This window comes from Aulostomus chinensis, chromosome 17 (genome assembly GCF_037954235.1).
Source record: "Aulostomus chinensis isolate RoL2024-O1b breed Wild chromosome 17, RoL_Achi_v1.0, whole genome shotgun sequence".
NCBI classification, from domain to species: domain Eukaryota; kingdom Metazoa; phylum Chordata; class Actinopteri; order Syngnathiformes; family Aulostomidae; genus Aulostomus; species Aulostomus chinensis.
This window is the reverse complement of record NC_141336.1, coordinates 10985332-11273689: the sequence shown is the minus strand read 5'-3', so window position 1 is coordinate 11273689 and position 288358 is coordinate 10985332. Positions and strand designations below refer to the sequence as shown.

Sequence of the window (288358 nt, the reverse complement as noted above, 5' to 3'; positions counted from 1 at the left end):
GTAACCTGCATTGTGTATACGAGCACAGTCCTGAAGGGAACTTGAATCCGCTTGAAAGGGAGGTGGATGTGGGAGGCCCAGCCTGTTTGATACTCCAACATGGATTCAGGCCGCTGTTGACCCCGCAGACTCGTACACTTTCCAGAATCAATGATACACTTGTGTGCTGCAGATCGGTGTGTAACATGAGCACTAATTTCAAACATGTTTAAAAGTTGTTTCTGCATCCACTTTCACCGAATCAGGTGACGGTTAAATATCATATAGTTTGACTCAGAATTGGTCAGAAACAAACAAAAAAAAGACAAGCTTGATGACTGTCGATCAGACGTGATAATGAGGAGGTAGTAACAGTTTAAACAGCAGTTTACTGACACAAATCCACCCTGGAGAGCTTCTCTGATGACTGACATGCTTCTAGGCTTACGTGATAGTCTGTAGGGACTGTCCATATTCAGTCACACAAAAAAAATCTTCCAGTTTATGTTCAGTCGATGCTCTTGACCAAGTCTGCACAGTCACCATTGGCTGTGGACATGAGTACAGACCCTCCTCTGACAGTTTTAATACACACTTCACTGAGAAAGATGGTTTAGTGTAAAGTAGTTTTATTTGGATTAACGAAAGCTCTGGAGAGGGTCATTAATCAAGGGATGATTGGGTGGAGGGGTCGATTGAGAGGGGACAGGGTTGAGTGATGGTTACATGAACCTGTGCTCAGAATAGGGATCATATTTCATTAGATTTAAGGCATGTTTTTCTGTATTTAGATAGAAAATAGGAAGAAAGGTATATGACCTGGTGTGCATGCTTTGGCATGGAGAGGAAACCCAAGCACCAGGCAAAAATCCAGTCTTAACATGTTGAGAAAACGCAAAGTCTCCACTGACAGGACCAAGGATGATCGAGGTCCAGGTCTAGAACCTTCTTGCTAACCGCTGTACCACTGTAGTGGAGGAGAAGATGGTGGGTGGGGATGGGGGTGGGGGGCATGAGAGAAGGAGAGGGGTTATGCGCAATCATGCTGGTGTGGACAGGTAATTAGAAGAGGCTCAGGTGTCCCTGATCTTTTTAACGTGTAAGGCTGTGGCTGTTAAAATGTGAGTTTATTTCATTTGAGTAGCAAAAATAGTAGTGGGTTTGAGCAAGGTGGTCTGATGAAAGATCCAGCTTTTAGGAACATCAAAAACCTGTGGAGAAAAACCCTGTGTCATTCTAAGGACACCTCAACACCTTTTCTCCGTGCTTTTCCACCATAATTCAGAAGGCAGTCCCTTCAAGTAAGCCTCAAGTATTTTTACCACGCTGGAGCAGCAAAAACAGATCTGGGCCTAATCATCCAGGCGCGGGTGTTCAAAGTTTTGTAAGATTAGACCACAAGATCTCTGAGGAGAGTCATCTAATAAGAGGCTTATGATAGGCCAGCATTCTCCCGTGGGTCCAACCATGTTAATGATACAGCTCTTTGTCTCTCGTTCTCCCTCTTACTCTTTTATGGTGGATTAGGAGCCTCGGACCCACTCGGTTCTTAACATGAACAAGTCTGGCGCTTGTTTGTGTAAGGTGTGAGATTTATTCCTCTGGCGGTATGGGTTTTCTCACAAGTTTATTTTAGCTCTGTTAAGCTTTGTGTTGTTACAATGAAGGTGTTTTAGAAATAAAAAGTCTTTTTCACTTGAACCAGCTGTAAGGAGGCTGGGGAGTTAAGAACCCTGGCTGGTGAGTCAGTGTTTCCAAAGAGTGGCTGGCTGTCGGTCCCTCTGGTTCTGAGTGGACCTGGCCACGAGCCACTCTTATACATTAGCCAGACGGAGTGGAAGAGCCACTTCTTGTTTGTATGTATAACAGTTTAAAAGAGAGGTCAACATTTTAGGGATACGCCGTTTGAAACGCTTTTAATCGGGGAATATTTCTACAAATATTGCTTTACACTTTTGAAGCTTTGGCAGGCTTGTTGAAACAATGCTGAACTTTTAGCTCTGTCAAATGGAAATGTTTGGAAAATTTAAATACAGCCATGGAAGCCATAGCAGAGGGCCTGTAATGAATCCTTGTGAGAGATTTATGTCACGGTAGGCTTGATTCCACTGAGCAACTTCCAAGGAATAATCATCAGGATTACTAATGCGTGTTATATAAAGGATGCTTAAACAAGGACTTTGTCAAAGGCAGCCGCTGGTGTGTCTGATCACTTAAGGTTCAGACGAAACAGACTCCATTCTTCACACACTCAGGAGGGGAACATCTCATGCGGCTTGTCAGCAGCGTGTTAAGCTGTAATAGTCACACCATAACCTCCCAAAAATTGATTTGATTCTGGCCTGTGTTTGCTTTGGCCCAGGTTTGTCTTTGTGGTTGTGGTCTCAGGGTGGAAAGCAGAGGGCAAGAGGGAAGGAGAAGGGGAGACCAGGGAGAAGAAGGTGGTATTCAGGGCATTATGTAAGACTTCAAACAGGTCCAGTCTAGCGAGGAGTGTTGATGCGAGGGCCCCTTGGGTCAGGTGGCCTCCTCATATAGCCTCCCATATGGTCTACATTTTCCTTGCCTCTGCCCTTCATCTAATTGGCAGGTAATGTATCGTTGCTTCGGCCTATCTTCCCCGCCATCGTCGCTATTCCTCTCCTTTATTAATGGAAGGCACGATGATGTGGTGGTGAAGGTGATAGTGGTTCTAGGCTTGGCACGCCGCCACGGAGAGGCCCAGCACTGACACTTTATACACCAGCAGGTTTCACTAAGGTGTTCATTTCAGGAGCATCTCCTCTCCCTCAGCTGCTTCTCTTTCTCCTCCCTTGTGGAAGGTAAATCAAAGCTGCAGCTGATACTGGAGCCCTTACTCAATCTGAGACAACAATCTACACCCATGACACGGTCACCCTGTACCAGGCAGTTCTCACTCACTGTTCCTACTCATACCTACAAATAATAACGCATGGCAATTTAAATGTAACCTCTTCAGCTAACAAATGTAGAGAACTTTTCATCTGATGTTCTGCTGAAAAAACAGGTGTTTTCAGCAGAACATCAGCACATTTTCAGCCATCTTTGTGTTGATGAAAATGGGGGATTCATAGCAAGATGCTTGGACATTTTGAGCTGTGGTACTGTCAACTAAAGGGGGTGTTTTTAGTGAGATGCCAGGACATTGTTCTAGGAAAAAAAATGGACATTTTTAGCAACAGGTCCAGGAATTTCCTGCCACTATTCTGAGATTTACAGTGGTGTATCTGCTTGCTGTTTTATAGGTACACATAACGCTGATGTTCCTGTAAATTCGTTGGATTACACCGCACAAACAATTGTGCATATCTACTCGTAAAATGTTTCACAACAGTATGTTGCTCAGAGGTTTGGACATACATGCTTGTGTACATCCACACAAAGACAAAAACCAAGCACAGATGTGCAGGCTAGATTTGTGCGTTCTCCTTGGTCACTCCACCCCTCACCATGTTACCCTACAGTGTAGGTCTTTCTCTCCCACTCATAGCCAGCCAGGCAGCTTATTTTACAACCTCTCCACTCAGTCTCTGCTAAGCATAACAATACACCAGCAGACATGTGTTTGTCATAAACGGCAAGGCCCAAAATTACATTCCAATTGTTTACACTCTGAACATGGTTCAAAAAGAATGATTGTACACCACATTTAATCATCCAGTGTACTTAATGTTCAGAATTCTCTGGTGATTTTCCACTGCTGCTGGACAGTGGAAGTCTGACTGTTGCAAAACAACATGGGCCAATCAAGCTAAGTAGGCCTGTTAGTAGCAGTAACTGCCAAACCCTGTTTGTTATGCCTCACAGGCCAAGTCTCTCACTGCTGTGATTCCATGTATGGGCCTGCAGCAAGACTATACCCAGATTCGAGGTTAGCAAGCTGCTACAGACATGACAATTGTAACATGACACTCAGGGACTTTGTCAGACTGTAGAAGAGAACATAAACGTCCATAGGATTTTGCTAACATCCTGTTGCTGCGGATCAAGCCAACATCACCGTCTGGTGCACATGGAAGAGCTCAATTACATAACTTAAGACTTTCATTAGCCTCTCTGCTCCATTGAGTTCTCTGGGAAAGGTCCAGATGTGACTTCATGAAGGGCCCTCTATATGCAGAGCCTGTTCGCTCTGTTCCGCTGTTCCCCCCTTCTCCATCCCTGCAGCTGTAAGCACTCAGAGGAAAGCAACGAGTGAGGGGAGGGAGGCTGAGTGCTTTATTAAAAAAATCAGACAAACCCAAACCCCCCAATCTCTCTTCAAAACAGTTCCAGCCCCACCTAGAGCAGGCCTTTAGTGCCCTTCCCTCCCATAGGTCTTCTAAAGTAGGCCAATAAGTCTTTTAGCATGTGGTCTGTCAGCCCGAGGTGGCTGACTAGACATGCTGCTGCTCCAGGCGCAAGGGCAGGAAGTGAGAACTGGCCAGGAGACACTCTCTGAGAGGCTGCCCAAGTAAACAACCCTCCCTCTTCAGCACACATGCTCATACACATTCATATGTGTTTACATATGCAGCAAAATGGTACATATACACACACAAACAGACACGATGTGTTGCCTCCAGAAACAGAGGACCTTTTACCGGGAATGCTATGAAGCTGGATGCCACTGTCTTACATGTAATCTCATGATAGTTTACGGATGATAATTTATTTCAGGCTTTCGGTTTAGCAAAGCCCGCAATGCCCATTTAAGACTGAAAACTGGAAATAGTTCTGTGTTTTCTAATCAAATCAATGGCTGTGCTTGATTGTGTGTACATCAATGTGGACCATCCTATGCCAAAAAAAAAAAAAAAAAAAACTGCCTTAAAGGGATAGTGTATTCCATATATTGCCATCGATTCATATCCAAAAACTCTTGATTGCCCATGTGATTTTGTGTCTGTGGTCATGATGGATTTTCAGAGTCATACAGCTGTATGTGTGACTCCGGGTTTCTGGGAAGATAGCGGACACAGGTGGGGAATGAGTTAGGGCGGTGATTTACAGACATCTCTTTTGCATTGCATTGTGCTGCTGCAGCCTTCCTTTGGGCCTCTGCCTGCTCTCACACACCATGTTCCATCTCTTGACTGTTATTCTGTGTCCCTGATAACAATGATGCCTGATTTGCAGAGTGGAAAATCCAAATGACTCCCCCTCTGAGAGGAAATTTACTGTTTCCCCACATAGAGCTGTTATGATGGTGATTTAAGTTCTTTTCTTGGGTTTAAGTCAAGTTCAGCAAATTTGAAGTATGTTGCAAATCCTTGAGGTATAATTACAGACTGATAAAATTACCATTATCATTTTTCTTTCAATGTTATGTTAATTTTTTTTTTTTTTACATTCTACCATGTTTAGTTAACCAATCCTTCAAGTGCCTCAGCGGAATGATATTCAAGGCAATCTTACTTCTTAATGACTTGATCTTTTTTTGTTGTTGTTGTTCCAGGATGTTAAGCAAGACTACTGGTGCACAGGAATGAGTCTAAAATCACACGAGACTGGGTAAATGTTTATTTCAGTATTATTTTACAGGAAGAGAACTGACAGGGGTTTCACAAATCTTCAAATGTGTTGCTTAATTAATGAATGTTTATGGGAAACTACAAATCAACACATAGGATGAGAATCTGCATTTGAAAATTGTATTTCAATAATGCATTATGTGGGGGTGATGTAACATCTGTTAAATTTTCATGCCAGTGGAAAATGTGCTCACCAGATCCCATTATGGACAAAAAAAATTCCCTGGTTCAACAATGTGATATAGTGGTAAATGTTGTTTTGTAGTTGAAAACCTTTTGTATTATCTTAAAATTCTTAAAATTACATTCACCGTTGGAAAATATTGTTTTATGCTAGGAAAACTCAGTTAGCTGACAGCCTGGCAGCACGCAGCTAGTCACAGGAAGCTAATTAGCGCTAAGTAACTATTTTGATGGATTAAATTAGCTTTTTTATTTAAATGAATGACACAAAAAACAACAACATTTGCTTTAATTGAAGGCTGAAGTTGTAAAACAGAATACTATAATCAGGACTCAAACATCCATCTCCCATTTCATAGTCTGGTGTTTGCTGGTAGGACCCACCATCTCAGCTTCTCCACTGTTGACTTCTGTTTTAACAGCCGTAACCACTACCGATGCATGATATTGTCGAAACACAACCTAGAAACCTAAGTGATTTGACATTATGTGTCACCCTCAAGCAATGTGGGGTTTAAGAGTCCGTGCTTACGTATTTCCTGTGAGAGCACCCTTAGGTGTGCTGACTTGAACGCAGATATGTTTTGTGATAAATTGAAGATTGTTCCAGGTTTATGAAGCATATAAATAGTTTTACTTTGAAATCAAAATTCATGTCCCTTCTTTTAAGGAAAATTTTTTGTTTGAATCTGAATCAACCGTCTATCACCTCGAGATAGAAATGACTGACATAGGTGGTTGTTGATTTAATAATACCCTGACACTATTGCTCAAAGCCTTTGTGTGAAGTTACGCTCTAATTCTTTTTCTTCCTGCCTACCTGCGTTCGTTTAGCATGTCGTAGCAGGTTAGCAGGTAGCTGCAGGGTGAGTGTAGGTGAGGAGCAAGCTTGACAGGTTTCAGGCCGGCCCTTATCTCGATGGAAGTCTTGCCTTGAGAAATCTGAGCAGCCAGACACTTCCAAGCAATCTGTGCGGTGTTTTTACAGCTAAATTCCTCAATCGAGAGGAGCCTCATGTATGTCCCTGAGGTAACCTGTGTTAACTTTTAAATGTGCCTTTCATGCCCTGTGTGTTAAGACCTACTGAAGCGTGCACGCACGCCTCGTAGATGTCTGTTTACGGGCTTGTTCCTGTGTGTGTGCTTTTGGTGTGCATATGCCTGTGTGCGTGTCTGTGTGCTCTTTCCTTGTGAGTGGGTGTGAGATCTGCGGTTTCTCACAGTCAGCTCTTATCTTCGTCTCTCAGAGCCTCAGCCAGCATATCGTTGTGAAATACACACACACTCACAGAGATATAGAGTTCACTTTTAACTATTCCCTAACCTCCCAAGGCCAGATATTCAGGGATTGTTTACAACTCAAACACCAAAATGATACAGCTGTGGTTATATTCACAGGAAGGTGACTTATGTCCTGTCATCCTCTCTGTCTCCTAATCGCTCCTCTGTCTTTGTCTGTCTTTCAAGCCCCCAATATCAGCACCCTCTCTCAATTATAGTGACCTTGAAGTAGCTGGGACCTTATCACAATTTCATAATTTTAACTGCGCTCTTTCATCATGTGACGAAAACCTGGCCGCTTTGCAAGACAAAGTAAAGACTTCCTGTAAAACTACGGCTGATGTCATCGAGGTAGGCCTGAGTGACTCAAGGAGGCTGCTTAGTAACTCCACTATAGTCTAGCATGGGCCACTGCATTTGTATGAACAGGGTACTGACATAGGCTTGTGTTTATTTCTGGGAGTTTGGTGTGTGTGTGTGTGTGTGTGTGTGTGTGTGTGTGTGTGTGTGTGTGTGTGTGTGTGTGTGTGTGTGCGCACCCACTGAGGTCATATAGATCAGTATTGAATGAGTAGGAAACTGAAAACAGTCACGAGAGGAAACAGATGCTACATAACAAAACCGAGAACTGTGTGTGAGGATTTGTGCTGTTTTTAGCTTTCGTGGAATGTAACATTCAACTAATTTCATTCACCTCTCTTCATCATCCTTAGATAAACTACTTCCACTGTGTGCTGTTGTGTACATTGTTTTAATCGTGGGGTATATTGTAGGGTTAGCATGAAATAAAGGACTTCAAGTTTACTAGAAATCCTTTGTATAATCTTTTGATTTTGATTTGATATAATTTTAAATGTTTTCTAGATTCATTTTTTAACAGATTCAATTATATATATATATATTAACAAGTAAAGATTTTTGCAAGCCCAAAAGAACACTTACAACTAACCCAAATGCGGAAAAAACATCTCTCCTTTTTTCACTTGTAGATGGCCATAGATAACCAAGACTAACTCTGCTTCTAATCCGTTTTTCACAGCCCTAGTTTATTCCTCCCAAATCAGTTCATGAATGGATTCAATTTCCATTTCGGTGAAATAAAGTTCACTAAAAATTAAATGGAAAAGCAGAATTAAAATCGTGATGTCCTTATTCTGCTTTGACCTTCGGCACTTAATTATCTGTCATTTTGTTTTAAAAAATGCAACACACAAACTCTGCAGGCCTTGGAGAAATCGAAGAAGTATGTCCTCCATCGCACAGCTTGCAATGCAGTTATGATTGTTGTATTTAAGTTTGATGTTTTGTTTTGTTTTGTTTTTTTTAATTACCTTGTAGCATCTCAGTTAAAGCAAAATATGTTAAAACACAGAGCAGGTGTTGCTCTGCTAATGGAAACTACTTTTCTCCCATTGGGCCATGATGTGGGGAGTCATGAGGCAGGAAGACTTGAGAAGCTAAGCACTCAAGAGAGCTGAAGGAGTGACTTGGCCCAGTGGACCAGAAACCCAAAGCACAACAGTTTCAGGTTCAGGACAGGCTCTGCCATTGGCTGGCGCTCATCTCTTGTTTACCCCTGGTCAGAATATCTCGTAAGGAAAAAGTCATTGCTTGTCCCTTAGCATGGGGCTAAGTGAGAGTTTCGTAGCTCTGTTTGTTTTTTTCTCACACGAAGGAGTGGAAGGGTGTATTTCCATAACCTGTCAAACAGCCATCACCAGTGCTGAAGTCTTTGCACCTCTCAGCTTCGCTGCTCAACACATATGTTTTCTCTTCCTTTCTTTTAAAGGTCAAGGGTTGCCAATTAGCCCGGGGGAGGAAAAGCACATGTGACACTGGATCTTGGCAGGGCTAATGGTCATTACTTGGAAAGCAGTGTGTCATGGCCTCAGTGGCCCAGATAATAGGGCTACGGAGTGCCTGGGTTAAACCCACAGGATCAGGGAGTGGTTGTGACTGTTGTCTTTGTTGATCTGCAATCAGTCTCACTGTGACACATAGAGCCGTAGACCTACAAAGATAAAGCCTGCCATTTACAGCGTGCCGAAGAGAAAAATGCATGACAAGTGTTACATATGCTGAGATTAGTGATTACTAAACTTTAAGCCTGACAGTTTCTGCTCAAGCATGATCAGATAGTTAATGAAGTTTGTGATTACCTAGAAGTGTAGGTAGGGGAAATCGTTTCAATATGATCACGAGGAAGCTACTGTACCTCACTGAAATACGGCTTAAAAGGCAACTTTTTTCGAAGGAAAGTTATCTAAAAGTGAATGAAAATGGACAGTTTGTAGATTTTGTTTTTTTGTATTCTACATTGTTTTTTTATTCAGAGGGTACAATTAAGAATTTCAGCATTTAATTGCGTTGACGAGGTAAAAGTGAGCACAGACAGACAGAAGGTAGAGTCGGGTTCAAAGGGTTGTCCTGTAACTTTAAGGTCAAAGGTTTGATCACTGTGACAGACAAATATCTTGTTGAGTGCAGTTTTGCAAGACACTGAACCTTTATCTGCATAGCAATCATAGTTTGGTGAAATTGAAAAAAACAAAAACAAACCTCAAGTCCAATTAAATATCATAATTGAGACATTTGTGATTGTTGTGGCTTGTTTTTCGACTCATCAGGCAGATTCCTGTAGGATAAATGACAACATTTACCTCTGCTTGTTTGTCCTGAAGCAAACCACACAGACTGGACAGACATTATATATTAACTCCATCAAGGAGGTCATGATTTTTGGGTGCCGTCTCTCTGTCTGTTTGCAGGGTTACACAAAAACTATCAGGACAGATTTCACAAAATTTGAGGTATGTAGCATTGGCTAAGGAGGAGATGTATTTAAAAAAAAACACTTTTTTTTATACTGGGTTTAGTTTAAGTTACCTAGGTGGGGTTATGTGCCCTCCAAGAGCACTCTAGCTTTTGTGGAAAGAGGATCTCCGCAATGAGTCTTCCAGAAGATGTAAAGGCTTTAACCTTGACTGTGCTGTGTGTTAATGATGTCACTAAGCGTCAGTGTTTTTCACTCTTGCTAAAAATGCAGTTTTTACCAGGTGCATGTTTAGCTGTGGCGTGTGTACTTGTGTGCAAAGGAGGTTAATTGTGCATCTTGTTGACTCCGGACAAAGCAACCTCTGAATAGCCCCTAACATGCCCCCATCACTCATTGTTGACCTCAGCCCTTATCTGGTGATTAATTATCTACTTGTCAGTCGGCAGCAATGCAGACTCATGCAAAAATGCATGCATGCAGGTTTGCAGCTACCTGGCTCTCAGCTGTGAGGAGAGATAGTACATCCAGCTCTATTTGCTCACCTCTCTCTTTCTCAAACAATGAGGTAAACCTGCCTCTGATAACACACTTACAAAGTGTACAAGCCGCCACATTCTCTTGCTTAATCCTGTAGGTCAAAGGTCAGTGAAGATACTGAGATTATAACCAAACACCTGTGTGTGGCGAGCAATGAATGAACCACTCACTGTACTGTTTCCATGTTGGAAAGTAACCTTCCGTAAAATGTGATGAAGTAATGGAAGATTTTCACGCTTGTGCCATGTGCCATATATATCAAAGAGAGACCCCCCACCCCCCCCACCTCGCTAGTTTGAGGTTCAGAAAGCCACTTCCTGGTTGTCATCTCAAGGTGTCTGTACACACATGTCGCACAAACAGGAAACAGCCCTCTTTCATGTCCCTAACACTGCATGCACTTGACGTTCTTCTGAAAGAGAGCGTGGGTGATGAGCACGAGTCACTTTTACCTGGTTCAGTTTTCATGATTATTGTTTAACCCCCCAATATTGGTGAGGGGCATATATGATGACAATAAGCCTTTACATCACAACAGATATGGAAATAGTTCCTGCCTGTTACAAATATATTCACATAAAAAATCTGCAGCATATGTCCTACAGTCATGATATTACTTATGTTTGGGGTTATTTCGACCAGAGGAATATTGATATAGAATTCCAGTAGTATTCTAAACTTGTTTAGTGTTGAGAAAAACAACTCTCAAATACAGAACTTATGAAACAGTAGAGGCCTCATTAGTCGAAAAACAGAAGTAGAACATGATAAAATTATCGTACAATTATTGCAAAAACCGAAACAGCCCTTAAGTATAAGTTTGAGAACCTCAACTGTCACATCAAAATGTTGTCTGATTGAAGGAGGATGCTTTGCAGCAGCATTAAAAGTTACATATTTTCACAGTGAGAGTGTGTTTATATAACCCCCGTGTGCAGCCAAAATATTTCATGATGGGTTCTCTTGCCAAATTTGATGTTGATCTCTGCTTTTTATTTGCAGTGTATCCGGAACATTCATTGTTTTCCCACTTTGTTGTCCACATGTTGTCTGCACAAATTTCTTTTTTTAACTTTATCTGACAAATGCGTCGCAAAATGAAACAATATGTAGTAGTGAGTAATCAGTCATAAGGAACCCGTGAACGTCAAGTTTTGAGATGCAGATGTAGGTGAAGCAAGAAGATGGGCACTGAAGAACATGTAGCAGCAGCAGCAAAAAGGAGGTCTCCATGGGTCAGCTGTGACGGGTCAGCACACACCATTGTATGGAGGGAAGGGAGCTCCTGTTCCGGCTCCTTTTTGCAATCTGAGAGAACATAAACATGGAAAGACGGAAGAGTCTAGAAACTGAGGAAAAGCAGAAGCGATGTGAAGTGTTTGAAGAGGAAGCGACAGTGTTGTTTTTGAAATCATACACCACTTGTCTTCTGAGGTGGAAATGATTTGAATATCTTTCCTATGTAGAAAATGTAGCAGATCATCAGTACCTATGGCTCAAATATTTATCCCACACTTACTAGGAATCATGTCACTCACTTATCGATCGGCTTACTTGTAACCTCAGGATCATTGATCGGGTCATAACCTCGGCACATTTTTATTCTCGGAAACGTTACGGTTCGCACTGATCAATATTTCTGCTGAAACCAGGAGTCTTTGCGTAACAAAAACCTGGTCAATCGAGAGTTTTATCATCCCCAGGTCAGTTCCCTTGAGTGCTCTCGCTGAAGCGCACCAATCAACTTCCACCACAGTAAAACTCCCTTTGGTTCTGCATTATGCACAGCTAGTTAGGCCTCTTGTGTTGCTCATTTCCTCCATATTTTATTGTCATCATTTAACATCGTTTTTCATTTTACATTAAGATGCGTCCGTCCAAAGATGCCATTTATGTCAGAAGGTCATATAAGAAGCTTAGGTCAAGTTTGAAATGTATAACCTCATAAGATTTAAGCCTTACTAATTTATAGAAAGGTAATCTCATTGTAATTAGAGTCACCAAAGCAAAAAGCACACTATTTTTGCTTGTAACGAGCAGAATCAGATTTCTTAAAATGATAAAACACCTTGATTAAAAAGTCTTGTTTTAAAGTGTAATGAGATTTTTTTTTCTGACTAGAAATTAGAAAAATCTATATGGCGAGACTGGTTTTTACAGTGTATGGACAATCAAAGAGTTTTCAGAACATTGTTCACATCTTGCTGTATCGTCTGTCAAATATTGCTAAAAGGACGTGATCAGTTTCCACATAAAAACCTTTGAACAACAACTCAGACAGTTTAACTTTTCCAAAAATACGGGGTTTATTGACTTAACTGCAATCAATACTTACAAAAGAGGGGAAAGAAACAAGTTCATATAAACTCACAGAAAAAAAAAATTACTGTAGTGAAAAACATGGCTGAAAAAATACATTCAACAGTTTTACTTTCTTTGTGTCAAAATCTGCTCACTTCTTCCAACACGCGAAGGCAGCACAGAACAAGTGAAAAAAAAAATGTAATTGTCCTCCATTATCAAATATAAAAGGCGGAGAAGCCTTAGCTACCTGGAATGTATTTAGCGAGGCACTTCCAAATGGTTTGGGGGGGGGGGGGGGCGGGGGGCAAGCAAGTGCATCAAGCATCTGATCAAGTTAAAAGAAAAAACAAACAAAAAAAAAAAACTTTCCTCAACCTATTTGGTCACAGCTATTGCTCGTTATAGCAGACTAGGTGGAAGAACAATATGGACATTTCCAAAAAAAAGAAAGAAAGAAAAAAAAAGAGAAAAGAAAAAAAAAAAAAAAAAAGAGCCTAAACTTTTGAGTCTCCTAAACCAGTGATGTGAGAAGGTTTAAAGCACCCTTTTACTTCTACTCTCAACCCAAGTCACTGTGAAAATACTTCTCGTTACAGCTGGGACGAAACAAAAATAGGAGATGAATCACAGTCGTAACAGTTAGCTACTGTTACTGTCAGATTTGGAAGAGGGGAAAACGTCGGGAATGAAACACAAATCTAGTTCTGATGGAATTGCAGTCCGATAAGAGGGAGTAAGAAAAAAGTACAATAAATAATCAAAACGCAAAACATCTTTTTTTGCATTTTTTTTGCTTTAAATTAAGTTTCATTTTGACAAAGTGTAGTTGCAGAACAAAAGTCATTGAAGTACAATATATTAAACTGTGAAAAAAAGGAAAACTGACAAAAAATGTCTTCACAATCTTTAGATTAATATGGAAGATCATAATTTAACATAAAAGAAAATATATTCTATTGTTCATTATCCAGATAAATACAAAAAACAAAATTAACAAAAAAAATGCATATGATCACCAATAAATATGTTCTGATAAGTTAAATAAGCAGTGACAAGCAAACCTTCTGTCTGGAAAGTTTTCAAAAACAATAACCGTAATAATAACATTAATAAAAAATAATTATCAAATAAAGAAAGCAAAAAAAGGGATGTAATGAGTGCTCCTCAGAGCAGGTACTAAAGTGGGGGGTGGGGGGGAGAAGTAAAGTAAAATAGCTTGGAGATCCGATCTCATCAAGTCCCAGGATGTAGAACTGCACCATGGGAATGCTGGAATTCCCCGGATCGGTGAAGATAAAGGATGGTGGGGGGTGATAACTGGGACAAAGTCTTACAGGTTTAATGATCAGTTTGATATCAAGACTTCCTTCCCCGAAAAGAGCCAGTGACCAGCAACAGGAGGAGCAGGAGGAGGGAGGGGCAACCAACTTCCAGTTCAAAGTCCTTCCTGCAGACTCACCCAGTCCACAATTACATAAGACAGGGCTCGAGGAGAATCGTGACAGGGGTGAAGGGGGGGGGGGGGGGGGGCAAATGAGAAATAACCAAAAACAAACAGTAGTCCATTCACCCTAAACACATGCAGTAACCGCCCCAGGCACTTCTTTTTTAATCTTTTAAAAACTATTCATATCATTTCAGGGTCTGTATTTTCTTTCCTTTACTCTCAACTCAGTCTGTAAAAACGGCTGCGGTAAATCTACAGTTAGTGAGCACCCTCTAGCTAGGTCGGGGGAAGTGGTATCGTCACGGCGGGGGTGGGTGGGTAGGGGTGGGCTAGTGCAACGCACTCCCCTTTCCAAGGCCACTTGTGCTGCTACACATTCAAGAAGAAATGAAGAAAGAAAAAAAACAACAACAAAAACAAGCGGCACCTGGAGAAACAGTCAATTCTTGTTCATGATTTTCATTTTTCAATTTCCTCTCCTTTTTTTGGCACTATGACACATAGCGGGGTACTTTAATAAAACTTGCTGTGCAGATTTAACAGGGATGAAATGATCATGTAACTTCATAGATTCCTTGATTGATCCTTACGAAGTTAACAAGGAACTCACACGGTGTCTGATTAGAGGGAAGTTTACTGTCAGAGAGGGGCAGAGGTAGAGGGGAGTGCCGTGATCTCTTCGTGTCATTGAACTAAAAGTCACTGGTGAATGCGTGCAGTCTAGTCGTCAGAGATGGAAAGGCGACTAAAGATGGGAAGGCGGCGGGTGGTGTCCAGCGTTGGGGACTCAGAGCCACTCAGGCTGCTTCCAGAGCTGCTCTGGTAGCCCTCTTGGTCTGACAGAGAGTCTGGGGGGCTGGATGGAGACTCAAACATCTGAGGGGACTCCAACATGGGTCTGAAATAGTAAGGCGTGCTTGTTGGAGAGGGAGGTGCAGGGGTGTTGGGATCTGTGCCTACAGGTCCAGCACCGAGGCTGGACCCAAACAGGTTGGCCAGCTCCTGGCTGGAGTAGGTGAAGGGGTTACTGCTGGGCCAATCTGGGACCTCGTCAGGGAAGAACATAGGTGGGGGGGTGACAGAAGTGGGGCTGTCTCTCAGCCCTGCTGAGCTGGAGAAGCCTGCAAAGCTGTAGCTGTGCTGCAGCCGAGGCCTCTCCATCTTGTTGGAAGAGTTTAGAGGGGAGGACTGCTGGGGGGGTCCACGCCGCTCCTCAGCATTGTGGATAAAATGGCAGCGCGGCCCGTAAGGGCAGAAACCAATGGTGTGGAAGGTACGGCACAGCTCCGTTTTGTATTTGGGATGGCGACTCAGGCTGCGTAGTTCATGAATCCCATGAGCAAACTGGCATTTGTCACCATATTTGCAGGAGCCATTCTCTTCGAAGGGCCTGCAGAGCTCCGTCTTGTAACGGCTGGAGTTGATTTGGCTGCTGTTGCTGCTGCTGTTGTTGGTGGGACTAGCAGGGCCCAGGCACTTGTTGAGAAGCCTTTCACCAGTTTCAGAGAAGGAGCGGTCTCGCAGGCGGTTCTCCTTGTTGTTGCTGGCATTGCTAACCCCTGAGATGAGAGAAGAGTGGTCCGCTGCCTTCAGAGTGTTCAGGAACTGGTTCTGGCTGAATCTTGTGCTGCTGACAGAGTGCCGCCGCTGGTACACACCTCCCACTGACGGAGATCCCACCGCCTTCCTGTCCAGCAGGGCCCCGGTGGGGCTGGAGATGGGTACATTTGTACCAGTGCAAGGGACAGACATGGGATGGGGGTTGTTGTTGTAGCCAAGCAGTTTGTTGTTCTGGGGAGACACACACAAAACAAAATTCATCAGAACTGATCTGACAGAAACTGACAGCACATGTGGCCCTGATTTGAAAAAGATCTGGTGGACTGGAGGGAGGGGAACGATCCCCAGCCTCCTCCTGCATGACTGTGTTCTTTTTGGCTCTGACAGCATAAGCGGATACAGGCCTATAGAACAGCAGCTGGTTTGGCAAGTTGCCCTAGTGAGGAATGTGTGCCTGCTTAGTAAATGGAGCGGGAGCACATGAGAGGCCAGTGGGCTGCTAGTGGCTACAAAGAGGCTGCATCATTTGAAAGATAATGAAAGTGGTGAAGCATCCTGCTGAATTTAGAGGGGAAACGGATCTGGCTTTCAATACACTGGTGGAAATAGTCTGTTAACCATTGATTTTCATGCAAGAGGAAAAAACGTGGCGCGGAAACTTGAAAATGAATGCAAATATAAACAGTACAAACATATTGAGAAACTAGGCAGCTATATTTTTACTCTTTACTCACAAATATTTAAGTTAGAGAGCAATAACAGGTTGAAGTATGGCAAATCTGGTCAATCATTAGAGAGCATGTGGTTGATTTGTGAGGTAAAGTGGCGCAAACTGCTCACGTCTTTTTCTTACAAAAGTAACAGAACCAAAAGTTCGTCGTTTTCAACATAACCAGTAAGCAGAGTCATGAGAGTTAAATTAGCTGATGTGGCACATGAATATCAACAGTTTGCCATTTTACAACGTTAACGCCAGCTTGAAAACACACTTTCAAGACAGCGGTTTAACCAACAAGGGAGCAGCTTGGAGAAAGGCTAAGAGAAGAAATAACCAGAAGAAACAAGCGCGTCAAGAGAAAAACAAATCAAAGGGGCAAAACAAAACAGGCGCGTCACAGGGCCGCCTCATTCCTCCACATACAGCGGCTAGCTAACACCGCTGCTACCAGGCTAACAAGCGCGCACAGTCGGGGAAGGAAAAGTTAGAAAGCTACCTTGTTCAATGCTTCGAAGTCGAAGAAAGGCGACACCACGGCTGTGGTCATCTCTGCAGCCACTGGGATCAAATCAAATGTGGTACACACACACACACAAAAACCCCAAAACAAAACAAAAAAACAAAAACAAAAAAAAAAACCCCAACAACAACAAACGCTAGAAAGTTGCGCAGGTCTGCTGAGTTTCTGGTGCGCAGCTCCGGCGTAATTTTGACCCTGCAGACTCCCCCTGTGCCCTGCGCCAGCCCCGACATTAGCTTTATAATCCTTTTGCAGGAGGAGCCTGAAGCGCTGGGCGTTAACTTTTCAGTCAACTTTTTCCTCCCCCCTTCTCCTCCTCTCCTTCTTCTTCGTCTTCCTCTTCTTCTTCGTCTGCACTGACAAACTTACATCGGTTTGTCAGTGTGTTTGAGATTACCGCATCGTGTAGCTGAATACTAAACACTTATTGGCTTTTATTCTGATAATCTGGATATTTCAATAAACACTATGTTAAAATAAATTCAAACTTAAAAAAAAGAACAAACTTTTTTTGGTGTGTTTTTGTTTGAATTGAGTCCAGCTTTTATTTCATACTTTTTCCTATGGAAGTCTGGTGTTTAAAGACTTGTTTACTGTTCGGGGAGGACTGTCCTCAGGCTTCTAGCAACCATCCACTACTCTGTAATTAATTTACTCTTAATTGCTGGACTGTGGGACTTTCCAGTGTATGCAGGGCTTTTAACCCTTTCCCAGCACACACTTATTCCCCCCACGGGTCCCTTTATCTCTCTGTTTTTCTGTAACAGCTCTTTTCCTCTTCCCTTCTGAAACGCGCGCACACATCGATGTGTCATTCGGTCTGTTAATCTGATACATGAGTGATCTCACCTGATTCGACCACAGGCTGCAGAGAGTGAAACCTATATAAACCTATTGTGGTCCCCCTTCTTCCTCCCTCCCTCCTTCTAAATCCATGACAGAGCAGCCATAGGCCATGTGCAGAGTCAATGTCAGGGTTGGGTTGCAATGGGGGGTGGCTTAAAAAAAAATTGGAGGAGGGGAGGATGGCATGAGGGGGAGATTTATGGGAGACGTTTATTACTACACAGCACTGCCTCAGGGGGGTGAGGGAACAGGGCTGGGGAGAAGAACCAGGGAGGCAAAACATTCTCTTTCCCCTTCCTCTTCTTTGCCTATACAGGAGCCACACAGGGGGTGTAGAGCTTTGTCTCACGGCTCGCAGCCATGGAAGAGGCTGGGCAATTTGTTTTTACACTGAAATGTTGGTTGGGAGACAGAGAAAAGACGGGTCCTGCTGCTGCTGCATGTATCATCTCCAACAAAGTTCAGATCCTATTTTCATAAGCTGACCTTTCCAGGCTACAATGTTATCTTTACTCTGCATTAAGACAAGTAGATATGACTTCATGCAAACACTGAGGCCAGTCAGTAGAGAGAGAAGGGTGTGTGTTTTAACAGAAGAAGAGTTTTACGAGCCCGGGCTGTGTGGAGTAATCTCCCCCTGGAGTGATTTCACAGACAGCAGGGTGGGATGACAGACTTGCTGGAAATCATGTCTGCAGTTCAAAGGCCCCATCGCTGATTGATTAAGTGGATCCCATCGATTGTCTCCCTCTGAGGAATAACTGCAGCAGGGAAGTGGGAGGGGATTTTTTTTAGTTCCAGCAACACAAAAACCTCTAGCTAATGTGACATGCCCTAAAGGACTCATAATAGTAGTTTACTCGTGTTGGAGCAGGTCATTTCACAGCTGATAACTAGTACAGACTTAGTCAGGATCTTAGCAAGGTCAGCGGGGCTCCAAACTGAGGAGAATCTCTTCCTTAGAGGGCCATGGCCTCAAGAGGCCTCATCCACTTGTTTACTTTAATAGATGCATCACGCTGGCTTGACATTGTGCTACTGAGTTACTCTTCCAGGTTTAGGAGGAGGCACCTGTTTCCTGTCAAAATGAAAGAAAAAAAAAATACCAAACTGCTCTCTCAGGGGATAATGTCACATGTCAAATGTCTTCCTGTCACAATCATTATAAACCTCCATAATGAGTTCTTCATAAACCTCTTTCACTGATGTCAATGTGTTTGTATTTATACATCTGTGATTTACTGACGAAGCTAACTATTCTTGTAGTGCAGCAAAGCCTTTAGCAAATGATGACTCACCACATGCAAAAAAACCCCAAAACATTATTATTCATTTGGAGCCAATAAAAATGAGAATCTGCTGTGTTTCTATGTTTTACAAAATATAGATGGTTATTTTTCTCAAGTAATATGTAGGGCAAATAAAAAACGGATAAAAAAAAACAAATGTAATGAAGAATTTATTTATTTAACCATGTAGAAAATGTTCGTAGCAGTCAATATCTTTATTTCACCAACAAACATGATCAATAATTTCATTAGTGATATTTCTATTTAATACTTAGCAAATGTTATGTTACTCCTAACATGGGAGCTGCAGTTCTAGACAGACTTCTGTACGGTACTGGCTTGACAGTTTAGGTACCAGGATTTTTTTTTTTCTGTCAGTGTAGCTGGTCATCATAACACCGCTGCATGAAAGTGGCATCATCTTCATTGAGATAAGTTCAAAATGTACGTCAAGCCCTACTTTCCCATCACAGCTTGAAAATATTCTGGTAAAAATATTGAGCCCTCTGGTCTTTGTGAGAATTACAAAAATAACTTGATAGCTCTCAGCTTCTCAGGTTTTTCCACTGACTGTCAATGAAGTTGAGTTCTCCCTATAAAGAGTGGTTTTCGGAGGATTTTGCCCTTCGAGGTCAAGGCTGTCCTCCTTTAGCTCACAGGCGCTATCAGTCTCTGGTGAGGCTGCAGTCAGTCACTCCTCAGCCTGGCCTGGATGGCTTGATTTCTGCCTCCTGTGCTGTTGTTTCTGATGACCCCTGGTGAGGAGGGAGGATGGGGATGCAACTTGAGGTCACTGATAACTCTTAAGTGGGATGACAGGATGAGGATTTTTTATCTTTCTGAACAGGAGATGAAAGAAGTCACGAAGAAACAAAACAGTAATTTGTCGAGAAACACATCACTGCAGTTCCTCATTTCAGCCAACAGAGGGCAGGTTTCTTCCTTTTCTGTATCTACGGTGTTTCCAATTCACACCTCTTTTTACAGTTTAACTATGTTAAAGATTTAAAATAAGTCCAAGTTTACCTAAAACATAGATTAAGATCATGAGAATGAGTGCCAGTGTCAATTCAGCACAGTCAAACGGCTATTTCGGCGTGGCTTTGAAGGGAATCAGGACTCATCATGCGCCTTTGTGTTGTATAATGAACTTTTCCACTGACATACAAACTGAGTGGTCTTAACACGAAACAAAGAGACTTATCAAAACACAAATGCCCACACACTCCTGGTGCTGTATTACTGTGCTACACCACATCCCACTTAGGGCAACCACAAGCTCATTAAACTACATTTTAAAGAAGTAAAGTTGAATTTTTATTGCCTCATGGAACAGAATATACATTCTAGTTAAAAGACTTGCTGGTGAATACCACTGAATTAGCTGTTTTCCACACAAACATTCAGTTTAAAGAAATAGACTAAAAATAAATAAGTAAATGTCAATATACAGTACTGTTATGCCGATTACAAATGCCATTTTTCTATTTGTTTCTGTATCATCATACATTTCCAATGAAATCACAAAGCTGCATACACTTGCCCTGTTTTAAGTTGGAGGTGGATATATAACTTTATTTTGTGGCTCTTGTAGACTGCCCTACTGTTATCAGACCAAATGGATCAAATTATAACTCATTTCATGGAGGTTGTGTGACGTTCAAAAAAACTTATCTACCATTTTACAGCTGCTTTTTCGCCAAAAGCTATTTTGGGGACGGTGCATCGCCAATCTGAGAAAGCATTTTCATTAGACATAAAAAACATTCCTCACCTTTGAAACCAGGATAAGTCATAAAACATTTTTGATTTTTTTTGCAGGAAGAGAGAAAACAGGGATTTTTGAAGTAAATGACACGTATCAATAGATAAATAAACAGTTAAAACATGATTAAAATGGTAATTTTAAACTAAAAGTCATAGCTGACGAAATGCTTCCTACAACTTCCCATTTTTTCCCAGCATGTGAGTTTCAGCAGACCGCAGCTTTCGAAATACTGATAGGACAGCTAATCAGCCTGCTGATTGTTGAGTAATCAGCTGTCAAGGATAGCCAAGTTCAGGCCGAGGTTGAGTTCTTCAATATGTTGTCCTCTGTTGGCCCGTGTTAGGTGTGACACTCTGTGAATTTAATTTCTTTTTCTTCCCCACATCCCAAATTGTGTGATCTTTCTTGTCTGTATAAGCTCCGACAAGCAGGACACCATGATTGCCCCCTTTCATGTCTCATGGTATGTTTGTGAAATTCAAATGAGGACTGTGGTCACTCTGACATGTTTTTGCTGCAGAGTGAAACTAGCCTCAGAGGCTAAGAGAGAAAGAGGGAGGAAAATAAGAACGAGCAGTGATTAATTGACCATAAGAGTACCCGCAGCATTGTTAGTGGTGAACCGCCAACTGCTCTTGCTGATGTTGTTCCCATGAATCGCTCCAACATGCTCATCCACTCGCTTCCATCGCCGTTCACTTCATACTGGGTGGGATGTGACATCAAACGTCACAGCAGCACAATCACAAACAGAGTTCAAAACAAACACCATCTTGAAAATGAACATCTCTGTCAGCGCCAAGTCAGAGTGAAGCACAAGAATGATGCTTTGGTTAAATGTGTGCTCACAAAACGAGCAAAACAAGAGGGGTAAATTGTGAGGGGTCAGCGTTTAAAGACTCTCTAATTCTCTGCTGACACGTCGGTCTCTTGAGGAGGGCTGTATTTAGAACGAAAATCCAGCTTCCTCCTCTGACTTCCTGACCCGTGTTTCCTGACGAACAATCTTTCTGTCTGTCCAGAGGGCTCATGGGAAGGGAGAGTTTGGCTTTGCACTCACACATTAGGGATTAAGGGTAGGTCAAACCAATCAAGATAGAGAAATGAAATGATGACCAAAACTATGTGATACAAGAAGCAGAGATGGCGAGCAACGAAGGACAAAACTAAGTATCTGTTCTTCACTTGCCTGTTTATTTTTCTGACAATTCATTTACTTTTACACCGAACTTCAACACAACTGTATGTACTTTCTACTCATTACACCCTAAAAGATGGCCTTATTTTGTCTATCAAGTACACACAAATTGGTGTCATGAGCTCAAAAGACGTTTTTTTCCCTCCTGCATCACTTCTTTGTGACTCCAGAATGCAGGAAAAGTGAGCCACGTATATTTAGCTTGGAGCTAATAATGACAGCTGATGGTTAACAAAAGAAAAACTGGAAAAAAAAGTCATTTTATTCATCTCAAGCACAGTCTGGTGTAATCCATGTAATCATTAAGCATTCTTTATGAAGCTGTTTGCTCTGTAACCCACAAAGATTTGGATGTGAGCTCAAAAAGCTAACTTTAACATTCAAGTTAGCCATCCGTTGCCATTAGCTTCCAGCTAAATATACATGGCTGGCTCTTTCTTTTGGAGTGACATAAAGTCATGTGGGAGAATGAAAAACATATCTGCGAGCTCAGTCCACATATTTGTGAACACTCGAGTAGCAAAAACACATTTTAAATGAAATATTGTGGAATACATCAGTTAAAGAAAAATAACTTGCTTGCTCTCCTACATACATGGTGCACATACTCATCACTTTCCCCTTGTACAAAGGAAGGAGATGTCCATCCAAAGTAAAAAAACAAAAACAAAACTTGAAGAAGACAACCAACATTTTCCTTTGTTAAAAAGAACAGAGACAAGTTAGGGACACCGGAATGCTTAGAAATGGCATCTATGTTGGGCAGAATGTGATGTTGTAGTAACATCAACATGAGTGATGACATGGTGGTGAGGATTCGGAGTAACTGAGAGCCCGTTTAAAATTTCTGGCCTGATTGTTTTTGTCTGTTTTTATTGGTATGTTTCTGAAAAACAGTAGAGAAAGCATTGGAAAAAGACTCATACTTTTTAGTACATTTGAGAGCCTATTGTTAACTTTGACTTGAGTAAATTGGTTCAGTGAGTACTTCTACTTTTACCAGTCTGTTTTTTATTCATGTGTCTGTACTTCTATTTGAGTAGCGCAAGTGTACGTCTGCCACCTCTGACAAAATATCTATTGATATTTAAGCAGACTTGATAATAGACGATGTGGTTCTTGTCCTCCTCACTTCCGCTTGGGTTCGGCGTGCCTCCAGCAAGGGACCGGACAAACCCGACCCTGGCCCAAGTGTCATGACCATGCGCCGGACGCTGAAACCAGATATTCTTCAGTTCCTCACTCAACACAGGAAATAATCAATGGGCTTTGTATAGCATAGGAACAGTGGAAAGCATTCTCCCAGCCAAAAAACTCCAACCCTGCCCCATCTGTCTCCATTCTCCAGCTCTCTCAGACCTCACAACCAACCCTGTGTGGTCACTCCTGGACTAGAATTACACAGTCCATGTGTCCGGCTCTGGACAATAGACAGACCCAACCGCCCGTGTGACCCTGCCCACTTTTCTCACACTTCATCCGTGTGGATTTATTGAATTGGACACGTCTTCTCAACAGCCTTCCAGATGCTGTTGATGAGGATGCACTTCTGACATCATTTTGTGCTCGACAAAAGCTTGTCAAACATAAACGAGGCTTTGAAATTAGAGTTTGATGATTTGATTGCAGCGTGTTCTTTATTAAATGATGTTCAGCAGCTGTTAGAACTCTCGTTTGTGAGCAACCCTCAGTCAGATCAGGCCACTGATGTCAGGTTCCTTCTTGCTGTGAGTTTCTGATGATTTATTGTGAAAAATGGTGCTTTTATTTTTTATTGCAGCCCTAAACTAATCCTTATTCGGTCTTGTCTTTATTGCCAGTAGAGTGTGCCAATTCCATCTATCGTCACCCTACTTGATGAAAACAATGAAAACACCACAGAGAATTTTTTTTTCGCCATCACTACTTGAAATAGATCTTTTTGTTGTTGAGATACAGTAGCCCAGAGCGTGCAAATAACTAATTTGATGAAACGCAGCAGCTTAACGAATTTGATAGCATATGTCTTGCAACTGCAGCATTTCCTGAGATCTGTTGTAAAATCTGCTCTAAGTGACCTACTAAGGCTCCTGCACAGTCACATGATCTCATGAGATACCCTCAACAAGAAATGAGCAAAACTAAGGAGGATTAAGGAGGAATTGAAATTAGCAATCAAGACAGTAAATCATTAGAACATTTTTTACTGAAGTAACCGAGGTTTTCTGAGGTGACTTCTACACAGCTGGTAGTAGTGCCTCTTGCTGGCCATTACAAAACATGCGAGTTTAAGACATTTCACATGGGCTTCGCATTACAGACCTGGAAATTATGTCCACGTCTTTTATTGTAATCTGTGTCACAATCAATAAAATACATTTTATGCCATTACTAAAACAGCTAAAATGGAGTTTGATGGTCAAGATGAGCCAAAGTTGTTTCATGTTTATTGTTCTCATCCTCTAAAGAAAACAGCCCTCTGGGTCTTTGAGTCTTGTCCAGTCCAAGTGCCCCCAACTGTTCCCCTCTCCGCCTCTCTTTCTTCCTCTTTCAAACTGTATTCTTCCCTGGCACTAAAAAGGTGCAGCTGTGTGGAGTCTTTTAGGCTGAATGAGAAGAATCAGCCCATTTGGTTGGCTTTCTCATTTTCTGCTGCCAGGGCCAGACATCCAGGCCAGGGTAGACCCCGGGCTCCAGACACTCCTGGACAATTGAGACCGTCCCACAGACACATACAACACAGAGGTCCATTGGTCTGTGGGCCAACAAGTTAAAACATCTACCAGAACAGAGTTTCTTCAACAAAAAATAGGACACAAAATGTTCTTTGTGAGATCCTGCGAAAGTTTTGCAAGACCACCCAAAAATACGGTTTATTTTTCAACCAATTTTTTTCACACATTTCAAGTCCCAGCTAAGTTCCAGTTTTGCTCCCCACCTGCTCATAGAGAAAGGGATAAGCTCTGAAGCTAACAATTTATAACTTTGGCCCAGGCTCATCTGAAGCAATACTTCACCCAAAATTGTATTTTGCCTTTTGAAGTACTCACAAATAGGTGTAATGGACTCACAAAGACATGAATACCCTCCTGGATCATTTCGGTGTGACTCAAGACTGCAGAAAGAGCCAGCCATGTATACTTACATTGAAGCTGATGGCAACTACTGCAACAATGCAACAACAAAAATCACCAAAACGTCCATTTATAAACCCTCAAGCGCATCATTCATGAAAATATCAAAAATCATCCACATGACATTATTTTAGTGGCTTTATGATGGATGGGACTTAAAGTGCAATGACTTTTTGCCTCTCTCTCAAAAATTTTTTCCATTCATCCATCCATCCATTTTCTTTCACTTATCCAGTTAAGGGTCACAGGGGGCTGGAGCCTATCCCAGCGGCTTTTGGACGAGAGGCGGGGTTCACCCTGGTCAGGTCACCAGTCCATCGCAGGATCAACACATATAGACGAACAACCATTCACACTCACAGTCACACCTACGGTCAATATCAATCAGCCTCGTCCCCTCTTGATGTCTTTGGACTGTGGGGGGAAGCTGGAGTACCAGAGAGAACCCACATAGACACAGGGAGAACATGCAGACTCCACACAGAAAGACCCCGTGCCCGAGCTGGGACTCAAACCCGAAACCTTCTTGCTGTGAGGTGACAGTGCTGACCACTGCACCACCGTGCTGCCTCAAAAAAAAAAAAAAAAAACAGCAAAAAAGTATTTTTAAAGTCTGCTTGCTAAAGTTGCTATGACCACTGAAACAGTTAATCTGTTTGGGATCCTCCCAGTGCTTTCCATGGCCCTCCTCCTCTGGCTGGGAGGACCAGCTGCACAGGTGCTGCTAATCGGTAATCTGTTACGCCTGCAGCCAATTACCAGCCCAGCTATAAGAGGAAGCCTCGACCTGCATGCCATTCTTGAACTTACTGAACCCACGTGAGTTCCTCTGCAACGCCAACACAGCGCCAGAACTGCTCCACGACTCCTGAGTCCTCCTCTGTCATTCATTGCCCTCCAAAGACCTCCTCCGTGACTACACGACCCCCCTGCTACAACCTCCTGGACCCCAACAGTCTCCTTCCCGCTCAGTTCCTATGGGAGCTCTGTACCCCAGTGTTAGGTGTTCCAACTCTGGACTGGTTAGTGTACGCTCACTCAACATTTCGCGCAACACGCACAGAGTTACTTACACATCCCATTCATTTAACGCGTAAGCACCACATTCCCCCCCATTCTAGCCTCCCTAGTACTGAGTAGGTATTTTCCCCCCTATATCATTTAATAACCTTCGGGCATTATCCCTCTTCACCTGTGTCCTGGTATCCAGTCTGTGGTTGCGCTATGTAGGTCCAAACCCAGTTCAGTTTAGCATAACAGAACGTTCAAGCCATGTCAATGGACCTTAGCCAACCCAGACAGTTACATGCTCCCCTGGTGTTAAGTAGGCCCTGGTTGGAGAGGCACGATCCTCACATTTACTGGATGACTATTGGGCTGGAGCATTGCAGACCTTCAGACCTCCCTCTATCTACCGCTTTGGTTTTTAGTAAGGATTAGGGCCCTTTCACTTCCCCCTCACCATCCCTATGATTCTGCCATTGATCTCCTTCCCGAGGCTGCCCCTCCCGTTGGCCAGCTGCATAATCTCTCTGACCCCGAGAAGGAGGCTATTCGCAATTATATCAGTCCCTCGCCCCAGGTATCGTAAGACCACTTCCACTGTAGGCACGGGCTTCTTCGTAACGAAGAAGGATGGCAGCCTGAGACCTTGCATAGACTACCAGCAGCTGAACACTATCACAGTTAAGAATAGGTATCCATTCCCCCTCTTGAGTTCTATGATTGAGCCCCTGACCCACTCCTCTGTGTTTACCAAGTTGGACCTTTGCAACACATACCACCTGGTGTGCATTCAAGAAGGAGATAAGTGGAAGATGGCTTTCAACACCAACCTGGCACACTTTGAATATCTGGTCATGCCTTTTGGCCTCATGAATGCCCCACATATCTTACAGGCGTTGGTCAACAACGTCCTCAGAGAGATGTCAAACGTGTTTGTGGTGGTCTACCTGGATGACATCCTAGTGTTCTCCAGGACGGTGGAGGAGCACTAGCAACATGTCTGCCTGGTCCTCCAAAGGCTACTGGAGAACAGGTTGTTCATTAAGGCGGAGAAATGCGTGTTCCACTCCACCTCCTCTTTCCTCACCTCCTCATCCCATTCATATAAAGCTTAAGCACCGCATTCCCCCCTATTCTAGCTTTCCTAAAAAAGAGTAGTTTTGTTTTTTTAATCCCTACATCATTTAATAAATAGCTTTCGGGCATTATCCTTCCTCACCGGTGTCTTGTCTGTCTGTGGTTGCACTACTCGGTTCCAAACTCAGTTCTGGTCAGCATAACAAATCCACCTAAGAACTCTTAAAATGGCAAATTCTACCTCTTGCTGCCTGTTTATGAATTACAAAAACTTTACTGTTTCTTTCTGCAAGTGCAGATTTATATTTCATTACTGACACTTATTTCAAGTTGGGAAAACAAGTGTAAATACCTGAGGTCACTGTCAAAGATTTTCTCCTGATTTTAGGAGAAAGGCAACTGAAGGCTTAATATGTGGCCACATAGACTTGGCAAAGCAGATGTGTATTGAAATTTGACCACCAGCATGTGCATGTAAGCAAGTTTGCCTGTTTTGAATATGATCTTTTGTTATGAAGCTTTAACAAGCACAAAAGGGCTTGAATTATGTATGGGTTTGGTTGTAGTTTTTAGGGTTGTTAAGGTCATTAGCATGCCCTCACAAACATACACAGTAATTACTAGTGAGCATTTCCAGTAAGTGTCACATAAGGAGCAAATGGCAACCCACATGTCTCATCAACCCTGGGGTGTACACACATTATTGCTGTGTTGTGTGACAGCAGAATATGGAAACACTTTTTTTTTCTTGTTAAATACTTTCTGGTTTTCTTTTTTTTTTTTCCCTTGCCTCTTATAAGTTCTTCAAAGTCTAGTAAAATTGAATGGCCTTCCCAGAAATTACAGTTTATTGTGCCCCTCAGCCAAGCCTACTCATAAATAATGGTACATTTACCAAAGACCATACCACCAGCCACCGCCCCTGCCTCATACCAGGGCCACTACACCAAAACCTCTGCCCAAGTACACCCAAACAGTCCCCCTCCAGAGGTGTTTACTTCTTGAAAGTCCTCCAACTCGATGTTCAGAGGGAGGCAGAGTTGGGAATAGGAAATGAAAATCTTCATTTTTAACTTTTGCTAGTATCATAAATACAGTAGTGTCAAAGTGCCCAATTACATCTCTATATTTTTATTCAAGGATTTGCATGATTCATTACCATTTTTAATCTGCTATTCATGCAGTCTCAGATCACCCACTGACAAATGTTTTAGCTCAAAAACACGATATACACTAGAGTTGGATTAAAGTGGATTAAATTTCTTCAATATCAAATTTATTTCAGTAAAATGAACTGGTGCTCAACATTTTTTGTTGCTCGAACTCCAAAACAGTGGTCATTATTCAGTCGACCCAGCCAGACCATGGCAGAGGTATGACTGCTTGGTTATGGCGTATAGGTCATACGATCAACCTATGGCAAAAGGTCCAATCCATCCATCCAACACACAACTACAATTTAAACATTAAGCTCCCTTCATTAAAAGCTCACTTATTTCTGACTGTCCAGCTTCTGGAGGCTTGCCAAAGAGCAGCTGTCAATATTCAATCTTTAACAAAGAATGTTTTAGCTTATTGAAATCATCTTGACTTATTGTAACGTATGATAAAATGATATTGCATACAAACGTGAGCATAGTTTGAAGAAATTAGTGATGACGGTGCATTTTAATCAGAGAGATCATTCATTTACTCCTGTAGATGGTTTCGGTCTTGTTCTAGCTTAATCCCAAAGATCTATTACGATAGTTTGTAAATTCATAAAGAGATTCTTTTAAGACTATGTTCAGATTCTGTATCCAAATATCCTCTGTGATAGAAGGATGCGCTCTCTTAGTGCTTCCTACTTTTACATATTTACCTCATTATTTAAGGCCATGTTTTACACAAATATGTGATCACCTTTATATCAAGTACAGACTGTTGCACAATTATATTTGAGAATAACTTAATATAGTCATTACAGGCTTAAAGGCTTCAGAAGAAACTGAATTGTAATGAGTCACAAAATTAGCTATTCATTCAAGCTTGTTTGGCTTTATGCTGGCTTGTGTTCACACATCCTCACTGAGAAGGATGGGGCCAATTTACTAGTGAGAGATTCAATGAAATCTTCTGACAACAGCAACACGCACACAGTGCAATCCAATAAAATTAAATATTATGGTGGTGGTGGTGAAAGGGGTGGGCAGTGGGGGTCAAAATTGCTTCCACATGAGAACCAACCCAAAGAGAGTGACCTATTAATGCATTTATTATGGTGACCTCAATCATTTACCTTATCTTAATTAAACGTCAGTGTCTGACAGGCCCAGCAGTCTCCAGGCACCATGGGAGTTCACTTTGACCTGCTTTGATCATCCACGTTGACTGAAATTACAATAAATGAAGCAGTGAAGCAGTCTATAAAGTCTGTGAATGCAGAGACAGCATGGAACACAGTTAGCAGGTGAGGAGGAGCACAGGAAAGTCTGCAGCTGTGAAGACAAAGCGCTGGTGTGTAGGCGGGAACTTTGTGGAGTACAGTATGGTACCTTCCACTGTGGGCAATGTTCTCATTGCATGACTCACCACATGACATGAGTGAACAATTGAAATACCACTGAAAAACGGTCAAAATCTCGATTTGAACGTGAGCAGCTACAAGCACAGTGATGTATAGTTTGTGCATGGGGGGGCTAAGAGATGAAACTGAAAAGAATGTCTTTTTAAGATCTTTAATCTGATTTTAAGTAACAAAATTAAAGGAACTTGCCAACTTTATGAGGAATACATGTACTTTCCAGCTTCTCAAGAACCAAACAAGAAGATAGATACCCTTCTCTCCTTTAAATGTGCATTGATGAGTTTCAGACCTCCAGAGACATGTTAATTCCTTGTTAGCTTAGCACAATAAATGGTGGTGGATGGGCAGCTTAGCACGCATCTGTCTTACCTGCTCAGCTTCCATATCGTCACATTCTTAAAGAAATTGCCTTTTCTAAAACAACTCCTCATGATGTTTTGTCTCCAGTTTTTTGTGTTTTCTGAAAAACTTGAAAAAAAAATGACTTGGGCGATTACTTTTAGAAGACGTGTATCTAATGAAATAATGACATCTTGTTGATAAAATAGCAACATCTTGTAAATTTTAAACTGTCTTTTCAGAATGAATGTGAAACTTATCTCTTCTTTACCACTACTAGCATTGATTAAAGCTAAGCTAATTAGCATTCCAGTAGGTGTGGGTCTGGAGCTCCGTAATGCATAGACAGGAAAGAAGGGTGTCTATTGCTTGTCAGACACAAAAAATTAGGGCCAATAAGCATATTTCCCAAAACTGCTCAATTATTGTGATTTGTTTTGACCACATCAACTGACACGCCTCTGAAACAACAGCTCCCGTCACACCACAGTCATGTGAGATAAAAACTCTGCCCTCTACTATCATGAGAAAAAATGAGGGTTAGATAGAATCAGGAGACAAAATGTTTTGAAACAATGCAATCTTTTTCAGAGTATTCGTAAGGTCCACTATTCAGTTAGGATTTATCTCTGTTTAGGTAATATCAAGGTCGGCGCCCTGAGAAGGTCTTTGCTTCAACAAGATGCCTTGAGCCGGATAAGAGGATCTGAAGCCCAAGATCATCAACATGATGGATGAAAGTGTTCCATCTTGTTTATGCAGGCTGACATAAGGCATCTGCTGGCCTCTGGAGTGCTCCAATCATGCTGTGACAACCCCCTCCGCTCCCTATTAGACAGTGAAACAGAGATTAGTATGTTAGATTAGCATCTATTTTAGATGCATTTGGAATCATCTGAACACTTTAATCAATTATGGAGAAAAATGTTAGGTTAATGAGTTATTTGGGTATCTACAGTACAATTTAGCCTTTCATCAAGTGATTCACTTAAATTAATTTAAAGTCTCTTTGCCGCCAAACTATTTTTCATGTCACCAGAGGGTGAGTTACATAATGGCTTTAGTCATCGCCTAATTTTTTCTTCATTTTGCTTCTTTCCGGGATCTTTTATTGTTAGATTTCTGTAACAGTTTGGTTAAGTTTAGGGAACAAAACTCCCTGGTTCATGGAAAAAATAATGGGTTGGATTAAAATTAGGTGCAGAACAAAGCTCCTCGCAAGATATTGATATAATGAATTAAAAAATTTAAAAAAAATTTACATAGAGACCAGGCAAGCAAGAAATATTTAGCATTTAAATGACATTTGAAAAGAAGTTAAGTAATGTTCATTAAAAGTTGAATATCGACTTCAGCATTCTGAGAATATTTTGAGGACATTGAATATTTGATCTATAATCTATTGCCTCAACCAACATTTTAGAGAATGTCGTTCTAGAAAGAACATTTAGGAAACAAATAAAAAAATACCTAAGAAAGTAAATACTTCTATCATTTTCATTGTAGAATTTTTTTTTCACTGATGGGGTTGTTTCCCCTGTTGCTATTTTGCTTGTTTATGTACGTGGTTTTTGCATCTCACATGTTGAGAAACTGAACACAAAAGGCTGTGATTAAATACATAATTCCTGCTCTTTGTATTTTTTATTGCTGAAGTTTTCTTCTTTAGTTACACAGATATTAGGGTGTATTTGAAGTTAAGTTCTTTAAAAACGCCTCCCCTGACTGTATCGCTCTTAAAAAAAATATCAAAATTCTTCTTGTAAAGAAAGTCGTATCCCTACGCTTGTCACAGTGACCTTTGACCACCAATTTCTTCTCAGCTCATCTTTGAGTCCCAGTAGATGTTTGTTTGAAATTCCCTCAATGCATGCCTGAGATATTGTGTTAATAAGAATGGGACCGACAGACGAACAACTTGAAAACATAATGCCTCTACGCTACAGCTGTCACAGAAGCGTAAAACGCTAACAAGACTATGACGAATGTGGACCGCAGCACCACCACAGATAAATTTGACACGCCGCCACATTTCCATATCCTGCTGGCAAAGGTGGGTGTGGTATTCCATGGAAGACTGTGCAGATACTGTAAAATGTTTCATTAGTTGTTATTGCGTACTCTGTTATTCAACTGTAACATTTGGATTTATGAACGTAAAAGCCCGTGTATTAATCCCCTGATCATTTTTCTTGATGAAGAAAACATATTTCCAGCCAACTATTTTAAGTTTTATGGCAGAGAGATTATTTTTATATATTCTGGGCATGTATCCTATTTTCCAGTGTATCAGGCGGGAGAGAGTGGACCTAACCAAGGTGGAAAGTTTGGCAAACAGGTGTGGGTTGAAGTTGCTAGAACTGCAACTTTTACGGCCTGAGATGACGGTGCCAAATCTTGTAACAAAACCTAACCAGCGTTCGTTGTTTGTGCTCGTGCCAACAGAGTGGCTTTCCTCCTTCTCAGATTCAACAAATAAATACGGAAAAAAATCTGCCAAAATATTGTACTGACAGACATGCTGTAGTCATTATAAAGTCATGTAATGTACCATAAATGTTACCGAGCGAGACGCTGATGGAGTATATTTGCTCTAGCGAGGGTCTTTGTTTTTAAATTGTGCTCCCTGTAAGAAGACGGCTACCTCAATATTGCCTTCATCTGTCTTTGTCATATGACTGACTTGAACATAATCTCCCGTCTTCTTCTACACCCTCTTGGTCAAACGTTGTTCCAACACATCCACTACTGCAAGAAATAAACGCCTTCAAACATAAACTTTACCTCCCTCTCAGCTTGTATTTGCACCGTTTAAACAGCAAAGCAAAAAGAAAGAAAAGCAGGAGGAGGGAGGCGGAGACAAGCCGAAAAGCAGTGGGGAGAAAGTGCGGAGTCATGCTGTAGGAATGTTGTGGAGGAGGGGGAGAAGAGGGGGAGTAGGGCGGGGGTGGAGGTGTGTGTGTGTGTGGGGGGGGTGTGCTGGCGTGACTGCCCCATTTTTCACAGCCATAATCAGAGCCAGCTGTCAGTGAGAGGGCCCAGAATATGAAGGCGGGAGGGGAGTACAAGGGAGATGGAGCGGGAGAACACAAAGCAAGAAGAGGATGGAGGTGGGGGGGGGGGGGGTTGCAAAAGCAAAGAATAAAAATAAGTTAAATTGTGTATATTTAGTTTCATGATCGTAAAATAAACAATAACATTCATCAGAATCAAAAGTGGAGGGGTGGATAAGCAGCCTTGACCCCGGCTAGGCCTCAGTCTGAGCCAGGTTAGAGGAGGATGTAGGGGGTTAGGGTGGAGCTTCCTGCCTTCCTGTTCTTAGACACTAGGCACTGTCTCCTAAAACCCTTGTGTATATAACAGGGATATAAAGAGTAAAACCCACATAAAAAGTAATGAAATCATATTGTGACTTGTAATTTGCAGATTTTTAGAACAATATCACAGATCAGAAGCAGATGCTTGCTTGAGTTCCCTCTGAGCAGTGCAGTGGTTGTGTGTGTGTGTGTGTGTTAATGCGGCAGCTACCAGCCGTGCCAGTGCTGTCACAGTCCCTCAGAATGTAAACTCATGCTGTGTTTATGTTTAGTCTGCTGCTGTCCAACATCTTCCTTCTACTATATGCCGGGTGTTCATTCTCTGTGTTGTAATGTGTCAACACTAATTGTGGGTCAAATCCCTGAACTCGTTGCACCTTACATGATGTGTTATGAAAAGATAGTGGAAAAACCCTGAGGACGACGTGACAAGATTGTCCTAAAACGCCTTCCGTATCATGAACAGCATACATCTAAGGTGAAGTCTTTTCCTGAGGTATAAAAGTTCATATACCGGGGCAAGATATTTTTATGACTTAGTGTCACACACTTTAGGTGACCCTTGGTAATTTGATGTAAAAAAGACTCTAGTGGGAGTGGGTTTGTTGATATTTAGGTGATTCATGGCGGATGAAGAGGTGACCTCCTCGAAGTTAGAGTACAGATTTTCATGTCAACCCTACACACCTCTGACACAGAGAGCACACTTGAGGCTTCCGGAACAAAAAAATGGTGTCACTGGTTAATGAACTTTGCAGCCATTTACACAAATCTGTCTTTCCTTCATGGGTTAAAATAAATTGTTAGCTGGAAAAGGCCCTAGTGGGATTGGATCTCTCAGCTTTCATGGAGAACAGGCTAATTTAACTTGGCCTGAACAAACGGACTGGGGTTTGATCTACAAACTGAGTAGATCAAGTAAACACAGAAAAATGGAGCAAATTTAATTTACTATCTCATGTAAAACATTTGAGCAGCTTATTGTGCATTTATGCAGCTGGGAAGTGAGTGCTAGTAAAGTAATGTTGACATCATGAATGAATATTAAGACCTGGTTACAGGAAATGCACAAAGCCAGCTTAACACTGTGGCCAAATGTGGAATTGATATGGCGTCCATCATATGATGCACTGAATCCACAAAATACTTTTAAAAAAATTTTTTTTAAAAGATTTAAAATGGGCTGCACGGTGGTGCAGTGGTCAGCACTATCACCTCACAGCAAGAAGGTTCTGGGTTCGAGCCTCAGCTCGGGCACGGGAGCTTTCTATGTGGAGTCTCCATGTTCTCCCTGTTCTTGTGTGGGTTCTCTCTGGTACTCCAGCTTCCTCCCACAGTCCAAAGACATCAAGAGGGGATGAGGCTGATTGACACTCTAAATTGACTATTGGTGTGACTGTGAGTGTGAATGGTTGTTTGTCTCTGTGTGTTGGCCCGGCGATGGACTGGCAACCTGTCCAGGGTGAACCCCGCCTCTCGCCCGTAGCCGCTGGGATAGGCTCCAGCCCCCTGTGACCCTTAACTGGATAAGCGAAAGAAAATGGATGGATGGATGAATGGAAAAAAATTTTGAGAGAAATAACATCTTGCAGTAATGACTGGATTCAAAATTAACAATGATTAGTCTCATTTAGGCTCAGAACAAGCACGTTTCTCATCTGTTACCACTAACGATGCCATGTCAGGTGACGTCAAACCTACTTCTCCCAAGCTCCCAAAAACTTTCCTAGTGGGAGTTCGACAGGCGTTCAATGTGTTCTACCACTTCGGAGGTTGGAACATTCCCACTTCCCGGTTGCTCATGAACACACTATGAATTCTCTTGTGTGTTGCACCATCAGTTAAAATATGCCAACATCAGCCTCCATCTGTGAGGCCTGCAAGTTTCCTGTGTTGATTAATAATTTAAACATGCTTTAGTTGAACAAATGGAGCATTATTTGCCAATATGTAGTCTATCATTTCATACTCATGGAACTTTTTCGGTAAGCGCTACAGTATGTTACATTCAGCTCAGTTTCCTTTCAGCTGGCTTATTTCTGTGCCCAGGAGTTGTTTATCAGACTGTGAGCAAGTGGCCTGTAGCCTCGCTGAGTTCCAGCCAAGTCTGAAGTGTAACGGGTTCAAACTCCGGACTTTTGATTTTGAGTTTTTTGAGTGTGTCGACTCTTGTGGACCAGTTTTGTCCTTTATCAGAACTAAAGGGGCAAGCTGACCCACGCTAACTCTGATTTTGGGAAAGTGTGGTGTCCACTGTGAGTCATTTCTCTTTTGCTCTTCGAACAAAAGGTGAGACCATGTCTGGAGTGGAAGGTTTGTAAAAAAACTCTCAGCTGGCCCTTAGGTTGACAATGTTGAGCTTTTCCGTGAATGCGGGGCTGTATTTTCAGGCTTCGCTTTCATTCGCACACTTTCCTTTCTCTTTCAGTTGTCTTTTTGCTGCTTAGCGTTTCTATTGACTTTTACTCGGCCCTTTCTTCCTCCTCATATCAAGATTAAGTCTGAGAGTGTCCCGTCTCAAGCCTGAGGATGATTTCCCCCTTGTCTTCACAGCAGAGATTCTTGGGTACTTTCCAGAGAACTCTCTCCTGTTTGGCAATCTGTTACCTTGTTTACCGAACTGCTTAATCTTGGCGACACCACAGGCTGTGACTCACGCAGTGAACCCGGCAGTCGCTAGTTCAGGGTTCAGTTTACAAACAATGTTGCACAATGTGTACTCTCTGGCCACGGTCACGCTTGTCTCTCTGATGTGCTCTTTGAGAACGAAAGATCACTTTTCATGCCTTTTTATGCCTTAATGACTCACACTCGTAATTCTGCCCTGGTTATGTTCATTTGAATTCACGGATCACAATAAAACCCACCTCTAACTGTACTTTCTCGTGAAAGAAGAATTCATTTAAGAACCAGTATTTCTATATTGTCAGAGAAAGGGGCAATACCTGCAGCCATGGTTAGCAGAGGATAACATCTACATTCATCTCACGATGACTCATGCTGGAGGTTTGACGTGACGCACAATCTAATATTCTCAAAACAATGGCCAAGAATTTGCACCAGTACCAAGAAAATCCCCAGAAAAATGGTGAAGGATGGCTGATTAAAATGACAAGAGATCACTCGCAGATCTGGACACGTTCATATCAGCAAAGTCTGTGTATGTCATTTCTTCGAACACAACCTGTGCCAGTGCGCATATTCAGCATCGTGTCATTGCCGCAAAGCCCCAAAAGGAAGTCTTCGCTTCCCATCTTGTCTTATAGATGTATATAGAGGAAGCACTCTAACTTTCCCCAGACCCACTTATCTCAGAGAAAAAAGAACTTGCTGTTGATAAGTTTCAGAGCTGAAACAACCTAAATGTTGAAGATGATATTGAAATATTAGCTGTCATGCAGAAAGGTGTTACGTTGTTCGTGTCGTGCTGTTGCAGTACCTGCTTGTAGACATGCCAAACAGGATGTTGGGGGTTTTTTCTTCTCTGTCTGTGTCTCCTTATGCCCCGCCCACCACCAGTAAAAATTATACCAATGCAGACTGTATGGAACATGCAGAGGAGGCGAAGAGCGTTCCACTCTTTGATGTCTCTTTGAACATATGATGAAGTTTAACCCCTTCATGCCCACACAAGAATAACTTAGTCACTCAAAACAATAACAACAACAATAAACCCCTCCTTCTGGAAAATCCCCCTGTTTTGCTCAGGCATTTTTCAGTTTTAGCTTCAAGATTATTTCCACGATGAATGTATGATTTGGACCAAAATGTTTTTAAACTGTAAGATGTGAAGTAATTGGATATTTGAGTGTTCCTTGTCTATTCTACTTGACATACAGTTTAACCAAATCCATCCATCCATTGTCTTCCGCTTATCCTGTTAAGGATAAGGGAGCCTATCCCAGCAGCTTTCCAGCAGCTATCCCAGGCGAGAGGTGGGGTTCACCCTAGACAGGTCGCCAGTCCATCGCAGGGCCATCACATAGAGACAAACAACCATTCACACTCACAGCCACACCTACGGTCAATTTAGAGTGTCAATCAGCCTCGTCCCCTCTTGATGTCTTTGGACTGTGGGAGGAAGCTGGAGTACCAGAGAGAACCCACTCAGGAACAGGGAGAACATACAGACTCCACACAGAAAGATCCCATGACTGAGCTGGGGCTTGAACCTGGAACCTTCTTGCTGTGAGGCGACAGTACTAACCACTGCACCACCGTGCCGCCCTGTTTAACACAATATTTATTTAATTTTAGCTACTATGGTAAAGTTAAGAAACGAAGATTGTGGTTATGGCAAAACAACAATCAAAGATGGCAACCAAAACACTTGGTTGAGGTTGACGATGCTTTTTTATGGTTCATAAATCTGTGGAATAGTGGAGTATTAATACTACCCAACTTCCTCTGTTAGGCAGCAAATATAAAGCCCATAATCTTCTGGTTGGATGAATCATACCAACAAACTAAACTGGTTAAGTGCCTGCTTTCTTCATAGGCGTAACTGGCTTATCTCTAACACCACAGAGTAAGTCAATTTACGAGCACAAACCCCATAAGAGATGCTACCATCGGCATCTGGGAACAGCTGAAGATCGTTCTTGAATCGAGTTATTTGTTTTTTCTTCTTCCAAATGCAAACCGCTCTTCAATCAATCCTGCTACTTGAAATGTTGCTTTTATTCATAACTCAGTTGATGAAGGAGACTCATCATCCTCCTTCCAAGAGTTTCAGGAGAATTACAACCTAGCTGACCGTCATTTCCAGGAGGGACCAACAAACAACTTAACACCATGATTCAACTACCCCTCCCTGCTCACTACTTCAATTAGGGAAACACTCAAACCCAGGTGATACCCCCCCCCCCCCCCAAAAAAAAGGAAATTACATGACAGAAATAAAAGCTAATTTATTACTCAATTGCAACATCAATTACAACAGTGCAGCACTCTGGACTGAAATCCTTATTACTTATAAGGAACTTAATGATTTCACTTTTGACTCTGCATTTTCTCAGTTTTTCTGCACCAGTTTTGTTGACCAATTCAGTCCTGAATGGCAGCACCCTGTTTTCAAAAAAGCACTGAAATTTCTACCTCTCCGGCTTCTATACTCTGATCATAGGGATGTAGTTAGATACAGATGTGATGGTGGTTACAAAGGCAAAAACATGGGATACATGAAGCGTGTTGGTACACATGCAATAATCATCATTCATTCCATCAGGTGGGGGACTGTGAAGACAAACTGCTACTCTAGATAAACCATGTGTAGTTTTATCCACTGTATGTTATCAAAAGGCAGCATGGTTCAGAGGTCGAGTGGCCGTCTAGAAACTGAAGGGTTGCTGGTTCGATCTTTACTTATCCCCCCCCCCCCCCCCGACTCACGTCAAAGTATCTTTGAGCAAGATACTGAATTCCTAATTGCTCCTGATGTCCATACGATGGACTGGCGACCTGTCCAGGGTGAACCCCGCCTCTCGCCCAATGTCAGCTAGGACATGCTCCAGCCCCCCCGCGACCCTCGACAGATAAGCGGTATAGAAAATGGATGATTGAATGGATGGATGGATGCATGTTATCAAAAAAAGGACATGATGAACAACCAAATCAAACACACTTTAGGCCCCCGTATTGGTCTGTGTTTTGGGATGCAAAGGCCAGGTTAGGTAGGTTTAAACATGCTCGTACTTCCTCTGGAAACCTGCAGTCCACCAAAAAAGTGTTCCAAAGGAAAACAACACAGGCTTGACCTCAGTCTTGTGTTTGAAACGGTTTATAGTCTGAAAAAAATGTGTGTCTGATCAATTTGTCACATTCCTGTTTTGTTGATTATACAGTCAATGAGAGGATTGCAGGGGATTGTATAACAAGGTCTAAAAAAAGTTTGTGTCTTACTAAAATGCAAATACTATGAAAATAATGTCCTCAAATTATAGCAACAAGTCCAGATCATTTCCTGTAGTGGTGCTTAAACTCCGCTATTTCTGCTTGGCCCTGTTTATTTTGAGGGGAGGTGGCCAGGAGGACGGGGACTGTGGACACATAATCCTCCCAGAAAAGTGATTTATTTATGAATTCCAGTGCAGAACCTCCCCTCCAGAGAGCCGGTCGGCCTGCCAGAAGTCATTGGCTGATGTTTACAGGACTGGATTGGCTAATTCCCATGGTGCAGTGTGCCTGCAGTGCTATCTTATTTATACAAGGCCTGATATGGGAGAACAGAGGGGTTTATTTTGGGATATTCCCCATAGATGGATCCGATTTCTCCAACTAGAGCAGTTTCCTCCATACGTGCTGCACTTCAGGTTCTAGCGGCGAGCTTGTAGAAACAGATCAAAACTTGTTCACATTTAAATTGACTGAAGGAAACCATGTCACTACATCTCGGGTCAGACAATGAACTGAGTTCTGGGACTGCACAGGAAGATGAATATTAGTCTCATAAGAAGGACATTGTTGTTCTTGTCAAAATGGATTGATGTAGAGTTAATTCATCACTGTATTCGGGGAAAAAACATGGACTTAAATGACCTCTTATGCTTCAAAACAAATCAAGATATCACTTTGCTTGAGGAAATGTCATCTGTTGACTTAAATGATGTGCTTTTGGCAATAAATTCCTACTGCTTGGTTTCCTCACCAAAAAAACAGTCCTAACCATTGACTGTGAGCATCACCTACGCTCTTATATAACCAAATTTTATATGAGCGTTAATAATATAGCTGTCATGCTCTTAACAACTGTGCAATGAGTCATTTTTTGGAAAGGAAGAATTAGACGTTCTTGCAGGCTCACACTCTGTAAATGTTTTAATTATGAAGCACAAACACAAGGAGAACGGTGCATATTTGCGATGTTACAGCAACATCTGCCTTTTATAAACCCTGGCGTCATATCTTCAGACTTCTGATGTATTACACCAGCAATGCCAGAAAAACACCTTGCACCACCAGCATCACCCTATTTATTTCATTATCTGCGTTTCTTGCTTTCTTTTTGTAGCCCCCCACTGCTATTCTCTCACATCCGCCAGCAATTTAATGATTGTAAGAAAGGAATGAGGACATTATAGGAGGGAGTGTAGGACCCCTGACACAGGCCCAGATGTTTGCCTCTCTGCTGAGGTATATTGGTCGTCACGGTCATGGCGCCTCCATGACCAAGTTAGGTAAAAGACTATCAATAGGAAAAGTGATACTTGTGATGTTATGATGATTTTCTTATCACCCCCCCCCCCCCCCCCCCCATGTTGCCCCCTCTCATATCCTTTTACTCTTTGTCTCCCCGGTCATTCCCACCTCCTCCAGCGATGAAGGTGAACACGTCTAACGTTACTTCTCTGAATGATCACATAGCAGGTTTAGTTCTGGGGCAAAAACAGTGAAAAATCTTGACAGGCCTCATCGTGTGCTTCCTTTTGATGCTTTTGCTGTTGGGTATTTTTCCGCTGATAGAAGACTATCTAGTTTCAGGTTCAGAACTGCACACGTGCACCTACAGTGTAGCATGACATGAAGAGATGATTTATGTCTTTGCGTCCCTTTGTCAGTTAAAACGTGGCTTTCTTTTCCACCAAACATATTTCTAATCAGCTCAAAGAGAGGAAGACAACTGGACTTAAAACTCACCAAGCTGTAACCACTGTTCAAGGAACTATTGGAAGCCCTAATGCTGATCATATGCTTACAAACATTTCTCAGCTCTTTTTTGGAATTGGCAAGAGTTGAGAACTTAGACCTCTGCCAATGTCCATGAAAACAAGAATATTTTTTTTTCTTTTTTGCACCATAATGGGTTCTTCCTTGGTCCGTGCTACTCACTGAGTTCGTGAAAAATCGACCTTGTTGTTTTTGTATCGTCTTACTGATATGTAAACATAACTGTCGTGGTGGAGGAAAAGAACTCGAGTAAGAGTTAGACATATTTGATGCACAGTTGGATATTTACTCTGCTGTTGTATGTTGAACTCTCTTGATCATTTCACTGAGAAAACATGTAGCCACACTGACTTGCAGTCAGCCAGCTTGCAGAGAAATAGAAGCAATCCTAAATACAATGGCAAACTTCATCAACGGCAGATAATATATCACGTCTTAGCTCGTCGCATCTCTTCCCGCTAAGCTCACAAACCCCTGGATTCAACTTCGTCTCTCCAGAGCATCATTGCAGAAAACAACAAGGAAAAAGGACATGAAGAATTTAAGGACTTTAATGATCAAATAAACTACACCACAACCATAAACGCCAGCAAACAAGGGACATTGTGGTGATACCAGGTTTTGAGACAGGCTGATACAAACTCCACTAATGATGCAATGAGAAACAGGTGGGACAACATAAGGGCAGGGAAGGAGCTGATTGGGTAAGAAACACTTGGGGCAGGGTTGCGACTGACTAGGCACAGGTGAGAGACAAGAAAATGTGGGCAACAGTTAAAGACAGGAAGTAATGGAAGAGTATAAACAAAGGAAGTGCATTTCAAATTTAAACAGGAACTGTTGAAAACTAACTCCGTCCATTCATTTTCTACCGCTTATCCTGTTAAGGGCCATGGGGGAGCTGGAGTCTATCCCAGCAGCCTTTGGGCGAGAGGCAGGGCTCACCCTGCATGGGTTGCCAGTCCATTGCAGGGCCAACACATATAGACAGACAACCACTCACACACACAGCCACGCCTACAGTCAGTTTAGAGTATCTGGAGAGAACCAACAGAGGCACAGGGAGAACATGCAAACTCCACACAGAAAGAACCTGTGCTTGAGCCGGGGCTTGAACCCGAAACCTTCTTGCTGTGAGGCAACAGTTCTAATCACTGTGACGCCCCTGAAATTAACTCAATTACAGAATATAAAGCTCAGAGTAGACAGATCTTAAACATAAAATCATTCAACAGACATTTTTTAAGGGAATGCCATTCCTTTTTTGTACTGATCAAATATTTATGTTCAAGTGTTAGTGGTTACAAAAGGATAATGTACAAGTTTCTGTTGAAGCTGGTCAAGCACATTATTTCTTATATGGACCCAGTGACCCCCCCAAAAGAAGCCCTTCTAGTTGGACATTTTATATATATATATATATATATATATATATATATATATATATATATATATATATATATTTTTTTTTTTTTTTTTTTAAACACAAAACACCCACTCAGTTAGAGTGAGAACAACATAGCTTGGGTCATGTTGAAAACCTCACAGGATCAGAACAGCTGTCTCCTGCTGCAAAATCTGGTTTTGATGGACCCATCCTCTATCCTAATGCAGATGGTCTCTCTGTAGATATCCATCCATCCATTACGTAATCCATCCATTTTCTTCCCCTTATCCTGTTAAGGGTCATGGGGGGGGGGGGGGGGGTGGGGGCTGGAGCCTGTCCCAGTGGTTTTCAGGGAAGAGGTGGTGTTCACCCTGGACAGGTCGCCAGTCCATGCAGGGCCATCACATGTAGACAAACAACCATTCACACTCACACACACCTAGGGTCAATTTAGAGTATCAATCAGCCTCGTCCCCTCTTGATGTCTTTGGACTGTGGGGGGAAGCTGGAGTACCAGAGAGAACCCACACAGGAACAGGGAGAACATGCAGACTCATCACAGAAAAATCCAGTGCCCGAGCCGGGACTCAAACCTGGAACGTTCCTGCTGTGAGGCGCCTGTAGACATCATCACAATAATTACTTTTATGACAAGTTGCATATTTTTTTTGACGCAATTACACTTGTCTTAGTTTTCGAAAGTACAATGCTAACACTTCACTCTGGTGAGTGGGCTTGTAGGGAAGCCAAATGTGAACCAGCTGGCAGCTTAAATGCAGGTCAAGTAAACACATGTGCACCAAATACGATGACATCAAGAGATCAGTAAAATGTTTCATGCTTTTAATTGGTTATCATAACATACAAAGTTTCATCAAAGTTAGTTTATTAATTCAGGTTAGGATTATTTATCTGGTCTTTTTTCCATTTGGAGATTTTTTTTATTTGAGGAAAACATATGATGTCATAAAGGAAGAGATTATAAAGTTTTCTTTCGTTTTCGATCATCCTTAAATATGTGGGATAAAAATCGAAACACTGGTATACACACGTGTATGTCTTCCTCCTATCAAGAATTGTGTATTCAGACAGTTGCAAAACCACTTCCTCATTTTTTTTGTGCAAAACTCGCAATACTTTACAGCAGGCTCGACTTGTTCAAACACTGAGCCGGGGTGTCAAATGCTGAAGTGATGCAGTCACAGCATGTGTTCATGCTGCACATCTACATACAGGAGGTTGCTTTTGCACTGAAGTTCAATAAAAAATGTACATGAGTGTTTTTGTTTTTTCAAAGTTCTTGTGACTGGAACTCATAAAGTCAAGATTTTCATGAATGGCCACCATACCTCCATTTGGAAAAATCCCTTCTAGGTTGTCTTTTTTTTTTTCTTTTTTCTATAGGCCTCTTTTGGGAAACACAGCTGATGATTCATCTGTTTTGTTCTCGCTCTCTTTTTCTTTCACTCAGTCAGAAAATATATGGCACAACTTTATAACACATACTTGGGCTTCTCCTCCTCGGTTTCTGGTCTTGCTTTGGTTTGGAAAGTGGATTCAGGACGACAGGCAGACCCCGTGAGACCCTCTCCTCTCTTGCTCACTAAGCCTAAAGTCAGTGGTTTGCCAGCTGGCCATGGCGTGGTGGTTCTCCTGGGAGAGGAGGCGCACTCAACTGTGTCTGGGCTCACACAACATCCTTGCTCAATATCCCCCCCCCCCCCCCCCCCCCCCACACACACACACACACTCACACACTCCTTTGAACCAGCCCTACTCCGGTCTTTATTTTTTTAATTTATGGAAAAATACTTATTGGTGGATAATTTGTGGTAAGTGGCTGACGCGCGACCAGGAGGTAGCCAAAACTGAACATGCTGATCAAATCCAGTGTCGCTAATGATAAGACAAGAGGCGAGGGTAGGAGGTGAAAGAGCAAAAGCATGTGTTCATTTATTCATGATGCATCTGTGTGGCTTAGAATCTGCTGAAAGAGTTAAACTCATTGGGGCTGGTGTGTGTGTGAGTGTGTGTGCGTGTGTGAGGGGGGGGGGACCTAAGAAGACACATCTTATGTCTTTCATGTTATCTTGATGAGCGCAGCACTTTGGTCTGGTGGTGGGGAACTTCTAAATATAGCTGAGAGTGGTTCAATAGCAGGGCACCTCTTGCGTCATCTTGGGTAAATATTTCTCTTTTTGGCAACAGTTGTGCACTCAAAACCTGACTTTTTCCTGGACATTCAGCAGAAAAATCGAAAGGCTCTGGCTCAAAGTGAGCTTTGGTCGTGGCTGCAGGTGGGCTGGATTAGTTATTTAAAGGGCAGAGTAGAAAAAAACAGAGCATGTGATGATTAAATAAAAACCAGGCTAAAGGACAAACCAAAAAACCAAATGTTTAAAGAGGATGGAACACACACACAAAACTTACTCATAAAAGTGAGCATACATGAACACAAAGACACAGTCACACACTGTCATGTTTTTGTAGGACTGTGTGTTTTCCTAGCAGGAGTGCCGGTGATGACAGTCTGTTGTCATCAAGGTCAGAGGTCAAATGGGGAGGGGCATTGAGACTGTGGGCTGCTGATGGAAGGACGTGGTGCTTTGTCACTCCTCGTGTCTAGTCTGGAAGATGGAGTGTGTTTGGCTTGGCTCAAGGTGTGTTTGTGTGCCTATGAGTGTGACTGCTGGTGCAGCAAGTCAACATAGTGCTGGGAAATGTGTGTACATATCATAACTTTACCATGTGACACAAGGCCCACTTACCAACCAGCTACATCAGCATTTGTGTCTTTCTGTGGTGTCTGCATATCTGTACGTTTATAACGTCATTACTGAAGCAAAGACATTGTTACCAGATAAGATCAATCTGCTGTATCAGTGCACAATACTTAAAAAATAACTCATGAAATTGTCACGGGTGTAAGTTTTTATTCACATTATTTTGGGAAATGCCCTTAATGTCAATTTTCCCCAGAGCCAGACAAGAAGATAGATTACGTTCCTTCCTCCATGCAGCATTAGGCAGCTGACACCCACAGAAGCCAGCTGACTGCTGGTTTGCTTAGCATAATGAATGACAGTGGATGGGCTGGTTAGCATACTTCTGTCTTGCAAGCTCATCTCTCAAAACCTGTAGTTCCTCCTCTGTGTATTCTCTCTCTCTCTCACTTACAAAGCCAGCCAAGATTAGCAGCAGCAGTCGTTTTGCCAGTTGTCAACAAATATTTTGTTAGCCATTGTTCCAATCAGGCTTTTCAGGAGCTGTGTCCATTAACTGCACCCACTCAGGAATGTAGCTCCACCAAGGTTTCTGATACCAAAATTAAAATATCTTAGTAAATGGTTACATACAACTCTAGTTCTATAAATCGAGGTAAAGTGTATTCAATAACTTCAGACTGAGGTATGCTAATACTTCCCCTCCACTACCATTCATTGTGCTAAGCTAAGCAGCAGTCAACTAGTCTCTAAGGTTTGCAGCTCCCTATTGAGAAGAAGTGTATCTGTCTTGTTGTCTGGCTCAGGGGAAGTGTTTCCCAATAGTTGAGCATGTTCCTTAAAGGACTTGAATGTCCCAATTGAAAGCCCGTCTTTGTAGGACTGGTGTGCATACATGAAAGTGTATGTGACTGCATGACCTTTTCAGATGAGAGCAAATGGTTCTCATGCCATTTGTCTCTCATTTGCTCTGTTTCATGTGTCTTTGACCTCAATAGCTTGACTTTGATAGAGGTTCAATTCAAAGGCTCATGCACACTCAACCATTCACTCCTTCAAGACATGAAAATCATTGAGCAGAAATTCAAAAATGCAGCCACAGCATAAGAAAAAAGTCTGTCATTTTAAAATTTTGCAAACAATGCAAATATACAAACAGTGAAACAACGATTGGGCACATAGGAACAGGAGTTAGCTCATAAACATACAAATAATGGACTCTTCAACAAAGGAACTGTGCTGGGAAAAAAATCTTCAAAAATTTTAATATAGAGTTCAACAATTTGGTGTTTTTTTTTTTAGGGTTAAGAAGTTTAAGACCCTATAAACTTCTATAATCCTCTGTTCAAGCAGCTGTTTTTTCATACCTGTGTAACAGGTTAGCGTGGAGATTCCATCAACCCTGTAAAGTTGTAAATACTGCATATATGAGATATTCCACTTGAACCAAAAAAGTGAAGCATAATTTTAGAGTTCAACTTAAGTGTGGAATAATTTATATTTTTGGTAAATTGGCTGTATCTGTTCTGAATTTCATAGAAAAGCTGCTTTATTATTGTGTGAATGTGAATGAACCCTCCATCACCCCCCCCCCCCCTTCTGTGGGAATAGCTATTTGGCACATACTGCCCCCCTCTAGTGGGAAATTCCATTTGCTCTACAGCCACTGTGATTCAGCCACTGGGATTTGAAGGGGATGGGTGGGTGGGTGGGGTGCTACGAGGCGCGAATTATTGGGTAAGCATGGAGCATGGTACATAGTGTGTAAAGCCAGACTTGTCCGTCTCATGAAAGTGCCTTTCTTTTGGCCTTATTAACGTTACATCTCCATGCATTATGCTGCAAACCTAACTTGCTTATACATGCACAGGAAGCGCCGTTCTTCGACTGTAATGTCCTCGCGTTCTGATACAGGAGGAGCTCCCCCTCCAAGCTCCATCCTCATTTGTTTTCCTATCAGCTGCATGTTGTATCCACCCTTTCACTTTCTCCCTTGATTTTGTTTATAAAATACAAGATTGAACAGAAAGAGGACTGAGTTTTTATGCTCGGCCCTGATGAGGTCCGTTTATGGCTGCTGGAATCTTTGTTCATTCGTTAGAAATGAATAGATAAATGAAACAAAGTATTCATTAAGTAAATATTAGATTTGATAAATATGGACACAGTGATTCCCAGGTATGTTTCGTAATGGGACTGTGTTAGACCCTAAACATACCTGTTGCGTATGATATTGAAACAGGTGCACACAGGCCTCTTTGGGGCCAGGGGCCCAACAAGAAAAGCTGTCCCCTGAATAATCAGCTCTTTCCGTCCATCCATCCATCCATTTTCTTGCGCTTATCCTGTTAAGGAGTAGGGGTCCACCCTGGACTGGTCACCAGTCCATCACAGGGCCAACACATATAGACAGACAACCATTCACACTCACAGTCACACCTACAGTCAATTTAGAGTATCAATCAGCCTCGTCCCCTCTTGATGTCTTTGGACTGTGGGAGGAAGCTGGAGTACCAGAGAGAACCCACGCAGGAACAGGGAGAACATGGAGACTCCACATAGAAAAATCCTGCACTTGAGCCGGGCCTTGAACCCAGAACCTTCTTGCTGTGAGGCAACAGTGCTAATCACTTGTGCAGTGGTTAGCACTCTATGAAGAAAGGACAATAGAAGCATTTACTGTGTACTGTATGTTCACATGGGCAGGCAAATTTTCACAAAATTATTTCATTATTTAGAAAAAAGAAATTAGCCCCAGAAAAAGCATACCCATTCTGCTAGGCCCTCTAATGTCTATCCGTGCACATGTGTCTGAAAGTACACTTCACCAAGTTTAACAGCTTTAAAATGAGAATCAGCCATGATAGAAATAAACAGGAGGTCACGGGGAGTAAAAATGATATAGTTGTTTCATAGTCATCATTCCAGACTTATTATTTTTGCTGTAATAATTTTAAGGTACAGTAGGTTGGATGAAATTGGCCCTTTTTTTTTGCAGAAGAGTCACAAAATTCATTGGATTGTGTGACACTCTAAACAATTTACTCACCATTTTCAGAGCCGAACAAGTAATGAGTAGCCTGGCAGAGACTATGATGTCTTTTTCCGCACTAGTAGTCAAAGTCTTTTTTGCTTTCGGTTGTTGGAGCACGCATGTATGTCTGTATTTGGTTGGCATGACTCAAGCAGACAGTGTGAACAGGGCCAGCTTATTATTAGAATGACATGTTTTGGTTTATGTTGTGATAACTTAGCTGTGACCGTCCTGTCTTCCTGTCCTAATCTCTGGGATATCTTTATATTTGCCGTAGTGAACATGAGAACCTGACATTCTGCTGTCTGGCAAGATACATCTACTGAAATAGAGAACCCATTAATGAAGGAATAAACTTTAGAAGTGATCACGCAGGCTCCTTAGAGCAAGGAAGACTCGAATGAATAACTGAGGACGGCACAAATGCTGATGACGAAAAGGATTTGGATCTGGATTCCTCATATGACTCCACAGATTGAGGCGAATATAGTTGAAAAAAGGGTTCCTCCTGATGAGGCGTGGACATCAAATAATGGAGAAATTGTCTGAGCTCTCACCAGTGATGTGGTACATTCAGGGTGGTCCCTGGGCCTACGCACAACGCCGTCATCTTTATCGGCACAATGAAGTCCTGCCTTAATTTCCTCATGGCAGAAGAGATCTTGCAGCTTGTTTTGGATCTGATCAACTAGATCAAGATTGGGTGGACATGGATGTCAATGACCCGCAGGCATTTATTGGGCTGCTTATTGTTGCTGGTGTTTACAGGTCATGCAACGAGCCAAATCAAAGTCTATGGGATGATTGCACTGGACGAGCCATCTTGAAGGCCATGAAGTCCAATAAAAAAAAATGTCTTCATATAAGCTCACACTCGCAGTTCGATGATATGCTGATCAGACCTGGGTGCAGTTGGCATAAGCTGGCTGCACCCCCCCCCCCCCCCCCCCCCACACACACACACACACACCATTATTCCACCCAGACCAGGATGTCGGTGTCAACTAGCAGCTTGTCAAGTTCAGAGGCCACAGTAGATTCCACCAAGCAAACCTGCCAAATACAAGATAAAGATTTACGTGACAACTGTGTCATCACCACCTCTTATACATGGAATATGCAGGTCTACATGGAATATGATGAAGGGACTCCAGGGGAACTTTGTGTTTTGTGGTCATTTTTTTTCACATCACACACACCGAGGGATGCGGTTCTTAAAAGGAAAATGACCCTGGTTGGTGTAATTTTGAAGAACGATTCCACGCTTCCCCCACGACTGCTGCAGAAGAAGCAGCGAATGATCAAATCTTCCATCTTTGCCTCCAGGCCAACACACACAGTGATGTCCTATATGTTCAGATGGGGCAAGAATGTGCTGCTCCTCAGCACTAAGCACTACAAGCCAGCTATGTGTCATATGAATCACAAGCCAAAGATAGTAATAGATTACAACTGCTGCAAAAGAGGAATCAGTACCCTGGACAAGGTATGTGTCATAAGCATGTGTATGATGGAGAGGAATATTTTTTATGTGGGCTTTTTTGTTGTTGTTGTTTTCTTTTGTAGATTGCCAGAATTTACAGCCTCAAGATAGAAACCAGTGGAAGTTCTAATCAGGGCTGATGATGGTCAACAAATTATTCAGTTTAACTGACAGCACGTATCTATGTTCTATTTTCACAGCGGTCAAAAAGTGAAACATTTTTAGAAAGTGAAAACTAAATGACAGAAATGCATTCAAATCTTTTTGGCAAAACATCAAGACATCCCAGACTGTTAACAGTAATAATGATAATAACTCCACTTAACATGTAGTAATAATCCAGTTTGTGTTTCAATTTAAAAACAACTCTGGGATTGCGTAAAGAATCTCTGGGATTATATAAAGGAAGGGGAACTTAAAGCGTTAAAATTCTGCGAAGGAATGCATATTTGGTTGATACGGAAAGGACTGAAGCTCGTCAAAAATGTTCCTCTGTGAAAACTGAAAATAATAATAATATTCTATTCTATTCTGAAGCAGCCATTTTTGTCCATTAGTCTCAGGAGGGATTTGTTCTATATATAAATATGACACCGAAAACAAAGATTTTGTTAATTATTCACATATCCCAAAATGTTAAAAGAAAACTCCACCAACATTAATACTTCAGAAAAAAAAATCTGGTTAACTGAGGAAAACAATATGAATGTATGATAATTTTATTTTAATTTTCTGGTGCAGAGATTTTGTCCACTAAGGACACCAGAGGAATATTTTTTAAGTACGGCACAGCAAGAGTTAAATTCACCCTGATGACATGTGAGAAACACAGTAGAAATGTCTAAAAATGAACGTGTGAGTCAGATCTCTTGTACAGCTGTGTGCTGAGTACTCGCATTATCACCAGTTTTGCATTACCACATTGGTGTTATGCTGTTAAACTACTGCTTAGTCAGTTGTCTGGTGATCCGCTCTGACCTGGAGTGAACCCGTGTAAAAGCACGAGGTAAAAATTACAAAGTCGACCACTGCGGCTTAGTCAGAACATTTGTGTTTTAAAAGAACGGTGCTATCTGTGTCAAAGTGTCATCGGTCTCATAGCTGAATGACAGAGCAGCTTTACAGGGCTCAGAAATATGTCTCAAAACCAAAACCCTTTTAAGGATCATGTGGCTGTGCAAGACAATTTTATTGACATAAACTTCATGTCTTGGACATCAACCTAACCTGAAATGAACCTCTTAATCAAGCCAAGGCCTTGCTGTGCCTACAGTGCTTAGCTTTGCTACTTCATAAAATCTAAATCAACCACGGCTCCAAACCCAAACCATTTCTGTACCATTTAATGTTCATGACTAAACACAATATAATCTCAGTTTTACTTTCATGAAAGTCCCAACAAAAGCAATCCGTGTCAGGAGACTGGTAAAAAGGCACCAAAACCCCTCAGTTATAAATGGAATGTTTTACCTGTAAACTTTAAAAAGTGACATAGAATCCAGACAACCCTTGAGCAAGGGCTCTTGAGTAGCACAGAAGATTGATCTAAAGACAGATTAGTTGCAACTGAAACTTCAAAGGAAGCTGATGTAATACTTCTCACATGTAGTCGGGCTGTCAGCCGGGGAAATGAATCAGAAGACATGGATGGACATAACCAAACGGAGAGAGCGGCAATTCAGCTGCCCTTTTGTTACGTTTCACACGTCACTTGAATTAAAGTGACACTACACCCCCATAACAAACACAGGGAAAAAAACATCTCAGTGAGCTCAAGACACTCATTTGTTTGTACTTGATAAACAAAATACACTTTTTAGCTATCATTTTATTGCGCTGTTCTTTCATTATTAAGATCTTTCTTCTAATTTTCATCACCTCTGAATGCTTAAGTCCCTTCTCTTTCTTGATCAGTACTTCATAAAACCTTGTCAAACTTGAGTAAGTCACTTATCTTTAATTGGAAATAAAGGGAACAGGTTGAGGTTTAGGGAAAACAAATTAATTTGCTGTTTTGTGTGAGATGGAGATTGATACCTCCTTTGTGTTTATAAAATGTGGTTTAGCATGGAGACAGCCGTTGGCCTGGTTCAGCCCACAGGTAACACAGTTAAACTGCATTCATTAATTATATGTCATTGGTATGATCCCACAAAACCAAAATGTGGAAATATTCAATCGTATAAAGATTGATGTGCCAGACCATTCACGTCAAGCGTGGATTTGCATGATTTACCTGATGTTGACAAGAATGAATGTATTTTTACATTTTGAAGCACTTTTTTGTTGTTTTTTGTCACAGTCATATCTTCTTATTTGGGGTAAATGTAAACTACATTGAATTCAAAGTAAATGGGCTGTAACTCAAAAGTCCAGCTGAGATACATCTTTGAGCACAGATTGTGTCTGTGATGCCTCGGACATCAGACAGGTGTCCCACCGGTTGCTCGGGCCAGCCAACCTCGAGCCCCGGGCCTGGCTCTGGTGCCGTAACACTGGGGGTCAGAGGTTAATGGAGCAGAGTGGCGCCGGCCAGTCATCCCCCAGGATCCTGGGTGGATTTGGTAAACAGTGAAGCTGTCACTGCAGATTAATACTGAGAGGAGGTAGAACAAGCTTGAGCACACAGGGGGCTAATGGCTCCCAACGCAGCCATGAAAGTGCCTGTCTTCCCCATTCTCCTCTCTGCCTCATCCTCACAGATAAGCCCCCGCAGGCTTTAAGGGAGGGCAGGAAAGACGGGGGGAGGAGGGGAGGAGAAGAGGGAAGAACAGGGCAGAAAAAATAAAGTTAGTAAAGAAGAAGTAACAAGAGGGCAATAATCACAAGTGCACTTGAGCACTTGAAACACTACAAAGTTAAGAGTTAGGGAGGGCAAAATTGAAGAAGTTGTCTCTCTTCTATTGTGTTGATGTGTAGCTCGGGCCTGAGGTCATTCACTGGTTACAGCTGGAGGGAAAGCTCTCCTCTGTGGGGGATCTTTTGGGACTTTTTATGTTTTTGAAGCGCATGCTTGCTTCAACACTGGTTTATCTTTTTTTTTTGCATCTCAGATACAAGGGGCCTTCCCCCCCTCCCCCATTCCCCCGCTTACTTCATATGCAGCTTGTGTCTAGGCAGGATATTGAGTGTGCTGTCACTGCACTGCTGTAGATTGTGGTTACACCCTGCCACAACTCACACAGAGAAATAGGAAGATGTAAAAGCCTGTTTAAGATTATCATAGCAGAAAGTCTTGGATTACATCATGTACTAATGATGCCTGTGAGTTTGTTTGTCTTCAGAGAGGGTAGCGTTTCTTCCTTTACGTGACAATATCTGTTTTATTGCATGAAGGCAAATAAACCATTATAATTTGTATTATGCCAAAGCTGCCATCACTTAAACGGAGTCAGCTGAATCACTTTTTTTCTGCCTCTGTTTTCTGTTCCTTTACTCTGTCAACACTCAAGCGTTTGGCGTCCCCTGGCAGCCTGATAGAAATACTGGTGGACTCAGGAACTGTGATAGTTCATCTGGTTCATCAAGTGTAGGGTATGTAACACTGTTACACTAAAATAACACAAAATTAATCACTTGAGAGTACACACTGATTGTGTTTTAAATTTTCTTTTTCATTAACCTGGCAGGGCCTTTCCCTAAATGTAAAAGCAAAATTTAAGACCCAATGTTTTTCTTTTTTGCTGCCATTATTCCAGCAGCTAATCTCAGCTAAAAACCTCAAAAGCTCACTTCATGCTAGCTTTCCAGTAGAAAGACATTAGCGCACTTATTTATCGATTAAAGTGCTGCGAACTCAATTCAAGAGTTGAAGAAAATTTAACTGAAACATGTGGAATGATAATGTATCCAGCCATCTGTGTAATATTGGTCAGAATGATGGTCCAGATCTACAAAGTCCTGCAGTGGACACTGAGAGAGAAAACATGATGTGGCTGCGGGAGAGGATTTGTTCCCATTTGAATTAATTTGTAACCATGAGTTCAACCTTACCTACAAATCCTTCTTCCTACAAATGAATGAAAATCTGGGAACAAACGATAAGTCGAGATACAGGAACAGGGTAACTTCTGGTCTCATTAATCAAGAGTTTGATATGAATAAGTCATATATTGCAGCCACTAATTCGTCAAAGTGTGGTAACAACTTATATCCTGTATTATTTTAGAAAAAAGTTGTATTATTGTGTTAGTCTGACTTAGACTTGAGTTTTTAAATATATATTTGAACATAATAGTCTGACCTAAATCATACATTTGAAAGACATGAATATAATGCAGTTGGGAACCAAATTACTTCAGCGTGTAGATGCTTCACTCAGCCCTGCATAGGCCTGGAGTTCTGTTCCATTGGTCCTGCAGCTGAGATGTCAACCAAGAAGTGGAGCGGCGCACAGTTAAAAGGGGAGTATTGTAACGGTGGGTGAAACTATGGTGAAATAAGGCCTTTCTGAGAAGGCAAGACAAACTTTATGGTGTCTCAGTTTAAGACGTCGTCCGTTTTTATGGTCTTTGATTTACGGACTGCCATTTAACAGGGCGGTTGTTTACTAAGTTATTTGTAACGATGAATAAAGGTGACAGGAAAAGTCTGATTTCATCCAGCTGTTAGGGAGCAAACGCCACCTAAGTTCCAGAGGTGTGCGCTTTTTAGTGGATAAATTGATTCTTACCCATTCATGTAAACTGAGACAGTGACTGTGGTCCAATTAAAGAACTGAATGGGGGAACAACTCGTTGCCACAAAATACTTCTTCCTCCCTCTCTATAACCACTCCGACTCCACTCCATAAACATCTGCTGGATGTGTAAAATGTAAAATAACTCTTTTGTTCCTCATTGAGTTTGTCACCTTGATTCGTGTTACCTCCAAGGGTCCCAAAAAATACATACAATGATATTTAAAACTGCTTTTAGTTTCCCAAACATTTCAACAGAAATGTTAGACATGTTTAAGTTTCCAGGGGCAGAGAAAGCAATGAATTTTGTACTGGCATATTCAGTACAAGTATTTTGTGGTTTTGCGATGCTCATATGAACATATGGAATGTAGATGAATAAATTGTTGTTTTAACTTTGGTGTAAGTAAGTTAAGTTTTTTTCTGTAACAAACTATTTGTACAGTATGTGAGTCCAACTTGAGGTGCATTTGTCACAGCTCATTTGGGACCCTTGTGAGTGCCTGCTTGTGTGTATCAAACTGTGGCCTGTCTGACATAACTGTACTGTACTGCTACACCGTCCCACTCATTCCAACAACTACCCCCCTCCCCTGTCCCCCCCTCCAGCTATGTTGTCGGTTGGCCCATGGGGGTCGGGGGGGGGGGGTGTCGGAGCGTATGCCGTGCAGTCCTCTATTGTACAGTCCTCACAATGGGATTGAGTGTTTGATCCTGGAGGGGTGCACCTCTCCTCTCTGTCTCACTCTCTTCTATCTCTCTTCTTCCTCCTTCTCCTCTTTCTTTCTTTCACTCTATTTCCAGTATTAGCCTTGACCCTTCAAATATTGCCAAGAGGGACGAGAGTAGCAAAAGGAAATGAAACGCTGATTGAAATGAATGAAAATCTAATGAAGTGAAGCGAGAGCAAGAGGAGAGAAGGGGAAACAAAAATGGCTTGTTATATTCATCTTGTCCTTCCTTATTAAAAGGCCTGGGGGATGTGGTGAGATGGCTCTTTGACAGATTGTTTGTGGGATATTGTTCAACTCCCTCATCTCTCCTCCAACGCAGAGCAGGTGCTACCAGGGTGAGACTTGAGCCGGGGATGTGGAGGCTTCGCTTTTCTGAATGATGGGAGATTGTTCGGGGGGGGGGGGGGGGGTGACAGTGAGAGCCCCATACATCTCCTCATGGAGTCTGTCAGATCAATATTTTCTATACCTTGTGACTGCGCTTCTAATTCTGATGCAGCAATTCAACCATGCTCCCCTACCAGCTTCAGCCACCACAATACCCCATCGTGTCCTCTGTACTCCGCTTTGGAAAACAGAGCGCTTAGCAGCCCCCTCCCTCGCTAGCCCTCCTTCCAAATAGCCCAATGCTCCAGTGAGCGTCTATAGATGTCTGGATCTGCACAGCGTGCCATTGTCTCCCTGCCCTGGCCTTCTGCCAAGAACCGAGCCGGCTTTGGAAAAGTTGTACTTCACCGGGGCCTAATCTTTTCTTTGCTCCACTTCTTTTCTTGTTCCCCTCACTCCTCCATTCTTTTCTTTCTTCTCCCTGCTCAGCTATTTTCTTTATGCCAGAGAGCCTGTGTAGTATTTACTGATTCACCAGCATTGAAGGTTATTGTGTTAGGAACTGGATGGATGGAGTGCAGCGGGGTGATGCAGACGCTGCAGAATAAACACTGAAAAGCACATTTGACTGTACAGATTGGAGATATTGTCAGTGCTTTTTAGTAAAGTAAATTAAATAAGGAATCTTCCTCTTCTCCTTCTGCGACGTCCAGGTGTGGAGATCGTAAGGATGTTCTCAAATCTGCTTTTTTTAAAATTTGAATCACTCAGTTACACTCAGGTGACCCTTTAAAGGAAGTGAAGTTGGTCTGATCACATATGAGTTCTGGAGCCATTCATTTGTGGTGATGTGGCATACTCTGCAGGTGTAAATGCATTTTGCATGGAGGGATTAACATCAATATTTTGTAATTGGTAATCTAGGAAATTAAGGCTTTAGCTGGCAAAGGAAATGTGTTGTCTATTCGATACTTTGGGAGATTCAGGGCTTTCCGCTTGTGTTTACGTTCTTGTACCTCTGAATAGGAATATGATGCTGTGCTGTTCTTGTTTGCTTTGCTATTTTGTTTGTGGAATAAAACTGAGTAAGAGCTCTACTATGCTTGAAACAACCTGCTTTATTCCAGGTAATCCTCCAACTACGCCTAAAGACGGTGGTGAAAAACAAGGTATATTTACTCCCCTTCTAATATTTAAATGAAGTCTTGAGATTTCTAGTGCTTTACTTGAGAATATAATGAAATATGTGACATTGTAAAGAAAAAAACTAATCACTTCAAACATTTTGCCCTCTGACTTCTTAGAGCGAGCAGATGATTGTGACAAATTTAAAGAAATTCCCTTGAGGTTTTCTAACAATATGCTGTTCATGTGAGGTAACAGTGACCTTGACCTTTGACCACCAAAATCCTTTCAGGTACTCCTTTAGTCCCAGTGCACATTTGGGCTAAATGTAAAAAAACAACAAAAAACAACAACCTCAAGGCAATCCAGAGATATAGTGTGGATAGATGGACGGAGAACTTGACAACTTTATGCCTCCAACCAACAGCGTTCACTCGGGGCCAAATGTCATTTGTCTTTCATTTGTGATTCCCCCTTTCAGCATCTCACATTGTTTCATTTTTTAAAAAAAAATGTCGAAACCTCACCCCCAATCAAAGATTCAAGGAAAATTGAAAACAGATTTGTGTATCAGAAGTTGTTTTTCTTCCCTTCTCTAACATGAATCCTCTCATGACCCCCGCACATTGATTGGATGTCCCCTGTAATAACAGTCAAATTACATCATCGTAGTAATATACTAGTTGGAGCCCTCTACGTGGGGACAAGACTCAGTCTTTTCATCAAAGATGGCATCGTACATGTATGCCAACATGAAATTATATGCTATCTGTACATCTGGACAATCAATAGTTGGTTTGGTACATTTGACTTAGATGCAGTCCCCTCAGTGACAGAAGGGTGTCAGGTGGAGGGGTTTCCAGAAAGTGGGAAAAATACTATCCAATGCATGAGAACATTTTTGGAATGAGGGCCAGTGTTTAGCTGTGGATTTAGTTCAATTCATTCTGACTTCTGCCCTCACTGAAACACAATGTAGATGTAGAACTTTATCTTCACAGCTTTGAGGAGGAATTTTAAAAGCAGTAAAAGCTGGAATTCTAAATTTCTGCAAAACACTTTTAGTCACAGCCAGTCTAGTAAGTAACATCTGTTGCATGGATTAACAAAGTAAGGTTTCATTTTGTGTGGCAGAAATCTCCTGAAGGAACCTAAATTAGCAAACGGAATGCCAAACAATGTTGCTTTAAGAATATATTCACCTTTTTCTGCTCTCTTAGCAACATGATAAAGCTTGCGGTTCCCGAGGGCAGCTAAGACCTAACTAGTCTAAGTCTATCCTCCACCCTTGTTTTGACCCCCTAGCCATCTCCCAGTGTCGCCTGTCCCAGCAGCACCCACACCCTTGGGGGCTGTGTGAGGGCAGGGAGCGTCCCATTCCGACAGCACTCTACATCCCAGACGTAAACACGGGTGACAAATGGCCAGTGATATCAGGTATCAGGTGTCGGCGTGGAAGATTTATAAGGTAACAAGACAATGGGAGGTAGACACAAAAAAGCCCCTATCTACCATCAGCACTGAAAGGGCCAGTTCCCCTCCACAACCACTTTGGTTTCAGCCGCCATGGAGAAAATGGTTTCCCCTCAAATCCCCTAAGTTTCCTCATCCATGTGGCACAGATTAGTCTGCATGCTCTCACACAGCTGAATCAAACGTGGCTCACCAGGAGGACATGTTTTGCTGCGCTGATTGAAGACAGAGGAGTCAGGCACAAGAGGACTTGTTGTTGTTGTTGTGAAACGGAGGAAGTCCCCACACATGGAAAAGGAAGTTTGGGGTGAGGTAGAGCTTGGCCAGGTTGGAGCAGGCAGTTGTCCATGTCATCCTGTTTCACAATCAGCGGCTGCTCAACCCATAATAGACTCACAATAGACTCACAATAGACTTTTCATACCTTGGTGTGTTAAATAGGCTCCTGGGAGATTTGCAAGATTTCAAAACACATGTTGTTTTTGTTTGAATTTGTCCTTCTTTATAATAGTGAGAATGTTTAATGCAATAAGTCATACATGTACAGTTGAATTTATCAGTCCGTCAGTCATTTGTGGAAGCTATTAACGTATTTGGAATACAGAGTAGAGCTACAGATGTCCTCTCTAAGCATTTTTAAGCTTTGGAAATGTCACAAATAAGCAAATGTGATTTTATCAACTGGTTTGGAGTCAGTGAACTAGGATTCATAGTGTGTATTTTCATCAGAAGATGGTGGTATAGGCAATGTGATACATAACAAACTGAGTAAAAAAGGTCATCTTGGGAATTTAGAAAGGAAAATAAAGGGAGGTCATGAGGAATTATTTTCAGTTGTGAAATTTATTTGTTATTGTTGTTGTTTGCCAGCCAGTATCAGGCTTGTTGCCTGCAGGCAAACCAAATTTTGGGAATATTTTCATATTTACTTTTTTTTTAAAAAAGGCAAAAAAAAAATCAAATATCAAAATATGCTGATGGAAAAATGACTTGTCAATTATTTTGATGCTTTCAATTTTTTCCTCTGTGATAAAGTTATATATCATTAACTAGTATTTGGAACAGAAAACCTCATGTACTGGTATGTAGTGGGATATTCTCTATCACTGTTCCATCCAGGTCGTAATGGGTGAATGAGAGGATTGTGTGATGAAGTGGCAACTGGCTCTACATGCTACAGGATCCAAGCAGATTCTTAGAATGTTGTTCTTGACACGTGAAATCTTCCGTGCATCGCCTCGGGCTCACAGTCTCCTCCCTGCTCATGATGACACACAATCAAGCAGCACCTCCTCCTACGCAGCACGCCCACGGCCGCCCTCGGTGGATCTGAAACAGGAGATGCAGTCCGCAGGAGTGAACTCCACCTCGTCATCCCCACTCCCTGTCCTTTGTCTCCTCACAATATGGAGTGGTACAGTGTTTTCTGACACCTAACAGACTCCTCACATTGCTCCTCAGGGAATGTTTAGTGTGTGTGGGAGTGTGGGTGTGTGTGTCAGCATCTGACAGTGTTTGCTTTTACCCGCATTTAACCTCTTTGTGTTTGACTTTGTATAACTCACACTGACTCTCTCACATATAAGCTGAAATGATTTAAAGGATGAGTTTGCAACACAAATACAAATAGTCTCACTTTTAATTTGGATTAATTATTCTGTGGAACTATTGAGAACCTTGAAATGTTAAATACTTTAATTGAGATGCAAAAAAAAAACATTAGTAATTACATTTATCTAGTAAAAGCATCTCATTACACTTAACAAAGAGACTGTCACATATTCTCAAGTAGCACTGTTGTACAATAACCGGGCTTGTTTTTATTACATTATATCTAGAAATTATGAATTGTGTTTGAGAAATAAGAAAAGAAAAAATAGAAGCGCTGTGAAATAAACTGAGATTTGTTGACACTGTGGCTGCTCCAATTGATGTAAATAACTATCGTCACCTTTCGCTATTATCAGGTTCAACATGCAGATGGGTGATTTAGGTCGTGTTCACACCAAAAGCTCTGTTTTCTGATTCGAACAAAAGCAAGGATGATACGTTGTTGCAATTTCTCAACTGGTCCGGTTCACGTTCACAAAGGCCAAACTCAAACGGTCCAAAAATTGTCACGTGGCAGCAAAGCCGTTGGGTGATTGCTTATACAGTTACAGCAGGTAGACAACAAATCCCTCGCAATTTTTACTGTCCATCATGGAGCATCGTCTACTCATTTTCATGTTGGTGCTGATCTGGACTGCATAACAGCAGACATTAATGGACCACACATATGAACGGCTGGGAAGACTGCAGCAATTAAATAATGTATTAATACGTGCACGTCTGCAATCGGACGGTCATATCACAGAAGACAGGCAATAATTAGAGCCTACCTCCATGTTTTTTCCTTTGCCACACAAACACGATCAGTGAGGTAAGTGGACAGTAAAAAGCTCACAATCACATACATGTTAAAATCACAAAGTTGGCTCATCATACAAACAGAATATGACGTGTAAAAAGGCACTCTTCCTGTGATTGGTGCGGATGGGGTTCACACCAGAAGTAAACCACTCTAGAGTTCACTTGGTAGCGGTCCGAGACCACCCCTACCAGGCCGACCTGAGAGCGGTTGACTGGTCCGCACCAGAGTTCGAGGCCAGCGTTCACACCAACCAAAACGAACCGCACCAAGGAGGTAAATGCTCCAGGGTTCGGTTTAACTGGACTAAACAAGACTGGAGTGAACGCGTCCTAAGGCTTTAAGCTCATCACCACCAGGTAAATCTCTCTGCTTTTCACAGTGTATGGAGTTTTTGTCTGTGACTGCCAGGAGATTGCATATTTGATGACTTATGCCAATTGAAGTGGCAACATCTGCTTGGCACCCAGCTACATTGACTGTGGATAAATAATGTAACTGTACAACTCTTTCAAACTTTTCAAATGTCAACAGGATTATAAGAGCTCCAGGCCTATTTTCAGCTCTCTTGTTCAAAATGCCGTGTCCATTTTAAACAGAGTATATCTACAGAAATACAACCACATTAACTTTCTGAAAACTGGGAGCCTCTGGGGTTCAACAGGTTTTTTTGTACAATAATAAAATATTGTTTTGTTGAAGAACCCAAAGATGGTCTCACATTTGGGACCCGGGTCCAGAGCTGGAATATACTTGACCAGTTAATTTGATGAGTGTGAATACAAATGTGCCAAGAAAACTTGAGAATGGATCTGGTTGAAAAGGTGGAATTGAGTTCATGTGTTCCGTCCGCAGGAGGAGCGCAAGCGACTGTACCAATTGTGTCCAGGCACGGTAAGAAACAATCGTCCCTAATGCAAAACCTTCCTGACTTTACAATGATAGAGGGTTGCTGGGGTTCTGTTTGAGTTCTGTTCATGACACTGTTTCAGAACTTTAACCCAAGTTTTTGCGCCTGAGCATAACCAGGCACAATTTTTTCAAATAGTGAATGCAGTGTCAAGAGTTCATTGTCATTTCATGTATTTCTGCGTGCAGGTTGGTTTGTGGCATATCCAAGATAAGCAGGTGGTTGATTTTATAAAGATTGTGCTGGTAGGATATTTAAACATCCCAACACCACAAATGAAATTCCTTTTTCCTCGATTATATTGGACCAATGACAGACATATCAGATGTATAAAAGTGAGGTGAAACTATCTGCAGATAAGCTCCAGATATGTGTTGTTGTTTTTTAATCTGCATGAACTAACCTTCAGTATCTATGAAGAAAGTTATTTTAAGTCCCAGAATATAAATGGTAGTATAACCCTACAGCTGGCTTGAGGAATGAATCTGTTTATATCGAGTTATTTATTACTGGAAGTTGTGGGCCTTATTGTAGCACTTTAGCATTTCTCCACTAAGGTCTAAACGTGGCTGCACACCAAATTCTTGAGTCCCATCAGTAGGAGGAGTATTCCCCGAGGGTCGCCAGCGCCAGTCCCTGATTGGCTGATAAAGACAGTTGTGATGAGTGACGGGCTGTCAGAGGGGATCAATCTGGGGACAATGTGCCCACTGAGAGGCTCAGAGGTCAGCCTGCTAACAACGGCTCCACTGCTGAAGTTTGTTTTCTCGTGAGGAGCCGCCCTTTCATGTGTGCCACTCATTATCAGAGCTTGTGCCCCCCCACTGCCCCAAACAAGACTGTCTGTGTGTACAACTTTGTGTATGCATTTTACCAAAACCTCTAACAGTGACCCTGTTTTGCTAGAACTGGAGCGCAAACAATTGGGAATCTGACTCAGGTTGACCTGAGCTGATCAAGGCTTGTCTGGGTTTTGTTTGGCATTAAAAAGGCCAGAAGAAATGTCAAATTGAATGTCCTTGTCCGTTTCATCTGGGTAACCTCTATCACTTCATTTTACTCTTGTTTTCCCAAGCTCCTAATAACCACAGCATCTTGTCAGTTATTTCCAGCTGTCTCTGCTCCAAGCTTTTAAATAAACAGCACTGCAAAAAAGACGTTCATCTTGGAAGATATGGAATAGTTCCTGGAATGTGGTTACCCTTGGGGTGATGTCAGTAGAGCCAGACTTTCAAGAGTTGCTGGAGAGCAGTAAAGTCAGAAGAGACAGTGGAGGTCCTGTGGAGGAACAGATGAAAGAAGATCAATAGCTTAGAAATAGAGGAGTGTTATTTTGTGAAGAAGCCAGATAGACACAGGCCTCTTGTGTTTAAAGATATGAGAGAGAGAGATTGAGACTGTGAATTCAAGCAGTTTGACAGTGTGTCTGCTTCTGCATGTGCAAAAATGTCCATGTATGAGGATGTGTGCGTGCATATCTGTGCAAGCGGGGGTTTTGTTTCGGTATGTGCGTCTTTGTGATGCATCCTTTTTCCTCGGAAGAATACAGCTCACTGTCCTTGTGCTCTCTGGGTCCTGAAGTCTAGTTGGGTTTGGGTGATCTGGAATAAGGCCTGCATGGCTGGAGCTCTATGTCTCTGCAGGCTGAAGCCCAGCCTTGTTCACAGCTGTTTGTTCAGCTGGCCCACCAACAGGGACATCAGGGACCCCCCCCCCCACCCCCCCCCAAAAAAACCCAGTCGGACACCTCCACTGCCTCACCCACCCAGGTCATCAACCCCTTGACCCCCTCACCCTAGGGTTATTTGCTTCGAGGCCATCGTTTAAGAAGGGTGTTTTGTTCGGCCTTTATTTGGTCCACGGTCTCCGCTTAGGCTCTTGTCATCAGTGCCATTGATCTGCTCCAAATGAGCTGATTAGGGGGCCTGCAGTTTGTCCCGTTGAGTGGGGTAGCCTATAAGCTGGGGTTCAGCCATGGGTGGATGAGGAGGGGGCTACAGGGATGAGGGACAGGGGTCAGAGTGCACATAGAGCAAACACAATTGGGTATTCACGCCCGAAGATGCAACATGAAATTAGTGGTTGTTTGAAGAGAATTGCATCAAGCCTGTTTGATTGTGTTTATTATGTCAGGACTCAACCCTGTGGCTCTGCGGATGCTGCAGCCACCCCATCACCCTCGGATCAAAGTCGTCTTTGATTTTCACAATAATTTGTGTTTTCATCAATGGATTGTGATGCACATTTGAAGTATTATGTTAGAAAAGTTTGATGGAAACAATAAAACTCCCCTTTTCTGAATAAACTCTAACATATTGAACCTTTTCTTCATGTCACACACCAGCTGTTTCACTGCCTGTTGCTAGATGTTCCCAAACTCTTCCTGATAGCAGCTGACACCAAATAATAGTTACAACTAGTTCTTGAAGACCTCACTCCATTTTCAGCTTGTAGATGGATGTAGAAAGCCAAGACTTCTTCTTCTAGTCAAGTCAAGTCAATTTTATTTGTCTTGCGCCAAATCACAACAAAAGTTATCTCATGACACTTTACAGGTAGAGCAGGTCTAGTACCACACTCCTTCAATGAATTTACACCCAACAATTCTCCATCAGCAAGCACATCCTGCAACAGTGGTGATGAAAACCTTCCTTTTAACAGGCAGGAACGTAGAGCAGATCCAGACTCAATGGGGACGGCCTTCTGCTCTGACTGATTGGGGGGAAAGAGAATGGGAGGGCGGGGCAGAGACAAAGACAGACAATGGAGGAAACAGATATGCAGAAGGAAAGAGTGGGACAGAGATAAAGAGAGAGAGAGAGAGAGAAAGGAAAGAGACTGATGGACAGACGGGGACGTGAGTAGGTGGCGCTATGGGTGGCAGCTTGAGCCTCTTCAGGTCTGCAGCCTCCTCCAGCAGCATCCAGGATCTGGGATGAGGGGAGCCCGAAGGCTCCGGAAAAGAAGACGAGTTAGCAACACATATGAGTAAGATTTATATATGACACATATAGGAGGAAAGAGAGGAGGAGAGAGAAGCCCAGTGCACCATGGGAGATCCCCCAGCAGCCTAAGCCTATAGAAGCATATCTAAGGGCCAGCCTAAGCAGCCCTAACTATAAGCCTGATCAAAAAGGAAGGTCTTTAGTCTGCTCTTAAAGGTTGAGAGGGTGTCTGCATCCTGGACTGAAACTGATAGATGGTTCCACAGGAGGGGAGCCTGATAGCTGAAGGCTCTGGCTCTCATTCCACTTTTTGAGACTCAAGGAACCACCAGTAACCCTGCATCCTGGGAGCGAAGGGTTCGAGCTGGATAATAGGGGACTATGAGCTCTGTCAAATATGAAGGAGCCTGATTGTTGAGGACTTTGTATGTTAGAAGAAGAATGTTATCAATTCTGAATTTGATAGGGAGCCAATGCAGAGAGGCCAGTACAGGAGAGACATGGTCTCTTCTACTACTTCTCGTCAACACAGGGGCAGCAGCATTTTGGACCAGCTGGAGAGTCTTTAGGGACTTATTGGTGCAGCCTGATAGGAGGGAATTGCAGTAATCCAGCCTGGAAGTGACAAAGGTATGGAATAGTTTTTCAGCATCTTTTTGAGACAGGATGTGCCTGATCTTAGAGATGTTACATAGATGGAAGATAGCAGTCCTAGAAATTTGCTTAATGTGGGAGTTTAAGGATAGATCCTGATCGAAGAGAACTCCTAGGTTCCTTACGGTAGTGCTGGGGACCAGGGTGATGCCATCCAGGGTACCTGTCTCATCAGATGGATTGTCTCTAAGGGTGTTTTGGGCCCAGCAAAATTATTCTTCTACAGTGTTATAGCCATGCATATCATTGCAATGCAGAAGATTAGCTTACCATACAGGCGCAATGCTGAAAAACACAAACTCTGTAAATGCCAAATTTTAAAGTTGGTTGGATCCGTTTTGATATCTGGAAATGATGCTTATACCACCATCTTCTGATGACAACATGCATTACATAGCCTCGCTTATATGATCCAAACAAGTTAGTGGAAAGGTGTACTTGCATTTCCTTTTGCGCAATAATCTTGCTTAAAATTTGTTTGACAATGAAATGATTAATCATTGGCAAATCGAATGAAGATTTAACATTTCTACGACTGATTTATCATTTTGTTCTCTTTGAGTGAAAATGTCAAACGATTGCTGGTTGTAAACTCTTAAAAATCAGGATTTATACTGCTTTTTTGTCATTTATGACAGAAGATGAAGAGTCTTTTGTCTTCGGAGAGTTGGAACTGCAAAACAGTCCATTTGTCACCTTGGGTTCCTGGTAAGTTGTCACTTAATAAACTAAACAATTCAACTAATAATGGTTCAAATGATCCGCAAATGAATCCATGATGAAAATAATTTTTTGGTTGCAGCCCAACTCCTTTCGCTTTGCACTTTTTTTTTTTCAAGCTTACTTCTCAATTTATGGATGGGCCTTTTCCCTTGTGTAATGATAAAGTTTACATGTAGAGAGTGAACTCATGCGAATGTGTGCATGAGCATGTACACTCATGCATGTGCGCTATAGTATTTACCCCTATCAGTCAATAGGCCTTAAAATTACAGCCTCAGTGTAATCCAACACTCCTACCACTCCCTGTATAAACTGAGAGTCCTCCCTCCTCTAGGTCAGGGATTAAGGATGAAACTGGGCTGAATGAGCAGCATGTTACTCAGAGACTCTCTTAACACTTGTCAGGAAGACATGAATAATATCAGAGGAATGGGGTTTGTCTCAGGTTCAGAGATAAGGAGTCAGTTAACGACAGATAAAGATGGGTTACATACAATTTCTTTTCACTGGAAGCAACCCTCACCCTAAACAGAGGTACAGTTATTTGAAAGAATGAAGAGTATTGTGGATCATTGCCGTGTGGACATACTTTGCACACGCATGATTGAGATGTGCAATGGGTCTGATGGCAACAATGTGGCCCTTGTTTTCCTTCTTGTTTGCTGCAAGCTGGTATTTTCCACAATTTGTTGCTGGTTGATGGTGTGAACATGGCGAAACTGCAAAAGTTTTGTCATGAATGAAAGCTGCACTCTCCTGTCAAAGCTCTTTTTTTTAAGGCGCCAGGGCAATGCTGTGTCACAGGTCAATGTTTAGAGGGAAAGGTCGAACGCTGTGTGCTCATCAGCATCTTCATTAGAGGTCTGTAAGTACTCAGTGGCCAGACTTCCTCCTTATTCTTCTCCTCTTTCTTTTCAAAACTATCTGTCCATTTCTGATCAACAGTGATATCAGTGTGTCAACACACAGTTGCCTGACATGATCCACCAGTCAGATGCACTGCGCAATAAACATCTCTCCCAGATGCTATCTCTCTCTCTCTCTCTCTCTCTCTCTCTCTCTTCCTCTCTCTCTCTCTCTCTCTCTTGCTCCTGACATAAAGACTGGATTCATAAAATGAGTGGTACAGATTTCTCTGGAAATTGGTGTATAATTGGCTTGGTGCTCATTTAGATGATGGATTGCTTATTTCCACTGATGCATTGCATCAATGGAAATGGTTGGTGATGACAACTTAATTTAGCCTTGTTTAAGCCCTAAATGAATGTACCGCAACAGCCAAACGTCCATCAGGAGGCAGCTCGCGCGTTCATTCTTCCTAGATCACTCAATAGTTGTTGTGAATTAGACTTACTTAATGCCAAATGTTTAAAGTTGTGAGGGTTTAAAAGATTAAGTCATAAGTGAAGATGTTCTGCTTTTTATCTCAACACACCGCGATGCGTAACAGCTACTCAGTACAGACAAGACTCAAGACCCACAGTAAAACTTAAAAACATGTTTGAAACTTTATTTTTCCATGTTTCCCAAACAACACAGGTCTGAATCAATAACTTCATCAGTCAATCTGCTGAAAATGAATCATCATTTCTCAGCCTCAAATGTCAGCAGTTTGCTTTTTCCACCTATTCATATGTGGTGAAGTGATATTTTGGGTCGTGGTCAAATAATATGAGCCATGTGAAGATGTCATCCTGGGCTCTGGTACTGTAAACTGTGTTTGGCTTTTTTTTTTTAAACTTAAGTACTGAACTAATGTATATTTTCAAGGTATTTGTACACCATCAGTTCAGGGTGTGGCCATGTTAGCAAGGGTGCTAACACCAGCGGGCACTAGCTAACATGTCTCTTGAGGGATCAGGGTGAGGTTTACTCCCCTGCTGCTACATGTACTTTACATTAATGTTTACATTTTAGGGTACTTTGTGCTCCCCTAAAGTATGACCCTATTTTATACAGTACTTTGAAATATGAGGGCTGACAGCTTCAAGAAGACATCGGTTGAGCAACGAGAGGAATGATGTAGAAGACTGAGACTGAATTCAAGATTCATTCAGGATGTAGAATGTGTACGTTTGCTTTTGATGCTTAACTAAACTCGAATTCAGATGTTTCTCTTCTTAGCACTGCATAAACTATCCCTTCAGACCTCTCTCTCTTTGGTAATAAACTGCATGTGCTGCAATACGTGATTCTCCTTCACATGCTTATCATGCTTGCACTGTTGATTTCATCATCTCTTATAGAGAACATTTGGCTGAAAGAACAGTTGGAGACTCTAAAGTAAATAATTCCTCTTCATCAAATACATGTGAGATTGTCATGCAGTGTGTGGATCTCCTCCCTGAGCAGTTAACAAGCCTGTTATTTAGTAGCCAAACAAATGACATCACACAGTCACAAACTAGTCAAGAACATGCGAAACAATCCTGTTTTGCATCAACAGGAATACTGTCCTGAGAAATAAGATACAGACCACAAACTGAGACATGAAGTCAACATTTTAAGCAAAAATCTTCAAAGCAATAATGGATTACACTGAGCTCAGAAGGTTCAGTCATGAAGTGTTCACGTCATTTCTGATGGTTGTAGTATTCATTACCAACTGTGCCATCACAGCTTAAAGCCAGTAAGAAATCTTGAGTTATGCTAAATGCCTTTTTTCTTTTTTTTTACTTTTCAGCCTAATCCTGGGTTAACAAAAACACTATTTCACGATAAAAAGCCATTTCCTTGAGGAATTTTTCCACTTGGATCCTGCCTTTTACACCAAGTTTAAAACAGCTGCTACAAAAATGAGATCAAATAGTGATTCCATTTTCTAAAATGCTCAAGCAGTCTCCCAAAGCCACTAAGAGCAAACTTTAATCTCTGGTTCCTCTAGAGTGAATTGCTGAAACATGATTACTTTTGTCATGTGGCTCAAACTATGGGGAACCTCCAGGGTTTCAGTCCAGGAAACCAAGGCCTTTAGTGGTGCATCAAACTGGGTCCAAACTAGACTAAACTAGATTGAATCAGACACTCAGACTAGACCAGTCACAACACATACGAAGGGACTGTCCTTCCTCCCCAAGGTGATTAACAGAACAGTGACATCACCGTGACATTTTCTCTTGGTGACATGAGTAAATCAGAGAGAGACTGGGCAATGACAGACAGAGATGGAAAAGTGGATGCGCTGACAGAGACAGAGAGAGAGAGGGAAGAAAAAAGATAGAAAGTCTCGAGCTGTGGCTTGGCTGAACTCACCGTGAACCTCCACAGATTTATTTTCTTCAGAGCCTATTGCTTGCTCAAAGGGGGGCAGATTTACATGCCTCTCCCTGCGCTGCTGTGAAGCAGAGCTGAGGGAGCGGATGGGATAACTGGGCTGAGGGGACTGAACGGAGGCTGTTCGTAGGTGAAGGGGGTGGAACAGCATGGGATGTAGGATGGAGGGTTTCACAGGGATTCCACTTGCTGCTCCATTATTATTATTGCACCCTGGTGCAGTGTTCCTGCTTACCAGCTTGCTCTCTTAATTAAAAACACTCCCTCTGTTTACTGGGGTGTTTCATTTTAAACCCTGTCGTGATTATTGACAGGGTGGGTGTGAACCGATGAATGCCTGAACTCACAGCTCACTTCCTGCATCTTTTCTGGTGATAGATGTTCTTTTTGCAACATTGTTCTTCTTATTTTCAACTGTTTAACGTGAGAAGTAACATAATGCACTGTATGTGGTTTGCCACCCCCAACTGACATTTAAATCAAGGAAGGTTTTTTTGTCGGTCAACCCGAAAAAATTAGCATTGCTGAGAGATGAAGCAGTTTTTTTTTTTTTTAGACTTTCTATTTCAGCAGGACAATCTTCACGAATCAACATCATTTTTTCTGAGTTTTTCAGTGTAAATGCAATTGTTACAAATAAAAAAAAACCTTACGTTTTGCTCCATACAACCACAGTCTAAAAGGTCACCACAACTCGCTTCATGCTTTTTCATGAAAGTCTCCGAAGTCTCATCTCACTACTTGTTAGCGACCAGCATCTTTTGAATGGTTAAACACTTTGAAATTCACCCGTGTGCTACTTCCTGAGGGGTTTTACTCTGTAGAAAGTTAGAATATCAGAAACTTGCATCTCCCTGTGACCTAATTTTTCGCATTTTTATCAAAAACTCATTCACAGATCCCACTGAGTTGAAGACATGAGAACTGGATCTTAAGTAGTGCTAACTTTTTTCTTTTTTTAGGACTCATTCTTGCACCCATCACTCAAGGTATAGTGGAGGCTAGTGGGGAATATTTCACCAACTGAAATGATGGCAGTGCCTGAATTAATCCACTGACAGGCTGTCAGTACAGCATCATTGTGAGAATAATTAAAAACGGGCAAGTATAAAAACGTAATGTACCACCTTTGAAGTCACTTATTGTATTAGAATGTTTTATTACCAGACACTGGTTTTACCAGCTATGTTGAAACTGGAGGGCATTCACAGAGCACCTCCTTCCACCAAAGGGAATTCATTCAAAGCCAATACTTAAAGAAATAAAGAGGAAGAAGTGGGGTTTTTTTTTGTTATGTTGAACAGATCTGCCAAACTTTATCAGACCCCAAGCAGATAATTTCAATTAAAAAGAGCAAACCTTGTGACTAAACGCTTCAATAAAGGCAACAACTCCAACTATATTTTTGAAATCCTAACCAAATCAGAGGAAGTGAAATTAAACATGTAAACTCAATACTAGTAGTCACTGTGAATAGGAATGTCTTTGTTTTTCAAGAAGAGATAGGAAATTTCATCATCCAATACAGAATGTTTTTAGCGGCTGAGAGTTTGAGAGGAAGCTACATACTTGAGCACTGGCTGACCGTCAGATGTGGTAGATGCCTCTGGCAAACACCAAACTCACATAGATTCCTGACCTACCAGGTTGAGAAGCTTCCACGCCAAAAATGCAAAAAGCACCTCCAAGGAAACCACAGTTATGTATTCTATGTAATCTGTTACCTCCACCAGAGGTAACATGATCATCGGTGTGTGTCTGTCTGTGTCTGCCTCTTTGTTTGCAGGAAATCTCAAAAACGAATGGATTACAGATCCAGAATGTTTCGGTTCATTTCCACAAAACAGATATTAGCAGTGTTTTTTTTTGCTCTCTGATTTCTCCTGAAATATCATTCTCTACATTTTTTTCAGTTCATGTGAAATGGTTGAAAGAGGAATATTTTGGCTTCCAGAAGTCATCTTGACTGTGTTCTGGATCCAGAAGATCTGTTTTGAGTATCATGGTTGCTATCTCCAAAAACAGCACATTCTGAAGAAAGTCATTGAAGTGATGTATTTGACTGAAATTACAGAAATAAGTACCATATACTTCTGTTTTTACATTTTTGTTCTTGGTATCTATCTAGAAAAGAAAATGGTTCAGCTTATATTTACAGCAATACGGTATTGAACTGGCAGTGATGTAAGTCTTGTGTTCTGGATCCATGATGATCAGGACCTATTTTTGTGTGGAAGGGAAGATCATTTATCAACAGATTTTCACGCTACTATGCTCCTTTTCTCCATCCACCAAGCCACCTTGGCAAAGATATGAACTACATGTGCGTGCTGTCAAATTAGTTTATTCAATCAAAACATCCATCCATCCATTGTCCGCTTCTCCCTATTAAGGGTCGCGGGGGGGCTGGAGCCTATCCCAGCGGCTATGGGCGAGAGGCGGGGTTCACCCTGGACAGGTCGCCAGTCCATCACAGGGCCAACACACAGAGACAGACAACCATTCACACTCACACACACCTACAGTCAATTTAGAGCATCAATCAGCCTCGTCCCCTCTTGATGTCTTTGGACTGTGGGAGGAAGCTGGAGTACCAGAGAGAACCCACACAGGAACAGGGAGAACACGACTCGAATCCGGAACCTTCTTGCTGTGAGGCGACAGTGCTGACCCCTGCACCACTGTGCAGCTCGATCGACACAATGTACACTAATCAACATCACTGTGAATGTTCTAGAATCATTTGAACATTTACAGACAGATATTTCCTTTAGGGCTAAACCTTAATGAACTTAAACAAAAAATTCCTGCTTTTCCTCTTCCTCTGGCTATACGGTGCCTCCTGTAGAGGATGCTTCTGTGTTCAGGCTTACATTAGAGTTCCACTGAGTTAACTAGCCATCCAGCATGTCTGCCTCAACTCTCTGTGAACTGCCTGTGGAACCAGGGTTCAGAGACACTTGGTTTCATATCATTTTTCCTCCCACTGTTTTTGCTGGGGGTGAGTTTACAAGGGCTGGGGAGCCAGGAAGGCTCTCAGCTCATGAACCCAGAGCTCAGAGAACCGGCTGCTCACTCTGTCGGACAAGTAATGCTCAACACGCCTGTAAGGAGCGGCCCAGCTGTGACCCAGAGCGCGGAGGTGTGAGGGCGAAAGGCCAGATGAGAGATAGATGCTGGGCCTCAGACTCTCTGTGCTCACTTGGGATGATCAATCCACGAACTCAATTTGATTATGCACCCTAGAGATTTCAAAACTACGATGAAGAGGGGAAAAACAATCTTTTTCTTGCAACACGTAATATTTTTGTCCAATTTTTGCAAACTTGTTTCTTTTTCTTCTTCTAACTGTGCAACGTCTTCCTTCCTCTAGAGAAAATGTTTAATTGCAAATTAAAAAAAACAAAACTTGCTAAATGTATTGTTTCACTTCCCTACTAGCAAAAAAAGTGAAAAGTAAGGAAATACATTGCAGTCATGGTTACCATGGTAACAGTTATGACATCTGCCGTCAGGGTTGAAGAAGCCAGCTGTAACAGTGAGGAGGGATTTAAGAAAGAAAGAGTCATAATTCCTCTCATAATGTCATTATACTTGGGAAGAACTTTTCCTAATTTCTCCAGATATTTGTACAAAAATAACACATTTAGAATGTCTTCATTTCATGAAATGGTGAAGCCATAAATACATGAGGTCTCAAGCTACTTCAAAGAGCAGAAAATACATGATAAAGGATATTTTCACAAGTCTATATCGTCACCTTCTTAAAATAATTGCTGAAGTCATTTTTTGACAGTTTGTTTTGCCTAAATTAACTCCATGTGATGTTTTGTCTCCAGTTTTTTGCGTTTTCTTGAAAACTTGAAAAAAAAAAAGACAGGTGTTTATTTTAAGAAGGCTACGACATGAATTTTGAGCATTTGCTACCTTTTACAAGTATGTGTTGCAAATGCACACAGAGACAACCTACACGAGAACCACATTTAATTTTGATTTCATTTGATGAAATTTTAATTTTACTTGGCAGTCTCACTGTAGTCAAGTTCTCTTTTCCTCAGAGAGACCTGATGACAAGTCCCATTAACGAACACTCTTCAGCAGAAACAAGACAACCGCATGATGAACAAAGAATTAAAAAAAAAAATTAGAGTTATAAAACCATCAGATTAAAGATTAGGTATCATTGAAGACCAATGATAGTGACAGCACAAATGTGATCACTAGAGGCACAAAGCTAACATTATGCTATAAATGAACTGTACCATAGTTGCAGGACTTCACTTCAAGGCAGGGGCCAGACATTTTGCAGTACTAACTTATTCCATGACAATTTGAGATCCTAGTTTGAAGGCAGTTTAAAAGTTGTTCTCCTGAAAAGGTGCATCGTACCTCAAATCAGTCCTGCCAATTTAAGTGCTTACATGAGGTATGATGCGAGGTCATTTGGAAACCTCACCAGCGTGGAAGTCCATCCAACCATCTACATGGTTATACACACCTGAAGAGAGTGTATTCATGTTTAAGGCTCTGATCAGAAAGACACACACGTGCGCGCGCGCACACACACACACACACACACACACACACACACACACACACTCTCAAGGCAAGAGTGGGAGGAGCAGATCAAAGAAAATGTGGTTAAAAAGGAACACCTAGGGACACCCACCTCCACGTAAACAGGGGATCTCCTTACCAAAAACAAAGAGGCTGGAGCAGCCAAACCACATCCAGCGGAACAGGGAAGGTAGAAAGGTAGAAGCAGGGGGGTAAAGGAAAATGGGGGGGGGGGGGGGCAGAAAACATGCTACAAAGGCTGAAAGTTAAAGCAAAATCATTCATTACTGTAATTACAACCTGGACCTGCGTATTCTGTCATTGAAGGGGATGGGAGAAGAAAATGGAGAGGAGAGACTCAGCCTGATCACAGAGACGCATGAAGTCATAACACTAAATATTTCTGGGAAACAACACACTTAATTTACACTGCAGGGGTTCCTTTATCAGTTCTCAATGTGGTCAGGAAATGAAAAGATGCTATGAAATGCTGTCTTTCTCCCTTTCCACGACTACATTTGACAGTCAGATATCAGCTAAACACTTTTGTCTTTGACATTTTGTTTTAATCAGAACGATGTATGGGAACACTTCAAGGAATCAGTTTGACAGTTCTGGAAAGGTCTTTGCTCTCTGCATGCAATATGACCGTTGAACCCGCTCTCATATTTCTGCTGCCGTGATCAATATTTTCCAAATTATGCGGAATGTGATGTGGCCACAGAGACTTGATTCCGCAGTTCCTCTAAACTTGACAAAGTTGTAGCTACTTTTAACAACATGGCTCCCTTTGGAGAAGAGATGGACTCAACAGTGAACCTTACAACACCATTAACGACTGGTCAGGAAGCAGGTTTCCTGAAATTTATCCATTAATGACTTTAAAGATGGCAAGATAAATAAAACAAAGCTGCTGTGTTGGCTTATCAGCACATTGTATTTTAGCTAGTGACAGTATATCAAACGGACAGAGCTTCTTGGTCATATTGTATTGTAAAATGGACAGGAAATCAGGGTAAATCTGCATCGCTATCCTTTGATTGACAAACCACTATCACACCAGGTTGTCAACTTCTCAGTTGTTTCCAAGCTCCACCCCCTTTTGCAAAAAACAGAGATTACAAGGGATTAAACACCAAAATCCATGCTTCAAAAATAATGGGTGACATTTGTCCACATCCTGAGCAATGATTTTAGTTTAAGATTAAATCAAACAGCAAACAAAAAATGCACTACTAACACAAGTAGCACGACCCCTGAATTTATCCTGAACGTCTGTTTTCGAGATATATGATGCTAACAGTGATTATGACACAATTCATTTTTACCCACAAGCTAAATGCCAACACTGCCACTTGTCCATCTGCAGTGAATTTCCACCAGCTGAGAGTTTGTGTGCTATTTATACTGTGTCACCTGAGTGTGTATATAGTCTCTCTGCCAGTAAGACATCCTGGCATAGAGCCTTCAAACTTCCCTCATGAGCTCCAGAAGTGTGTTAGTAGTTGCCACTATTTGAACCAGGCCTTGCTAGGAATGTGTGCAAGCACATGCACATCCCGAGTCATGTGCACACAAATACTGTGCAGCACCCCTTAGTGAAAATATGTTCCAGCATGCATGATTAAAAGTAATGCAATTTTATTTTTCCCCTTGAATTTATGACAGTACACGCGTCACAATACAAAATCTCATAAAAGAAACTGAGTGATGCTTGTCTTGGAAATCATTTTACACAGTCAGATGATTTGAGGCACAAAACTTAACCTGCTTTTTTTGCTTTTGGAACATTTCTGGTGTAGCTTGACTCACTTTTTGTGTCCACAGACTTTTTTTTTTTTTTTTTACAGCCTCTCCTACATGTGTTTACCTTGCTCTCATCTCTTTGTCCCTGGAGACTTCTTAAACACAGCCCTGGGTGTCCCTCTGGGCAAACAAAAACGTGCCAGAGTGGAAGGGAAATAGAAGCTTAATGCGATTTGAGCACAACAACAATGCAAGGAGTTCACCCACAGAGCCACAAGTGGTTTTACCTGAAGCTGTTCCCAGTTATTCAGGAGACTTTCAGGGGTTTCAGCTTTGCATGCAGGAAATAACCCTTCAGGCATCTTGTTGCACCAATTCAGAAATATAATACTGTAGACAAGTATATAATAGGTCTATACAGTACATACAGTTCATATATGAATGTCAGATGTGTGGTTTCTGTCGTCTGTGTGTGTTTGTGCAAAGTAATAGATCATGTAACACTATGCTGTGCATAACCTCCTTTTTATTATTCTTTGATGTTGTTACCGAAGAAAAAGAAAGACTCTGCTTTGTTTGGTGTTGGCATCCATCATATGTGCAGGTCAAAAGTTTCAAGGAGAAATAGCACCTGAGGAGCACAGACAAAGAGCACAAGTGGCACCTAGTGGAGGGGATGAGAACTGCACCCTTCCTGGCTGAATAAACCAAGTTTCATTTCTCTCATGAGGGGGGTGGCATGGCTTGGAGGAAGAGTGGCCGTGGAGGAACCGGAGGGTGGCTGATTCGATCCCCACTACCTCTTGTGACCATGTTGAAGTATCCCTGAGCAAAATACTGAGCCCCTAAATGCTCCTGATGACCGGCAATCCATCCAGGGTGAACCTCTCGCTCAATGTTAGCTGGGTTCGGCCCCAGTCCCCCCCCCCCCCCCCCCCCATAAGTGTTGTAGATAACGGATAGAACTAGGACTTTATATTTCTTTTTTACTAAGTATTCTGTCAATTACAAAAATTGCAATTTGTGTGATGAGTTTAACATGTCAGGCAGTCATTTCCACTTACTCTATATTTTAATAATGCTGACTGATAAATATTTTATTGAAAACGATGACAATTAATAAAAATTTAAGTCTTACTGTGTTCAGTTAGTTTCAATTAAGTTTTAATTTTAACCAGCATTGAGCACGGCCAGTTCTAGACAATGAATATACAATTTTGAGAAAAATGATGCTGCTATTGACTTAAATACAGCCTCGTACACGGCTAGCACAGTCATAATCAAGGCTTTTACATTTTTGTGATTTGCAGCATTCAAGGTAGATGCTATCGCTGCCACGTCCAGAAGTCAAGAGTCCCCGACCCCCCGACCCCCCGTCAAACGTGTGATGCTTATTGGTTCTTCCGCTGGCTGTTTGAGGAGAGGGATAGATACATTTGCTAAAAGTAACAGAAGAAGAATGTTTTCTTTCTCAAAGTTTTGTTAGCGCTCACTTTAAGTGTTTTACCTGCACATGTAACTTAAGCTATAACATTTAGAAATTAAACCTTGTCCATCATGAAACTCACACGTGTGATGTTTAAACTTGAATCCTTTGGTGAAACACGCAGAGATTTAGCGGGTACATTTTTAAAAATAAATAACATTTTTATCCTTATAAATTCAGGATTTTGCAGTATAGGGGGATCTTTTCTATATCTAAATGAGGAATCTGTACTATTTTAAATTTCCATGTTTGTAGCTAATTTCTAGAAAATCTTACCATGCGTTCCTGAGGTATTGTGTTCATGTGACTGCGCTGACAGACACCTTGTAGACATCATGGGTTCAGCCCACATTCTTTAAGCATAGGTAAAATAATCATATATTCCAAGAGGAATAATTTATAGATGTTACGATTGTGGATCTTTTTCCTTGCTTCTTGTAAATGTTCCATTTTCAAAACTCATGTGAAACATATTTCTTTCAACTCTCCGAGGTCAATGTTTCCATTTCCATTTATTTTGCAACCATTTAATGCAGTTGTAAAGCACTTTGAACCAATATCATTATAATGCTTTATCTCTAAACTTGCCATTGCCATTGCCTTTAGTCATAATAGTCACACTTGTCTTAAGATTCTCAGTCATTCAGGTCAGGGTGTGAAACCTGAATAAGCTTTCCAGATGAGATACCAAACATCTTTTAGAGTCTAAAACAAAACCAGATCCACTTCACTCTAGGAAGATGGGAATATAGTGGACACAAGTGCATCTTCTGAGCAAAATCAGATAAATCACAAAGTAAATCTATGTCAGCCAACGTAGAGAGACCGTGCAGCAGCCAAAGTATATGCACTTTTATAAATACAGACAGGAGCAGCCTTAAAATTTACCTCAGTGGCCGTTTGATATGTCATATTAGAGTAAAGAGATAAAATAATTATGTTGCATTTTCTATTAATTACACCTGTGTTTAGCCTACCATGGTACAGCCAGATGCTAGTGATGCAACCCTCTCGGGTCATGAGGTATGTTGTGAGCTACCTAACCCTGCTTTTCTCCAACAGCTGGTCCACATGAATCATGTTATTCTCAAAGCTCTCATGGTGTTGTGTGTGATGTTAATGAGCTTCATAAATCCTGCAAAAACAATTCAGGACTTGTTCCAAGAATACACAGATCAAGTCTTACGCCCTCGGTGGCCAGATCTGTCAGATTACTGCATCTCACACATTTAGGTCTTTTTTGATGAAGCCGGTGTGATTTGAAAGCAAAACAAAGACCTACTTTTTAATTATATTTTTGACTGGTATTGAGTTTTCCCCCCTTGTCCACTTTTTGCCTGTAGAGAGAGTGTATGCTGGCGTCAGTTTGTGTACATCTGTGCATTCGTTGACCTGAAACAATTCCTATTCCTTCATAGATGTTGAGCCTTCACATCTTTCTAAACAGAATCCAGCTCTCAATGGCTGATTGTACCTACCACTGCAGTGTTTCGCCTCAAATCGGCTTTCCTTCCATCCAGCCAACCGCTGCTTCTGCTACGGCCCATTTGCTTATATACATAGACACACGTGTGCGCACGATCTAAATGAAAAACTGTGCTGTTTAAATATGAATACACACACAGTCATACACACAAGTATCCAAGCACAGGACCGAGGAGAAGCCTTTGCTGCTGATACCACATCTGTAACCCAGATGTGCAGCATATAGGTGCTGCTGAGTGCAGGATGTTTTGCATTCCCTCGGTGGAACATGTGAGGCGTTCCTGTGGGCCGTCTGTCTGGCTGCATTAGCCTGTGTGTCATGGGGATATGTTTGCCTCGACCCCTTGTTGGCTGGCTCCAGGGGTTTGGGCACGTCCGTTAGCATGCTAATGAAGGGCAGATGTGGGGTGCTGAATCAGGTGGTGAGAGGAAACTCGGGCCTAGCAGGAGGGAGACACTGGCTGCCCTGCATGGCGGCCCAGCCCAACATAACAAAGTCTTCCCTGCTGAACCCTCCCTGAGTGTGATGTTGCATGGTGACCTCATTGACTAAATACTAAAATTGGAAAGGAAGGAATGCTTCATCCAACTCTTACAACATCCAACCAATTAGGTCATTCACTTTAGTGTCAAACCAGGGGTGTTTTAAGCTATAATCAATGTCTGTGTATTACTGAGCATATGGCTGGATGACGGAGACAGGCATTACTCTGGACCGTGCAGAGTTTATAAATTTAGAGTAGTTTTGCTGTGGTTAGCCATCTGTCACCATCAGCCTCAAGCTAAATGTATGTGGTTGGCTTTTTCTGCATCCTGGAGTCACAAAGAATTGATGCGGGGGGGGGGGGGTCTTTGTGGGCTCTGGAAACCTTTTTGTGAGTACTTCAGAGGAAAAGATACACTTTTGGGGTAAGTGTTGCTCTAACCCAATTTCAATTTATAGATGCCCCATAAACTGTGTTAAAATTATAAATTTTATCATCAAATTAAAAAAAAGCACAGTTTATTTTCCTGTCTTTTTCAAAATATATGTTGCAAGATTGATTGTTTGATTGGCTTGTTTCCAACCGGTGCTGGGAAAATGTATTCAATCTGGAAACTTAGGGAGGTAGGGAGCTACTTCCAGTATGAGGAGTGGAAATCTGTTGTCTCCTGTAGGTAGTGAGTGTCGTCTGCTCCAACTCTTGAGTGGCATTTTAAGGCGCATACTGCTCTGACCTCACTCACCTTATCCCAAGAATGTTTTACATTAATATTGTAATAAAAATTATAAGTAAATATACAGTAGTGTAAGTAAAAAAATTAGATGGACTGATATTTTGCAAGGTGGCACGGTGGTGCAGTGGTTAGCACTGTTGCCTCACAGCAAGAAGGTTCTGGGTTCGAGTCCCGGCTCGGGCACGGGATCTTTCTGTGCCTGCGTGGGTTCTCTCTGGTACTCCTGCTTCCTCCCACAGTCCAAAGACAGGCATTTGGGGACGAGGCTGATTGATACTCTAAATTGACCGTAGGTGTGGCTGTGAACGTGAATGGTTGTCTGTCTCTATGTGATGGACTGGTGAACATTTTTAATTGCTCAACCAAGTTGTGTGTGCTGCTGTTTCAGTGCTCTTTGAAGAGTAATATCATTTTCTACTCCACAGAAAAGAGATGACCGTATATAACATCCATCATCATTAAAAATGGAGGCCACAGCAGTTCTGGTTTGGATAAAGAAGGGACTGTTAGAGAGCTTATTGATCCATCGGGTTTCTGTGTGACGTGGAAAGTGTTTAGAAATTATTGCTCCTAACTGACCGACTAACTCAGCTGTATCGTCGGGAGTAGCCATGGCAACGACACAGCTGTCACACACAACATGAACGAGTCTATTCACTGATGCAGTTTACGCCTTACATTAAAATCCTACTATGATTTCTACCATAGAAGGCAGTTAAATTGTCTCCCTGTATCTTTGTGTCCTCTGTGGGGGACACAAGCTTTTAAGGTCAAGGGTCACAATGACGAACAAATTTCATTAAGACGCACAAGTGCAATGTAATTTTTCTAGATCAGCATTTGGTCCAAATATTAATTTTGTCAAGGTTGAAATGATTTGCGCATTCCAAGTGATCTAATAAACCTGTATCTTTGTGGGGTCTATACGGTGACACACAGGTCATAAATGGTGGATTTCTTTTTGATTTCCTTCATGTTTAGAATCAAGAACCAGAAGCAAGACCTGAACCTCAAATTTTCACCTTCCAAGCCTTTGTCAGAAGCATAAATGTTTGACGCACCAGATTCCTTTTAACTGCATAATAAATAGAGTTATCACAAAAGACGGGATGTGATCTCATGAATGCGTCTCAGGTAGCCCTCTAGAGGTCGGATGATCATCAAAAAAGATAATCATAAAATCAGAACATTTTGTAATATTTTATAAATGGAAAATACATCAAGACTCAATGAAAGTAACAAGTGGATAACAAGATGCATCCGTACGCATGATACCTTAAAAAAACGCTAGTTTCCCCTTGGAGGGCCCAAGACCAGTTCTGCTCACCTCTCTATAGAATCAAAGCCCTTTATGGTCACTCCCACTTGACAGTTCATGTAAAAGCCCAATCAATCAGCAAAACACTGCAGGGAATCGACCCCAGTAAACCAGGAGTGACATCACCTGTGGCCTTCGCTCTTTGATTGTACATGAGAGGATAGCAAAACCTGTATTACACCAGCATGTGAGACCCAAACCAGTCTTGAGAACGACAACACTAGTCTAAAAAGCCTGTGTATCGTAATGCTACTTGTGTATCAACACGTCATAGCTTATAAAACAAAACGCTTATTAGCAGGCTCCTATTTCTTTTCAGAGGATTTATCCTGGTGGATGATGATGATGATATCTGCTCAAAACTTGGTTTCATTTTAATTTGCTGAATTTAATTTCCCTTCACGTCATTAAATGCGGTCTCCACAAAACCCACTTACACTCTCCACCACCCGCCACACCATCACAAGCTTCCCCTGCTGTAAACCTACACACACAGACTATTCAATAATCCCTGCCTGAATTACAGGCCGACAGAATAACGAAGGAATCAATGGAGTGAATTTTAACAACCGCAGATCCCTGTACACACACAAACCACCAGCTGCTCACCCACAACCTAAGAAAACCTCACCAGACACATAATATTACAGTTTTATATGTCTGATCCCTTTTAAACAAAAAAATTCTTATCAACGACTTCATTGTACATAATTTTACTGTTACTGTTGATGCTTGTTTACAGGCCACCCTGCTTTTATCCTAGATTTTTTCAGAATTCCTCTCTATCGCTGACAAAAACATCATTATTTCAGGCGATCATTGCTCGCACGTAGACAATCAGATTTTTTTTAAAATCTGCTTCGTTGTTATAGTGTCTCACCCAGCCTGCTCATAAAAAAGGCCACACTGTAGACTTTGCAATAACCTCTGCCCACTAAACACAAACTGTATTTCTTCCATTGTGGACGTAGGCATCTCTGACCACTGTGTCTTTTTCACCATCAACGGTTTTATACAACAAAATCTTCCACAACAAACTGTCAGGAACGCTATCTCACTGCTGAAGCTCTGTTGAGCTGAGTATTTCTATTTACCTGAGAAAATGCAGAGACAGCAGTAGGCCCAGATATATACCTGGACTGCTTCTCTCTTCCAAACCTTCACATTTCTTCTTATAAACCACCTACCTGACTCCTAGATCCCATTCCAAATGCTGCTTACAGACCCCAAAAAAAAGACTGTAGCAACAACCATAGCAGTTGGGACCCTTTCAGCTGAAAGTCTCCTTCCTAGACCAGCCGGGAGGTTTCATCACCTTCCTCTGTCTGCTGCTTCATCGGTGCAACACTGAATTTCTGAAGGACAAGATTGATCATGTGATGTAGAAATATTTTGTTCCTACAACTGTCAGATCCAAAACCGTCTGTTATGATTGACATGATTGACATTATGATGACTAAATTGATCATTTGCGTCTTCAGAAAGAACAGCTCCACCAATCTCTGGGCAACATTAGGTTGATTGGAGAGCTGCTGAGGCGGAAGATGGTGAGGGAGGAAGTCCTGCACAAGATGGTGGTTCTCTGGAGCGTGTCTGTCAGCTGCTCTACACAGCTGGAAAGGACATAATGACAGCCAAAGTATTTAAAGAGAACCTATGCTCATTTCAGGGTTTTTTTAATACGGTGTTGGATCCCAAGGGCGCACTATTGAAAGATTTGATCAATAAAAAAACTCCATAATTATCACATATTGCAGTCTGTGTACTCCTCTGTTCTGCCTCTTTCCTGCTTCCCTCTGAAACGCTTGGATTCCCCCCCCCAAACACACATACACACACCTTCTCTTCCCACTCTGCTGAGATTGGTCAATGTATTGAGGGGCCTGTTCCCCCCTCTGCACAGTAACACGCTTCCTCTCACATGCAAGGAAGTTGTCTCACCTGGTAACCGGCTTGTTTACAATTTTAGCATTTTAAAAATGTTGACTTCATCGGTACAACCATACTTCTTGTATTCATACTGAGAGCAATTCTTTCACCGCAGTTCAGAGCTAAAAGTGCGATGATCACTTGTCACTCTTCTGTGTCTACATTTTTTTTTTAGATTTAATATCAGTAAGCTACAAAAGTTTCCATCTTCTCTGTGCATCTCTTTTAGTGAAGCCTAAGTGTTGTTTGGGGAAAACTCTCAGAAACAATGACTGGATTGTTTAAATGTCATATACAGTGATAATCTAGTTTTACTTTCCCTTTGTAGTTATTTACCTTTTGTGTGAAATTTTCTTTTTTCTTAACCCTTTTGTTTATAAATTCCTTTATTTACCTGATTTCCCATTTGATTTCTTATTTAGTTTTGAAATTGCATTAAACCATGAAGGCATTCAAGTCCTGATCCACCGCCCCTTCAGGCACTGACAGCAACATTAACCACACTTGGTAGAAGTCATTACTGGTCAGCTGTTATTGGGGCTTAACTATTTAGAAGAAACCTGCAATTCATCGCCTTGTAGCCAAAAGTCAGGGAGGTATTTATAATTCAGACAGGACTTCTAACGGCACTAAAAGACGAATGGAAAATGTTTTGTTTCAAAAGAACAAAAACATCTATGGGTGAGAAAAGCTTCTATTTTGGGGGGAAAATTAACAGAAGAGGACAGAACTTATAGATGTTTATCAGGTGGCTGTCAGAGAGAGAAAGCGGTTGAATTTTCACGATCGAAGCAGCACATCCTCAAAATCATTGTGACAGCACGTTTGTTCCTCCATCCTCCAATACTACCCTGTGGAGTGTCTCCTCAATTAGCACCAGCAGAGCATTTCAACCTGATCACATACATATTCGATAAGATCTGTGCTGAAAAAACACACAAAAGCAGTCAGGGGTTTCTGCTTCTAGCGTGTCAGTCTTGCCTTCAGGACATCAGTGACATCAGAAGAATATAAACACTGGTAAATTCACTTAAGGAGTTCAAATTTTTGTTTTTGCAGAGCCTACAGCAGTTTGTTAACAAAACAAATTTTCTCTACATTTTATTCTTGGGATTTAATAATTCATTAATCAAAGTCACTGGTTTTGTTGCTTAGATATAGCAAAAAATTCAACACTATGAAGTGCAGCATCTGCTCTAAATATGGTTCAAGAGGAAAAACCAAGTTTTCTGAAGCAGTTCGGCACAGAACGGTTGAAACATTACAGACTCGTGAAGCACAACAGCATCTTGAAGCACAAAATATGCAGAGAGAGATACATTTATGAAATCGTACCACCACTTTCAATGGAATTTCACCAACAGGAAACTTCCATTCGTTCTGCAGATGAGACTGAAATGATCATTAAAATCCATCCATCCATCCATTTTCTACCTCTTATCCTGTTAAGAGTCGCGGGGGGTCAGGAGCCTATCCCAGCAGCCTTCGGGGGAGAGGCGGGGTTCACCCTGGACAGGTCGCCAGTCCATCGCAGGACCAACACGTATAGACAGACAACCATTCACACTCACAGTCACACCTACGGTTACCAGGTTTACTGGGATGTTTCCTCATGTGAATGAATGTAGGCCTACAGTAATTTGTGAAAATAAATCCACTCAACATAGATCACTTATTACGTAGACCAGTGATTCTGCAGGATAACAACCTGTTAATACATGTTTGCTAGTTAAGTTCCTTCCAAAATTAAAAACAAAAAACAAAACAAGAAAGTCTTTTATTCTCAGTTTGTTAAATTCAACCAACTGGTATCCTTCTTTTAAAGATGCATATTACAATTCAAGATGGACAATTCCTGCCTGAATTGCAAAAATTCATCACGTGCTGCTGAGACTTGCACTGTCCAGTCTGTTGCTCAACTTTATTCTGGCTGACAAAGTTGAACAGGGTCAGGACCCATTAGAAATACTTTTCAAAAGAGCAATTCTCCACGAAGGTCAAAAGGTCAAATCAATCTCTTCATATGGGAAATGCAAATGATCTTAGCTGTTAAAAGAAGCCTGAATGTTATAATCAAGGCCATTTTTGAAGGATGTACGACAGAGAATACAGTGGAACTGCAGTTCATCTTTGAAGTCCCACTTCAAGAGGTACTGCCAGCCTCGACATGTAATAATGTAAAGTAGGGCTCTTCTGCTCTTTTACTTAATAGTCTATATTGTGAAAGCTTAAGTTTGATAAATGAGTAACTCTGAATAATTTCTATCCAAAAAAGCCTTCTGCTGTGTTTGTAAGTGAATTGAAACTTAAATCTGAATGCAATCTGGTAACTTCAACAATAACAGAAGATATAAAGCTCTACCTCAGAATTTAAATCGGTATTGGCACTCATGCATTGGAAATACTGGCTTAAAAACCTGCTATTAAAAAAGCAAGAATGATGAGTTGAACAGAGGAGCAAAAATAATCACCCTTTTACGTAAGCGTAAAAATACATTTTATTTCTGTGTCACTTTTCAGTGTTTTTGACACTTTTTCATGAGGCTTAAAACATGAATGAAGTTATAAAACAAAAGCTTGCATCATTCAAAAACGCTAAACGCTGTTCCAAACAAGTTCAACTATGAACATTTGAAGCTGACTCTGAAAAATGTCTTGAGACAAAGAGGTCTGAGCCCGAGAACTGGATGATGAGGAGCAGCTGAATACAGTCGTGGCAGTTAATATTCTCTGAAACACACAGGAGGACACAGAAGGAGCATGAAATAGATGAATAGGAAATGAGAGACCCAAAAAACCTGGAGACCCCCGGGGCCTGAACCTTCTAAAGTCTGCGATACTTTATTATTTAAGTTCAGACAATTGAACATTATGTTGTTTGAAACTCTACATGCAGCTCAACCGTAGCGTCTTTCTAGCTTTCAAACTACTGGGCTGGAGTCTGGTGAAGAGAGATTTAAGGTTCACCTTATGCACAAAATAAAGCTCCTGCCAGGATTCAAACATGGCAGGAGACTCCAATTTAAACTCATGCTGACAGTGAGTCTTTCGCAGCTCGTCATCCACTGAAACAAGAAGGAAGCCAAAGTCTATTAAAATATTTCAATTCCTTTTCCCAGGCTATATTATCCTCAATTCCCCTGAGGGGAACGTATTTTAACCCAAATGAATCATCTTTGCCGCTGTAGTAACACACCAAGCTGCAACGTGATTTTAGGCTCGACGTCAAAGGCAGCAACCCCACAACCTCTGTGGTCACTGACTGAGTGGACAAGTTAAAATGTGCCTGTGCAGCATCTAGAGTGGAGTCTTCTCCCGCATCCGCTGTGGGCGATCAAGCACACAATATAGTTTACAAATGATTCTTCTGAACAGTTTAATTCTGGGTCTTTACACAAATACTACACATTTGTTTTATTCCTCCGAAAATACAACTATGTACTACTAATACTTTAATCTTGAGTTGTCACAATATTTTTCTGTGATTAACAACTTTACATTCTTTTTATCAATTCCCAGCAACATTTACAGCCCATCTGGTCATCTGTCATGAGAATGTTCCTTTCTCATCTGTTGTGTCAGTGTCATTTTGTTCCCAGAATTCAGCAACTAAATATGGTAAAGCTGCCTTTAGTTTTGATGCACTTGTGGATCAAATCATCAGAGGAGCTCTTAGTACAGTTTGTCTATTTGTCTGTCAGCACGTTTATGTCAAAAATATGTGGCTAATTTCCACCAAACAGGGTAGAGGGATTGTTAAAAAAAAGCTTTTTTTTCTCCACTTTGCCTGGGCTTAACTTGGTGGAGGTATGTGCCCTCCATTCTAGTTCTGTTTCTTTTATTGTCTCTGTCGTTTTTGTCTTTGCTCTTTTCCTGTTAGAAATTTCAGGTGGCCTCGGGAACAAATGTGCTTGCCCATTCAAATAAAATTACCTTGACTTTGGCAGACGTGACATCTAAAATTACTTTTTTTTTTAATTAAAAAAAGGGCCAAACCTGTCAAGAACAACCCTGAAACACATGGTCAAACTCAAATGTATGATGTCATCATGCAGTCACGACAGCATTGAGAGCGAGCTCACGTGACCCCCTGTTCTTACATTAACTTCAGCTGGCATGGAGAGTGTGTTTTTAATAAAAGCCGAACAGGAACATTGCAGATCACACAGATGAAGTCAAAAGAGACGAGAAAAGGCAGCAAATTAACATGGCATTCGCTCATGGAGACACGATACATCGTGCATGTTATGCAATGACTACATGTATTGCAATATTGTAGCATGAACCCAGACTGAATGGGCCAAAGTGTCTGGTGCCGGAGATAGATTATTTTGGAGGGCAATTACGACACAATAAACAAAGTGTGAGAATAAAGTAGAACATTTGATACAGATGATGAAGTTCACAAACATGCAGAGACAATTACGCCAGCATCAGTATTCCTCATGCTTTGTGTCCTTCCACCAACTCAAGCTGTGCTTATAAAATCCTCCAAATCATTTTATTTGGTATGGTGACTATTAGTCCCACGGAGAAAACAGTTGCATCATGTTTTTGTCGCTCGGATGGAGTGTGAGAAAATAGCTCAAGTGATGTCAGCAGAGCTTATCAGTTTAGGCAAGGAGGTTGCTTTATTTTTATCACCAGAACGTTGTTACAAACAGGATGCAGAATCTTTCAAAAGAAATTTGGTGCTTACTAACTAGACGTGATCACCTCCCAAGGCCCCCAACTAAGTAGATCCCCAGTCACTAGCGTTATGGTGGGGATTTTTTTACCTTCCACTTTCTGACTCATTGTCCTACCAGTAGTGGACAGTAACTCAGTATATATACTTTATGTACTTAAGTACATTTTCAGATTATCCTCACTTTCTTGGAGTTTTTTTTTTTTTGCGACATTTGACTTTCATTAGATTTCTACACTTAATATTATACTTTAATTCTACAGCATTTCTATGTAAGTTGTCCTACCCATTAAGCTCTTATTTCAGCTGTTTTGGTGGTTATACATTCATTTACTGAATTACATTCTATGCTAACACTGATAGCACATAAATACATTCATCCCTCCATCCATTTTCAATCCTGTCAAGGGTCGCGGGGGGCTGGAGCCTATCCCAGCTACCTTCAGTCAAGAGGCAGGGTTCACACTCGAGTTGCCAGTCCATCGCGGGGTGAACACATATGGACAGACAACCATTCACACTCACAGCCACGCCTACAGTCAATTTAGAGTATCAATCAGCCTCGTCCCCTCTTGATGTCTTTGGACGGTGGGAGGAAGCTGGAGTACCAGAGAGAACCCACACAGGAACAGGGAGAACATGGAGACTCACACAGAAAGATCCCGCTTGAACCTGGGCTTGAACCCAGAACCCTCTTGCTGTCAAGCGACAGTGCTAACCACTACACCACTGTGCCATCCATCCATCCATCCATCCATCCATCCATTTTCTACCTCTTATCCTGTTAAGGGTTGCGGGGGGGCTGGATCCTATCCCAGCAGCCTTCGGGCGAGAGGCGGGGTTCACCCTGGACAGGTCACCAGTCCATCGCAGGGCCAACATACATTGACAAACGACCATTCACACTCACAGTCACACCTACAGTCAGTTTAGAGTATCAGTCAGTCTAGTCCCTAATTGCATGTTTTTGGATTGTGGAAGGAAGCTGGAGTACCTGGAGAGAACCCACGCAGGCACTGGGATGTACCACCGTGCCACCCCACACAAATACATTTACATTTAAAAGAATATTTAGTTTTCATAAGTCAAGTATTTTGAAAAGCGAGTTCTCCAGTATTTTAACCCAAGTAGAAATTTAGTTAAGCAACTTGCACTTTATTCTTTGACGCAAGTACTTGAGTTGTGTACTTTTTCCACAACTGCATAATAATATATGCATTCTAATTATGCAACAATTAAAGTACTGCATTTGAAATGAAAGATTTATTTTCAACCCTTTTAGCTCAGATCCTTTGTAGCGTTGTTTACCTAGTCAATAAATTTTTTGTATATTTAGCTCCAAAACCAATCATATTTCTTCTTATAAAACAAAATATGACACATCCTAAATCAGCATTTACCAAACTCTTTAAGCCAATAATGTCATGGCATCCATCCAGCACTCAATCTTCAACTTTAAGCGGCACGTATATATGTCACAGAGCCATCACTTAGCTAGCTAGCTAGCAAAAAATGGTACGTATGACTTTGGCTGTTTGCATACTGTTGGCCTATGTGCTTGAGTTTATTCATTTTGATGAAAGTTTTACATCAGCTGTTAAATAGAGCACAAGACGGGCTTTCCATTCTCTCCCTGATGAATGATGGTATATCTTCTGAGCCCAACTGGTCAATTTCACCCCCCCCCCCCCCCCCCCCTGAAATGTTTGACCCAGCCCTGGTCTCTGTCCTTCTTTTTGCCAGTCATTGAGCTCTTCTGTTGTGTTTCCTAGCCCCAACGATACAGTTCGGACTCCCTGAATTACTCAGTGCCAGTACCTCTTTCCCCAAGAAACACCATTTCTTTAGGCAAGCCTTTCCGTTGGGTGTCCACAGCTGGCCAAGACGCAAGCATTTGTGGCCCTCACACCACCTGCTTTGGGTCATGGCCATAGATTGCTCAGGATGTGTGTGTGTGTGTGTGTGTGTGTGTGTGTGTGTGTGTGTGTGTGCGTGTGTGTGTGAATGTACATGAGAGGCTGTCGGTGTATAGAGGATGTTCAATCACACACACACAGACACACACATACACACACACAAACACACACACATAACTGACACAGCATGAGGCTCCATTGTGTCCTAATCAGTATAGCTGGAACTGAGTAACCAGTATGTCCTCCATCCTTCACTCCAGTTGACTGAGTACGCGGAGATATGGACAGCAAGAGACGGAGAGCTGGAATTCCCCTTTGATCAAAGTGGCCGTTATTCAATGGGATGTGGCGTTGCCGAGGGTGTGGAGCAGGAGGAGGCTGATGCAGGGAGAGAGTGCTCAATTGTCTTGTCCCTTTCTTTTGCCAGGAAGCATACACCCAGCACGAAGACGATAGCGAGGTTGTGACCTTTTGCCCCCCTTTTCCCTGCTTTGTTGTGGCAGTTTGTGGCTCATACTCACGTGTAACAGATCAGCAACCCCCCTCTCAGAAACTCATAACTGTTTTACACACCCAGGGTCATTTAGGGAGGTTGTGGGTGAGGCGTCATCTTCGGAGTTTGAGAGCTTTTTCTTTTTACTTTGGCCTAAGTACCAACCAGTGCCAGGGCCTTATTGCAAGAAAATATTTGCCTTGATGTTCAGGGAAATTAATCCCCTTTTCGGAGGCCTAAAAATGCTAAAAACTCACAGAAATTTGCATGCGCATTGCCATCTGGTGAAATTGTGCAAAGACTACAATGCCCCCTAGAAATCTTCAAACATATTAGCCCTGGCCATGGGTTTCAATTAGTTCTAGGGTTCGTACTTTCACAAACTTCTCCTTTTCTTTATTGTACGCTCTTCAAATGTGGTCAGCCTCTACAAGCGACTGCAGTGATTTTAAGTTGTGAGGCATTTCAGTTTTATTTATTGACTCTTATTAATATCACCACCCAGTGGCTTTAGAAAATAAGGCTGATGTAACAATATAATTTGATTGACATGAAAATTCCGCACTGTTCCGATCTTCACACGGTGAACAATATCATCATATATACTTAGTTCGTGTGCTCTAGCATCACTTTGTGGATGCAAGAAGTGCTTCTTGGGGTATGGGGATACGTTTTCTTTCAAGGAGCGTTTTCAGTTAACTAGAAAAGGGTCAGAAGAATAGTAGTTATTTGTTCAAGGAATCTGGAACTATGTTCTTAATTATGTACTCTTGTCACATCAGTGCACAGCAGTGATGGTTTTAGATGTTTTAAATGAATAATGATGTCGCATGTGATGTTCTGCTTTTATCAAATAAAGTAACTGGAGTTAGAGGTAGTTTTGACTGTCATGGTGCACAGATTAAATTTTGAAATGTTATCAAGTAAAATTATTAAATGTGCAGGCAGTAAATGGCTAATTATCACCGGGATTCAGTAAGTGTCTTCCTCTCATAGTGTCAGTATTTCACTGCAAGCATACAAAGCTGGGACTCCTCGGCACTAATTTTGTAGAAGGTAGAATCTCTCCTGCCGTACAACCAACCACACCATCAATGCTTTTGGAGCAGAACATTAGCAGAACTATGGGGCCTCACAGCTGTGTAACATATTTTCTTTTGGAAGTGCCACATTCGGCAATAAGTCTGCGTGAAAAGTGTCTGCAATTGGTGTCCTGAACCATTCATGTTTTCCATTTATGTAAACTGAAGAAAAACACACAAGATATGAAACATGTGCAAAACGAAAATCAAATTTTTCAAACATGAGAGAGACCTCTGAGGTCTTTGCTGACAATGGTGGCATTGATTAGTCAGACATATTAAGCTCATTACTGCTGTGCTGTGAGAAGAGAACACAAATAACATCAAACTAAATTTGTGACTTACAACCAGTTCTTGCAACATAATATCACCAGAGAACAGATTAGGCACTGGAGATATTATAATAAGGCCTAAATGTCGTTGTAATCGTATGAATTTATTAAGAGCTTTAACATGACATATTCTGAAGTACCTCAAGCTATTAGTTACTGGTACTTCTCTTCAAGGAACCAAAATGTTGCTGTGTCTTGTTGTCTGTTTTCCAACCTGATGTCCCAGGATGACTATGCATAACAGGCTGATGAAAAAAGCTGCACGTACTCAACCAGCCAGAATTCTCAGCTTTGCAGCCCCACCCCCACGTTTCCTGGGCCATTGGAAAATACTGTCACTGAAGCAGGGGCTTTTCTTGTGGTCTGTACAGTAATTTAACATGAGATACACCATAATGTGGCTATAGTCCTCTTCCAAAAACAGCCACTGCTAGGTATGCTAGCTATTCCCGTTAGCAGCAAAGGCTAGCAGTCCCTTACGTCATAGAGAGGCTCTTGTTCAAACGTTTAGATAAGCTTTAATCCGATTTTTTTTAAAAATCTGATTTGAGATTAAAACACTCACATCTGAAGAGATTCCATAAATGTTCCTAAACAATAGTAGTTCAACAATAAGAACATTAGTGTTGTGTCAACTGTGTTCAGTGTGGACATGCCTTTACTCTCCAGTAGCTTCCAGCAACAAATACTGAATTTAGCTTGTATGTTTTTATTTCTTGATTCATGAAGAACTCATGCAGGAGAAAACATTTGCAAATGACACTTTTGAGGTAAAAAAAGCTTCTAGCTGCATTTTCCATCAAGCCTTGTGTTTAGTGTCCAAATGCTCCTCGGTTTGCTACACCAACCAAGCAAAACAGGCGACTGCTCCAAGCCCAGTTTGTTGTTGTTTAGCGACACGTATAATCTGATTTGTTCAGGGTTTTAAGGCAGCACCACCATGGGGCCCAGTTTTTATGAAAGAGTGTTTAATTGAAAAGGAAATTTGAATGACAGAAGCTGCTTTGTAATGTAATTACAATTCAACCTAATTAATCTTTGTAGGCTACAGTATATGTTTTCTGTGGCTCTGGGTGGAAAACATTAATAATAATGTTTTTACAAAGGTACACAGGTTCCTCAAAGCAAACTCTAAACCGTAGGGGTTCCTGAGTTCAGGCCTTATCTTCCAGTTCATGTTGCACATGCATTTTTTGAATTATTCAAGTTCACAACAAGAGGAATGAAAGAAAGGCCTGTTATTTTGACACGTTACTATCAATCCAAGGGGTCATGAGATGATAAGAAGAGGAAACAGCACTGATACTACACTAAATATAAATTTTCAAGTTTTTGTTAAACTTGTGATTTTTGGGTTACTTTGTTGAGCTGTTAACAGTCTGAAATGTGACTGAAACCCTTCACTATGCGTTATTTTATGCAAGACACCAAAAGCCAAAAAAGTTGAAAACTAAAATTAGTTGTAAATTGTGTTGTATTTTTAAAAGCTATTTAATAGAGTATACAGTATTTCCCTCTGAAATGTAATGAAGTGGCAGTAAAAAAAAGGAACAGAAGTACTCAAGTAAAGTGAGCTTGCAAACTTCAAAATTGTACCATATTTTGAAGTACCCAGTACTTCAAATCATGTTGTTACTTTCCACCACTCTACATGTGTGTTATTGAATCAAATCCCATATTAGGAGAAGCAAAATGTCCGGGGGGTGTTACAGAGCCCCATAATGGATCAAACCAACCTTTTGACCTCACTGTAAATGGCATACAGCTGGAACATATGCCAAGATTAAAAAAAAAAAAAAAAAGTGATTATTTGTCCTTTGGGCTTCCTTCAAAGGAATAGGTCTGGTTTCTTGTCTTATAGGGGCTTGTAAATTATGATATTTGAAAAAGATGTTCAAATAAACCTCTAAAAAGCAATTTATTACTGCTGATTAAGTAATCTCTTGGTAGAATCCAGAATATTCTCATGCTGAATATGGCACATATTTGGATGCATTTTCATGAATCAGAAGTAGAATAAGTCTTCCAGAATAAAAGGAACAAAAATAGAAAATAGAAGATTTTGACATGATTTTTTTGTTGGTTTGTTTTTGTCTGGAGCAAATGTGCAGGGACTAACTGAGAATCTGCCGTCCTCTTGTGGTCTTTTTAAAAATAAGTACAAAAAAGAAAAGTACCTGTGATGGGCAACAGAGGGCAGCATGTTACTGAAATTATTAGGATGGAAATAAAAGGTTTAAGCTCACTCTTTCTTCAAACACCTTCCCTCCTCGACTCTCTATTTTTGTCGTCAATCTCCTCCTCTCCTCCTCATCAGTCTTTAACTGTTTAAATTTTTCTCGCTGTACCCAAACTATACTCTATCTGGTTCTTGTTCTGTTTTTCCTCTCTTTACCATCCCTCTGTCTGCTAAAATAATCACCCCCCCCTTAACCTACACCCTCTCTTTTTTTTCCTTTCCTTCACTCTTGTCTCTATTTATCTCTTCAACCTCCTCCTTTTTCCCAATCCTGATCATTTTCTTCTCTCTCATCACCTCACACCACTTATCCCTCACTTCTAACTCTGCAGCTCTCTTCCTTCCTGTGATCAAATGCTGTCACCAACAAAAAAGGGATGACATCAGCTCTGCACAAGAAAAGAAATGGCCAGAGGTGGGAGAAGGGAACTATATCACCAAGAATATACAGGCATGTTTTGTTACATCTGCTATTCTGGGGAAGTTTGAGCACTCATGGTGTCTCTGGAAGCATGCAGAATTTCCACAACTCCCAACTTCATTATTTTACTGGTTGATTGTGCATCGCGGGCACATTGTTGCACTTGTGCAGGGTTGTTAAGTGGTCAGAGTTAAAGGTTGTTTCTGTCTTGAGCGCATGCTGTCTGATCTTTGAATGCTTTTTAACATATGGAGCTCAGCGTGGGAGTTGCAGCCCACTGGTGGGTTACAAAAGTTTTTACATTTTTAAAAAGTAATCAGAATTTATAGAACAAACTCATTTAAAAAAAACAAAAAACATTCCATTATTGGTGAGGACAGCAAGAAGGTTCTGGGTTAGAGTCCCGGCTCGGGCTCGGGATCTTTCTGTGTGAGTCTCCATGTTCTCCCTGTTCCTGCATGGGTTCTCTCCGGTACTCCAGCTTCCTCCCACAGTCCAAAGACATCAAGAGGGGACGAGGCTGATTGATACTCTAAATTGACTGTAGGTGTGACTGTGAGTGTGAATGGTTGTCTGTCTATATGTGATGGCCCTGTGATGGACTGGTGACCTGTCCAGGGTGAACCCCGCCTCTCACCTGAAGGCTGCTAGTATAGGCTCCAGCCCCCCCGTGACCCTTAGCAGGAATAAGCGGACGACAATGGATGGATGGATGGGAGGAATCACTTTTGACGGAATTTCTCATTTGGGAACGGAGCTTTAATGTGGTTGTCAAGGGACAAAAGAACAGCTGTTGATGGACAATCAACTCAAACACATGAATCATTGGAACACAGAAAAAGGGCTCACATTTAAGAACAATTTTCAGGAGTCAATCAAAATTTCTATTGTAAACATCTAAAAAGAAAAGTGTTTTTTTTTTAAGCGATTGTCTTCGTTCTCCAAGAGTCCCAAATATGCGCTTAACCTCTTAGATTTGGACTAAAAAATATTCAATTTTAAATGAAGAAATTACTTAAAATATTAAACTAAAATTACAAGTGGAAGACGACTCTGCATGTGTTGCTATGATAAGAGGTACAAGCCATTCAAACAGAAAATATTCATCCAAGCCTCAAGAATTGTTTGTTTTGAAATTTTGGGGGGATTTGAAGCTTTAATTATGCCTTGACTTTTTTTGTTTGCACGCATGTAAGATGGAGAGTTTGGGTTTTGCTTGACATATCAACAACTCAAGACAGATTGCTGTAAACTTTTTTCTCAGCTCATTTCTGATTCTGCTTGCATGGGAGATGAATTCATTCATGTAGCACCGATCATATCTGTGAAATATCTGCTTTATGAGTAATATGATAATAAATAATGTTTTATATTATACACATCACACAGGGTTGAAAATTTTGTTTCTGGGTAAAATATCTCATAACATTTTGTCAATGTCTTGTATGTGTCTGAGGTATATTTTCACCCTGAAGTAGGTGTGTGCGTGCGTGTGTGTGTGTGTGTGTGTGTGTGTATATATACAAGCCTCAACTCTCTCTATCCCCTTCCTTGTCTCTTGAAGTCCTTTTTGGACTGCTGCTTGGTGTCTGCTGCAGCAACAAAGCCAGTTTGGTATGTGTTTACACTCGTCGTCTCTGTTCCACAAACACCTCTCAGTGCTGACTGACCAGGAGATTTATGGCTTCATAAACGTCTGGTTTGGGGATGTGCTTTAACAGTTTCACCTCAGGAGGTCCTTCTGTGTTCTGCTCTGTCAACACGTCAAATCGCCGGTGAAGATGAGCAGCAGCAGCAGCAGCAGCAGCAGCAGCATCTGGGAATGTGTGAGGAAGATGATTCCCTGTGAAGTCGTCAGTTCACCTGTCAAATCAAAACTGTCAGTGTGAAGATGTGTGTGGGATGTTTGGTTACAAAAACAAGGATTTGTAAGTGTGAATCCCTCTGTGGGGCATTCACACTCTGCTGTGTATTTGTGTGTGTGTGTGTGTGTGTGTGTGTGTGTGCCACCACTCACGACCCAGCACTAACAACAAATGCATTCACACACTGCCTCTCTAGAGAAGCAGTGGGAGGAAGTGAAGCTGGAGATACAAAATGTGAAAGATTATAACTTCGATTTATCAGCTTCCCAAAACAGGTGAATCACAAATTTTCACTGCAGAATGATATTTAATACACCAACAGCCCAATAAAGTGTCTGCAAGAAATAATTGATTCCAGGATGAGCTTCCTTTTTAGCATATTGAACTCAATATTTTGCGAATGTTGAGAGTTCTATTTTAACTAGTTTCCCCTGTAATAAACAGACAGCAATTTTTATTTTTTTAAATTTTTTTTTTAGCTCTGTAAAGACTTTTATTTCATTCTGCTTTATTAATTAATTCATTTATTTTTGGATCCATCTTGAATGCAGGGAAGAGTTTTGTGTTTACTTCTGCTTGTAATTCTTGCTAATAACTACACATGTATTATACAATATAGGTTTTTGTGGATTTTATTGATTTTTTTTAAAATTCTCCTAATGTACTTTACTTCATGTTACTTGTTAATCTTGTCTTAGTTTTTTTTAGGTTTTCTTTTTTTGTAAAGCACATGAATGCTTTGTATCTAATCCAATCAAATCTAATCTAATCTAATCACATGAGCAGATCTTGTGTGTCTCATAATGTGTAACAAAGTACATTTAGTCACGTGCACTTTTAAATTGTATTTAAGTATTTCTAGCTTATACATTGATATGGACATAACAATGCAGCTGTAGTTTTATATACAAAACAAATTGCAACTGCTGTTTTCGAAGTATCTTACGATGTTGTATAAACCTGTAAAATACAACGATGGCTAAAGATAGATACTTACTAACCTTTTGGCTTGGGACTCTTATCACATTTCTACGAGGCCATCCTTGTGTCAGCTGAGAAAAAGATGGCGTTAGAGGTAAGTGTAAATATTATAAATCCATGCATGTGGATTTGCAAACTGTCAGCATGGATTAGCAAACTATATCCATGACATTGTAATATGAGCCCACAGTTTCCCAATGGATGGAATTACACACTGCGTACATGAAAGTTAACAGTGCCCATGTCCACATTTAAACAGCAAGAACAAGGCCGGCAACTGCCTCCAACAAAAACAAATAAAGCCCCTTTCACACTGCACCAAAAATGCGGGTCAACGCAGGTTTTTGGGCACTCTGAAAGGGTCGACTCCACATTTCGACCCGCGTCAATCGACTTCCCAAGTGACCCGGGTGTTTAGTGGCTCGGCTCGGCTCGCATGCAGTGTGAAAAAGTCAACCTGTATCGTCGCAGGTTTCACGCGACCTTCCTGTCACATCCTGATTTTGTCACTGTGCCACCTGTCAGGCTTCGCCTGTAGCTTCTTCGGTTCCCTTCCAGATGAGCCAAAAACTCCATCCTCGGACAGCGCTCGGACATTTTCCAATCTGCGAGTTTGTATGCTTTGCAAAAGAGACAACATTGCAATGTACGCAACGACAACGCTAACATTTGCCTCGGCGACGTCCACGTTGTCGTTTGTTTACCTGTCAGTGTGTTTTTATGTGAAATGATGACGTTGTCAGCGTGATGACGTACGAGAGAGAAAAACACAGGCACGCAGCCTCACAGCCGGGTCAGACCCGGGTCTTCTGGAAGCTTGAATGCCCCCAAATGCCGAGCAAACGCAGGTCCAAAAACCCGTGTTGACACACGTTTTTCAGTGCGAAAAGGGTATAATTTATTCACATGTAAGGGCAGAGTCAATGCATTTATCGTGTCTTGTATCTGACGAAATGTACAATTTTCAAATCTGTGGACACAGATTACAACTATATGACACTTGAGAGCGAAACACTCCGCCAAGGCCACCTCATCCAAACCCACAGTAAAAACAATACCATTTTCAAAATGTTAAATGGATTTGCCCCAAAATGCATTGGCTGTCATTACAATCTTCTCAGTAAAAACTGGCCGTTTAGTTAAGGCGTAATCCTGCAGACAAACACCACTGTTAACTCGACCTTCTTGGTGGAGGCAGTAAGCAGATATTGCAAATCCAAGTGCAAAGTTTGAAAAGTGCACACGTGATCTCTTTTATCAGCTGATAAATGTCCCCCAAAGACTGGGTTTACCCTCTAATATTCGAATTTAAAATTTTATTTTACTCACTATTTGAAGCATTGATGGGATATTCTTCTGTAAATAAAATATTATTGAAATTCCCCAAAATATTTACATTTTTATGTTTCATAAAATGTTCCATACAACTTTCACTTGATTTCTTTTTAATAAGAAAATAATAATGTTATGGTTTTACATTTTAGTTTCAGCAGTGGTTAAAGTGCACCAATGTGATTTAAATTGTGTCACCCCTGAATCCTTGTTTCTGCTTTTCTTTCTCGCTGCTGACTGGAACGCAACCCTCACATCCTCTGCCGGCGTCAGACAAAATGCTTATTAAAGCTGGATCTTATCGCCGGACCTGTTGCATGGCAAGACCCCAGCCAAATTCTCTCCAGAGGACAGACGGCTTCTGGCTGGAGAGTCCCAGTTTACAATGCTGGGTTTTCTCCATTTCATGCTCTCATACTCTCCATTGTCCTCAAGCTTTCACAGCTCCCCATCTGTAGGTTTTCAAAAGATCATGTGACATTGCCTCATCCTCTGTTTTCAAAACGCCCTGAATTTCTACCTCCACCCAGCTTTACTGTGCTTTTTCCAAATTTCTAAACACATAGGCATGCTATCTTGCACTACACTTTACCTCACTTGCCATCATTTGTTTGTCTTCTTTTGCTCTTTCTCACATTATTCCTGATTGCCCAAAGTAAACAGAGAGCACATTGTGCCTGGATAGATCTTGTCTGTCCTCTGTGTTGACTGTTTTGTCTGTGAGAATCACCATGATGGATGAGATCCCCTCCATGCCTGCAATGAGTGCAAGTGGACCTTTCGACTTATTCTGTTTTGGCAGTCTGCAAACGAAAGTAGTTTTTAGTTTAGTGTGCAACCCCTGATCCTCTACAAACACTAATTCTACAAAAAGATCAAGCATTTTTTTGTGCATATCCCATCAGGTGGGAAATCATATTCTTTGAGGGACACTTATTTACTGGTATGTATTTACATATGTTGTATAACTGCCACTATTCCCCAGAGCAACGGGCAGTCTTTATATCTTCATCAACATGTTTTAGGTATGTTGGTTGCTAACAGAGTATGCTGACTAATGATTGTGTTCAGCTGTTTATATGTGCCAGTTTGGTCTGAACCAATGGCAGCACATTGACTTTATTGGATCTAGATTTGAAAGGCACAGTTCAGCCTGTATTTTACTTACCATACAAATGAGATGCGGGCTTTAGGGGCTCTGATAGGAAGATATTGTTACCTATGAACAATATGGCTGTTGTATTTGTGTGCTATGCTAAGTTGTCGCTTGGCTGATCTAAATGTCAAAAACATACAATTTCTGTTTTGTTTATATAATGAGACCGCCCAATAGCTGCAGGGTTAGAGGGCTGAATCCCTTCCTCATCATTTATATCTAATCAGCAAACCAAGAAGTCTTCCCTGTGATATAGATTCTCTGAGGGAAGTTGGACTCTCAGTTGCATCATCCACAAGAGAGGCTGGAGTTCTAAATGCATCAGGAATTACATAAGGGGCAAATCTTTTTTGACTTTAGCTGTGAATTTGTGACCACAGGATGTCAACGTGGCTAGTTTCACAGCTTCAGTCTGGGTGGAAAACTGCATTCAACAATTGCGGTAGGGTGGTTTGCGGGTTGGCTGCAATTTGCACTCCAGCCCATTGTAAACACTCTGGCTGGATCACCTCAACTGAATCGCTGCAAAGCATGACCACGGGATACAGCAGTGTCATTAAGATCTTTACAGTGTTTCATCCTCCAAACAAACGTATGTTCTGTGCATGCTCACTGGTGTGTTTTAGACACATATGTGTGCATGCAACTTTATGAAATGAGTGTTATGGTGAAGTGGCTGAATGGTCATCACTCCTCTGACCTGTGATTTAAGGATCATCGTTCTTGCTGTCACCAGGCACTACTTTATCTCCAGTGACTCACCAGATGTGTTTTCAAACGCTGCTATGTTGACAGCATGCATAAGGCCGGTCCAAACCCTTGCTTTAATGTCTATTGCACATGCCCAGCACTGAGTTTATAAATGGAAGTTCTCTCTGCTACGTCTTAGCACAGTAATGGTCAGAAAACTGACCCTAACCTTCAGCACGAGCTTTTATTTACTTGAAAAAAATAGTGCTGCTCATCAAATAGACCACACAGGCAGCAAGAGGAAGCACGCTGTTGAAAAGGAACAGCAAAGAGAAGGAGGCAGGTTTACAGTCTTGTTATCACAGAGGGGGGAAAAAATGAAATGGTGAGTAGTTTTTTCCGCCATTAAAACTCATAATATACCACCTCCCCCAGTTTAAAACGTGCTATCCTTCGCAAGTCTCATCCCGTACATCGTCCTCTCTTTTTCAAACAATGTTGCTCCTGAAGTGCATTTTGGATTATTTTCTTTTTATATGGAGTTTCCATCATGCTCCACTCCCTCTGTGGTTCCAGTGTGGCTGGCCAAATGGTAATAAAATGCTCAAAGGACATCAGAGAAGGAAAAGGAGTCCTATTTGTTGGCCCAACAAAATCCCCAGTAGTTAAATAGCCAGTCAACATTTGAAAAAAAGGGGAACGCTTCGAATTCAGGGGAGTTGTAAGAGGCATAACAAGTGGTCAAAAAACAGGGATGAAGTGCACAAGAGGAGCCAATACTCTATCCGCCTTTGTCATCCAGGTTTAGTCATCTTAATTTAGGTTGTAGGAAGGTAATTCCATGCAAAGGGTCAAATGAAACTCAGTAACAGTTCAGAAAAACTGCAAAAGAAATAGAAACAAAAGAAAATTTCACATTAAAGCAGGTTAGGTCAAATAAAAACTAGAAAGCAAAGTCATGAAAACAAGCACTTTTCACTGCTGTGTTTGTTCAAATTATGGCTTTAAAATGTAAGAGCGGAATGATTGAGTCTGTGCTGAGTTTTTCTTGCAGCCTGTTCCATTTGGACATGAGGCCTCTGAAAACTGAAAGCAGATTTTCCTTGCTTTATTGTGGTTTACAGGCCGTTGAAAAGTACAGTCCTGACAAATCTATGTCAGCATCTCTGTGAACCAGAGTCTAACTCCTGTCAGTGAAGAGGACTTTTACTAAAGAAGATGGATTTTTCGTTCCCATGATCTAATCTAAGGCACTATGGAAATAGATCCTTACATTAAGCTTATTTTAACCCCTAATCATTTTAGAAGAGGACAGAGTTTTCCAGAATTCTGGAAGGTTCAGAACACATGATTAACTGTCCCAACTCTGGCTTTTCTGATTAGATTCAGATTGAGGTTTATTGTCATTGAACATGGTAAACAACACAGTTTGCATCTAACATATGGAGAGAGTCCACGAGCCATTTTTGAGGGAATGCTAAGTGACGTTTGGTACCATATTTTCCAGTCATTTCCTCAATGTCATGTATTTTTGGCTTTATACATATAAAACAATGCTTTGTGTCGAGTTGAATTATGGAATACTCAGGAGGCCGCATACTGACCACCCACTCACAGACAGTCGGCTACCAGAAAGGCCCGCTACATATAGCACCTACGGCTCCCAGCCACTGGCAACATCCCCACATCTGTAAATCCTCAGGAAATTCGCTGCCAGCTCCAATGTCTCTGCTGTGGTTAAACATGACATACACTGTAATTCCCCTAAGGCAATCTCAGAACTCATCCTCTATGTCTGAGGACTTACCCTCAGGGAACAAGGGCCAGTATTTCAGGGTTCTGGTATAGCCAGCGGATATCCGGTCCAAGACTTCCCTGTTCTGTCTGCCGCTCATCGTTTACGATCCATATAGCAACTTTAGACGTTAGCATGGAACTGAAAGACAACAGATACAAGAGTATTGTTTTCAAAGTATCCAGTTTAAACTCAGTTAAAACACTTAAACACTGCTCCAATGGCTTTGTCAGATCAAAAAACCTAACCTTTCATTTCAGCTGAGGCCTCCTGTCTCTTTTGCGCTCAGCATGTGCTTTTCGTACACACACACATAACTGAACCCCACTAAAGCATGGTTGGTCAAAGCTACTCAAACTAAAAAAAGAAACAAGAAGCTTCCCTGTCCCAACATTTTCTCCCTTGCCCACAGATTATAGATCTACACGCAGAATCTCTTCAGATAGATTCCCCCAAAGGTCAGCCACCCCAGGTCTGCAAATTATCCCAAAATTGGGTGCTATAGGTGTACGAGCCTTCCTTCTCCTTAGATTCTTTGAAAGCTCCTGTAAAGAGCAGATTTCCGGTCATTACTGTGGTATTTTATTCTTTCTATAATTTTTCTGGAAGTACTTTCATCCAGCTCTCTCACTGGTATACGATGAGTTGTTAGGGTCTTGTGGCTCAGTAACCCAGTCAAGTCGGGGTCATCACAAAGGAGGGTCTGGAGGGTAAATAGCTATGAAAACTCACTCGACATACACTTGATGAAAATGGCCCTGATCTCCCCCTCCACTGTCCTGCCTCCTCCTCTCTGTGCTGGCAGCCGTGCCCGAGAATAGGCATGTAAACCATGTAGGCCTGACACCAGTTGTTTTGACTGAGAGCACTGAGGCACTGACTTATTGTGCAACACAAGGCTGAGCCTTCACCCCGGCCAGCTATAGCATCGAACTCTGGGCTAGGTCACTCCTTCCAGTTCCAAAAGCACTCTTAACTGGACAATTTCCTCTGAAAGGTGCAGTTAATCATATCAAAAAATTCTTAGTGAGTGTGTCCACCATGCACCATTGTGAAATTCAAACCCATCGGAGTGGGTTCAAGAGCTTCTGAGAGGCAATATCTGCACTGTGGTGGCCAAACAACTCTCAAACCACCACTTTAACACACTCAAATGCATTTTTACTGATAATCCACAGTGGAATAAAACCACTTGTTCTAACTTAAGGTTTCTTTGTGTGCTGCGTATTACCACAAAAAAGCAAGATACACAAGTGATAATTAGCATTTATTTACTTTAACATTTTCCCTTTGGCTCAAGCTGAAGCAATACAGTTGAGGCTAGAAGTCAAAAAATACTCTAACAACATGATTAAAAAACAACACGTCCCAACACAGCCAGGAATTCTCCTCTGAGTATCTTTTTGTACACTGACTTGTAAAGCCTATAAAAATTTGATCTTATTTACACGTCCCAGAGCATTGTTGTCCTTGTGTTGCACCGAGGAGCAGCTGAGGAATAGACTTGCGGTTATTTGAGTGCACTCTGTGTCTGTTTGTTTCTGGCCTCCTGCATGTGCTGTCTATTTGTGCACTGAGACCGAATTCAGCAGGGTGTGTCACACCACTGCATGCTTGTTACATTAACGCAGAGACTTAAAAAAATATATATAATGCCACAGATTTAATTTGGGCTTAAATTATAATTAGATTTCAAAATTGTCTTTTTTGTGTCACTATACTTGAGATTGTACGTTGTGTTGTTGGATTTATTATCAGCTGTGAATCAAAGTAACCTTTAAAAATAATGCAACTTTTTCATTTTGTTATACAAATTGAATGTTTAGACAAACAAAACAGAAGCAGATGTGCAAAGTGGTCTCCTCCTTTCCTCTCCTTTTCCCGTTCTTCTCTGGACTGCACTGCTGATTAGCAGCATGAATGTGAACTATTTCTGACATTTGAGAGAATCCTTGTGAGGTTTAGGGAATGCAGCCATGATCACGGGCGGCCAGGATAGCGAGCTGGAGACCCCAGGCAAACCCCTTGAAGAGTTTAACACATGAACAAAAGGCAGCTCTGTTGTAAAGTACGTTATTTGTTACTTTTCCATTGAGGGGTCTCTAGCTCTTTGTCAGATCACCTCCAAAAGTTATTCACATATTCCTTGTCATGTTAAAAAAAACAACTTTACACCAAATTTTTTTGGGGGATTAATCCTGCTATCAAACGAACAAAAGAGGTCGGGAAGGAGGATGGTAACAAGAAACTCCACATGTTGGAGTGTTTGAATATATTTAAGGTTCTGTTGATCAAATTTCATATCACATCATTGTTCGACATTGTTTTACTTTATCTAAGTGCTTCTTGCTCCTTAACCTGATTTTACAGCGAGAGACAAGTATTAGGGTCCCACTGAAGTGTTATTTACAACCCCCATTTCATAACTTTAACCTAAACTGAGGATTGCCGATATTTAACTGTACTGACACATGATAAACCAGAATTTTACTACAGTAAATGTCATTTCAAGAAGCTGGTGTCAATGGAATGATACCAAAAATAGTTTTCTAGACGACATTAACAGTGCTAAATGTTGTTATTTAATTTGACGGAAAGGCAGCAAGCAAAGATACAGGAATGTCAGTGTGGGATCATGCATTAAATGTCAAATGTGAATGATAAAAGTACTTGCTATCAGTGTTGGGCAGGTTACTCCCAAAATATCATGTATTCAATATTACGGGATAATTTATTTAAAAGCAATCATTTACTTTACAAGATTACTTTAGGTGTAGAGTAATAAGTTACTGATTAAACTACTTTTGTGTTAATTTCACAAAATATCAGCAAGACCAACTGTTAAAAAATGAACGTCATTCAGAGCTTCATTTAAGAAAATTGCATTCTTAAGTCTCAAGATTGATTTTTTTTAAAGTGTTGAACTCTTGAATTATTTTCAGATTCATCAAATGATAAAAAGGGAATAAGAAATTCCTTTTGTAAACAGAACTGACTCTTACATATCAACAAAATTCCTGCGCACCACTTGTCTCATCATAATGAAACAAAATGGTATCCAAGCACGTTTACCTAGGAGTCTTCACACCAAAGGCTACTTCCTGTTACCGCTATGTTGACGCTGTCGCGTGATACAATATGGCAGCATTAACAGTGAACAGAGGGGTTAGCCTGTGCAAGAAATGGGTTTGAATTTGTTCACTATCGTTTTGGTTTCATTTTGCAAAGACCTTTGCTATTAATGAGGTCCCAGGCTGTATTATAAAGCTTCTGAGAAGGATAAAGTCACTCCAGACTGGACTGATATTGGCACAATGGTTAGCTTCCGGGAGCTTTTAACTGAAATTAAATTGGTTATTCCATTGCTAAATGAAGTGAATAATGAATAAAAAAGACAGTTATTCGCCCCATTTTGGGTAGTAACACATTACTGGAGACAGAAACTGTAATATTATTAGTGAAATTTTATCATAAATGCGTTATATTACTCTGTTACTACCTAAAGTAATTAATTGCTGTACCAGGTTACTCCGAACATACCGGTAGTTGCCAGTTGGTAAAATTTTGATTTCATGGGATAAACCCACGGCTTTATTTTCATCAGTTATCAAGTATTATTAATTTGGAGTGACAGGAGGGTAAAATGAACGAAAAAACATCAAATTCGTGAGGCTCATCGGCAGACGGGGGTCTTCTGTCATGTGATAAAACTGCCTGAGACTTGAGAGGGCTTACATTTGTGTTTCTTCATGATCCCCTTACAATTCTTTTACTAGCCAGATAATGACTTGTTACAATAACAAAGCTCCACACCATGGTTTAACAATGTTTGATTCCAGTAAAAAGCCTGGCCTGAAATACCTGCCAACAAACAAACTGGTAATTAGGATACTTACAACCTAAAACTTGGATTTCTCTCTCTCATGGTGGTCTTTAAAGTTTTTGTTGTTGTTGTTGTTGTTTTTTATGCGTAGTCCTCATCCACCCAAAAATATGTTTTGTTTGCTGTGTTACTGTGTTGGATGCTTGAGTATTACAGTGCAGAACAACTTATGTGTAGACATCTGTTTTCACATTTATCCGCTGAGGAGGGAAACTTTGAGTGTGCTCACTTTAAATCTGTATGACATACATGTAGAAATGTGTCCCTATGAGCAGGAACTTGTAACAGGAAGTGAAACAACTCAAAAGTAAGTGGCTTTTATAATGGACAGCAATCCGCTAAATACCCGTCTTTTTTTGCTGCTCGTTCAGAGGTTTTTGACAGGGTGCGGCAAATTGGGAGTCAATTTTGGCCCGGCAATATTCCTATTACGAGGGTACACCTATTGCCGCCTCCATTGCTATGTAAACCCAAGCCGTCAATGTGCCGTGTAGGCGTGAGGTGGGCGGAGTTGTTGATGTTGACGCAAACTCGCAAACATAAGGCCGGCCGGTTCTCCCGCATCAAACACATTTAGAGCAGCGTTTCTCAAAGTGCGGGGGGCGCGAGTTACCCGACGTCCAAACATTATTCCACCCCCCCCCCCGCCCCCTTTACCTTTCGCTTTGTTTATGGATCCACCGCGAAAAAAATTCCGACGTCCAAACATTAGTTTCCCCTCACCTTTCGCTTTGTTTATGGTTCCGCCGCGAAAAAAATTCCGACGCCCAAACATTAGTTTCCCCTCACCTTTCGCTTTGTTTATGGTTCCGCCGCGAAAAAAATTCCGACGCCCAAACATTAGTTTCCCCTCACCGGGGGGAAAAGGGGAGGGGGAACTAATGTTTGGACTTAGGAATTTTTTTCGCGGCGGAACCAAAGCACGCTTTAAACCTGTTTTATAGCATCTGTTGTCATGTCTGTTTTTAAAATGGAGAGATATTTGACAGGGATGAAACACATTTTATTTCATTTTTTCTCGTTCTGAAAAACTATAGGAATGTTTGTAATTTTTAATAGGTCAATAAAGTTAAAGATGGCCTATTTTGTCAAGAAAAATTGGCGTGGGGGTGGGGGGGGGGGTGAAAATTTTTCTTCCTCCAAAGGGGGGAATGACAGAAAAAGTTATAGAACCACTGCCTTAGAGAATGTCAACACGACACTGCTAGCGAATTCCCATTTTGAGAATTACAATCTGTAATCCGACGCATGTTGTACATCACTCTTCACGCACAACTTCGTGCTGCATGTTGTGTCACGTTTACACCCACACAAGCGGCTTTAGTGAAAAGAAGAATATTACACCTCCATTTCACACAGAAAAGACGGCAAATTTCTGCCTCTACCTGGCCTCAAATTTGGCACATACTGTGTTTAAAAAGGGCTTTAGACAAGTCAGTTGCCAACTGACTTTAACTCGAAGATGTCCAGAGTATTTGCTTATTCCAAAATTCTAAACTCACATTAGTTGTGTTTTTCATTTCACATTTCATCAACTTCACATTTTTTGACAATTTTTTTTTTGTTGTTGCTAAAATTAACTCCTTATGATAGATCGAAGCGAAGTAAAATCTGGTCAACTGGACGTAAGTTTATCTTGAAGACGTTTCACCTCTCATCCGAGAGGCTTCTTCAGTTCTAGTGAAGAGTGTGGAAACTCCAGCTTATAAACCTATGTGGGAGTGGTCAGTGCTATTGTGGTGGAAACGACCCTCCCGAGACTCACCTGGCCTCTCCAAACGAACGATCTACGATGACCTGGATGAATGAGAACCTACACAGACAACTCCTTATGATGTTTTGTCTCCTGTTTTTTGTGTTTTCTAAAAAAGGCTCAGGTGATTCTTTTAAGAAGGCGACAATATTCAATTGTCACATTAGAAAAGTTGATAGAAACAGCAAATTAAAAAAACAAAATAAATTCTTCTTTTCTTTACTTGAGGTGGCTTTGACTCCTTTTTTCTTTTCTTTTTTTAATGGGTTCATACAAATTTTCCTGATGAATTTCAGTGGTTTTGAGAAAAAATTGAATGGCTTTACATTCTCTGAATCATCAGCTTACACATGAGAAAGAGATGGATTCCCCATGTGTGTAAAATTACATTTAACCAATATTAATGACAAGTTACATAGTTTGACATGACACAACCATGTAAAGTACAAAACTTTCAAGTAAATCAACCCAAAAGAGAAAGTGTAAATGTGAAAAGAGGGAGATGGAAACCATTCTTTTGAATCATCTCTGATCTAGTGATCTTTAGGGTCTCAAACTTAGAGTACCTGGGGGCTACAGATTGTCCAGTCTGGTCACAAGGGGACCCCCTCTAGTGCTTCATTAACAAAAAATGTCCACTTCCAAATAAAAACCCACTGGCTTTTAAAAACCACTGGCTTTTGAGGGAGAGACGTATTAGCACGTTGAAGAGTTACAAAACTAACAGCAAACACCAAAATATAACGTTAGCGTTGAACTAAGAATGAACATAAAGGGATCATATTAGTTTAAACTTAACACCAAAGATAACCTCAACTTAAGCTTCAAACTAAAAGGTTAGCTTAGAAAAAATAAAAGAAAACATAAGCTTGGAAACAAGAATGAAAACTAAAATATTAGTTAAGAATAAACACCAAAAGTTAATGTTAGCTTAGAAGTAAGAATGACAAATGTAACACAGACATAGACTGATGACTGATTTGTCCACTTAAATAATTTTATTTACAATTGAATTTATTTGTATTTTTTTATCTGGAAATTGAATATGACTATTACTACTACTACTACAGCTACTATGACCAATAATAATAATAATAATATAGTACTACTAATACTCTCTAACAACATGATTCATACTACTAATAATTATAATTATTATGAGGTAACTTACCAAATTACTATCATTCACTATAATTTGAGATCATGTAGAGGGCCATATGAAATTGTGGGGCAGGCTATGTCTGGTCCCCAAGCCAGGAGTTTGAGACCCCTGCTTTAACTCATGAGTCCCAAAGACTTGTTCAGATTTTATCTGGGCCATCAAATATATGTAATTAACATGAATCGTTAATTGCTCTTTTACCTTTTCAAGATTATATAAAGTGATGCAGAATTCAAAGCACAAATGTTTAGGAAGTTCTGCAGAAATGTACCTGTCTATTTTCTGTAAATAAGGCCTGCTGGGCATTCGGTTGTGAGAGTTTGTTATTTTGAAAAGCGTCTCCTCAGAAAAAAACAAAACAAAACTCATTGAACCTCTGCTGTAAATGGCCAAGATGACCACAATCTCTTCTTCTTAAATTTGGTGCAGTCACACGTTACATTGCTTAAACTGCAATCTCAAAAGTGTGTGTGTATAAATATATATATATATATATGTGTGTGTGTGTGTGTGTGTGTGTGTGTGTGTGTATGTATATACACATATATACCTATATATACATATATACATACATACATATATATATAAACATAACACATTTCTTTTTTGCTTCATTTTCAAAGTTTTGCTTAAGATTTGCTTAGAAATTTCAAAAATAAAGAGAAAACATGAAGGATAGAAGGCACTGTGAACCATTTTAAGATTATTGTGTAACTTGCACGAGGAAAGATGTCTTAAAAATGTGCTGAAGGAGATCTTTAAGCTCGGAGTGTGGTTCTGTAATTGCGTTACGCTATATGGGCAACAGACTTCAAGAAGACTGTGTTTACATCATAAGGAGGGAAAACCTAAAGTAGTCTTAATGCAATATCCTGAGCAGCCAGCTCCTGCTCATAAGGGGGGCTGACTCCTGGAGAAACCTGATCCTGCATTGGGCCCTTTAAAGGAATATGGGATGAGTCTATTGAATGAGTGAGTCCCGGGGAACTTTGCGCTTCGGATACTGCGAAGGACATCAGCGGGGACAACAGAAGACGAACGCTGGGAGAAACAATGAATGAGTGAAAGAAGTTATGAGAGGAATTGCGAAGGGTTACCGGGGAAGGTGTCCGTGAGCGGAAAGATCTGAGAGAGAGGAGGAGGAGGGGGGCAGTCAACCGAGTCACAAGGTAACGTAGAAATGAATCTCGACTGGAGACGCAGCAGCAGCAGCAGCACCGATGCAAACTTGCTTGTACCGATTTTAATCCACATGCCAGCGAGTTGATAAGAAGCGGGAGGTTGTTTGGTTGTCTAAGGACCAGCTGCTGCTGGTTGATTTTAAGAGAGATCTACAGCCTGATTGAAGTTTTTTTTTTTTTCCTTCTTTCTCTTTTTGCTGACCGACGGTTTTACGGTCACTACTCCACTGCTTAACAGTGCGCTTCTGGCACACCTGTTCCTTGTGGCCTTTTTTGGACAAAACACTGGCCACAGCTCACCCTTAGGAGCAGATCTGAGGTAGAAACAGCGGTTGAAGCTATATATTAGATCCATGTGAAGTAAGAAAATAAACATATCCTTTTAATCCTCTGGAGTTTAGTGGAATATGTGCCTGCCAGCTGGATTTGAGGTTAGCGCTGGTTTTTCATCATTTTCTGCCTGTCTGGGGAGATGGAGCCTCCATAGTGCTGCATACATCAGCCCTGCAACAGCTGTGCAAAGTAGAAGGATATACTGTACACTAGCATAAAATCTAGTAGGTGCACCAGGATGAAACTAACACAGTGTAACACAACCACCTTTTGAGGATTATGTTGAATTTTGACTGAATCTCTTCAGTGAGGGGATTTGGATTCTTAGTCAGCAAGATATCTGGAAAACGATCACACAGATTGCGATGGCGTTTGGTGGCAGGACAATTGATTGTTAATTGATCACATAAGAACAAAAATTTGGAGGCAATGTGGATAACATTTTCATGACTTTTCTAAGCCATCGGCAAGATAGCTTTATTTTTCTTGACATGTCATCGACAAATATGGATCAATGTCCTTTAAAGAGCAACTTTAATATACCTGTATCTGTAATCCAGAATCCAGTCATTGATATAAAGCTCGCTACCTCTGGAAAAGTTGATCTGAATGCCTATTTTTGATGTTGAAAAAGTGAATTGATCGATAGAGTTTGATGATGGTCATATTCTGTATCCTCACACCCTCCATCGTGTGTGTTTTCCAGCTACCTCAACCTCCATGAGATAATGTTTTTGTTTTTCTCTTTTGTTTAACAGAATTACATGAAAGCACCATCATGTGTCTTTGGCTACCTGGGTCTGGGTTTGCCTTGCCGGAGTTACGCACTCTGAATGCTTGGGCAGTTTCAGATGTCAGTTGTGGCGCTGAAGAACTGGAGTGGCGTTCCTAATATTTAACAACCTAAATTCATATTAAAGGTATGGACACCTCTCTAAAACAGAATCAACAATAATTAGACATTATAGTCCTCGTGAGGGAAGGATTTATTCATAATTGATTTCGTTTTATCTATCTAATAATCCATCGTCACACGTGTTCTGCCTCACACTCTTCTGTATGGTTCCTACATGAAAAGTGTGTGTGAGACAGGAAAACTGCAGAGGTGGATATTTACACCTCAGCACAGAGGAATGTCAGGGGCTGTGTTTAAGGCTGAGACTGATAATGAGGGTGGTCAGTTTGCTGAGCCCTGTCATTAACCTGTGTGGAGAGAGAGAGAGAGAGAGAGAGAGAGAGAGAGAGAGAGAGAGAGGGAGAGAAGGTATGAAGAGAAAAGGACTGAAAGAAGAAATGGGAGGGCGGGAAGGGTGCTGGAGGAGGAGAGGGAAGAGACATGAAGAGGATGAGAAGTGAGCATTTAGATGAGACGATAATTCTACGAAAGAGAAAGATGTGGGTATTCCTGTCTTTAAAAATAGGTCCTCTTGTGTTTTCTGTGTTTTATTGGAGAAATTGCACAGTTTATCTTCTCTTTTGAGATATTGAAGGATGACCATTTAATGTTGATGTTTTAAAACAATCTCTGAACCTTGCATTTTCCAAGAGCACTTCAAGAAATATGACTACAGTGGATATTTAGTTACACAAAAGTGTGCGGCCTGCTTGAACGGATGGGAGTCGACAGAAGTCCCCTTTGTTAACATGTGGAGCCTCGACGAGAAGATAAGCCAATATTAAACACACTTGACTCCTCACACCACAACTTTGAAAGCGAGTGACCCAGATTTATGCCTCTGTGCCATTTTAGGAGATTCATTTTTATTCAAGGGGCGGGGGGTTGCCAAAATGTGGGAAGCCAAGATCAGCAGACGACAAGAACAGCAGCGGGGATTTGAAAGGTCTAGTGGGGATGATATCACTGCACCAAGGAATCACTTACATCACCGCAGCTGCAAGTTCAGCAGTGTGTCAGTGGTTTGTGTACCTGTGCTCATGTGTCTGTTTCCAATCTGTGTGTATCTCAATCTGCCAAACAACTGTAACAACTGGTTGGGGAGTGTGTGTATGTGTGTGTGTGTGTGGGGGGGGGGGGGTTGAAGAGACTTCTGCATGGTCTGCAGATGAACACACACCCTCAGTGCTTTAGTTAGTGAGGAAAGGCAGAGACCCTGTCCAATGATGAGGTTTTACAACAACCAGACAACATCCAAGCTAATTATTTATTATAGACTCTGATAAGCTTCCATGTTATGACTAAAAACTCTGCTGGCTGGATATCAAATCTGACTCTTTTTGAGGAATGGTGCACTTATTGGGATAGCTGGTGTTCCACTCACGTGTTTAGTAGGGCTGTGCTGTAAAATCGGATATATTGTGATCTGTTGCTCCATTTGGAACACTTTTTTCCCTTTTAATATTATCTTTTATTTTCTCGGTCTTATTCATTCATTCATTCATTCATTTTAATAAACCACACAGCCCATTATTTCAACTGTGTATGGATCGACGTAATGGTAGTCACCCGATATGTGTCAGGATCAGCACTTGAATCTGATATTCCCGATCTGATATCCCCTCTCTAATTATGACACGTCATGTTACAAATATGCAGATTTCCAGATATATAATAAACTAAGTACATGATATTATCATATAATGTTGATATGTATGTAGGTATGTATATATTGTAACTACCCAGGTAGTACGCAGCAATTTGTATTTGCCACTTTGTTTTGAAATTTTCATCAGATTATATAGAATGTCACAATATTTATAATATCAAGATAAAATCTTGTTGGGACCCGCGTATCCTTTCTTGGGGTCCTTGCCAGTACCCGGTTCGAGTGTTTGCTCTGGCCATGTGTGTACTAGTGCCCTCAGTTAGATGGAAGTATAGAAGCACCCAAGGCCTGAGCTTCCTTGTGAACCTGGCTGCTCTCTCTGGATGGTCAAACACTGATGTACCAGGCTGATCCCTGAAATCACTGACACCAGAGAAGATACTGCAGAAGAGAATGGTTTTCATCAGATTGTATATAACATTGAACCGGTGGAAAATTGTCTCCTGTGTTTCTGTAAACCATCCCACAATGGATGGTTATGCTCATGCGAGAGGAGAAAATGACTCCAGTTTTGGGTTACATTACTCCTACACAGTGTGTAAAATGACTTCACTCCTGACAGGATAGTGTTGTGGGCTTTATTTTTTTTCCTTTTGCACTCTTTTGCAGTGAACTGAGGGGAGACGTGGCCCTTAGTAACCCCTGTTGCCTTCTTTCCACATCCTGCTCAGTTGAAAGTTTACACTTGCTGGTTTTTCAGGAGCGTTCCTGGCACCGGCTGGCATGAGCTCTAACAACCTCCCTCATGTCCAAGACGTTGAAGGAATTGTTCCGGGGAGAATTAGCATGACGGTGTTGAGAGTGTTTAATCAGCAAATGGCTTGTTTGCACCCAGCTGTTGTAGCTCCTGGAGGAGGGCCCTCGCCTGTTCTGTCCTGGCTCGCCACATTGAAGCCCATCAAAGTTTATTCAAGCTGACTGCTTTCCCCCTTTCCCACACACAAGCATCCTGTTTCACCTCACCTTCACAGCCACCGGCCTGTCCTTGAGACAAAGGGAGAAATCGGTAGCCGGACCTTGACTGGTCAGTCTGGGTGCAGCGGTCTTCTGGTGAAACCTTCACATGCATGACCTCTGTAATTTGTTTGCTAGGCCTGTATTTATGATCATGCTAATTGCAGGGAGCACCGTGGTGCAGTTATAGTTGGTGGACTTTGAACGTCTTCTATTCTGCTGATGGTGTCTGGCTACTCTTTGAGCCTGTTTGTCTCTCTGTTACTGCTTAACTACCAACATTTGGTTTCATTTTTTTGTTTGATAGAACTCATGAGAAGCAAACTTTCGCACGTTGTTGGACTGAACTGTGATTGTGAACTGATTGTTATGGTTATCTTAAAATAATACAACTTTAATTGAATTCACACAGAAGGGCCTTAACCTTTGTGAATGAGAATCCAGCCAAATGAAAGTTGCCACTCGTCAATCCTCCTCAGGTAAAAATATCTTCAGTGGCCCAGTTTCCCACATTCAGCACTGGGACCGTTCATTCTCACACATTCTTTCCTCCTTTATTTGCCTCGGCGAGCTCACGGCCCCCCTCCTCTCTTGCTGTGATGGGACTGTCATGCAGAAAGACACTATTGTGCCGTGCAGGATCCCGTTACACTCCTTCCTTGTAATTAAGAAGGGATCGCGCGGCTCGGGAGTTGTGGATGAGGGGGGGGGGACTAGGGGATTGGGTTAGTAGGTAATTTGGCTAAAAAGCAGTGCGCTGACCTGTTTTGTAGCTGGCAGACCTCGGAGCCAGCACGCATGAACCCAGTAACTCCCCCACTGACACACACAGCCTCCCTGCTGAGGTTTTGTTCAGTGTGTGTGGGCATTCAAAGAGACAAAATGGAAAGAAAGATTTGGTGATCTCTCTCTCTCTTTCTCTCTCTCTCCTTCTCTCTCGCTCTCTGTAAGCCGTTTGGTGCAGGGAACATGTGCATGGAGGTGAAGTTACTTTGTGGTTATGTGTCACAGTGCAACACAGAAAGTGAGGGGAAGCTTTCATTAAACTTATGTCATTTTGGATTAGTGTGTGCTTTACTCACGTTTCCTCTGTGAATCATAGGAAGTGTGGTCAGTGTGGAGTATTTGCCAGGTTAAATCATTTTTTTTCTCCTCCTGTGATTTAAATGCAAACAGACTGCTCCAATATACCGTTACAGGATTATTTGTCTAGTCTGTTCATGGTGGTACGTGTCATTTGCATCGTTTTTGTTGTGAAAAGAAGACATTGAATTTCAAGTTATTATTTTCTGTCAGCCAGTTCATAGTAGGTTTATCTTCTCTGTCTTTCAGTCTATTCTGAGCCTAGAGCTCTGAAACCTCGCCATGGCTGACGTGCTGGAGAGCGGTGGGGCAGGAGCCGTCGGAGCAGCCAGCGTGGATTGGCAGAAACGCTGCATTGCTCTGGAGATGCAGCTGTTGAGGTTCCGTCTCCAGGCGGGGAAAATCCGAGAACTATTGGCAGAGAAGGTAAGAGAGAAAAAGTTCATTGGTCGTACATCAAGCAGTAGCTGTTTTTTCTGATAAGTTTAGTTCTTTGATGAGACACAAATGCTGGTAGAGTACTCGAGGTTTCCCTCAGAAACGACTTTCATCCAGTCCTAGGGGATCCCAAAACACTCCCAAACCAGATGGGAAATGTAGTTTGCTCGAGGTTTATCGAGTCCATTCTGCCAAGGTTTTGAGACAGTGACAGACACTTGGAACGTGGCCTTTTCTTTATCGAGTCTGAAACAATTTAAACCTAAAATAAATGCTGGACAATATGGGGAAAAAATTAATGTAATATTCAGCGTCTCTTTTTGTCAACATCAATCTGTTCTGATACCTATGTATAGCACATTTAGAGTTTAAGAAGCTCTGGGTTTGATTTGTATTACATTTTTTGGGGTTATGGTTTCAGTTCAGTGTGTTTTGTACATTAAGCAGAAGAAAAACATCTCCAGGAAAAAGCAGAGACACTCACACTGGGCTGAAATGAATAAATCATATAAATGAATAACATGAATAAACTTTGTTTTGCTGTAATTGTGTTTGCCATTGAGCTAATGCCTGCACTGTTGTCTGCACTTCCTCATTGAGGGTGGAGATGACAATCCAGCAGTGTGTGTGGGCGCTGCACATGTAGTGGACACACATAACAACAAATATAGCTTTTGTTTCCTTGTGGAACCAAAAATTGCACTTCCTCGGTATAAGTTAACAGGCTGAGTATTGAATTTTTTTCTTTTTTTTCACGGTTTGGTTTTGCATCCCAAGTCATGAAATTATGTATAAAATCACATCAGATAATCAGTCCATGTTCATCAGCCACAACAATAAAAAATCCTGTTGATTATCTAGTTACAGTGGCAGCAAGTGAACAGTCAATTGTTGAAGTTGAAGTTTTTGAAAAAGGGTCAAACATAAGAATCACCTTTGACAAGAGACAAAATCGAATGGCTTGTTAACAGGACGGAAGGGTAAGTTGTCTGACCAATACCACAGTAGAGAGCTCGTCTCGCACACTGCTGAAAAACTTGATTTGCTGCAGACATCTTAGTGTCAGACTGCACAGGCAATCTTTAGAGGTCTTCAGGAGTCCACACCAGCTGATCCCTACACAATGTTAGACAGGTGGTTTTAATGTTTTGGTTGATGGATGTGTCGTCCTCCGAGTGTGGTACAGTCATTTGAAACTGTAGTTTTCACCTTACATTTAAAAAAAGTGTAACTTACAATTTGCTTTTTTAGCACTTAATAAGACTAGAAAATTATGAATCAAATACACAATTTACATAAAAACTGTAAAAAACATTGATATGATTGATAATATTCAATATATTTATACATAACCCAAAAGCAGCACAAAAACATTACGATGCGGAAGCTATAGAAATGCAAGCACTGATTTTGTGTGTGTGTGTGTGTGTGTGTGTGTGTGTGTGTGTGTGCGTGCGTGTGTGTGACTGATTGCCCAACTCAATTTCTTTTACTCATTTCCTTCCAGTTGCTTTCCTTTTCTTCTGTTCTCTGTTATTAAAGCAGCAGGATAAGCATGATTCTTTTGCACTCTGACTATTTAAACATGTCCTCCCACCCCCTTCTGCGAAAACCAGATCCTCTGACCAAACTGTGTGCAGGACGCAACGCCTCAAGAGGAACATCAGTTGTGGCAGTGATAATTGGCGATGCATGGGTTTTTGCATAAGGAAACAATTAAAGTAGTTGAAATACAAGGGTGGATGACTGTATGTTTATGTGTTTGTGCAGAGACAGATGACATTACTCAGCACATTTAATAAACATCTGGTCCACTCATTCTGTGTCATCAGATGTTGGCTACAGCTTCAGCCAAAATTAATATTTAACATCTAACTCATCACACGTGGTGCTTTCCCTCGAGAGGGGAAAAATAAGCGCCAGCTGCAGGCCAGAAGCTTGTAATAGTGCGGCTGTTGTAATGCCTGACTACCAGACACTCTGGAAAGTAATCAGCTGTCAGGAGGAGATTGAGGTTCTGCTCTATAACTCTGCTGGTAAAAGAGTGGAAGTGTTTGGATTAGAGGAAGAAGGAGTGCATTTTTTTTCCCCTGTCTTGACCTTTTCTAGTTTTCATTTGGTTTCTTTGAACAGCTTGGAGCTACTTTTGTTTCCAGTGTTATAGCTACTATGTGCATCATGTCTAATTTGGAAGAGCTTGAGTGGTTCATTCAGTCAGTCAGCAGCAGGATGTTTACAGTCCAAACATGACCCGCTGGCCGATAAGAGCAGGACTCATTGCTGAGTTCTCTGTTAGGTCCTGGAAGACCTACACACACACACACACACACACACACACACACACACACACACACACACACACACACACACACACACACACACATGCACACACACACGCATGCATGCACGCACGCACAAACACACTCACACACACACACACACACACACACACACACACACATGCACTACTCTAAGAAAGTAACTGTCATTTCTCACAGGTTCCCTCACTATAGTAACCATGCAGCAAGGGGATATACAGCACAGTTTTCCTACGAGGGGAATATTGACAAGCCCATGCTATTAGGGCTTGTGTCCACTTAAACGCTCTGCTGAAATCTTTCTTCAGAGAAGCTTTTGTTGTCATGGTAGAGAATTTCATCGGAAGTAAAAAATGTTGCTTCTTCCTCTAATAAATTTAGGTTACACTTCTCCCAATTTTGCCTTTCAAGTATTCCAAAAAAATGTTTTCCTACTCCATTACTTCTTTGCAACTCCAGAATGAAAGGGCCAGTCGTGTATATTTAACTTAAAGCTAAGGATGTCCCATTGGCAATGGACCAATCCCACCAGCTGCAAAACTGTCCAAAAATGTCATTTTACAAGCTCTCAAGCAGAACCTCCATCTCTTTATTCAGCCATGTCCTCCTTAGTCCACTAACACTTTGATTTGAGCTACTAACTAATTATAACCCTTTCAGTTTAGCGCTCACAGTAGCGCCAAGCCCATCCAGCTGGTACATTCAGTTAAATTATCGCACCACACTTGAATCAGACTGTTGTTTTTTGGTTTGGTGGCTAGGGGGCACCATTAGCTTCAAGCAAAATATACGTGACTGACTCTTTCTGCATTCTTTAGTGACTAAGATATGCGTGCAGGTGTGATATAAATATCTGTGAGCTCAAGGCACCTATTTGTGAATACTTGAAAAACAAAATACACTTAATGGGTAAGGTATTGTTTTACAAGCTCCTCTGTTTTTCTTGTTCAGCACTCATAAATGTAGGATTTGACGGTTGGTATTTGTGGTATTTTCCCGGTCCTTCTCTACTCAGTGACGTGCGGTGAGGTTCATGGCTGGTGAGGCACTGACTTCATCACAGTCAGATCTGTAAACATATGAAGAAAAACTGCATTTAATAAGAAAAAAACAGACAAAAAATGTTCTCCATGTTTTGGCTTCTGTCTGCCACAGCTTCTTCAACGCTTTGGATACTTTAGCGTGAACCTCCTGCTTCGATTGAAAATCCAATTTAGAAAATTGTTTTAGCTTAGAAATGTAATCCTCCATTGTGAAATTACGGCCATTCAGGAGAAAAGAAAATAACTGAATGACTGCACTTGACTTTCCTTACAGTGAATTGTAGCTCGCTGTTGCTTATATTGCAGCGGAGCGGAGGAGGCGCAAGCAGAATCCCTGGGCTCATTAGCGCCTCCTCCATGAGGCAGGAGAAGTGCGTGCCTCACCCGGCACCTTTTCGCAGCCGTTTTAGGATCGCTTAGCACAAGAAACACGTTACACACACATACAGTTTTCGACAAAAACACTATACATTATATTCACCAGCTAAACTATAGAAATGTAGTTTATATAGCAAAAGTATTTGAACATTTTAATAGCGACATAGAAAGAGACAGCAATACGGGCTCACTGCGTAGCATGCAGCACAGTTAGCCGAGTCATTGCACGTTCCCTGGTGAGGCTCAGCTGCCTGGTGCCTCACCGCACGTCTCTTCTCAGTATTTGAACGATAAATGTGAAAAATCGTGATTTTGAATCAAAAATAACTTAAAACTGGTTTAGTTGAAAGCAAAATAACTTTATAGTAAAAATCAAAGGATGAATACAATAATTACATTTATTTTTTTCAATTTACATTTTTTTCTGTCCATGATGACAGGTGAGGCACGGCCTCACTTTCCTCCCCTGACCGCACGTCACTGTCTCGACTGTAATTGTACAACTGGGTAAAAGGGAATGATGATAAACATTTAACCTTTAGGTAAATTGTACAAAGCGAACAAAGACTGGTGTGTAAAAAATATTTTTTTGTCTTTTCTAGCTTATCTATCCAGCTTATCTGTAAAACTTTGTTATAGTGAATACATATATACATATATGCATACATATCCATCCATCCATCCATTTTCTATCGCTTATCCCATTAAAGATTGCAGGGGTGGGGTGGAGCCTATCTCATCAGCCTTCGGGCGAGAGGCGGGGTTCACCCTGGACAGGTTGCCAGTCCATCACAGGACCAACACATAGAGACAGACAACCACTCACACTCACAGTCACACCTACGGTCAATTTAGAGTATCAATCAGCCTCGTCCCCTCTTGATGTCTTTGGACTGTTGGAGGAAGCCGGAGAACCAGAGAGAACCCACACAGGCACGGGGAGAACATGCAGTCTCCACAGAAATATCCTGTGTTCGAGCTGAGGCTCAAACCCGGAACTTTCTTGCTGTGAGGCGAAAGTGCTAACCACTGCACCACCGTGCCACCCATATAATATGTGTGTGTGCGTGTGTGTGTGTGTATGTGTGTGTGTGTGTCATTGATGTCCCTACTGTCTGCTAAAAAATACCAAAACAAACAATAAAGTAATCCTACTAACAAAGTCTGACTGTCTGAGTGATTCACTGCATCTGGTGACAGCAGTGTTAAAAATAGTCCTTTAACTCTTGTGTGTGTACCTGAAAGTGGCTGTACAAGTACTTTTAAACTTTGTGACCCTTACCAACACAAATATACAGTGAGAGCATTAAATATGAAGCCAAAGCTAAAAGGTGGTTTGCATAGCTTAGCACTAAGCCTGAGTATAAAGCCTTTAAATTCAATGTAAAGCAACCGGAACTGACTGGCATGGCTCTGCTGCAGTCTAAAGCTCACCTCTTAACATATTGTATCTTGTGTGTTTAATCTGCACAAAAATGTGAAATAGAAAAACAACAATTTGTGGTTGTTGTTTTTGTGGTTTTTGGGGAGGTAGTGCTGTAACTTTTTCTTCCTTTCACAAAGTCTTGGGGTTACAGTGAGGTTGCCAGGAAAACTATTCTGACTGAGCATAAAACTTTCCCTTTAAATATTCCTGTCTTCAGTAGAAAAGAATAGAAGCACAAGCAGGATTTGGAAGTAATGATGTACACAAAGTGATAGAAGCATTGTTTGTTCTGTCTTTCATAATATTAGAAAAAGACTAGAACAAGTCAAAGGCCTCTTTTGAAATAAATCTGCTTGAAGTGATTCGTGATCAAGGCAGCGCAGGTCAGGCCAAAAGCCAGATTTTAGGAAATTTGTGTGTCTACAGGTCACTGTCTAAACCCTTCACTCGTAAACAGAGGTTTTAATTGAGGCTTAAAAAAAAAAAAAAAAAAAAAAGCTTTACAGATCCATTCGTAAACAGCTCTTTGTAAGTGATGTTCCTGTAAGCTCTGTCCTGCCAGCAACACATGCATTGTATGCTTGGCCTCAGTTACTGATGAAAGTTGTTCACATTTCAACATATTTATTGGTTGAAAGCAAACGCTACCTTTTAGAGGACACGATTCAACCATTTTTTGAAGCTAGGGTGCTGTGGATTTGTAGGTCACCCTTTAATCGAATTGCCTAGTGAGTGAATCGCTATTCAAATGAATAGCAGATGGTATAGTAGTTATGCGTCTTCTAGTCACAAGTGTACAATTTACCAAAAAAGCAGCTCCTTACGAGGACCACGACTGAAACTGCAGATGCAAATTTAATATCCAGGAATTCACATTATAGACACACTGACCACCCCTGAGATTAATGGCCACATTTTTTAACCTTGACCATATCCAGTCGAACCATACTTGGCCTGATCCTATTGAGTCGTGGTACCTAGATCTGCACATACAGAGACCACTTAATCCCTTTCTTTCTTGTTCTCTCCTCTTATAAACATACACAGAAACTCTGACAGACACACACACACACACACACACACACACACACACACACACGCACACAGTGAGCAAGAAGGATTTAAGTGGAGACCTGTGTTGCAGAGTGCGTTTTTCTGAGATTGGGGGGGGTGAGAGGAGGAGGAAGGGGGTGGGGGGCTGAGCGACTACCATTCCGTCATGTTATTGCTTCTTGGAAAGACTGCTTTCATGGTCTTCATCTCCTCTCTTGCCAAGTTAGGAGTGTTTTACACATTGACCCACTTTGGTTGTGGAAAAACATGGAAAAAAAATTGACGTGGTTGCCTGTGACATGGCATTTATCTCTCGAGTCTGACTGCATGCATGCAGTAGACAAGTAGAAGGAGACGGGAAAGACAGAGAGCTGTGCCCCACTTGCCTTGTGAGGAGTTTAACAGGTCAAGAATATGATTTTACTACTATTAACATGTAATCAGCAGGTGGCCTGAAGAAACTGAAACCTCTTTATAGAGAGAATAATTGAAGTTAAAACACCATTATGGGTGTAGAAATGATGCAGTTTCATGTAGAAATAATGAAAGAAGGATTAAAGTCTCGTGTGCTTCTTTTTCTCCAAAAGCAGTCCAGAAAAGTGGAAATGAAATGGAAATGGAATAAATGGAAGAACTTCAGAGTTGACCAGTGATGTTGACAGAGTTTATGAGAATACCTCGCTGTCAAAGCTCCAGAGCACCAGAACAAAAGAGGACATTTAATCGGCTGGTATTCCCCTTTAAGGTGTCCTTGCATTATTTCGATAATCTAATACTTGACAAATGATATTATTCTCCTCCACAACACTCACATGGCAGCTATTTGATACAAGCTTGTGTTACCAGTCATGACAAGACTGCTGAAAGGTCACCGGGTTCATTTTTGTGTGTGGAAATGTTCCCTGAGTGGATTTGTACTCAGCTTTTCATATAAAGTTAAATAAGCCATTTAATTTTCTCTGTCTTAATGCCGAGGCTTGCCAGTGATGGTCGTTCCGGTTCAGCATAACTTGGAATATGTTGGAGGATCTATCATTATATTGTATTGTCCACATCTTTTTACGTGATTTTGATATGTTTAATCTACAAATTTGTAAGTTTTCCTATTCTGTGAATACACACATCTGAACTGTACTTATTTAACTCACTTTTACCATCAGCTGTGTTCAAGGTTTAATGATTGGAGATGACACTCAGAACAAATATTTTCCAGTGAAACCAGAAAAAGTGGACTTTATTGTGTCAAATAATGCCCTCAACTTGTTCTTATTCCAAAACATAAATTGGAATACATGCATATTAATCCCTGAAATGTGTGTGCCTTTCTTTCCACCTGTAAAAAAAAAAAGTCACAACTGCCACGAGAAAAGGGAAAACATCTGTTTTTTTTCCATTCCATCTGTTACATAACAGGCAAATACTTCAGGCCATAATCACCTAAAGAGGAAGCACAAGATGATATTCAAATGTTCATCTCTGTTCAGCACTCATAAAATTCCCACTCTATAATTCATTCCTCAGTAATCTCTGCCACTCCATTGTTTTGGAGTTAAACTCTAAAACACAATCTGTATTTTTTGAAGTGGTGCCAGAAAAATCTTTGGAAGCCTGAGCCAACGGTATCAGATCTCCAATCTCTGCCAGTAAGAGTAAATTGATGTTAAACTGTGACAGATCTGTTAACTGTCAGGGAAGCAGGTGATCATCTGCCCCCATCTTATCTCCTCCCTACTGATACGATCAGTCTCTCTGGATTCCCACTGAGGATGGATGATGCTTGGTCTCCACAGTTTCTGAAAATTCCCTGTGATCGAGACGTTCATACATTAAAGAATCTGTCTTCTCTCTGGTTACTTCCTTACATTTATTTATTTGTGCTGTTGTTTTGTTGTTACGTCTTGGTCAGGGTTTGATGGACACGGGTTCTGCATAGTTTGGGGCAGAGTTCTAAGTCCAAGTGGTTATAGGTATGTGTTATTATGTCTGAAAATAAATAAAGATATTGTTGGGAAAGGCGGCACGGTGGTGCAGTGGTCAGCACTGTCGCCTCACAACAAGAAGGTTCCAGGTTCGAGTCCCAGCTCGAGCACAGGATCTTTCTGTGTGGAGTCTCCATGTTCTCCCTGTTCCTGTGTGGGTTCTCTCTGGTACTCCAGCTTCCTCCCACAGTCCAAAGACATCAAGAGAGGACGAGGCTGATTGATACTCTAAATTGACCGTAGGCGTGACTGTGAGTGTGAGTGATGGTTTGTCTATATTTGTTGGCCCTGTGATGGACTGGTGACCTGTCCAGGGTGAACCCCGCCTCTCGCCCGTAGCTGATGGGATAGGATCCAGCCCCCCCGCAACCCTTAACAGGAATAAGCGGAAGAAAATAGATGGATGGATGGATTGTTGGAAAAAAAAACAATCAGGCTCTCACATTCCGTAGTTTTGTTAATGCCAACACATCTCATGAAGAAACCAAAAAAACTAATTATTCATTTGAATAAGAATGATGATGTAGTTTTTAGGAAAAGTATAATGATTGCCAAATATTAAACATTGTTTTTTTTGGGGGGGGGGGTGGTCCTCAAACAGAAAGCATCGAGCTATTTTTTTGTTTTGGATTATTTTCAGCAGTGGATTTGACCTTCTTGTGAGTATTTACAGCAGAATGCGGATGTATGATTCACACGTAAATTGTCGTTACCTTGGATGGAGCTGAGTGCAACGGTGATGAATCACTGATGCATTTTTAAGCTGTAGCAAAGGGAAATGAACAGATTTTCGACCCACTGATAGGACAATTTAATTTTTTTGAGATACCAGAAATACAGAATGTGTGCAGTTTTGTCCTTTAAAAGAGCAACTGCTGCTGCTTCTCTGTTTATATTCAGCCTTCTCAGCAGAAGCTTTTCGTATTTTGTACAATGCATTTCTTTTTTTCAAATTTTGTAATATGCAGTCCAACTTATGACTTCATGTTAGCATTTCACAAATCTTGCAGGTTGAAAAAACAAAGCACATGGCGATAATTGTCAGTTGCCAAAATATTGCAAAGTACTGTTTTATTTTGTATGGAAAAAATTAATGGTAAAATCCTTCAAAAAATTATCAGCTGCAGTTCGGCTGAATCTCGCAGAATTATTGTGATGTGACTGTCGGTCTCAGCTGAGTAGGCAATGGCTTCCCAATTGCTCTGACGAGTTCAGGATTCTTTTTTTATATGAAAAAAATGTGTTTAGATTTTAATTTTCCTTATGGAAACATGAGTTAAACAAGATTTGCTCCCGCATGCACCACCATGATACTTTTGTGTTAAACCATCGAGCAATGGTTCATGGTATAATTTTGTTGATTTTGAGAGAAATGTGCCGTTGTTAATCAATTAAACCCTGCACTGCGAGAGCTGCTCTGTACATAAACTTAACTGAACCAAGTCTCAAGAGTCCTGGTACTGCCATTTCTCCTTTTGACTTGAAAGATCTGCACTGTGTGTTTTATTACTGTAGTCTTACTTTGTTGAAGCAAATTTTTTTCAGCAGTTTCAGCTTCTTGTACAGTATATACACTGTCCACAATCCAGTCAGCTTCACATGCAAAGCTCACACATTCCCATGACTCACGGTCCAACCATCTCCACCTCCTGACCTTAAACTTGTCCTTAGGAGTAAGGCTGGGCTTTCTTATATCTTCTCCCAATGAGCACCTCTCAAATCTCACCAGCTCTGTGACGTCTGAAGTAGTTAAAGTGCTCATCTCCCGCAAGTTTTATTACTTGAATAAAAGACAAATACCGTTTGCTCTTCTCTGGCCTGGCAAAGCCTTTGACGCTCGACTTAGGCTTTTGACCTTGAGGTGAAGAGTCATCCAACCACTAACTGTCAACCTCCGCCCACTCAACCCATGCAGTCGTGCTCTGTATTTAGCGAGGGTTAATCTGGCTTCAAGGAAGCGTTCAAATGTTGTGAGTGGTAGATTCTGGGAATCAGAATCAACTTTTATGGAGGTGACGAGACGCCAGGAAGGAAGACAAAAGGGAAGGAGAACAAAGATGACAGGAGGAATTCAAATGCATCTCTGGAGCAGAGGGAATCCATTAGCATGTTTGTTCTCCTTTCAACTGGGTCACTGAACTCACAAGAAAGGCTGTCCTGTGTTGAATTTGTGTGTGTGGGAGCATTCAAGGTTTTTGTGCTCATGCTCATGTTTGTGAGAGCCAGGCTGGTTGAGAGGGATTGTGGGCTTACAGATGTGTTCTGGATGGACCGTGTTTGTCTTTGAAAGCAGAGTATACATGCTTGCACAAAAGGTGACGCAAGCGGGTGCATATGCATGCTCACAGTTGTTTGACTAGGAGTGGAGAAGATCACTGGCCTCTTTCAAGAGCCTCTCTGCTGGTCCAGGGAATGTGACATAGTAATTCATTCACATCACAAGAGATTATCCTTTTGTAGCTTTTGATCTTTGTTTTTCTCACCCTCATATTGTCCTTATTTTCCATTCCTCAACCCCTTTCACTTTTGTACCAATAAATTATCAAGAATTTATCCATTAAAACTGCTTTCAGGCCTGTTTGCCTCAAGGTCGCGTCAGTGGAAACAGCAGTTTTGATGGATAAAGTAAGTTAAATTCATGTGTAGTTGTGAGTGTGTAAACTTTTGTGCAAAATGTGAAAGGAAACCCCTACAGTGATCAAAGTGTTAATTTTTTCTTCCCTAAATTAGCAATGAGAGGAGGCAGTACCTCTCTACTTCTTAGGAGTCATGCCAGGATTTTCCTTGACAACTGACCCATGTTGGAAAACCATGGTAAACTCTTTTGTGTCAACCCCAGATGCAGGAGCTGGAACAGAGGGTGACAGAGGCCGACCAGAGGGCTGAAAGTGCTGAGAAACAGGTAAAGAGGAAGCTGAGTATTTGTAAATTATACATGAGCAGTTTTATATATATATATATATATATATATATATATATATATATATATATATATATATATATATATATATATATATATATATATATATATATATATATATATATATATATATGTGTGTGTGTGTGTGTGTGTGTGTGTGTACACACACACACACACACACGTATATACAGTATCGATACTGTATATGGAAATCACCTTGGGAGCAGTTCCTGGCCCCCTCTTTGGGAACTCCTGCTCTAACAAATCCAAGTAATCAAATTTAAAACACACTGCATCACCAGCATTTTCAGTGCTTTCAACTGTATTACTTTTGCATGATAAATGATTTAATATTCATTTTGGTAAATGAGCTCCAAGAGTTGACTATGCATTAATTGTTTCTCACCACAGCACCTTGTGTGCATTCTTGAGGTCCAGCAGATGTGTTGTCTCCCTTTTCATGTGTGCATGGATCCAAAAACATGAATTATTTGGAATTTTTGTTTACGTTTGGCAAACTTTTCCGGCACATTACAGCCCCCTGTTGATCAATATAAAAGTGTGAAACCATGGCAGTACTATGTGGCTTAGACAAACAAAACACTACTCATAAAACTGCTGGGATTCAATGCCAATTTTCTGTCATTGCCTGCTGCTCCCTGTGTTTTCTCTAAGTGGTAATTTAATGGTGCCCTTTCTTTAAAAAGACAAACTACCTAAGGGCATAGGAAGGTTCTTCTCATCAGAGTTGGCATCGTAAATGTATACTCAGTGTTTTCTTCTCGGCTTTGTCTGGTGCCCATCAAAATTAAACGAACCCGACAAATTAGAGTTGTCTCTCAGCCTTGCATTCACTCTAATTATGCATTTCAGATCCATGTTATGGAAGAAAGGCTGAAGTCTGCAAACATCCAAACCAGTGAGTCGGAGAGCACGTTGTACAGAAAGTATCAAGACCTTACCAGCCAGGTTCAAGAAAAAGATGCTGTGATAAAGAGATTAGAAATCCAGCTGGAAAAACAGGTATGCATGGAGCCATAAAATAGAAATGTCCATTTATGTTCATAAAATGTAGGTTGAAATAATCCACAAACCCTGTTTTCTCTCTCTGCAGGTCTTAGTCAGAGCCCAGGAGGCAAAAATTATTGAGGAGAAGGCTGCCAAGATTAAAGACTGGGTCACCCTGAAGCTTAGAGAGGTAAGCTCAGACATGCATAGACCCACTGAGGCCTTTGAGGCTCTCAGAAAGCCCAAAACATACGGACAGATAGTATCTGTTACAATTAGAGATGCTCATGATTAAAATGAAATATCAATTTATCTGCAAATAGTCAGATGATTAAGACCTTTTTAAATGACAGCTCTGACATCATCATAATATTAGTTCAGAGCAAACTATTCCCTCATGTCAGAATTTGATAAATGTATGCAGCTAATCTTTGAGATTTATCTTCTATCTCGTGTGCCTTGGTACAGATGGAGCAAGAGAACCAGCAACTTAAATTGGCCAACTTGAAGCAGACGGAACAGATCATGTTGCTGCAAGACAAGCTGCAAGGTGAATGCTGTTGGGAAAACTACAATTTCAGATCAAATTGGATTGTCTGTGTGGTTTGATTTTGGTTAGTAAAGACATGTCAGTCGCAGTTTTCAAAGTAAGTCATATGTCATGTTTTATGATCTGTAGGAATAGTTTGCCAAAGAAAAGATACTTTTTGCAGAGAGTTGAAATGACAAGACTGGGCCACGTCCATGACATGTCCAAAAATGTACATGCATACATTTTTGGACAAAGCCCCTTCATTTAGTCTGACAGGAAGCAAAGCCTGATGGCTATTTGTAACTCATTGGTCTTGCTACCTGTTGTGTACGCCTTGTTAAATTAAAGTCTTTTCTAGTCTGAGTGACTGTCATTTACAACAATACAGTAACAGCACAGTATAGTAGACATAAAAAACACCGTTTACTGTTTGTGAAAGTAATGGGAGGGCTAAAAAAAAAAAAATCCCTGATGTTGGAAGAACAAATTTGTGTGAGAAGAAGCCTTTATTGTCTTTGTACATAGAGATAATGCAATTTGTGCTCTCCGTGTAACTTTGATTGCGTGTCGCACTCAGAGACCAGCACCAAGGTCAGGAATATGTAAAAGAACGTGTGATGAATGAGGCCCAATGTGTTTTGAATCTAAGCATATGCTAAATGCAGTGGTACAGCAATGCAGACCAGACCATCACTCCTTCGGTCCAGAGACTGAATGGCCCTTTGTAAGGGGCCATCCACCCCATACTCCCGAAGTACCCCCCACAGGGTTCTCCTGGGAATACAAGGCCTGGGAATAAGTCTTCTCCAAATCCAGAAAAACGCATGTGGACCGGTTGGGCAGACTCCCATGCCTCTTCCGGTACCCTAGTGAGGGTAAACAGCTGATCCATGGTTCCACGACCAGGATGAAAACCACATTGCTCCCTCTCGATCTGAGGTATCGACCTGACCCTCCTTTCCAGTACCTTGGTGTAGACTTTTCCGGGGAGGCCAAGAAATGTGATCCCTCAATAGTTGGAACACCTTCCGATCCCCTTCCTTAAAGATGGGGACCACCACCCCAGTCTGCCACTCCAAAGGCACCGCCCCTGATGAAACTCTAAAAATCCCTAATAACTTTTCTTCCTTTTTCTGAAATGTATAAATATTTGTCTTAAAAATATAGCAATCTAAAAGGAAATGTAGTGATTTTTACCTGAGTAGCAGGTCAAGAAATAGTCTAGTAATAGTACTCTGAAGTACCATTATACACGTTTGAACCCTGGTTCATGCTAGCAGATTCTGGTCTCTGTTATTAAGCTAAGCCTGGTATCTCATCTTATCCACCTGAACACGTTTCCCAGAGTCTTATATTACCTTCTTGACAATTTGTTTCACATTCTTTGACATAGCATGCATTATTTCTTGCTAGTAAAAATTGAGACTTTTAGAGTCAAAACTTTACTTTTTGTCACTTGGTACAAATATTTTGTTACCACTTTTACGCGTAAGCACGGAGCATTTGATTTATTTGTTTTTTTTATTTTGCTCAAGTGAAAGAAAAATTAATTCATGTTTTTCTCCATCAGCTCTTTTAGAGAAACCAGCCTTCTCTAGATCCCCTGCCACCTCTCCTGTAATGGATACCCACCTGGTGCCCAACAGCCCCCTGTTTCCTCCCAGCTGCCCCGACACACCACCTGTCCAAGATGACAGCTGGAGGCAGACAGGTCCCCGTGGAGCCGCCTCCAACATCAAGACCTTGCCGACAGGTGTGCTTGCCTTAATTTGTGTTATTTTGGGATGTCTGTCAGGAAACGTCGGAAGCAATGTTGTTAGATTCAACCTGGACTGATCACATGACCAGACAGAAACGGTGCAACAGAGGGAAGCGTGATTGCTTGTGCAAAAACAATCTTACTTTTTTATTCCAACATTATGTTCTCCTCATTCATGATAAACCAACTACACAGTTCACTACTCACAAGACCTGCCAGCATTGATAAGTTTTTATTTTCATGAAATAGCTTTATTCAACACAATTTGAAAATGATGATAAAGACATATATCTGTCTTCTCTACGTGACAAGTGTGATTAGTAGAGAGGAGAGTTGTCCTCAGTGTCTGAAAAGTACTTTCAAAAAACCACATTTCGAATTTCATTGATTTAGTTTGGAAAGTGCCAGTTGTACCAGTAAGACTTAAAAGTCCACTGAAAGGGCTGCATTTTCCTCCTACGAACCAACAATGCATTTTAATCAGTGATCCTTTACTTTCTCTAATTCCACCGTATGATTTCCCCTTAGATGTGAAAAGGGCTCCCGAACTGGTCATTAAAGGGATTTGCCATGGTGACCTCACAGCCCATGATGCTGTCTCTCAGGGTCGGAGCAGGGATGGGCCCACTAGTCCCATTTTCATCAGTGGACATGAGCTCCCAGTGTGCTCAGAGGGTCAGGCAGGGTGCTTGGACAGAGACAACTCCTCGGATGAGCTAAACAGCAAGTTCCGCTCTCAGTGCCTTCACTCATCTTCATCCTCTTCATCTTCATCCTCAGCTTACGAGATGGCCCCTGGACCAAGCTCCCCAGAGTCTCCACTCAGAATAACACCCAAAAGCCCACTCTTGTCACGCTCCCCCTCAACCAACAACCCCTTTCCAAGTCAGTCCGGCACCAGCATGACATTACCCAAAGTACGGACCCCGCTCACCCCCCGAGACAGCATCCAATTGGTCAAGAAGCACTACAGCCAGCCGCAGCCCAGCCTGGACAGACTTCATCAGCTCAATGTTAACATAGACATCATGACTCCATCTTCCACCTCCTCCACCCTCAAGAGCACCGGCACTACCACCTCGCCATTCTCTCACGTTGTAGAAGAGACAGACATTGATGACGGGCTCTCTGACAGCATGGATGGCGTGGTGGAGGGGCCAGAATCAGACGAGACTTCCCGAGATGGAGTCTCCTTTGTTGGGCTTGCAGAGGAACTGGAGCGGCTGGATCCAGACATTCTGAAACCACCAACACCTCCCTTACATCGCTTCCCTTCATGGGTATGAGAGAGGAGTACTCTGCACCGTAACTGTCACTATTTAAAAAATGGTTGCTGCTTGAGGTGTACGACTCAATCATCAAAAAAACTCAGTGCTAAAATGTTATAATTCAACAATTTTTTATGATGAATGTGCTAATGAAATGAGCAGGAATATTTCTGACATATTTGATCTCTGCAGGAGAGTCGGATCTATGCCGTGGCTAAGTCAGGGATGAGAGTATCAGAGGCAACTCTTGGAGGCCGAGGCCCTGGACGAGGTGATTCCCCTCACTCATAACCAAAGTTCTGCTGTTAAAACCTGTGGAATTTCCACATTTATTTTGAGGAACACAGCAAAAACTTGTATTTTTCATGTTGCACACACACACACACATACGCACGCTCACACACAAACACACACATAGACAAACACACACACACTCATGTAAGGGTGGTTAGTACTTGGGGTGTGAGAGATGAGTCAGTAATGTGAAGCGATGTATCGTTCAGCTGATACTTAAGCTGCTATGGTGGATGCGGACCTGTCATTGTGGCGTTTGATGTCACTTCCTCTGGCCTAAGGCGCCACACACCTGTGCAGGTGTCGGCTCATCTCCGTGAGGCCGTTCAGACTTTTTTTTTTTTTTTTAAAGAAATGCCAAAAAAGCACAGGAGGGGGAATGCTTAGTGGGATGACTGCTTTTTAATCATGAGCGATGAAAGAACACGGTCTGGGCATAATTACTGTTCTGCTTTCTGTCCCGACATCATCCAGTTTGCCAGGATTCAGACAGAGAGGTTTGACAGGACGTTGGATTTCCTGACTGTCAAGTAACATGTAGCTGTGGTGGGGTCAGCTCTTGCTTGCTCAGCATATTTGGTGTGAGATCCTCTGTTGATGTAGCAATTTGGTCTCTGGCAGAATAAATACAAGGAACAAGTTTGAATATGTTTGAACTGAAAGCCAATTTATCTTAATTGTTCAAAACTTTTCGATCATTTGTCTTGTGTTTGTTCTCTCAAATTCTGTCATCCTAATCTGACATAAAAGGTTTCTATTTTTGCGTTTGCTGTGAAGTCAAGCCCGATTTTTCACATTGCTACTCAAACGACTACCCGCTTCAGCATAAGCTGCGCAAGACTCACCTGTTAACTCTATCAATTGTATTTCTAATGCTGGCAGGGCAGAGATCTCATTTTCAGAACAAATCTCCAATTGCAAAATCCACTGAATGGTTTAGTTTGACATCCCTACTTCTAACACTTTGGCTCTTATTTGCTAAGATTGTCAGAGCTCAGTTAGTTGAAACGAAGACAAGGAACGTCACCCTGGCATAGTCAGCAGCTGAGAGCCAGGCTAAGTTTCTCTACCAGCAACATTATATCATAACTCCCTCCTTCCATGTTGATTTTTGAGAGATTTTTGGTCAGTGAAAGAGAAGTGGCATGAGACTCAGCAATGATGGTAGAAAGATCCCAGTTGTCACTCTACATGTAGGAACTTTAGTTATCTGACAATGAAGAGTTAACTTGACCCATATTAGGGAGGATGCCTCTTGATTATTAATTATACATTTACATGGCGGGAAGGGTCATTTATCATTTTCTGTACGTCAACACACAGTAGAAGAGTTTGGTTGTGACTTAATATGTCTTATTTTTTGCTGTCGTTCTTATTTATATGTGAAAAACAGAGCTAGATGATTTCTCTCATGTAAAGGTGAAACCTTTTATGTTGTTTTTTTTCTCAGCAAACCCTGTCAGGCTTAATGTAATTGCATAACAACAACAATCTTTTTGGAGTGTGGAGTCATGTAGTGTTGAGTACTCTGCTACTTTAAAATCACTTACGTATTTGTATTGTTTTTGTATTGTACATTGTATGTGTTTTTTTCATTGTGTACTTGTATAAATCTCCATGTAGGGAAGGGCTTTATTAACTAGCACTTCTCCAGTACACTGATTCCATGAATAACCATTAAATGAAAAATAATTTACTTTAGAATAACTGTTACTCTGTATGTTACAGGGTCCAGTTTGCCCCAGTATCCAGCAGCAGGGCCATTCAGCCAGCTGATCTATAAGAATATAAATGTACCAGTCTATACCACACTGAAAGGGGTGAGTTAAGCATCCTTCATTAATGAAAGTTTGTTGTGTGTGAGAGGTTTAATATGAGATTACGACAACTTTGTCTACTTAATTTATGGTTTTGGAGCTATTACATGGGTTACAGAATCCGTTGTTTCTACAGTGGTGTTTTACGCTATGTTTTTACGGCATCTGTGTGTTAGAAAGCCACTCAGATAAGCACAGTGCCTCTGCCGGATGACGAGTCTGGATCTGAGGACGACAGCAGCTCTCTGGCCAGTTTTCGGACTTCCATCCTAAGTCCGGACAAGAAAGGCAGTGTCCCTGGTAGCCCTCGAGCTGTCAAGAGAGGTGAGGCCTGCAGATTTAGACTAACAAACGTCATATACCTCAAAGGTTCTACTTTTCTATTGCTGATTTTTTTTTTTTAAATTTGTTAGCAGTTCTGTTTTTAAGATTCTTTGAATTGTTTTATTACTTGATGGGTAATGAAAAACTCCCACATGTAATCCTCTGTTACTGCCTGATAATTTACCTGACAAGTTGAACCTTCAGTTGCTGTTCTGCAAAAGTATCTTTTTTGCATTAGCTTTAAGGGGAAAACTCGAGTCTTTCTCAAAGCAAGTAAGAATGTTTAATTCCTTATTTTATGCTAAATCATTCCAATATTGAGAGATAAATGATTCCTTTCTGGACATAATTGGAGCCTCAATGAATAAAATTGACCTTTTCCTCTATAAACTACATACTGTATGTGCTGTATAAATGTTTGGTAGCAAGATGTCTTTGAACATTCAGCATTTATACCTAAACCAGGCAACAGTGTAAGTTGGTCAGCTAATCAGTGTGGTATGCTGCTGCATCAGTGACGCTCAGAACTGCTGGATGCATTTAAACCTCACATATCTGTCATCTTTTCTCGAAATCGAAAAAATATTTCCCGTGTCAAATGTTCCGTCCTGTGTTCTCCAAGGTGTGTCCATGTCCTCTATCAGCTCAGAGAGCGACTATGCCATTCCTCCTGACGCCTATTCTCTGGACAGTGACTACTCAGAGCCAGAACACAAAGTCCAGAGAACCTCCTCTTACTCCTGCGAGAGCACAGGGCCTGTGAGTAGAATCTTCCTTTCAACAAGAGAGCATTTGCTTCAACTTAGCTTTATTACTCCACCATTACATACATACAGGGATACAATCTTTGTTTGATATACTCGGAGGAATCTAGTCTTGTCTGTCGTGTTCAGATCTCCATGAAGGTCATAAGAAAGACAGAACACCAAGTCTTTGAACACTGACTGATGCAGCTGCGCAACCGTTTCATTCTGGTGCGAAGCGGCAATTCATTTGTTATAAAAACTGATTTGTACTGTCTTCCTTTAACATCTTTCACAAGAAACCAAAAATTAATGACCCTCCAAGGAACTCTGTTACAACAGATGAACTGTGCAGTATCTTCTTCTTTACATTATACAGTGTTATTTTAAGATGTTTGATGTGTTGTTCTAAAGTCTTAGGTTGTGCTATTTGTTGTTTTAAGCAATGTGTCTCTTTTAAGTGAAACGAATGTCGTTATGGTCCATTAATTATATTGAATTGTTTAACAAAACTGCTAAAAACACCAATAAATCAAAAGTTTCAATAAACACAAACTGTGCTGCGAAAACACAGGAGTTGGTCAAATTCTGTGTGACCAGGATCTCTTTTAGTTTAATATTATAGATGTATACTGTGATTATATCAGTTTCAGTGTTGAGAAATTATCTTAAACATATGGTACTCTTTTGCTTTCAAGGAGGTTTCCACTTGGTACATCCAAAAGAGACAATTTTCTGAAATACTCTGTGGTACTTGCATTAAAAACAAATACAGAGGAAGACAAAACAACAAATGCAGAGCTTTTAAAGTGAGATGAGAATAGCTTTCTCATGGAATTCAAACGAAAGTATATCAAGATAAAACCTACACATTATTTGCAGCAATTAAGCAGTTCTGTCTGTAGGAGACGCTGGAGAAGTCGGGGTATCTACTGAAGATGGGCAGTCAAGTGAAAGCCTGGAAACGTCGTTGGTTCATCCTAAGGAATGGAGAGATCCTCTACTACAAATCTCCTGTGAGTCGGACTCACTGTGAAGAATATTGCAGACTGTTGTGTGTTTTCAAATGGGAGGTGGCAGGTGAAAGCACCATCATATTACAGTGTCATCAGCAATGCAGTCAGACAAAACTTGAAATGATGTACATCGATACATCTGTGACCACAACATGACAAATATACAAGGAATGCTTGGATGCAATACTTCATGCAAAATGGATATTTTTTCCTTTTCGTGTACTCACAGAAACATGAAGATATTATTTGAGAGATGCACTGCTTCTTTGAGCCTCCCAAATGCAGAAAGAGGCAGTCACTTATATTTAGCTTGAAGCTAAATGTAACTGATGGCTAACCACAGAAAAACTGTCCAAAAATCTGTGTTTATAGCTCAAATCAAAGTGTCTGTGGATTAGTGAGTATCCTCTGGATTTAGAGAATGTGAGTTTATGCTGGACAATGCTTTTGATAAGTTGTCAACAGACACTTTGGTTTATTGTTTACTGTTGTTAGTTGCTATTAGCTTCAAGCTAAATATACGTGGCTGGCTCTTACTGCAGTCTGGACTCTCTCAACAACATAATGCAGGGGGTCCTGTGTCTTTGTTGTGCTCAAGGCTCCTATTTGTGAGTACTTGAAAGGGAATATACACTTTCTGTGTGAATGATCACATTTAACTTTGTGTTTCTGGGTTATTTTCAGAGCGACGTGATCAGAAAGCCTCAGGGCCAGATTGAGCTCAACTCGTCTTGCCGTATAGTGCGTGGAGAAGGATCGCAGACATTTCAAGTGAGTGGAAATCAAAAATGCAGATCTTATCATTCAACAAAAAAAATGATCTAAAAAATACAATTGATTGACAGACAATCTTGTGTTGGTAAATCAAAGACGGCCACACACACCAGCACTGTTACTGTAGCGCTGCATCCCAGTAGAGTCTCACTGTTGCATACCAGAGAAGCAGCTTAAGATGACATCAGGTGTAGCGTTGACTTGGAATGTTTTCCTGGCTCTTCAGAAGCTGATTCTGATCTCCTCTGACATGATGATGCTATCTGTGAGGGCTTGGCTTAACATTTTTCCCATATATCTCCCTCTGGTCTAATCAGTTGATTACAGAAAAGAAGACCTTCTATCTGACTGCAGACTCGCCCAACATCCTGGAGGAGTGGATCCGGGTTTTACAGAATATACTCAAAGTACAGGCCAGCAGCCCGGTTACCGTGGAGACAGCTGCCAAACCCACTGTTAGAGGCTGGCTTACAAAGGTCAGGCCTGAGGTCTTGATTTATTATTTAACTCATTCAAACCAGGATTTCATACTCAGGGATTTTCCTTTGAAACAAACAAAAGTAATATTTACAGTGTGTCTTACCCCAACACCCTCTGTAAGAACTTGATGGGTTTACTTCAAAAATCATTTCTTAAAACCCAATCTGAATTACTTGATTTATGTCACCAGCTTGGAAATTATGAGACTAAAAAGTCATAATTATGAGATAAGGGTCACATATCTGATGAATGATTACTAAATTATGACCATTTCATAGCATAATTATGACTTTTTCTTATAATTAGGCTTTTTGATTGTATCATTTCAAGTTTTTTGACTCATAGTTTGCAGTTTTTATCTCAAAATTATAACTTTGCCATTGGAATTTTCTTTTACTACTGCGTGTTTACACACATCCTACATATCTAAGCTTAACATTCAAAAAAGGCTGACTCTTTTTTCCACTTGATGAAATGCTGTAGTTAGATTTATCAGTTTTAAAAGCGTATGTGAGTGTTTTTCATGAATCATCTGCTTCCCTTCTCTATTTCTATTGCAGGAGGTATAGATTAGCCTGGCTTTCTCTTTAAAGATGCAAATAACTCAACTCAAGTGTGTGTCAGGGGGTAAGCTCTGACAGAGCACTCTCGACAGATTCTTGAAAAACTCTTTCACGTTGGGACATGGCTCTGAAGCCAGGTCTCCTGGAATGCTGGAGCACATACCCCCCACCCCCCTTTCCTGTCTTTCCTCAGCTGGGTATTGTCTGCTAGTCAAGTTAAAGCACTCAAACATCTAACGTGTGTGTGTGTGTGTGTGTGTGTGTGTGTGTGTGTGTGTGTGTGCGTGCGCGTGCGTGCGTGCGCGTGATGGGTCTATGACAGATGACTGACAGCCTCAAGCTGAGATGATGGAGCCCACATCCTTTCACCGACCCCCAACTCTTTCCTTAGAGTTACCTTTGATCTGGTGCTTATGGCAGGATCACAGTTTAGACAGGGCGCCATCTGCATCACAAAGTGGCACATGATTATCATTTGCAGCTACATTCCTGGTTTTCATTTGGTGTGAATCAGTTGATGCTTTGAAAACTATTTCAATGTTCAATATGTTACTAAAATAGTTCCTAAATGATTTGCACACCTACCTGCACACTCTTAACATCTGCTGATCAGATGTAGAAATCAGAAATCCTCTGACCTTAATCTGTCAACATGACTTTTTTATGTCTTCAGTCTGAGTTTCAAAGAAAATGAAAAATGTAGAAAGTAACAATAAAAGCTTTGAGCTCGGCCTGAAAGGTTTCTCATGCTTTCTCTCATTTCATTGTTTCAGGTCAAACATGGACATTCAAAGTTGGTGTGGTGTTGTTTGGTCGGGAAGGTCTTCTACTACTATCGCAACCAGGAAGACAAGGTTTGCTCGGCGGTTCACCTCCTAACACTGACACGACCTCACCTGCTTTTCATTTGGTCTTAGTTACTAGTAAGACCTGCAAGGTAGGAGTATCAGAGTCATCCATAGGAAGATTTTTTTTTTTTTAAGAATAGCGTTGGAATGTCAAAATAGCATTTTAGAAATGAATTCACCTCATCTGGACGAATAGAATTAGTGACCGCATCCAGCTCTTCCAAGTTTATGTGGTTTCTCTTGCACAATGACTTCATAGTCCTGATACTATGTTAAGGCACTAAATGAGAAGTAATTTCCCTGTCACTAAAAGCAATTCTGAAGTTTCACCAATTCCTCTACAAAAGGCGTTTTGTAGATTCAGTCATACTCGAGGCTTTAATCATGAAATGTCATGTTTAGTCTCAACATTTTCCGTTTTCCTTGACATTGTGATTTAATTCTCCTCAAGCAAAAAGAAATTTAAAAAATCCTGAGACAAAATTTCTTGTCCCTTATCCCTGGCCCTAATACTTACAACGTGTACAAAGTTGATTTAAAAAAAAAAAAACAAAAAAACAAAAACAGATAATGACTTTAGACTCCTGTTTAAACAAGAAAATTAAGCATGTAGTAACACATTTTCAATGTTTCTGTATCGATCTGCCTGTAGTTCTCCCCATTATCTCCCGGCTGAGCTAATTTTGCGTCTTTGTCTCAGTTGCCTCTAGGACAGCTGCAGATGCGGGAGGCATCGGTACAGGAAGTGGATCGTTCCTGTGACTCTGACGAGGACTACGAGGCTGGTAGTCGAGGTTTCCTCTCCTCCCACTGCACCTTAGTGGTCCAACCTCGGGACCAGAGCCCCACATACCTACTCATCGGCACCAAGCAGGAGAAGGTACTGAAAAAGATAATTTCTTAATAAACGTTAAGCGATAGTTTATCCTTGGTTACCCAACTTCGTTCATTGTAAAATAATGTGGTTTTTTGCACAGGATACCTGGCTGTATCACCTGTCTGTGGCAGCGGGCAGCAGCGCAAAGCTAAAGGTGGGAACGGAGTATGAGCAGCTCATCGGCAAACTCCTCGATGCAGAAGGAGACCCAGGTAACTTACTTAAAGTTTTGCCACACTCTAAAATGCTCATAGATAGTGGCTTTGTCATTTGATGGTACGCTGACTAGTGTACCTCTTATATTCCTCCTCCTTGAGTTCCAACCGTCTGTTCCTCAACTGTATAATTTGATCTGGGGCACGAAACTCCCACTAGCTGTTAGTGCTGCAGACACGAGCCTGGAATTCTCACCACAGAGAGGAAAACAAGGGGATGTTTATGGAGAAGGCTAAGAGTAGAAAACGGAGGAGGCCAAGACTCTTACCTACTGCTAGTCACTGAGTGTAACATTAGCCATTAGCAACTACATTTCAGTACAGCTGCTGCGCTTCCAGACAGTAATGAGATTGTCTGTAAGCCTGATGGTAGTCACAGTAGAAGTCAGAAAAACATGGCGGAGTTTTTCTCTGACCCAGTCTTCTGGTCTTGTCTTGAACTTCGAAACAGATCATGTAACAATACTAAGGTACTTATGTCAGCAGAGCAAAAAAGTTACATAATTCTGCTTAAAGTTAAAAAAAATTGAGAGAGCAATATATGAATCCCACCATTTAAAAAAAGTGTAACACACATTTAGATGGATAATTGATTGTAAGGATTAAGGCTGGCAGCATCCCTGTATAAATACATGAAGTCTCCTCAGTAGAATATTACTGAGAGGGTATTTCATTCTGCATTTTGAGTCACAATGTCTGACAGCCTTAATCCATCCTGCAGACAGTGTTTACGACTGTCTAACACGGTGTGAATTTCTCAGCTACTGAGTCGTTCTTGCTTTGAAACTCAATCTTGATGTCAGTCTATACTTACATGTGTTCTCCAGAATCAGCCTTGTGGAAGAGCAAGCCCTTGAGCTTCTGTAAAGAGGGTCTGCACTCGGCTCTCACCACTCTCCCTTCTGAAGCTCTGCAGACAGAGGCTCTTAAACTGTTCAAGGTCAGTCTCTCCACCTCTGACCCCGCTTTCAGTCTCCTCATCTCACTAACTTTCATGTCTTTTATCTCTTTCTCCATGTCCCTCTTTCCGTGGCGGTGAGGGTCTGTTCAAGGCATTATCCAGCCTACACCATTCTAGCCGTGCTCTATCCCATCCAGTGTGCAACTCGTCCTGTCGCTCTGTGTCTTACCTAGATCAAAGGCTGGAGGACAGGCGCCCCAGCTCATTAACAGTGTGGAAAAGAGATAATGGCCTTGATTATCTGCTCTGATTGAGGCTAACAGCTTCTCTTGTTTACAGCCAGTGTGAAAAGACCCCCTTTAAAGAGGAGACATGGGAGGTCAGGGCCTTCAGAGTAGCAGCAATCGAAATGGAAACCACAAGGAAAGGGGGTGGAGACTTTTTAGGAAGGTGGTAGATCCTTTTACACTTTCTTTCAGCTCTTTAGTGCCCAACCAGTAGCCCTCTCACTGCCTGACTCATGCTTCACGGCCCCAGCTACTGAAGAGACACTGAAGATTGAATGAGTTGCCAGTCTTTTTGTGTAGCTATCCCTAAAGAACAGTCCCAAACACGGACAAAGGCCCAGAATGAATGGAGGCGACACGCTAGTCTGCGCTCTACTTTGTTAATGAATCTGACTGAAATTAAACTGTGACCATCCTCACATTATTATCTCAAATTTGTATTTGTTTTGCTACTTCAATGTACATTCACACATGTTGGTGTCATTAAGTTTGGTAGCTCTGGTGTGCATTTGACTCCATCTGCTGGCAGGGCAGTGGAATATCAGAATACTAACCCCTTTGCTCTCCTCCCCAGTCTTGTCAGCTCTTCATCAATGTACTGGTTGAGTCTCCATCGATCGATTACCACACCTCGCTGGCCCAGAATGCTTTGCAAGTGTGTCTGACCCACCCGGAGCTCCAGAATGAAATGTACAGTCAGCTTATCAAACAGACTAGTCGGCGGACACCACACAACTACTCACTCACACAGGTCAGCCCATGACACAAAGCACAAAAACTGTATATTTTCTCATATTTGCAGGTTTTTTTTTAATCATTAAAGAATTGTAACATAGGAGTATTCGGGAGAAAGAATGTTAGCAAAAAATGACTTTGGATTAAAAACTCTATCCATCTCATGTTACCACCTCCTTCCTCCCTGTAGTGCTGGCAGCTGCTGTCTTTGTGTGTGGCTCTGTTCCTTCCTCAACAACATTTCCTCTGGTATTTGAGACAGTACCTGCAACGCAATGCTGACCCAAGGTGAGCTCCTTCAAACACAGATTCCATGAAATATCAAGGAAAGAAGTCTTAACAAGTCTTAAAGTTTCTTCACATTTCTGAAAAAAGTTCTTTTGCGGTCAAATGCACTGTTATGTTATGTCATGTTATGTCATTCGTTCACACTAGGAGCGATGTGGGGAAATATGCAGTTTACTGTCAGAGGTCTGTGGAGCGAACACTCCAGAATGGAGAGCGTGAGGTTAAACCCTCACGTATGGAAATAGTCTCAATCCTACTTAGGAACCCCTACCACCATTCACTGCCTTTCAGCATCCCAGTTCACTTTATGAACAACACCTACCAGGTAAGTCAGTGCTGCGTTGAAGCAGGTTTGTTGATGTTCGTCAAAGAGAAGGCTAATAATACAAGGAGAACAATATCTAACAACTCCCACCACTGAAGTTGTTATGGTGACAGATAAGTTTTGCCCCCCATCTTAATTATTAAAAGGTAAATAGTAAAATCAATCAGTCTACCTAGAAAATAGCATTTGATTAACAAGTGCATTGCAATTCCCGATTCTTCTTTTTAGAGCTGAATCACAGCACTGATTGAAACTCAGTCAGAAACGTCGTCAGCTCAGTTCTAAACGTGTCTGTTGGCAGCGAAGATGCAACTAACCCACATAGATTTCAAAACCACAGCTGTGACAACTGTCAGAACTCTTTTCAATGCTTTTCTTAGCATCTGGTGTCATGTGAAAGACTAGAACTGCTGGATCTGAAACGTATTGCTGCTACAGCTGTATATTGTCACACTGCTCGTCTTTGTTGTCTTATGTAGGTGGTGGGTTTTGATGGCTCCACCACAGTGGAAGAATTCCTCAACACACTGAACCAGAGGGTTGGCATGAGGAAGCCTCAGCTGTCTGGGTTTGCCCTCTTTACTGATGATCCATCCGGCAAAGACCTGGAGCACTGCCTGCAGCCGTCTGCCAAGGTACGCCTGCGGGTCACTGAAGATAAGTAGATGGAAGAAGCCCTCGACATGCCACTGAGGCATTTGGCTCTCTGTGGTGTGTTTAGTTGAATAACTCGTCTCATGTTACTTAATATTTAAAATTCAGAAGTGGGTTATTAAAGGCTGCATGGACAAATTGCCCTATTTTATTTTGAAACGCAGACGTACTGTATTCCTGCATAATAGCCATCCTCTGTAATTTATTCCCTCTCAGTTGCGGTAAAGGAAGTACTTCACTTCATTTTAATTTTGGTTACTGAAACAGTTCCATCATGTTAAACCAAGCCATCAAAGCCAGTGAATAGATGACATTTATAGCTCTCACTGGCACTTAAAATACACAGACTAGCCAACATTTTTGGACTTTGGCCTTTGTATTGCCAATATGTTTAACCACATAGTAGCTAGTGCCACCTGCTGACAGAACCAGAAACATGCTCATAACTTCTGCATATCTGATGTTTCACCTGAATCCCTTTTGCCAGATCTGTGATGTCATATCTAAGTGGGAGCAGGCCCTAAAGGAACTGCATCCTGGGAAAAATGAAGGAACACGGATTGTTCGACTAACCTACAAGAACAGGTAGGATCTCCACCTTCACATCTGGGTTTTATAAGTGATTTTCAACAAAAACAAACATTTATGTGAAGACTTTTAAAAATTAAACCACACAATAAAAACTGGTGATGTGACGTGTGTGTTCTGTTACTCTCTCTATGAAAATCCAGCGGTGGGTGGCTAATTCCAGCTTCAACCACATTCCCCCCGAAAAACAAGTTTCATCACAGCCTTTTCCTCTGTGTTTTGTTGTGTACTTCTCCAGGCTGTGCTTCCGCTCTCAGGCGAAAGGTGAAACGGAGCGAGAGCGCCTCCTCCTGGCATACCAAGTGAATGAAGAGGTTCACCAGGGCAACTTCCCTGTTAACAAGGAGCTGGCTCTTGAGGTGGCTGCCCTTATGGCACAGGTGTGTAGCTGATTCTTGGTACAGTATTTGTCATAATCATGCATACTGATGACATGCTTATTTATTCTCTGTATCTTTGTACTGTTTGTGCTCTTGCAGGTGGAACATGGTGATCTGGAGCGACCAACCACCTCCTCCCCCACAGGTTCTCCTCAACCCAAAACCCAGCTGATTCTCCTGCAGGCTTTAGAGCGCTTCTATCCCAAACGCTACAAGCAGAGCTGCAGCCCAGAGCAGCTTAGGTATCACTGCTGTTATTGTAATTCTTCACCAGCAGTTATCATTTCAGGGATGTCTCATTCTTGTGAACACAATATCTCAGGAACACCTCAAGGGGATTTTTTTTTTTCAAATTTAGCACAAACATTCGGACTCAAAGATGAACTCGTTTGATTTAAGCAGTCAAAAGTTGAGGACATTCTGACTGCACAAGACATGTTAATGGCCATAACTGTAGAATTCAGACTGTAACTACGACCAAATTTCAATAGTATGAAATGATGAAGTGACGGCACTTTTTTTACCTAAAGGTCAACTTGCGTGACATCATGAATGTTGTAAAATAACAAATTTCTGGCCACTACTCAGTACTCAGCAAAAAGGTATAATAAACCGTGGCTCGACTGATTGGAGGAGCCATTAACTGATCAGGCTGTAATACCTGTTTTAAGTGTAAATTCATTTCCTGTATTATTGTGAAAAATGTTGCAAAATTATACGAGAAGCTGAGAGGGGAGCTGGAGCTGCTGAGTGACTTTCCATAGCCAGAGACCAAGGGTCTCCATCAGAGTAGATTTGAAAACAAGCATCAGTAGCAGGCTCAACCCTGCTAAGAGGATGTTCAGACATTTTTTAAAGGTTTGATAATCATGACATCTCATTTATTCGTCACAACTAGAAGAACTGGTTATAAACGTGGTAATAAATACCATTACACAACTACATAGAGTAGGTGCATAATCCTCACTGAGTAAATAGCTTGGAGGGTTTATGTGTGGCAGAACACATTTCGGTGTGCTGTTAATGTGCTGTCCTTAACCTGAATAGATTTGGTTAGATGTCACAGAATTTGTTCGTTCTGTATTTTGAGACATTTTGACAAACATACCGTTGATCTTTACTCCGGATTTCATCAATGTCAAGATAAGCTAGATCAAATGCAGATGTTTCTGCTTTATTTGCTCTAGTAAAGTAGCAACAAATGAGCATTTGAACCTGCTGAATCCTGTTCCTTCCCTCCTTCTAGAGAGCTCACTGAGCGTCTAGCCACTAAGTGGTCTATGCTACGTGGGTGCAGTGCACCCGAGTGTGTGAGAATATACCTAACCGTGGCTCGGAAATGGCCCCTGTTTGGAGCCAAACTCTTCAGTGTCAAGGTACAATAAAACTGTGTGTTCTCTCTGTATTTTATGTTCAGAGTTGTAATTTGTAATGAACTCACAGAGTTAAGACATACAAAGTTACCAAAAAGTTGAACCTGAACATAAAGATGACAACAATCAGTTAGCACCAATATTGCTTGAGAGGACGTAACTCTCCTCACCAGCTGGAAGAGCTAGTCTGCATTTGTCATGCTAAAAGGAAAAGCTGAAGACTTGAGGACTGCTGATGTAAACAAATCGACTCGCTCGGTTTGGTAATATACCTACTTGAAATCAAGAAAATGATAAAAGGCTGCAATGGCTCTGTTGGTGTCAGGAATGATCACATGAGATTAAATTATGACATGGATACAGTTTTGTTTGTGGTTTCATGACCACACCTGTTTGCAGATTCGCTTGCATTGATAAACTAAAGTTAGCCAATCATAGCGATTTCTCTCACTGAGAACTGCAGCTGCAAATTTAACATGAAAATTGGACCGACTAGTACCAACATGCAGGACACACCACAAAGACATTTTATATATATATATATATATATATATATATATGTATATATATAAATAAACCATCCATCCATCCTACATGTAAGCACAAGCTGAACCAGTTTGAAAGGGAGGGAAAACTGTCGATAGTTAATGGTTACACCTGCAACATGACCTGCCTTTGTTTCCCATCTTCACAGCCTGTCCCCCCGTCTCCTGTTGAGCAGAGCCAGGGGTGGTTGGCAGTCAACGAGGATGGATTGTGTTTGCTGGACTCCAGCATGGTGAGTGTAGAGAAAACACCTGCATCCACACACGCCATCTCTGTCCTGTGTTTTTACACAAAACACAGAAAAAGGATGATTTAGCATTTATTTACCAGCAGTTACTTGTGTGGAGCAGTGTAGGTCACAGCTGAGAGTGTTTCAAAACAGTAGAGATCCTCTGGAAAAGAAGGTGGAAAACCTCCCTTTTGACATTCTTGACCCTGACAGACGGGAGGTCCAACATGGAAAGGATGTTTGTTCTGTAATCTTTAGATGCCCTTTTTGCTCCGTTTACCTCTTGGTGTGGCAAGCAGCTTTACTTATACATCCTCAAAAAAGACAAGAGCAAAATAAAAATCATAGTTGGTGAAAATGATGACTTCACACTCAATTTGCCTGGCAAGAAAACAAAAAGATTTACCAGATCTTTTTTTTTTTTTTTCTGGGATCACCGGTGAAAAGCTGCTTTACTTCATATTTCATATCAGTCATGGTTTTTTCTGTTTCAGCACACACTGGTCACACACTCCTACCAGTCTGTGATCACCTTTGGTGGCTGCTGTGATGATTTTATGGTGGTGACAAGCCAGCAGAGGGAGCCTGGAGTTGGGAAGAAGAGTGTGGAGAAGCTGGTCTTTGAAATGGCTAAACCAAAGGTACCCCCCCCCCCCTTACACACACACACACACACACACACACACACACACACACACACACACACACACACACACACACACACACACACACACACAACCCAAGGTCATCTGCAGAAATTCGCTCTGATTTGTTGATGGTAAAAGGGAAGGAAGGGCTTTGTACTGCCTGCACGTGTCAGGTTCTCACTTACATTTTGTTAGATGATCTAATCCCTCTGTTCCCAAAAACTGCAGGAGATTTTCTATGGCTCTCCAAATACATTTTAAGAATTTCCTCCGTTGTCTTTTCGGATTTATATCTGCCTTTGAGACGCATGTGGAGCTTGTTGTTTTTCAACCACATTCACGGTTTCCACCAGACTCCTCGCTGAGCCACAAGAAAACAAAACAAAACAGTAAACTGAACAACAGATGACAGCTACTGTCTGATTAAAAACTTAATTAAAAGGTTTATATTTTGAATATTTGTTCACCTGTGAATGCTATCTAAAATGATCTATTTCATCTCAGTTATGAAGTGTCTCAAAATCAGTAACTCCCGTATGTTTTGAATAACATGCATAAAACCAAGTAGGGTTTTATTGAATTTTTATCTCTTGGAAAGTCCTGTTTTTCTCTCCAGAATAATACAAAAAAATGGTTGGAAATGGCAGTATAAATGAGAAATAGATAGGACTATTGTGAATCAGGTCACAGCTGTTCATTTTTTGAAAATGGCTCCACACTGATCTCATCTACTCATAACATCCATAAAATTGAATCTGCTGTAATACATGAACAACATGTTTCAATTAAGAGTACATTTTCTGGCAAGGGAGCAGAGACAGTGAAAAGTTATAGATCAACAGTTATTTCTTAAACTATTTGATGAGCAGTTGAAATCGTTAGCTAAAGGTAATAAACATTCAAGGAGACAGCTTGAGTGTTATGTAACTTCTTCAGATCATTCAAGCTTGCTTAAAAAACTTTATAACAGAACAAAAAGAAATAGCAGGCGTACACATTATCAAAGACACATTGTGTTGCAAAATATTGACTGAAGTTAGCATGCAAACCAGTTAGGCCAAGTCTTTGTACTTCTTTGTACTGTAAGACAGTGAATCATTGTAGCTTCCAGTGCCACATGAAAGGATGCATAGGTCATGCTGGCCTGAGCCAAACCTATGTAGCAAACCAGAAACCATACCTCAGCCGAGTGGTCCTGCTAATAACTGATAGGATAAATTGAAATATCTTTTGTCTGACACTTTTATGAGTGCAAATGTCTCCAAATTAACCAATTGCTTTACAATTTAACAGAGAGAAAAACAAAAAAACAGTAATTTAATTTCCATTTAATTTCCACTATTAGTAATAGTGCTCTATTCAGTTTTAAATCAATTTGGATTGGGTTAAAATTAGTGATGGGGTGTTGGAAATCATCTGAAAGAGATGAGAAGGTGGGAGTCATCGTTAAGAATAGGTTTGGATACAGAGGGTGCTCAGCTTCATTTTGGTATTTAGAAGGTGGGTAATAACAGCACAAACCATGGCCCACATAAGGAGGCTGCTCATCTGATTGATGCACCCTTTAGATAGCACCTCACACGTAACACCCCTGACCGAAGACCAGCGTCGTCTCGGTCTATGGTGCAAACATTTTCTGCTGTTCCAAAATAGCAATGTGCCTTGGTTGCACTAGACCATGCCTCATTAACATAATTAAAGACCTGTCAGTGCAGGTGGAGGTTAAGTTCATTTGCTAGTTAAAGGGTGAGGGCACTTGGTGTGAAAATGTCATATGAACTGGCACCGGCTTGAAACCAGCAATGAAACCAGCAATGAAACTAGCAATGACGATTGCAACGACGCCAGTTTATGCCCTGTTTAAGATGGGGCCCTATAAGTTACTTTATTTCCCACCAAAACGTCTGTAACCTCCAAAGCGTAAGTGAAGCTCCTCATTTATTTTCAGTCTTGTATTTGCCTCAAGTACATTGAGAAAAATTTGCGGAGGATGTCTGATAAACTCGTGGGCAGTCTACTAGCAAGACAAGCTAACGGGCTACAAGTGAGCTAAATAACAGGTTTTTGCTATCTCTGCAGCTATCTGAAGTGTTCAACACATGTCTAGGTGTAAAAAAAAACCCATAAAATTTAGCTTCTCCACCCAGGCCAATCAGTGTGCATCCCTATCGCTTTGCATATTATTAAACAGCAATTACGAACTCCAGGCACATTGAGATGGCAATGAGCTATGAAGATGGACCTGAAGACCATAGTATCAAACTATAGACACGATCCTCCAGTGTGGATATAAAATGTGAGCAATACCTAACCCAAGTTCTGAAGCCTTTGTTGCTGGTACACACAAGATATGTAGTTTGATACATTGCAATATTTTTGAAGATAGTAAAGGGAACATTCACCCCTTTCTTTTTGCCATGTTTTAGATACCATGAGAGCTAATGAAGAAATCAGATTGTCCCTTATTTTTTGTGCAGAATCTCAGATAAGCAATAACAGAGTTCTACTGCTGCTGCGGGCAAAGCTAATGAGATTGACTTCGTCTTTCTTTTGCAATTGGGTTTCACAGATTTTCACATCTTTTAGAAATGCTCAGATCCCCTGAATCAAATGGAACATCATTATATACTGACATTAAAGCCATTAATTCCTGCCTGTGTTTGTCTCAGATACTGGAGCTCACGCTACTCATGGCCAGCTACATTAACCACTGGAACCCTAGCCTCCCATGTGCCTCCCAGCAACCCCACGGTCACTGGGACGGAGACAGCAGACACTTCCCTGCCATGAATTACACCACCAAAGGCCCCACGTTACTGTGAATTGTGCAAGCAACAAGAACAACAAGGACTGTTTGAGTACAGGGAGGCTTGATGACAGTTGACCTTTGGTCCATATTCGTTAGGTTGCAGGCTCTCCATTTTTACATGTTGTAGGACATTATTTGTGTTTCTTTAAGATTAAGATTTAGAAGACCATCTCGTAAGACTATTTATTTCTATAACAAAGGAGTGTTCCAACTCTGCCTGATTTAGTTCTCAGTTTCTTATTCACTGTTGAAATTGGATGATATTTTGAAACCGAGGACTGCTTGCCACTTGTCACACTTTAAATTGCTCTGAGATCTTTATATTGGCTTGTCACACTTTAAATTGCTCTGAGATCTTTATATTGGCCCACCTGCTGCCTTTCTGTTGACCTTCATGGTTGCTAGCCCCCCTAGACCTCAGCCTCTTTTCTTCCAAAGGCCAAATTTACGTAAGCATCGTGCGTCATAGAGTATCCAAAATTGTTTCCCTGTGAATGATCACTCGTACTTAACAATGAACCAGGGTTTAAATCCATTTAAAATGCTACATGCAATTAGAAAGGGAATGATATGTGACACTACAGATTAATTGATTTTTTTTGTACCTTTACATGATGCAATCTGGTTTTACTTTGATTCACTTAATGCTTTCAAGAGAATAAGGGATAGTACCACCAGAGAAACTGAATTATTTAAGGACACTTCTATTTTTCTTAATGAATATAATTAGCTCACTCATTTACAATAAAGCAAACAAATTAGTGAAAGTATGCTTTTGTGATTAAAGAATAGTTTATAAGGTTCACAGTATCAATTGTTTGAATAGGAAAGATCTGTGTATGGTACATAACAGTGAGATAAGAAAACAGAGGACGGTGTCACATGATGGTCCTCTAACTACCCTGAGAACTTCACCAGCTTTTCAAGATGTCATCTGCACTTCAGGGGCTTTTACAATTACCTTGTTTGCTGTAGTTGAGTTGAATCAAACTTGTTTTTCACTGTTGATGTGGTTCATTTGGGCAAACACAGGAATCGTACTCGGGTGTGCGCTAAAAGCAAACAGTAAAAGACTAGAAAAGAAGAATAAACAACTGAGACCTTGTGAAAGGGTTGAACTCCCAGACAAACTGCGGTGCTGTTCGTTTGTGGTCTGCAAGTTTAAGCTTAAATGGCCTCCGCCATAGGCATGTATATTGCAACAAAAAATTGACACATTAACACCCCAAGTAGGTTTTCTGCACCTTCACATATCTCATTTTGCCAATTACTTGACACAGCTGTCCTAACAAGGTGTGAGCTCTTCAAACAGTGACACCTTCTCACTCCTCCTGTGTCTTGCAGCTGTGCACGAGCACCATTTGGCGTCTGTTCGACACTGAATATATAGTAACAAACACCAGACTTTGCAGGAGGAGACGTGGCTTCACAGCCATGAGTTTCTCCTTTACAACACTTAGACGAGACTGTAAACTGCGACCACTAAAGGTTTACAGTGCTTTCCACAACCGTTTTCAATAGTTATATTTTATAACATACAAAGACTATGATTAAGGTCTGTTAAGGTTTTGGCATAAATGATGAGGGTTAGAGAATGATCACATTTGGTGTTAAAATACAGACTTTTATAAAGGTCGCGTTGGAGTTAATTGTCATCCTGTTGCGTCAGACTAAGGTCAGACGGTGACGGCCATGATAAAGAGCCGCTAGTCAATGACATGATGAGTGACAACAGGCTCAGCGTCGTGTTTATTAAATCAGTAAACCAGTAAAAGGCCCTTTATAAAAAGAAGCTGATACTTGTATTGACTTGAATTGTTTTGGATCAAACCACTGTTTTGCTCATATGAAAATTAGCTATTTATTTTTCTCCCAACATTTTTTTTTTTTTTTTTTTGCTTTTGCTTATCAACTGTCACATTTTAATAGGAAAGCTCTTTTTTCTTTTTATGTAGGAAATTAATTTAAGAGCAGTGTATGTTTGTTACTGTACTAGAATGTGTTACAAACGTAATGCAATTGTCTCTGTGCCCCCTGTATGTCTGTGTGTGTTAGGAAAATAAATGGCACAATCTTTTTAGTCAAAGTTGATCAGGGACCATTCAAATGAAAACTACGATTTCGTTTGGCTGTTTCTGTCTTGTTTCGGGGGTAATAATTCATCTTGAAACCAAAGTTGTTCTGGTATCAGTATCAGAAATGCTTCCAACACTGGCTAAATTCGTGGGCTCAGCATCGGTAAGTATGCATGTCTGTTTACAGATACAGTATGATACCAGATATCGAACTACACCTGACAGAACCCTTCCACTTCCCACTTAGCTCAATTAGCTGTAATATTACACACAGGAAAACAAGTCCTCGTTGCCACTCTTAAACAATAGTAACCTGCACAGGATGTTATAAGTACAAACTGTAAAACATAAAGGGAGAAAGTGAACTGTAACTTATCCCTTTAACTTTTGTCTTATACTTCATTGGTTTATAGATGTTAAGGAACAAAAAAAGAAAGAAAAAAACAGAAAATCACCTTTCTTTATTCAGTTTGTAGTGGTAGAAGACAACTTGCATCCATTCCATCCATCCATTCTCTATTCCGCTTATCTGTTAAGGGTCACGGGGGGGGGGGGGGGGGGTGGAGTCTATCCCCGCTGACACTGGGTGAGAGGCAGGGTTCACCCTGGACAGATTGCCAGTCCATCACAGGGACATTGAGAGAAATTAGGGGCTCAGTATCTTGCTCAAGGATACTTGGATATGGTCACCGGGGGAAGTGAGGATCGAACCAGCGACCCTACGGTTGCTGGGCAGCCACTGCACCACTGAGCCAGACAGCTAACTAATATTACAATTTAATTTATCACACGTGTCATGTGACCTCTTCATGAATGGAAACGAATTATCATCAGAGTGAAATGACTCTACCATGAAGCTTTCTCAGAGAGTCTCCATAGATTTTTAACATTTACATTACGTAACTGCAAGCTCAGGTCACAAAGGACAATGGCTGTATATGTGCTTTACGTAAGAATCCTGTATGTCTCTCACACAAGCCTGCCAGACCCTGAACCAATGTAAAGGTTCTACTTGCCTCTGAGAACCTTAACATAAGAATGTGTTAGATTGTACTTTTAAATATTTGTGAGGTGTGAACTCTTAGATCTCTGCCTGACAAAATTACTGCATTCCTTACAGATACTAGTTGAAGCTTCAAATGATACAGCCAGTCTGCATTCTAACCTTGAGGAGGAGGAACCTTTGCTCTACTCCTGTTGACTTTAAAGTGTCCATAATATTGTTTTTTTTTTTGCTGAATCAGCCTGTGTACAGTGGTAATATTTAATGTAGACAGTGTCCACAACAGCGGCACGGTAGTGCAGTGGTTAGCACTGTTGCCTCACAGCAAGAAGACTCTGGGTTCGAGCCCCGGCTCGAGCACGCTCTGTGTGGAGTTTACGTGTTCTCTCTGTGTCAGCTTGGGTCCAAAGACATGCAAGAAGGGACTACGCTAATTGGACACTCTAATTGACCGTAGGTGTGGCGTGTGAATGGTTGTCTGGCCCTGCGATGGTCTGCCTGTCCAGAGTGAACCCCGCCTCTCGTCCAAAGGCAGCTGGCTCCAGCCCCCCTTGACCCCTAACAGGATAAGTGGTAGAAAATGGATGGATGGAGTATCCTCAACGTTCAGTCAATAAAGTCTCTTTAAAAAAAACAGCTAGAGGGACAGTAAGGAGCCCCAAAGTCAAGGGTCCTTATCAATAATGTTTAAAAAAAAAGCACTCACAAAATATTTAATTTTACTTTATTATATTGCCATGAGAAAACAACACTTCTTGAACACATGACATCTGATGTAGCATCACTGATCTGCCTGTCAAAGTCTAATTGTAATTAAGCATTTTCTTTTTCTTTGTCATTGTCTCTTTTTTAACCCATTTAAAACATTATAATTTGTTTCTCGTTTTCAGGTGATTTCTTGCTAATTTAGTAATGCCATTTTCCCTCACTTGATTTTCTGGAGAATAATTGACAAAATCAATGAATCAATGAATAATTGAAATTCTCAACAGACAATAAGCAGAAAAACCTAAGAAAATGACATTTTTTTCTTTATTTACTAATATTTTACAGGGTCAGATCAGTGATGCTGGATTAGATTTCCTAACAGCTTGTGAGGTGTCTGAAAACAGCCAAAACACTAACTTTATTTAAATTACAAGGCTCTCTTGTGTGCAGAATCGCTTCAAACTGAGTTGTTTTTGAGTTGGGGAAAACTGTTGGATTGAATAAAGTCTGATCTAAATTATGTATGTATTAAAACGAAAGTGAACTTCGTGCCCATTAAGTTTGTCTCATATTGATCCGTGTCGGAGGTCAGGCTTTATGCGTAATATTCACGCACAGAACCAGTGTGAGGCCACGGGAGGGTAAATCTGAACCAGCAGTTCGGTCCTGGTAATTGATTCCATACTAGCCTCGCTAGCCTATCTTAGCCTGGGAGCCCTCGCAGGGATATCGCTGCTGCGCCTTCAGGAGGAGCGTGGGCTGCTGCTGCCGGAGCTCTCTGACTCTTCCCCCGCTGGAGGACAGGACACAAGGAGGACAGGACAAACGTGTGATCTCAGGAAAGAACAGGTTTGTTGGGTGTAAGGCAGAGGACTTTTGGAACGACATGACAAACATTCTGGCAGTTGACTGAAGTTGAACGTTATCTCGCGCGTCTTCGCTACAGATAAACGACAACGCTGCAATGACATCCAAAAAGCCGCAGAGCATGCTCCGGGAGGCTTCTCATCAGATCATTGCCGGTGGATCCGCGGGTAAGTCCCAACAATTGTTTCATTTCTATACGGAGACCCACGGCACATACATGTTGCGTAATCGTGACAGCTTGTGTGCGGCTGAATGTTTGTATCGTCAAAGCTGTCTGTTTCACGAAGACGTCGTAGCGCTCTTGTAAAATTTCGCACACGAACCGCACAAAATGTTTCACATTGTGGAGTGTGCGTGGCTAATCAGCACCAAGCTAACTAAGTGCCCGTCGGAAGCGGGGTCCCCAAGCCAAAGATCATATGTGTGCACGCGGGATCATTCTCTGCCTTTTCAGCCATGCAGTGACGCCCCTCTGCGCATGCGCACAACGTGAATAGTTTGTCGTTTTCGTGTTGACTAGGGCAGCGTTATATGTCTAAAAAACTTCTATCGATCATATATGTTAGTTTTGAATATTATAACACTGGTAGCACACCCTGATATAATGGAGGTGTAACAAGTTGATGATCAGTTTGGGATCCACCTGACTGAAGTGTATTTATTTATATTTGTTTTGCACATTCTACCCCATCTGTATATGAACTAACTTTTCAAGGAGTATTTTCATGAATCTTTGTTCTTTTGATAACTCTGAAGGTACAAATAAAAACAAGAAGCCCAACAACAACAACAACAACAACAATAATAATTTGCACAAGTATTTGTGTCACTTTTTTGGACCACAGCCAACCCTTAAGTCTTAGTTTTTGCTCTCCAAGGGATAAACTTTGCCCCCCCCCCCCCCCCCCACAGTTACATTGTTATATAGAAATTGGCCACCAGGGGAAGCAATGAAGCAGTGAAGCACAAGAGGGACATACAAATAGTTTATTCAAGAAGATTGATGCGCTGTAATATTTTTAATATGTGGTTAAAACTGACCAACAAAAACTGATGTGTATTAAAGTGGTAACTCTTGTCATCCCTGAGTCAAATCTAAAAGTCAAGCAGGTTTCTGATCGTAAAACCCTCTGACAGGAAAGACAACGCCAAAACAGGAAGTGAGGAGAAGTGTATCGTCTTGTTCCCTTGCTATCTTTTTAACCTCACACAAAAAACAGTCTGTTCTACCCCATAAGGTCTGTAACAGATTAATATTACATAACACAAAGGCACATGGATAAGTTTTGTTTGCTGAAGCAGAGGGGCAAGTACACAGTGAGAGGCAACAGTTGGAGGCGAGAAAAGTCAGACAAAATATGTCTTAAGTTGACAAAGGAGACTTCTTGAGTGAACTTGGATTCTTGGAGTGGGCTTCTTGTAGAGGGTGTGAGGCTCGTGGTTCTAGACATGTGAAGTAGAGTTCTTAAAGGACCAAGTCATAAAAGAATGCTTTGTTTTTAATGTGCTACTCCATGGCCAGAAGGAGGAACATCATATGCAAAGCAAATGATTAGCAACCATCTGACTGCTGCATGCTCTCAGCCTTTGCTTGAGAAAATGCTGTACATGTTGATTTACATACGGAGACGAACAATAATTGCTTATCTTACACAGCAAGTAACATGAATATAGCAATTTCAACACACAGGGTTATGATATGAAATGCTTAAGTACAATCTTTTCCATTTCGTATTTCAACTGAGTTCAAGGGAAATTGTCTGTTACGTCCGTATTGTAAAGGTTTTGTCTACTTTGGCATCTTTATCTGTCATTTGCAGGTTTTTCTTGATGTGCAGCTGATGTGGTGACAGGCAGGGGGGATGGGGGCCAGGGTGTGGTGGGGTACTGTTAACAAATATTTCTAAACTGTTGTGTCTATAGCTACTTCAGGTGAATAGCAGCTATTTTGAGAAACAAATGCCGTGGGCAGGATACTTCATACCAGCAAAGAATCAGCTATGTGGCTGCCAGCTCGTACGCAGTACGTGACATCATAAAGGAAAGCGCTGAGAAGTGTCGCTGTTTAATAAAGCATTTTACTGCATAAACACAATCTAGCTGGCCATTTTAATCTGCTCCCTGTATTATTTAAAAAAAAACTGTTACGCAACGCAGTACCCATCAATCAAATTTGTGTACGATTATAGGCAAGTAGGGTTGGGTATTGTTTGGATTTTACTGATTCCGAGTCCGATTCCGATTCTCAATATCGATTCCTGTTCCAAACAATTCTCGATTCTGATTCCTTGACATGGAAGTCAACAGGTCACAGCCTATTCATCAGGAGAATTTATTTTTGTTTGAAAAAGCTTTAACACAGGCCAGTTTATTTCTATACATTGCCAGTTTTAGTCAAAAAACAAAGATCTGCAGCCCAGATGGATGTATTTGTATATGATGTATGTACGACTCTGCTGGCTGGGGTCACCGGCTGTTTGAGGTAGCAGCAGCAGGTTGTGACTGGCTAACGTGAGCGTCACTTTGCGAGCGTTCAACAACTATAAACAGAAATACACAGTTTTAAGAATTGGTAGTCTATCACTTAAGCAGGTTTGTTAAGAATGAGTCAACCGTAATTTTCACAAAATTCTGTTTGCAACGAGGAGTTGCAGGCTGATGATGAAGATTGACTGTCCAAAGTGAAGGAAGCAACAGGAGCAGGAGAGCGGTGCAACGAGTTGAACACAGTACACTCGCTAATTGTTACACCATGCAGGCGAAAGTGTTTCGTCTTGTTTGTGGTGCATCCTCCTTTGGCAGAATTTTTTTTTTTCGCTGATGTTGCACTGTGCTACTCTATCCTCTTTCAAATTAAAATGAAGCCAGACTTTTGAGCGTTTTTTGCGGTCCATGTTCAGACGACTAATATTGTTGCTAGCGGACACAGAGAAAGCTGAGCGGAGTAATAAACACCATGAAAACAAACTAGTGCAGGCACTCAGAACCGAAAAAAGAATCAAAATTCAAAAAGCTGCTTAACGTTTCTGGAACTGGATGTTAGGAACTGGTTCCAAATAGGAACCGGTTCTCAATACCCAACCCTATAGGCAAGAGTATTAAAAAGGTCTACCCGAGTTCATGCTAAAAAAGAATCTATAGCCCATCTCCACTACATGTCATTGGCCTTTTTGGTGCTTTAGAGCTAGCATTAATTTGCCGTTGGCCCTTGTTCTCTCTCCCAGAGTTCTTCTCACAATGCAATAACTTAGTTTGTTTTTCTATGGCTTAACTGAACATAGCATATGTCTTTTGTGTTTCTGGTTCTTTTATGGCATATTCTTTTTTTTCTTACTTAGAGAAATCTTTCTTTTGACTTTTTTTTTTCCAGAATGAAGGACTGTGCTTGTTCATAGCAGGTGTGTTAATTAAGGCCAATAAGCTAGCTTGGACATCAACCCAGTTAGCTTTGAAGTGACTAGCATGAATTGCTTGCATATATGGTTTTGTGTGTACTTGCAGCAATATGTTTCACAGTTTCCTTAAGTTTACTATTGTTAAATGATTCATATTAGATGCTGGCTAATGTGGGAATGCTAATGTATGTTTTAGTTCCAAAGGTGGTAGCAGCTCCATTTTATGGTTTTAGCTTGAGTCTTGGGATTCAGTTAGCTCATATTTTGTTTCCTAATCATTTGTACTTTTGCAATCCAGATTTATTCCAGTTTTGAAACAAGTACCTCACTTTCTGCTTGCAGCTAATTCCATGAAAAGGGCATAGTCCCAGCTATAATTGAGTAATATATATTTCATTTCGCCTCCCCAGCTTCAGAGGCAAATGGTGTTCAAATTTTACCTTATGACGGTTTTACAAGTGCTGTAATGATAGGAAATCCTGTTCCTATATTTTCATTGACACTTTGTTACAAGGTAAACTGTACTTTACTAAAAGGGATTCTTTCATTTTCCTTCAGCTGTCACCTTCAATTGTTTGGCAACTTGGACATTATCTAATATTAAAGTATTGTTTCACCAAATACCTCAGTATTAGTATTGTGGCATTGAGATAAGGTTGACTCTTGGTCTTTAACAAAATATTAACATAATGAAATGTGTGATAAACAATCATCTATGGATATACTAGCCTAGTGGGTAATGTTAAGTTTTAGAACCATTGGAACTGTCTGAAAACTGACAGCTTTTTCCCACTTTTAGCACAATCTGATGTCAGCATGAGCAGGGTATCTATATTTGAACATATCCTCGTACAGTTTTATTAACTTCATATACCATTTTTTTACATGGACAGTTGATAAAATCCTCTATACCAAGTACCTAGAGCAGAACTACAAGTTGATTTGCAATATTGCAAGTGGATCTTTGACACCAGAAGTTCATACGATACATCTGATGCTCTTTAATGTTTATATGTATTTTCCACCCATGCATCCATTTTCTACTGCTTATTCTGATAAGAGTTGCAGGGGGCTGAAGCCTACCCCAGCTGCCTTAGGGCGGGAAGTGGGGTTCACTCTGGCCAGTCCATAACAGGGCCAACACATGTAGACAAACAACCATACGCTGTCACAGCCACACCTACGGTCAATTTAGAGCATGCGATTAACCTACTCCCCTCTTGCATGTCTTTGGACTGTGGGAGGAAGCTGGAGTACCTGGAGAGAATCCATGCAGGCACAGGGAGAACATGGAGACTCCACACAGAAAGACTCCAAATCTTCTTGCTGTGAGGCTTTAGTTCACCACGGTGCTGCCCAGTTTATACAGTTTATTCTCAATATTAACTATGATTGTGTGATTACTCTTCCTCCCCTGCTGCTGGCTGCAACCCCTTGTCCACCAGTTTCTGTTACGCATGAAACAGAGGTTTAGGCCTGTCAGGAAGGTTTAGGCAGATTATTCTCCTTTTATTTCACAGGGGTTTGTGTCTCTTCCAGGGTCAGATAAGCATGTTCCAGAGACAATCTTAAGGGATTTTGGTGCTTTGGACTCATTTGTACTTGGAATCCACTTTGCCTTTTTTAGTTGATACAGACATGGGTGAGGTTGTTGCTGCGTGTGGAGTGGGTTTAGCTCAATTTTTGGCTCCTGCACACAAGATACACTTAACATGTGGTTTAGTTTCTGGCGATGTAGCAGTTGCCTCTCGACCTGAGCTCCCAGTGGATGGAGTGGATTTCATCTTGGGGAATGACTTGGCTGGTGGACGTGTGTGGCCAGATAGCACACTTGTGGATGGTTCTAACCCTCCTCAGGCTTCAGCCTCACAACAGTCTGTGGTTGAACCAAATGGGGTTCCAACTTCTGCAGTTACTAGAGCCATGGCAAAAACCTGCTCTGACCAGCCTTCTCTCTCAGGAGAGGGAGAGGATGACAAATTTTTTTTTTTATACCCAACCTTTTACAGTCCATTAAACCCAGTGATCTGATGAGAGAACAAACTGCTGACCCTTCTCTGAAACTGTGTTTTGAACAAGTCTCTTCTGGGGAGGATTTCCAAAGTGCATCACAAGGTTATTTTGCGTTAAAAGGCATTCTGGTGAGGAAATGGGTTCCACATGCAGATCATTTCCTGGGTGAGCCTGTTGTCCGGATTGTTGTGCCTCAGAAGTTTAGACAGTTGGTGCTGCAGGCATCACATGATGATGTTGCGAGTCATGTGGGTGTTAGGAAGACTTGTTCCCATATTTTGCGTCATTTCTTCTGGCCACGTCATAAGAAAGATGTTTTGACTTATATTAAGACTGGTCATGTCTGTCAGTTGACTAGTAAGCCCAATCAGTCCATTGCTCCTGCGCGTTTGTGTCCGATTCCTGTGTTGGTTGCCTTGATGCAATTTATGTCTTTGTATGGCATTCCTAAAATAATCGAACATGACAGAGGTTCAAATTTCACCTCAAAACTGTTTTCACAAGCTTTAAAACAACTCCACATCAAGCACCATGTGTCTTCTCCTTACCATCCAGAGAGCCAGGGTACCCTGGAACGTTTCCATCAGACCCTGAAGTCTCTTTTGCGTTCGTTTTGTACAGAGCTGGGTTATGATTGGAAGGAAGGGTTGCCCTGACTTTTACTGGCTGCTCGGGAGGTAGTACAGGACAGCAGGGGGTTCAGCTCTAATGATCTGGTCTTCAGTTATGCTGTCCGTGGGCCGTTAACAGAGTTAAAGACTGACTGCCAGCCTGCTGAGCCACCAAAAAATGTAGTGGACTTTGTTAATGGATTCAGACACAAACTCTACATGGCCTGTTGTTCCGCCAAAAAGAAATTGCATCAGGCTCAAAAGAAAATGAAGATGATATTTGACCGCTGTGCTGAACAATGTCAGTTTTGTCCAGGAGATCAGTTCCTTTTGTGGGGTCTCCTTTTCAGGCTCAGTTCTCAGGTCCATTTACGGTTCTGCAGCAGGTTTCTGAGCAGAATTATTTGATTGGAGTGCAAGACACCACTTTGCCATGTTAACTTGCTAAAACCGTATCTTACTCAAACATCAACGCCAGACGCAGGTGCAGCGGTGCCAGTGGGCAGCTGTTGTTTGTGTGGGTGAAACTGATGGAGATGCTTGTTGTGTTGGGGACATTCTAGGTGAGTAAAGTACCTTTCAGAAATCTATTAGTCTGTTCCAATACATGTAACTTTTCTCCTGTTAGCTTATTACAAAGGTTAGAAAAAAACTGGTCTATTTGCAAGCTTTATAATGTTTTGGGACGCTGCCTGTAATTGTGTTTTTGTTACGGAACCCCTTTGAGGGTTTCCTTATTTTAGGGGGTGTGTGTAATGACTCCTCCTCCCCTGCTCTGTCTGGTTCCTGGTTGTTTCTGCTCCTCTCTTCCAGGAAGTGAGAAGGAAGCAGTCATCTGTGTGAAGCAGCTCACCTGAGCTGTGAGCTGAGCTCCTCTTTAAAAGCTCCCTGGTTCAGTTTGCTAGCCCCTTGTGGCTGCATGCCCTTCATCCTTCGTTTTATTTTGTCCAGAGAGCAGAATTTTGGTTTGAGTTATGTACCTCTGTAAGCTACTGGCAATAAATTATTGCTATTGAGCAATTTGTGGCCTATTGTGTTCTCTTTTGTCAGAGGCTTGAGGCAGGTCTTGACACTTAACATCATTATATTGCTGTCCTGGTGGAAGTCCCATCTGAGAGCTAACTTCAGATACACCGAGGACATCTTTAATGCAGCTTGAGCTGAATGTTTATGATCACCAATATATCCAATACAATAAGAATGCAGACGCTTCATCTGCTTATTACACCCTAAATAATTTCCTACACTTTAGCTCAACAACATTTCTTTAGTTCTCTGCTGGCCCCTCCCTTCCTACATGTATTTTTTTCATATGTTTCTTTTGGAAAATTAGAGTCGCGCCGAGCCTTGGCCGATGCTGCTTTTTTTTGTTAGCAGGACCTGTCATCACTGGTTTTCTGACAATTACGATTTCCCAGGAATTATACTTGCAAGATTATAAACATAAAGATCAATTTCCTTTTATGGAAACTTTATTTTCATAATAACAGAAAATATTACGGTCATTAAAGTAGTTTTCCCCAAATTGCGCAAGGTTATTTGAGCTTTCCTCATGTAAATAACTCTAAAAATAAATTGTGATCTCCTTTTGGCAAGAGGTACAACTGAAATTCTACTGAAAATGGTTTATTGTACATCCAGCTGTGTCGGGCATATATTTTACTTATATAACAAAAGCTGCCGAATGAGGCAGTCAGTGAAGGTTAGGAGCAGCTGCAGGCTACTTCTTAGCCCTGAGCCCTTTCTACTAGCCTTTTTTCTTTGGTAGCTTCGTCAAACTGAACAGGCTAAGTGAAGTGATGGAGTTTTAAGTGTCTAATTAGGTTTGTTGCTCTTGAAGTTTTCGTTGTGATTCCCCCACCGACTACTTATGCCTTGAAAGATTTTACAAAAACCCAGAATTTCCACCGCTGCTGTGACGTCAGTTACGTTGGTCCTCCACATAGCTGCAACTTCCAGCTCCCCGCCGGCTTTGCTAACTCGCCCAGATTCTGATGATTTAGTTGTTTGTCTCTTCATTTATGTGTTTATATCAGGTGCAATGCATTCTCCGGGCGTGTGTTAGTACTTTGATCCTGCCCTGCTGCTGTTTTGCACGTCTGTGTAACTTCTGACAGTTTTCATAGTTGCTCAGTTTAACCTTTGCTGTGTCTTCATGTTCCTGCATTCCACAGGTAACAGTCTGGCAGTTGGTGTGTCTCAGCATCATCCCCAAACTAAAAAAGTAAAACTTTCTGTAGGTTGTCCTTGTCTCGCTCTGTTCTTATGCAGTAAGGCATCAAGTGACAACTTAGTATGAAAAAAAGGGAAATAATAGGGTAAGAAAAGAATTTGCTTTAGAATGCGACAAATCTGATCAGTAAAAACTTGCGTTTCTTTTTTTCTTTGTAGAGCTGTTCCATGAGCCCATTGTCATTGGTTTACTCAATTAGTTTAGTACATAAACTCTGTCTTTGACTTTCAAATGGAGGAGGAATATGTAGAGAATATTGTATTATTTTATATTTATTAAGGGCCAGTAATATATATATATATATATATAAAAAAAATTTTTATGTCTGGTTCACATTTGCAGTAATGTAGTACTTGAAATGCTCATCTCAGTGCTCATTGCTACTTTGTCCACAAGGGGGTAGTAGTTGCACACTAAATCTCTTTGTACAGTCAAAAACTGGTGCAACTCAGTGATTGCTTTTACCTGATGTGTGAAAAGTCGTCCCTTGAAGAGCTGGTAGCTCTTAATATTTGAAAAGGAAAACTGCAACATGCTCTTGTATTTGGAAAGAAATCAATCGAGAGAGGCGTGTGAGCCCCCCCCCCCCCCCAAAAAAAAACGCCTTAGAAAAATGTTGTCATAGTGAATACATTTTAAACCAACATTTACAAATAGAAAATAAAACCATCTAGTTAAGTGGCCCTGCTGTAATCCTTTGTTATTTCCTTCCTTGGTAAATTACTTTTTTTAAACTCTAAGAGTAAATTGATTCATCTCCAGCAAATGGACTGTGATAACATGAGACAGACGCCCCACACGGGATTACTGCAGCCCTCTCTCCAGACTGTCAGAGACTCAGTCAGATTGTACCGCTGCTCTCTTATTTGAATTGCATTTGAAATAGTGAATCTGATAGAAAAATCTTGATAGAACAAATGATGCCACTTAGCCTAAATGAAGGAGAGCAACAAATGAGGGGAAAGGAAATCAAATAAATAAAGTCAGAGTTGTGTGCATGCAGGGATTATCCAATGACTGCAAAGTGGCTGCAACAATCCCAGCTGAATTAGGCCTAATATTTATTTCCAGAAACAATTGTACATGTTTCGGCAAGGCTTTTGATTGAACTCCCGGCGGACATGTTGTAGACAGATGTTTAGATGACCTCATGTTTGAAGTAATGTTGATTCTGGATGGGGTGCTTCTCGGCCTTTGCCACTAAATCAGCTCCCTCTGCCTCCCATCTTTTTTTTTTCAACCCCGTGTGTGTCAGTCTGAGAGGGCACGCAGGGGCTTTTGTCCTTCATATTTAATGTGTACTTTGGCTCGCTTTTAATAGGATCCATTTACATTTGTGTGGCACCCTTGAAAGACAGATGTCCATGCATGGGGTCGTGGATGGCTTGTTTAAAATGAGCCATGATAGTGCTGAATGATAGCTACTTAAACGGACACATCTGTCTTTTGTTCTCAGGCTGTCTTTTCGTCGGTTGCAGAACATGGCCAGAGTTTGCCATCTAAACATTAGAGGAGGAAATGCATTGATCATTAATACCTCTTCTGGCTTTTTCCTTTTTTGCTTGGATTGAACATTTCTCGATAAAAGCGACCTCAGCCATTAGCCTCTTTAGGAATAAATTGTACGCTGTCAGGCAAACGCTGTTATGAAAGTAACCCCTCATTTAATGTGGAAAAATCCAACGCAGCAAAACAGAAAAGATTTATTATCTCAGTAACTCATTAAAGTTCTTGGCAAACGTGAGGGATCCCGATGTCATTACAAATTAGCTGAATGCTAACAGGCACTTAGTGTAATTCGTTCACTTCAAATAGGCCTTGCATCCCGAAATAGATTGTGTAAATCTGAAAGGTAAGAATAATAAATGTATTTGGCATTTGTTAAGATATATTTTTTCAGGTTAAAACTATGTGTCACTGCTGAAAACCATCAAATTTTTTTTATTAATGGATTCACTTTTGGTGACATTAATTGTTAGTGAGAAAATTGGTTATATCATTTTTGATGCTAGAAAACCTGCTAGAAAATGCAATAAGAAACGTACCACTCATGCTCACCTGCACCTCCGGGGTGATATTATGTATTTACGTAAGACCCAGGAAGATAGGCAAGCGTTGAGCTCATTTGGACTTGGATAGTGAATCTTATGAGTAATTTGCTTAAGGTACAGATGTTTGAATGCTCAGCTCCTGCTTTGACTCAGTGAATCGCATTTTGACACAGTTTCTATTTCATCCAGGTGGGATAAATTCAAACAAGAAGTTCCTGGTCTCCTGTTAATCAAAAAAATCTCAGAGAGTAGCACTGTGCAGGTCTTAAGTTCAAAAGTTTCAAAACGCATACAAAAAAACCCCAATTTTGTTTATTTAAAAAAGATGCAAATCCATTACAGCAGGCTGCATATAAGTGCAGGGCCTCTTTGATTTATCTATTAAAATTCCAAATTAACTTTATACAACAGCAGCAAAATCAAACACATGCACGAGAATCATATGTGACTGTTACAGCTGGGTCAACAGTTGGCCTACAGGCTGTTGCATCTGACAGGTCTCATCAATTTTCACTGAAATGACCCCCGAGTCTGCGTTTGATCTGTCAAGTTTTAAATGTAATAACCAAAAACAAAGAAGAGAAGAACGTAATGCACAGGCGGGCATTGTAGCTGAGATAGTTTCTGATCCTGCATGATCAAATATCCTCTAGTTGTTTATATTAGCCACCGAGGTTCTGTCTTCATTGCCTTTTGTTTGGATCTATCTCAGGACTTTAGTGCAGGGTCCAATGGAGAACCGGTGTTAGTAGGAGGGGAGAGTCTAGGGTGCATACACAAATAATTTTTTGCTTTATCTGTGAGGTAATATTTTTGGAGGATTGCTCGAGTGGGAGAAGGTTTTGTATTCTTGCATGACCTTGAGCCACAAATGTAACTAGCTCTTTCTTTTGTCTGAAAGTGGAAAAATTGTCATCTTTCACTCTATCCTACCTGAGCAAAAAACCTGGAACATTTTGGATATGCCTCCGACTCACCTCGTAGTCTCCAATGCCAGGATTTTACAGGAGAGGAAATACACGTATATGACAATGCAAATGATTTCCAACGTAGCCTCGTGTCTCCCATGGTATTGGAAACTGAGGCAAATTTGAGAAACAAGCCACAGCTGTTGGGGAAGTGCTGAATCCCTGTCTCATCCTGTAAAAATGTGTACGTCAGCGTCACCAGTTGAAATTTCACCTCTCCGTGGTGCTGTTTACTAAAAATCTGACTGAAATTTTTGTTCATCTAACTTCTTTTACAACTAATGGTGAAACACATTATTTCATCATTTATCACTTGGAGTAATGAAGCCATTTCTGCCCCTCTCATTTATAACCTTGTATACTCAAACATAGATCTGCCAATCAAATTGTGTTATCTTAAGAAAATAAAAATGCAGTTACTTTTATCGCTCAACAGTTTCATTAATTTCTCAGAAGTATTTCAGGGCCTTGGTGGTGGTCTGACCCGTGCCCTTCTACTTACTTCTGTATTGATTGTCAGATTGGACAGAAATGGAAACAGCGTTCCAGTTTTAGAGACGATCTGCGATATGATGTGTAAGGCCGAGCCACGCTTGTGACGTTATCTTAATGGTGTGATTTATGGCAGCAGTTAACTGAAAGACTCGGCAGCCAAGCGGGGGGGGGGGGGGGGGGGGGGCAGACAAGTGTTGTTACTGCAGAAGTGGCTTGTGTGTGAAATAAGTGTAGCCAAGAGGCACCGGTATATGAATTTGCATCAGCACGCGTGGACACGAGAGAGCCAAGAGACTTCTTGGACGACAGAATCAGCTGTTAGTCTGGAAACCAGGCCAGTCGGTTAGTTTTTAGTGATACACCATCATTATGACACGTTTGGATTATTGCATAACCACTAATGTAGTGGATTCCTATCTATTATAATAATTTCAGTACTGTTATTAAAAAGGTATGGACTCACAAATGTTCAATAAATGTGTGATTTTAATTGATATTAATTGGGCTTTGTCACTAGCAATAGGTGAAGTTAACGTTAAACACTGTGGCTGCTCATGTAAAACATAGCTGGAGTTCCACTCAGGTCATTTGAAAGTGGTTTAAAAAACAGAATTATAATTTGGGGAAAAACCCGGTAATGAATTTTACATCTGAGATGTATGTTTATGGACTGACTTAATCACATAATAACAATGCAAGCATCCATTGCATGCTCATTAAGTTATCATCTTGCAAACACAAAGGGACCTATGTGAATGCAACGGTCCATGACCTCCATCAACCAGATTTTGCAATAACCTGCATCTGTCCATCTCTTTGCTTGTCTGATGGCAGGATTTCACAAAAGTGGCAAGTCTGATTTTTTTTTTTTTCCAAACCACTTTTTAACAAAACTTGGTTGAGGGGTTAGCAAGGGTCAAGGAAGAAATGATTAAATGAACAGGTAGATCTGTTTTAATATAGAAAAACAACATGTTTGTTCAAAAATTGACCTTGGCTTTGGTCTGCATCCTGAGTGCCCTTTAAGTCGTCATTCAGATGTGAACGGTCAAACAAGAATAATTACAGAGAAGGATATGCAATTGTATAGGCTTAGGCACAAAAAGATGAGCAGTGCCTAGCAGTATTGCTGGTACACATACTTTCCCTTAAAAATAGAATGTAATTTGACCCCCCCCCCCCCCCCCCCAAAAAAAGGGCAAATAATTCAAAATTTATAGATGTAATTTTTTTGGGTCATAATCTTTTTTTTTTGTTTTTTTATATTTACCATTAAAAAAATGATCCATAGTCTCGATGGTTATGTTCTCACCTGCATCTGCTGGTTCAGTACGTTCGTCTGACAGCACAATTATACGAAAACTGTCCATATCATTTTCGTGAAACTCTATGATCGTGAGCCAAGTGAGAATCCTTTAATTTTTCGGGTCAGTTCCTATCACAGAAGCATATCCAGGATCTTAGTTTTTCCATATTTTGAGTTGAGGCATTTATGACATTGTTATTAATTTCTCATACAGTAAGACATTGATGCCTAGGGGGAAAAGAAAATCTGGCATATTTACACTGATACCTATTTGGGATTTTGTGTGGAGTCTGATGAAAGTAGTAGTAAGGTAAAAGCTTATTTGAGTGAGCTGTTTGCTTTGGCAGAGCTCTGTGCACTTCCCCTCCAGTTTAGCGAGTCAGGAAATTATTTCTCTTTTTCACAGCAGCCTTTTTCCCCACTGTCAGCTTCTGATCATTTATCATACACGCAAGTTCCTAAGTGATGATAATATTTATGCTGTTATTTTAAGAGCGGTGTAAGGAGGGTAATTGGCATTGTTCAATAAGGGCGTATCTCTCTGGATCATTGCTTCCTATTTAGAGGTACCATTTACCAGAACCAGGACACTGCACTGCAGGAGCACCGTGGAGCTGGTTTTAGAATATGGCCCCATGTCATCACATCATTGCAGGATTCCATTATTGTAAACAAGACGATGGCAAAGGCCTTTCACCACATGACACTTCACCAATCAACATTCCCGTAATACAAGTCATTACTGTGATTGTGTGGGCTAGAAAATAAAAGGCATGTCGAACTGGGAAGAAGACAGGTGTAAAATTAGTCGTGAGATGACTCAAACTTCTCATAGCAATGGAACAGTGAAGGCACATGGCAACAATAATAACTCAGAGGGAAATCAGCTAAGCTACACAAGCTATGGTTAATTGAGCACTTAGACTAAGTGGTCAAGGGGCAAAGACAGAGTGACCCTGTAAGAAAATGAAAGTTTACACTTGCGAGCCAGGGCCACGTGTGTCTCTATATGTTGTGCAAATAAAATGGCTGTGTACATGTGTGGCTCATGCTTCCTTGCACCTTAAGTGCGTTTGTTTGTCTTTGTGTGTTTGTGCATCCGAATGAGAAATTCATGCTGTTTACTGGATATGCAGGTAATTTTTATGAGAATTTCCTGCACATGCACTACATACAGTTTTTGCTTTTGGGTATGTAATTCAGCGTATGCATGTCAGCCTCTTGGTTATGTTTTAAGAAAAGTTCCTCCTCTGACTGCTGCTGTATGTCATCCTCAGTTTCTGACTTTTCATGGGCATGGCGGCATTCAGGCCTCTATAAATACTAGCAAATATGATTGGATGAAAAGACCAATAATAAACTTTTGAAGCAAACTCAAGATAGCCATTAAAGGGCTGCAACACAAACTGTTTATTCTCGACCTCCTCGTTCCTCATGAACACTGACATGTATGATGAAAACTCCTGAATTGGGCATTTAACCTCCTGCCCCATAGCTCATAGCCACTGTTGGTAGAGGGTCAGACATGGGGCTGCTGCACTGCTGTAGAAATCACCACTGGATGGCTTCCTAATGCTAATTTTTCAGGCTCACCAGTTTTTGATCTTTAGTTTAATATGTTTTGTTTTCTTTTAGCAAATCTTTAAAAAATTTCAAGGCCAAGACAAACCTCATGTTATTTCAACTAAATTTGATACACGATTCAAGAGTTCAGATACAGTAATTACAAACCCTCTGTGCTCGGCGCTGAAATATAAATAAACATAATAAGTACTGTCAAAAAAACAAAAACAAAACACACTTAAACCCCGGAATTACATGGCTGTTTCAATGTGTATGGATGTGTGCATTGTGTGTGTCTGCTGTGTGATTCTCTGGATGAGCTGGAAATTTATAACGCAGGTTTTTTACTGTAAGGCCCAGCCAAAAACTGTAATTCTTTCTCTCTTTTCGCTCTGTAGTTGGGAGACATGCCTCCCTACTTTGGGATAACTCTATCAAGATGAACAGCGTTGGGGCCAGTGCGGTAATCATAATGTAATTTGTTGTGCTCATGGGCCAATTTGTGTCCTTTCAGAGGATATATCCCTCGCCTGGTGGCTATGGGGCAAGGCTTTAATTAGGGAAGCTCAAATTTATAGACACTTTGTATTATTTCTGATCTTAAGTGGTAAGAGGATGACATACTTAAGAGCAGGACATTGGCAGAGGATGAGGAAAAAGTTGATGAGAAAGAAAACTGAAAGATCATGTTCGGAATTTGTTTACCATTTCATTATCATTTTGAAATCCAAGAGCCTTGTGGTGAAATTTGAGCTGACATAAATGTCAGTCTTAAAGAGCTTATAAAAAGTGAGATGTATGCATCAGTTCTCTCCAGTTTGTTTGAAATGAGTGAAAGGGATGAAGATGTAAAGACGCTGGCTGGTTCTGCGTTTGTTTGTCAATGTTCACCTGGCTACAACCCTGAGGAAGACCGAATGTATTTGGTTTTCATTTCTGATAAAAGGATTTTCAGGGGCGCCGATTAGATTTGGGGAGGGGGGCTAAAACTGCAGAGCCTCAAGTGGCCACTAGAGACACCTCCATAGAGCTCCATGCCATTTTAAGGTTTAAAGTTATGTGTAAAGAGTGACAGGAGGCGGGGGCCATGACAGTTGTCACCTGTATCAGCCCAACAAAAAGTAAGACTCTGTAATTCTTAAATTACCCACAAAATAATGAGCCAAGAGCAAGAAGTAATGACTTTTGCAGCAACTATCTTAAAATGTGTTCTTTTCCACTGAGAATAAAAGGAATGTGCATCATTTTGCTTTAGGGGTTCAGGGCCAATGTAGAGTTGGACAGTCATTGAATCGTGTGCTAAAAATCATACCACAATCATGAAAACAAAATAACTTCAACAAAACAATAAGTGTGATTCGGACACTGTGTGTTCCATTTTCTCTTGTATTGCAAATGAGGAGCACCGTCCTTCTCAGCCAGCAGTGTGCCCCGCTTCTTCTCCGCAGCGCAAACAATTTCAGTTTCGGCTCATGTTCAGAGGTAGAAGAGAGAAATGACTGCTTTGTGCCACTGAAGATGATGATGAAGTCGTCTGGAAACACTTTAAATAGAATGAAACAGTGAGTTACACACTCATGGCTGCACCACAAAGAACAATGACCGATGAGTTCAATCAGCTAAAATCTGCTTCTTTATGGTCCTGTTCACACTTGACACATTAAAATGTGTTTCATGTGACTGCTTGTGAATGGATTTAACTTCCCTGATGTCCCTGCAAATTAAAGCATTCAATTAGCAATTAATTGCTGTGGATTGAATTTACCGACAAACATTAATTCACAACTCTTAGATTTTCATCACTGAAGGAACAACCAGTTTGTTCTTGAAGAGCTGTCTGACCTACCTGTATAAAGATCAGCTGATGGGTGAGCGAGAATGACTTCACGATCGCGAGCAGCTCGGTGACAGTTTCCTGTTTTAAAAGTGTCTGACAGTAACACGTCTGGTGTTCTTAAAACAAAACCTGTGCTTAATACATGAAGTTTGGAGATTTTCAGTCCTAATCTGATATCCCATCACCACTCTGTGACATCAACTGGGTATCAGAGGAACCTTTCACACTGGCCACGACCCGCTAATTCGCCCATCTTTTTTGTGGCTCGGTCCGAGGTTTCAGACAGAGTGCGACAAATTGGGGGTCAGTTTTATCCAGGAAATACCAGCCAGAGTGGCGAACTGCTGTTTTGAAAGTTATGGAACCATTATTTGGTCACAGGGCCAAATATTCTTCCGAATGCATCGTCATTTTAGTAAGATGAGCACCTGGGGAATGGCTGAGATCAGGGAACTGCTGACCATCACTGGCGAAAGGACCGTAGATAACCACCTCACGGGACTGTGAAGGATGGCTTGTTGTATGAAAAGGTTGCGGAGGAGCCTGGTCAACGTGGCTATCGCCGGATGACGGAACGTCATCAGCAGGTTGAAAAATTTACGAAAAAAGTTTTACCAGGTCTGTGACCACAACAGCAGCAGCAGATGGAGGTTGGACTGGGAACACAATGAGGTTTGCCCGACTGTCAGGGAGCTGAATAATCTTCTGACATACATGTCGTACGTCACTGTTCATGCGCAACTTTGTACTGCACGTCATGTCACGTTTATGCCCACACAAGTGGCGGCTTTTTTGGAAAGAGGAATATTACACCTCAATTTCATACAGACAAGATGGCAAACTCTACCTTGCCGCAAATTTGGCGCATTCTGTGTCTAAAAGGGGTTAGAGATTAAAGTCAGATCAAAGTGTGAGTCCAACAGAGTGCTGCTGGACCAAAGTCAGAGAGGTCATGAGATTGCGTCGCACAATTCTGACAGTCACCTCAGAATTCCAAATGAGATCAAAGAATGAGATCACATGATGGAAATAATTTTGGTATGTAAGAGAACACTCAGCTTCAACATTCAGTAAACCTCCTCCTTGGTGCATTATGACATCAAGAACTTTTTGTCCATCTGGTCGAGTGCATCAGGGTCATTCAACTTCTTTTGCACCAATGCCAACCAACCATCGTAAGCGAGACAATGGTCCAGTCATTGAGAGCAACTGGAACCACACAGTGGGCAGTTTTGATCGCATGGACCTGCGTGGTGCTCTGCTTCGGGGAATTTATAGTTATGGTTTGGAAAAGCCATCTCTTATACAGAAGAAAGCCATCATACCCTGTATCGAGGGTTATGATGTGATCGCCCAGTCCCAGTCTGGCACTGGCAAAACCGCTGCATTTGCAATTTCTATTCTCCAGAAGATCAACCTGAGGCACAGGGCCACTCAAGCACTGATTGTGGCCCCCACCAGGGAGCTCGTTCAGCAGATCCAGCAAGTGGTGCTGGCTCTGGGTGACTACATGGGAGTCACCTGCTATGCCTGCACTGGAGGCACCAGCATCCATCAAGAGGCCCAGAGGCTGAGGAACGAAGCCCCTCAGATTGTTGTGGGGACCCCCGGTCGAGTCCTCGATATGTTCAACCGCGGACATCTTTGTTCAAGGAGCATCAACATGTTCATTATGGATGAGGCTGACGAACTGCTCAGCCGAGGCTTTAAGGAACAAATTTATGACCTCTTCCAAGTCCTGCCAAGCAGAGCACAGGTGGTGCTCTTCTCTGCCACAATGCCGTCTGACGTACTGGCGGTTACAAAGAAGTTCATGCGGGATCCTGTGAGGATCCTGGTGAAGACGGAGGAGCTGACCCTGGAGGGCGTCCGCCAGTTTTATATTGATGTCACAAAGGAAGAATGGAAGCTGGACACCCTGATGGACCTTTACACATCCCTTAACATAACACAGGCGATCATCTTTACAAACACTCGCAGGAAAGTGGAGTGGCTGACTCAGCAGATGGAGTCAAGAGGATTCACCGTCTCTGCACTGCATGCAGAGATGGACCAGAGCCAGAGGGACGTGATTATGAGGGAGTTCCGCTCAGGATCCAGCAGGGTCCTGATCACAACAGACATTCTGGCCAGAGGCATTGATGTACAACAAGTGTCTCTGGTCATAAACTATGACCTCCCAACAAAGAGGGAGATCTACCTCCACAGGATTGGTCGAGGAGGTCGGTTTGGACGAAGAGGAACTGCCATCACCCTGGTGACCAAGGAATGCAGACGAGCCCTGAAGGACATTGAGACCTTCTACAGCACCACCATTGAGGACCTGCCCACAGACATAAATGACCTGATGTAGAAGGGTCCAACCATCTATCATCACCCCATCATTTTAGGGGACAGACTGTGATTTAATGTTTGTGAGTGAATAAATGAAAAAAAATGTATTTTTGAGAAACACTTGTGTTGAGACACTTGAATCAAACTACAGATCTTCACAAAAGTCCCACCATTGTCTTTTCAATATGGTTTGCAATGAAAATGTGAACGAATGAAATAAACACGAGTACATCAGATGTTGCGAATCATATCAAACTTGCAGTATCAGTCAAAATAAACACAGTTTGGTATTTTCACAAATTTTTCAGCCCTCAATCAAAATTACAATTTTATCAAATAGGGCTGGGCATTTAATAAAACATTTTTCAGAATCTCTCATTGAGTCTTGCTCATAAGGGTTAATTTGTTTCATATTAGCGTTGCATCAATGACATTGTTCTCTGCCAATTCTACATTTTCACATTTTTGACAATTCTGAATTTCTGTCTAAGAAACTTTATTCGTCAGAATTAAAATAAACCCATAAAAATCAACATTTCTTCATGGGAAACTTTATTTTCATAATTACAGAAAATATTACTCTTACATATCCCCCATCTTGAATTAGGCAACTGGGTCTTTTCTTACTTAATTTTTTTTTTTTTTTTTTACATTTTTAAGTGATTTTTCAGGGTTGTTAAAGTGTTCTCCTTCTGGAAAGAGGATCAAATAAACTTCTACTGAAAATTTTTTGTTGTATGTCCAGCTGTGTCCGACATATCTTTTACTATGGAACAAAAGCAGCTGAATGCAGCAGCCAGTGAAACATAGGAGAGACTGTGGGCTAGTTCTTGGCTCTGAACTCTGCCTGCCTTGAACCCTTTTTAGTATTGATTGAGAGTCATTTCATTACAGACCCTGCCTACATGCAGCTTAGGTCTCTACCTCAGTCAGATCCACTCCCGATCTCTTCTGAATACGGTTGCCTGTGGCTGCAAAGAAGTCCAAATGACAAAGGCAAGGCTTCAGAATGGGAGTACACAAAAGATACTTTCCGTATCGTATGCAGTCACGGTAATATCAAGATGGATAACTTTGCTAATCTACTTTTGACTTCACCTCATAAGATACACAGTTCTCAAAATATGTCCAAGTCCCCTAACATCTGTGTTTGGTTTACCACAGGTATCAGTGGAAATGTTAATATTACCAGTATGAATGACTCGCACAGCAGACTTTGTCTACATTTATCCTGACAGTGCTCCAAGCTTTAATCCAGCACACTGACTCTTGAAATTGTTTCACCTCACACCAAGATCCAAATCGTGACTCAGCTGCACACTGCATTTTCTATGACCTGTGTGGGTTTTAAAACAAGAGTTCCCACTGTGATGCGTTTAGTAGAACGGGGACCACACAGGGTGCCGGGCCCAGCAGCACTGCAGTGTTTGAAGCTGGTCCAGTGAGAGGAGCAATGGCCGAGAAATGGGTCGGGTGAAGTTATCGGCAGCCTGACAGCGTGGGCGCTCAGTTGTGCGGCTCTGTAATCAGAGGCTCTGACAGATGCTTTCTCGATAAGAATCCCCCAGAAGCTTTGGAGCACGCAGGGGACCTGCTATGTCTATAGTGAGGCACTGATGTGTGTGGATGTGTTCAAGAATCCAACAATAGCAGTGCATGACTCTTCAAAGTATGTCATGTCTCTTCCATATTGGTATCTGAGCTCCTTTTTTCCACCTGAATTTGTGTTTCCAAGTTTGCACATGCATATAATGGTTAGAAGGGAATGATCCATCAAAAATGTTCCTCCATCTTGGCCCATACCGCACAAGAAGAAATCTTCTGAGAGGTGCATTGGTGTTCTGGTCTTTCCTGAATTGCAGTACTCTTGGGTGGGTTTCATAATGGTACTTGGACCGTTGCAGTCTGATATATCGCACCCGAGGGACAATCTGCACTCTGCACCAATCTATCAGTTCCCAGCCTGGGGAAGGCAGAATGACATGCTTGGGCCTCTGCTATTATGCTCCCCCATCATATTCAGAATTTACTTTAAATAGATGGTATTGCTTTTCTTCTTACCATAAAGGAAATGTCTCGAGTGATGATGCACAGGCCACTGCGGTTTTGCAGATGTTGTTTTTATTGTGATTACTTGAGGAAATGTTTTGTTAGTAAAATCTTTTCTTTAGGATTATTTAATTGTAGTCATTCAGTCATTTTGTACGCTGCTGGATAAACAAAAGGATGTAAGGTGATCAGTTATTAGTCCACTAGTTGTCAGCACACTTTATTTTGATAGTTCATTCATATTTACAGTACATCACTTACACTTTATAATTTAATGCATTTATTATTCTAAATGTTATAGTGATTTATGAAAATATTAGTCATGCAAATTTGAGCAAACTCTATTTGATACAATAACACTACAGCTCTTGGTTTTTCTTAAGTGGAAAGGAGACAAGGTAATTACCCTTGGGGCAATTAGAGAAAGTTGCTGAGGGAGTAGCAAAGTCATTTTCTAACCCAAACATCCTGGTCCGAGGGGCCGGAGCGGCTGGACAGCCTCCTGGAGACCGCTGGCTGGCTCACGGGGAGCTGCGCTCGGGGAAGCAGATCAGCATTTGTTTTCTTTCTCTGGAGGCAGGCCTCTGAAACCTCTGCCAGATGAACAGCACCTGAAAAGCAGCTCTCCCACTACCGTCAGCAGAGGGAGTGATTTACTGTACTCTGCTCGACTTGCATGAGTGCATGAAATCCTTGAGTCAGCTTCATCACACTGTAAGCTCCACAGTAACCCAGGCAGGGAGGATAGTGGTTTCGGCCCCCCAAAGGTTGTTTTTCTGTACTCACTTTAAGGAAATAAGAAAATGTCATGTTGAAAATGTGTAAACCACTCGTGTAACATGTCCGCAGTAGCAGCCTGTGGAGGAAATATGAAAAACAAATGTAGGGGTGAAATAAATTCCAAAAATTAGTGCACAAAATATGATTTACATTTTTCTTTATATTACATTGCATTGCATTGCAATCATTAACCTGTGATACATCTCACAACTCTGCTATATTATAAGAGTAAGAGTGTAAATGCAAGGGAATTTCTTTATTTCCTTTATCTGAACTTTTTTTTTTTTTTTACAGCTGCAGGGTTGGATTTTTTGTTGGTGTAGCTGGATGGTGTGCATAGTGAATTTCAAGTATCAAATAAAATCATCCTAAACTGTAAAACAAACCATCAATTTGATCACTTATAATGTCTCGATTATTCAAAATCCCCGTTACACTCCAAAGTGTCCCGTTCATGCTTCAAAACTTCAAAAATTTGTATCACTCTACATAAAGTTCATTCTATCATTTTTGTCTACATCTGTAATGTAATCTGTAATCACACAATGCCATTGTTTATTTGGTTGTCATAACTTTTTGAGTGAATGTCACTGTTCTAGTTGCTAGCCAGCTCATCCTCAAAGGGGAGAAACGACAGACAAGCTGGGTTCAGAGAAGCGGTCGGATCCACAGAGGTGTTGTTTCATCTTTTGGTTACAAAAAAACTTGACAGCTTCTAATCAGTCTAATCGGTCGCTCTGCCATTTTTAGTTTGGTTGCCCATGCACCCTGAGTGTAGTTGCATAATTAGAGGGAAAAGGCTCAAAAGAGTAATGAAAAGACGTACTGTTAAATTTCTGAAATAATACTCTGATACAAGTATAACCTCTGATAATTCAAAGGTATTCAATTATCAAAAGTATTCTCCTTAAATTGTACATCATTTGCATGCATGCATGGGTTATTACGCTTGCTTAGTAGCTAGTAATGATTTTAAAAGTAGTGAAGTAGATTAAGTATTGTAACTCATAAAATTACAGACTTACCACTACTCCGAAAAAATATTTAATTACAGTTACTTGAGTAGTTGTAATTTGTTTCTTACACTTTGGGGAAAGGGTTAATCAAGTTGCTCCTTTAAGGAAAAATTTTAGGGAGTCGTATCAAAGTCTGAATTTGCAGCTGCAGAGCTGAAACCATACGTCAACACGTTGACAATCTTGAAATGCCATTTTTCACTCTTGCCTAACGTGTTAAAGACCAAATGACTGATAAACATTATGGAAAGTTTCACCAAATTAAAAGATAATTACATCCCCCGTCTATGATAATACCTGACAATACATGCGCAGTGAGTTTTCAGAAGCTTACTTGAGGGAGGAAGATGAAAAATGAGAGAGGGCTTTGGGAGTGGTAAAAGAAGAGAGAAAGCAAAAGAGACGTCTGTCCTCTTCAGATTAAGCGTTTGATATGAGAATCATTCTACGAGCTGTCTCACAACACTGACAGTATTGGCCAGACGGCATTTCAGGAGCTTAACGGCTTGTGAGTGATACCCATCAGGAAAGAAACGGGGCGGAAAGCTCTGCATCAGAATCCTACATGAAAAGTTGAGCTTTGTGGGAAAGCTCGGGGGGAAATGGGCGTTTTTGCATGAAGGTGAATCAAGAGCCATTTCTACCGAGGCACAGTGAGCTGACTAAATGACAAAGGTAATCCGTTCTATAGACAGTCCTGTGAAGTTGATCCCCTCCCATCCATAACTCTGTATTGCGCTGATCTTTAAATGTGTCCTGTAAAAGAGATGTGGGGAGAGAAAAAGACCTCTCATTCACGACTGAATGAGTATAGGTCTTGGCCTCCTGACAAGTATCTCTAATGAGCAAACACCGGGTGACATCACTCTGAGGCTTGGATGGAATTAGCTTGATTAGCTCCACTCTCACCTTGGCTAGGCATCCAACTCCTCTAGAATCTGCCTGTCAGAGCTTTTCACAAACTGCATTAGCCCTGCTCTCTCTCTCTCTCTCTCTCTGTCTCTCTCTCTCTCTCTCTCTCTCACTCTCACACACGCTATGTTGTACAGCAAGCGGAGAGACTAAGGTAAAAAATAAGAGCTGGTGCTGACGTTTAATTTAACTTAATTTTGTTATTTTGTTGAACATTTGTTCAGTGTTGAACATTTGTTAACAGAGAGATGGGGGTTTGGTTTATTTGTCATTCTGAGTTTGCACAGTTCCTCCTTTGCTTGGGGAGACTTGCCATCAACTCTGTAAAAACAACAAGCTTTGCCTGTGAAACTTCCTTGATAATTAGTGAAGCATTTCACCCTCTGCAGAACATCAAAAATGAATTGGAATATTGACAATTTAAGCATGGGGCGGGTTTCACTGGAGAAGCAGTTTGTGGTTACTATACATGGTCAGTCTGTATAACCTCATTCACAGCGATCGGCATTACGGTGGGTTTTGAAAGTCTTACAGGAATTTTGTGTTATATTCTGAAGCTGTTTGATTCAAAATAAAACATTGGAATCCTTTTGTTATTTATCATTGAGGTCCCATAACTGATTATAAACACTGAGATAGGAAATAAGCATCTATAAATAAAATAACCACAGCTAGACTTGAATGTAATTGTAATACTTGAAGAGAGTATTAACATGTGGAAATCATCAAAACTTCTTTATATTCCGAGAGCACCTTTATCAGCTGAAATTGAATTGAAAGGTAACTTCAAGTCACAACGTCATTCTTATACTTATATATTCCCCCACTTTTGAGAGGATGTAATGATTAAATGGAAGATGCATCAAGTAAGAAAAGTGACTGGGAAATTAAAAGACTGTCAAAAGTGTGGGATATTCAAAATTTTACAGGGTGTCAATTTTATTGAAAAAATGTTTCTTCACTCAACCGTATTGAGTCTTTTGGCAAACTTGGATGACTATGACTGACTTATTCAACAAGATGCATTCCATAAGGCAGGAACTAGCAAAGCGGCTAAATCCAATGTGAGAACAGATCCGGCTGGCAGCACACCATGTATCAGAAAAGGAAGACGTTAAATTTATTATTTGACAGACTTTTTTTTTTTAAACTTAAATTATAAACAATGCATCTCTAATCTCAAGTTATTGTATTCCAAGTTAACATACACACTGTATATACTTACTCAACCATCCAGCACACGCACACATGAGACAGGCTCACACATGCAGTCCTCCACAAACTGATTGTGGTGACCACACCCCTGTCCACTCAGTCTTGCAGCCCCAGCCCCTCGGAGTCAAGCAAACAGAGGAAACTGTCATTGTGTCCACTGTGGCACTCTGGAGAGTTGAACTTGACTGGAACATATGTCTTCAATTTTAATAGCGCCCCGTTCCCCAGATGGCCTGAAGGGGGTGTGTGTGTGTGTGTGTGTGTGTGTGTGTGTGGGGGGGGGGGGGGGTTGCCTGAGAAGCTGCATTTTATGTAAGAATAATTTGTGCTAAGTAGCTGGGCGATCTGTTTGTTACGCTAGAGCTGACAGTTTGTTTATGTTTCTTGAGGAGTATGATGGATGGGGCAGGAGTTGATGCTAATTAGACTAAATTGTTGCAAAGAATGCCGAGGGTCTGCACCACACTGCTCAGGCCAATTTCCATTGTTCCTGTGTCTTCGCACTTTAGGCGTAATCGAATGGAGCTTGGGCCCATTTATCATTGCAGTGGGCGTCCAGGGCAGGATACAAATGGCTTAACCTGGATGGGGAGTTTTGTCAATGGAGACTGGGAGTGACAACGTAGAAGCTGGCCAATGGAGGCGGAAGATGCCACTTTTTTTCTTCTTCTTCAGGCCAGTATAGACACAGTTGAGTCCAACTGGCCATGAAATAAATGTTTACTCAACAAGATTTACCCAAAAAAGATTAGCAGCTTAAAACTCCTCCCCTTCAGCCAGACAGATACGGTCAATTAAAAGGATGGCCAATAGGATAAGTGTCACTGCATGTGCTTTCCTCAGAAACCAAGGTCAAGTTCACTTTGCTGTGGTTCCTGCTAGACCTTTTTAGGTGGTTAAGGAGAATATTTAGAATTTTCATTTGTTACCCAAAATGTAGCCAGTATTTGTGAACGTTAATGGTATGCTACCGTAGACAGAAACGTGGAAATATGAGTAGTGCAGTCAGATAAAATCTCACACTCACGGGTTACAATTAAAAAAAAACCAAAAAAAACTTCATTATAAATGCAGAATTCATGTATCCATGATTGTTCATTTTCTGACATGAGATAAAAATCCCAGCATTTGCTTACTTTAAAATCTAATTACTGCCTCTTGGCCAAGTCAGCTTTGGGTTCTCTTCATGTTTCTCAGTTCTCTCTGTCTTATACCTTTTTGTGCAATGCATGTATGTGCTGGTGTAGGACTTAAATTGTTTTTTTTTCTGCTGCATCATATTAAACATGGCGAATATATCCATTCATGTAGGAGAGAGCAGTATGGAGGGCAGTGCTAATGTGCCTGTGGTTATTGGATATCTTATGCTCCACTCTGTTTCACATACATAACATTGTCTTGATTGATGCATTGCTTGAATGCAGACAGCTGAATTTGTGATCAATTTGACAAGAAGTCAAAGACGTTACAAGCGTAAGCAGGCCACAAATTACTGCATTCACCCAGGGTTTGGGTTCCCGTCAATGCCGAGTGGTGCTGGAATTGATAAATACCTGTGTCCATTGCAGGATCATTGACCTGGGATGGAATGTGCCTATTCCCTTTCCATTTGCAGAAAAAAAGCCAGATGTTAGCAGGTGCTACCAGTTGTTTTTTTTTTTTTTTTTTTTACCAAAGGGACTAGGGGCTTTGTCTTCACTCACATGGATCATGGTTCTCTTTCTCTGTTTATTTATTTATTTCATTTGCTGTTTTCCATGAATTGAAATCTTGAGGAAAATGGTGGCAAACAAAAGTGAGGAAATTTGTTGAAAAAGCATTTAGAACTGTAAAGTGCTCCATATATGCTATGGCGCTCACCTTGACCATCACATACTGCTTGTGGGAAAGTAACAAAATAATACGTGCACTTGCTTCACTTTCTCTTTCACGCATTCTTTCCTGCAGTAGTGCCAGAGAACACACACGCATAATCCAACATTAGATCTCAGACTCAATACCTGGCACGTTGCACTACGTCTGACAATACAACATACTTGACCCTCTCAACACAGTTGGTTCCTCATCTTACAGAAACAACACTGACACTGCATCTGCGAGTCATTAACCTTTAAACACATGCACTACAACAATGCGGTAAACAAAATGGCATCGTCACAGTTTCTACAAGAAAATGTGTGAAGTCCTAACTAACAGAGAACAGAGCAGCACATGTTCAGTGTCACCCCCCCCCCCCCCTTCCCACACACACACACACACACACACAAATACTCATACCCCACCATGACCACTTGTGGCCTAGTTCAGTTTCTGATCTGTGAGGAAAAGATCATTGAAATATATTGTAAAAGTTCCCCTCAAATGTCTCGTTGGTCCAATGTGCTTCATGAGTTTTATATTGTTTCCCACATCCTGCCTCAGTGTCTTTGAAGCCCTACAAGTTTTTGTTTTTTTTTGGATGGTTCATTCGATTCTTCTATTCATTTACGGGTCGTGGGGGTCAGAATGTTCTCGGTAAAACCCTGCTCGGCAGTACGCAGGTTGCACCTCAACCAATTTATTAGCGCCTAATTATTTTTCAACATTCTTTTCTAACCAGGCACAAAAGAAACCCGCTTACTGAAAGAGTGTTGTTTTTTTTTAGAGGGTTGGAACAAATGACTTTATTCACTTCACCTGAGCAGCATGTCCTTGTCCTTATAGGTGGCAGTAAGAAAAAGAAAAAGTTCTGCAAATATGGGGAGACTAATGTGTAGACTAAAGCCTACAGCTGGATCATATCTCATCGTCGTAAGGCCTCAGTGCTAACCAGATTCATTATTAACCCAAAAGCATGCACAATGCATTGAAAATATTCCAAATGCAACTTCTGTCAATATTTTTCTCACAAATTGAACATCCAACCACAGTCTACCGCATTTGTAAATCTCTGAAATATATCTACCAGTTCTACGGATTTAGAGGTTGTACAGAGGTTTTCAACTCCAGTTAAGAGTTTGTTTTAATTGACAAACAACAAACATCTAGGTCTGTTAGTGTGAGAAAGCCTCACTGTGAAGAAGACCTTGTACATACAAACCCTTTCTGTGTTTTCTTGGCTTGTTCGGTTAGTATTTCTTGACGTTTTAATGGATATGGGGTTTGTTGAGGTTCATGTCTGTTGAGAAATAAGCTCTTCCTGCTTTGTTCTCCCTGTAAGATACATGTCATAAAATCGCCTATTTCGAAAGAGGCACTAACTCTTCAATTCTAAAAAGTTGACATTTTATGTCTAAAAAAGCTGGAACACTGCAATCTGGAAAAAAAAGAAAATAAAACAAAACAAAACCCTCCAACAACCTGAATGTAGATGTGCATGTGATCTTTCTTCTCCAAACGAACAGCAACATCACCTCTAGATCTCCACTGTTTTTGGGGTTTTTTTCGGCACCTAAAACAGAGCGGATTTATTTTGCCACAATTTCCGTTTCATGTTGGTTTCTGTATGTGCCAGCTACTTTGTATAAAACTCAAGTTAATGGGCCAGGGCCCGAGTCACACATGCAACACTGGCACAAACTTTCTTTCTTTCTCTGCAAACTTGGCAAAAATACTTCAACAAGACTTCACATTTTTGATATTTTGGCTCTTCTTTTGGAACATGGAAAATATACAACCAAACAATGAAATGGAGAAGTGCAAGGTGCATTGCCAGTGCTTGTTTTTCTTTAGCAGTGTCAAAGTGATTTAGGGAGGATTTTTCCTTTCACTGTGTTCATGGAGAATTAAATGTTTAGGGCCTCTGTCTCTGAAGCTGCATGTGTGCCCTTGTTGGCCTTTGACTCAGTCCTGCCAAAAGGCTCTCTCCCCTGCCTCTGCTTTATTTTCAGTCTTAACAAATACAAAAGGATTTTTAAAAACTACACATGGCTTCCCTTTATCCCTAAAATATAGCACATTTGCAATTATTTCTGATGGTTTGTGATGCATTGCAGGGATTTCAGGCTTTCAGCTTTGGATACTTATTTTTAAAACTTTCATTTGTGCAAGCCGTTCTTTCTTCCCATGGAGGTGCATGTATATTGGACTAGGAACTGATACTGTATGGGTGGGATGTGGGTTAAGGATTTTAGGGATGGGGGAGCAGTGTGAGGGGATAGAGAGAGGAAGCGAGTTAGCCTCGGATGGGCGAGAGTGAAATCTGAGCATGATTGAGTTAAGGGAAAGGAGACAGGAGCCCTGAGGCTGCCAGTCAGATGCAGTGTGTGTGTGTGTGTGTGTGTGTGTGTGTGTGTGTGTGTGTGTGTGTGTGTGTGTGTGTGTGTGTGTGTGTGTATACATGGTACTCTTGCACTCATGCTGATCTGTTAGCATGGGAGATTGTGATGGAGTTATCTGGCCCGGCCCTAAAAACGGCTTGTCATCTTGTGTATACACAAGGAGGTAGCATTAGTCTGTGTGTATGCTTGTGCGGTGCCAGCAACATTACTCAGAGGCCTTTTGGGACACTTGCAAAGCCGCGGCTGGTTCCTTTCCCTCTCTTTGGAAATATACCCATTGCATCCTCTGAATTCTCAAAAGATGAAGGTTATACAAACAATGATGGAAATGAGGTCTTAGTGGGTTAAACTATTACCTTTCTTGTGGGATTCATCCTCACCTGCTTTTCAAATTGTCTGTGACGTGACTGAAAATGTGAATAAAATTGCCCTCTCAAAACGTAAGCTCGCCGTTAGCAGAGCTTCACAAATGTCGTTTTTGTTAAGATGCTGCTCCCAATTGGAACACTTTTTTTCCCCAACCTTTCCAATCTTGCGCTGTGTTTGAGATGCTGTTTAAACTGTGGGAAAAAATGTCCCAACTGAATGCAGTATGGAGTCCCTGCTTCACACCGCACCAGCACTAAGCAAAAACAGATGTTATAAAGTTTACAGAAATCAGAACATTATTTTCCTGTTTCCATTGCATTCTTCTAAACACTTAGTGAACAAGCTTTGAAGTCACCCAAGAAATCTAGTCTGAGGGAGAAATGATAGGATCTCCTGGAGCAATGGAGCCAGGGAGGGGGGTCTTAGTGAGCGAGCGAAGGAAGGGAGGATAAGGAGGAGTCTTGAATGTAGGCGGAGGAGGGGAAGGTTTAAAGAATTAGAGGTGCTTGTCAGGTCTAGATTTTTCTTCCCAATATGATTTTAAAGTTGAATCATCTGACTTGTATGCACATCTTCAGTATTCTCTTTTCTCTGAGCTGGATGTAATATGGGTTTCAGGGAGAGATAAGCTGTGTTTAGCTTGGTCTGCTGTGGGTCTGATCATAACAACAGATAAATCCCACTGACTGTGTTGGATAGCTTCACCACAGGCAGTGTGTATGACTGCCAGGAGCCCACATTAGGCCCAAGTAATGCGTAGCCAATTTTATAAAAGACCTTCCAACTACATGACTAACATGGCTGCCTGGCAGGCATTTCCATTGGTACGCATTACAGAAGTCCCCTATCATGCACCCATCTTACACCTACCTTGCATTAGTGCTGCCTTAGTGGCTGTTGCGGACAGGTCTTTCCAAAAATGTTCTCAAATAACTCAACAGTCATTTTGGTGTAATGTGAAACATTTGTGTCTTGATCAAAGTGCTTGCAACATCATTCCTTATATCCCTAGATAAGTAGATAAACGGTTTTATTTACTAAATATTCCCTTTAAGGGGGAAAGCAACAAGCAAGAAGCGGTGTAGCAAGCTTTCAATAAAGTGTTACTTATAAGATGGCTACATCTGCAGCACATTAGGGTTCAAGCACGCTCTCACAGGTTAACTAACTCTTCATGTTACCTCAAGTGACTGAGTCTCCTGAGAAATAAATGAATTGCAGCGGGCTTCGATGCGAAACACACTGAAGAGCTTCATAATCTTGAGATGTATTAGACTTCAATGTCACCATCACTTGGTTTTGATTTAGCTGTGCAAATAACCCTCGTTAGCATGTATTACGAACACAGGAGAATACAAATGCCTTGTCCCTCTCCGCTAGCGTTCCAAGCCAATCTGCCTCCTCTCAGCCCTTGTTGTAAGCTAATACAATGTGGCATATGGATCATACACACAATGCTTGTCTTCATCCGACCTCTACAGACAGGACCTCACAAGACCGCCACTTTGGTGTTTCCTGCTCTCTCATCCTCAAGGCTTTGTAGAGACATGCATTCCCCCTCTCTATGGGTAATTCAATAGAGAGTTTGACAATCACAATTTGGGCAAAGGCAGGATAGACTGGCCGCTTTCCTGTCATAATATGGAATTACAAAAACTGTGCCCATTTACCCACCCACATGTGGTGGGTCCTTGCAGTGATGCGACTTTGTTGGGCTTGACCCAAAAGACCCCCTACGCAATACAAAATGCCTAGAGAGAAGCTTGGGAGATTGCCAGGTTGGATTGCCACTGAAAACCCCTGAGAATGTCTCTGGGGCTGAGGGTCTTAAAGATTTGTACGCATATGAGTGTGTAAGAGGTCTACCTCAGAGTCTGATGGGAGGGGAAAGGATGATGTATATGTATAAAGTAGACCTGCAGGTATTTCCGTTCAAGAGGCCTTTTCCTTTTTGTTTGCCTTGTTTCTTCTCCACACGCTCCATTGTTTTCATTGGCTGTGCAGCCGATGATGCTGCAGTGCTGGAAAATGGCTGGTGTGATTTTTACAGGGGGACAGGGAACATGGGTCATAAAACTCTCCCCCATTTTCCACAGTCAGGAAAAAAACTCCACCCCCCGCTTCACCTTCCCTGTCAAAGCACAAGACCTCTGTGGGAAGTCTGTATCTTATGGAGACACTTGAGGGAGGGGGCAAAGATGTGCGTGACATGACACACACACACACACACACACACACACACACACAGAGTCAAGGAGGTCTTACTTCAGACATGGGCGGGAGCTAGCACACACCACAAGAAAACACACCATCTCCAGAATGGTGGTTTGTGATGTGATGGATATTTCTCAGTGGCTCCAGTCATTTTTGGTGCTGTAATGGGCAGTGAGACTGAATCTCAGGGGATAGTAGAACAACAAACAGCCATTCTTGTCTCAGGGTCCCCTGGGATGAGGGGGACCCACAGCATTCCACCAGCTTGAAACTGCCTCACCCAGCCAGAAAAAGAGACTGTCCATCTTCCTTCCTTCTAGAAATGGTACATGTATCTGCTATGTGACATTGTATTGTTTTTATTCCGTTTGTCTGTCTTCATACTGGTAATGTGAACAACATAGGATTTTGCCCGTCAGCATGTCAGAGGCATTTGCCAATTTGTTCTTAGGTTGAAAAAAAGAAGCCTGTACTGTATATGTGATGTACAACAATAAACCTAAACCTGAAAATCAATAAGACTTATGATTCCACTGTTGAGACAGAATCTCTTGACTTGTGGTCATAATTTTTATGAATATGGCTCAATTACGATGGCGGCACTGTGGTGCAGTGGTCAGCACTGTCGCCTCACAGCAAGGAGGTTCTGGGTTCAAGCCCCGGCACGGGCAAGGGATCTGTGTGGAGTCTCCATGTTCTCCCTGTGCCAGTGTGGGTTCTCTCTGGTACTCCGGCTTCCTCCCACAGTCCAAAGACATCAAGAGAGGACGAGGCTGATTGATACTCTAAATTGACTGTAGGTGTGACTGTGAGTGTGAATGGTTGTCTGTCAATATGTGTTGGTCTTGCGATGGACTGGCGATCTGTCCAGGGTGAACCCACCTTACATCTGAAGGCTGCTGGGATAGGCTCCAGCCCTACTGTGACCCTTAACAGGATAAGCGATAGAAAATGGATGGATGGATGGATGGAGGGCTCAGTTACATTACTGCTTTTTCTGACGACATGAGAAAGTGTTGGTATAGGTTTTTCAGTTGATGAATTGATGTGCCTCTCCTTCATACCTTCTTTGGATCAATTTCTTAATAAGACAAACACACAAAATAAAACATTCACCCCATCTGCAATACAAATGCAACCATTAAACATAAGTAGTCCCTAGAACCGCTAAAACTGGAGGTCAAGCACCTTGTACTCAGTGGTAAAGATTAGTTATCAATAGTTTGGTATTGATAATGATATGATACTGCTCATGAAAATACAAAGAATTATTTGTTCTCATATCGATAGTACTCTTAATAGGTTCAACGCAGAGAATAAAGACTTCAATGTTTTCAAAGCTTTCAGTGTCATTTTATTTTTGCCGTTCACTGGATAAGTCTTATTCTCATGTGAAACTGGCTGTTGAAATTTCTTTTGACAAATTGTTTTTGTTTTGACAGTTGTTGTTTTTTTATATTCATGAAACATAAAAAAATGTAATTTTTGAAATAAAATACCAGGATCCCGGTTGTGAAAACAGACCAGAAAAGGTCACACTGTAAACACATCCTGTAGATACACATGATACAATCACAAATCCAGCGACAACGACCAAATCAGCCGAATTTTAACATAAAGCTGGTTGAAATTCAGGGTGAATCTCGCAATTTATAAAACACACAAGGCCAAAATATTCTGTGGGAACCACAACGAAAACATCACGGACAGCAAACCTAATCAGACGTTTGAAAATCCATCAGCCCACTGAGTCTGCCTAGTTTGACGAAGCTAACAAACAGAAAGTGGCTGAAGCTAATAGGCAGAACACGCAGCCAAGAACCAGCCCGCAGTCTCTCCTATCCTTCACTCTCGTTCCTTAAGTAAAAGAGATGTCAGACACAGATGGATGTTTTGAAAATTCATTTTCAGAAGAATTGTTTTGTTCCTCTATTCAGCAGGAGAGCACTTTATTTGTGTATCTGAGAGTTGTTCAAGTAGCCTTGTTCAATTTAGGGGAAACTGTCATGGTAGTATTTTCTGTAATTATGAAAATATAACTTTCCATTGAAGAAAAGTTGATTTCTATGTTTTTATATTTTGTCAAGTATAGTTCTCTAAAGAAAATTTGAATCAGCAAAAGCTGATAAGTGCAAATCACACGGACATAAAAAGGAAATATGAATTGGTCAACAAAAATGCATTGGTGCATGCATCTCTACATCTGTCAAAGAAAAATAAAGGAAGGCAGTTGCATGTAAAGCTGAAAGTGATATAATCTGAAAAATACAGATGAGGCCATTAAGTCACACACTGCCACTAATTAATACCCTACTCAGTGGGAAACATTGAAATTTGCTTGAAATTTCCCATGGGTCAAACTGGCAAAGTGGCGTTTATATCCCTTGTGTGTGTGTGTGTGTGTGTGTGTGTGTGTGTGTGTGTGTGTTTGTGTGTCAGCCTGTGTAGGATTTGCTTGTCAGACAGCTGCTACAGGAAACCTCTTCCGCTGCATGCTGCTTTTTTGGTGTGAAGGAGGAAAAACATGGGGTGAAAGATGGCCCTGTAGGACCCGAACCAAACCACGAAAGTTTAAATAAATATGAAGGGGAGGATAACCCTGGTGGTCTGGGGGTCCCCTCCCCAAGTGGTTTGAGTTTCTTTCTCCACTACCCGTCTTTGAACAACAGTGTGTAGTGTTTTGTGACGCATGAGTGTCCCAGGCTCATAGTTCTCCTTGCTTGAGAAAACACTTTATATACTCAAAATGCACTGGTCTGATTTTGCCTGTCTCTTGATTTCTAGAGTCACTCCTGAGTTTAGTCGGCTAAAACACAGCTAGCATACCAATGTGTGCATGTTTCCATTCCAACTAAATTTATTATTTGAACTGTATTTGCTTTACCCTGGTTAGCCATGAACAAAAAAAAAAAAGAAAGCTTTATGATGGCTGCACACATTAAAAGAGCTGTGTGTTACAGCACAGTGGCTGTGGCGTTTGTGTAATCATAGCAGTATGCTGTGTGATCAGTGTCAAACGGTGTTCACGTCAATCTTCTTGTTCAAAAAAAAAAAGTTTTCCACTTTGTCGAACCATTTTCAACATTTTAAACAGCTCATGCGTGGTAAACATCTGAAATTAGTTGCTGCTGAAGAATCTATTCACACCCAGCATTCCAGCGGTAATGTCCAGCGGGTTTGCTTCATAATTAAAAGCAGACAAATTTTCTTCTCAAAAAAACTTCACGCCATGTTTTTGGTTAGTGTAATTGAACCTTGGGGTGAGTGCGTCAAGGTTTATACATGGTCATGAAAAACCTGGAAAAGTCATGGAATCTGAAAATGGCAATTTTCAGGCCTGGAGAACTTTTAAGAAAAATGAATGCCAGAATGTTTTGAAAAAGTCAGAAAATCGCTTCCCAAATATCAGAGTATATGTGGTTCAGCTAAGGTCGACTGAGAAAAATCTATTCATCTTATTTTACACACCTTGGCATGTTCATGGATTTTTATTTTTTCCCAGGTATAGCTGACGATTCAGAAATCACGATCACTCAGATGGTCGTGAAATTTTGCCTCAAAGGCATTTAAAAGTGCTGGCAATTTTTTTTTGGGATAAAAAGGTATAGGAATCCCAGTGGGTTTTCTTGAGTGAGTTGGTTTAGTTGCATCTTGAATATTTTCTTGAATGAAATGATGACATCATACATAAAATTCAACAGAATTTTATATATCTCTTGCCTCTGCTTTGTTCCTCTTCCTAATCTCATTATTTCAAATTAAAATCATTCTAAAAAAAAAGGGGTAATATTTTTTTCTGCATAGTAAATTTAGATTAAAGGTTGAAAATAGAGATTTACTCATGACCATTTGGAAAGATATAATTTATGCACTGTCGAGGCTAAAAACGTGAGACCATTTTTTTAGTTAAATAATAATAGATAATAGAGTAAAGAGTAATATTGCTTTTTTTTCGTCAGCCAGCTGCATCATAATTTTAATCTTGGCTCACTACTAGATTTTGATTAATGTATTAACACAGCTTATCATTAATGCCTCAAATAGGTAATATTTAATTGATTTGTGCTGATGTTAATATTTTACCAAAATGAAATATTAACCAAAATGAACACCGGCTGCTTTATGTTAAATGGTGTGAGTGTAACATGGTAGATAAAGCTGAGTTCTTCTTGAAAGATCTGCCTTGAAATCACACCATCTGCTATGCCACTCAGCAGTGTTAAAGTTCTTTTTGTAATTCATATATATTTCCATGGACTGGATCTCTTTTGGCTTTGACAGGTACTTTGCATTCTATGCACTGTAGCTACATGATTAAAATTCATGGTTGGACTTGTGAAATATCCCTCCCGTGTGGAAATGCTCAGTTGAACAGGTGTGCATGCTTTGTTGAATCTTTCCCACCATGATTAAATTGGTGTGTTTTCGATTATGGTGTATTTTTTGGCTTCCAGCCGTTCTGAGGTTGTGTGTGTATTCATTTTGAACTCATTGCTGTTTCTCTTTTCATATGCTGCTGGGCTGAGTATCTTACTGGGGAGTTGTATGGCTTGAAATAGGTTTTGTGAAAGGAGCCAAAGCTGGACTGCAGCTGTTGACTCACTATCTCCAATATGAACTCAGAACACCTTGAATTCATAACGATGGGAACATCTGATAGGGTGGGTGCGTTAACAAAAAAAAAAAAAAATAAAAAATTCTGTTTTTGATTTGAAAGACATAAGGAGATGGTCTATTATAATTCTATAAAATAGCCATTGATATGGAAATGCTTAAAAGAAATGATTTTAAAAATATGGCGTTTATTGTGTTGGTGCAGCGTTAATTGTATGGTAGACCAACTGTGAGATTTTCCTCAAGGAGACCAAGTTGGTTGTTGATTTTAAAAAATTGCCATGTATGGCATTGTTTAACATCTAAGAAGATATATGAAGATACACTATAACTGAAGAACCACGTCTTCCCCTATGGTAGACCAGTACACAATGGAGGGATTATATACAATACATATATACATACATGCATAAATTCTTTGCTTTTAGATACATGCATTGTTATAGATTTGACTATTCAAAATCAAACCATTCGTTTGATTGTCCCCTAGGTCCCAGTGACAGTGACAAGCGTTTGATTGGCAGAATTCCAAGCATGAGAAAGGAATTGAAAACCAGAAGTATTCTGGTTAAGTAAATGGAAAATTGACTGAATTTAAATAGTGGCTTCCTTGTCTACTAACCACTCAAAAGGATTGGCCGCGCATTCGCACACACAACGCTGTTGGTGGACGATTGTGGCAGGTGCCGACTTGCTAACACTTTTACACACTGATGCCTTCGCCATCAGGAATACCTCAGTGTCTTGGTCTACAAGAATTTGACATGAACTTTGGAGAAGAAATAATAGATGACCTGGCTTGTCTTCTGAGCCACTGCCACCCTCAAGTAATCTTTACATGTGTCTTTGAACGGTCAGACTTTAGTCTTTTGGATAAAGTATAAGCTTTAACTCTAGAGTCTCAAATCAGAATTAGAGGGATTTCAACCAAATCTCTGTCAGTAAATAACCCTCTATCAAGAGTGAAGATAGGAATTGGTGATGGAAACCACACTGTTTTGTCAGACATTACCAGTTGGAAAGGAAAATGGTATCCTATCCTGAACACTTCACAATTTTCGGGTTTTCCTTTTGCAGAAAAGGCCCAAAGTCTCTGTAGCGGCGTCCCCAAAACCTCTGCTCTAAATCTGATGGGTGGATGTAAGACGAGACGGACGGTAGAATAACAGAACATGCACTTTGTTCACCCCCAGCCTGCAGTAAATCCAGAGAATTACAGAGTGAGGGACAGTTTAACTCTGGGTCATAAATACGTGTTTGGACCATTTTCACGTTTTTCCTCCCTCCACACATCTCCTGTGACGCCACTGTTCCTGTGCTATATGGAGGCTTTAGCATGTAAGGCTGTAGCTTGTAAAGAGCTTTTTCATCACTTTGCCTTGACATTTCTTTAAGACTTTTCATCCACAGGGAATGAAGTATCGAATTTGGTGATCCACTGATGAGTGCAGCTATGAGCGAATGCTTACAAAAATCATCCGTGTTCTCAAAAACTATTGCATCTTTATATTGTTGCGCTGCTTTGGATGAATTGTAAAACTTATCTGATGCCATAAACTCAGCTTTAGTCCAGTCCTCATACATACAACTTACATCATTATCAGGCTCAGCTGTCATGTGTAATCCTAATTGGTGAGCATTAGCCTGCCAACATGCTGAACTAGGATGGAGGACACCTGTTGCACATCAGCATGCTCAAAGCACTATTGTGCTCAAGTGTAGCCACATAGAGCCACAGAGCTTTCTTGACTTAAGTCACTTTCGAGGTAACTTTAGTAAGTTAATTTATGTAAGTAATTTCCTAGAGACTAGTCCTAACCATAAAACTCACTTGCCTCACCCCAGCCATAACCCTAACACTGAGCTGCTGACTTGTGCAAATGTTCAAAGAAAAGTCTGGTACTTTAGCACCAGGCTCCAATGGGTATGTTGGTTGGCCGATGTATTGGCCATTGTGGGTCTATCACAGGTCTGTCATGATATATTTTGAATAGAAATACATGTTTTCTTATGCGAAAGTGTTGAAAAAAGTTAACGGCACATATAATGTAGTAAACAATGGTGGTTTTAAAAATTGTGTTGCATTGTGAGTCCAGTAGAAAGAGCACCGGTGCCTCTGCCCTGTTTAATGTACAATTTTAGATGGTCTCTATTTGAGTGGTCATTTTAAAACAAAAATGGTTCATAATGAATATAGGATATTTTCCATCCAGTACAAAAATTCACCCTGTATCCGTTCCAAGTATTCGTTATCTGTGATTTTTTTTTTTCTGCTCTAAAATTGATTGTCTCAAAAATCCCATTTTGGTCGGGCTCTCTTTAGCACCCCTATTCCCTCAGGACACCTGGGGGGTCTTGAGCAACTGTGAGAATTTTAAGTATACAGTGTTTAGGGCAAAATTTCTCCTTTTTAGAACTAACCCAAAACATTAGGACCCCTAGCTTCACTAGCATCACGTGAGTGTCTCTTAATCAGAAAAAGAAGTCAGAGTCCAAAAATTGCCCTTTTCTTCTTCTCTGTGGCTGGGGCTCATTGGAGGCAACACCAGATCACCTTGGTACCCTTCCAATGATATAACTATGAAAGCTATATTTTATGCACCTTTTTTAAAAGTAACCCCCTTGACTTATACCAAACTAAATCTTAACTTTGTCTGATATCCTTTCCCTACACACGTTTCCTGTCCCCTGCCCTTTTTTTTCGGAATCCTGACAAATATTCTTAACTACTCCCTCTAAACCTGCCCTGGCCTGAAGATTTCCTTAATTAGAACCTTCTCAAACCCTGAACCCCCCCCCCCCCCCCCCCCCAAAGACATCAGTTGTTTCACATAGGACTAAAATTAATCAAAGTAGGCATTCAAAGAATTTTCCGTGATCAGTCATTGGAAAATTAGCAATCTATTATCACTTTAATCATGATTGTAGCGGCTGTTAAATTAGTCCAGCAATCTGCGGTTAGCACAGCTTTCTCAGCTGTGGCTAAGTTTTCTTTTTTACAGCTCTTGCCTGCCTTTGTTCTTGCAGTGAGTTTCGTTGAGTCTGGTGATGGTGCATTATGACGGAATGCTGTATTCTGATTCAATTAAATGCATCAGGTATGGAAAAACTTAGCCTTCAATGATACTTATTGGCAGCACATCCATCTCAATAAATTTGCAGATCCCTTGGTAATTTTCTTTGCCCGTTTACATAAAACTTTGCTGTGACCTCTTCATGTTTACGATAGCAGCTGCAGCTAGTAGGAATAGATTATTTCTCTTGATTCCTCTACCTACTCGGTCTCCTAAAACTAGTTAAGTATTGCCTGATGAAATTTTGAATTTTGATCAAATGTTTGATGAAATTTCAAGTGATTGACAAAATAGTTAACCATCGATTATCAAACCTGGATTAATTGTGCTCATCCTTAATTCAAAGTTTCAGCAATAATTTTGATGAACATGGACACACATCGTAATAACATAAGCAATATGAAATATCCTCCAGTTCATTTCTCTTTCTGTCACCACGCCTTTTATTTGATGACATGCACCAGACCATGCATTGACCTTGACACCACCTTTTCAACTGCCAATTCTTAGGAAGGGGAAGGGGCTGTCACTGAGATAACTCAATCCACCTAACCTTAACTACTGACCTTATAAGTCAGCATTTGACTAATTTAGGACAATGTTTTGGTCCTAATTGCACAAGCTGGCCTGTATGATGTCTGTCAGTTTGTCATCCATGTTTATAGTCATCTTTTCCCTTTAGGAAGTTTCTCTTAGATACAAACTAAACAGTCAGACACATAACGTGTGTATGTGTGTGTGTTTAAAAGGGAGAGGTCTCCCTCCTTCCTTGTTTCCAGCCTGTGGGAGCGTCCCTGCCCTAACCACAGCAGGGTAATAATCACTTAACCCAAATCAGGCGCAATCAGGACGAGCCGTGCTGCAGCTGGGAGGCACCCCAGCCCATGGGGGTGAGGGGTGGCAGTGGTTGAGTTAGGGAGGGGGATGAGTTGGAATGATGCTGTGGACACTGATGACCAGGAGGAAGATCAAGAGCGCCAGCCTTTGTTGTACCATCCTCGTCCTCATCTGGCTCCAACAGGGAAGGAATCAACAGGGGGAAATTGGGGGAAATCAGAGATGAGATTTCCCCTACAGAGTGTGTGTGTGTGCTGTCTGTGTGTTTTGTCTACATGTGATTGTGTTGTTAGTGCTCCCGAGGCCCCTGCTGAGTCACTGAATCTGATCGTGTGTGATCCAGTGATTGTCTTCTGAGCCGTTTTCCTGATGTTTGTGTTGTGATGTAGGTCCTGTCACAGCTGCAGGCCCCACAGGAAGACACACACAAACACACTGACAGGCATGCACACGTATATAGTTTATCCATACTGTTGTGTATGCAGGGATGTGTACCTCCTGTCAGAGCTCTAGACTCATGAGAGGGACATCTGCAAATAGGCCTGGACATTCATGTTCACACACACACACACACACACACACACACACACACACACACACACACAGATACCCATGCGCATACACACTTACTCATATCAATGCACGTACACAGAGAGCTACGACAGAGCTTAAACTCCAGACGGTTCAAGCATCTGTTCCAGCCAAGACCTACAGCATGTCAAAGCTTATCTCCTGTTAGCTGAGTCCTTGGTGACTCAGGCCTGCTCCAAATCAAATGGAGATTGCAGCAGAACTCTATCATGGGGATTATTCTGAACTGATGAGTGTGTGCTATTTGATGTAGCAGACCTGCTGTTGTTTGTAGCCTACCTTGCCGCATCTGCCATTCATTTGGAGAGACAAACACACTGATGAAAATGACTCAGACCACAGGACTATTTCTGTCTCCTCCTTTTCACTTCTTAACTCGATTTCAGTTCTTTTGCTGTCTCTCTCTGTCGTTCTCTTTCTGGTTACAGGAGTAGCAAACAGGCCTCGCAGTTGCATATGTCATATCTGTTGCGTTTTAAATGTATGTTTGCACAGCACATGGACCAAATTTCAAACTCCAGCTACATCTCCACAATTGAATTTTACTTTGTTTAAACACGCTCTCAGTGCTGCCTTAGTGATGCCGCCGATCTGTACCGAATCCCCCACCGAAGACTCAGATGTACTTGAGTGTATTTGAAGTGCATCTGTGTTTGATTTTTCTAAGTTTGACTTGTGGAAACTTGAGGGGTAAAGATCATAATGCAACTTTGAGGCATCTATGGGTGACTTTCCAGAACTATTTGTTGTCCATCTCCCAAGTGAATTGATTTCCTTTGCTGTTTATGCACTCAGTACATTATGGTTCAGTCAAGGTGGCTGGGTGGTCCAAAAGACCATGACTCAGTGAAAAGAGCAAAGCCTCAGTCCCCGCAACAGCTTCATATGAAAGGAAATTTATTTTGTCTTATTTTTGCTCATCACTTTTATTAGTTTATGAGTTATTCTGCAAAATCCCATTATCGCAGTGCCAAAACCTTCATTTTGAGTCCATTAGGACAAAGAACACAAGTGGTCAGACATTCACACAAGTTGTAAACAAATCCCTTTTTTTCATGTGATTCAAACTCAATTGGGATGTTTGTCTCACCGCTCACGGTAGATTCCTCTGAAGAATTTTGTGAAATACGTATGCTGAGAAAAATCTTGGCTTAAAAATTTTGTGCAAAATAAAGTAAAAGGGACCCATGTTGTCCTTAAAACGAGAGACCTTCTGGCAGACTGGAAACTCATCTTTCCCAGATATAGATGAAGAAATCCTCATTTCAAACTCCCTTCGTTGTGACATGAAACAAGATGAAAAGATTTGTTGCCTGGATTCTTTTATGACATGATGGAGCGGAAGGTAGGTTGAGAGTTTGGAGGAGAGTGTGCAGGGATTAGTGACAAGGTGTTAAAGTGGAACAACCCACAGATCAGCAGGTTTGACACCTGCCCCTGAAGCAAATGACCCAGAACCCCCCCCCCCCCCATACTTCCACACACACACACAATGAAGGGTTACATACACATTCATGCACAAGAACATGCACATGCTCATTCACAGTCAAACTTTTCCTCCTCCTCTGCTAGTCCACGCTGTTTTAGCACTTTTAAATGAGTTGTTTTGAGACCAGAAGCATTGTCTGCATGCCTTTCCCTTTTACACCAGATGCAACTTCTTTGTTGTTTGTATTGAATTTTAGAAAAAAAAAAGTAATGAAAAGTAGTGAAGTGGCAAGTCAATTTAGAAGCCAAAGATCTTAGGTTTTTGTTCTTCTATTTCATGTTTCTGTATGCTACAGAGGATGAAATGAAAGTTTTCAGTGACTATTGCATTTATATTGAGTGCCAAAAACAAAATGCTATAGGGTTTTCTTGCGCTTATAGGCCTAAATGTGTTAAAGAATATAAATTACAATGTCAACAGAAACTGCAAAAACAATTTTCTTAAACAATTGTTTGTCCGCTGTTTCCAGCGTCTGTCTGGATTTTGTATTTTTTGTAGTCCTTTGTTCGTCAGTAAAATTAATATTTTTACGATTAATCAAGAAACTGGCACATAAAGAAAATAATGAACACTTTCAGATCCGAACACTCCAAATGCACAAGTTATGGATTCACGGATTCATAAACTGCACATTTGATAAATTGTGGAAGTCATCAATCAAATTAAATTTTTTTCTTGTCTTTGTCTTGGATCGGCATTTGAGAAAGAATCTTTTCGGTTATGGAATAGAGGCATTTCTTGACTGATGAATCCAAAAGCAAAAAATATTTAGTTGTAACTCAGACCTGCTAAGTCAATATTTCCTCTGGGTATGCGTCATCATCAAGAGCTCAATTGCTGCACTTTGTCCCTATATAATTCACATTTGGTTTTCAAAACTGAATGATTTCCTATTTTTCTAAACTTCTCAGTCCTGGCGTTGCATAATGGCAGACGCTGCACAGAGTGTGTGTTCTGAAGCACCTGACCCTTTAAATAGGTGCTGAGTGGAGGGCCTAGCTGGGCTGCTGAGGCGTGCTCCTGCTCTGTTGACTTAAGCATTCAGACCAAACCATCAATCATCTGAGTGTGACGGCTCTGCCCCTGACCCTAGCGTATTTTATCTGCCAGCAAGTCTCCCACTCAGTAAGTGCATGTATAAACCAGCCCTGAATTTTAAATAATTCTTTATCTCCATCTGCCTGTCTCACGTTCTTTTATCAGACACACACACGCTAACACACATGCACATGCGTGCACACACATTAGGGAGCACATACACCTCCTTTTTCTTCCTTAATTCTCAGAAAAGGCTGGGAATTGGTTTTAAATCCTTCCTTCCTACTTTTTCAAAACCACCAACCCATTTGGAAAAGGTTCTTTGCAATTATATTTAATCATATGCGGCCGTCCCAATCAAGGCAAGCTCTGGTGATCACATTTGCATGGGTTTCAGGTTTTGCCCTTCACGTCAGTGCCATACCCGTGCAGGCTCGGGGGGTAAAGACCACCTGGATGATCCACAGATTTGTTCTCTCCTCTCCGAGCCTTGCCTTTTCTTTCCCCTTATGCTTGTACTGCCTAGTGACTTCAATTTGTAAAAGTAGATGCTCAACCTCCTCCTTTTTCCTGCTAAATTTTTGTCTAAATTTAAATGGTGGAGTGACAGTGTGTGTATTTGCGGGTGAATGCAAAGCGTTTAAGCAGAATTCCCAGATGCAGTGCCCTGCTAAGTCCAACTGACCAGCCCACCCAGCCTGTGAGAGAGTGGGCTTCCATTTTTCTTCTCTCTGTAGACCATAGAGGTCAGTGGGACACTGTGTGTCTGAGCATATCAGGTCGTCATATGTTTTTGTGTCTTTTTCTGTGTGTTTTTAAGGGCACAGAGCATGTGTCTGCTATACATCTGCTATGATGTGTACACATGCTCTTGCAGATGCGTGACAAAGTACAACATGAAGTGATTTAAGAAGGTGTTGAGGCACCATGTGCCACCAGAACAGATTCAGTGGGCCTCAGTATAGATGAGACAAGTCTGGACTGCTGCTGGAGGGACGAGCACCATTTGTCCTTAAGATATTCTTTCTTTTGGTGTTCCGATGATGTGCTGTTAAAAGACTGATTTAATGTTTGCATTGACTCATGGCTGTGTCTACTCTATAGCCAACATAAGTATGCCACACTGTTATTAGCATTAATACTTGTTCATGGATGTGGCTGTTTTTTGCGCTACCATAACGCTAGTTGGCGATAGGGCTGCTTGCTCCTGTGTTAAGTTTTTATTGAGTTGGACTTAACAATTTTTGAACAGTTACATTTACTGAGGTAACTCCAATGGCTTCGTTGCATGGTCTGGATATGAATTAGTTGCTGCAACATCCAGTTATATTTTTGTGTTTAGGGAAGGGAGGTATGATAGCAATGCTATCCCAATACGGGGATTCTGTGATAATCAATATTGCAAGAAAATTAAACCAGGAGTCAAAATGGTGACTGGGGATCAGTTTTTATAAGACCAGCTGTTTTAATAAAAAATGTCAATATTTGACTCTGGTGTATCAAAATTGAAACGCGAGAGGAAATATTATAATGTCTTACAGTGTCTTATTTTGTTCCACCCCGAGTGTCCACCCAATGGACTGCAAAGATCACGGCATCATTTTCATACTCATCAAACAATTCAGTGACCCCTCTGTTTTGCATGCAAGCGTCTGCATTACTTCTGCTTCCACACTCATTTAGTCAGCTTTTTCCTTTAATTTGTCACCCGTCTGTATGTGTCGCAGGAAAGAAACTTCTGTTATCCCTGACTCCTCTCATTTTCCCTGGTGAAAGGCGGCATTATAACTGATTTCCATGACCTCAAACCAGGACCTTCACTCCCTTCACAGCCTGTGTGTGTGTGTGTGTGTGTGTGTGTGTGTGTGTGTGTGTGTGTCTATATATATTTATGTGTGTATGTGTTTGTGTGCGTGTATTATAACTGCTTTCCATGACCTCCAGCCAGGACCCTCCTCTGCGGCCTGCCTTGCAGCGCTTGTTTAGACAACAGTGGTGCACATGTTGGCTGAAATATGGCTGCTGTGCTCATTTGCTCGGGTGAATTAAGCTACGGCATGTGTGCTTAAACCCAGACGGCTCGCTGATTTATCCATATATTTAAAAGATTGATTTAAGAGTCATTGAGCCAACACTTGTTGAAGCTGCGTGTAGGGGCGGGCTTACAGAGATGAGAGAGAAGGTCAAAATTTAAATCAGAAAACTCACAGCCAGGTTGTGATATTTATGCCATCCATCGTCCGGCTGAGGCACATTATTCAGAGCTGGAATAAATTATTCAAAAGTCAAGCTTTACTTTGCCCAAGATGGATATCTTTAACGATGTACTGATTGCTTTTTAACATACTCCATTTTCAAATGAGCAATAAAATTTTGTTTATTATTGTTCAGAACATGACATAGGCAATCTATTTTAATGTCAGGAAAGCCTGGAAGAAAACTCATGAAAACACGTCCTCTCATTGGCCACGATACGTCTATGTGGGTGTATAGGAGGGTGCGTGTGCCAGTGTGTTTTATTACCTGTCTCATTATTGAATGTGTTGGAAGCTGGCTGAGCTGGGACAAAACATTCCAGCTCCTTTAATGTCTCCCCCGTCCCCCTCACTCCTCTTTTTGATAATACTTTTCCTTATGAGCCCATAAAACCAGACGCGTTCTCAGAGAACCACCATTTCCTCTGTGTACTGTGAAAAATGTGCATCCTAACTTGGCTTTTAAGACTCAGTACGAGAAGTTTTCTTTCATTGCTCCAGTTAAAAAAGAATACCAAGGAATATTGTTTGTAATCAAGTTTAACCTGAAGAATTTTATGGAATTAAGTGGAAATTTAATGAGGCATAGCACTCCAACTAATATGAAAATGGTGCCACTTAATAGGCCAAAAGCTGTCTTGTTTAAAATGGCAGCTAGAAATGGACATTTCTGGAAATGTGCATATTTTCACCCTTGACATTTCAGCATGCTTGTTGTAAGAATCTGCTCCCTCAATTGAAAGGGAAATGATTGTAGTCTTGTTAAATGTGTTTCTTGATTTCCTCTCTCGTTTTCCTCACTTCTTACTACTTTTATCTCAGTATTTCTGCCTCTCTACTCCACCTCCTCCTCTTTCCGCTCTTTCCATCCCTCTCCCCTCGCTCCGGCTCTCTGTCCCTTACAGGTTTGAGTTAGGCATAAGCGAATAATTAGGTAATTGCCCCCTTGATTGAGCTCAATAGGAAACATTTCAATTAGGCTAAAACTGCGCGAGGAGGAAGTAGGCTCTTACAAAGGGAAACATTCCTTGTCATGCAACTGTCAGCCCCCGAGCCCACACCACGAGCCAGGATTAACTGGATACTAGAGGAGGAAGCGCTGGGGAAAAGGGAGGTCGTTCGGAGAAGCCAGGGGAAAAACGTTGGGGAATTGGGGGTAGAGGGGGTGTGGAGATCGGAGAAAGTTATAGGAATAGAGGGTGGGGCCCTGAAAGAGGGGAGGGGGTTGAGGAGACAGCAAGAAATGATTGCTGCAATTACAGCTATATTTAAACACGCCTTCCCTCTGATATGATTTTCCCGGTGATCCCCTGTCCAGATAAGAGGGAGACCTCTCTGCCTGCCCAGCCGCCTGTAACAAATTACAACCTCCCAGCCATGGAAGAGACATAGTTCCTGAGTGAAAGAAAAAAAAAAGAAGAAAGCTCAGATTTGGATGTGAATTCAGTACCTCTTGGTGAAAGAAGAGTGGGTGTAAAGCAAGAATATTAAAAGCAGAGATTGCTATTTAATAGATGCACTAGAAGAAAAGTCCATACTCCCTGTGCCTCAGAGCCATAACGTGATGAATTGTACATAAATACGTAAAACTAACAGCTTTAATTTGGATGTAAAAGTGTGTGTATAAGGCAGTACATGCATGTCTGCTGCTTTTATACTAATCTAATCGGCAGATAGAAAAGCTGCACTGCTGGAGAAGGACTGTCATTGCATTCACCTTTGCCTCTCTCATACATGGGCCATGAAATTCAGGAGCTGGACCTCTAAAAGAATACAGGGTCCTGTAGGTGTTAATGGATAGTGTGTGGACAGGTGCAAGCAGGCAGAGGCCAGTGCTTCTATCTGTGTGTGTGTGTTTATGCATATGTCAATGTTTGTATGTTTTAAATATTCAATTTTATGTCTGTGTACCTTTAAATTATTGCTTGTCCATCAGTGTAACTGTCTCGTATATGTCTGAATTTATATGTTTGCATTTATGTGCGTGTCCGTGCGCGCATGAAGAGGCTTTGGCTTGAGCGTTTTATCAATGTCCCTATGGGACGTAGTGTGGTTAGGAGAGTAAATGTTGGTCCATGTTAATACTTTTCCTGTGTCTGGCCCACCATACCTGTGTGGTTCACCTCGGCATACACTAGCTGCACAACCAAGTGAGTCAGACGTGTACCAGTAGTTCTTTTTTTAGTGACACCGGGGATTTCATTTGAGCACGGTAGATGCATAAAACAAATAGCCACTCTGTCTTTTTTTTAAACTGCTATACTTTGTAACATTTTCAAATCTAACACATTAGGCATCTAGGTATGTTTGCTCTTGTCCGAATCAATGAGTCTCTCAGCTTGAGGTGTTTCCCCCTTGTTTCTGCGTGTGTGTGTGTGTGTGTGTGTGTGTGTGTGTGTGTGTGTGTGTGTGTGTGTGTGTGCATGCGTGTGGGAGAGATGTAACGTTGGTGGTCATACCTTGGCTCCAGCACACTGAGAAGTGATAAAAATCCTTTATTTGTAGCTGATCATCAGAAGCAATGTAGTGGGTTAAAGGTTCTGTTATTTCCTTCACTCTCAGGTTGTCTCTGGACGTTTCCTCTTGTGTTTGCTGCAGTGCTGGTTGTGTTGTTCTCCGCTGCTAGCTTAACCAAGACAAATCTCCTTGAATTTGGTGTTGTTATGGTTCTCCAGATGTTATATCAAATTGCTTGTGCTGAAGGCGAAAAATCAGAATGAGGGGTTGCACGCAGGGTAAAACTTAGCAAACCCTCATGGAACACCTGACCACCTACCAGGTCAATTAAGCTCCACCCCTCACCCATACATAAGCAGAAGTCATGACATACATTTCAGAGATAGCTGAGGGTGAGACTATAAGAACAGGCCTGTGACAGTATCGTGTGCAATTAGAATATGTTATGATATTCATGTGTATTTCAAAAATTCCCTGGATTCACTTTGCCATATATGTAGGGACTTCCTGTCTAGCTCCATCTTCTCTGCGCACATTGATAGGCCATCCTTCATCCTTCATCCATGCATTTCACAAAACCGCATGGCACAGGGCCTCTGGTGGAAATTGCAGTATTAACTAGAATGGCGGTGATCAGCTCCAGCAACCTTGTGGTGCCCCTCCTATGTCATGCGCATCAGACAGTTTGCAGTGACATCATATAGTTGGCGATCAACTTGCACGAGGGCTGAGAGGAGTAATGTCTTTGACGGGCAGCAAACAAAGTGGACAGAGAAGTTAAGGTAGTGGCAAAGTAAATACACCAAGATGCAAGTAAAAAAAGGTAAAATGCAGATTATACATTAGAAAAGGCCACAACTGAAGCGGTCCAAGTCTATAATTATCCAGGTTGTCGAGGATCATTATCAACAGACAGGTAGTTGAAGCTTTGATTTTATAAAACTGTTATTAATGTCATTATGTGACTGAACTTTTCAATGTGTTATATTTATATAGTCTGCCATTTAGAGATGAAGCTAATTACGCTCCCACTAACATTGTGACATTAACAGCTAGCACTACTAAGGCACCTCGCCAGTCCTCGTTAATGGCAGCTTTTGTAAACCATTTAAATTACAAGCATGGTAGCAAAAGATAGGTTGAGTCCACAACAGCTGTTTCAAGATATTTAGCAAAGGACTGGGTTCCATTTTACATAGTAGAGAATAGGTGACCCCTATTACATTCCTGTTAAATATTGATGAGCAACCCAATTAACTTTTGATAAAAGAATCATGATCTGTCCATTTGAGCGAGAATTACTGGTCTCATTGCTAATCAGAACAACCCTAGTGCGAGGTCATTGATTGAGGCGATGCTGTAACCAGTGGCATGCGGTGAGGTTCATGGCTGGTGAGGCACTGACTTCAGCAGTCAGATCTGTAAACATATGAAAAAAAAACTGCATTTAATAATAAAAAACAGACAAAAAATGTTCTCCATTTTGGCTTCTGTCTGCCACAGCTTCTTCAGCGCTTTGGATACTTTAGCGAGAACCTCCTGCTTCGATTGAAAATCCAATTTAGAAAATTGTTTTAGCTTAGAAATGTAATCCTCCATTGTGAAATTACGGCCACTCAGGAGAAAAGAAAATAACTGAATGACTGCGTTTGACTTTCCTTACAGTGAATTGTAGCTCGCTGTCACTTATTCTGCCGCGGAGCGGAGGAGGCGCAAGCAGAATCCCTGGGCTCACTAGCGCCTCCCCCATGAGGCAGGAGAACTGCGTGCCTCACCCGGCACCTTTTCGCAGCCGTTTTAGGATCTCTCAGCACAAGAAACACGTTACACACACATACAGTTTTCGACAAAAACACTATGCATTATATTCACCAGCTAAACTATAGAAATGTAGTTTATATAGCAAAAGTATTTGAACATTTTAATAGCGACATAGAAAGAGACAGCAATACGGGCTCCTTGCGTAGCATGCAGCACAGTTAGCCGAGTCATTACACGATCCCTGGTGAGGCTCAGCTGCCTGGTGCCTCACCGCACGTCTCTTCTCAGTATTTGAACGATAAATGTGAAAAATCGTGATTTTGAATCAAAAATAACTTAAAACTGGTTTAGTTAAAAGCAAAATAACTTTATAGTAAAAATCAAAGGATGAATACAATAATTACATTTATTTTTTTCAATTTATATTTTTTTCTGTCCATGATGACAGGTGAGGCACAGCCTCACTTTCCTCCCCTGACCACACATCACTGGCTGTATCCCAAAAAGGGTCGGACCAAATTATGTGCTTGTGCAACCAACGGAGCAAGTTGGTAGCACAACATGAAAAATAAATATCTATACTGATGTAACATCTTATTTTTTGTTCTCCCTCTTGTAGTTAACCATGCATTCACACTGTGTTTACCCCATTTGAAATGAAACAGTCTGAATAGGACTCACAAAATTTGACTCGGACCACCACTTCCACCCCCACAGTAGCCCAAACCCCAGCAGCCCCTGTTATGACAGCTCCCAGTGCTGTCTTGATTTAGCCAAGGCGGGACACACACATCCGCTGTTATAATTGAGTAATTTGTGTTTGTGCATTCTGTGGCAATTGTGACAAATGACTGGCCTGAAGTGAAATGCCAACTTGCCCCCCTCTCCCTTGCTTCCTTCACAAGCTGATGCATGCAGTCCTCAGGTGTATTCGGAGAGGGTTTGCGTGCTACACATGAATAGGCCAGATGATGAGAGAAATGGTTATATGGATGTGTTTATTTTAAATGTGATTTTTATTGATGAATCATATCAACTCTGCAGGCTTGTATGATCATGTTAAGCAAGTGGGTGGTAAATTGGCTTGTCTTTTTTTCCCCCTCTTGTGGTGCAGCAAATTCCTAATGGGCCTGTTTGTATCCTCGTTGGGCAACTTTTCTTTGCCTGTCCCAACACACATGCTCTCTCATAGACGGTAATCATTTCAGCCAGCCCCCTCATTTACATTTTCCGGAGCATTTTTCATTCTAAGCGAATTCTGTCATCAATATTTGTGGGGAATTGAGGGTTCGCATCAGAGCTGGCCTCAGCAGAACACGGAACCTATTATGGAAGCCAGGCAGCAACAGGAGGAATCCTGGTAATGTTTTACCTTCAAAATGAGTTCCATTCCCTTGGAAGTACTGTGCAGAATTAGGGATGTAATACTCATATGGAGCAGTTTATGAGGATTAAGAGGTTTTATTTAGTCTATGGGGCCAGCGGGCCTCCATTCTGCAACCCTTGCCTCATCCCATCCTCTCCCTGCTGTTGGGTGGATCACCAGCCAGTTAACATGTGGCATAACAGAGGACCTCGATACTGCATAGTAGGGTTTTTGGTGCTGACTTAATTTGCCCAGTCCTATGTTTTTCTGCCACCCTTCCTTAGAGCCAGCAAGCCTGAGCTTTAACACCTGTGACAGGTGTAGTTTTTAAGTGTGCTGTCAACTTCTGGCCACTTGCCATCTCAACTCTGAAGTTTTAAGTTGTACTTGTAACTTCAGCAAACATTTGCACATGGCGACAAAAAAGCAAACAAAAATAAAACAACTACCGCTTCCCCCCCTAAAAAACACAGACCTTCTTAAAGCAGTAGCATTTTGAATTTGTATGTTTCGTTTGCTTTTGATAAGCATTTGAATGCATGTTTGTGCTATAGAGTGCATGTGTGTGGCTTTCCTCCATCCTTCTCTCTGAGGGAAAAGTCTCATGTTCACTCTCTAACTCGTCCTGGTAGAGGGTCAATTGCAACCAGTTGGCCGCCAGTCTGGTCCAAAGTAAACATTTGGAGAGAGGCGACTGTACAGGCAGGTACCTGGGGGCTCTGTGAGTTGCTCAGTTTAGCTTTTCCCCTTCCTCAACCCCCCCCCCCCCCCCCCACCTCCTTCCCCTTCCTCTCCACCTCTATGCCTTCTTCGTGTGCCGTGGTGGGCCATGCTGCCCCAAGGGCTAGTGATTTCCAGGGTTACCTCTTTGCTCCCTGAGATGGTCCAACTGCTGGGATGGGTTCGCTCTCTTGAGTCTGTCGGCCTGGTTGATCCCGCTTGCCCTCTGTGGTCTGGCTAGTTTAGAATTGCTGGAGGATCAGAGACAAGCCAGCTCAGGTCTATTTTTTCATGTACAGCAAAAACAAAGGGAATCTTCTACATTGTGTAACCTATCATTAATATGCTTTTCATTTAGTGCTTTGTTTGCCAACTATTCACTCAAGCCATGAGCCAGATTCTGTTTAGTGTGGAAGGAGAAGCGAAGGTCTGCTGCAGATTTGCTGTGAAGTGTCAGGGAGCACTGCAGGCCAGAGAGTGCATCCTGCAGCTTGCAGCCTTTGAGTCTGATGGCAGGCGACTTCTTTAACTGGGGCAAGGGAGCAGTCTGCACTGCTCAATTTTGCCCACATTAATCAAACTCACATTTCCTCACATCAGCCGATGTGCCTATCAGCAGTACTAGTTTGTTAGAATAATGAATTCAAATGAATTTGCACAGAGGGTCACAGTCTGAAAGTGAATTTCTTATGCTGGAGGAAGAATAAAACAAGATCTTTCTTTCCTTTTGGTCCAGTTTGACTCAGTTTCAGTTTATTTAAGAAGGTAAACCTTCCTTAGTTTAGTTTACTATGGATCCACTGTAAAAAACAAAAAACAAAACAAAAAGAAAATTATACATCAACTGTCATTACTTTGCATACCCTGGATATAAAACATTCACACACTTCTTACAAGTTCCTATCCTGCCTGTATGTTTCCTCTACATAAAACATCAAAATCTATCCTTTTATTGAGAGCTTAAGTCAAAATGGCCTTTTGTGTATGTGGTGGGTTATTTCTTTGCAGGCAGACTTCCTCTTATGGGGGGGGGGGGGGGGGGGGGTTGGCAGAGGGTCAGTGAGGAGAGAAGGGGCCAGGAGGGTTGTGGGGGGCCAGTGTGGTAGCTGTCTGAGCGAGTGAAAGCATGCAGTCAGACAGTGGGAGAAGGCTTTGCCTTGCTGTTCATTCATACAGGTGCTTATAATTTGCAGCATGTGATTAATCATTGTTGTGTTTGAGGGTGACATCTTGTTTAATGGATCTGTCCATCTCCCCTCTCTTACTGTTCTGGGGAGGTAGGCGCTAAATAACATACATCGTGTTTTATGTATGACCACATGCACATACAAAAAAAAAATATAACGTAAAAAATGGCCATCTTTGTAATCTCAAGTTTGAGATTTTTAATGTGAGTCAGTCTGAAAACTAAAAAATGACCAGTGTCCAAAGTAACCAAATTCAACATGTGTGCGAACCCACCACCGGCCACCGCACAGAGGCAGTGGTGTTTTCTGTGTGTTTGCTTTGGGTGGAGGGCAGGCTGGCTGGTCAGCGCGGCTGTAAATCAGAGTCTTCCTGATGGAACCCTGATGGACAGGAACCTAATCTGTCCCCTGTGTGTCATTACGCTCAACCTCCCAGATAGCTACAGATCCTGCTGCTCCTCTCATCTCTCCCTGGCCTCAAAACACACACACACACACACACACACACACACACACACACACACACACACACACACCTACAACCAACGTGAGGCAGCAAGGCCAGCCTCCTGGAAACCAGAGACAGTAACAGACACACATGTTGAACATAAACTGGTTGAGCTTGTGTCAAGAGTTCATCGTCTGCATCTGTCATAGCAAAGCCAGTGCCCAAAAAGCATTTGCTACTCTCACACCGCAACTTCTCGCTCTCGCTCCAAATGTACACATGCCATGCCACTACTTTTGCCAAACTGGCCTCAGTGATGGCTAAACATAAGCAAACTGACAGATCCTTTTAGGACATGTTAGGATCTGTCCCAAGACTTGATTGTCTCTTAAAAGAGCCCCCACACATTGCTTGGAATCCAGGCCAAGGTGTCATCTGCTAGTTTTATGAACCTTTATATATCCAAATCAAAAAGAAAATAAAGTATTTCCATTTGATGTAAAAATAAAAATGGTCCCTGAAATGTATACATGAAGGTTTCAGCAGCATTTAATTTATTTCTTTGAAGAAGTTGGTGCTTTATGGTAAAATGAAATGGCTTAAAACCTTAGTAATACTCCATAAACTATAATAGCTTCATTTTACCAATAATTTGTTTTACCAGTTAGATATTTTTGAAATGATGTATGTTACATTTTGGAACTCAAATACCACCTTGTGATTTTATTAGTTGGGTTACTGTGTGAAACCCCCCCCCCCCTTTTTTTTTCCCAAAACTGGTTCTCATTCATGCTTCTCCTCTGACAGTTTGGAGTTATTTCAGCCTCTTTGACAAATAACAGGATAAAAGCGACCACCACAAGCGTGTACGGTTCAGCTGGAGTTTGTCCAATGAGGAGATCTTGACCCCTCAATTACAGGATGATGGAGCTATTTCTCTTGCGTGTTGCTGAATTTCATTAACAACTTCATATCCAGACACATGAAATGAACTCAGTGAAGCTGTATATAATATAGAAAAGATACGGGGGTGTTCTTTGCTCTAGTTTGTTGCCAGATGCTAACTGTTAACCGTGTTTCTGACGAGGCTTTGAATGCTTGTGTAATATCTGCTCTAGTAGTGTGTACTCAGACATTTCTGCAGAGTGTTCCTTCCTCCACCTTGACGAATGAACTAGAGAACTAAAACTTAAATCTGATGCCATCAGGAGACAAAACATGGATCTACTCCACTGGCAATGAATCAGAGACCTGTGAACTCAAAGAATGTTTACTTGTTGCCTATTCAGCTACACTGAATCTGACCAGAAAATCGGCCCGTCATTCAGTGCCAATGGAGCAGCTCCAGGGTTTGTCTCTTTGATGACAACAGCTAGAGCGCTTTGTCTCTCACTTCAAGCTTAGTGTCCAAATCTTGACTTAACTGTCTAAGATTTCAGCATTGATGGTTTGTTTGTTCTTGTGTATGCGGGATTTCCCCTGTTTTACCCTCTTTTTTTTTTCCCCTGCAGTGTAGTCACACAGTACATGATAAACCAGTCTCCCTGTATCTGCTCTCCTATCAATAGATCTGTAGTCTGTTTGTATATAAAGCAGCGATAGGAAGGGGGTAAGGCTGCTGTTATGAGTAAGCTTGACTATGGTTTCCCTGATGCTGGGTGAGCACCGTGGCACAGAGCCATCTGCCAAAACAAAGCCGTCAAAGATGAGCTGTCACACTGAGAGCCACTAAACCCGCCTGCCTGCAACAATTAATTACCCCCAAATCAAATCATGTTGATAAATTACAGACATAAAACAAAGTTATGCTGCTGATTGCATAATTATTGCATCAAGCTGCCACAGTATGTAACATAATCATAGTCTCTCATCATGTTCAAACCACCAGTGTGCATGTGGGCCTGGTTTATGCAGTGTTTGGGAAGTCACACAGTGAGCTTGTTAGCATGATGTGTGAAGCTAGTAGGCCTGTATTGGGCCTTGAGTTGTTTTATTTCTGGCTAAAAGTTGTGCATGGGGCAGAAATCCTCCTACGCTCTTTTTTCCAAATGCTGGAACATATTTCGACTGTGTTTAAGCAGTGATGGCTGAGTGCATTTACACTTTGGTAATGGCTTCCTGCCTTTGACTCTCCAGGCTTTGCACTAGAGGCATGTGGGTAGTTCCCTTTGTGAACTTCCCTCTTGCTTACTAATGCAGGTCCTGTCCCTGCTACTCCTGCAACCTTCCATGTCTTCTCCTTATACTCTCATGCCCGATGACCAACTTCACTACAGAGAACAGACCACCCTGTCTGATTATTCAATCTCTCCCCTAGTGTATCACTCCTAGCCTGGATAGTTTATGGACTGAAAGATTGTATCACTTTCCAAGAATGTCCGCAGTTTTTCATCCCCTGCTTCATTTGCATTTATCTACCTTGCAGCCTTTTTCTTTACCCACAATGATTATATGTTTGGACAATGTCCCTTCCATGATGCACCCCAAAATGTCAGCCAAAAGCTTTTTTCTTCCCATGCAGCTTGGGCTCTGGGACAAAAGCTCGACTCTGGCTGTATTTTCAAATTTCAAGCTGGATGCTGAGCTCCTGAGCTGTCTAGATATCTGTCACCTAATGGGGTTTGAGGCTTTTAGCATCTGTCAGCATCTATTGTGGTCTGCAGGTTGTCAAAAGCCTGTTAAATGCAGAGGTGATTGTATCTTTCCTCTTTAAAGATGAGTCAACCTTCTTGTCTGAATAACCAGCCTGCCTTTTTTAGACAGCAACTAATAATGGTGGGAGCTTCAACCAATCCATATAGACACAGGGTGTTAACAACTAATTAAAGAATTTACTGCCTCACTAAAACTCCATTATTGCTGTTCCCTCCCAATTATTGGCTCTATTATCAGCTTTTATGGACTCAGGTGAGCGTCCGGAGAAGGTTGTGCTTGTTTTGGTAGATGGTTCTGTCACAGAACTGCCCATGACTCAAAGGCTGCAATCTTGAAATTATTTTGTGTGGAGTAGAGGTCAGTTTTTAATGCAATTGTCATCATTGATATTTTTCTTGATGTCACATTAAACCAAACACTCCCTAATAGCTGCTTTCCCTTTCTTGCAGGAAGACAGCCATCTTTTTAGTTCCCACATATGTTTTCCATCTCTCCCTCACCTCTTTTATGTATTAATCAATCTTTGTCTACTCTCTGTCCACTAGGTGACAGTAATGACACAGTTCACCCCTCTGGGGGTTTGGATGGGATGAGGTGTAATCTTTGTTTACACAAGGTGAACTTGCTGAAGACTAGAGGTTAAAACTAGGTGGGTGATGCAGTGATGTGGTGACGTGGTGGTAAAGGTAATGATGGTGGTGCGTCTACAGTGGGAAGCACACTCACTACCCATTCACTATTCTGCTTCACATCACTCAGCACTGCAGAAAAGCTAACCATATAATAGCCCCGCTTGCTGTGCTCTGCATAAGCTCAAAAAACTGAAGAGATTTATTGCTTCTCGGCTACAAAACACTAGTCAGTTGTGGGCAAGTGATGTTGTTTACTTTTATATCTAGTATATCCAGTAGAACCAGGCTTCTCCTCCATCAAATGGGAGACACACAGTAGTAATTATTTGACATACAACTGCAACCCAGTCAGATGTTGTCTTGTCTGAATGTAGTTAAAATACCTTCGTCTGACAGTGATTCCTGAATTGCTGATGTTTACACTTGGACTTGTGCTCCTCTCTCAGAAAGAGATGCCAAATTTCAGTTTGAATGCCAGCAGTTGCACATTTCAATCATCGGCACTTTAGGAAATATACTGGGATTTCTCACGTCTTACAAATTACTGGTACAGTACATCATTCGCTAACTCTGATTGGTTACCTATTCAGTGATTTTACACTTGGTAGTTAATTCATTACAGTGAAAATAAATGTACAAAAAATAATCTCCGGTCAAAGTTGTATTTATATTTTCAATTTAGTGCAGTCAGAAATGATCAGTAGTTGGTGTCGCTAGATAATATGAGTCAGCCGTGGATGAGAGTGGAGCATGCACAAGGGCTGCAAACTCTGAAATTGATCCAATTGAAATGAATCAGAAATATCAATATGACCTATTCCAATTTTTGAATCATGATAAGGCTTAATATTTGTCATAGGTTAAGTGTGTGTGTGTGTGTGTGTGTGTGTGTTTGTGTGTGTGTGTGTTAAATCAAATATAGTGAGGCTTCAGAGACAACTTCTGAGACTTATGTATCACATTCTTTAGACTTAATAAAACATCCTTGTTTGACCCTGGTCCCCACAAAAATGGACGCCATTACCATTTAAAGGGTGTTTCAATAAAAATAATAGTAATCATGTAAAAAATTATGATTCCCACTAAAAGAAACCCCCCTCCCCCCTCGATAAGAAACAGTAGCCAGGAAAATTTCAAGTTAGAATGAAAGCAGTAATAATTATTTCATCCAAGAGATGAAGTGAAATTGTGGAAACTAAAGCCTGGGTTGACTTTAGTACTTATAATTTGGTTACCAAGTATCAAGATGCTGTATGATGTGACATCACTGTGTTTTAGGGTTATGAGTGTCAAAATATACCAGGATTGATGACAACCATGTGCTTTGTAAATAATTTACAACAGTTTATTTAGGTGGCGACAGGTGTTCTGTTGGAGTTGGAAACAATTTGCTTAAAAAGCAATCCTCCTGAAAGAATCAGGCCTCGATGACACGGAGCACTTCCTCACAGACATCAGTTACACCAGGTTTTGCATCCATTTTGTCCCATTTCTTCTCCTCCCATCACCCGCTTCCGCAGAGCTGACATAGTCATTTGCATGTGATTATTGTGTTCAGAACAATGTGACCACAGATGTGAATAAAACAGTGACAGTAATGGAAGGTAGAGGCTCCGACACAGACGATGTCGCGCTATTGGCACGGTCTGTATGTCTGTCAATCTATCACTAACATATCGTTAGCTCGTCAGCCTGACCCAGCCAGTGAACAAAGCACACACACACCTCTCTCTCTCTCTCTCTCTCTCTCTCACAGACACACACACACACACACACACACACAAACACACACACACACACCTAACTCCATCAATATTAGAGTTCATCTTGAGTTTGACAGACAGGGACATACCCCAGCTGTCTCTGTGTGTTGCCAGTGGGGAGAAATGGAGGATGACGCAGAACTATAAATCTAAACGACAGACTGCACACTAAACTGCAAGGTCAATATGTCAGTCCAGGGATGAACTTTTTGAGATATATTTGTTTATTTGGATTAATAGCTGCTATATTCAGTAGGGTTAAGTGTAACATATAAGACAGTGTTGTCCAAGGGTGGAAAAAAAAAAACTTGAGAAGTGATTTTTTTCCCCTCCCACCCTCACGTTTTAAAACATGATTAGATCGAGGATCTCTTGAAATTCCAACTATTTCCTTTATGACAGCTCCTGGGAGCACTTTAAGCGGTCCTGTAGTTTTTAAATAATCCTGCTGACATTTTAGGAGAGAATTAAACCTTGTTGGCAGAGGTGATAATCTGAATATTGCTTTTGAAGTGGAGAGCGCAGACCTCTGTCAATGTTCCCAGCCCACCCTCGGTTATGAACACCCACAATTTAAAGCAACATACATGTCTACATCTACAAAACTGCTACGAATTGGCCGGATTTCCTTAATAAAGGTTCATGTAATATTTCCTGAAGAATTAGGGCATTTCCAAAAAAATCTGGAGCTCATAATATTAAATAAAGTGACCAAAAAATAAATAAATCCTTAATCTGGCTCGAATTTTAACAAAAATTTTCTTGGCCCGTGCCCCACTTCTCTACCAAGGTTAGTTAAAATCAAGCGAGTAGCTTTTGCCTAATCCTGCCTTTGGTTCTCCAAGAAATGACTGCTTGTTTCACAGGGAATATAACTTTTATTGCAGAGAGGGGAGAAATTATTTATAATACTATAATACACTGTAGATTAATACTTAAGATGTGTCAGAAATTAGGAAAGAAAATTGCTTTTATTAAATTCTAAAATTTTGAAGAAGAAAAAAAATAACCCTTCAAAGAGTTTTAGATTGACATTTAAGTTAAGCGCTCTTGGAGTTGATATCATAAAGCGGCAGCAACGGTAGCTGAGGCAGGAATGTTGGGGTGCTAGTTCTCCAGGTCAGAAGCTTTCGATAAATCGGCCCCCACTGTCATTGGAGATGGCCCCGTTTGTTTTTCTAGGCGCCCTTTGAGCTCTCTCAAGTGCAGAATTAGGGACTGTTTGGGGAGTTATCCTGGATGCTTCTGCACTCCTGAGACAGGAAGCCTGATTGGTGATTTCTGTGATTAATAGCTTTATTTATGCATGTGTGTGTGTGTGTGTGTGTGTGAGAGAGAGAGGGAGAGTGTCCGTGCCTGCCATGTCTTGTGCTTTACATTGTATGAAAATCATTTACAATCAATTTCAGTTGTAAGTGGTTAGTTTGTTGTGTGTCACTCTCGCTAAAAAATCTAACTTTGAAAACAATTTTGGCTCCAAAGCACTTTTTCAGTTTCAGTACCATAGTGTGCCTCACTTGGTTCTGTCTGTAGTTAATTGAAGTCACATTTATGTCATCTGCTTCCTTGATTTATCTTGCCCATGCCAAATGTGAGCTTTCTTTTTGCTTTCTTTTTCTCACTCTGAAAACCGACCTGATGTCCACACCGTCTCAGTTGTATCTTTGTGTATTGATGTAAAAAATTTAACAACAGTCATGGTAGGAGCCTAAATTGTTTTGTTTTTTTAATTTCGTGTTTCTATCTGCTAGAGTGACCTAAGAAATGTATGTTTTAGTGGATGCGAACATTTCAGTCAAGTTTTTCAAAAAACATTCAGGTCTTATCAGGTAATTCAAGAGAAACAATGTATTTTTTTTTTTTTTTTAGCTCTAAACGGGCTAAGAAATGCACATTTGAGATACACTTACAGCCTTTGTAATTTGGTAAAACTACTCTTTCTACTCAGTTTATACGGCGATTTTCTTGAGTTTATAATCTCAGTCCATCTTTTTTTATGACTCCTTCAATCTCCATGGCATTCTTCAGTCTTTCACCTCTATATCTGCCTGAGCTTCACAAGAACCTGAGAGCAATCAGATATCGCTTTACTGAAGATGACATATTGATGGTGAGCAACAAGGTTTGTTCAGCATTCCAGATTTAGTGTTTTGAGAAGTGTTAATGGAGGACATGGAGGCACAAGATAACACCTGCAGGTTCAATCAAGATTTCTGTCAAAACCAGAGCAGGCATGTGAAGGGAAACTCTGTCATCATGACACTCTAATGCCTCATCTCACTCCTTCAAACCGCAGGACGAGCTATTATTTTCTCCTTTGGTTGTCAGTGAACCAAGACCTTCACCTTGTTGTAACATTTATTTTTTTGTAAAACAATTCACAGCGATTATTTGGGAAAATCATCATCTAGATTGTTACCAAAACGGATCAGTTTTTAGGATTTAAAGTTGATTTTGCAGGGAAGAAAACCATCCTTTCTTTCTCACAGTGATTATCTGTTTTATGTGTAAAAGAAATTGTTGCACATATAAGTTGGCAGACCAGCATTTTCTGGGTCAAGTAAGCATGTGAACTGACTGACCAGTACGTGTCTCGTGTATTAGTTAGTCCCTTTAACTGCTGAAGTCGTGCTTCCTGTGGCAGTGACCTTCTCAATGTAGCTGCTGGGAATTATAGTCATTCAGTGGTTGTCTCTGCATGATGGATGACACCTGCAGCCGTTGAGCAATCACTCCCTGGTGTTTTTTCACTTTTGCGTGGGAGGAAACTGCGTGCATTCCCGAGCCAAAACCAACGTAGATAATCATCTCATCTGCGTGATGTATGATTCTTTCTCTTTGGAAGACAAGTTATCAAGGGACCTGGAATGTTTGGCCAATACAATGGTGGTAATACTAGTGCTACCAGTGAGGCTACTTGTTGGTTCTGTTCCAAAAACATACTAAGTTACATTGTACACGCATGCATGCAACCTCAGGTGAAAAACATTCCAGCTGAGATTGGATGATGCAGCACTTTTTCATTCCTGGTTTGTTTTTCTTGCCGCATGGTCAGAAAAAAAGCAAAATTCCAAAATCATAACGATGTTTGCTCAGAGCAACCAGTCTTTGAATCAAAACTAATTGTTATCATAGTTAAATGAGTATATCCTTGCATTTTCTTAATGTATAATTAATCTTGACACTGAGTCTTGGTGCAAAATGCATTTACGTGTAAGAGCTCTAGCAGTCTATTTATGTGAGTGTCTGTCACAATGGCTGTGCTCCAGACATTCCTTTTTCCATTAGCACCTGTGCATAACTGAGTTTGTCTGCAAGGCGCTGGTGACAAGCCCTATCAATGCTAGTGTGCTGCAGAAACAAAAGAACTTTGAAATATGGAATTTCCCAGTATGTCACTCACTAAGATGAGTAAATGTCAACCATGTGGCAGGTCACTCGTTGTCACAGCTAGGAGAGCCCAGAGGAGGCAGGTGCTTGCAGGAGAAGTCGCAACCGAACTCAGGCAGAACAACTAAGGAAACCTGAACAAAGCTCAGTTGTGTGATCCTCAGTTTGTCCTTGCTGTGCACAACAGTGCTGCAACAGAGCCAGTGAAGGAGTGTGAAGTGCTCCCACGATTACGTGGGTTCACCCTGATTAAACAGTAGTATGTGCTGACAGCTGAGGTTGACGCGCATGATACACTGAGACCCAATGGAACAAGACACTGCCTCTCAGTCAGCAAATACAAACGGCTACATATTTAGCTCCTTGAGATACAAAGACAATTCAATGATGTGTCACCATCACGCTTAATTCCAGACATTTGACAGGAATAGGCTTAATGCAGTGGTCCCCAAACTACGGCCCGCGGGCCGGATACGGCCCGCCTCCACATTTGGCCCAGCCCCCTGAACAATACCAGAGATGCATTTTGATTTTTTTTCCGTATGTGTATTTGTATTTTATAATAAAATTGATAACTAGCTATTAACTATTTTCATTATTAACAATTAAGGTGTGTTCACTAGGGCTGCAACAATTAGTCGACGTTGTCGACAAAAATCGATAATAGAAATAGTCGACAATGAATTCCATCGTCGACTATTGTCGCCACACGCGTTTTTCCAACAGAGTGAGGCATCTTACTTGATTATAATCTCTGCCGAGAGTCTCTCATGCGCAATAGCGTCTCTGTCTCTGAGCGGTAACATTCAGGAACGCGGCGTCAACATCAGGTACGCGTACCAAAACTTCTAAAGTTTGGTGGCATTTTAGCCTGGATACGGCGAATAAAAAGACTACTTGTAGAGGTTGCAAAGCAGACCATGCGTATCATAGTGGTGATGCACTAACATTTAAAGAAGCCCGTCGGGCAGTTGAATGAAACGGAGTCTGACTCGCCTCGGTGAGATTCAAGTAACATTCAAGCCAATGCGGTTTTTATGACACACATTGTACATTTTAAAAACGTATTTTTGCTATAAAAGAGAGCTCTCGCGTTATGCCAGACTGCGCCTGACAAACGTATTTTAAATTAATGAATGTTCAATAAAAGATGTATTTTTCATTGTACCCATCTTTCTTGTTTATTATCATTTGCCACATAATTATATCACCTTCAGGCTGAATTTAAGAAAAAATTAATAATTATCCGATTAGTCGACTAATCGTTTCAATAGTCGGTGACTCGACTATTAAAATAGTCGTTAGTTGCAGCCCTGATGTTCACACCAAACGCAATGCGAATTTTCACGTCACTTTATTCGTGCGAATTTGATCGCTGGATCAATATGTTTATATTCGTGAATAAAGCGACGCGAAAATTCACATTGCCGTTTGGTGTGAACACACAGTCAGTTAGTAACTATTTCATACACGCATAGAGCGTGACATTCTATTCCACCCTTCTGCAGTCTGTGCCCCTATCTGGCAACCCCCAGGAAAAAATCCTAGACCCGAACCCAGAGGAGGTTATTTGATAGTGTCATTATATATTTCCTGACTTTTTTTCTGTGAAGAACCCAGAGAGGGTTATTGGGTTGTGTGGCTTTCTGGAAAACAATACATTTTCACGTTTAGGCAATGATCGCCACACTTTTTCTGTTACAAACTGACCCCGGCCCCCCATCAGAGAAGGGGAAAGTTATGTGGTCCTCACAGAAAAAAGTTTGGGGACCCCCTGGCTTAATGGAATGTTAAACCATCATTTCCTGAACAGGTTGAGCTGAGAATATTTCAGCTCACTCAACTATCAGTTGTTAAATACTGCACTCAGAATAGACTCGCCAGGTCATGATGTAGAGCAGTGACAGGTTGCACCTTTTGTGGATCTGTCATCAGTTGTTCAACGCCCTCTTTTGCAGCTGTTTCTGAGTAACAGTACACACAACATTGTTCCTTCTTCATTCCTTTTTTTTTATTGGAAAGACTTTTTCCCTTTACACAAACCCCACAAAACCTATACTATGACTAAACACAAATAGCATGACCACACCAAATGCAGTGTTAGGATAAAATGTTGGCAGTGTACATTTCTCCAAACTATTGATGCATATACACTTTAACACTTCTCAAATTTCTAAGCCGATATGTTTCATATCAACAGGTATTTCTGCACAGGATTAAACAGCAACAACGAAAATTTAATTCATTCTTCTGCAATAGGGATGATTCGTTTTGGATCAGTGCTACAGTTAAGACACGATAATAACGCTTGCTTACGATTTGGAAAACTTTGTGGTTTGGGTTAAAACTGTGAAATTAGCAGTTGAGAACTCCATCGGCAAACTCTGGTGTTCCCTTTATGGTAAAATTACAATGTAGCAATAGAGAAGGAAACAAATCAGTTTGGAGTGTCTTACTAAAGTGAGTTTAGGATTATGGTCATATGCTTTCTTCCCTTTTAGTTTTTCTACAGGCTGTCCTCCCATCTGCCATCAGCTGTTCTTAAGATGTCCCATCTGCAGGGGTGTTAGACAGATGTTCAAATAAACACAATGTGCTTTTGCATGCATGCTTGTCATCACCTAATCCGTCTACAACTGCCATCTTGAAGATACAACCTACATGGCAAACTGATGTTTTCCTCGAATCTAAAGACAATGGTCCATAGTGTTTGAAAACACAGACTATTGTCAACCTGTATAGCCAAACATTCCACCTATAATACTGAATGCATCAATGAATCAGACTTTCACTGCTTGGGAGAGGCGTGCTAATTAGCAAACAGTGTTAACTAATGTTACCTTTGAAAGTTAATGAAGCATCAGGAAACTCGTATTCTTATAGTTCCTGTAATCTGAGGTTTACGAGGAGGCCCAAAATCTCAACTCAGTCATTTCAAGTGAAGAATGCAGATGTGGACTCAAGTCCTCTGCCAGTTATAACTGGCAGCGTTCTCTTTGGTCTTTTTGAAGATATACTCCATCAGTTAGATTTCAGTTTATTGACGGTGGAAATGCACACTTAGGGTTCAACATTAATGATTGAAAATAAACCAGATTGTTCACCAGGCTCTAACCCCTGATGTACACCTTGTCAGTACTGCAGTTTTTAGAAACACTGAAACCATCAAAAGAGATGTTATTATCATGCAGCTACAGGACAAGTGACAATTAACTCATCACAGTGGGTTTATGTAAGCAGTTGCAGTTTAACTGTAGTTGTAGCTCAAATTATGCCATTTAGTTGGACTTCTGTTTTCCCAGCATGAAGGCACAGGGGAGCAGAATCTCTTCATTAATAGTAGTATGTCTACCTCTGGAACAGTAGGTGGTGTTATGACCCCTTACAGCTGGTTGCTGCCAGACTTTGTTTTGGTTAACCTTTTCAGTGACAAGAAATGAGTTGTTTTCACCCTAGTGCCCACCATGATGCTACTTACTGGGCTCGGCACAACTTCCAGGTTTAATGTTGTGGCTGGACTGACAGAATATGCTCCAATGTCCGAGCCAATGTGGGGCCGATCAAAGCGTATACATGCCTAAGTAAATGGATCCCCAACCACAGTATCTTGTTACCCTGCCCAACTTTGAAATGATTTACTTTGTGCAGTTTCACAAGTAGTTAAAAAGTCCAATTTAATTTGTTAAGACCTTTTTAATATTATAAACATACTGAGAGAAGAACCTTGCACTAATCTACCATTGCCTCCTGCATGGAGTTCATGTTTTCACCTGCATCTGTTGGCATGTGTGTTTTTCTGTCTGTTAGCAGTTTTGCACAAAAACTACCTGATTTCACTGAAAACCTGGTAGTTGTGTTAAATGGGCCAAGGAGCAAATAATCAAGTTTTTGCATTGCTATGATGGAAAACTGCACTTGTCAAGCACCTCTCTCGCTGTTTATGTGGTGTTTTGTCAGAATCCTGCTCTGGTGTTTAAGTCTGAATTTAAAATTTGTTGAACTTTGACCCAAACTGCGCTGACCTTTTGAGAGTTAGCCTATTGTTTACGGTTACTGTTTGTTAAGATGCAGGATGAATTAATCATGATGAATGTTTGCTGAGCAAAAGAGTCGCCTTTAGATTAAGGCACAGGGTTTTGTTGTGAAAACACTTTGAGTTTGTACATCTAACAATGTTCATGTTGTAGCCTGTTGCTCTTTGGAAAAAGACATTTTGCTTGGCAGGCGTATTAGAAATGATTAAGAGGAATTCTGAAACTTGAAAATTCTCCATAATCTAGTTTTCTCCCACAGGCTCCCCAAAAATAGACGGAGCAAAGTAGAACACAATGTTTTCTGCCTGGTGAACTTACTTCAACGTGTATCACACCAATTTGCAACAAGAATTGTGGAAGGCGTTTTTTTTTTTTGTCTTGTTCGTCTTTCCACTCCGTCTCCATATATGCTCATTGTTGCAGAGGTTCTTACTTTTCCCAGGCTCACCTGTTGGAGCATGTTTGGTCACTTCCAGCATCTGTGTTTACACAGGTTGATGGATAGCCAGGGCAGGTTTGGTTTCATCGTGTAACCTGATTGCTTGACGAAATATTTGATGTGCTTAATCTTCTTGCAGGCTCATTTATTGCAAGACTTTACAATAGTAGGACGGCACAATCCGTGGTTAGGTCTGTGGAGCTATGAGGAATTTTAGCCATTAGTAGCTTGGTTCAATAGTTCTTGGTTCTCCCATATATAAATGTAGAACTGCAACTTTAGCAAAGGTCATTTTTCTGTTGTGTTTCTCTCGATAATTACTTCCCTGGAAAAACCCCAGAAGACACACTCTTTTATAGACAATATGTTTAATTGAGCAAATTAGAACGAGTCCATATTGCACAGCAGCTGTGTACACACAGTGGAATCTGCAAGGGAAGCCCTGAGAGCACCAGTGAAGGGATGCAGTGAGAATCGTGAGTTTAAAAAAAGCAGATTGAGTCAGAAGTCCCCCATGCCAGAGCAGTGGCTTTTCAACACAGATGCTCATAGTTAACTTGTGTGTGAAACCTCAGAGTCCCTCACTGATCACTCCACTGCATTGATTCTGCAGCTGCTGGCACATAACTGATGTACTGGGTTTGCATGGATGATATGGTTGGTGGCTTCTGCCCTTGAAATTGCAGAGAATTACAGTCATGGAGGAATTTTGGAAAGAAATCTCATTTGATCACTCACTCAGATCCACGCTCTTGTGAAGATGACACAGGCCTCAAAACACCAAAAACTACTGCAGTAGTTGGGATGTAAATTGGGCAGAATGATAATCAGGGTGATACGTTTCCCCTGAAAGGGTTCGCTGGCTCTGACTGGTGGTTAGGGTTAGTGGTCAGAACCACCTGGAAGCAACAGTAAGCACAAGAGCCGATCTAATACTGGCGTTGTTGGGGCCGATACAGATATCAAGGAATAACAAATTCGGAGTTAAAACACAAAATCACCAACCATCTACGTTCTTTGCATTTGCTTTCATATCATCAGGCAATATATGCACTGACACCAGAACATCTATGAAATACCAATATTGGACACCAGAATCGATGCTACCTGAAATACAGATTTAAAATGGCAAAATATTCTGGAAAACAGTTCAACACGATGGATTGTGTCACTTAATATATCTAAATGTTGCCTTCTGCTCCTTCTCTGCTTTCTAGAGTTCAAGTTCACATTGGCAGGATTTTCAGGTGTAGCGACAAAATAGAAACAAATGGAGAAAAGTCATCTTGCAAAGAGTGCAGGGACCAGGCAGCCTTGTATGGCTGCTGCTAAAGCTCGATTCACCGTCATCTGATGAGTTGATGTAATGACGGTGTTCTCTTTTAGTTTTTCTTTTACAGTCAGGCAGAAAGCTAATGATGCTATTTTCTAGCTATGCTTATTATTGAGATTGTAGTACGTGGTGGTGTTTGATGAATTTCCAAGGTATTTGTAATATTCTACTGCTTAAGTATGAAAATGGATTGGCCACAACATAAAACAAAAACATGGTCATGTTTTTGTATAACCTCATTTCACAATAAATCTAGGAGAACAGAACTATTTAGTTATAACCGGGAGAGGATATTTGCACCTGTTTCACCACTGCTTTTTCCACCACCAAATAGAGACGAGGTGAAAAAATGCTTGAATTTTCCAGCTTTCACTTAAATATTCACGTCCTTGAAATGACTCTTTATTTGTCAGGTCTGGTGGAGATCTGCCTGATGCATCCCCTCGATGTGGTGAAGACAAGGTAAGTCATCCATTAAACCACAATACTCCTTTTATGCTGCTTTTATGAAGATTTAAACTTCCTAGAAACCATTTATTTTTCAGTTCACATTTGCCTTAAATCCTCCTAGTGGGCCCATGTGGAGAGTCCTGAGCAAAGCCTGTCTCTTTTTTTTTATCCCAGCTCACTGGGCCTGGCCAGCTCCACACACAAACACACACAAACACACACACACACACACACACACACACACACACACACACACACACCAGCACCATTGCCAAAAAGCCTTGGACATTTTGTGGAAAATGAAATGCATCATTTACCCATTCATTCCTCACACATTGTTAATGTTGAACGTTTTATGTGTTCAAATTACTCAAAATCTTACTTTATTACTTAATTTAATTATTGCCTTTCTTCTTGTTCGGCATGGCCTGTGGTTCTTGAATATGAAGGGACTTATTGAATAAATCACAAGCCACTAAAAGCATTCGCCATTTTCAAGGGAGTGTTTTCCTCCACCATCTCCCGTTTGTGTGTTACGCAAGAATAGCAGCAGTCTTGAGCTGAGGAGTGATCAGGAGCCTCACACCACAGTGTCTCAGCCGGCCATAAACAGGTCGTGGGCTACTACTAAAGCTTTATAGTCTTTCACAGGCCTAGCCAAGACCTCTGGCTTAGTTCTTCACCCCCCTGCCCTATTCACTACTTGTCAGTAAATTGTACTGCTTTTCTGTCATTTACGGCAGTACTTTCTTGGTAAATAAATTGCTCTGTGTGCCTTTTAAAAAATTGAGATGGTTGCACTTTAAAGGCCGTGCCACCACCAGAACAGAGAGAAAGGAAACACAGTGATAAACGGTGAGCCGTGTTGTATTAGTTGATATTTGATACTTTGAAGGCACGTGTTGATTTATGGTCACGTGTTGAGGGTATGGGGGTTTATTACAGGTAAGGCTTGAGTTTTGCCTGTCCATCCTCACACAGGGTCAGGGTTAAAAGTGCACTCACTATTTTCTTTGTAATGCTCGTCCTTAAAAATGTAATAAAAGCTGCTAAAACTGGGCAGGTTTATCTGTTTGTGTCGCCATGTGTTTATGTTAATATGCTTTCTGTAGCTGAGAAAGGTGCTGTGAATTGATTGCGTTTGGTCTCGGCTAAGAGTTCATTTTAAGAAAATGAAACCAGGTTTTTTTTATTTTTTTATTTTTTTTATTGGGAGCTGTGTCAACAGTCTGCCTTCCCAAACATTAAGAGGCTGCTAGTCTCTCAAATATACATTTATAAATACAGACATTCATGCATGCTTTGCAAGCATGTTCACACACTTAACATCCACACATGAATTCATAAACCAAGCATACATACCAGCTAATTGGGACACTGAAAGGGAGCTGAAATCTATTAGCAGGCGTATTGGAGCCGAGAGTCAGACACAAACACACCTCCGCTAGGTCTCTTTCTCTCAGGCATGGCTCTTATTAGGCACCGGCTCCTGCTTTAATGTCCACTGGTCCAAATTGATCGACAACTGGAGTAAATTTACTTTTTCCACCAACTCAGAATCAAAGGGATTTTTTTTCTGTCTCCCCCTTTTTTTTTTTTTTTTTTTTTTTTGGTGAGGGGGTAAACTTGACAAATATGTACTTGCCTGGGAGCTCGTGTTTACCTATTTTCTAAGTGAGCGTTTTTCTTTCTTCTTACTTTTGGTGGATGGGTGCGTTGCAGGATTCGTTCGAGCAGTTATTATACAAACACTTATGTAATCACTTATTGCTGCCATGAATCAAACAAAAATGTCAAGACTGGGAGCTTTTTTTCTTTAAACAGAAACTGATTCACCTTCCAAGATGACAGGCTTGGCAGGTGAATTAATAGCTGTGTTCCAGTCAGTTAATGTGTTTATTTTTTTAGGTGACGCACAACTTCACTTCGCATAGACAAGATGGGACTTCAGTTGGTTACATATCAGATACCTGTTAAATCATATCTATTAGACCATAATTATCATCTGAGGACATTAATTTTAGATTGCACTTTTGAATGATGGATAACACAGCGGGTGTGGGTTTAGAAATGAAATCTAGAAGTGAAAGTCTTAGACGGTTCAGCTTGTCTTTGTTTTTGTTTTTTTTTTTCTTTCCCTGTTGCTCGCTCACTGACCAGTCCAGCCATGACCCCGGTTACTCACCTTTGCTAACAAGTACATCTGTCTTACATCTGAGGGACTCCTGCAGAGTCCACCCTCTATCAATGTGACTTACAACCCCTTTCATCGCTGTTTGTGATGATGTTTACAGATAGATATTGGCCATTTTACTGAAAATACGGGGACTCGTTACATATAAGTGTGGAACAACAAAGCTGAAAGAAATTAGCGTCTTTTTTTAAGAATTCCGTGACGACTTGCTCTCTGCAGAATACGCTGTATTTTGAATTGAACCTTTGACCTTTCACTGCTAAAGCTGAAACAATCATTTCCATGATCAGTACATCTGCAGATTAATTTTAATTTTGATCTCTAAATTTCAAAACATTATAAAATATGCCCGTCAAAAATATATATCTTCCGATTGCATCTTACATGAGATCAACAGTCCTAACCAGAAAATGATATAAAATTGCAAAAACAAGTCCTTATGATCATAATTAAGATGAGCAAATATTGCCACTCAGCAGAAACCAAAAGTAAGACTGGATATTGGTAGAAAATATTTCAGTTCAATACCTCTACTAATACCTTGACTTGCATTCCAATCCCTGAATGGTACTTTTTTTGGATACTGATTAACATTTAACTCCAAAATCCATCTTTGGTTTAAGTTTTCAACTCCTTTGAATTTTCACACGCTCCCAAACAGTTTCATAAAAATTTATCCAAATAAAGCTCGACTTTGAGTTGAAAGAGAAAAATTAAGGAAAGAAGTTTTACTATAAATAGTTGCAACGTCGAGATTTACTTCTCAGGTATAGAAATCTGGTTTTGAATCAGAAGTCACCTTGTATTGAATTCAATCAGTGCCATAAAAAAAAAATCTGACATGTACGGGTGTCAAATTTAAATTTTTCCCACCATATTGATGTGTTGAACATCATGATCATGAAAGCAATTTTCCCGGATGCATGGATTTTATCAGCCATACAGTTTATCATCTCTACCTGAGATGGTATTGGTACTCATTACATCACAGAATCCCAAAATGTAAGTGAATCCAAAAATTGTCCAGTTTTCTCTTGCAGACTCACTCCAAACAATAATCAGTCCGAAATGTAAATGTAGCATACTTCACACAAAGTAAACAGTTAATTGCCCCTGACCCCCCTTCTATGGGTAGGGGCAGAAATGCGGGGTGTGGATGAAGGGTGCGGTGCAGGGAGGGAAGGGGAGTCATCAGTGTAGCAGAGAGACAGTGGGAACGGAGTTACAGCTTTTCATTAACCTGGAAACCACCTAGTTACATGGTTCATGGGCTGGTCTCAGCTCACTTGGAGGTAACAAAGGGTGTCGGGCGGCATTTTCTGCAGGGGGCTAAGCGCTCGGGGCACCCCATCTGACTCTGATCAGGTTGCCCCTCTCATTAGAGAGTAGCAAGGAGCCTGCATTTCCCTTCATGTTGGGATCCTGTTACACGGAGCTCCACCCTTATACTCATGGTTGCACAATAATACTGATCTGAAAGCAACTTCCCATCGTCCCTTTAACTTCCGCCCTGAGACTCAAACTACGCCTTCCTCATGTCTGCCTGCCTGAGCAGCTCCTCCTGCCACCGAGAACTTCCTGCACTTTACGCAATGTGCGTATGCTCTAATGCGTCCGCCATAATATACCGGAGCCTCTCTCCTCCACAGCTTCATCCAAGTTTTCTTTCTCTCTGTGTCTGCCTGTCTTCATTCTGACTCTTTCTGTTCCTCTTACTTGTAATCATACCAATAAGACAACCTTGAAGAAGGACGTGTTTGGCGTGAAAAAGTGGTGTCGTGTTTTTGTTGTTGTTGTTGTTGTTGTTGTTGTTGTTTGCATTCTGTTCGATGGGCATATTTTTCAGAAACTCACTCTGTTGAGAAATATTGAATCATCAATTTGAAATGCATTTTTAATTTTATGGTTGGTTGAGGTCCTTAATTCAAAATCAAATTTCTTACCAAAAAAATGTTTCAAATATGAGGCTTTCCTTCTTAAATTGTGTTGTATGGCACTGCCGTCAGTCAATGCAAGCCACCAAACCTGCAAGGAACTTGTTTCAAGCCTGATTAGAAAAACCTGGCTCTGGCCCTTGCTCGCTGCAGTATCCATGGCAACACAACCTCCATTTGGTCACAGCACGCATAAAAGTGTATCCCACTTGGGGTTCTTGAAAGTGATCTTTGATGAGGGCTTTGACAGATGACGACCTGCCTTTTTTGGGGGGGACGTGTGACAGTGCTGAGGATAACCCAAAGACTTCACCGCCTCCCTCCCACCTCTATTTGCCCCCAACTGCTTGGTGAACCCCAGTGCACTTATGGAGGAATCCCTGACACAACCCTCACACAGCAGGGCACAAAGCAGGAGCAGCCTGATAGCTGATCTTGCCTTGTAAAGGAGCAGGGCAGGTCAGTGGTCGTCAAGCCAGCCCCTAATCCCCCTGGTGCTGTGAGACTGCAGGGCAAGACTTTATTCACAATTAAAAACTGCACACATGCCGCATGCACGGGGGATCTCTTTAGTGCTCAGACATGAGTGGAGCAGCATATTTAGGAGGATTAAATGTGTCTTAACTTCTCTGTCATGCTTTCTTTGATGCAGTGGACCAAACATACAGAGAAAACTTTTCGACTTTGGCTGACAAAAATCCTTTTGCTTTTGTAAAGATGGGTATACTTCTGGGTACACTGTGAATTCCAGCTTCATGGATGTCTTCAGGTGGTGGTGCAGTGGTTAGCACTGTTGCCTCACAGCAAGAAGGTCCTGGGTTCAAGCCCCGGCTCGGGCACGAATCTTTCTGTGTGGAGTTTGCATGTTCTCCCTGTGCCTGCGTGGGTTCTCTCCGGGTACTTCGGCTTCCTCCCGCAGTCCTAAGACATGCAAGAGGGGACTACGTTAATTGAATACACTGCACTATGAAATATTGCCACCATGGTGGTAATTTGTAATCAAATATTACAGACATTATGATTTGACACAGTCTAAATTAACCACAGGCGTTACTAATAAATAATGGTGCTTATTGGCCACATCAATCTCAGTATATGGCAATTCTATGTGGCCATGAGCAATTTTATATAGTTTCAGTCACTCACCAAGGAGATAAGTGGACTAGGATGGACGAATGGCCTCCTGACTTGAATACTCTAAATTGACCGTAGGCGTGGCTGTGAGTGTGAGTGGTTTGTCTGTCTATATGTGTTGGCCCTGCGATGGATTGGCGACCCGTCCAGGGTGAACCCCGCCTCTCGCCCAAAGGCTGCTGGGATAGGCTCCAGCCCCCCCTGTGACCCTTAACAGGATAAGTGGTAGAAAATGGATGGATGGATGTCCTCAGCCATGCAGTGTACAGGGGGGCAGGAGAACCGAGACCAGCTCAATCAGCTGCTCCCCCAACGGCTGTTAAACGTCTGGATGAATTGTCAGAAAGTTTAGGCTGTCACCATCATCACCCTCATCCTCTCACAAAGTGGAAGAAGATTCACAAACAGTTTCCCCAAGTTCAGTGCATTTTAGTCCAACTGTCTTCCTTGGACCTTTATTGATTGTTTATTTGTCATTAAACAGTCTGTCAGTACCCAGTGTAGTGTTTATTGCAAGCACATGAGTCACGAGCTCTGGTTTTACACTGCCAGTGGTCAACTCATAAAGTTTGAGAAATGGAATTAAACACTTCTGAAATCGCACACTGTATGCTGAGTATCTCCATCTTCTTACCACTAGCACAATCTAGCTATCAAATAGGGATTAATTATATGGATTTTTCAGCTCATACAGACCATTAATTACCTGCTTCTCAGGGTCAGTACCAAAGTAAATTGATAACCTGTGGTTTATGCGCACCAAAGAGGTAAGTAAGGCAAAAATCTAGTTGGCAGTGCTGGATGTGGATGAATAATATTCCATAACCCTGATGTAACTACCATCACTGCTGTCAACAGTAACACGCACAAAAAAACAAAAACAAAGAATAGTTCTTCCCCTCCCTTTCCCTTTTTGGAGTTCAGTACTTCCAACATACTTTGGCTCTTGCAGAGCATTTGTCTCAAAATGACCAGCACATCAAATTAAATGCTTTAACTGTCAAATCAGAGTAACGTGCATCACTCAAAACAGGAATAAATACTTTTGTCTTGTTTTTAGCATTTTAGACAGCTTTCACTTGCCTTTTTCCTGAATGTTGAATGTAGTGTACTGTTAAACTTGTCTGTAATTAATCGTTTTTGTACAGTATGTTTGCCAATAACAGGTCTCTCTTCAGCATTAGACCCCTAGTCTCAATGAGTTTGCCTAAATAAATAAAGGTTAAAAAAAAACATTTATAGGACAGAAAGACTATGGCTGCTTAGTCTGCAGATAAACCTCTATTACAAAAAAAGCATATCGTAGACTGTGGCGCAACATAAGAAATGCAAGAGTTTAGAGGCAGCTATGCTCATTCGCTTTTATTTTTTGACATAAAACCAATACAGTTGAGTTTGTGTGGTGACATAATTGTATAGGGCAGGTAAGGATACTTCTTTAAAGTAGCAGCAGCCTGGAAGAGTATGCAGAGGCTCCAAATCATTCATTAACAAGCGGAATCCCTGGTCTTCACCACAGAAAAGGGCAGGTCATCAAGCACAATAAATTCCATGATCTCGTCATTATTTACTTTAGCCTCCAGGCTGTCTCCTGCAAGCTCTCTGCAGTTTTCAAATGCCTGTTTAACAGGCACTGCACCACTTGACTTGTGTTGTTTGTTTCTAACTGGCTGGGTAATGCCACTGGCTTTGCAGCAGGCCCTGCTACAGCTACGGCTGCTGTATTCCTTCTAAACACCATTGAATAAGAATGACAAAACAAGTTTTCAAGTGACTTATGATGTGTCGATGAGTAAAAACTTACAAGCTTTTACCCATTCTCACATTTTGTGCGAATTGTATCCATCTTCTTAAACTTTGAAAAAACACCGGCGATGGCATTTTCTATTTTTATTTTTTTTGCTTTGCTTTCACTCCCTTCACTGCATATTTCTACAGGTGCATGAATCCCTACTATCAGTCCTGATAACATCCATGTCAGTCTATTTGTTGCCTCATAAATTACATCCAGTTTTGGCACTTTAGACTTGTTTAAATTTGCTGAACTCTTAAGACAGTGATGAAATGAAAACAGTGAGTCTTAATGTCTTATGAAGTGTTATTTAATGAAGCTGGGCCCAGTCAACAGTATTCACTGTACATCTGACACAATTCTGACGCGCGCCTCCGTACAGGAGACTTTAAACCTCCCTGTCACTGTCAGTACCCTCCCTATAAGGAGTCTAAAGTAGAGTTTACAGTCCTCCAGCAGTACTGGGAGAGTGGTGATGACCTTCACTACCTTAGTATCTGCAGTTGTTGTGGGGAGGCAGTGATATAGCTACCTCATGCAGGGCTGATGACACTGAGTTTGGCCTTGGCTCAATGTGGCCCTCTTGGACCCACTATAAATATACCTGGCACACAAGAACTCATTTCAGGAAAGCTGAATTTTCCTCCACATGCCAAAACAGGAAGGTTTAGGAAGTAGAATTGAACTAAAGAGGGGAGATGAGAGGAGAGGAGCATGTAGCAGATCTGTCACTTGCATCCCATCACTGGCGCAAATAATGTTTTGTTTTGTTTTTTTCCAGTCATGACCACAATCCCTCTATATCCTCTTAACTTTAAATGCACTAGATATTCGCCCCATACAGTAATTGTTAGAAGAGAGGAAAATGAATGGATGAAAAATAAGCTTGATATAAAAGATCCTTACTGGTATTTCTTTCCGTTCTGGTATCTGTCAAGCTTGAGGCATTGTTGTCCAGTTTTCTGTCTCGGGATATTTCAGAAACACTTGGAGGATTGAAGTTAGATTTAAGAAAGGTCAAGATCACTGCGATCTCTGAGGAAGACACTGAACCGATAGTGATGACTCCTGATGTGTCAGTTGGCACCTTGCATGGTGCCCGTGCGTGTTTGTGTGCGTGCGTGTGTGTGTGTGTTTGTGTGCGTGTATGCGCATGAAGGCTGAAAAGCAAAAAATTGTACATTTGCCAAACACGTTTTTGGCCATAATTCATCTGCTGATTTCTCATGTTTTTGTTCTCTAATATGATGAATTGAAGTTGGTCTCAATTTCTACAACTGCATACAGCACAAATGAAAAAAACGAAAGCACAATGAAAAATCTAAACAAGAAAAAGTTAATGTCTGCAATACAATACATTCAAACGAAAGCATTTTCTAGTGCGTATTAATGAATGAATCAGTTTAAAGGATGATCCACATTCTCAGCTTTCTCTATATGATCTTTAAAAAAAAAAAAAATTCCAGAAACATATGCTGTCCTACAAGACATTTGGCAATTGAAATTAAAAAATAAGGATATGGGCAATACTGGTGAACCCAGCATGGTGTATACCATCAAAATGCGATGACCATGTTCATGGTTCATGTTCTTGCCCATCTTTGTGCCAACCACACCACAAAAAGCACAATGCATTTTAATGTTGTGACAGAGGTTGCGTCTGCTTAAAGATGTAAGAGAAGGGACTAGCAGTTACAAATGGATTACCAACCTAGAGATTTCAGCTATTGATAAAAGTAGTCAAACAAACAGATGTGTATATTTGGCCTGTGTCACACCAGAGCACCTGTAATCATTATCAGTGAAGGGGTTCACATTCCACTAAACTAATTACAGAGTGGAGACATTGTGTGCTTTGATTCCTAGAACCTGACTGTGATGCCAACAATCTCTTTTCTTTCTCTTAAAACTCACACATGCATGTCTTTACATCTTTTGTTCTACCTCCATTACAACCTTTGCAAACTTTTTGCAAGGCTTTTGCTCTTTTGAGTGGCTTGTAAAAGAACTGTCAAACTAGGCAAAAATTGTTGCTTTTCTCAACTAAACCATAGACGATAATACCGCGCTGGTCACCGTTGCTGCGGTAATTTCAATGTAATTATTTTACCCAGTGCCTAAAATGCAGTTAGAATTATCTTTTCCTTTGTGAATGCAGTTGTGAAAATCTGTACTTGAAGTGTTGAAGTAACACTTAAAGGCCCAGCATGGTCCCGGCGCCAAAATGTGCACCATCTCCTCTGCGGCTGTGTTCTCTCTGTCCGCAACAATTAATGTTTACATTCTTATGCAAGTCTCACAAGCTCTCTTGAAGTTAATGAGAGCAGGAAAGGCTGCATGAGTTACGTCTTTGTTCAGACATTCACAAAGTCTGAATGTCCCCATATTAAAACACCTTTGTTGTGTTTCTCTCCTTTCATAACTTCTTGATTTTCCATTTCTTCTTGATTTTGACTTTGAGGAGCGGGGGTGGGCTCTTGTTCTCCAGGGTGTCAAAGATCTACGAGCCATTCCTTTATACAACACAATGCGCAATCACCAGACCACAAGGGTATAATTAAACAAATTGATATTATTCACCATTAGACTTGGGTACTGGTTCCTGAATGATACATTTTAATGATAACAGCTTGATTAAGAAATTTAAAAACAAAAAAAACCCACTTAATCGGGCAAATCTTGCATAGTTTTCCACTCATTAGCCAGCCTTCATGAAATTTACTATTTAGTATTAGCAGTTAGCTCTGATCCCTCATCTTGTCCCAGTGCTCCCATTCAATTTATTTAGACTACTGTGCGATACAGGCATGGATTAGAAGTGACAGCGAGACTGTTGGTTCAAAACAATACTGGTATCTCTTATCTGAAAGAAGAGCAAAACATGGCACTGAATGGCTTTCTACTCACTGGTTTCGGCTTTGATGCCAGTTTGTTTATCTGATTATTAAGTTGACCCATGATGGAGGGTGACAGGGATAGAAGAACGCTTCATCCAAATAATGTTTTTTTTTTTTAAGTATCAGCCTTTTTCCTAACCATTTTCATGGGTGACTTCTGACACGGTTCCGTGATCCAAACACAGCTTATGCCTCTGATGTGTTTAAAGCCATCCTTTTCTCTCATTCCTGTTGATCCTGCTTCAAGTCTTTACCCCTCATGCAGTAAAACCATCGGAGAAGACCGGGTTGGTATTTGTCTGAGAAAGATGTATATGTGAGATAAAGTTGTGGGGGAAAGAAAACCAAAAGTCAACAGCATTAATCTTTCACTTTGATCTTTGTCCATATTTGATTGGCTGATGGTTAATTAGGGTGGTCATTCAGCCTTCACAAAAGAATATCTAGCGGCACCAAACACTGGGCCCATCAAGTTACAAATTTCTAAAAAGAGTATAGAAAATAATAGGGAAGCAACACTGCTGGCCTTTTACAAAACCAGATTTGTTTTTAAGTATCTATGGGACGTGTGCCTACAACAGAGTTCAGACGATGGGCGTCTCGGTGCTGGACTGAGACCAGACAGTGTGATGTTGTAATTGTGACTCTCAGGTTTCTCTTTGGAAGCACAGGAAGGGCAGTTGTCTTCTGTCTGGTGTGTACTGTGTTGTAGCCAGTGGTTTCCCGCTGTCAGGGGAGTCTCCAAAATCCTGCAGCATTTCCTTACATCAAAGTAGCTGTTACTGTTGTTAGCCTGGACAAGTCTATCGCTTGGTTATTGTGACCTGGCTTGTCTCGTGTGCTATTAGGATCCTGTTATTCTCAGCTTCACGCAACCATTCAACCATCTATACTGAAACTTTGAATAGCATCCCTCCTATTTAGGTTCTTGCTGAGGGGGAAAAAAAACATGTTCTTAGTAAGTGCTGAAAAAGTTTTTTTTTTTGCAGTTATATCATGCTACAATTAAAGTTATTGCTCTGCATTAGCACCATCATTTCAGTTTACAGCATTTGGCAGAGGTTAAGAGACCCCTGTTTAAACACCCAAGAAATTGTTTCTGTTGCACAACCACTTTCTGGAAATGTCAGTAATAAGTACTTGTTTTTTCCGCCCATCTACTCCAGTTCAGCATTGTTCTAATTTGACTAAAATTTCCTCAGTGACAGAGCGTCATGTGTCCGTCAGAAAGACGTTTTACAATCCTCTAAGCACCTCCATTTCTCCATATTAGCTGGTCTTGACCTGCTGTGCAGTTTTATACACATCTTTTCATGCACTTCCTCTTAAACAGTCTGATCTCAGGTCACACAGGTCTGGGGCAGGATACGAGCAGACGTCTTGGCTGGCCAACTCATCCTATCATCACTGTAGGGAACCAGAGGAGTCAGTTTTATCAATGTCGGGCAAAATTCAGAGCTACAAAAGGATCTTGTCTCCCTTTAACAACCTGAATAACTCCCTCATCCTCACAACAACCTCACTTCACCATATTGTCCAAACTTCCAACCACAGGCGTGTTTTTATTGGCCCTCTGCTACCATACTCAGACTTTACCTGACCCAACAGATTATTAAGCCTATCAGTATTTTCTTTTTGGCTTATTGTCTTTGCCAAGGAAGTAATGTAATCACCTGTGTATGTCTCTTGTTTTTTGTTTTTGTTTGTTTTTTGGTAATATATCTTAAAAAAACAATTGGATGGATTTATTAATGGATTATTAAATTGTAAATCCTGGAGGCATTTCTAATCCATCTGTAGGATATGGCTATTAGCTGTATTTTTGGACATCAACAGCCAAATTTCAGATAAATTCCTTGGTGATGAATAATCTGGCGGAACTATTTCTGGTGTGTGGGAACAAAATCTATGAATGGATTATGACTACATTATGTTCATATCATGTATTCACATTAGCCCTCTTGTCAGAGGTATGCGCTGTCAGATTGCCCTCTAATTTTTAATGCTATACATCTTAAACAGTCTTTGTTTGCTCTTTTGCCGGTGTATCATTTATGACACTGAAAATCTGGGAGCAGTCTTGTCAAAGAAGGAGCAGACAATAGATCAGTGGGAGGATTTGGGTTTCAGTTTCACTGTTTTACTGTAAAGCATGATTGAATGGCTAAAGTCACTTTTGGCTCTGTTGGATCATTAAGGTCAAAAAAGTGCTGTTAACCTCAAGTAGCAATGCAATGGACTTCTACCATCTTTATGATCCTGCTCATTAAAATTAACAGTGTGGCTGTAAAAATTAGATTCCCCTTTATGTTGCCCATTTGGATCTCTTCTGTTTCCCCTGGTGATTCAGTTATTCTTTTTTTCTAACCATATATTTTGTCTCACTCATCAAAGCTCTTGGCATTCCAAGAGTGAAGGTGAAGATCAAGGCTCCCACTGTGGCAACCAGTCCAAATACACAGCGCCTCTCGTAAATCGTAATCTTCAGACTTGGAGCAGATTACAGCTGTTGGTTATCTTTTCTATGTATTCTACTATAATATCTTGAATTCTTCAGATTAGATCATTATTTCTGTATTTAGTGGTATAATTCATATGTTGAACTGCCAGAGTAGCGATTAATATGATTTGATATCAGCTTTATGAGACCCTAAATTATAGAAGCGAGTCATCAAAATTGCCTTGCATACCCCTTGTTTAATAGGGCATATTTTTAAGAGATCCCCTAAAAAGACCAGTCGGCCCCTTTCAAAGTAGGCCCATCTAGCCTCCACCTTTTGATCAATCCAATTACCCCCTCCCCCTTCCCATAGGCATTTTACCACCATCATTAATGAGCCTCACCTTAACATCTCATCTTCTCTGAGGTGACAGCCTGTCTTGTTGTTACGCAGTCCAAGCCCATTACCACCCGGGTCTGGAAGCGGACACGGCCTTCTGAGGCCCTCAAACACCATGACTCTGTCCATTAAAAATACAAAAATGGGGCTAAAGCCTGCCATTCTACCCTCATTTACCCTTTTGGTGTCTTTGTGGATGCCAAGATTTTGTACTTTTATAGGCAGTGGAGGTCAGATGGACAAGGTCTTTAGAGATTATTCACCCCAGGGTGCTTCTTTTGCTCCCAGAAGCACCAGCGTGCCCTCGCCCTCACACTCACCTGGGCAGCTCAGGGCCTGTAAAACACAGAGGGAAAGTGGGATGGTGGTACAGGGGAGAAAGGAGGGGGGGCTCTTGATGAACTCACAGCTCTCATCACCTCTGAGGGACTGTGTCTCCACTAGCTTTAGCTGATGATTTAAGGACATGCTCCAAGCAGTGTGTTTTAAAGAAGCCCCATGGATTTTCTGTGGTTTTCCACCCTCTAGTTTACTGTCTTTACAGCAGACTCCAAGGTCAAGTGAATACGTCCAAGCCAAAAAGGTTGTTTTGTACTCTTCTTAAGAATACCAATATATCCCCTTTTTCACAGAGGCCTTCTTTACAGAAACTTAAACTCAGTCCAGTTTTAGTTTTCTAAGTTTTGAGGGGATTTATACAGCCAAACGTTTGTCTTAATTTCCAGTGTTTGTTGCTGTGAAAAGCAACATTAGTTGCTTCCTTGCCAGGGGCCTGATGGTTCCCCTGCTGCCACAAGTCCTTCTGGCCCTCCCCATTATCTCCCTCTCCCTGAGCCTTGCTGTTTGGTCCCTGGGTTTTATGGCAGGGTATGAGAGGGCCATGAGGAAATGAGGTGACCTCAGGGTCACCCGTGGAGTCAGGGAACTGGAACTGGACCACAGCCCTGCCAACCTTACTCTCTCAGGGTTGATTCAGGTCGGGGCTGGCAGAGCAAAGGAGACAGTGGGAGATTGGGGAGGGGTCCCCTCCATCCTTCCCACCATCATATGCCTTTAATTAAGCCCGATTTGAATTTGTTTACAAGCCCCAGTAGTCTTAAATCGTCCTGGTGTTTGCTTCCCCCAGTACTGCTCATTCCACCATCCCCTCATATGTTGAGTCCTCCTTTACTTCTTCTCTTTAATATGGTGTCAGACATCTATTTATTGTGCTGTTTTAACTGCTTTTCAGGAACGAGTTACAAGCTATTTGGGAATCCACCAAATAGGATTTGAGGGACACCCCTCAAAGATGTTAATCTGTTAGCGATATGGAAGGCCGCTAACCCCACTAAACTCCCCCTCCACTCGAACCTAGGGGCCTTTTATGGCCCCATCAGGCACCCGCAAGGACGACTTACTGCTGACCTTGTGACCTGGCAGTTGAAGCCATATGAGGAGGGAATCTTTCTCTTGTCCCGATCCCTGCTACTTTGCTCACCTTTGCCTCCTTCTTGCTTCTGAATCCCTAATGTCCTCTTCTTTATGTTGGGAAAGTATTTAAACTCTTCTGGCATTGTCACATTATTTAAACAAGCTTCCATTTGTTTTGTTAACGGCACAATCATTTACTGAATATACGATCTTTCTGTAATCTCTTCAGATCTTTTAGTTAACATGTTTATTGTTCAGGATCTTTGCTAAAGCCATATGGCAGTGTATAATGAGATCTGTTCTTATCGTCTCTATACCTGAAACTCGTCATCTCTAACAAGCCTCATTTTTTCACTCTTGGGCCCCCAACTGGTCTCTGATGTAAAAGATTTACACACAGCTCTCCAGCCTTTATTAGGTAGCAGTGTGTTTGCTATACAACAAAAAGTCCTTCGACTGGCTCCATCATATTAAAAATTTACATGTAACTTAAGACCTGTTTCACTTAGCTTACTAGCATGTTAGTAGCTGAAAAGTTTGCTGCAAATGGCGTGGTCATGGGGAGTTGGGTGGCTAATTGGATCGGTTAGGTTAAATAAATGTTTGAGTTGTCCCCTGCACGTGTGGGGGTGGTGGTTCAAGCCTCTCATCTTGGCTGAGGGAAAAGATGACTGATGAAAGCGAGAGGGCAGGCAAACAAGGAAGGAAATGAGCTCATTTATGATAAAGATCAGATTTGCTGAAAGTGTTATTTCACACACAGCTGTCACATGTGTAATTTACAATAAAGACCGAACACAAGTACTAAAGTAACAGAATGAAGCAGAATAAATGCCTAATGCAGAATGACATTAACGTTGATTAAACGTCATATTAACAATGACACAAGCTTTTAATAAGAGTTTTTGTAATTGCAGATTCCAGATCCAGAGGGGAAGTGGAGACCCCACCAGCTACAAGGGCCTAGGTGATTGCTTCCGGACCATCTTTCGCAAAGAGGGGTAGGTTATTCATGTTCATCTATGTTTCTTTTGACCAAATGTTTCCTGGGTTATATCTCCTCCATCAGTCATGACAAATAGCTTAATGTGAAATTGATACTAATTGTTTCATCCATTTGTTTCATCTCAATTAAATACGATAATAAACAATAGAGTTGGCAGTGATCAAGAACTACAAAGGCACATTATGTCGGAAAAGGAAATTTTAACATGGTATTTACGTGCTAGATTAAATTCATTAAAGTGATATGTGCATATTTTACAGTGCAGCTAGAAAGTACTGAGAGAGCAAATACCCCCATTTAGGAAGCAACATGGATACAGAATATGAATATAGTATCAGCAATATCCATTGGTAAGTTTTCTTTCTAACTTCCAAAGAATTGTAGTCTGGATCCAGAACATGATCCATACAAGCTAGATTTTTTTTTAAACTGGCTTGACAGATGGAATGTTGCATTCATCCAAGAGGATGTATTCCACATTTCCATCTGGGACACAGCCAATAGACAACATTTTCATTATCCTGGAAGCGTGTGGACCAGTCAGCCTCCTTAGGATTCTGAGGTTGTGATTTAGTTGTGACAAAAGCGAAAAGTGCCTGCAATAAAACAATGGTGGCTGCAGCAAAGCTAAGCACAGATGCTGCAATAGATGTTTTATCAGAGTTGGACAACATTTCATCTTAAAGATGAGCATAGGAACGGCACTGGAGGCTTTTTTTCAATGGAAACAATGTTTTTGCTGTACTCCCGACTGGCTTTGGCGTTCAGGTGTCCTCCCAAAAAGTGATTCTTTACCAAAAAAAGAGATTCCCGTCTGCGGAAACCACATAGCCTGTTAAAGCTAAACTGCTCTATCTTTAATTACAAATATTTTCCAAATATTTGCCTGAAGAAGGATTAGCTACAGCATAAATTTCTTTAGAACACAGCGCTCTTGAATACGCAATCCTGACTGGTCAATTCCGCAACATTTATTTCTTGAGACACCGTGCTAGCCTGGAGGCAGTTTATTAACTTTCCCAAATGATTTTGGAGTGAGCTGCGATCCTCAGAGGCATTAGACTCAGACCGACACCTTCCCTTCAGCAGCTGCAAAAGCTGGAGCTCCGTCCATATTGGAGTGAAAACAGGAAGCAGCCAGCATTATTCCGTCTCTGACCAGACATCACGATGACTTCCATTGAGTGATTTGTCTGAAAATTTTGATATTGATTTTGGGGACAGAGACAGGTCAAGTTAGCAAGTTAAGAGTGTTTGCAAACAAACTGTCATCTAAAATTACAGTTTGTGAAACCTACCAAATGTTATTTACTTTGAAACTTGCAAGCTTAATGTGGCTTTCTGCTCATAGCAGTGCAGAGCACGCCATTTTTCTCTCCTGACGCAAGCTCCTATCTACGGCCCATCCTTTCTCAAAAAGCAAATTAAATCTCCTCTAATCTTTAGTTTGTGTCAAATTTTTGAAAGATTTACTTGTACATGGTGTTCTAAGTGGGATGATCTCGTTACTACCAACATGGGAAGGGAAACCCAGCAACCAAGAACCTTCATAGACATGAAAGCAGCTGCTTGTCAGTTCCCAGCTTAAACTCTGCAGTAGCGGCGCACATCTACTACGTCATTTGTTTTGTTGATCTGATTGGCCTGTATTGATTGTGACAGACAGAGTGTTTATCCAATCAACTTCCACATTTGTTTTCAAAGGGCCTCCCCTTTACATATGTGTTCTATGGGAGCCTTTAGCACTGAACTTACCATCTCACGTCACTTAATGAAGCTGCTGTTGCCTTAAAACCTCAATGTAAAACATTCACAACTAACATCCTGCTGTACGCCCTCCTCCTCTGCCTGCCTTGTGACAGCTCTGTGAGACAGTGCAGGCGCAGGAAAAAGTGGTTGCCACTTGGTCTGTTTACGGCGAGACGACAGCTTTACAGCAGATATAAAGTTGATCTGCTGTGAGGTGTGAGTGGGTGCACGGCGAGGGGCCAGCTAGTGACAGTTGGAAATCCTCCGCTGGCTAGAAGTTCAACAGACAAAGCTATCGTGCTACAGTAGCTGTGCCCTCCTCACCCCTCACACACTCCCACACAGTTTGAAATTTAATGCCTTTGTGCCTGCATGCTTTCTGGGTGTGTGCTGTGGGTGTAGGTCTGTATTAATCTCCAGAGAACTCTGACACAATAAAATTGTTGCCAAATTACACAGCTGTCGCACCATCAACCACGGGAGTTATTTGAGTGTAGACACACACAACAAAGCCGTGGTATGTGTCCCGACAGACTGAAGATCCTCTTTCGTGTCAGCCAATTATCACTAACAGTATATTTTTGCTGAAGCCATAATCACTTCCCAGTAGCACATTGCGGATTACCTCCAGGCCAAACCACTTAGTTATAATTTATACAAATAGTGTTAGGCCCCACTGTTGTAGAATTATTATTAAAAATAAACATCTCCCAGCTCATGGCAGGAGCGAGCTCACACCAGGCCTCACTCTCTCTTTCTCTGAGGCGATGAGAGAGGAAACCTGAGCTCTCGACTCGAGACCAGTGATTAACTGAAGAAAGACATGGAAATGTGAACACGTGAGATGCCATGTTTAAGAGACTATGAAGGCTGGACAATAGCTGGAGCTCTCAGACTTTGTGAATCGGGGCAGCAAACATGTTTCACAGCTGTGTTTGATAAGTGTGTATTATTTTTGTGTAAAACTGGTGTAATTAATGTTGCCAAAATGCTACATTCGGTTGCTATTAAATCTGGAAAATGCAGCAGCTTGAAATCCTGTATGTGTGACAGCGTGAATTGTGCTCACCAACACTTGGTTATGTATTGCCTTATAGGCCACACTCCTTTTTCTGTTGCATGTGAGTGTAGCAGCATGAGCATGTGTTAAGTGTTTCCGTCTGGAGCCAAACAAAAAGACTCTATTCTCCAGCATTCTTTACCAGTGTAGTATTCAGAGACTGGCTCGGGACCCACAGCACGGCCACAGGAATATTAAGAATGGTACATGCGTTACGGCAGAGCACGCTGGGCTGCTGAGAGTGTATCATTAGTCAGGTTTCTATTCAAATGTGCAGTTAATTTTTTGCCAAATTTTCAGAAAATAAAATTGAGAAAAATGGGAAATTATGCACATTTAGATCCACTACCATTTATGACCTACAGATGAAACATTCTAAACCTAAATTAGCTGGTTTATGAATTTTAATGTTTTTTTTTAATTTTTTTAAATAAACAGACAACAGAGTATAATGAATTTGAGCCTTCCCTGTGGTATTTAACACCTGCAATGTCTTTCCACTCATGCTACCTGTTTAAGCATCTATTTATTGTCTTAGACTCACTTTGTTTGCCATTTTGGCTGCATGCCCCGGTTTGCTTTAGACAAGCGGTAAACCAGGCAGTTGTATTCTTGACATTGGTTTCTACTAAAGAATAAAGTCCATAACAAACACTTCACTATTTACTACGGGAACCCATGTAGGCCAAGATAGTTGTGGTGGTACTTCATACAGTTCACTATGAAAGGGAATATCACTGTTCCTTTTTAAATGTTTTAACCATATATTTGAAGCAGTAAATCGATTTACTGCTCAACTCTACCACCATTATGCAAGTATCAAGCACCAAGTTTCTCTTTTCTCCTCCCTCTATCAGAGCCACACCACACAGGTTGAGTCATTTCTGTGTTCTTTCGGTCCACATCAAACCTTGTCTGGATCAAATTCCTGATATGTTTTTAGTTTGTTACTCCATGATGATCTAAAGTAACTGCTGCTACACTCATCCATCATTTCTTCACCTTTTGTCCACCGTGAACAAGTTCAGTTCAGAATAAAATTTCTACATATTATTCTTTCCACTGGAGGTGTATTTTATTTAAAAATGCAAGTACAATATTCACTGCGCCCAAAGCTATTCAGCAATAGTGTTTCCATTTCTCACTTAACACATGTACACTTTATGGGGAAAAAAAAAAACAAACATTTTTGTCATGCAGTTCTTAAAAATGCGCATAAAAATTGATGGAAACATTACTAATGACCAAGGCCTGGAGCCACGTGTGCAGGCAGGAGGAGCATACACCCATGTTAAAATATATCCATCAGTCGGGGAGTGAAAACCTGTAGATAAACATATCCTGCTCTTCATATTACATGTGTTTTGTGAAAGTAAAACAGGCAGGGTTACAGTAGGCCATTCTAGAAAAAAAAAAGTTTTATTTGGAAAACCCTGCCTCCCAACTGAAAGCATTGTTTATTTCATAAATTCAGTTCCACGAATCACTGATCGTAGCAGAAAATTCCTGAAGGGCTCTAATCCACCAACATATGATAGAATGTGAGTTTGTAAGGTAGCTTCATATGGTCATTGCAGTCAAGAAATTCATCAGTGACCCACATTTATAGAAGGAAACTCATTTCTACCTCACATAGTGCATGATACACTTACGCGTGTGAATATGTTTCTCAAACCCACCATTAAATATACCGTATCTTGTCTGTTAGTGACAATGTCAAGGTTACAGCCTATACTGGGAAAGTGAAAATATTTGCAGATGAAGCATGCCTGTTGTTTACATGTTAAAAAGTTCCCTGGGGCCGCTCATATTTCCCATGAATATCCTCCCAGCATTGTTGTGAGTCAACAGCACACACTGCTTTTACACATTTCTGGTGTGAGTAAATCATAAGGCAGAGCTTTTTTAACTCATCGCGTCTGTCAGCGCTACATTAGATTTGGCCGATGCGCTCTATTTTCAGGAGATCGCCAATTTATGACCCAGTCGCACCAGGGTTGGAAGGACCGTGCGATGCAAATTAAAAAGACAAGATGTAAATAGCAAAGGCCACTATGGAAGTGGTCCAAGTCTTTAATTTGGTCCGGTTTACTGGTTGCCATTATTACTGACAGCCACGCAGTTTTCTTTTTCAAAACTGTTATTGATGTCGCTATGTGACTGTACTTTTCAATGTGTTGTACTTATATAGTCTGTCATTTAGAGTCAGGCTTGAGATAAAGCTAATTTTGCTTACAGTCATATAGCGACATTAAAGGTATGGACTGACTATCCCTTCGGGGCTGCTAAACCGCCTCAAGCTAGCACTGCTATTGCTGTTGGTGACAACTTTTGCAAAAGGTGTAAAATACAAGCATGGCAGCATGAGAGGGGTCGAATGCACAACGGCTGTTGAAAGATATTTAGCAAAAGATTTGGTTCCATTTTACCTCGTAGAGGATAGGCACCCCTATTAGATGTCCACCCATTTTCTTTACCGCTTATCCATTAAGGGTCACGCGGGGGCTGGAGCCGACATTGGGCGAGAGGCGGGGTTCACCCAGGGAGGGTCGCCAGTCCATCGCAGGGCCATCAGGAGCAATTAGGGGTTCAGTATCTTGCTCAAGGATACTTTAGCATGGTCATCGGGGGAAGCGAGGATCGAACCAGCGACCCTTCGGTTCCTAGATGGCCACTCTACCTCCAAGCCATGCCTCTCTTCCTAAATTCCTATGAAATGTTAATAGGTGATCACATCATTTTTGGAATAAACAATCGTCATTCAACCATTCAATCTCTGATTAATAATCTGATCAGCAATCAGAATAGCCTATGCTACACTCATTACCAGATGGATACAGGCTGTTAAAAAAGGAAAGGTTTATGAAAATGAAAGACAAATCGTGCACACACACATCCAGCTGCCTACCGTGATCCTTTACTCTGTATCAGGATGCCATTTGTTTAGGAAAGCCAAAACAGGGACTTGATGCGTTCTTTACTTTGGAAAACAAATTGGGATTCAAATGATTGCCACTCACTAGTGGCCATATTTATCCTGTAACAAATTTCACCCCTCCTTCATCACCTGGTGGCTCCCCAGGCTGACCACACCCGGGAAATCTGTGGTCACCATTTGCATGGACAAAGAGAGCAGAGGGACGTGCCTTCCGTTCGACTGAAATAACTTGTTTACACAAACGATACAAGGGTTTAAGTTTTTTGCCTCTAAGAGAGAATTTCCTGCCTGCCAGCCTCATGATGGCTCCATTATCCAGAGCCAGGAGCACCTTTGTAACTTAAGGTGTTGATGATATAGGCTGGCTCTGTCACCTGATGACAAGTGTTTAATCATTAGCTGCGGTTCACTGCTGTTTTTGGAAGCCCGCTGCGCTGTTGGGGAGTATGTGCAAGTTTACTGGCCTGCCCTTCTCAGGTTATATTTAGTGAAAATGTGTGCCAGCAGCAAAAATATTTACACTTGTACCAAATCAGCCAATATCATCTCTGTTGACTTGTAGAGAATGTTGCCACAACAGAGCTGGTGACACTGCTAGCAGGATACAGTCGGTCACGCTGAGTTGTCCTCTTTGTCCACAAATGAATGTTCAAACATCCACGACTACGACACACTCTTTCTCTCTCTGTTATCTGGAAGCGTCAACGTTTTCTCTACAATAGGCCTGTTACATACAGCATGTTCAGGTACAACTGAGTATTGAATATGTTTAAATATATCTAGATCTATACACAGTATATATAACAATTAACATTGTGCCTTTTTTTGTCTTTTTTTTTTTTACACTTTAAAATTGGTTTGACTTAAATCGGCGAGTACTATCCCCATGGAAAGGCTCACCCATCAGTGTCTTGAATTCCTCCATGCCTATTAGTTTTAAAAGCAATATCCTTACTGTTGTGTCAAATCATAACGTTCGTAATAACGAAATGAAATCCCCTTGTACGGTATTCCGATTACAGTTGGAAATGGCTCCACAAGACAATCTCCCATAAATTATTAAAATCAGCAGTGTTTAAGGTAAACGTTGTTCCCTACAGTCCTCTGAGCATTTGTATTCATTCCAAAGTGGTTGCATTTGCTGTTTCCCTTCTGTAAGATTAAGACCAGTTCTATCAGTTTGGCTCTGTGGCAATCCTCTTAAAACAACAATTGGAAATGAGAGCAGAGGGAAAATAGTTGGCTGTTGATGGTGACTGTATATTATTAAAGTTTATGGGCGGTCACTAACGTTGCAGATTGGCAGGATTTGACAAAGAATTGAGGCACAATGTTTACGAAGAAAATGTCATGATGAATGATACTGATTTTTTTTTTGGCAATACGATGCGTATGTTATAGCTGATATTTACCAATGTTGATATGTTTAAAAATAAGTCAATATAATGTGCACATTTTGTACACACTGGGGGAAAAAAAAAACAAATGTTAATTTTAAAAGGTCATTAAAATCATTAAAATTTCTGTCATTACTTCCAAAATGATGTCAAAAAACCTCAAAAATCGTATTTGCCACATTTTGTCCTCGTATGGGCCCAGTTTTCCTCATTGGAATAAATTACTACTATCTGCAGATACCACTGATGTATTGATATTTCTTTGTCTTGCCTGGAATTCACTATTAAATTGACATGAAATATTCTGCCTGTGTTTCCACTCAAGCAAAAGATGAGAGGAATGCACATGTATGCATTTCTGAATGTATAGGAAACACTCATGTGCCCTACTCCATCCAACTCCCAAACCATTCAGATGTCCTGACCTCATCTTCATTAATAAAATGTAGTTGTAGAGTTTACATGAATTCATATTTGTCAGATACGGTGTTTAATTTATTGTCCGAGCCGACACGGCGGAATTTTTGGTGTGTTCAAACGTAATCTGGGACAGCTTTACCAGATAGTTCCGTAAACTAAAGAATATTATCACAAAATACAGCCTGAGCAAAATATTTGCCTAAAGGCATGCATAATCACGGATGGATATGTGATTGTGAATACAACTAAGTACTACGTTGGCTCAACTTGCACTGCTATTTGTCTTTGACACATCCAACACATGAAATGTTAAATCAGTATCTTCAATAATTTCCTTTGCAGATTCCTGAGAACATGTTGACTGCAGGGTGTGGTCTAATTGGATCCGATGCAAAAGAAACAGCAATTCATCTTCCAGTTTATTCCACCTGGAGTGAATATTCATTTTAATTAATGTTTCTGATTTTTGTACTTTGTTGCTTGTTGCTGTTTGACTTATAAACTGAAATTTTGAAACTGTGAAACATGTAGAAGGTATAGATTTTATTCTGTGTTGTATGTTGAAGGACTATACTCGGGTGTTTGCAAACACCTTAAAGTGCAAGTCCAGTGGTTTTATGGCTGTTAGGGTTTTTTTTGTATTTGAAAAAATAAAGATGTTGGTGTACTTGGGGTTGTCTCAATTCAAACATGGAGACTACTCATTCTAGAAGAAAGCTTGAGTTCCAATTTGGAGCTGTGCTGCGTGATGAGAACGCCTGGAAGCACTTTCAGTTAAGGTCGTGTCGATAATGCATCATAGGCTATATAAACTAACCTGGCGCTGAACCATAAGAATTTCCACCCACTAGCAGCTTGAAATCTCGCTAATTAACACATTCTATATTTTATTCGTGCAAACTTAAATGTAAAAAAAAAAAAAGTGTTTGTTTTACAACCAGTCCTTGACTTCCTCCGAAGTCACCACTGTCAGTCATAGGTAGTTTGTCATCACCTTATCTCACCTTACATGATGCCAACCTTGACTCTCATGTCAAAAGCAACAATCTCCACATGAGTCACAATGTGTTTCTTTGCAGAATCTTTGGCTTCTACAAGGGAATTTTGCCTCCAATTCTGGCAGAGACACCAAAGAGGGCAGTCAAGGTGAGGGTGGCGCTGCATGTTGGTTCACAGAACGCCTCTGATATAAACACCAGGCTCTGGTTTCACTGTCAACTGCTCTGCTGCTATGTGAAAATACTTCCAACCACAGTTGCACTAGCATGGCACACATATGTTGATCAAGCACACGAAGCCTTCCTCCATGTCAACTTCCTTAGCCACTCCTATTTGCTCCGCCAGCCTACCAAATATTGACTTACAAGCATTTCCAGCGAATCTTCGTTTGATAGGTTTGCATGGAGGCTTAGTATTGCTGGCTCCTAAGGACCCTATAATGAGATGTGAGGTGTGTGGGTGGAGGGGCTTGATGCCTGGCATGGAGCTTCTGCGTAATGAGATGCTGCAGACAAGGTTGTGTGAACTTTAAAAATGAGCGCTTTCACAGAGGGGATGGGGTAATCACACACAGCCAACAAAGCTGGCTGATGGTGAGAAATGTCTGGAGCAAAGAATTAGAGCAAATTAAAGCTCAGATTAAAATGCTCCCGGTGGGAATTTGTTCTATGCACAGATAAACAAATCAGAGGACATGTTTGTTTTGGAGAATGTGCATTAAACTATTCCGCAGACTGCAATGCAAAAATTGAGAGAAAGCGTTCACACTCTCATAACCTGAGCGTCCATTTGTGGGTGTGTTTTTGTCGAGATGACAGTTTCATGAATGCACCGTGACTAACTGACAGCTCATTCATCCCGATCTCTCCTCTGCAGTTCTTCACCTTTGAGCAGTACAAGAAGCTGCTGGGTTTGACCCCTTTGTCTCCTGGCGTGGTGAGTCTCAACAGAAACGCCTAAATACACTCGCGCCTAAAAAATTAACACACTCACACACAGGAACAGGAAGAGCACCTCACTCAACATCAAAAACGTTTCACCTCACCTGGTAAGGTGAGGTGAAGACAAAAGCCAAGAATAGTTTGACAGTGTCCTGTCCTCAGTGCACAGCTTTTGATGCGTAACTAAACTGACTATTTATCGCTAATTAATTCTCACGTGTGTACACCCGGTGTGGGATGACGTATCATAATGATAATTATTCTAATAATGAAGGAACATTCGCAACTGATTAGATTGCGCTTTTGTGATGCGTTTTTCAGGTCTTCATGAAGTCATCCTAGGTGACCCACATCCTAGATGGCTCACTACAAACCTTTCCTATAGGGGACGGGCTTCTTTTATATCACTTTTTTTAGGCTGGTTTTCTATTAATTCCATTTGGATTTAAGGGTTACTACTGTGTCTGTTTTATGTATTTTCTTAAATGTTTGCTTAGTGCTCGATATGATGCAAAGCACTTTGTAACTTACTTTTTAAGAAGTAGTTATAAACTTGTAAACTCTCTTATAAACTGATGAATTATTCTATTAGTTTTAATGTTTATAAATGTTTGGTCTGGGATGGATTGAGCAATAAAGGTAACTGATAGGGCTGGATATCGAATATCTAGAGATGCTTCGTCAGTCAATCGAATTTCAGAACAGTGAATCTCGAGATGGAATTTTTTTTTTTGGTGTTGTTGAACCGCATTTAGTGGAAAATTAGCCAACAGGCTGAAATATCAAAATGAATATGAACAATTCAATCAAATAGCATTTTGATTTGTCGGCTTAGACGGTCAAGAGTGTGAAAATGCCAAGCAGCTGAAAAACAAAACAAAAGATTTGTAATGTGTCGTGTAATTTTCCCTTTGTGAAATTGTTTTGAATTAGTATCAATCCAAGTATCATTCAGAAACAGGTATCAAACATTTCTGAACACTACCCAGCCCCCCCTAATAGACAGTCATATACGTTACAAATGTGCCATCCCTGTCTAGACAGTAAACCACGTGACCCACTACTGTGCAGATGCATAAGGTTGAATTAGGTCTTCTCACTGCCACACAGAAATTTGACTTAATTAGACATTGGAAGATGGAGTTTGCCGTTTGGAGACATGATGGGCGGGTCGCAGTCTGTCAGCTGATCAGGGTGGCACTAATGACTACGAGCTTGACTCCGGGCAATGGAACAGTCAGAAGTAGCATTTTCACAAGTATGGTGGTTTGGCAGTTTATCAGGGCCCCTTTTTTAATGTCATAAGCATTGTTTTATTTTAATTTTATTAGTTTCCAGGGTGAAGAAAAACTACGGTGATTAGCACGAGCAAAATCTTGTAATAGCCAAAACTACAGCTGTGTGAGACATTCAGATTTAATCTTGCTTAAAACATTACAAGCTTATAACTTTCTTATATTACTCTGTTCTTTGAAGTCTTCAGGCAGTTTAGGTTTTAGATCATTTTAGATTTAATTAATCTTGTTAAATGCTTTCAAATCCTAAATGGAGAAAAAAAGTGTGGCGGGTTCTTTATTCATTATTTCTAGTGAGGTTCCTTTGTTGTTTGATTTGTTTATTTCTTCTTCTCTATTTTCTCTTTGTAACTTTTCAGTTTTATTTCATGCTGCTGCCTGTCCTAACCAGGCCTCCCTTGAAAGAAAATTTTAATTAGGACTCTGCTGATTAAAACAAAGGTTGGTTTTGTTTTGTTTTGTTTTGTTTTGTTTTTTTTACTCCAACATGTTGGAGTCATTGTCTTTTTGTGAACTTTTAGAATAATTTTTTTGTTTCAGAACATGTCATTAAAGGACAACTGCTGAAAATGAGCTCACTGGCTAACACTGGCACATTTACAGAAACATTAGTAAATGTGTGTTGTCCTTCCAAATAAATGAAACCAGGACCAAATACGGTGAAAAGCTACACTTTGATATCAGATGAATCATCCAAAATGCATTTTAAACTTGAACTTTGTCGCTTAAATTGCACAGGATCATAGAATAGGTCTGCAATCCAAAATATGATTTGAGAGCAAAATTATGGACCCTGTAGTCAAAATGATCAGGATATTATCGGGAATCCAAAATATTTATTCGTGAATTTGAAATTTTCTTTTTTTTTTTTTTTTAAGAATCCAACCTTTGTTTCAGCTGTTATACTGACTTTTGTTTTGAAAAATGGAAGACATGTTTTTATTTTCCGTTCTGGAGCCAAGCTGCCGCTCCAGTCAAGATAATAGAGAGGTCAGATTGTTTTCAACTGTATGCAAACAAAATTTGCTTTACATAGAAGCCTTGGATTTTGATCAATATGGTTTAATTCTCAAATTTATTTAACTTGTAATAAATACATTTTCGATTTTTTTTTTTTTTTTTTTTTTTGCTCCCAGTTATTTTCACTGCACATTGAATCCAAAACAAAGATACAAAAATAGCTTCATAGTATTGTTTTAGTCCAACTTTATGTGCAACCAAATTAATGACTTATAGATTAAGCGCCCCGTATATTCTCCTGGCGGATGTTCACTCTGCAGGACTGGTTACACCGAAGTCCTTGAACACACACGTAGTTTCATCCTTGTTTACCAGTATGGTTTCTGTAACACTGAGTCAGAGTTTGAAGCTCGACAAATTCGCATTGCAAGGGCGCGGTCACCACATCACCTATTCAGGTGGCAGCCAAGTGGCAGCTGTGATGGATGACTTACCTGTACCTCGGCGTATGTCCTCAGCTTGTTTTTACAGCCATTGGTGGAGAAATGTTTACCTGTCCCATCCATCATGCTCTCTTCCCCCTCCTTCTCTATCTCCTCAAGTCCCTCTAACTCCGTTTCCCCAGAGGCCCTTGCGTATCCAGTACTGTAATCACAAAAGATCATTAGTACCAGGAATTACAGATTGCTCCTGAATGTCTCTCTTCTTTACAGCATGGCACAGCTGAATGCCTTCACTCTGATTAATGAGGACACACACAGTAATAATACAAATAGAGAATTCAAACATGGCTGGCTGTGTAAATATCACGAGGCATGTCTGAGAGGATGGGTCCCGGGGCTCTGACAGCAGGATAAAGAGGCTGAAAGAGTAATGAGCTGTAGACACGTTCTTGACATGTTCCCATTACGCTTCTCAGCGAGCACGCACACGTACATACACACACTTACTTTCACACATATACACCTTCATGGAAGTACATGTCTTGTTGCAACATTTCACGTTCTGTTCTTGTTACGTTGCATCAGGTGATCTAAAATATTATTGTTTAGAGTGCTCAAATTAAACTTCCTGCCTTCCTGATAATGAATCATTCTATCACTACAATCACATTCCTCCCTTCATTCTGTTCTGTCTTCCTCCAGTCAGCCTAACATATTGTCAAATGATAGCAAACAAAAGGAGTCTTGTGTGTTATAATGACAGACATGACAAAAACAAATCTTCACATTTTAGGAGACAAAGATACCCGGAACAAGTTTCTGAAATTGCAATTCAAGACCGAAGCGTAGACACGTTAGAAATTGTGCTTGTCTGCATCCATTTATCTGGTCTTTTCTCATTGCTACATTCTCACTCCTAAATCACATCCATCTCCCCTACAGGCACTGTCTGCAGCAGGGCTTGGTGCAGGCTTGACTGAGGCTGTCGTCGTCAATCCCTTCGAAGTGGTGAAAGTCAGTCTCCAGGCCAACAGAGACACCTTCAAACAGGTTGCCTGAAATAAAATACTGTCTTAACTCTCAGAGTGTGTGTAATGTGGATGTTTTCTCCAGAGGCTGAGTGTTGTTTTGTCAGTGTTTGACACCTTCTACTGAATTCAATCCTTCTCCATACAGCAACCCTCCTCATTTGCTCAAGCGAGACTCATCATCAAATCTGACGGCTTTGGACTAAAGGGCCTGAATAAAGGATTAACATCAACACTGGGACGCCATGGCGTTTTCAACATGATCTACTTTGGCTTCTACTTCAATGTCAAGGATGCTATTCCAACCAACCCGGTATCATGCCAATCAAAATCTATGCTCACACTCTGGTCTTGTTTTACTTCTTACCCACAAATGCAAACCTTCAGTGTTTGTAACCTTGACTACGCCTAATTTTTGCTAACCTCAGGCTATTTGATACACATGTGTCTCAGCCACCTAGTCATCGGGGGAATAGCAAGTGCTTGACAGTATGATTAGTTAGCCTGACTGCTACAGCAAAGAGGAAGCAAAAATCAGGAGAGGAGCTTGTAAGATCTGCCTGCTAATACCTCGTCTGTTTGCTCTTCATAACATCCTCAAAGTTTCGGATTACACATCCGGCAGGGCATGATGGCCCAAACAAAAGTTAATTTTGTTTAATGGAAACGTTACCATACGCCAGATCCTCATGTACAAACTGGAGCATTAGATTAACTCCAATGAACTAATTGGAAACAGACAACGGTACTATTTTCAAGAGGTTGCACTGGGAGCTCGGGCTCTGCTGTATTCAACATTTTTCCAGTGACGCATGATGTCCAGAGAAGCAAGTGGTCATCCTCTATGAATGGTAATTATGCGGCTGGATGACTCAAATAGCTCTGTTCTTAGATTGCGGCCGTCACTTTTGGGAAGGATCCATCTGTATGTCTGTTGATGGAATGATCCTCTTTGCAAGCGGCTGACAACGATCATTGTTGAGGCAGCAGAGGATAAATATCGCGGCCTCCAACAGCTGACTGGCTGGGCTCATGGTGGCATTTCTCCAAAGCCCTTTTGTCAGCAACATGAGCAATGAGCTTGCAACTCACTTATGTCCTAGTCAAATTCAGCCGGCCGAGCTCCGTTGTGTCTTGTATCACCACTTGAATAAAGGAGGCAGATAGCACACTGGCATCATTCACGAGCAAATGTGTGAGGAGATGTTTGCTCAAGGCTGTTAGGAAGTCAGTTGATGGGTGTACTTAGGCCAGAGGTATGTTACCCTCTTTCCCCACAGCCCACTTGAAAAAAAAAATGAAGAAGTGGGATTAGCTGTTGATTTACCTCGGCTCTCAGGGTGTCCAGCCGCTTGAGAAAGGCCTGGACCAGAGAGACTGCTGTCATTTGTAAAAATATCCTGGCCAATTAGCTGTCAGAGCTCTCTGAGTCTTGGCTTCTTTGGTACAGTAATACCCCTGTGCCGAGTCACAGCCCAATTACCCAAATTGTCCCCATATGCCTCCCCAGTCTGTCTGCATGAACCCTGTTTATAAATCCCCTGTCTTGGCTCTCCGCAGAACATGTGCTTCTGTTCAGCCAATCAGAGGGCTGCACCACAGTCAGGAAGCACTAATCTGCCCCCCGCTACCATAAAATGATCGGGGCTTTCATGCCAGCTTTGCAATATGCACAAGCCCCCCTCGTGCTCTCACACACATATAAACACAATTTATTTTGACAACCTCATATTGTTACTTCCCTGAATTGTTTTCTTTATGCTTCATGTTGTGTGTTTGCTTTTTCTGAACATAATACCTTTATTTTGACTCCATTTCTTTACCAGGACCCTACCCTTGAGTTCCTGAGGAAGTTCACCATCGGCCTGGTGTCTGGGACCATCTCCTCCTGTGTGAATATTCCCTTTGACGTGGCTAAGAGCCGTATCCAAGGCCCTCAGCCAGTACCCGGAGAGATCAAGTACCGCACCTGCTTCCAGACCATGGCGCTGGTGTACCGGGAGGAGGGGTACGACTGAGCCTGGGGAGACTGAGGGGACTTTGATTCCAGGGATAAGTAGAGGATCCCTCTGACATTTTTTTTTTTTTCAAAAATGTCACTGAGCTCATACGCCTGGTTCTTCCAAGAATTAATGAGGCACTTTGTTTGTTTTGTTAGCAACTGATTGTGGGTCATCCGCCAAACGGGTTGTCAGAAAAGACAAATCTACCATCTGCAGCTACACGTTAACAGGCTTGGATTGTGCAACATACAAGCCCAAGCTAGAGGGGAAGTACAAGAGTAGCCTGATGCAAAGTTGTGAGCCCATGAAAACAAAACAGTGACGTTACATTCTGGCCTCTCTTCCCTACACATGTGATCATAGGTTTATGTCACTTGTACAGTAAATGTTAAAATATTTTTAAGACTGTGAGATTGACAGGTCCAAATGGAATGGAAGCCTCAAGGAAAGCTGTATGTTATGGTAGCAATGACCCAGGCACTCCACTTTTCCCCATGCAGCTCCACTAGACAAGGACCAGGGAGATGTTTGTAGTTAGTGGCCGCAGGAGCCTCAGGGGCTGCTGTAGGAACGGCACTGAAACGCTGTCGTCGCAGGGGTGCCCCGAACCCCGCTCCCCCCCACCACCACATCCAGTCCCCTGCTCTAACAAAACACAGTCCCAGCTAATTAGTGGTCCCAATGGGAGACGTCGTTAAGCAGACCCTAACGAGACGTGCGGCGCTCCTCGGGTCAATCTAATCAGACAGAGGGCCAGGGAGGAAGTGGGTCGAGCCTTATTAACGCCATCAGTGGCGGGGGCAGGGAGCGGGACAGGGAGCACGAGGTAGAGGCAGGCAGCCACTGATCACCTTGAAAGCATTAAGAGGCAGGTACTTGTCAGGGCCGGTAGAGCCAGCACTGGACCTGACAGGGTGAGAGACTGTCAGACTGCAAACTGTACACAATGTATTTACACTTTGAGGACTTGTGTACAAAAAGGTTGCAAACTTTGCATATTTTCACTGTTGACTGTAGTATTTTTGTTCAGCATCACCAAACTTTGTCTTTTCTTCCAGGTACTTGGCACTGTACAAGGGTTTGGTGCCCAAGATAATGAGGCTCGGACCAGGTAACACAAACATCTCTCTAACAACCCTTTTACAAATGTCTTAACAAGATGTGTGGTTTAAAGAAGACTCTGACCTAATTTTTTTACTAAATAAACTTTCATATTAAATTAAATATATATTTTTATGCTCAATATCTCCTTACCTTGGCAATGTGTCTGCGCTAAATTTAGCATGACTGTTTCCAATGCAATACAAGCAAACCCCTTCATTCGCAGCCTTGGTGGCACAAATAACTTATCGTTCCAGTAGAAGCCTCATAATAGAAGAAAAAAACATGTTTCATTCGTAAATCTTATGGAGAAGTACTTGAATACTCAGAGTCCTCAGGTGTTGCGGCGTCTCTGATTGGTAGAGCACAGTGTTACCATGGAAATACTTAAAAACGTAAGGTGGGCTGAGGTATTGCGGCCACTGAGCCATACATGTATTTACAAACCATTTGCCATTTTGTCTGTTTTTGTTTTGAGTATTTTTTTTTCATTGTTGATTTTTTTTTTTTTCATTTTTAAATGTTTTATGGTCGCCATGCTCCTGGTTGAATTAGATGTCAGGCTTAAAAGATTTTATATTCAATGGTGAATTCAGAAAGTGAGCACGGTTGTTCAGCAGGATGAACGTTTGGTTTACAGAGGCCATCTTTTGTGTCTGGCTGCAGGTGGAGCAGTGATGCTGCTGGTCTATGAGTATGTGTCCAAGTGGCTACAGAAGAACTGGTAAAAAAAAAAAAAAAATGAAAGGAAATCCACTGGTGCCTTAGGGATTGTTCATATATCTGCATATCTGCAAAACACCAAATTAGCATTACAATACATTTTCTTAGGATTGTAATTTAGTTTCTCAGGAAGTGCTACAACACAGCAGCAGTGTTGGACACACACATTTTAATTGAGAACAGGTTTTCACACACACACACACACACGCACACACAGTTCTTAATGTTCCAATGAAAGAGAGTGCTCCTAAATGAGTAAGTACGGGTGTTTACATGACAATCAGAGAAAGGTCAGCTTTAGACCCGCTAGAGTTCCCATTATTATGAAGCTGCAAGTCGCACAAAACTTGAAAACACGCTGAGTTGAGTCGAGCACATTATCTCTCTCTAACACTCGTATCTCAACTGCCTCTGAAGTCAGCTATCGTACAGACCTACTACAGGGGTGGAGCCTACACGCGCGCGCGCGCACACACACACACGTACACTGTCTGTATGTACGCATCTTTGTCGCGCATATATTATCACAAATGAATACTGTGATCATTACTGCCTTACATTTCAAACAGCTGCAACTTAGCTATCCATCTGAGGCTAATTGCAGAATTTTTTTTAATACTTTTGCGTGACTGATATTTTTACGTATATCCAGTGATTTGTATAACCTTCATTATTCAAGCTCTTATTAGTTTTTAATTAGACCTTTTAAAATGTCCTAAAATATGTAGAATTTGAAGAATTGTACTTGCATGATTTGGTCATAAATAAAAGGAACATCTCACTTGTTTTCTCACTGGGTTTGTTTGTGTGTGTGTGGAGGGGAGTGAGCTACTTGGTGGATTATTGCATGTTGTCCTTTTTGTTTGGGAGTTTTTCAGCTCTGGCAGCCAAATAAGCATATCACCATCCTACTACTCCTGTCCTTTGAGAGCCCGTCGGTCGTACAAGTTGTATTCCCAACCGAGTGACACTCTTGTCTCTTTCCTTCACGCTCTCAGAGGTGGGGAGTCGTTGCCTGTGCATAGCTTAGCGCAAGCTAAAACAACAAGCTCAAGAAATTCAAATGGGGCTGCAAGAAAAGTGGGGTGGATTACCACACACATTCTCTCTCTCTCTCTCTCTCTCTATTTATACATATATAGATATAGATATAGATAGATAGATATACATACACACACACACAAAAATATGCACTCACACACACACACACACACACACACACACACACACACCTGTTGCACAACCTGAGGGGTAGAGGCTGCTCTTGAAGAGATCCATCTTAACCTCATCTGCTCGTATCTTCTACTGAGCCACGTTGGCATTTGACAGTCATCATTATTGGGGGAGTTTCTCACTGCCAAAATGGAAGGGCTCCTGTTTTTTTGCCCAGGGGCTCATGGTGATAGACTAACAACTGCAGACTGATGGAATTGTTAACCTGTTCATTCTGTAACGGAGGACTGAATGTTTGTTTCAGACTTGACAGCTCGTAACATGTGCCGCATGTATTGCTGGTAGCTAAGCAACAGAGCCACCCTTCACCTGAATTCCCTGCACGCCGTCCTGATCATAAATCCTCTGTCCCTTCACCTGAATTACTTAACACCTCTCTCCACGTACGCTGCTCATCTTCACCCACCACATTTCAATTCAGTGCCTCCTCCAGTGCAGGCATGCTTAATGATTAATAAATATTCAGAAGTGCAGGGCGTTAAAAGCACTGATTCATGTCAGCGTGATTGAACATGGGAGCCACATGCTAACATGCCAAAAGCACAGAGCCAGACATTTTTTAGCATATTTTTTTTCTTAAGTGGGTTTATTCACCTGTCTGCCCAGCGTTGCTGTTTTAAGGCATAACAAAAACATTCTGGCTGTTGTCAGAGTCTTTTGAATAAGTTCCGTGAGCAGAACCATGCATGAACTCCTGTATTCAGCCAGTGTTCTACACTCTGCTCTGTGTTACGCTGGAAATGGCTGTCTTGTTTCTGATTGCATGTGGAGAAGTAAAGATAACCATATGACACTGAAGTCAGACTCATTAATTGTAAACATGTGTTTAGCCCGATTTTTAAAAGTGCGCCTTTTAGGCCTCGCTTTTATACAGCTGACCAACTACTAGACTACAAGAGCGAGGATTATTAGGCTTCTGAGATGTCTAGAAAACACACTGTTCTTGTTTTCTTAAATGTCAATTAAAACGACCACATTTTTATTTTGTTGTATGAGGTAGACGGGATTAACAAGGTTGCTGAGGCTTAATTGAAAGGAAAAGTTGTTTTGGTCCAAGCATGGAAGGACTTATTCCTACCACTCTTGTCATTTAACAGCAGTGCTGGTTGTAACTATCATTTACTGATGGATGGCAGGGGCAGCTGTGAGGGCTGGCTGGTACAGCGAGTGTGTGATCATCACGTCCCTGTGATGTGGTTCACATACGGTCAAAGCAGCACTACGATCCCTGAGCAACGGTCCGTGACCACTGGATGCGGGGAAGAGTGCTTTCCAAGTCAAATGAGCCCCTGCATGAGGAGGATTGTTGACACTGTCACACGGAGAGACTGTTTATGCTGCAACACAAGAGGAATGGAAACATGGGGCCCGAACTCCGGCAGCCACCCTCCCTGAACTCTCAGGTAAAGCTGTGTGAAAGTGCAGGTGAGCAGTTTTTGTCACGCTCATCTCCCACCCCGTGCCCATGCCGGAGCCCAGTTTCTTATTCCAACAGCAGGGGCTAGACAGGACTTGTCAGGCTCGCTCATAATTTATGACATGTTTTCTCCCCTTCAAGCCTTATTTTTGCATCATTTTGCAAACATGTCATTTGTCAGCGAAGCCGTATGTTTTGCTTTTCCAGTGAACACATCACGTTGGCCCTAACTAGCCCCATTTGGCCCTTTTCGTCGCTGCTGAAGGTTCGTATGTGGGTCAGATGTCTGATGACCTTGGAGGCCGCGGTCCAGTGGACCCATTCATGGCTCTCTGGTGGACTCTAGCTCAGCTCAGGAGTCCGACTTTCCTCCTTACACATCCCTAAATGTAACGTAGTGACTACTAAGGCTGGGTATCACTCATAGATGTACGATACTGGCACTTTTACCGATAGTGGTACCCGACCAATACCGATTTTTGAAAAAGAAAATTAAAAATGACATTCCACATTACATCACAAGTTTTTGACTATAGTTTTCAGCTTCTCTGCGTTTTAACCCAAGTCTTCTGTTTCGTTTTATGTTTTCACCAATTGACGTTTTTCCATTCACAGCAGTTTTACAATATAAAAAACTAGAGATTTACTCCTCAGGTATTGCTATTAGATATTGAATGACTAGTCTGTACTTAATAGTACTGACGCATTTCAGAGTTGCTATCATAAAAATTTTGCTACCCGGTCCTAGCAATGAGAGAGTCATTTACTGTCTTACTTGCAGCTAAATAAAACGCTGTGATGTAAAAACTGCCAAAATCAGTAGGACCCATATTACAAGAAACCTTCACGAATATAAAAAGTCACTGATTTGTCAGAAGCATATTCCTCCTTCATGAGGTATTTAATGAAGTTAACAATTAAATTTATTTTCAGCGCTTTAAAATACTACAGCAGTTTTTATTTATGTCACTTCCTTTTCAAAAGACGGGCCCTGCATTAACCATTTATTTAGTTAGAAAATTGTGCAGAAAAATATTTGCCATTTGTCTCACTGTATCATACGAATGATATTTAATTTAAACTTGTATTATGCCGCTAATATTCGGAAATAAATTGATTAAAGGAAGCATACTTAATGTGTTGATTTAAGAAGCCCGATTTAGGATTTAAAAATAATTATATTATAGTGCATGTGATGACAAACATTTCTGATAAACTTCTGTGGTAAACGGTGACGTAGCTTGTGCAGACTTATTTTATGAAAATCAGTTTCCTGCCCATGAAAAACAGGTCGACAGGCTACAATCCCTCTTTTGTTTTGCTGATCTTTCTTCACAGAGTAAAAAAATAAAGAAATAATTCTCAAAAAAACTGTCCAACTCCATGAAGACCAATAAACAGCCAAACAATTTAATAAGATACATTCAATTTCATTGTGCAACATTTGTCAATCGTTCATGCTCTTAACTCCAACAGAAGACCAAAGCCAATTTTGTCTGAGTGTGCCTGGAGATTCCCATACTGTCTTTAAGGCTAATTGCACTTCATTCAACGTACCTTAATCTAATAAATAAACTTCTCTGGGGGAGCGTTTTCATCAGCTACATTTTTAGAGAAGTGGGAAAACAATGCTCCGGAACAGTTACAAAACAATAACAAAAAGCATACAAATATTTTTTAAAAAACCAAAACAATAGGAATTATAAAGCACCCTGAAACACTAATGCAAACGTTTTCCCTCTTCTTTGATTTGAGAAGTTATACATCACCCCATTTTGCCCTCATTTGCAGAAGTGTGCAGTAAAAAAAAAAAAATGGTGAGAGGAATGGTGTTGATGGATGAAGCGGCAGCCACGCATCAGTCCTTCAGTACACCTGCACTGCCAGTTCTTTCAACAACAAGTTTGTGTGTATTCCTGGTGTGTCTTTGGCTTGACTGAGAGGAGGAGTTGACAACCACAACGGCACAAATCTGGGTCCCCAGGGTCAAGTCCTTCATAGAAAAGAGGCAACGAGAATGAAATGAAGCCACGGGGGACAGACTTGGTGTCTCCTGTCCTAGCCCGTCTCCCTCCCGCCTCCCATCTTCTGCCATCAACCTCTGGAGCTGACTTCACAGCGCCGAGGCGATGACTGGGTGGATGGCGTCACGGTTGGCTGTCATGCTCTTGAAGGCCAGAGGGCTGGCAATGTCACAGCTGTGGGGAGATAGAGCACTGCCACTGGCCGGCTGCCACGTGGGTCCGGTCACATAGGCCGACGTGGTGGCGCTGTACCCCATGTAGGGTGACACTTGGGTGGGAGGGTGGTAGGGCGGGATGCTGGGCGCTGTGACATAGCTGTTCACTGTGGGCAAGCCATTCGGCATCTGGGGAGAGAGAGAGAGAGACGGGACACAATTAGAAGGGTAAAATATTTGTTTTTCCTCTTCAGATTAAAAGAATAATGTGCCACATAAATATTTTTAAATCTTGTCAGTTGAGGGAATATTTTCGACATTTTATTGACCCAGATAGATGCACACAAGCGGTCAACTTCTCATGGAAAAAGCTGAGCTAAAAAAGTAGCAGAAAGTGAAAGGAAGCTGGTGAAATTCTGCACAGCACTGACTTGGATATCACTGCCACCACATAAAATAGCTATTTTTCCAATTTTGATGAAAGTATGAACGATCAATTATGCGCTCTCATGCCCCTGGAACATATTAAACACGTATAAAAACCATACATGCGTGATTGCCCATCTGTATATGGGACTTATTTTCTACCAAACGTGGACTTCTTCTGTGTCGACTCACCAGACGATGGCAGACAGGGTGGTTGGGGGCGCCACGAAACAGATGTCATGAGAGATTGAGAGTGAAAGAGCAGGAAGAGGGGAAATATGATAGAGAAGGAGGCGAGCACTGGTTTCGAAAAGCATGAATGGGCTTTGCTTCGCTGGCACAGCGACAGGACTTAACTTAAGGAATTCACCAAAGCATTTCAACGAGGAGGCCGCATTTCGGTTCCTGGGTGGTCTTAGACTACCGAGAATCATTTCTACATTTTGAATCTTGTCAGTTTTTCAGTGTCAGTTAATTTCATAGACTGACCTGACTGGCAGAGTCGCTGGCTATTTCTCACGAACCAACATGAAAAAAGTAGACACTGAAGTGGTGATTATGAGACATAAATTAAGAAGAAGAAGAACTGGTTTTGTACGGGTACACACATGTGGGTGTCTGGGAGTCTTCACTTGCCTCCACAATACGGCAGATTAGTAGATAAAACATTAAAAAAAAATGTTGCTATTTAAATCGGTCTTTCAAGGATTAGACCATCTGCTATTGGAAAGCCCCACAGTAAAACACAAACACTGCAGTACATCTCCCCACCAACACATACTGCACGCATCTGAATACACAACACACTTAAAATAAGAGGAAACACCTTTGCAGAATAATGCAATCCAATGCAGCAACACTACTAACAGCCTCAGGTAGCACAGATGGGATTCAACACCTGTCTCACACACAGGCAACCAAATACAGGAGATTCTGAAACCCTCTTAATTCAGACTGCAACATGCATTTTACCCGTTATTTTAAGCTCCCTTCCTCATTTTTTTTTGTCATTATATTTTATGCCCTAATTTGAGAGTTTCTTATAAAAGGGGAGAGAGATCATTTAGAGAGAGTTCAAAATTCCGCAATAATGTTTAGGGTATAATTGAATAAAATTAGCAAAATAAAAGTTATCAAATTTATGATGGCAGTTTGTACTGTAGCTCAACATGTACGAAAGTTTGTTTTTTTATTTTTAATCACTTGGTTTTAATAATTCAGCTGTGTTTGTTTAGATTTTTTTAATTACTATTTGCTTACTTCGCTTTCAATCTCACTATTCAAATAATGATAAGTCAAACATATTCATCTTTGCACCTCTTGATCCAAATATTCAAAATCACGTTGCAAATATTTAAACGCAGGTAAATCACTTAAGAGAATTCCCATTTAAAACTGACTTGATTTGATCGTCGTTTGTTTTTAGGAAAGGTTTTTGGGTTTGTTTGTTTTTCCTTCATCTTGGTCTTCTTCTTTTAGTGGATGTTTGAATCGTTTTGGAAACGGCCCCTCAGTCAGCTCCGGCTTCACATTAAATCTATTTTAATGAAGCTCGTCTTCGTCCAGACAAAAACCTGAGAGTCCCATGGGTGCGTCTGCTCGTTGTGCGCGGCTCACTGCGCCTATAGTCCTTATATCATATAATCAGAACCGCAAGTAGTCAACTTATAGAAGTAAATCCCATAATCTGCATGCATTTCTCTAGTTGACAGAACCGGAAATAGAACGCCCTTGAGCGGTCCACTAAATTAACATACTGACCTTCCAGAAAGTAAACGTAGAGCTTCTTGAAATTAATTAAATATATTATTTAAGCAGTTGTATTTCCTACATTTTCCTGGTTGGTGATCCTTCACCAGGCCTCCTGCTGCGCCATCCCTCGTTTTTTTTTTGTTTTTTTTTTTTTTGGGGGGGGGGGGACTGAACTGAATAATTGATAGTGTTGTTTTTTATTCTTTATTTTAATGGCTCACTCCTGCTTGTGTGAAGTTGCTCGGCAAACCGCTGCGGCTGTCTGACTCTTTGTGTCGTAGCTTCAAACGCGCCCAATCTTGTCAGCTTCTACGAGGTAAGGAAGCAACAGTTCTAATAATACAGAACTGATTGGTTTTTTTCTGCTCTAATGAGACTCCTGTCAAGGAAAGGGAAAAAATGAGCACGCATGCGCGCATCCACACACCGCCAGTAGCCCTTCATTTGTTACTCTAGAAAACAAAAACAAAAAGGATGAAAATGCGTTTACATAAAGTGAAATTTAAAATATATATCAGTGTTATAATTCAAATGTGGACTGTAAGGCTGTTTTAAATCTAATATTTCTCGTACGTTCAATGAAATTAATAAATTCAAAGATGGTGGAAAGCTAAAATTCGACGTCAGCTATAAAGTTAATAAAATTCGGATTTATTTCATTTTGATTGTTTAACTTGTGTATAACATTGTGCAATTTTTTTATGGCCCTAGGCTGTAATTTGTTTTAATATCTATGAAGTCACGATGACTTTTCTCACAAAAAGCAAATTCAGAGACGATTGGAGAGGTCGGTGATCGTCGCCGCTCAAGTGGACTGAAAGCACTGAAGCCAATTAAAATAAAGCGACTACATCGGCCTGTGAATGAATTACTGGTTCTGTCTCATGGCTCCATTCGTTACCGGGTGAGAAGCCAACTGCCACTGAGACAAATCTGGAGAGCAAAAGTGGAAGAAAAAAAAACTTCAATATAAATTGAATTAAAAAAAAATAAAGAGAATAAAATCAAATAATGATCCATGAAAGCTCTAATCACGCAGCATGACCAACAGGAAGTGCGCCTGTTATAGCCAGAATTTTATATATATATGATTGGGTGGATGGCGTCATATATATATATATATATATATATATATATATATATATATATATATATATATATATATATATATATATATATATATATATATATATATAATTAGGTTAAAGCACTCATTACCAGCAAGCTAACAGGAAGTGCGCATGAATTCTGTGAAATTGCCTCGTGTAATTATTAAAATAAAGGTGCATTAAGAGCCTGGTTGAGACATCTGAGGTGCAAAATAAGAAGTGTCATTATTTTTTATTGATTTTCTTTTCTTTCTGTTTACCTGTGTGTATTTTGCTTCAGGTTCTAAATGCGGTTTATCCACGCCATTGACTAGTGGAGAGCTTGCTGGTGGGAAATTTGTCCTGTTAAAAGCGCTCCATTCTTCTAGTTTGGCGCTGGAATAGGATGGACTGTCACTAACTGGAGGGGCAAAAGAGAAAGAGAGAAGAGAGGGAAGTCAGAGAGGCTTTGGAGATGAGAGGAGGAAAAAAGACCTGCACAGCTCCCTGCTTTTTGTTGTTGTTGTGGTTTTTTTAACGTAATAGAATATCCAGACTGCACAAGACAATAATTAATATTTCCACGGTCGTAAGTCAGGAAACGCGAGTGAGCATAACGTTACAGAAAAAGAGCCACACGTGTAAATGTTAGCAATTCGAATAATTCTAGTTTTAATAATTTCATAGGGAAATGTGAAATAACGACGCATTTCCACTTGCTTACATGCGAATGAATTTACTTTAATTAAAATCAAAAATTTAAGATAACTTTCACGTCACAATGGGAGTGAGGCCTCCATGATGAAGATGAGCGAGTTTAGCGCTTCTTATTCCGGATACATTTTCTTACACTGTCCCTCTTCTGTTTGTTTGTTTGTTTGTTGTTTTGATCGTGTTATGTCCCGTTCTCATGGTTTACAATGAAAAATAGTATTTAAAAAAATCAGCGTTTTACAAACCCTGGAAGTGGAGTTTTTAATGGGCCCAGTTTGGAGGAATCGGCTGTTTGTCTTATCGCCTTCATTCAAATCACTTCTAATTTAGATGAAGCCCCTCCACATCATCGGTTTTGCTAACTTTTTGTCATTAATTTCAATTCGCTTTAAATGAAAAATCATGTCGGTCACTGGAAAAAAATAAGTTCCTCAGCCACACACACACACACACACACACACACACACACACACACGCTACTAATCTGTAAAGGAATAAAAACTCTTTGAGGGCATCTTTTTTTTTAAAACGTTCTTATCTTTGTTACATTCGTGTGGTCACTCGAGTGTGTTTCTGCGTGTGTGAACGGTGCCAGCAGCAGGACTCTGGCCTTGACTGACAGCACTTCCCCTCCTGCCACTGGAAAACAAGCTCTCAGAAAATCCATTTCACAACAGCGGAGCCGACCATTAACACTGATTTATGCCGGATCCTGTTTCCAAAACAGTTGGCGGCTCCAGAGGCAGAGCGGCCGTCTAGTAATCCTCCTCCTCCCGTGTCGAAGTGTCCTTGAGGAAAACACCGAAACACGTCTAACTGCTCCCTGTGAGCTGGATGCCATTGACGCCTCCGTCATCTCTGAACAAACGCGCTAAAGTTTGAAGAGCCTCAATATAAATGAGGCACATTTTCTCTTTGGTTGAGGTCTTGTAGTGTACAAGCCAAAGTTGTCTCGGCCTCCCTGTGTGCGACACATGAATACAGCACAAAATAAGGTGACGTGAGTAAGCTGAAACATTCTGAACGCTAAACCGCCGTGCGTAAAAATGTCTGGCTACACGTCAAGCGCCTCATTTTGATGCACATCTCAGCGCCCTTCCCTCCGCTGTCCCTCTAATAGTCCACATCCGCCTCTTAATTATGACTTCAAGTCCAACCATCTGTTTCTGGACTAACCTGCAGCCTCAAATCAATATCAGCAGGCAGGTCAAGTGGCATTTAAGTTCTCTCCCCATAGAGGCCTGTGCGTTTATCACGTCCCAAAATTTAGTTTTCAGGGCCTATAAAAGCGGTTAACTCGGAAGTACAAAAACACACACACACACACACACACACACACTCACCCAAAAGCTCAAAAGAGCGCAACAATCAAATGTTGCGGCCATGCTTACTTTGTTGCTCTGTAATAGACCGAATCCCCAGAATATCTGTGACCGAGTGCGACGAAGGCCAGATCCTGTGCATGGCCATGTGTCCGGGGAGAGTGGGCATGCCAGGGGGAGTGGGCACTTTGGACGCTGGGTATGAGTATAAGTGGTTGTATGGTATCGTGGGTTGAGGCGGTGGGTGAGGCGCCTGCTTCCCGGACTCATACTGGCTCTGCTGTGACAGATTCCCGATCTTGTTGCGCAGGATCCGGCTGATGGAGCTGACGGATGGCAAGTTGAATTTGTCGCACACCCCGTCTGCGAGTAGCCTGTCCCGGATCTCCCAGGCAAAAATCCCTGGGTCTCTCTGCTTGTATGTCCGTATGTGCTTGACCACCGTGGGCGTCGTGACGCGCGGCTTGCTGCCACCGATGGCCCCTGGGAGGATGGAGCCGGTTTCATTGTAGCGAGCCAAGATCTTGCTAACGCACCCGTGGGAGACACGCAGCTGCCTGCTAATGTCACAGGGTCGAATCCCGAGCTGGGCCAGCTCTACTATCCTGAGTCGGATGGCGTTGGGGAGAGGCCTGCCGTTCACAAACACACCGCCGAGTTGGTTCACCTCGCCGAAGGCTGGCTCTGGAGTCAAAATAACACACACACACACATACACACACACACACACACACACACATACACACACGTAGAACAATAAAACAGCGATTAGAATAAAGCTTTTATGAAATGAATAATCACAGTTTTAGACACTCAAATATAGCAGTGTTTTAAAGCTGTGTGTAATGGATATAAGTTCGTCCTGACAGCATAAGTAAAACATTAACGTCAATTATATTAATTTATTAAATTGTATCTTTACACGGACGCGCCTTTTTTACTTTAAATAATTCTCCTCAAAAATGTCTCAACTCCAACTTAAAAGTCTCACTCATAGGGTGTTTGGGTGAGAGCTCTCATAGAGGAGTGTTTGCTGTCGCACGCACACATACACACACTCACAGACACACACACACACACATACACACACAGACACTCTCTCTCTCTCTCACACACACACACACACACACACACACACACACACACACACACACACACACACACACACACAGGCCAAACCCTGCACGGGTATCCAGTGATCATCGCCAAAATCAATCCCAACTGACACATCAAATGACTCGGTCTACACACTTCGTCCCTCTGGATTAACAGCCCGTCTGACCCATCAACCGCCCTCACACCGACACTATCAGGCTGTATTTTCCCACCTGGCCGTTGGACCCTTCGCTGCATCCCCAACAAGGAAAGAAAAAAAAAGAAAAAAAAAGCGAAAGAACTCACCCATCGTGTTTAAACCGCAAATGAAGTACACGGTGTCCGGTTTGTGCCTCCTGCGTGGATCCTCCTCCGCGTCCAGCGTGTCCACCGTCCCAAAACCGCTTCCAAGGAAATGTTCTTGAGTGATAAGGAGGAACAAGACGACCAAAATTCTCGATCTGTTTCCTGACGGCGCTGGAGACAGGCTTACATTTCAATCTGGTGAAATCCGGAGGCTGGACTTCCAACGCGTCTCCCTCACTGATTGGCTCCGCTCTGTGATGGACCGTCGAGATGGAGCAGAGCTGCGCTGCAATTGGCTACAAACTTTGAACTCCAGAGAGCCCCCCCACCGCCCCACCAGCACCTCCACCTCCACCTCCCAGTCCTCCTCCTCGTCCTGCTCTCACCCATCACAAGCTGGGGATATACCACCATGAATACGTTTGTTATTGAGACAGATAAGGTGAGTGTAGTGCAATATCAAGATTCCGGATTAGCTCTTCCTCACCCTTTCATTAATGGTTTAAATTCACCCGGGATTTCCTGAAGATGATTGATACTAATAGAAATGTTCATTAAAAACCCTAAATGCAAGATTGATTTTTGTTTAAATTCATACGAAACGTTTCTAATTAAAATCATTATTCACGTTTCATTATCAAAGGCTGGAAACACGTTTGTTTGAGTAGCTCCACCACATTAAGGCCGCCTTTAAACAAATGTGGGAGATTAATAATTGTTTTTAATGTAACCGCCAGTGTAACGTTTGTAAATATTGCGGTTTGGGGTTTAGCGCACCTTTTTCATTTGTTACTATCGTGTTTATTCGGTTTTGCGCTTCAATCTTGAAGCGTCACCCTTGGAGGAATTTGTTTTTATGTCAAAACAAAGCGATCAAAAGTTTTAATTTCTTTACAGTTCGGAAATAAATGACGATGAAACTCCTGTAACTCTTGTACTTGTTGAATTAGATGTCGTTAGATTATACGTCATGCGTCTATAACGAACCGCACAACTTTTTGTATTGTTCTCAGCCAATCATTTTCATATATCCATTTCAAGATGTGTGTCCATTTGATTTACATTAAGGCCTTCCGCCGGTCAGGCCAAAACGTCGCCTTCTTTTGCCAATTGCGCACGGCGTGCGTCAATGCAACGCAAAGAGTTATGTATACTCCTAAAAGCTTAAGGACGTAATATTCGCATAAAAATTGTCCAGGTTTTCCAGAAAAATATCTCGTAAAAAGAAAAGGGTTGTTTCTGCTTCAGCACCCGCTGCACAGAAAACACAAACAAACACATCATTTTTACGCCTGTTCTCTCTCTCTGTCCCGCCGTTTGACAGATGCTTTGAGTTTTCTCCTGTTGTATTTTTAAAAGGCCACAGCGCATGACTGACCTTCATCCCTGAGCAACGCAAAGGGATCAAGCGGTGCGTCTGTGCAGCCGCGCATCTGGGAGTATTATTGTAGTCAAGAGAGACACTGCGGGGCCAATAATGTCCACGATGTATTCCTCAGTATCTCCTATTTCATCCGCATCAGCGTGCACTCTGATACAAATTAGTGTAAGCGCGCCATGAATAGGTCGAACGCTTTTCTGTAGATATTATACGTTCAGCTTTTGTTTGGACATTTAAAAGCACAACCTGTAATTCGCCACCTCCTGAGCGCTTGTGCCCCCACCTGCCCGCCCTGCTCGACTCCCGGGCCACTAATGCGTCAAAGATAATGTTTACCGTGGGGAAACGTGCTCAACTTGTTTCCACTGAAGTGCCTCTGGTGGCTGAAATAACAAAAGGTCACTTGTGTGGGGGATCAAAGGTCTGTGCTGAACTGCTCCATCTTCAGCTCGGCTCCACTAAATGGACACCTTCCTCTGTTTTTCCTCCTGTAATGAAGACATCAGGTTATTTAGAGAAGAGACGGGAGAGGGGGAGGAAGAGGAGGCCAGCGCTGCGCTACTTATGAGTGTTTATGTCACAAGCGACTGCTATATTTATTTTATTAAAATAATAGTTCAAAATTGTCTTCCATTCAGGCAAACAATTTCGATAAGAGTAATTTAAGTACGGGGGCGGTAAGGCTCAGGTAGAGTGGCTGGTTCGATCCCCACTTCTCCCCGGTGTCGAAGTATCCTTGAGCAAGATACTGAGCCCCTGATTGCTCCTGGTGGCCCTGTGACGGACTGGCGAACCGTCCAGGGTGAACCCCGCCTCTCACCCAATGTCAGCTGGGATAAGCACCAGCGCCCCCCCCCCCCCGCCCCCCCCCCCCCCCACCACCACCGGATAAGCGGTATAGAAAATGGATGGATGGACGGATGGATGAATAACTTAAGTACGTTATTTATTTTTATTATACGCGTAAATAGTGACAGTGTTACAGATAAAAGCATGTGGAAACATTCAAACACGCAAATATAAGTGACGATAAAGAAAATAATATTTATGCTAAATTAATAACGTAATTATTAGCAGCAATTGCAAGTCTCTTTTTTAATTTGTTGGACTTAAGCGAAATGAGTAAAATATACGTATATTATTCCTTCATCAGACACGTTGACATTACAATGAATGGGGTGTTTAAAGTAATGTACAGTTCGCTTCTCACCAGCGGACTCTGAGGCTGTCAGTGAACGCCACGCCAACGCTAACAGGATTGCACGCATGATTTCCCGCCTCTACATGGCTGTCACATGCCTGTACAGTTCACAAGCCTAAAATCGTCCATGTCGAATTGAACGGTTCATAGAGGCCGTCGAGGCAACGCATCACTTGTCAGACAAATTGTGTAATGACGGACTAAGAGCTCCGACTGGCTCTCTGCTGGAGAGACTCATTTTGCCTCCTCTTAGTTTCTGATTTTAGAGCGATACGCCGGGTCCATGTTGTCTGACAGTGATGGTCTGATGTTGATAACTATTGATCACTTATTTATGGAGGCTTTGCAATGACGCCTGGCTCGGATTATTTATAGGATTAAATGAATAACTGATAAATATTTAGGTTAAATTCTGCAGCACGTCATGGATGTTCTCATCTCATAGCACCAGGCAGATTGTTTAATATTTCCCAGAATTCTGGTGTGTGTGTGTGTGTGTGTGTGTGTGCGTGTGTGTGTGCGCGCGTGAGTGTGCGTGTGTGTATGTACACGCAGTGCTTCTGGGGGTTTTGCAACAAAAAAAAGATTGCAATGCAGCTGAAACACACGTGTCCCTTCATGATCTATGATGAAGCGCTTTAGGCACACTTTATAAATATCATCTATATGCTTGCTGCAAATAGCCTGGCTACTTTCTCTGCAGAAGTCTGGATCAGCTCAAATCTTTCAAGCTGCTCAATAACTTCTAGCCTAATAATTGTGCAGCTCCGTTACTTGTTGAATGGTAGACAAGGGTGCAATATATCATCGCTGTCTGGAGGTCAACCTGTTTATTTAGGCCTCAACTTTTGGAATTGATCGTTTTATTTATTTTGTGTAAAACATCCTGATGGTGAAAGAAGACGGAATACAGTCACGTTTTTGCTCCTTCATTTATTCCAGGTTGCTGGGTGTCATTTAGAGACGACACCAAACGTTAGTGAGGAAAACCCGAAGGTAGGAGTTTGACACGTCGGACTGACATTCCTTAGATACGTAAAAACCGGAAGGAAAACATACTTTTGGTCTGATTCATCATCAGCGATCTCCGGCTTGAGAACATCTCACTCATCACTCCCACGATGACATGATGAGCATCCTACAGACTTAAAAAAAAAAATCAAATATATAGAATTATGTTGTATTTTCTTACGGAGAAGTGCTTGTATTATTCAAAATCTATAATCACGAATGATATTCATCAATCCTGCTTCCATGCACCGCTCAGGACCAGAGCACCGAAACCTGCGTAGATGGTTTACACACTGATGACGCAACCACTCCCACCATAACCGTCTTCCATACGTGCGAGCGACGTTAACCACCTTTTCTTTTTCGCCTTCACGTGTGTAACAATTGAAGACCTGGGGGAGTTTATCTTCCTGTCGAGAAAGATGCACCTCAAACCGAGGAACGAAAAAAACAAAAAAACAGCCTGTAAATTGGAAAAGTCAAACTCCAGAAAGGCACCAAGATGCTTATTGTTCGATTGAATCTGTTTGGAGAGTGCAAGTGTCTGCTGCTGACTCCCTCATATTCCAACGCTCCTCCGTGTGATTCGCATTAAATAAAGGTAAAATATAGCTTTGGTAAAACCTGGAACGAAAGAATATCACATTTAAATCGAACATTTATGCCCAAAATAGATTTTCTGAAATATTTAACGTCAGCAGCTCAAAACCAAAACGAGATCAAAACGAAAAACAAGATATTTTCCTGAGTTTATAAAATCCTTTCATGCTTGAAATACTGAAACATTATATTGTGAAATGATCATGTTTCATTCCTGTTTGCTTGCGTGCTTGATTGTTTGTTAGGAGGCTGTTAAAAATTCAAATGATCAGGCGGATTTTCATGAAACCTTTGGAGCTGGGCCAAGGATGACCGCGACATTTTGCCATGTCACATCAATTCGATTCAGGACCCCCCCCCCCCCCCCCCCCCACACACACACACACACACACACACACACACACACACTATCCTAAACGCTGCAAGACCTCTTCTGTAGGAACGTTATAGTGACGTTTTGGGTTAATTTTTGAAGAGTTTACATCAAGAGAGACACAATTTTCTTTCATTCAGATGCTTCACAAATAGGGCTACAGTTTGTAATTTCAAACGTTTGCGAAATATATTCAGACATGATGGTTTCAGTTTGAGATTTGCATATAATAAAGTAGAGGAGTGGGTTATTGGCCTTGGCTGAGGTCTGTCTGTCTCGGATTATCATGATTTATATTCAGCATCTGCAAAATGCATTTCTCCTCTAAGCCGCTGATCCTCTACATCAATTGTCTGAGTCGTCTTAGGCTGCATTATTATTATTATTATTATTATTATTATTATTATGACTGAAAGGAAGTCTGCTCTGTCAAATAATTGTATTGCTTTGGTCGATTAATCGTTAGGTCAGAATTCTAAAACCGTGAAGAAATAAAATTCGGTTACATGGATTTACAAACTGCACCAAATTTATTACATTTTCATATCGATGAAATAAACACTCAGTGAAAGCTGCAACGTAAAAAGTTCAGAGTTTTAAAAGAAGATGTAAAGAAACAGAAATTACGTAGTTAGAATAAATTTTTTAAGAAAGTTGATAAGCGATAGAAATAATTTGTGTAAGGTAATTCGGTTAATAATTATTACGATAGTGCAGTAATTTGTTATCGTGTTAATCAGATCCACCAGCGTAAAAACCCCTGCATCCTAACAGCTTCAACTCTTAACAGGCACGAACTTCAAAACTTTCTAACTTGACAGCTCATTTTCTATCAAAACACACGTGGCTGACATGTAATCCCTCTGAATCCTCTTTGGTCCTACACGGAAAGAAAAAGACTGTATGTCTTCACTTGCGCAAAGAAAGTTGTTCTTATCTGCAACCACATGACGCAAATTTCAGATGCGCTGATCAGTTTCCCTGCAGAGAGCAGCAGCACAGAGCAGCAGCAGCAGCAGCAGCAGGGCCGTGAATGTTGCCCGTTCCTGGTTCAGATCCTGCGGGAAATCCAAGTCACCACTAATAGCTCAGTGCGGGGACGCGCAGTGATTTCTTGTTTCACTGAGAAGTTGAAAGTCTGTCATCTCATCCTAACTGTCCCAATATTGACGGACATCTGCAACATGATATGCAGACATATAAATTGTGTGTGTGTGTGTGTGTGTGTGTGTGTGTGTGTGTGTGTGTGTGTGTGTGTGTGTGTGTGTGATACCAATGAGATAACTCTATGTAGCTTTTAAATATGTTCTGGGAGAAATGCCATCGCTTGCGCCATCTCTAATAACCCGCCCTGACGACTCTAACCTTTGCCGGTGACACCATTAAGGTCTCTCTGCAGGTTAGCACCTCTCCTGGGTTGAGTGGCCCGGTAACTTTAGTGCGTCCTTAATGAGGACGAACGCGGGTTAACGACGTATGTAGTCGTGTTTCAGATGCCGGGCCGGGGTTTCAGAGGAGAGGGACACAAAGAAACAATATTTACGACACTTTTAAGCATACATCACTTTGACATCTGTTCGTCTGGCACCTGGCCTCCATTAGTATTAAATATTTCATTCTGCCCTAATTTGGAGCCGTCTTTGTCCCAAATCAAGGACACTGAAAGATGGAGAACTCTGCTTTTACTGCACTTTTACGCGGCGTTTCCTTTGTGCAGAAAAGTGCAAATGGGGTGTTGATGCAGACCACACCACCGTGTTATACACTGGACCAGAGGAATCATTGAGTCATACCTGGATTGCGCTTGGATTAAATTTCCTCGTCCATTAACATCCTCAAATATAAGCGCAGAAACATTCCAGCAATTAGTCAGGTTTTGGGCACATGAGGGTCTGATTTTTTTATTTTTATTTTTTTTTACACAATGTTATTAGATTACTGAGTAGAGTGAGTGTTCAATATCCTCATAAACAAACAGAGGTTGACTGGAGTCAGATGTATAATGTCACTGAAAATTGTAAGAGATATTTTTGTCTAGTTATGAAGCCAGGAAATCATTTTAGAGTAACCCTAATTCACAAATAATAGCTAGGAATTATAATTCTATAGAAGAATTTATCCAACTATTATGTTAGTTAATTACAGGTGAATTATGCGTCATTCAGCTCTTTGATGGCCAAACAAGAAGCACTGAGGTATCGCTCATGTTTTCGGCATGCGGCCTGGTGGCTCCCACAATGAGAGAGGTGCTTTGATTGCAACATTAAATGACTGATTACATCTTCGTGAAATATTGAGCAACTCATTTGGCTGCAGAATTAGTGTGCTGAGGTACTCCAAGTGCTGTTGAGCAACAGATGCAAACGCTTCCAGGGTCTACGGGGGTTAAACTCTAGCTCAGGTTTCCTAGTTGAAGGAATTGTTAATAATGATACTTTCCCGTGTGTCCCTGTAGGTTCCTCTCTCTGCAGAAGGTCACGGATGGCTGCTGGTCCAGTGCTTGTACAGAGACTAAGAGCCGGGCTGTTCTAAAATATAGACAGTGGCGCCCTCTGGTGGACATTTACGAATCACGACAACCCATCGAACGATAAATCAAAAAGGACCATTTAATCCCCGTGGGAAAAAGCACAGTGAGGTAGACTTCTCTTCCCTTATCGATAAATTAAAAAAAATAATCCACGTATCCTGAGGATGTGATACTATTACTTCAGATTAAAGGCAATGAAGTGATTTATACTACTTTGATGCTCTATCATCTTGCGCGTAAATACATGATTATATAATATACATAACCAATATTCTACTTTGATCATTTCCAACTTGACGTTCATTTAATATTTAGTTTGCGTACTATTTTATATAATTTACAAGCAGAAGTGCACTTTGAACTACGTCCAGTTTCGAAATAGATATGATTTGATTTTGTTTTTGCTATATTGAAGTATATTTAATGTACAAACACATTGAAAAGTAGAGTAGAACTTCAATTTGAAACAAAGAACGTTTCAGAAGTCCCTGCATTCGTGTGAAAAGATGTGAGGAGAGGGAAAGAATGCTTCAGTCACATGATTACATGAATTACACCAACAGGAAAAAAAACATATTATTGCATTAAATAAAGATATATATTCTTTCGTCGATTTTACTTGATAAAGTGAAAATAAACTGCAGAAATGGTCGATCGGTACCAACGTTGATCGGCGTAACAAGAGTGACAGCTCCACGATCGTCACTTCCTCCCGCTGCAAATGCAAATTTATTGCTCTTTCTCACTACTTTTGGATATCTTCAGATTACAAATACTACCGGACCTCATATCCTGTTCGCGAGAATCACGGTCGAACTGAAATAACCCTTTAAAATTATGTGACCATATAAACCTTACAAAATCCTAAATAAATAAATAACATATAAAGATTTTACTGTTGAATTCCACCTTTAATTGGGAGCCAAATCAACTCTTAAAAACTCTTGGAGCTCATGTGCGTGTTTGGACTGGGGTTAAAAACATCCTTCTTGAATTTATTGTGATGTGGTTGAAGCGTGTCTTTTGTTCTTTTAGTAACACCGCTCTGGTACCTCTGTGCAGGTGTTGAACTGGTGTTTTGACTGAATGTAAAACTACTTCAGAATACGTCGATTACGTTTAAAATTCCCAATTCAGCAGATAAAATGTGGTGATTCAGCAGATTTGTCAATAAGATTGTAATTGCATTATCCAACTTCTGGGTTTGCTTCAGGTCTCTCTCTCTCTCTCTCTCTCTCTCTCTCTCTCTCTCTCTCTCTCTCTGTTTTTTTTTTTACAGTCCACCCATCCATGTGAGTTCATTATTGCTTTGTCCGTCTGCTCGTTTGTTTGCCGGATTATTGCAAAGAGTTAAGGGTGGATTTTCACGGGATCGGGTGGAAGGGGTAAACATGGGCCCAGGCGAAGAAACCAGTAACGTACATCGCATCGGAGCGAGCCGAAACTCTCTGTTTATGTTTTATTTTGGTTCCCCTCCAAAGACGTTGTCCCCCCTCGGTAAAGAGATTCTTGCCAGTTACATCTGTCCTTTGTTTTAAGACGTTTTAAAAGCATAGGTGTGTGTGTGTGTTTGCCCTGCCACATGTTTGACTGCATTAATTCGTCAACCTCATGATTATTTTCTCTGATTATTTCAATCGTGTGGGTGTCTCGGTAGCATCAGAATGGCTGTGTTTCGTCTCGAATGATGACAGAACGAACCAAACACTGAAGCTTCCTGTGAGGAGGACAGTGAGCTGGTGTCCCTTCATCCACCAGCAGGATCTACACCGTCCGGCCATAGATAGAGGATGACGTACATCCGGTGCAGCTCCAGACCCGCCCCAGCATCCTCAAGACGGGAAGGTATACATTCATTTCTATCTCATACTGCACCAAACTATGATCAACAATTAAAATATCTTTGTTTTTCTGCTGTTCTTATATTTTATTTGCAACATTTTTTTCAAAATATACATTGTCGTCATCGTATCACGTAAGCGATGTTGACGAAGACTCCAACAATTTGTGTTCGGCGAAGGCTAAAAACTGTTAGATGTTTCTGTCAATTTTATGTTTGTCCAGTAGAGGGCAACAAAGCACTACCAGTAGGCTACTACACGGGGGACTTCTTTGTAGAATTTCAAAATAATCGTCCCTGTATTGACTAAAACTTTATTTTTTCAATTACCTTTTTCAGAGCCGTCAGATTTATATAAAAATGACCTAATCAGGGTCGGGGGGAGGGGGGGGGGGGTACCTCACAACAAGGAAATCAGGTAGAAAAAAGTTCTGTGTTCTGTAATCGATCCTTTTGATTGATGGTTTGTCAATGCTCCTTCCATTGCTGATGAAAGGAAAACCTGACCACATTCTGTTTTGGCTAGTTTAAGTAGGTGAGCATTAATATGTTCAGACTTTCAGTGAAAGTATATTGAAACCTGGGTCAAACTTACAGCAAGTGTCAGATAAAAAGATGAGGTTTTTGTTTTTTTTCCTTCAAAAAGACAGATGTCTCAATAAATAAAGATTCCATTCAATGTATCAAATCGACAAACCTAATAAATGTGGACATTAGTTTCTTATAGCAGTTTTGGTACATTTTCCAGTTTGCTTCCGGCCAGTATTTATTTGCTTCAGTTTAGTTCCCCTAGATACTTTTAACTTTAATTTGCCTGTTTTATATTTGTTTATTTATGATGGCGTTTCAGTTCAGGAACAGACACAGTGACATGATTCTGAAGAGCAGTCCCTTCATAAGGATGCAAAAATACATGAAGAGATGTAAATGTAACAAGAACACAACTTTCGTAAATAAAAACAAGTAAATGATCACATAAAAGAACTGAAATCAAACCAATAGTGCTTTAGTTAGGAGAATGAAGGAATGGGAGGACTTAAATGGAAAACAGATACATAAATGTATTAAAAATAAATAAAAAATAATAAACAAAATGATACATTGAATACCAATTAGTAAATGATATCAAATGGGGGATTTACATATAAAGGGAAAGTATTTTCAAATTGAATTACAAAATCAATAAATTAATAAATGAAATAGAAATTGATAAATAAAGTAATGTAACTAAAGGGAAAGTAAATGGTGAAATATATGCAAAGGGGAAATAACATAGGAAGCAATTCAAGACAGAAACGTCCATTCATCACATTTGAGCAATTGTTGTGTTTTTATATTTATTTTTGCTATGTTTGTCGCGTTTAATCACATATTGACCTATTTTTTTGAAAGACTTATTTATCATTTCACTTGGGTAGTTTGGTCCTGTGACCATTTTCTTTTCACAGTGACCTCAGGCTAAAGACAAAGAAGCATTTTACCTATTGAAATACATGTTTAAGTCTGGTGGCATCTTTAAAACTATAGATGTTTTTTTTTACAATCTTGTTTGAAACAGTTTCGATCTTTCAAACAGAATGAATCTGTTGCCTGCTGTCATTTATCCACTGATTTAAAAGGTCTTAATGTGTATTCTAAGAAACACGCTCTCTGTTGTGGTGTGCTGTGATTAGATTTCCTCTTTATTTTTGTAACTACTGCTGTAACCTGCTGTAACACTTTGGGAGACGTGGGTTTTGCACGTTAAAGCGCCACGCAAATCGACCTGACTTTGTCGTTTTTGACACACTTTGATAAAGTAACAAACACACAGCTGCTGTATGGTCAAGCAGCCTCACATGACCAGCAGAGAGAGAGAGAGAGAGAGAGAGAGAGAGAGAGAGAGAGAGAAGAGCAATTAGCCCCTCTCCAAAATGCTAATGGTATTTACAGGAAGGGAGATGGAGAGGATAGCAGGGGCAGGTGCAGCCACGCTGGGCTGAGGAGTAACAGTGGTGTCATTGTGGGAGCTGAGGTGATGGACAATGACTCAGACAGGAATCAGATAAACGGCTCAGAGCTTCTTTCTTTGCTTTGCTCTTAGACAGTTTGAGCCGCTGCCACCATATTGTGTTTGTGATGCTGACGACATAAATGTAGACGACAGGATGTAGAGGTGCTGCTGCAGGTGATCTGAGACAGTGATTGATACGAGCAGGATTTATTTATAATCAATCATATCTATTTCGAGTAAATTATCAGATATTTTGGTTGTTGTTGTTTTTTTTAAAAAGGGCAAAAGCATCACTAGTGAGTCTTTACTTTTTAAAAAAAAAAGGGGTGGTGGTGGAGCAGGTGGCACATTTTAGAGGTGAAATGAGTCGAATCTTGAAGTATCTCAGTGAGATCAAGTCAAGTCAGTTTTATTTGTAGAGCACCAAATCAAATAAAAGGCTTTACAAGAAGAGCATCACACTCCTTCGATTAATTCCCATTCATCAATCCTCCATGAGCACATCTTGCAACAGAGTCAATTTTGTCTTAATGCACCAGTGCATTATTTCGCTAATTACTAGTGAAGTACATTTAAACAAGCAAGGTGTTTTTTTGCTTATAATTACTGACATGATCTTTCAGTGCGACGAGCAAAATCTGCTCCTCGTTGCTCTACTTGTGAAGGGTCTTTAAGTTTAACAAGAATTTTTTACACCTAAGAAGTAATTCATTTACACCTGACAAGGCATGTTTCCAGGACATGCAATTATTGTGTTGTGATGTTTTTCACTAGAATTATGACAAATATATTTTTGTCATCGTTTGATTTCCCCCAAAGTGCATTTTCTTCAACAGAATAATTCACAACATTAAATCATTGCTCGGCTAAACATTAAAAAGGCAGTAATTGGTTTTGATAATCCGGCTAAACAAATGTCTCATTCATATTTGGTGGATAATGATAGAAATTGCCACGCAAGTGTGAATATTACATTTTCCAACATTCTCCTTTGCAAACCAATTTTTCTTTGTGTTTTGGTTGTTGTTTTTTTTCTTACAAAAATGGTGTCAGACGACACATTTAAATGACAGGAGAGACAAGATGATGATGCTCTCCTCCACAGGGGTTATGAGAGGTCAAAGAGTGATTTGGTGAATATGAAATAATGCAAATTTTTATGTCCTATGAGCGTCACAGTCACCAGATCTCGGTTGGATATCTCAGGAGTCATCCTTCTTCACTGTGGGCTCATCATCAAAATGAAAAGATATCTTTTGGAAGGCTGATGCTCATCCCTCCGGTACTATCAACTGCTCCTGTAGCTTTTCAGTTGGTGATCTTTTGTCTGCTCAGGTTGTCTGTTTCATAATTTTAAAAACAAAGTCAACCAGTCATAGCAGGTTCAGGACACTTGATGGACAGACGGAAATCAGCATAAATAGATAAAACATATTCAGCCTGACTGTAAACAAAGAGACCTGAAAAGGAGACTTATTGTTATATCCCAGGTCTGTAGGACCAGTCAGAATGTGGTTGAGGGGAGAATCTCCTGGTGGTTGAGCAGGGATTGAGGATGGAGATCTGAACAACAGAGTAAATATTTGGCGCTGGAGAGCCCTTGGGAGCTGCGGAGGACCCTCTCTGCTGGGTGTTAAATAGATTAAGGGGCTGCAGGGTCATTGTGGGCAGAAAATTCTCGCTCTTTGGACATGACTTGTCTTTGCCTTCCCGTGTTTTGCTCTCCAATGGAGTGCCCTCGGTAAACTATCCACTCCAGTTCCCCTGCCTACTGTAATCCGCTGTGAGGGAGCCTGATGTGGGAGATTGGGATGTGTATTTGCGGTATTTTCAAAGTTGCTAATCGTGTTTGGCCTGCTTTTAAAGACAAACAACAAGGAACCCCTCCAGATGAAGGCTCTCATAGGTCAGGGACTTTTTAGAACTCTGTAAATCTAACAGGATTTTAATGCGTCCTGAATCACACGTGTAATATCGTCTCAGACTATATAGACTTGGTGCTGGTAGACGCGGTGCAGTAGTGACCCAGATCCTATTCACTTCCATTCAAAACCATGACAACACGGAACAAGCTCGGATTTATCCTGGAAAGTTAAAGGACATTGTGCCGGGGCGTCAATCAGGCATTATTGCGGGACTGAACAAATGCAAAATCTTGACTGGAACAAATGCTTCCAACGGGTCTCGGACGCGGGGCTACATTTTCCTCTTTTGTTCCCCCTCCTCTGGTTGGCATGTATTTGTGTTCCCTCTCGTCCGACCACCCAGGACGACTTGGGGAGGCATGTCCACTCTCCTCCCCGGCCTCATGCGCCTCGTTGAAGTGGATGAGGGCCGATATCAATATCAAATACGAACCCCCCCCCCCACACACACACACACACATAAGGCTGGGTTCCCCCTTTGCATTTAATGTGTTTTATATGTCTGGCTGGACAACAAAAAAAAAGTTGGCAGACTGTGCAAAGAAAGATCGGCTCACTTATTTTCCCCAACATTTTATTTCTCAATTGCCCATAATCTATGACAACATTTTACATGGAAGCACAAAGTGATGAATTACGGGTAATTTTTCTTAATTGCAGTATGATAAAATCTTGTCAGCAGTGATCAATCATCGCTCCAGTTTATCAAAAGCTTCATGTTCGGATGCTTCTTCTTCTTCTTCTTCTTCTTCTTCTTCTTCTTCTTCTTCTTCTTCTTCTTCTTCTTCTTCTTCTTCTTCTTCTTCTTCGTCTTCTTCTTCTTCTTCTTCGTCTTCTTCTTCTTCTGTAAATCCAACCAAATGGTCTGACCCATGAGATTCCTCAAAAACGTCCAAAAATGTGTCCAAAAGGATATCAGTAAAGCCGAGTCAAATGAGGTTTTGTGGAGCGACATGTTCGGGAATCCCCCTCCATCCATAAACGTCAACCCTTCTCAGGCCTGCGATCAATGCGCCCATAATGACGCATATTAGTTAAACCAACTTCACGCTAATTGCTCACTTTGTATGCAAATGTTGAACACGTTGTTTTGGGCGAGAGGAGGGAGGGAGGGAGGGAGGAGGAGGAGGGAGGGAGGGAAGAGGGAGGGAGCGAGTTGATAATAGGACGGGCTCTGTGCCACCCAAGACGTTTCAGCTCCAACAATTACCATTATCTGTTTCCCAGTTTGACGATACGGGACGAATCTGTAATGATGACGAGTGTTTCCTTTGCTCATTGTTGAGGCGTTTTTTTTCTCTTCTTTTTTTGTCTATCCCGCGCGTCCACACAGGTCTCCCATCATTGGTACTCGAGTCATTCAGGTAGCTGGCAGAGCGGAGGAGAGGCTTTATAAGGCAGCAGCGTGTTTGACGGTGTTTCTGTAAACACTGAGCGGAGCGCACGCATTGGTTTCCGAGCTGGTGTTTGGACTTTGTGTTTCCTCTCTTTGGATACACTTGTCGTATTTATTTCTGCGCACAACAACCCCGCTTGCACGGACGCAATGGCCGTTCCGACTAAATTCAGTTTTTCCGTCAGGAGCATCCTGGATTTGCCTGAGCATGATTCGGAGGCCGCGCCGCGGTCCTCCCCACTTTACTCCTCCTGCTCCTCCAGCTCGCCCTACATCTCCTGGATGGACGCTGACCGGAGTCCCTCCATATGTGAGTGTACAGCAGGTCGATGATGCTGAATTATTCAAAGCAATTTCATGTAAAATAGAATTTTATTTAGTAAATCATCAGGCCTGCTCTGGAACAGTGTTGCCGAAACAACATTGTTCTTAAATGAGTGTGGATAGGTAGATGAATAAACTTCAGCTCCATCTGATTTGTTGTAATTTTGACTCTTTTGTTTTTTTTTAATTTTTTGGTTCCACAGCTTCGGATGAAAGCAGCCTCGAGGCCTCTCCAGACTCAACCAAGCCTGATGACTCATCCGTGGACTCCGAGCCTGAGAAGAGTAAGAAGAACAAGAAACGCCGAGTTTTATTTTCCAAAGCCCAGACCCTGGAGCTGGAGAGGCGCTTCCGCCAGCAACGCTACCTGTCCGGCCCGGAGAGAGAGCAGCTGGCCCGGATCCTCAGCCTGACCCCGACTCAGGTCAAGATTTGGTTCCAGAACCACCGCTACAAGATGAAGAGAGGTCGCGCAGAGGGAGCGCTGCAGGACTTGGAGATACCGCAGCCTCCAATGCTGCGAAGGGTCGTCGTTCCTGTCCTGATCCGGGATGGGAAACCTTTTCACACCTGCATCCTTGACACGGAGAAACCCGGCTGCCCCCCACACACCCAGGCGCTACCCTTCCCCCTGGCCTTCCAGTCTCTTCAACACCCGTCCACTGTTGCTCTTCCTCCCAGGTACCAGCACTTTCAAAGCCCGGCGGCCTCCAGATTTGCCTGGACAGACTTTTGGAGCGACTCGGTCCAGTTTAATTCTTTCAAGTGAAGTCACCAACCAACCGACTTCATTCCAACGCACAAACCCACTTAGAATTACATCAAATGTTTGCTGAATGTTTTTGCAAACTTTTTCTGCAACTTAAACATTTTGATTTTCACTATAGAATAAAAGATATTTTGCACATTTTTATGTTTGTTCCTGTGACTGTTTTTGAAAGACTATTTTCTCTCGCATGGGCTTAATAAATGTAGCCTGTAGGATTTTGTTTTTCATTACCTCCTGAGATAATGTATGTTTTTGAAACTTTGTAAATATAATATTTGTAAAAACAACCGTTGTTGAAGACAAATAGCCTGCGTTAGGCAGTGTAGGAAGATGTAGCAGCAAGCCACTATATTAGCCTGAATGTTTGAAGGAATAATAATGTTATTTGTTGTCATTAAGGAGACTTTCTTTGAAGAGTTTATCTGTATTTTACTTTTTGTGAAGGAAAGGATGAATAAAAAACTTATTTTGTATGATACATTTTCTAGTGTAATGTTATTTTTCTTCACGAGTAGATCTGAAGTTTGTGTTTGGAAAAAAAAATGCTCTGAAACAAAACTGACCATCAACTACATTTATTTGCTTTTTACATCTCCTTCAAAATGTGACATAATAGATTTCGAGACCAATCACAGTATATAATCACAATATGTGGCCAAAAATATAAATAATGTGTAAAATCTAAATATGTGTCAAGTCATGACTGGGCCTCTGACGCTTTTCTCATGTTAAAAACTAATTATGCACCTAAAAGCTGAGCAAACATAGTTTCTAAAAGGCCTGGATTGGGTTAAGCATAAGAATACCCAGTCAACATCCCGGCTTCTTTCACTATAGCGCCCTGTTGTCATGGGCTGCTTTTCACTTTTATACAATTAACTTTTTTTTTGTAGCTTTATTTAATTTCCCTGCTCCACAGAACGTTTTTTGTTGTATGGAAGAGGGTTTCGTTTGAGAGTAGAAGTGAAAACGCTTTCTTTACTCATTTATCTAAATACTTGAGGTGCAGTAATGAAAGATTGCTACTTCCTCTGACAAAAAAAAACAAGAATAATCAGAGCAGTTATATTTATGTTTTTATAGTGATTTTTTTGTATTAGGTCATTAACAACAAAACAAGACACCATGGTCACGATAGTAACTGTCTTATCTGAATTTGAACCACTCCTGTTCCAGCCCCTCTGATTTCTTCCATCGTGAAAAATATACCTCAGTGTTTCAAATCATGTCAGTTTTTCATCACTGTAGAGGGGGATCTTCTGTTTTCACGCCCCCAATAATGTTGTTTGCTCGTCCTGTGACCCTGCAGCCCATCGTTCCTGTCACCTGGTCCTTTGTCCCCCTTGCTGGGGCCACCTTGTATCACATATGGAGGGGACTGGCCGAACCCCTCAGCTTGCTGCATCTCCCCTTAAACAGTCTTTTTGTCTGGGTGTCTCCTTGTGAATGGACCATTGTCCTTCACCCAAAAGAGACCTAGACAAAATCTTTAGTGTTTCAATTCCCGTGATGTTTAATCAGTCCCTGCGACAAATTTATGAGGTTTAACTGCACAATGGTGTTTCAGAGCATCTTGGGGTTTAAGGGTGACAAAGACAGGCTTTTAGAGGTTGCCATTGGTTTTTTTAAGTTGGTCAGAGGAATTGTCTGAAAAGGATGGCCTTCTATTAGCCAACCCATCCTATAGTTTTACTCACTGGCCCTTCCCTGGGCCCCGTTTACAGAAGTTATAAGGTCCACGTAAAGCAGGCCACAGGAGGAGTCTTGTTTAGGTGTTGCACAGAACAGATGATGCTGGTTTTGGTCATAAGTCAAGTCAAGTCAATTTTATTTGTATGGCGCCAAATCACAACAAAAGTTATCTCATGACACTTTACAGGTAGAGCAGGTCCAGTACCACACTCCTTCAATGAATTTACACCCAACAATTCTCCATCAGCAAGCACATCCTGCAACAGCGGAGATGAAAACCTTCCTTTTAACAGGCAGGAACGTCGAGCAGACACAGGCTCAATGGGGACGGACGTCTGCTTTGACCGTTTGCGGGGGAAAGAGAGCAGGAGAATCATGAATAATGGCCCATAAACCTAAAAACCTTGACTGTATTTTTCAGAACTTTGTATAATCAGTCATTCGTAAGTTCTGGATTGTTAAATGCATTTCAGACACTGTTTTTTCCAATTATTGGAAGTTTTTTTTTTTTTTAATTAAAGTATGTTTAAAAAAATGTTATAAAATGTCAACTGAGTTTTATCTCAATAATATGAAAATTAGCAATCTTTAGCACATATATGTTATGAAGCATGTTTAGAGCCTTGTCCTTTTCAGTTGTCTAAAACTAATAAAGAAAAATCGACAAATGTTTTTGTTTAGCAACAGCAAATTATAGTCCTCATTTTATCATCTGGCTGCAAAAGTTAGATGCTCTTTAACAAACGAGACTAAAACTGTACGCACATCTTAAAAAAAAGACACTTAAAAAAGTTGAATTTGGAGTTTATCAACGCTTCGTTTGTCTGTATTTTAAACGTGAACTTCTAAGAAGCAGCATACACAGTTTTTGCTTGATTACTTGATGCACAAAACCAATAAATTAGTATTTAATGGATTTGTTTATTGAGGTGGGGTTTGCCGGATTGACTTTTTCTCCTGCAGGTCTGAGGGATGTGGTACCAGCCTGACATGAATGAATGAATGAATGAATGAATGAATGAATGAACTTGGAGGCAGAGAAAGAAAAAGCAAATCCTGCAAACAAAATGAGAAATCTCTTACAGTTTAGCGTTGCCTGCAGGGCAGACAGGTCATGTGTGGCTGTTAAACCACTTCTACTTCTTAATATGATATAAAAAAAAGGACTATACACGAGGAAGCTGCAAATTCCAAGAGTCCTTGTGTTTCTCTTATACTTGAAAATCATTTTATATCATTAAACGTGTTGGAAGAGGGAAGGAGAAAAATTGAGGGCAAATGCAAACAAAAATTAAATGCTATATGCCAGAATACATTTTCTACTATTTTAATTCTAACGGTCATCTATTGACCCAGATCGCTGAGGTTCAGCTCTGACAGCTTATCTTCAGACAGTAATGAATGGTAAACTAAGTGACTAAAATCTGAATGGATACACAAAGTAGTTATTTCTGAAATATTTCAGATATAAAGGATCTAAATAGGAGAATTCCTTTATTATATTTGCTCCTCCTTATAAACAATGTTTGCATTTAACCATTAAAGACCTTACTGGGTGTAATTTAATGGCAGTGAACTGGAAAATATATTTTTGGACCTCACTTCTTTTCGAATAGTAAATATTTCTCGAATATTGTACAATACCTTCTGCACTTGAGTCACAAAATACAAAGAAATCTTCCCACGTCATATATCTTATAAAAAAAATTCCAAAGTGACGCTGTCTTCCGTGTTTGTGTACAGATAATAACATTGTATTCTATGCTCATGAATTCTGTTATTTTAGGCGCCTCTAGTAACAAGACAATATCGATGCTGCCTCCTCTTCACTTCACTACTTGGCCTGTTTAGCACAATCAGGTATGTAACTGTGCCCCTGCTCTGCAGAATAGTTAAGAGTTCCCCCAGAACTTAGTAGAACCCATTTCTCTAGCACTTCTCTCATTGAATTGTTTATCATTTATCTGGAAAATGTTATTTAAATGCCACCTCTAAACACAGTCTATTTATCTCCATTATTAAAAGTTCCATATTACATGGAAAACATTTTTCACGTTACCCCGATGATCATAAGATGTCCCCTACTTCTCTCTGAGGTCCATTTTCACTGTTTACTCACTGAAGGCTTCAAAAGTCCACATTGTGTTTCGTATGTTGAAGTTTTGACCGGATTCAGCTTCTAAAATATTTATGGTGACCACTTTCTCAAATTCTGCACTTGCGTCACACACTGATGCTCAGATTTTATACCGTGGGATGAAAAGAAGCACAATTTTGACTGGAGATTTAAAATAAGATTAAGATTCCATTTGTTATTGTTAGGATGATTTATCTGCTGTTGCTTGTCTGTTTTTAATGTGCATGTTGTAATTGTCATAGGTTCGTATTTTGTTTTTGCAACCTGGTAATGGTGTGTAGATAGATGGATGGATAGATAGATAGATAGATAGATAGATAGATAGATAGATAGATAGATAGATAGATAGATAAGAGTGTTTGTTAACCGTCAATTTTTTGGGAATTATTTGTATGATATGTAAGTTATTAATTCTAGTTCCAAGAGGGAGGCCAGTGTTGGTGTTTGTAGTCCAACCCTCCACTAGATGGCGGAATGATACATCATTTTGGAAACTCGCTGACTCTTCACCCCTCAGTATCGAATGTGAGCCAACGGTGTGTTTGGTTCTGAGTGTGGAAGCAGCTGGTGGCCCACTAGAGGCCGCGCTTCACACAAAAAAGCCGCCTCGCACGGGTTTGACTTGCCACTCGTGTGGAGTTTTACCTCATGGCCTCTTGTGACGTAGCTGCCTTGTCGTGACATCATGGAAAATGAGTTGCAGCGTTCTGAAAGTCACTTACCGCGGGTCCAGATCAACTCTTCTTGATAATAATTCATAATGAGTCAATCACGAATCAGCATTTAGATTCATTCAAAAAAAAAAAAAAGCGAGTTTTGGAGTTTGAAATACCCCCCCCCCCAAAAAAAAAAATCTTCCCACGTCTTGCTGTGTAAAGTGAACACAAGATACAATAAAATTCTTGAGTGAATCTGACAATATTATTAATATTATTAAAATTCGAATTACTGTAGTTCAAGTAGGGGAGGGGTAAAGATGCATGAGGTCACCATCAGCAGAGGTCACATGTGTGATGCTGAACAAAATGTCCAGTTTTCTTTCTTTTGTCACCCTCTCTCAGCTCCCGTTTTTTTTTTTTTGTCTTCCTCCAACTCATTTCCTGTAGAACAAGAGCTGCGAGAGTTGTCATTGAAGAAAACAGGAACACGCGGGAACAAAGAGGGGAAAAGTCCAGTGCAGCCAATGCCACAAGAGGCAATTATTTCAGCTGGTTAATACTGATTTAAACAGGATCCGTGTTACCACTGTGCCTTAGGTTTGTGGCATCAGAGACCAAATATTAATATTCAGTAATAAAGTTGCAATATGATGTATTAGTTTTGTAATTGTTTGAAAGAATTAAACGTTCACTTTTTTTTGAGCATTTAGGATTTTATTTCCTTAGAGGAAAACTTGTCTTCGTAAAAAAACAAAAAAACAAAAAAGAAGAAGAAGAAGAAAAGACAGGAAAAGAAAAAGAAAATGCAGTTTTAACTTTGAATTAAATCTGTCGGTTCCGGGCTCTTGGGATGTTAATTATGTCAAAACGATAACCCGAGCCTCTACAACAAAGCCTCGGTTGCTTCATACCTGCAACTTCAGCCTTCCCAGCATCTTCCTGAGGAACATTTCCACTAATTGGCCGTAATAGCTGTCTGCCTTAACAGTGGGAAGCTGCTGATTTAGATGATTAAGAATGTCTTGCAAAATTCCCTAATTAAGAAAGGCATAAGCAAGATTTATCCTGGATGCAAAACACTCTGTAATTGTAATTGCCTTCGATTATATGGCCCGCAGAATCACGCGCTCGCTCCTCGGCTATCATGCAAACAATTTATGTGAACTGTAATATTTAGTCTTCGGATATACGGTAACACTGCCTAATTAAAGATAATTGTAACTGCATATTGTTTCTCATGGTGAGCTTGCTCGCCTACAGTTTCATGGCCACAGGTCTGTCGTGAGGAATCTCTGCTGTAGCGGCACATACAGTGTCACTGCTTACATGGCAGCTTGTTTCCGTGGGTGCGTGACGACAGCCAGCAAAAAAAAAATAACCCAAAATTGTTATTTGAAATTGTTGAAACAGTAAAATAATTTACCACCAGTAGATGCTGTAAATTCTCAATCTAAGACTCCTGCTGCTGCTGCTGCTGCTGCTGCAAGGCTGATATAGAACTCCCGGCAAGACCTTGGCAAAATAAAATGAAATAATATTTCAAAAGTTACTGCTCTATATATTCACCCCAAATATGGCTAATATCTTCGCAAATAGTTATTGTAAATGGTTAAACATTCCATCCATTTTTTTTCTCTATTTTCTACACCGCTAACCCGTTGACGGTCCGGGGGTGGGGGGTTGGGGGATGGGGGGGTGTGGGGTGCTGGAGCTTATCCCACTATCACAGCTGACATTGGGCGAGAGGCGGGGTTCACCCTGGACTGTCGCCAGTACGTCGCAGGGCCATCAGGAGCAATTAAGGGTTCAGTATTTTGCTCAAGGACACCTCCACACCGTCGACGGGGGAAGTGAGGATCGAACCAGCGACCTTTCGGTTGCTAGACCGCCACTCTCTAAGCCATGCCGACCCAATCATTGAACCAATTTTATTTCAATCTTTTTTTTTTTGAGTGCTAAATGTCAACTTTGTAAAGCCAGAGCAACAACATTGAGAAAAATATGTAAAATATGGTCATTTTAACACTGTTTTGAAAAGGTTTGTGATGCAGAAGCTGGTTACCATTGGAGGCAGTAAAACAGGAGATGCAGGATTTCATCGGCAGCTCATTGATATCAGCAGATAAACGTCATTTCTAAAGATATTGAACGTTCATGTCTTTATATATCGGTATTTGTCCAAGGAAGAGGAACAAGAGGAAACACTGCTGAAAATATGATTTATGTTCTTTTTCAATCATTTTATAAATACATATCATTAATTCAAATTTACAATGTTAACATATATATTTTTCAGTATGTACAAAATTTGAATATGGAATAAAATGGTTTTAATTTAGATAATATCCTCATCGGTGTTTATCGGCTATTGGCCTGTTCAGTAGTAAAACATCAACATATCAGCAAAAAAAATCGAATATTGTACATCAATAATAATAATAATAATAATAATAATAATAATAATAATAATTATTATTATTATTATTATTATTATTATTATTATTATTATTATTATTATTATTATTATCAAATGGTTGGTTTGGGGATAAAATAGGTTGTTATTCCAGTGCCTAAATTTTTAGAAATAAAATATGATTGAGTCAAACAGTTATGGGCCCTTGAGCATTAAGCCAAGATGCTACGGAGGGCTACCTTGCGTTGTGCTGCAAGAGAGTACTTGAACGCCGTTAACTTCACACGAGAGCTGCTTCTACTCCAGACTCCCCCCCCCCCCCCCCCCCCCCCCCCAAACCGGGTACTTTTTAGACGAGTGTCTGAATTTAGGTGAGATGCTGCTTGGGTCCAATGATATCCAAAAGGGGGAGAAAAAAATCGGCGGCAGTTAATCATTTACGCACCCACTTAACACGCGGATGTGTATTTATTTACTTATCAGTATCAGTCAATTTCCCTCCCTGCAAGTGCACTTTTGCATGTCTGAGTATGATAAGGCATAACACAAACAATCCTGCAATCACTGGAGGCCTCTCGTGGCCATTAAAAGTCAGTAGTTCAACTGAGGAGTGGTTCTCCAACTCTCAAGTCCATATAGGCCTCCTTTCATCAAGAGGCCCTCGTAAACATCACTACAGTTAATAAAGTGTATTGTGGTAACTGCGATCCCAAAGTGCAGCCGCGTGTTTATCAGCGACCAGCAACACGAGTCACCGACCCCACCACCGGCAGCTTGCGAGCCCGGACACCGCCGCTGCGCCGGCGAGATGCGCATCTCTGATCAGCGCCTATGTTATTGTTAGTGGGAGGGGAGCACATATCTTGTAAGTGAAATTACGCTGTAGGAAAGGAAGCTGGAGCTGTATGGTATTGTTGCCGATGCCCCGCCTCTGATGGTAGCCTTAAACCTGGCACCCAGCTAAAACAAACCAAAGCCAGTACCGAGCTCCCACTCAATCCAATTAAGGCGGACTCGAGGCGCTCTGCTACGTGTTCATCCAGCAGGATCGACGTTGAGACAACAGGAACCAGAGGGGCTTTGGCCAAAAAAAAAAAAAAAAAAAAGAGAAGGAGAGATTGCCTTGCCTTCT

General features: G+C 41.2%; 6 protein-coding genes and 1 pseudogene across 10 annotated transcripts; 4 read left to right on the top strand and 3 right to left on the bottom strand.

The window, feature by feature from the left end:
- Nucleotides 1–12269: 12269 nt before the first annotated feature.
- On the bottom strand, nucleotides 12270–17152 carry zfp36l1a (ZFP36 like 1 zinc finger CCCH-type a). Its single transcript, XM_086183232.1, has 2 exons — nucleotides 16816–17152; nucleotides 12270–15832 (listed from the first exon to the last, which is right to left on the bottom strand). Exons 1-2 carry the CDS (start codon nucleotides 16864–16866, stop codon nucleotides 14762–14764), a joined length of 1122 nt encoding a protein of 373 aa, XP_086039358.1. The 5' UTR covers nucleotides 16867–17152; the 3' UTR covers nucleotides 12270–14761.
- A 68083-nt stretch (nucleotides 17153–85235) lies between these two features.
- On the bottom strand, nucleotides 85236–106279 carry LOC147246277 (uncharacterized). Its single transcript, XM_086183470.1, has 4 exons — nucleotides 106236–106279; nucleotides 101642–101770; nucleotides 95538–95626; nucleotides 85236–85370 (listed from the first exon to the last, which is right to left on the bottom strand). The coding sequence occupies exons 2-4, from the start codon at nucleotides 101727–101729 to the stop codon at nucleotides 85236–85238; spliced, it is 312 nt and encodes a 103-aa protein (XP_086039596.1). The 5' UTR covers nucleotides 101730–101770; nucleotides 106236–106279.
- Nucleotides 106280–109462: 3183 nt separating this feature from the next.
- On the top strand, nucleotides 109463–150562 carry plekhh1 (pleckstrin homology, MyTH4 and FERM domain containing H1). Its single transcript, XM_086182016.1, has 31 exons — nucleotides 109463–109596; nucleotides 110700–110861; nucleotides 114792–114968; nucleotides 126017–126079; nucleotides 126971–127120; nucleotides 127212–127295; nucleotides 127574–127655; nucleotides 129208–129390; nucleotides 129925–130676; nucleotides 130857–130935; nucleotides 132687–132778; nucleotides 132952–133099; nucleotides 133722–133858; nucleotides 134748–134858; nucleotides 135543–135629; nucleotides 135950–136108; nucleotides 137449–137529; nucleotides 138224–138403; nucleotides 138501–138612; nucleotides 139443–139555; nucleotides 140378–140554; nucleotides 140729–140826; nucleotides 140974–141151; nucleotides 141631–141786; nucleotides 142293–142390; nucleotides 142632–142773; nucleotides 142873–143015; nucleotides 144020–144149; nucleotides 144841–144924; nucleotides 145416–145562; nucleotides 148238–150562. Exons 3-31 carry the CDS (start codon nucleotides 114825–114827, stop codon nucleotides 148388–148390), a joined length of 4263 nt encoding a protein of 1420 aa, XP_086038142.1. The 5' UTR covers nucleotides 109463–109596; nucleotides 110700–110861; nucleotides 114792–114824; the 3' UTR covers nucleotides 148391–150562.
- Nucleotides 150563–152775: 2213 nt separating this feature from the next.
- slc25a21 (solute carrier family 25 member 21) lies at nucleotides 152776–254229 on the top strand. The gene is made up of 11 exons (XM_086182277.1): nucleotides 152776–153012; nucleotides 153110–153197; nucleotides 221147–221195; nucleotides 236305–236388; nucleotides 245037–245103; nucleotides 245833–245892; nucleotides 249538–249645; nucleotides 249772–249936; nucleotides 251450–251631; nucleotides 252685–252737; nucleotides 253394–254229. The coding sequence occupies exons 2-11, from the start codon at nucleotides 153128–153130 to the stop codon at nucleotides 253453–253455; spliced, it is 900 nt and encodes a 299-aa protein (XP_086038403.1). The 5' UTR covers nucleotides 152776–153012; nucleotides 153110–153127; the 3' UTR covers nucleotides 253456–254229.
- On the top strand, nucleotides 170521–172098 carry LOC147246275 (eukaryotic initiation factor 4A-I pseudogene; annotated as a pseudogene).
- Nucleotides 254230–257046: 2817 nt separating the features above from the next.
- Nucleotides 257047–265161, bottom strand: pax9 (paired box 9). Of its 2 annotated transcripts, XM_086182762.1 has the most exons (4): nucleotides 264983–265161; nucleotides 263651–264265; nucleotides 261827–261966; nucleotides 257047–258468 (listed from the first exon to the last, which is right to left on the bottom strand). In XM_086182762.1, exons 1-4 carry the CDS (start codon nucleotides 264984–264986, stop codon nucleotides 258214–258216), a joined length of 1014 nt encoding a protein of 337 aa, XP_086038888.1. In that variant the 5' UTR covers nucleotides 264987–265161; the 3' UTR covers nucleotides 257047–258213. The 2 variants fall into 2 exon arrangements, with proteins under 2 accessions (XP_086038888.1, XP_086038889.1); XM_086182763.1 differs by lacking the exon at nucleotides 261827–261966 and having other exon boundaries at nucleotides 257049–258468.
- A 15-nt stretch (nucleotides 265162–265176) lies between these two features.
- nkx2-9 (NK2 homeobox 9) lies at nucleotides 265177–280719 on the top strand. Of its 4 annotated transcripts, XM_086182767.1 has the most exons (5): nucleotides 265177–265424; nucleotides 272004–272186; nucleotides 273358–273923; nucleotides 279418–279542; nucleotides 279760–280719. In XM_086182767.1, the coding sequence occupies exons 4-5, from the start codon at nucleotides 279515–279517 to the stop codon at nucleotides 280323–280325; spliced, it is 594 nt and encodes a 197-aa protein (XP_086038893.1). In that variant the 5' UTR covers nucleotides 265177–265424; nucleotides 272004–272186; nucleotides 273358–273923; nucleotides 279418–279514; the 3' UTR covers nucleotides 280326–280719. The 4 variants fall into 4 exon arrangements, with proteins under 4 accessions (XP_086038893.1, XP_086038892.1, XP_086038891.1 ...); XM_086182766.1 differs by lacking the exon at nucleotides 279418–279542 and having other exon boundaries at nucleotides 273736–273923; XM_086182765.1 differs by lacking the exon at nucleotides 279418–279542.
- The last annotated feature ends 7639 nt before the right edge of the window (nucleotides 280720–288358 follow it).

Excerpts from the sequence above, each read along its gene's own strand:
- zfp36l1a (XM_086183232.1), bottom strand. The coding sequence starts at position 16,866 with ATGACCACAGCCGTGGTGTCGCCTTTCTTCGACTTCGAAGCATTGAAC. Across the intron at positions 15,833-16,815 it reads ACTTCGAAGCATTGAACAAG|AACAACAAACTGCTTGGCTA; the intron begins GTAGCTTTCTAA and ends GTGTCTCCCCAG.
- slc25a21 (XM_086182277.1), top strand. The coding sequence starts at position 153,128 with ATGACATCCAAAAAGCCGCAGAGCATGCTCCGGGAGGCTTCTCATCAG. Across the intron at positions 245,104-245,832 it reads CACCAAAGAGGGCAGTCAAG|TTCTTCACCTTTGAGCAGTA; the intron begins GTGAGGGTGGCG and ends TCTCCTCTGCAG. Across the intron at positions 245,893-249,537 it reads CCCCTTTGTCTCCTGGCGTG|GCACTGTCTGCAGCAGGGCT; the intron begins GTGAGTCTCAAC and ends TCTCCCCTACAG.
- pax9 (XM_086182762.1), bottom strand. Across the intron at positions 261,967-263,650 it reads GTCTATTACAGAGCAACAAA|TTAGTGACAGTCCATCCTAT; the intron begins GTAAGCATGGCC and ends TTGCCCCTCCAG. Across the intron at positions 258,469-261,826 it reads CTGAAGCAAAATACACACAG|ATGCCGAATGGCTTGCCCAC; the intron begins GTAAACAGAAAG and ends CTCTCTCCCCAG.
- LOC147246277 (XM_086183470.1), bottom strand. The coding sequence starts at position 101,729 with ATGAGCGGCAGACAGAACAGGGAAGTCTTGGACCGGATATCCGCTGGC. Across the intron at positions 95,627-101,641 it reads CTGGCCCTTGTTCCCTGAGG|ATGCTGCTGCTGCTGCTGCT; the intron begins GTAAGTCCTCAG and ends ACACATTCCCAG. Across the intron at positions 85,371-95,537 it reads ACACAGAAGGACCTCCTGAG|AGAATATTAACTGCCACGAC; the intron begins GTGAAACTGTTA and ends TGTGTGTTTCAG.
- nkx2-9 (XM_086182764.1), top strand. The coding sequence starts at position 279,383 with ATGGCCGTTCCGACTAAATTCAGTTTTTCCGTCAGGAGCATCCTGGAT. Across the intron at positions 279,543-279,759 it reads TGACCGGAGTCCCTCCATAT|CTTCGGATGAAAGCAGCCTC; the intron begins GTGAGTGTACAG and ends TTGGTTCCACAG.
- plekhh1 (XM_086182016.1), top strand. The coding sequence starts at position 114,825 with ATGGCTGACGTGCTGGAGAGCGGTGGGGCAGGAGCCGTCGGAGCAGCC. Across the intron at positions 114,969-126,016 it reads GAGAACTATTGGCAGAGAAG|ATGCAGGAGCTGGAACAGAG; the intron begins GTAAGAGAGAAA and ends TGTCAACCCCAG. Across the intron at positions 134,859-135,542 it reads TCCTCTACTACAAATCTCCT|AGCGACGTGATCAGAAAGCC; the intron begins GTGAGTCGGACT and ends GGTTATTTTCAG.